The sequence below is a fragment of the Salmo salar genome, chromosome 18 (genome assembly GCF_965601325.2).
Source record: "Salmo salar chromosome 18, fSalSal1, whole genome shotgun sequence".
Classification (NCBI taxonomy): Eukaryota; Metazoa; Chordata; class Actinopteri; order Salmoniformes; family Salmonidae; genus Salmo; species Salmo salar.
The window spans coordinates 4,704,648-4,978,165 of record NC_138308.1 but is presented as its reverse complement, the minus strand read 5'-3'; the positions used below and the strand labels follow the sequence as shown (position 1 = coordinate 4,978,165).

Below are 273,518 nucleotides of genomic sequence, written 5' to 3'. Positions count from 1 at the left end.
TATATTTTTTATTCGTACAAATTTAGAAAAACACAATTCCACTTTAACATTATGGGATATTGTGTGTAGACCAGTGACCAAACATCTCAGGTTGCAACACAACAAAATGTGAATGGTCAAAGGGTGTGAATACATTCTGAAGTCACTGTATATAGTACTTAACTTTTTAGTGACAGGGGGCAGTATTCGAAAATTCGGATTAATGACGTGCCCAAAGTAAACGGCCTGTTAGTCAGGCCCAGAAGCTAGGATATGCATATAGAATTGGATAGAAAACACTCTGAAGTTTCTAAAACTTAAATAATGTCTGTGAGTATAACAGAACTGATATGGCATGCAAAAACCTGAGGAAAATCCATCCAGGAAGTGGGATTTTTTTGATGTGAGGGGTTTCCCATTGAATGCCTATTGACTATGTAATTGGTTAGGGCCCAGATTGCAGTTCCTATGGCTTCCACTAGATGTCAACAGTCTTTAGACATGGTTTCAGGCTTGTTTTCCGAAAAACGACAAAGAAAAATACCTTTTGGTCAGGGGACTGGGGAAGCATGCAGTACTGGTTTGCACGCATGACTGTGTGCGCGCCCTTTGTTCTTTTTCCTTTCTATTGAATACACTATTGTCCGGTTTAAATATGATCGATTATTTAGATAATTGACACCCTGAGAATTAGTTATAAACATTGTTTGACATGTTTCGACAAACTTTACCGGTACTATTAGGATGATTTCGTCTGCATGTTTTGACCGCCTTTGAGCCAGTGGATTACTGAACAAAACGCGCCAACAGAACTGAGTTTCTGGGACAAAAAGAGGGACTTTATCGAACAAAACGACCATTTATTGTGTTCCTGGGACCCTTCTGATTGCAACCAGATGAAGATCTACAAAGGTAAGTGATACATTTTATTGCTATTTCTGACTTTCGTGACTCCTCTGCTCGGTTGGAAAATGTTTATATGCCTTTGTGTGCGGGGAGCTGTCCTCAGATAATCGCATGTTATGCTTTCGCCGTAAAGCCTTTTTGAAATCTGACAAAGCGGCTGGATTAACAAGAAGTTAATCTTTTAACCTGTCTGGGCTAGGGGGCAGTATTTTCACGGCCGGGTTAAAACGTACCCAATTTAAACAGGTCACTACTCTGGCCCAGAAACTAGAATATGCATATTATTAGTAGATTTGGATAGAAAACACTCTGAAGTTTCCAAAACTGTTTACTACTACTACTACTACTAACCTGTTGGGGCTAGGGGGCAGTATTTTCACGGCTGGATAAAAAAACGTACCCGATTTAATCTGGTTACTAATCCTACCCAGTAACTAGAATATGCATATACTTATTATATATGGATAGAAAACACCCTAAAGTTTCTAAAACTGTTTGAATGGTGTCTGTGAGTATAACAGAACTCATTTGGCAGGCAAAACCCTGAGACATTTTCTGACAGGAAGTGGATACCTGATGTGTTGTATTACCTTTAAACCTATGCCATTGAAAAACACAGGGGCTGAGGAATATTTTGGCACTTCCTATTGCTTCCACTAGATGTCACCAGCCTTTACAAAGTGTTTTGAGTCTTTTACTGTGAGATCTGACCGAACAAGAGCCATGGAACGGTGATGGCCGATTAGACTCTGGCGGGCGAGTTCATGTTGGGTACCCTCGTTCCAATACGTTATAAAAGAGAATGCATTCGTCCACCTTGAATATTATTCATGTTCTGGTTAAAAAAGGCCCTAATGATTTATGCTATACAACGTTTGACATGTTTGAACGAACGTAAATATATTTTTTCCCCTCGTTCATGAAGTGAAGTCCGGCGGGCTTAGATCATGTGCTAACAAGACGGAGATTTTTGGACATAAATGATGAGCTTTTTTGAACAAAACTACATTCGTTATGGACCTGTGATACCTGGAAGTGACATCTGATGAAGAGAATCAAAGGTAATGGATTATTTACATAGTATTTTCGATTTTAGATCTCCCCAACATGGCGGCTTGTCTGTATCGCAACGTGTATTTTTCTGGGCGCAGTGCTCAGATTATTGCAAAGTGTGATTTCCCAGTAAGGTTATTTTTAAATCTGGCAAGTTGATTGCGTTCAAGAGATGTAAATCTATAATTCTTTAAATGACAACATAATATTTTACCAATGTTTTCTAATTTTAATTATTTAATTTGTGGTGCTGACTTGACTGCCGGTTATGGGAGGGAAACGATTTCCTCAACATCAATGCCATAGTAAAACGCTGTTTTTGGATATAAATATGAACTTGATAGAACTAAAAATGCATGCATTGTCTAACATAATGTCCTAGGAGTGTCATCTGATGGAGATTGTAAAAGGTTAGTGCATCATTTTAGCTGGTTTTATGGTTTTGGTGACCCTGTCTTTGAATTGGCAAAACATTACACACAGCTATTGTCAATGTACTCTCCTAACATAATCTAACTTTATGCTTTCGCCGTAAAACCTTTTTGAAATCGGACAACGTGGTTAGATTAAGGAGATGTTTAACTTTCAAAGGGTGTAAGATAGTTGTATGTTTGAAAAATTTGAATTTTGACATTTATTTGGTTTCAAATTTGCCGCTCTTGAAATGCACCTGCTGTTGATGGAGTGCACCACGGGGGGACGCTAGCGTCCCACCTAGCCCATAGAGGTTAAGATATTAATGTGATTTTAGGAGCCATAAGAGAATCTATCTCCTATAAACTGTGCATAGTAAGTAGCCACACCCCGAGTGAGGTCAGAGAGCATGTCAGACTGATGGAACCGTCCCCTTCAGCCAGAGTGCATAAAAGGATTGGTATTGAGATTTAACATTAGACCAGAAAAGCGTGGAGCGGCGTAGCTACACGTTTGAAATGATTGGAACTTTGAACCTCAACATGAGGTGAAGAAAATCAACTCACCTCCCAGACTAGACCAGAACATTGCCAGGCTGCAGCTCTGCGTGTAAAGTGGTTCAAACTCTGACTATCAACACGAGGTGGAGAAAGGAGAAAATTCCCCTCTTGGACAATCACTGGTACGGCTGATCAGCTGTTCTAAGTCAAATATCTAGAAAAGTGAATCTAAGTGGGACCATCCTACTGCTCCTAAATCATCTTACTGTACTATTCTTCTCAAATCACCATATCCTACTACGCTCATCACCAATGGGAACCTTCGACACGGCTGGCTAGCTATCTTCCAGAGTGAACAAACATAGAAGACGGAAAAGGGGAGACCCCTTTCGGAGAATCAGAGCCATACAAGCTTGCTGCTGAAAGGCCAACGACCTTCCTAAGGAGGGCTGGTTCCGACAGAGATAAATAGTGAACAAAGGCATTCATACGTAATGTTAAATACATTGATTTCTTACTTCAAATGGGTGGCAGTTCGTGTGCAAAGCTTTTGATTACTGTGAGAATAGTTATAAAATGAATCAACAATAAGTGTTCCTTTCTCTCTCTCCCCCCCATTCATTTTCTGTGTAACAAGCCGTCATATATTGTCAGTCAGTTAGGGACCTTTTTCTCATGTATTAAAGTGTGTATGTTTATTCTGTGTTATTATTTAGTTAGCTAGTAATTAAATAATTAAACCAATTAATTTACTACTGATTCATGATTAAGGCTGGGGTTTTTGCAGATCTAAAAGGTTACAACTGCTCAGAATGATATGATAAGAGGTTATGATTAATATGTTGACTGTTAAATGGACGTGATAGGTAAAGACCTTTAGAGTTTAATTCGGGAGATGATAACTTTAACCTCTTACATCTAGACGTTCCGCTAGCGGAACACCTGCTCCAATATCCAATGATGGGCGTGGCGCGAAATACAAATTCTTCTAAAATCCGAAAACTTCAATTTTTCAAACATATGACTATTTCACAGCATTTTTAAGACAAGACTCTCGTTAATCTAACCACACTGTCCGATTTCAAAAAGGCTTCACAGCGAAAGCAAAACATTAGATTATGTCAGCAGAGTACCCAGCCAGAAATAATCAGACACCCATTTTTCAAGCTAGCATATAATGTCACAAAAACCCAGAAGACAGCTAAATGCAGCACTAACCTTTGATGATCTTCATCAGATGACACACCTAGGACATTATGTTATACAATACATGCATGTTTTGTTCAATCAAGTTCATATTTATATCAAAAAACAGCTTTTTACATTAGCATGTGACGTTCAGAACTAGCATACCCCCCGCAAACTTCCGGGGAATTTACTAACAATTTACTAAATTACTCACGATAAACGTTCACAAAAAGCATAACAATTATTTTAAGAATTATAGATACAGAACTTCTCTATGCACTCGATATGTCCGATTTTAAAATAGCTTTTTGGTGAAAGCACATTTTGCAATATTCTAAGTACATAGCCCAGCCATCACGGGCTAGCTATTTAGACACCCGGCAAGTTTAGCCTTCACCAAAATCAGATTTACTATTACAAAAGTTTGATTACCTTTTGTTGTCTTCGTCAGAATGCACTCCCAGGACTACTACTTCAATAACAAATGTTGGTTTGGTCCAAAATAATCCATCGTTATATCCGAATAGCGGCGTTTTGTTCGTGCGTTCCAGAAACTATCCGAAATGGTAAATCAGGGTCGCGCGCATGGCGCATTTCGTGACAAAAAAATCATAAATATTCCATTACCGTACTTCGAAGCATGTCAACCGCTGTTTAAAATCAATTTTTATGCAATTTATCTCGTAAAAAAGCGATAATATTCCGACCGGGAATCTCCTTTTCGGTAAACAGAGGAAAAAACACAAAGACGGGGGCGGCCAGTGCACGCGCCTAAGCCCACAGTCCCTTGATCGGCCACTTGAGAAAGGCGATAATGTGTTTCAGCCTGGGGCTGGAATGACGACATTCAGGTTTTTCCCGGGCTCTGAGAGCCTATGGAAGACGTAGGAAGTGTCACGTTAGAGCAGAGATCCTTTGTAATGGATAGAGATGGCAAAGAAGTTCAAGAAATGGTCATACAGGGTACTTCCTGTACAGAATCTTCTCACGTTTTGGCCTGCCAAATGAGTTCTGTTATACTCACAGACACCATTCAAACAGTTTTAGAAACTTTGGAGTGTTTTCTATCCAAAGCTAATAATTATATGCATATTCTAGTTTCTGGGCAGGACTAATAATCAGATTAAATCGGGTACGTTTTTTATCCAGCCGTGAAAATACTGCCCCCTAGCCATAACAGGTTAAACAACCGCTACTCGTGGTGCCACAAATTCCTAATGAGTTCATTGTTACATGATTCATTTAATCGGGTAACAATTAAACATAGTTAGTTGATTCAATAAATAACAGTCATCAGATTAATGAAAGTAAAGTCACGACACTGGACTCTGCGATCTCCAGATTGTTCTGCTGCAGCTGCTGCAGAATGAAAAAGAAGAGGAGAAGCCAGTGAAAAGCATCAGATCGACCACGGTGGGTAAAATAGTTAGACTTTTACAACTTTTTAGAATTTGTTATAATATTTTATATTAGCATGAAAGATATTAGGCCTACAATTCATACATATCAGACAACATCAATCTGGGGTAGAGACCAGACCTGAGTCACATATTCATAACAACAGTGTCCCTTCATATACATAGACCCAATCACATAGGTTACCTGAAAACAATTTATGTTAGCTTTTAAACAATTTAAAATTGGTGTTGTAAATAATCATCTCTTAATAACAATACATGAACAAAAATATGTGGACACCTGCTTGAACATCTCATTCCAAACTCATGGGCATTCATATGGAGTTGGTCCCCCCTTTGCTGCTATAACAGCCTCCACTCTTCTGGAAAGGCTTTCCACTAGATGTTGGAACATTGCTGGGGGGACTTGCTCCCATTCAGCCAAAAGAGCATTAGTGAGGTCAGGCAGTGATGTTGGGTGATTAGGCCTGGCTCACAGTCGGCGTTCCAATTCATCCCAAAGGTGTTCGATGGGCTTAAGGTCTGGGCTCTGTGAAGGCCAGTCAAGTTCTTCCACACCGATCTCGACAAGCCATTTCTATATGGACCTCGCTTTGTGCAAGGGGGCATTGTCATGCTGAAACAGGAAAGCGCCTTCCCCAAACTGTTGCCACGAAGTTGGAAGCACATAATCATCTAGAATGTCAATGTATGCTGTAGATTTCCCTTCACTGGAACTAAGGGGCCTAGCCCGAACCATGAAAAACAGCCCCAGACCATTAATCCTCCTTCACCAAACTTTACAGTTGGCACTATGCATTGGGGCAGGTGGAGTTCTCCTGGCATCCGTCAAACCCATATTCATCCATTGGACAACGAGACGTGATTCATCACTCCAGAGAACGTGTTTCCATTGCTCCAATGGTGGCGAGCTTTACACCACTACAACTGACGCTTGGCATTGCGCATGGTGATCTTTGTCTTGTGTGTGGCTGCTCGGCCAAGGAAACCCATTTCATGAAGCTTCCGACAAACAGCTATTGTGCTGACGTTGCTTCCAAAGGCAGTTTGGAACTCGGTAGTGAGTATCGAAACTGAGGACAGACAATTTTTACACGCTACAAGCGTTCTGTGAGCGTGTTTGGCCTACCACTTCACAGCTGAGCTGTTGTTGCTCCTAGACATTTCCACTTCACAATAACAGCACTTACCATTGACCGGGGCAGCTCTAGCAGGATAGAAGTTTAACGAACTGACTTGTTAGAAAGGTGGCTCCTATGATGGGGCCACATTGTCATTGCGCTCTTCAGTTAGGCCATTCTACTGCCAATGTTTGTCTATGGAGATTGAATGGCCGTGGGCTCGATTTTATACACCTGTCAGCAATGGGTGTGGTTGAAGGACCCGAATCCACTAATTTGAAGGGCTGTCCACATACTTTTGTATATATTGTGTATAGTACTGGCAAAGAATGTCAGGTTCCAAGACATTCCCTGGCCCGAGCCGCCCGACTTTTTCAAAAAAACACTTATCCAACACTAATCTATTAGTGCACAAACAGATTAATAAAGAGAAGGAAAAAAACATTTGGTTGTTATTTGTCATGAATTAATTTGTAATGCTATTGAATATGAAATATGTCATCATATCTTATAAATGTAATAATTGGAACACAAAATAATACAATTCCTAAGTGTGTTTTTTTGTGTCTTAGGGAAAAATTTGCACACACAGTGGGTGACGCACAGAGATGGAGAAAAACATTTCTAAAACAGCTTTAAACTTTAGATACTGGACTGAGTAAATAAGGCAAAGGCATAGGCTACAGAATACAAATATTTCTTTTTTTTTTTACCTTAATTACTTCTTTAGGCTAATCAGGGTTGGACTCAATTTGAATTGAAGGCAGTCAACTCAGGAAGTAGACTAAAATTGCAATCCAATAATAAAAAAAGGGCATTTATTTTCGATGACTTCTCAATAAACTGAAAGGTAGAAGTTATTTATTTCAAAAGATTTTACATTTCAGAATTTTCAATTCAAATCACTTCCTGATTTGACTGCTTTCAATATGAATTGAGCCCAACTCTGAGGCTAATGCAAAAAATGGATGAAAGGGAGCAGAAAAAGGAGATGTAGGCTAGTATTGGCCTACACTCTTCATTGCAGTTCTATATAGAACCTTTTGTTCTTTGGTCAGAATAGAATGTAAGAACCCTTGTTAGAAAAAGGTCCCAACCTCTGGAGATAGAACCTTTAAAACCTAAAAACCTAAAATATTCAAAAAAAATTCAAACACCAACTGCCATTTATTCAGCACGACGGCTGAAGAAGACCATGGTTGAAAAAAACAATAAAGCAGTTGTTTTAGGCAAGCAAAGTTGATTGTTGTGTTCAAATATGTGACCTGTTTCAGGAAACTAGGCGTATGTCGGAAGTCACTACTTCACAGGAGAGCCATTTAAACGTTTTTCATATTTTTTTTATTCAAAATGTTTTTTTTGGCAGAAATGCCTTCAGGAACATGTGAACTTTCATCTGCCTTAATAACAAACTTGTATGCCATCTGTAAATATGAATACAGTTGTTAAATTACGTGCCTTGTTGGAAAAAGTCAGCAACCTTCCCACTAGCCATGATTGGCTGAGACAATGAGTGGGCTGGACATGCCGAGAGAGGAGTTCGGATTGGTCTGCCATATAGAAGGCTACTGTCTATTTGAGTGGGTCAGTCTGTGTTGGTAATCCTGTTGAATGTGGCTTTAAAAAAAACGTATCATGTGGTGGAGCTGCATAAGAGTTGCTCACCACTTTTTGGAGGATGGAGTTTTGAAATCAGTGGAATTAGAGTATGATAGCTAAAGAGATGGAGAAAACACCTGTCTCCGGATTATATATTCAAACTAAGGTCAACCGTGGCATGACATCCGTGACAGGAAGACACATCCACCATGCATGATGATGTATACAGGTAGGATAGTCTAGTGTTAGATAGCTACATTTTCAGATATTAATCATTTATAATTTTGACAGAAAGTGGTTTCATTTCAAGCTAAAGTGTACTGTTACCTAGCTAGCTAATGTTAGCTGGCTGGTTCCCTAACAAACGTTAAGTGTATAACTTTATTATTTGTTGTTTAACTAGCTAAAGTTAGCTGGCTGGCTCGTTAGCTAACGTTTGGTTGGCTAGTTGGAGCCTAATGTTAGCTAGCTAACATTGGACCTGGTTTGGATAGACCAAAAGTGGGTCGTGATGACGTGGCAGGTGGCAGCGGGGTAGGCACAGCTTGTCCCATAAATGAATCACAAAAATTGAGGATTAGCTGATAACTACGAAACAAACATTCTGGATAATATAGAGAATCTGGAACTATTTATAGATCGCATTTTGATATGCTCGAAAAAGAAACAGATACATCACAGCGAACAAGAGAATACCTTTCCTCAAGTTCAGCGAGCGAAACGGGAGGGAAGCCGCCGTCTAAAATTCAAAATTTAACATTGGAGGGGGGCGTTTTTATAACTATGCCTCCAGAAGATAGCATTGCTACAAGCATGAGCGAGCAGTTAAAAAAAAACGGGATATATTACCTGGGCTACTGGGGGAGGTTGAGGCCTTAAAAACAGGATTGGATTACAGTAATAAAATGATGGAAGAAATACGAGCGTAAAATAAGATATTGAAAACTACCGTGGACTCCCTAAAAGACACTACAGTGAGGCTACGGTATGATAATAAAACAATGAAAGCCAAATTATGTGCAAAAGTATGAAAAATAATATAATTATAATGGGAATAAAGGAGGATGAAAACGAAAACGATCAGTCAACGGAGGAAAAATTCATGGTGTTCATGAAACGTAATCTCAAGATGATGGAAGAGAGAATACAATAGATGGTTTGTGTCAAAAAGTGATTGATGACCTATTTGATGTGTCACGTGGTTATGCCCATTTATGTACATCCGGTCCTGATGTTCTCACGCTATCGAGTGACTGTTTATGTAACCTGATAGTGCATCTGTTTAGGGTAAAGCATGTGTTTGCAGTAAAGCTGTCCTGGTGATTGATGTGTAGTGACCTTGTTGAACTGTAGAATGTGTTTGAACATTTGAAAGAGTAGGGTAATGTTGTAGTGAGCTTATGTCTCTGCTGTTTAGTGATCTTGTATATGAAACAGTAATTTCTGGGGTGGTAGGTATTGGTCAGTATAAGTAAAGAGCTGTGAACACTACGAGCGACAAGAAAACTGTAGAGATAAACCACAGACGACTCTAAAGAGGAAATAAACAAAACATGTCTCCTAGACCAATTATCTTTGTATTGTGTCCTTCGTGTCATGAACACAATGACAAAACCATCGAAGCCTTTTTGTTTTAATGGTGTGGTGGATATCAGTGGTGAACATATGGGTTACATTTTCCAACCGGACGATTCAATGGTTAAGATTTTCATAAACCTCAACACTTTCAACCAAAAACAGGGAGTTTTTCTTCGGCTTTGCAGATGAGAGAATGGCTTAAAACCTGTTAGGGCTAGGGGGCAGTATTGACACGGCTGGATAAAAAACGTACCTGATTTAATCTGGTTACTACTCCTGCCCAGTAACAAGAATATGCATATAATTATTGGCTTTGGATAGAAAACACCCTAAAGTTTCTAAAACGGTTTGAATGGTGTCTGTGAGTATAACAGAACTCATATGGCAGTCAAAACCCTGAGACAAATCCTGACAGGAAACTGAAATCTGATGTGTGGATATGACTTCAAACATTTGCCATTGAAACACACAGTGGCTTGCGATTCATTTAGCACTTCCTAAAGCTTCCACTAGTTGTCCCCAGTCTTTACAAAGTGTTTTGAGCCTCCCACCATCAAAATTGACTGAAAGAGAGGATGTTTACCTTGGTCACAGGAAATGGGCCATTACCATTGTGAGGTCGGCGCCCATGGGTACTCTCCCTTTTCGAAACGTTTTGAAAGACAATGCAACCATCCCAATGGAATATTATTGAAGCCCTGGTTGAAAAAGCCCCTAAAGATTTATGTTATACAACGTTTGACATGTTTGAACGAACTTAAATATATTTTTTTGCTCATTCCTGACGACAAGTCAGACGCAGACAGTACAGTTTCACTAGCCTTCGGAGCGAGCTAACGCTATTGGGACATAAATGATTAACTTTTTGGAACAAAACTACATTTGTTATGGACCTGGGATTCCTAGAAGTGCCTTCTGATAAAGATAATCAAAGGTAAGGGATTATTTACAATAGTATTTTTGATGGTTGATCGTTCCAAGATGGCTCAAAACATGTATAGCCTAGACTTTTTTTCTGGGCATACCACGTCGTTTATTGCAAAGTGTGATTTCCCAGTAAAGTTATTTTTAAATCTGGCAAAGAGATGGCATTCAAGACATGATAATCTATAAGTCTTTGAATGACAATATTACATTTGAACAATGTTTTCGAATAGTAATTTTGTAAATTGTAGCGCTAATAAACTGGAAGCATTTGAGGCAAAAGATTTTCTGAACGTCATGCGCCGATGTAAAATGCTGTTTTTATATATAAATATGAACTTTATCGAACAAAAAATGCATGTGTTGTGTAACATGATGTCCTAGGAGTGTCATCTGATGAAGGTTGTCAAAGGTTAGTGCTGCATTTAGCTGTGTTTTGGGTATTTGTGATGCATGCTAGTTGCTTTGAAAATGGCTGTGTGATTATTTCTGGCTGGGTACTCTGCTGACATAATCTAATGTTTTGCTTTTGCTGTAAAGCCTTTTTGAAATCGGACAACGTGGTTCGATTCAAGAGAGGTGTATCTATAAAACGGTGTAAAATAGTCATATGTTTGAGAAATTGAAGTTATAGCATTTATGAGGTTTTGCATTTAGCGTGACGCGATTCCACTGGCTGTTGATTAGGGTGGGACGCAAGCGTCCCACTGGCCCAGAGAGGTTAAGATACGACTTGCTCTATGTCAGATCGAACAGGCCCTGAGAGGAAAATCCCTGCCTGGGTACGCATTGGAAGAGGAAGTCTGTGGGTGAGATGATTTGAAAGCCATAAGAATCTCTTCAGTGGCATATAGTCCAGACTCCAAAGTGACAATTTTAGGTTGTGCCGAATTCAATAGTTTAAATTCCACCAAATCAGTTAGTTCGTATGTATTTTCAAAAGCCTGCACAGAGGTCAACTATTTTGTGCCTGTCTTTAGCTTTAGGTGGGGAGATTACTTTGAAGTCCTTGAAATGATGAAACATGTAGAAACTCTTTTCCAACATCGTGAACATTTGCGTCGATGGGCGCTTCTGTCTTCAAGACAGAACATGGGCCTAAAGGTAAGAAGGTTGATCTATCATGGAAAAGAAAACATACGAGACCTGGAAGGCACTAGAGATCAAGGGGGGAAGAGACAGTGTCTGAACCGGTCACATCTTGACGATGGGGATTTAGAGACGGATGGTAGCGTTGGTTTACAATAGATAATTCACAAGCCCTTCTTCTCTAAGAAAGGAATTACTTATAAAACATGTAGGATTGTTCAAAAATAACATGTAATATGTATGCATTTAGGTACTAAGGACAAAAAAAAATAATTATTGAATGAAATATCAAGCTGTCTCTCTCTCCGTGTGTGTGTGTGTGTGTGTGTGTGTGTGTGTGTGTGTGTGTGTGTGTGTGTGTGTGTGTGTGTGTGTGTGTGTGTGTGTGTGTGTGTGTGTGTGTGTGTTGACAAGGATCTGTAGCATCCGGGGGAGCTAATGACCTCTGTCACCCCCCAACATGTGGTTGTGTGTGGGAGATCGTTCGGTTACAAGCAGAGAAACATGCTGATAACATTATTTTCTAGGAAAGGAACTAAAGAATAATTATACATGTAAACATTTAAAGGATATAAATGGCATTTATGTATTAACATTTTAGAAGAAAATAAAAGGGTTTTAAAAGTGTATTTATCTTCAATGAATGACCGCTCTTCCTATGGCCCTATGTCTCTCTGTGTATGTGTGTGTGTGTGTGTGTGTGTGTGTGTGTGTGTGTGTGTGTGTGTGTGTGTGTGTGTGTGTGTGTGTGTGTGTGTGTGTGTGTGTGTGTGTGTGTGTGTGGAAGGTCTTTGAAACAACTGTCTGAAAACAGTAGGGTGCTGTGGCGTCCAAGGACCTCATGACCTCTGAACCTCCAAAAGACTTCTCAGCATAAACAACTGGAGGGTGAGCAAAAAAGAAATAATAAATAAAAATAATAATAATAAATGTCAGAATGTGTTCTCAGGATGTGTCACGGTGTGGTTGTTGCAATCAATCAGGCCATTCTCTGAAACAAAGAGTATACCTGTCCCCTACTTCCCCTATAAGCAGAGAGTTCTTACATTTTCTCTTTTAGGACACAGTAGTTTCGCAGTTCTGAAGACCGAACAGCTAAAAGATAATCAGGGAATCTTTTATCCCCCCCCATGGAGAATTTTGATGGTGAGTTGAAAATTACAATATAATGAATGCTTTTTATATCTAAATATGCTTGTTTATAAATATGAATATATTTTATATTATAAAATGTTATATTATATATATATATATATATATATATATATATATATAGTTATATAATACCGTCTTAAAATTCATTTTATAATATTAAATATATTCATATTTATAAACAAAGATATTTTTTCAATTTTTCAAACATATGACTATTTTACACCATTTTAAAGATAAGACTCTCGTTAATCTAACCATACTGTCCGATTTCAAAAAGGCTTTACAACGAAAGCAAAACATTAGATTATGTCAGCAGAGTACCCAGCCAGAAATAATCAGACACCCATTTTTCAAGCTAGCATATAATGTCACATAAACCCAAACCACAGCTAAATGTAGCACTAACCTTTGATGATCTTCATCAGATGACAACCCTAGGACATTATGTTATACAATACATGCATGTTTTGTTCAATCAAGTTCATATTTATATCAAAAACCAGCTTTTTACATTAGCATGTGACTAGCATGTGACTAGCATTCCCACCGAACACTGCCGGTGAATTTACTAAATTACTCACGATAAACGTTCATAAAAAGCATAACAATTATTTTAAGAATTATAGATACAGAACTCCTCTATGCACTCGATATGTCCGATTTTAAAATAGCTTTTTGGTGAAAGCACATTTTGCAATATTCTCAGTAGATAGCCTGGCATCACAGGGCTAGCTATTTAGACACCCAGCAAGTTTAGCACTCATCAAAGTCAGATTTATTATAAGAAAAATGTTATTACCTTTGCTGTCTTCGTCAGAATGCACTCCCAGGACTTCTACTTCAATAACAAATGTTGGTTTGGTTCAAAATAATCCATAGTTATATGCAAACAGCGGTGTTTTGTTCGTGCGTTCAAGACACTATCCGAAAGGGTAAATAAGGGTGACGAGCATGGCGCAATTCGTGACAAAAAAAATCTAAATATTCCATTACCGTACTTCGAAGCATGTCAACCGCTGTTTAAAATCAATTTTTATGCCATTTTTGTCATAAAAAAGCGATAATATTCCGACCGGGAATCTGCGTTTAGGTAAACAGACGAAAGAAAATAAAGCATTCGTTCGACTCGGGCACGCACCTAAGCCCATAGTACTCTGATCGGCCACTTGCCAAAAGCGATAATGTGTTTCAGCCAGAGCCTGCCTCGATATCGTTGAGCTTTTTCCCGGGCTCTGAGAGCCTATGGGAGCCGTAGGAAGTGTCACGTTATTGCAAAGATCCTCAGTCTTCAATAAAAAGAGCCAAGATGAAACACAATTTGTCAGACAGGCCACTTCCTGCATGGAATCTTCTCAGGTTTTGGCCTGCCATATGAGTTCTGTTATACTCACAGACACCATTCAAACAGTTTTAGAAACTTTAGGGTGTTTTCTATCCAAAGCCAATAATTATATGCATATTGTAGTTACTGGGCAGGAGTAGTAACCAGATTAAATCGGGTACGTTTTTTATCCGGCTGTGTCAATACTGCCCCCTAGCCCTAACAGGTTAAGCTTGAAAGGGCTGCTAACTGTGACAGCATGGAATTCAAAGGAGGCGATAGACAGATGGATCAGGGGAGAAAGAGAGAATGTCCACTTGGGAGAGATGAGGATTCCAGTGCCCCCACCCCGCTGGCCAGATGCTCTCGGGGTATGCGAGAACACCTGGGCAGACGAGGAGAGAGCAGTAGGAGTAGCAGTGTTATCTGTGGTAATCCATGTTTCCGTCAGCGCCAAGAAGTCGAGGGACTGGAGGGTAGCATAGGCTGAGATGAACTCTGCCTTGTTGGCCGCAGACCGGCAGTTCCAGAGGCTGCCGGAGACCTGGAACTCTACGTGGGTCATGCGCGCTGGGACCACCAGGTTAGAGTGGCAGCGGCCACGCGGTGTGAAGCGTTTGTATGGCCTGTGCAGAGGGGAGAGAACAGGGATAGACAGACACATAGTTGACAAGCTACAGAAGAGGCTACGCTAATGCAAAGGAGATTGGAATGACAAGTGGACTACATGTCTCGAATGTTCAGAAAGTTAAGCTTACGTTGCAAAAATCTTATTGACTGAAAAGACTAAAATGATACAGTACTGCTGGCTGGTGAAGTAGGCTAGCTAGCAGTGGCTGCGTTGTTGAGTTTGTTTGAAAGTGTAGCTGGCTAGGTAACCTCGATAGTTTCAGTACTACACCATTATCATGATGCAAAGGCAACTATGTAGCTAGCTAACATAACACTAATCAAGACGTTCCTTTGTAATGTATTTAGTTTCTACAATGCTGCTCGTCGGTAATAGTTGGCTAGGTTTGGAAGATGGCGTCGCGGGGGACGAAAATAGCTGGCTAGCTAACCTCGATAATTACTCTAAACTACACAATTATCAAACTATGACAAAGACAACTATGTAGCTAGCTAACACTATACTAGTCAAATCGTTCCGTTGTAATGTATTAGTTTCTACAGTGCTTCTAGTCGGTAAAGGTTGGCTAGCTAGCAGTGGGTTTGATGATGACTAGGTGTGTTGACTAAGTCTGGAGTCTGGAGAACGGCATCGCGGCGGACAAAAATAGCTGGCTAGCTAACCTCGATAATTACTCTAAACTACACAATTATCTTAGATACAAAGACAGCAAAGACAACTATGTAGCTAGCTAACACCACATTAATCAAATCGTTCCGTTGTAATGTATTAGTTTCTACAGTGCTGTTAGTCAGTAGAAGTTGGCTAGCTAGCAGTGTTGACTGAGTTTGGAGAACGCGTCATGGAGGACGAAAATAGCTGGCTAGCTAACCTCGATAATTACTCTAAATTACACAATTATCTTTGATACAAAGACAGCTATGTAGCTAGCTAAAAAAAATGCTCAGATCAAACAAATCAAACCGTTGTAATGTAATGAAACGTAATATTACCTGCGGAGCGAAGTGCAGCACGACTACTCGCTCTACATTGGCTACACACCTCCAAGCAGCCCCAGCCATTCGGTGAATAATCCTGCGCCTACAACATATCCTGCACGGCTCCACAAAACTGTAGTTCAAATACACAGAACTGTGTCACCTCTGCCCGAGAAGGCCGACTGGTCTGAAAACGATTGGATTCAAGAGCATGCTCTCTATGGATACGGTATGACCAGTTTTTATTACAGTTATCATTTTTTGGAAAGAATATGTTAAAACAATTTCAAATAATGGTTTTATTTCAGACTCCGACGATACCTATATGAATCATGCAGAGTCTATACATCAAGAGGACATAGGGATAGGAAACACATTGAGGATTCCTCAGAAAAACAGCCATCAACAACTAAAGGTCATTTATCTAAAAACCAAGGCCTAACAGTGAGAAACAGAAACAAGGACTTAGGTGATGTGTTATTATATTTTAAATGTACTGTTAAAAAAGAAGAAGCTGTTTCTCTTTTATTAATATTATTGGTTATTTAATATTATATATATATATATATATATATATATATATATATATATTATTATTATTTTTAATACACTATTTTGTATAATTTCTTCTTTCAAACTCCTCCCAGGCCTATACACACATAAGAGACCCAATACACCAAGAGGAAGAGGAGGAAGAGGACGCTGATGCCATACAGAGTAAAACATCTAAACCGGTTGATACATTCAATGCTGTTAATGTCAATGATGCTAAGGCACATGAGTGCTATATTCCGCCCTTGGCTGAAGATGAACATTCAGAGAAATATGTGTTTTATGACTTTGAGACTAATCAGGAATCAGGGGTTCATTTGCCCATTTTTGTATCTACCATGACTTTCAAGGGGGAAAAGTGGACGGGAGAGGGCCCAAATTGTGCACTACACTTTCTCAAACATTTCCGAAAAACCCCAGTGCAAAAACTTCACTTTTATAACTCACAATTCTAGAGCCTATAATTCCTATCTTCTTTTGAACCCCTTGATACAACAAGGCGTTGCACCCAAGGTCATAGCGCAAGGTAGTAAAATCTTGTCTTTTGTAGACCCCGCCTTCAACCAGAGATACATTAACCGTTTAAGTTTCTTACCCATGAGATTGGCTCAAATGCCAGAGGCCTTGGGCTTTGAAAACTCTGTGAAAGGTTGGTTTCCTAATTTCTTCACATCTGAGGAGAATCTACATTATATTGGATCTTATCCCAGCCCCGAAATGTACGGGTGTGATCAAATGTCTCACAAAGAGCGAGAGAGATTCATGACTTGGTATGAGACAGTATGTCATAATACCTTTGATTTCCATATAGAAATGGAATTATACTGTGACAATGATGGGGTTATCCTGCGTGAAGGATGCCTCAGATTCAGAGAAGAGGTAATCAAAGATTGACCCCTGGAGTTGTACAACTATTGCATCTGCATGCATGAAAATCTATCGTACACACTTTTTAACTCCAGCATCTATAGCTATTCCATCACTTGACAACTACCGCCGACAATTCAAGTCACTCTAGCGGGTCAATTCAATGGCTGTAGTACTTGTCCCAGGGTAAAAACATTTTTATTCAACATGCTTTGAATAAATGGGAAAAAAAGATTGGACCCTACCATGTAGATGGTTACACACAGATTGACGGTGTTGAGACTGTTTGAGGACAACAGTTGTTTCTTCCACAGTTGTAAATCTTGCTTTGTGCCCCAGGCCATGTGTGTCGTAACTCTAAATACTTTTGGGGATATGTACCAGGAGTTCCAAGACAAATTGGAATCTTTACAGGCTGCTTACGGGTTGAAAGTGAATGTGATGTGGGAGCATGAGTGGACAGAACTCAAAAAGTCTGATCCTCATGTTTGAGCTTTCCTTTCCACCTTTGACATACCCGAACCCCTGGAACCCCGCTAGGCCTTGTTTGGGGGTTTTACCAATGCTTTGATATTACTGTATACAGCACAACCTGATTAAAATTCAAATCAATTTCTAACATTTTTGACATGTGTTTTTCAGGATTTTTTTGTTGTTATTCTGTCTCTCACTGTTCAAATAAACCTACCATTAAAATTATTGACTGATCATTTCTTTGTCAGTGGGCAAACGTACAAAATCAGTAGGGGATCAAAAACTTTTTCCCTCACTGTATTATCACTATGTGAGATTGCTTTGAATCTTCTCAAAGGCCACATTCCACTCACCCTGACCCAATTAAAAAAATTAAAGAGACAAAAGACTGTGATCAAACTCTTTTCCAATAAAAGGGCCAGTCTTCAAAAGAATAGACATACCATACAACAGTCTGGGGGTTTTCTTCTACCTTTACTAAGTATAGCCGTGCCCTTCATCACCAGCCTTATTGCTGCCAGACATGGTGGTTAAACACAGAGTGTGATGGCAAATAAAATGTACTTAGTGCCTCAATAAGAGTTGGATAGACTTAAACAGCAATTACAGGGTCCTGAAAATATCAGACAAACAGTGGGAAATTATGTGGATATGACCATGAAGGATATTTTGAACAGAAAAAGATTGAATCCCTATGATAAGGTCCAAAAATACACAAACCTCTTGCAAAGGTCTTTGGCCTTGGTAAAACAAGGTGAGAGACAGACCAACCATTTATCATTAGTTCTTAAATCATCATTATAAAGAGACATAGCATCTTCAAAAGAAACTCCACAGGCTCTTTGGCATAGGTAGAATACACAGTGTAGTAGAAAGGTTATTTTGTATTTGTTTGATGCTGTAGTAGATCTTTGATCCATTTTTGTTCAAAAACTGTTTAATAGATGGGGGGAAATGTGAAAATCCGGGGGGAAAGCCATAGGAATCAAAAAAAGGTGCAATTTGTCTACCTCCTTCATCTTCTAATGTCACAGCTAGCCAATGTTCACCAGGCATGTGTTTAGGATGGGTATTGACAATAAACATGGCTGGTCGATACTTCCATTTCTCAATAGGTAGTTCATCACAAGCCCATTCTCCACAAAAATGTTTTCCAATCAAGCGGCTCATGAGACCGTCTAGCTCTTGGGTATTCATGTTTTTTGCTCAATGATCCTTAATATCTTAATTTATAATAATCCACTAAAACTTGTCTTCGGGCATTCACTTCCAAGATGTACAAGCTAAAGGTGTACGGAAACGCATTTCCAGCCTAAGGTTACCTTGGGACACCACAGACAGATTTCCTGAGGTGTCATCATCCGGTGATAAATTGAAAGCATACAATGTGTAACCCTCTGCAAAATAATTTCTGTCAATAGGTAAAGAGAGATCTTTTAGATGCCTGTCTGTAGCCAGGAATAGATTGTAAAATTCTCGCACAGATATGTTGTTATTAAATTATATTATATTGAATTGTGGTTGTAAGGCCTTAGTGGGAACCTGACATCCGTCCTGACAGAGAGCTACATACTCTGCATTAGAATGCTGAAAATTAAAGTTTTTTTTATGTAAGCTGCCTGTATTAGAGGCGTGATCAACCAAGCCTATAATAATGTAGCGGGTAACGGGCCTAGAAACAGGTTTTCTTGTCACGACTTCCGCCGAAGTTGGTCCCTCTCCTTGTTCGGGCGGTGTTCGGCGGTCAACGTCACCGACCTTCTAGCCATCACTGATCCATTTTTCATTTTCCATTGGTTTTGTCTTGTCTTCCTTCACACCTGTTTCCAATTCCATCAATTACATGTTGTGTATTTAACCCTCTGTTTCCCTGTAACAACACTTCTCGTAGAAACCTACCCACATCCTGGTTCAGTCTCTCCACCTGCCCATTACTCTTGGGGCGAAAACCAGAGGTCAGGCTGACCGAGACCCCCAGACGCTCCATGAACGCCTTCCACACCCGGGACGTGAACTGGGGACCCCGATCAGAAACTATGTCCTCAGGCACCCCGTAGTGCTGGAAGACGTGAGCAAATAGGGCCTCCGCAGTCTGTAGGGCCGTAGGGAGACCGGGTAAAGGGATGAGACGACAGGACTTAGAAAACCGATCCACAACGACCAGGATCGTGGTGTTCCCATGGGAAGGTGGGAGATCGGTCAGAAAGTCTACCGATAAGTGTGACCAAGGCCACTGTGGAACGGGGAGGGGTTGTAACTTCCCTCTGGGCAGGTGTCTAGGAGCCTTGCACTGAGCGCACACCGAACAGGAGGAGACATAAAACCTCACGTCCTTTGCTAAAGTTGGCCACCAGTACTTCCCCTTAAGGCTTCGCACTGTCCTATCTATCCCTGGATGACCAGAGGAAGGTAATGTATACGCCCACCGAATCAATCTATCACGGACACCAAGCGGGACATACCTCCATCCCGCAGGACACTGAGGTGGAGTAGGCTCCGAACGAGATGCCCGCTCGATGTCCGCATCCACCACCCACACCACCGGCGCCAACAGATAAGAGGCCGGAAGTATGGGGGTGGGATCGATGGGCCGTTCCTCAGTTTCATACAGACGGGACAGTGCGTCTGCCTTAGTGTTCTGGGAACCTGGTCTATACAAGATTGTAAATCTAAATCTGGTGAAAAACATGGCCCACCTTGCCTGATGAGGGTTCAGTCTCCTTGCCGCCCAGATGTAATCCAGATTATGGTGGTCAGTCCAGATGAGGAAAGGGTGCTTGGCCCCCTCGAGCCAATGTCTCCACACTTTCATCACTTTTACCACAGCTAGCAACTCCCGGTCCCCCAAGTCATAGTTTTGCTCCGCCGGGCTGAGCTTCCTCGAAAAGAAAGCATAGGGGCGGAGCTTCAGTGGCGTGCCCGAGCACTGTGAGAGCACAGCTCCTACCCCAGCCTCGGACGCGTCCACCTCCACCATGAATGCCAAAGAAGGATCCGGATGAGCCAATACGGGAGCCTCGGTAAACAGAGACTTCAAGCGATCAAAAGCTCTGTCCGCCTCAGCCGACCACCGCAGACGCACCGGCCCTCCCTTCAGCAGGGAGGTAATGGGTGCAGCCACCTGCCCAAAACCCTGGATAAACCTCTGGTAGTAATTGGCAAACCCTAAAATCCGCTGCACATCCTTCACTGTGGTGGGAATGCAGTCACACTCCATTTCCACCCCTGATGTGGAAATGCGATACCCCAGGAAGGAGACGGACTGTTTGAAGAACACGCATTTCTCGGCCTTGACGTCGCCCAAGCACTTTGCACACCAGAGACACATGCGCGGTGCGTGTAGCGGAATATATCAGGATGTCATCGATATAAGCCACCACACCCTGCCCGTGCAGGTCCCTGAGAATCTCGTCTACAAAGGATTGGAAGACGGCTGGAGCATTCTTCAACCCATACGGCATGACGAGGTACTCATAATGGCTGGATGTGGTACTAAATGCTGTCTTCCACTCATCTCCCGCCCGGATACGCATCAAGATATACGCGCTCCTGAGATCCAATTTTGTGAAAAAGCGTGCTCCGTGGAATGACTCTGTCGCCGTAGCGATGAGAGGTAGCGGGTAACTGTACCCCACCGTAATCGAATTTAGACCTCTATAGTCAATGCACGGATGCAACCCTCCTCCTTTCTTCTTCACAAAAAAGAAACTCGCGGAGGCGGGTGACATGGAGGGCCAAATGTACCCCTGCCTCAGAGATTCAGAGACATATGTTTCCATAGCCACCGTCTCCTCCTGTGACAGGGGATACACGTGACTCCTGGGGGGGTGCGGCGTCTACCTGGAGGTTTATCGCACAATCCCCTCGTCGATGGGGTGGTAATTTGGTCGCCCTCTTCTTACAGAAGGCGGTAGCCAAATCGGCATACTCTGGGGGAATGTACATGGTGGGGACTTGGTCTGGACTCTCCACCGTCGTTGCACCGATGGAAACTCCCACACACCTGCCTGAGCACTCCTCTGACCACCCCTTTAGAGCCCTCTGTTGCCACGAAATAGTAGGGTTGTGAAAGGCCAACCAGGGTATCCCCAGCACCACTGGAAATGCAGGAGAATCAATGAGGAAAAAACTACTTTTTTCCTCATGATCCCCCCCGCGTAACCATGTCCAGTGGAGTCGTGGACTCCTTGACCACCCCTGACCCTAATGGTCGACTATCTAGGGAGTGCACCTGAAAGGGTAAGTCCAGCGGAACCTGGGGAATCCCTAACCTATGTGCGAAACCACAATCCATAAAATTCCCTGCTGCGCCTGAATCGACTAGCGCCTTATGCTGGGAATGAGGAGAAAACTCAGGGAAAGAAATCAAAACATACATGTGGCCAACAGGGGGCTCTGGGTGAGCCTGGTGCTGACTCACCTGGGGTGTCCGAACAGTGCTCTGCCTGCCATCTCGACTCCCAGACGAGCCCCTCCAACACCGGTCGGCAGTGTGCCCTCTCCGACCACATCCGGTGCAGGAGGAGGCTCCTCCTCCGGTCGCCCTCGCTGCAGCACCTCCTAACTCCATGGGGGTTGGAGCAGAGGTGCTGGGGGGTGGAACCAACAGGACCCTATCCGGACGCCCGCGGGTAGCCAGCAAGTTATCCAACCTGATGGACATGTCCACTAGCTGGTCCAGGGTGAGGGTAGCATCTCTGCAGGCTAGCTCCCTGCGGACGTCCTCACATAGGCTGCACCTATAGGGGTCAATCAAGACCCTGTTGTTCCACCCCGAGTCGGCGACCAAGGTCCGGAACTCCAGCGCGAAGTCTTGAGCGCTCCTCGTCTCCTGCCGCAGATGGAACAGACGCTCACCCTGGTAGTTGTCCCTCGCCGAGTCTGGTCCCTCCCAGACCATGTTGGCCCACTCCAGAGCTTTACCGGACAGGCAGGAGACGAGGGCGTTCACGCTCTCCCCTCCCGAAGGAGCCGGGTGAATGGTTGCCAGGTACAGCTCCAGCTGGAGCAGAAAACCCTTGCACCTGGCAGCCGTCCCGTCGTACTCCCACGGGAGTGCGAGCCGAATACCGCTGGGCCCGGATGGTGCCGGCACAGGTGATGGTGTAGGTTGGTACACGGTGGGTGCAGGGGTAGGCAGACCACCCCTCTCCCATCTCTCCATCGTTGCCATCATCTGATCCATGGCGGTCCCGAGACGGTGGAGAACGGTGGTGTGATGTTGTACGCGCTCCTCCATGGACGTGGAGAGTGCGTCAGCTCCTGCTGACTCCATGTAGTGGTGCGGGATTCTGTAACAACGCCTCTCGTAGGAGGGGGGTGTGTAGGAAATCAGGAGGAGGAGAGCAGATAGGTTCCAGGGTAATCAATGTTTATTCAGGCGGTCTCGAAAGCACAACACAAACACAATGGGAAAACGCACTAACGTCATTGTCACCCACAGGGAAGGAATTACGCACACGGAGGAGAAACCTCGACTCCGCAAACTACTGAGCAAAATGCCCACGGTAAATACATACCGTAATAAACAAAACAACTCCCATGGTGCAGGCACGCACCCCTTACAAGCACAATACACAGCAATAATCCCGCACACAGCCTAACCTGCAGCGGGGAAATATAAACCCACCGAAATCAGCTAAACTAAACACAGGTGTGAAAAACCAGACAGAACTAAACGAAAAGGAAAATGGGATCGGTGGCAGCTAGTAGGCCGGCGACGACGACCGCCGAGCACCGCCCGAACAGGGAGATGAGCTACCTTCGTTGGAAGTCGTGACATTCCCCTCATGTCCTTGTCGGAGATTGTTTGATTGTATGATTGTGCAAGTTATGTGTTGCGACGGGTTTTGTACCCACTTTGATTATTTTGGTTTTTGGAATTTTGTTAACTTTTATTAAACGACTCCGTTTATACCAAGTTCGTTCTCCTGCGCCTGACTGCCCTGCCCCCAACACGCACCCTTTACATTTCTTGACTGCAGATTCTACTTCCCATAGGTATGCTGAATGTTTTCATGGCAATTCTTTGGAGAGGGTAAAGGGCATTTATTTTCATAAAAGCCTGTGAATGACCTAGACGAACTGCTGGAGATAGACACTTTTTTAATAAAAAGCGTAGCCCCCAACACTTTTAAACTAAAGTCACCGTCTTGGGCAGACATCAGACAAAACTCATCCTTGGCCCTTGTTAATTTTAGCCTTAAATCAACCGAATTTAAGAGTAAACGTTCTTGAAAGAAACTGTCAGTGTATAGGCCCTAGCAGATAAAACTCTCGAGATTCTGCACAGTAGCGAGCACGTGCCTCCAGCCCTTTGTTTTCACTAGCGGTGGGGTCTATGTCTTCCATAGATGCTCCTGCAGTATCCTTGCTAAACAGCCCAGCGCTGAATTGTGTCTTCAGAGTGTCTTCGGAGTAGTTTAGTAAACATTCCATGATAGCCCTATAAGGATAGGTCGCACTGCTTTGACTGATAAGTCGTTCACCCAAAGTTACATCCACTTGGGAAAAGATGGTCACCAAGGGGTAATTAATGAGGCTCACCTTGGCATCATTTGCAATATTAGTACCATCTCTTTTGGTCACTTTGAGACGTAAATGTAATAAGGTGTTGTTGAGGTCCAGGTAGTTGTCACCATGGCCTGGGATGAAAAACTCTATAGGTCCATTGTCTGTAATGGCAGAGAGTGGGGCTATCTCCACATAACAAGACCTATCTATTGAAAATTGGGTTAAGGGGGCAGTGAAAAGATCGAGCTCTGTCTTTATAGCTTTAGAGGACATGCGGTGTAAAAGAGCCATGTTGCTTGTTTTTTTGGAAAATGTATTCTTTTGCAGTTTTTGGTCGAGATGTCCTCATTTTACGTCATTGACTTACTGAGTTTCTTTTAATGGTTAACCTCCGCTTTATGGGCCGGCCTACGCCTTATACCCGGAGGTCTCTTTTTTGGTCTTTGAGACAACAGCATAAGACCCGAGCCTTCTTGATGCTCAGGATCTGATGACGCCTGTCTAGTCATAGCATTAGCCACCACCTCACTTACAATATTTTTGACTGCTGATTTTAAATGAGGTTTGGCTGTGCTAAGGCCTCTCTTCATAAACGGTAAAACCATCCTAAAGAGGTTACGAAATATACCGCCTATCCCTGAACCATACATGGTAGGAGTTCCATGATAACCGGGTAATCCATTACCCACTTGATCAACATAGTACGAAACATATTGGTTAGGGTCGAGATGGTGGCTGTGTACCATAACCATTTAAATGTATTTTTATTATGTTTATATATATATAAAAAAATAAATATAAAAATATATATAAATAAATAATACTACTAATAATATATTAGATATGTAGAGAATCTTTGGTGGGTCTAAAGTGGAGTTTTACAATCGTTTTACCATAAGTCAATTTTATATTTTCGTTCTGATCCGTTTTAAGCTCAACCTGAATGTTATCAATAGATTTCTTGCTTACAGGTATGTGGTGTGGCTTGTCATAGTTAACAGTGACTTCATCACAATCCTTTCCGTCTATATGAACTGTTCTCAGGAGGGGTACATAACTGTCTCCGACCCTTTGATAGGATATGATGTCGGTATACACAAACATGCTGTAAAACCCTGCATGTATATCTGCAGGGAATGGGAATAATTTATCTTTCACATACATACATTTATTGGGATTCATCCCAACATGTAGGCTAAATTACCACTGGTCTTTATACCCCCCTCATCATCCCCTGAGATTTGTTCACGTTTATGAATAGGGTTGTAGTTGAATAGTATTTTCATATGGTTCAGGGTTAGGAGGCCGTTCAACTCAAAGATGATCCTTCTATAGAATAATTTTTTAAGCATTATAGCCTTAGGGGGTTTTGATGTCCTTTTACAATAAAAATCACGGTCCTTATCCTTGATATTATACCAACTATGGGGGTATGTAATCTCGCTGAGACCTACTTCCCAGGCCTCTGATAACTCTATAGGCTTTGGAAAATTGGTTGTATAATTCAAACTTTTATTATTCCTATAAATATCTGCAGACGAATTACTGGCGAGAGTCAGGTAAAATTCATTGTGCTCCATGATGCACTCCAGTGTACACTTGAATGATGGTGTTTTTTTTTATCATGCATGAGGGTTTAAGTTAACCCCCACTGCCTCCACCACCTCATCCTCTAATACCAAACTGTTGAACTTTTGTGGACAGTTTTTCCAACAGACCAACACCCATTTTTTACCCTTTTCTCTCTTTTGATCCAGAATCTCCTCCACGTGAAAGACTTTGTCTTTACCCATCTTTACCTTCTGGAGTTCCTTCTCATAAAAGGAACCCTCTATAAGCTCCCCATCATAATCTTTTAACTTGTAGAACGGAGGTATACGTGGTAGAGATTCGATAACTGTGAACAGCTCATCACTGTAACCTTGCTCATATTCTTTTTGCGAAAACACCCCTCAACTTGGATATATGTACCAAGTCCCCCACTATGAATTTAAAATCTTTTTTTTCTTATGGCGAAGGGGGAACAAACCATACAGATTTTTAAAGAGTTTTCAGAAGAGACCTTGGAGGGTTTCATCCGTATACTCTTATGGTAGCTGTAGTTATAACCCTTTACTAAATCTTGACCTATATCCACATATCTATGGGTGTTGTGAGCCGCAAAGTATTTCCGCATCCTCTCCTTCAAAGTTCTGTTAAAGCGTTCAACAACTGAAGCTTTCAAATCCGAACCTGTAGCAAAATGTACAATATTGTGCTTCTTCATGAGTTTCTGAAAAGTATTATTAAAAAATGATTTACCGCCGTCAGTCTGCACTTTCTTGGGTGCTCTTCCTTCCTCCAAGATAGAGTCAAAGGCCCAGGTCACCTCTGCCCCACTCTTATTTTTTTTAAGACCCTTACAAATGCTATTTTAGAGAAAATATCTATAACCGTTAGCATGTATCGATTTCCATAATTTTTATCAGCAAGGGCCTGCATGTCACGCAGATCCGCCTGAAATTGGGACAAGGGATGAGTAGAAAAAACTCTATTTTGTAGAATTTTTTTTTTCGCACAGGTTCCCCCAAAAGACCCTGGGTTATAATAAATGTTTTTCATCATCGGCTCCGCCATCCTTCTTGCCTCTCTGATGTACAATAACATTAATGAGCCCCTTTCAAATAAAGAGAACATTTCATTTTCATTTTTGCATTTTATTATGCATACATGTTTTTGTATTAAGTATCCAGACATTTCAGGATACGTAGCAAAATATTAGTACCGGTTTTCTCAATGACCCATGCATGCAACACATGGTATACTTGGTTTACATTTAAAAGCTTATATCGATGAATTTTTAAAACACATACATCCGTTATATAAGTACAGTCGTATGAAAAAGTTTGGGCACCCTTGACAATTTCCATGATTTCCATTTATAAATAATTTGGTGTTTGGATCAGCAATTTAATTTTGATCTATCAAATAACTGATGGACACAGTAATATTTCAGTAGTGAAATGAGGTTTATTGGGTTAACAGAAAATGTGCAATATGCATCAAAACAAAATTAGACAGGTGCATAAATTTGGGCACCCCAATAGAAAAATCACATCAATATTTAGTAGAGCCTCCTTTTGCTAAAATAACAGACTCTAGACGCTTCCTATAGCCTCTAATGAGAGTCTGGATTCTGGATGAAGGTATTTTGGACCATTCCTCCTTACAAAACATCTCCAGTTCAGTTAGGTTTGAAGGTTGCCAAGCATGGACAGCCCGCTTCAAATCATCCCACAGATTCTCAATGATATTCAGGTCTGGGGACTGGGATGGCCATTCCAGAACAGTGTACTTGTTCCTCTGCATAAATGCCCGGGTAGATTTTGAGCAGTGTTTAGGGTCGTTGTCTTGTTGAAATATCCAGCCCCGGCGTAACTTCAACTTTGTGACTGATTCTTCAACATTATTCACAAGAATCTGCTGATATTGAATCCATGCGACCCTCAACTTTAACAAGATTCCCAGTACCGGCACTAGCCACACAGCCCCACAGCATGATGGAACCCCTACCAAATTTTACTGTGAGTAGCAAGTGTTTTTCTTGGAACGCTGTGTTCTTTTGCCACCATGCATAACGTCCCTTGTTATGACCAAATAACTCAATCTTTGTTTCATCAGTCCACAGCACCTTATTCCAAAATGAAGCTGGCTTGTCCAAATGTGCGTTTGCATACCTCAAGCGACTCTGTTTGTGGCGTGTGTGCAGAAAAGGCTTCTTCCGCATCAATCTCCCATACAGCTTCTCCTTGTGCAAAGTGCACTGAATTGTTGAACGATGCACAGTGACACCATCTGCAGCAAGATGACGTTGTAAGTCTTTGGAGGTGGTCTGTGGGCTGTTTTTGACTGTTCTCACCATCCTTCGCCTTTGCCTCTCCGATATTTTAGTTGGCCTGCCACTACGGGCCTTGACAAGAAATGTGTCTGTGGACTTCCATTTCCTCACTATGTTCCTCACAGTGGACACTGACAGCTTACATCTCTGCGATAGCTTTTTGTAGCCTTCCTCTAAACCATAATGTTGAACAATCTTTGTTTTCAGGTCATTTGAGAGTTGTTTTGAGGCCCCCATGTTGCCACTCTTCAGAGGAGAGTCAAAGAGAACAACAACTTGCAATTGGCCACCTTAAATACCTTTTCTCATGATTGGATGCACTTGTCTATGAAGTTCAAGTCTTAATGAGCTCACCAAACCAATTGTGTGTTCCAATTAATCAGTGCTAAGTAGTTACAGGTATTCAAATCAACAGAATGACAAGGGTGCCCACATTTTTGCATAGCCTACTTTTCACATCTGATTTAATTTCATACAACGTAATATTGCTACACTAAAAATCTTTGTCGGGACAATACCCCAGTACTCAGCTTTTATTAGAAAATGAATGGCATGCCACTGTGATCATTTTCTGTGACGACATAGAAAATTATTATGCAGCCTCAGAGGGGTGCCCAAACTTTTTCATACGACTGTATATAAACAAAAAATATGATACATGTTACAATTAAATTATGGTTCAAACAAATAAACTAAAATCATAAACAAGGATGTTTCTAGTCATTCAGAATCATCCACAAGACGTGATACCAGTTGTGACCATTATAGACTCTCCCCCGTATGTCTTACATGACTCATGATTTGGTCCATTTTTAACACATGCTCTGCATTAGCCCAGGTATTGTGGGTTGTGTAGAATGATACATTGTTCACTTTATTTTCAATAATTTGGTGTATAACATTTGTAAATTCTCTCAAGAGAAAAAATGGATTTATTCTCTCTAACATTGTATGCAAAGTTACCCATTGCTTTATATCTAAATAGAATATATATATATTGTTACTCATTCTCTTGGGTTTTATTGAGCCAGAAAGTCACCAAAGCTTCCTTGTATTTGTTATCATCCACCAGTGCTTGCTTGATTTCTTTGAGCTTCTCATGGATGAAAATCACCTCCTTTCAGTTCATGTAGGAAAGCCTCTGTTACACCATAAACCCTAGGAATAGATGACACAAGACCCATAGACTACAGGGCCCTGATCATTGATGGTATTTACATTTAAGTCATTTAGCAGACGCTCTTATCCAGAGCGACTTACAGTAGTGAATGCATACATTTCATTTCATGCAATTTTTTTTGTACTGGCCCCCCCGTGGGAATCAAACCCACAACCCTGGCATTGCACACACCATGCTGGCATTGCAAACACCATGCTTTACCAACTGAGCCACAGGGAAGCTGACCATACAGATTAATTTTTTTTGTATAAAACGGCCGGACCACAGTCTTTTCACCAGTTCCTCAAAGTGGTTGAAGAAGAAGTACTTGGGTGGGTCATATAAACAAGGATGTCGTCACTGGCTGGGGTGATTGATCTCACAAACATGGCATTTTTCTATTATATACTCTCCAATCACCACATCTAAAAGTGCGGCTACAGAGGCCTTGATGGTGTTCACAAAAAGAGTACTGACCACCCCATCAAACGCATCTTCATGCTGTGTACATGTAGGGGGTGTCGGGGGGCATGCCTGGGGGGAGTAGAAAGGAGGGCTGTGAGGCATAGAGTCCTTAGGGTCTGGTACCCATGACGTATTGGAGTCCTCATATGGTATATGAATATCCATGGTATATGCTGAAATTAAGAACCACCCTCTTTTATTGTTGAACCATTCCTTTGGTATCGGGGCGTGGTTAACGTAACAGCCACGTACTTAGTTTTTTTCTGGGGATGACCCTTCTGGGGGTTCCATTGAATCATAATCCTTAGGATTTATATGTATAATGCACTTCCTTAGTTTAACAATACTCTGCCGGCGTTGGCTCTGTACAAAAAGAGCATCCACTAACTCTAACATTTTCAATTCCATTATGTCCCAACTTTTAAAAGGAATAAGCATACGCAACCTAAGATCCCGAGTCAGTCCACCATCACGGAGGTTCCCGTTGCGGATTTTGTCGTTGCTGATATAGAACTCCACGTACCCACATGGAAGTCCATTCTTTGTTTGTACTTTCACCCTATGAAATATTCTTCCTGAGGAGTCAGGGGCACCTTCCCAATGGGCCTCGGAGCCCGTGAACAAGCGATACCCCTTTGTGATAACTCAGTTCGGGACACACCACCTTCCAAAACATATCCCGGTCTTCAAGCCTGTAGTCCACTCCTAAGTTCTGGTCTGCATATTCTTCTCCTTTGGCTATGGTATAGAGTTTCACTCTACAGGCCGGGTAATCAAACATATAGCCCCATAGTTGTCCATTAGACATCAACACTTGATCCTTCAGCACAGTTGCGGGGAGTATTTGGGTTCTATACAAATTTAGAAAATGCTTTTTTGGCCCATCGTATATTGATGCTTTACACTCTTCCCTTTCTCTATGTTTTAACCGGGGTCCAGCTTCCGATGTTAAGGTCGTCACAGGCGTGTCAGTAATCAAAAAATCCATGTTTTATTTATTTCTTCTTTAGAGTCTCCTGTGGTTTATCTCTCAATGTTTCTAGTCCCTCGTAGTGTTCACAGCTCTTTACTTATACTGACCAATACCTACCACCCCAGAAATTACTGTTTCATATACAAGATCACTAAACAGCAGAGACATAAGCTCACTACAACATTACCCTACTCTTTCAAATGTTCAAACACATTCCACAGTTCAACAAGATCACATCAATCACCAGGACAGCTTTATTGCAAACACATGCTTTACTCTAAACAGATGCACTATCAGCTTACATAAGCACTCACTCGATAGCGTGAGAACATCAGGACCGGATGTACATACATGGTCATAACCACGTGACACATCAAATAGGTCATCAATCACTTTTTGACACAAACTGTCTACTGTATTCTCTCTGATGGACGGAAAAGTGGAAACAATTGATTTTCAAAGAGCTCACCGTTTCGGTGGCAGAGCAGAGGGAAGGCCCCATCCGATCATAGCTATGCTAAACCATAACAAAATGTAAATTGCCTTGTTACAACACGGTAGGGAATTGAAGAACACCCCATTCTCTATTAATGAACAATTTCCTCATGATGTAGTGGAGAGACGACGTGCCCTCTACACCAATTTCAAAAAGCTCCAAGCAGAGAAGCAGAATGTTCGTCTAGTGGTCGATAAATTATATGTAAACAATCAAATGTTCAAGGACTCGAAGATTACAACGTGGCTGTAAGTGATAGCTACCTCCTGCTGAAGTAGTCCCAGATACATATTTACACCGCGTTACACGGTACAAATATGGATTCATTTGTTTTTTACAAAAACATATTTGCATGAACGACTTAAAAAAAATATTCATGCAGTATGGAACCGTGGACTATGTGGACTTCAAATAAGGTTGGATTTATGGTAATGCAGAATGGGTATGATGAACTTATCCTTTTTCTATTTAGGCAATATGGAAGTTTGGACTATATGGATGTAATATCAGGTTTTGATTTTGGGGAAGGCGAGGATGGGTAAGGCTGACCTTTTCTCTTTATGATTTTTTATGTATTTCATTTGAAGATTGTACATTAGAAATAACAAGGTCGTTTTCTTAGTTTAATATGATATGGCCTAATTGTAGAGGTTGGGTATATTATGACTTAAAACCTGTTATATAGTGCGGCTCTTGTTCGCCGATGTGAATTGGAACGATTAGCTTTTAAGATTGTGCTGTTATTATTTCTATTAATATTAGCTATTATTGTTAGTATTTATTTTTTTCTGACTGTTTTCCATGTTATTTGGTTAGTTATCTTTAGCATCCTCATAGATATTTATGTTATCATGAGACTGCCCATATTTCCCTCTGGCTGACGCCAATTTGGCGGCCAAGGGTTTGCCTTAGGACGCCAAGGTGCGTCATGAGTCAGTGAGATGGTCTGGTGGTCTTAGTGACAACAGACCTAGATAAGGGGGAGGTTTTAGTAGGTGGAATATTAGGACAATTGGAAGTTTACAAAGTTGCAGCTACAGTATGCTTAACAGTGCAAATTATTATGGTACAGCTATATGGACACTTAATCATTATAGTGCTTTTTAATGGTAAGTTAACAAACATTGGTTGTGGTAAGTATAATTCAAACTAGAGTATCATTAAGGTAAGTGCGGAAATAAGTATAGCAAGTTACAATTGTAATGGCTTAGCAGATCATAAAAAAAGAAGATACATTTTTACATGGCTGAAAGAGAAAGAATATAAAATCTATTGTTTACAGGAAACTCATTCTACAAATGATGAGATTGGGTGGAAAAAGGACTGGGAGGGAGAAATGTATTTTTGTCATGGGCAAAGAAATTCAAAAAGGACCGATTGTGCAAACAGATCCGGAAGGAAGATGGATTATTTTAAATATGCTATTGAACCACAAACAGATCTGGCGAATTAATCTAAATAGGCCAAATAATGATGATCTACATTTTTTCAAAAATATATATAATAATCTATTGAGCTCACAAGCAACAAAATAATCTATTATTATGGTGGGAGATTATAATAAGGTTTTAAGTACCTCAATGGATCGTAAAGAAAATCATTCTGCAAACTATCACCCTCAAGCACTTAAGGACATCACAACCATCATGGATACATTAGAACTAGTGGCTATATGGAGGATGAAAAACCCTGACCTAGTGAGATATACATGGAGGAGGCTTAAAATCAAGCTAGCTGTCTTGACAACTTCCTAGTCTTGTTTTGCTGGCATCAAAAGTAAAAAAAAAGTATTAATAGGAGACTGACGGGGATCGGACCACCATCTGATTGGCCTCCATATAACTCGTACATAATTTCCATGTGGACGGGGATATTGGAAATGTAATCAAAGCCTATTGGATGACAATTTGTTCTTAACTAAGACAAAATAATTCATAATTTACTTTTTTTTACAACATAGGTATAGCAGATCCCCTTATTATATGGGACACTTTCAAATGTACTTTTAGAGGCCATTCAATAGAATACTCATTAAAACAAAAGCCGTTTAGGTCAAAAGAGATTAGACTAATAAAGGAAAAAGAGGAAGTATCAGTGCGGGTAGATGGTAATCTACCCGCACTGATAGAACAGGGCTCCGGGCAGCCGAGCGGAAATGGAGGAAAACTCGCCTCCCTGCGGACCTGGCATCCTTTCACTCCCTCCTCTCTACATTTTCCTCTTCTGTCTCTGCTGCTAAAGCCACTTTCTACCACTCTAAACTCCAAGCATCTGCCTCTAACCCTAGGAAGCTCTTTGCTACCTTCTCCTCCCTCCTGAATCCTCCTCCCCCTCCCCCCCCCCTCCTCCCTCTCTGCGGATGACTTCGTCAACCATTTTGAAAAGAAGGTTGACGACATCCGATCCTCGTTTGCTAAGTCAAACGACACTGCTGGTCCTGCTCACACTGCCCTACCCTGTGCTTTGACCTCTTTCTCCCCTCTCTCTCCAGATGAAATCTCGCGTCTTGTGACGGCCGGCCGCCCAACAACCTGCCCACTTGACCCTATCCCCTCCTCTCTTCTCCAGACCATTTCCGGAGACCTTCTCCCCTACCTCACCTCGCTCATCAATGCATCCTTGACCGCTGGCTACGTCCCTTCCGTCTTCAAGAGAGCGAGAGTTGCACCCCTTCTGAAAAAACCTACACTCGACCCCTCCGATGTCAACAACTACAGGCCAGTATCCCTTCTTTCCTTTCTCTCCAAAACTCTTGAACGCGCCGTGCTTGGCCAGCTCTCTTGCTATCTCTCTCAGAATGACCTTCTTGATCCTAATCAGTCAGGTTTCAAGACTGGGCATTCAACTGAGACTGCTCTTCTCTGTGTCACGGAGGCTCTCCGCACTGCTAAAGCTAACTCTCTCTCCTCTGCTCTCATCCTTCTAGACCTATCTGCTGCCTTTGATACCGTGAACCATCAGATCCTCCTCTCCACCCTCTCCGAGCTGGGCATCTCTGGCACCGCGCACGCTTGGATTGCGTCCTACCTGACAGGTCGCTCCTACCAGGTGGCGTGGCGAGAATCTGTCTCCGCACCACGTGCTCTCACCACTGGTGTCCCCCAGGGCTCTGTTCTTGGCCCACTCCTATTCTCGCTATACACCAAGTCACTTGGCTCTGTCATATCCTCACATGGTCTCTCATATCATTGCTATGCAGATGACACACAATTAATCTTCTCCTTTCCCCCTTCTGACAACCAGGTGGCGAATCGCATCTCTGCATGTCTGGCAGACATATCAGTGTGGATGACGGATCACCACCTCAAGCTGAACCTCGGCAAGACGGAGCTGCTCTTCCTCCCGGGGAAGGACTGCCCGTTCCATGATCTCGCCATCACGGTTGACAACTCCCTTGTGTCCTCCTCCCAGAGTGCTAAGAGCCTTGGCGTGACCCTGGACAACACCCTGTCGTTCTCCACCAACATCAAGGCGGTGACCCGATCCTGTAGGTTCATGCTCTACAACATTCGCAGAGTACGACCCTGCCTCACACAGGAAGCGGCGCAGGTCCTAATCCAGGCACTTGTCATCTCCCGTCTGGATTACTGCAACTCGCTGTTGGCTGGGCTCCCTGCCTGTGCCATTAAACCCCTACAACTCATCCAGAACGCCGCAGCCCGTCTGGTGTTCAACCTTCCCAAGTTCTCTCACGTCACCCCGCTCCTCCGCTCTCTCCACTGGCTTCCAGTCGAAGCTCGCATCCGCTACAAGACCATGGTGCTTGCCTACGGAGCTGTGAGGGGAACGGCACCTCCGTACCTTCAGGCTCTGATCAGGCCCTACACCCAAACAAGGGCACTCCGTTCATCCACCTCTGGCCTGCTCGCCTCCCTACCTCTGAGGAAGCACAGTTCCCGCTCAGCCCAGTCAAAACTGTTCGCTGCTCTGGCACCCCAATGGTGGAACAAGCTCCCTCACGACGCCAGGACAGCGGAGTCAATCACCACCTTCCGGAGACACCTGAAACCCCACCTCTTCAAGGAATACCTGGGATAGGATAAGGTAATCCTTCTAACCCCCCCCCCTTAAAAGATTTAGATGCACTATTGTAAAGTGGTTGTTCCACTGGATATTATAGGTGAATGCACCAATTTGTAAGTCGCTCTGGATAAGAGCGTCTGCTAAATGACTAAAATGTAAATGTAATGGAAACTGTACAATAGAGGCACGAAATAGGTTAGAGGAAAAACAAAAATAAATTTTTCCAACAATTGTCTACAGACAGATTATTTCACTTATAATTCACTGTATCACAATTCCAGTGGGTCAGAAGTTTACATACACTAAGTTGACTGTGCCTTTAAACAGCTTGGAAAATTCCAGAAAATTATGTCATGCTTTAGAAGCTTCTGATGAGCTAATTGACATCATTTGAGTCAATTGGAGGTGTACCTGTGGATGTATTTCAAGGCCTACCTTCAAACTCAGTGCTTCTTTGCTTGACATCATGGGAAAATCTAAAGAAATCAGCCAAGACCTCAGAAAAAAAACTGTAGACCTCCACAAGTCTGGTTCATCCTTGGGAGCAATTTCCAAATGCCTGAAGGTACCATGTTCATCTGTACAAACAATAGTACGCAAGTATAAACACCACTGGACCACAAAGCCATCAGGAAGGGGACGTCTTCTAGAGATGAACGTACTTTGGTGCGAAAAGTGCAAATCAATCCCAGAATAACAGCAAAGGACCTTGTGAAGATGCTGGAGGATATAGGTACAAAAGTATCTATATCCACAGTAAAACGAGTCCTATATCGACATAACCTGAATGGCCGCTCAGCAAGGAAGAAGCCACTGCTCCAAAACCGCCATAAAAAAGCAAGACTATGGATTGCAACTGCACATGGGGACAAGGATCGTACTTTTGGAGAAATGTCCTCTGGTCTGATGAAACAAAAATAGAACTGTTTGGCCATAATGACCATCGTTCTGTTTGGATGAAAAAGGGGGAGGCTTGCAAGCCGAAGACCACCATCCCAACTCTGAAGCACGGGGGTGGCAGCATCATCATGTGGGAGTGCTTTGCTGCAGGAGGGACTGGTGCACTTCACAAAATAGATGGCATCATGAGGGAGGAAATTTATGTGAATATATTGAAGCAACATATCAAGACATCAGTCAGGAAGTTAAAGCTTGGTTGCAAATGGGTCTTCCAAATGGACAATGACCCCAAGCATACTTCCAAAGTTGTGGCAAAATGGCTTAAGGACAACAAAGTCAAGGTATTGGAATGGCCATCACAAAGCCCTGACCTCAATCCTATAGAACATTTGTGGGCAGAACTGAAAAAGTGTGTGCGAGCAAGGAGGCCTAAAAACCTTACTCAGTTACCCCAGCTCTGTCTGGAGGAATGGGCCAACTTTCACCCAACTTATTGTGGGAAGCTTGTGGAATGCTACCCAAAACAGTTGACCCAAGTTAAACAATTTAAAGGCAATGCTACCAAATACTAATTGAGTGTATGTAAACTTCTGACCCACTGGGAATGTAATGAAAGAAATATTAGCTGAAGTAAATCATTCTCTCTACTATTATTTTGACATTTCACATTCTTAAATAAAGTGGTGATCCTAACTGACCTAAAACAGGGAATTCTTACTCTGATTAAATGTCATGAATTGTGAAAAACTGAGTTTAAATGTATTTGGCTAAGATGTACAGTATGTAAACTTCTGACTTCAACTGTATGTATATGTAGCAAAAAAGCTGTAAAAAAAACTAAGATAATTGTCCTCCGAAGAGAAGGGTGTAGTGGAGGGGTTATTGAAAAAAAAAAACATTGAACCTGGTGGTTGGTTAGCTCCCAGCAGATTCATGCAGGGTAGTCACGACAGGATTTGTCACTTTGTTCATTGTTGTTTAATCAGCTAACGTTAGCTGGCTGGCTCGTTAGCTAACGTTACGTGATGTGTGTGATTTTACACATTGTTTACCTAGCTAGGTTCATTGCTAGCTACATGTCTTAAGCTAAAGTGTACTGTTAGCTAGCTAGCTAATGTTAGCTTTCTGTCTCCTTAGCTGACGTTATTATTGGTATCCCAGAGCAGTTTGCTTGGCTAGTTAGAGCCTAATGTTAGCTAGCTAGTGTGTGCACTCTGAACACAGAGCGAAATGAGATGGGTGGGGCTAAAGCTTAAGAGGGTGTGAACGATGCTAAATGGGTGTAGACAAAGAAGAGCTCGTCACTAGTGTCGTGTCTATGGGGTACCATTAAACTGAAGACATGTTTATCAATTAACTCCCTGTAATTATTATCACGCGATTAAAATGATTAATCGTTTAATTGTAATTACCTAGGAGATCGGGGCACCAAGGAAAATATTCAGATTACAAAGTTATAATTTTCCTAATATAACTTTCCTATATTATAACATTATATACTATATTCTATGATAGTATAGGCCGATTATCTTCTGGTTTAAATGGTGTATTTTACCTCGCGTCCAGTCTCATTCCAAACGTCGTAAATTGTTGTATCTGCACGAACCCAGCCTTTACTAAGAGTCATCCATACATCAATTGTCTTAAAATCATTTATTTACTAAACTAAGTAATTCACAGAAAGCATACAAACAGTAATTATCATCACAAAGAATTGGTAGAGTAATGTGCCCTAGTGGGCTAAACAGGCATGGCTGGTGTCTTGTTAAACAAAGGGTCATAAATGGTCAGCTGAGGAGGCACACAGAGTTCATTAATATTAACAATTGATATGCTAAACCTTTGCACGTGAACGCTCACTCATTCGGGAACAATTGCAATCAATATATATTTACGCTCAGTGTGTCGTCAGGATCCTTGTTGGAGAGTCGTTCTATTGGAGAGTTCTCTCTCTCTCTCTCTCTCTCTCTCTCTCTCTCTCGGTTAGAATGGATCTTTCAAAGCGACATTCATTAATTTCGTTATAGAATGGATGTTTCGTCGGTCTTCGCTTTCAATTATATAATTTCTAGCTGCAGACTATTAATTAATATCAAAGACTTGTTCTTATTCTGTCGATATCGATAGTCTAAAAGTTAACCACGTGGTATAGTTCACTTTCAGTAGAGGAATTGGATGGTCAAACCTATTGGCCAACTCGCAATGGAGTGGAGGCCTGGTCTGAAGAAAGTAAATCAGGGTGGGGTTTTATAGTGAACATAGAACAGGCTTGTCACATGACGCCTGGTCCTGTCTGTGTCCCTGGGGGCGTGCCGATGACAGATTTAATCTTTGAACATAAAGACATTCTATCACATTAATATCAGTACACAGCATCTCAATGTATTACAAAATAGCTTTATCCTTATTAATACATTCTATACAACCATTTGGATAGCTGAGGCTCTTATATAAACAGTTTTATGGTAATATGGCTATATTGTCTCTTCTGAGTATCACAAAATTGTACCAAGCGGACCAGTTCATAGCTGGATTCTTCACCAATCTTCCATACCTTCTCCAGAACATAAATGTCGTTCGGTTCCCCAATTCTGTTAGTTGGAAGAATTTCCTGTGTCTCTCTATGGGCCATGTGGCAAGAGATTCTCCTCTGGAATTTTACAACCCCTTCACACAGGGCCTGGGTGGGGGGAGGTAGGTTGGGGGATGGTGCAAGGGGGAGGGGGTCAACTGTTGTCCCTGTACTCAAAGAGGCCAACGTCATGACACTAGATACCAAACATTCAAATGCCATTTTCTCAAGAGAGTTGACTAGTTTTTCAACTTTCAAAGCAGAATTACTTTCCCATTATTCCTAAAAAATGCAGTATATGATATACAATTTTGTAACTCTGAGTCTCTACTTTCATCCAATGTAAAAAAACACCATATCAAATGTTGCTACATAAGACCAAATCCAAGTTGTGAGGCACATATATGAAGCCATAATCATATGATAAACTATAGGCTAGATAGATAAAGTTGTTTCAGAGTTTGAGAACTATATGCTACTGTTTATTAGCTAGCAAACTCCCTAGGCCTTGGAAAAAAAGTCACATTTAATTAGCCACTTTACAAATAAAGATACATTTTACTTATAGAATGTGGCAAATAGCGCTACAGACCCAGCCTGACATTGGCAATTTGCTAATTGTCACTTATTTCAGTATTACAGTGTGGAGTGTCGTGAAATATTCTAATCATGTGAGAGAGACTTTGTCATTTCTTCACACAATCATCTTTATTGAAAATCAATGCAATTATTGCAATAATGAAGCAGGTCGACCCAACACTCTTGAGTGTTGGACCGAGAGTCTAACCTATACAGAAAATGTTAGTTCTTATATAGCTGACACTAAGAATGCTTAGTCATGGCTGGTTCCACCCCTCCCATGCAGACCAAGGGGTATCATAAGCCACTCTGCCTGTCGATATCTGCATGGGGGGTGTTGTCTTAATAAACTTTCCCCATTTATCCATTACCTGTTTTACTGATTTACTATGTTCTCTATCCAGTACACATTGCCTGTTTATTCCCAATTTATCAACATTTGTGTACATGTGCCTACTTGCTCTATTAGTACCCCGTCCGGGGTACATTTAATTTGAATACCCATCTTACACAGAGCACCTCTCCTTAGTAGATTTACTGGAGTGTGTTCTGATACTAATATTGGTATGTGAGTAGAACCACAACCCCCTGCTAGATATACTGGAGCTGCCACAGGTATAAGCTGCGTTGGTCCCGAGAATCCTACTGTTTCGGCATATTTGCCTGACATGGGGAGGTGAGAGGCAAAATTTGGACTTACACATGAGTAAGTTGCTCCAGTATCTACCATCATTGGTGTGCCTCTTATTTATCTGAACCTGCAGCATTGGTTCTTTATCAACAATCAATCAAACAATCAATCTATCAGGAGGAATGGGCCAAAATTCACCCATCTTATTGTGGGAAGCTTGTGGAAGGCTACCCGAAATGTTTGCCCCAAGTTAAACAATTTAAAGGTCAATGCTACCAAATACTAATTGAGTGTAAGTAAACTTCTGAGCCACTGGGAATGTGATGAAAGAAATAAAAGCTGAAATATATCAACCTCTGTACTATTATTCTGACATTTCACATTCTTAAAATAAAGTGGTGATCATAACTGACGTAAGACAGGGAATTCTTACTAGGAATAAATGTCACTAATTGTGAAAAACTGAGTTTAAATGTATTTGGCTAAGGTGTATCTAAACTTCTGACTTCAACTGTAGCAAAAAAGGAAACGTCCCAAATAACTTCACAGATCTTCATTGTAAAGATCTTCATTGTTTCCCATGCTTGTTCAATGAACCATAAACAATTAATAAACATGCACCTGTGGAACGGTCGTTAAGACACTAACAGCTTACTAACAGGTAGGCAATTAAGGTCACAGTTATGAAAACTTCGGACCCTAAAGAGGCCTTTCTACTGACTCTGAAAACACCAAAAGAAAGATGCCCAGAGTCCTTGCTCATCAACGTGAATGTGCCTTAGGCATGCTGCAAGGAGGCATGTGGCCAGGGCACTAAATTGCAATGTTCGTACTGTGAGACGCCTAAGGCCTGTACACCGAGGCCTGTACTCTGGACCGGGATCGATTTGGAGGTGGAGGGTCCGTCATGGTCTGGGGCGGTGTGTCACAGCATCATCGGACTGAGCTTGTTGTCATTGCCGGCAATCTCAACGCTGTGTGTTACAGGGAGGACATCCTCCTCCCTCATGTGGTACCCTTCCTGCAGGCTCATCCTGACATGACCCTCCAGCATGACAATGCCACCAGCCATACTGCTCATTCTGTGCATGATTTCCTGCAAGACAGGAATGTCAGTGTTCTGCCATGGCCAGCGAAGAGCCCAGATCTCAATCCCATTGAGCACGTCTGGGACCTGTTGGATCGGATGGTGAGGGCTAGGGCCATTCCCCCAAGAAATGTCTGGGAACTTGCAGGTGCCTTGGTGGAAGAGTGGGGTAACATCTCACAGCAAGGACTGGCAAATCTGGTGCAGTCCATGAGGAGGAGATGCACTGCAGTTGTCACGACTTCCGGCGAAGTCGGTCCCTCTCCTTGTTCGGGCAGCTTTCGGCCATCGACGTCACTGGCTTTCTAGCCATCGCCGATCCACTTTTCATTTTCCATTTGTTTTGTCGTTGTTTTCTACACACCTGGTTTCTATTCCCCAATTACATGTTCATTATTTAACCCTCTGTTTCCCCCATGTCTGTGTGCGTAATTGTATATAATGTTCAGGTCGTTACTTGTTGGCTGGTATTGTTTGCCGGGTTCGTTATTACGCCCGTTACTTATGAGTGACCGGTTATTTCATGCACCTTTAGTATTTGTTTTATACTGGTGCTGCTCGTGGAATAAATTACCTTGTACACTCATCTCTGCTCTCCTGCACCTGATTCCATGCACCAGTTACCCACAGCCTGACAGCAGTACTTAATGCAGCTGGTTGCCACACCAGATACTGACTGTTACTTTTGATTTTGACCCACCCCTTTGTTCAGGGACACATTATTCAATTTCTGTTAGTCACATGTCTGCGGAACTTGTTCAGTTTATGTCTCAGTTGTTGAATCTTCTTATGTTCATACAAATATTTATGTTAAGTTTGCTGAAAATAAAGGCAGTTGACAGTGAGAAGACGTTTGAGTTTATATATAGGAGTACGGTATAAAATAGTTTTTTATAAATATTTTTCAGGGGGTGCTGCAGAACCCACAACACCCCGACTTCCCGCGGCTATAAGCCTATGGAGATGTTTTCCTGGTAGGCAATAGAATAGTCAGGGATGTCTTCTTGTCTCCATTCCCATCCTTAAAGCCCCAGTCCTGCACTCCTCTTCCTCCTGTCCAAAGCCCCACCCTTCCTCTGGGAAGGACCAGCAAGCTCTCCCTACCTGTTGCACTGCAGCAGAATCTGTCAGACTCAAGAGTCGGTTTTGAATGGGAACGCATCGCACCACAGCAGTAACCCAATCCCCTGGCTTCTCCTTAGTCTGACAACAGGACAGGGCTGCCTGCTCACACTCAGCAGCATGAAGACCCTCCACCTCAGCACTTTTCTGTCTGCATGTGTGTGTGTGAGTGTGTGCGCGTGCATTTGGCCTTGTGTGTGACTCTCGGTGTGTGTGTGTACCTCTGTGTGTGTGTGTGTGTGTCCGTGCAAAAGACTGCATTATTGAGGAGAAGGGGAAGGAAGAAGTGAAACAGTGCTGGGACGGGACCGTGTGTGTGTGTGTGTAGAAGAGATGGGAGAGAGGAGTACGGTGCAGCAGCACAAGCAGCCTCCCTATGATGGTGGGCTCTGCAACTACGCCCAGAAAATCGGCTCCTGCTTCGGACTGGACGGTAAGAGAGAGGGGGGTTTGTCCTGTACAATGTGGAGGAGGGTTAGAAGGAACAGGCCAGTGACTGAGGATTTATGAGATTCATTTCTCTCAATGATCCAGATGTCTAGGATGACAAAGGGATACCGTATTTTGTGTCTAATCATGGTGTGTTTGTGCGAGTGTGTATTTATTTGTGTCGGTGTGTGCGGTGGGAGCAAGGGTGTTTACATGTAGTTAGCTGCACCCAAAGATAGACAAATGAATAGAGGAGCAGGGCTGTGCCCCACTGCAGCAGAACACACCAGCCTATCCTCTAACAGACCCAGCCTCTGTCATCAGCCCGTGTGTGTGTGTGCATGCGTGTGTGCGTGTCCTCCGCCTTATTCTTTATCATGCTATATGCTTTAGCATTCATTTTATTGGACTCTTTACTGTACAGTACATCTGATGGATGAGGAATTGATGTAGGCTAGATTTGTGGGTGAAAAATAGACAGATAAATAAAACATTGATGTCAGTAGTAGCATGGTGAGGCTCAGCCTAGAGCTATGGCAATCCTCCTGTGTCCGTGGAAATGCTGTGACAAAGGAGCAATGCATTTAATTAGAAATAGAGGCCAAGCCCTAGTTCTCCTCTAGAGTCTGTTTCTGCTCTGTCATCATCATCCTCGCTTGTATCATGATTTTCAAAAGCTTTAGAGTGGGTAGTGTAAGGTACAGTATATGCTTGCAATGTGTATTGTACAGTTTCTGTTTTGTGGACAGTATATTCCTGTAAGAGAGATGTTAGTAAAAAAAAATATATTGGTTTAGATAAAAGTGATGTTTGTGACCTTAAAGTCTTGTTCACACTGCAGTCTGAACAGCAAAAAATCCACATAGAATCGGATATTACAAGCCACATTTCAAACCACCTTCGTAGGTGGTTTGAAATCAGATACAAATCTGATTGCTGACCATATAGACTTGTGTCTGAACAGTCAAATCTGATTTATTTGCCCTCAAGTGGTTTTTAGACTTTTATTTGGCATATCTTGTTCTTTGCTAGCTACTCTGTTGACAGTTTGACAAGAAAGAACATGTGATAGCTAACTAGCTTGTTCATTGCTTACAAACAAATTAGTGAATGTGCTAGAAAGCTTAAACAGCTACCTAGCTAGCTAGTTGACTGTGGTGGCTAGCTGAAAAGGACTTGTTTTGAAAGTCGGATCATGTTATCCTTTGAGGCTTTAAAATTGTTCTTACACTTGAACATTCAAAGTAACTGGGAAATGTCCATGACAGGCATTGTTGTCACCTTAGCTTGCTACATAACTTATAAGTAATAGGAAGCACGAGAACCAATCAGCCTACACCACTGCGTACACACCCATCGTTACTATGACAACTAGCGTAGCCATGTCAGGAAATGACTGCTATCTGAATAAACACAAATCTGATTTGGTAATTTGTAAATTGCTGTTTGGACAGTCACTATTCCAAAACGGATTTAAAAATCTAAACTGATTTGAGCATTAAGGCCTGATGTGTCAACAAGGCTTAACCTGTGATGGTGTTCCGGTAGCAGTAGCACGTCAATAAATATGTTCACCTTACAGACCAAAAAGCTTATGGTTTATCTTATATTTTATATTCAACCATTGTTTATCAACATTCCCTATCAGCATTTTTATTTCTCTGTAGGTTTTCTGGTATGAGAACAGTTATCTTTCTCTGCCTGTTCATCCCACATATAACCTCTCACCAGGAGAATTGGTTGACTCTCTAAATTTGGCAAAGGATGGAAAATCCAGTTCTTAATCAAGGAGACGGAAGGTATCGTCTTTAATTCATGAATTCTCACGCAAATCCTTTTATTATAAATCATTTTTGGGAATCTTAGCGTAAACAAATTTCCCTCCAACATAAGATGGCTTCAAGATTACAAGACCAATCCAGGACTCTCTACATAGTCTATATCCCCTAATCCTGTGGCTCAGACTGTGTGTGTGTGTGTGTGTGTGTGTGTGTGTGTGTGTGTGTGTGTGTGTGTGTGTGTGTGTGTGTGTGTGTGTGTGTGTGTGTGTGTGTGTGTGTGTGTGTGTGTGTGTGGTGCTCATGGTTCTGAAGAAGTAGACGCAGCAAAGGTGATTTATTTGGAATCAAGTTGTTGTTGAAATCAATGTAAATGTGACTTGGATCAATGTGGTCCTGTGTGCCCCAGTTGGTAAAAGCATTATGCTAGCATCACCAAGGTTGTGCGTTCAATTTCCTCAGGGATCACATACATAATGAAAATGTATGCACTCAGTGTTTGGATAAAAGCTTCTGCTAAATTGCACATTTAGAGCATATTATAACTTGAGTAGTTTAGATCACAATAACGGAAATATATGGTCCACTAATATTGGGCTTTACTGATTATACAGTCCCGCTTTAAACAAAGTGTAACTTATGATGGCTTCATAAATCATTCATAAAGGCTTCATAAGCAAGACATAAATGGGTCACACATAATCTCTAACCGTATGTCATGCTCTATAAAGGATTCATAAATGTAGCATAACCATGTGACATAACTAGCAATGTCAAATGTGACATAACCCACTGTAATTTATGACATAAACCAGTGTTTTTTAAAGGGTGACGTAAGCACTGCTTAGTAAAGGCTTAATAAATCATATTAAATTGAGTCTTTACAAAGCCAGATGAGGCGATCCATAGATTATAGATCCATAACTTTGTCAATTCAACCCCCCCCCCCCCCCCCCCAAAAAAAAATATAGGATGGCGCAACAATGGTCATGATGACATGCAAAGGTTTCCCTGATTGTTTAAACCTTTGTTTATACAACAGCTAAATACATCATGGGCCCATTTCAACCAACAGGTAGAATTTAGCACTGTGCTGCAGGTTAGTGCTGGATTTCTTAAAACGCTACTAACGGGAGATTACATCATGTAAATCTTGGTGGGGCAAACACATTTTTTTTTTTTTACATGCATGCCAGCAAAGACACTACAACACAACACTAAACAATACATTCATTGCACTATAACGGCGACAAGCTGTGCACACAAACTGTTAGGGCCCACATAAAGCTGTCCCAACAGCAGAGCTTTCTTTCCAGCACAATGGAGTGAATCCTTACCACCGCTACACCTGGCTATCAGCGGAGCCTTGTCTGGCAGCGAAACAATTAATTCAGCCTTGTTTAATGCCTTTAAAAAAAAACATAGCTGATATAGCTGACTTGCTTAAACAAATATGGTTTCTTCTGACAATTGAGATGAACGATGAGCGGATAAGAGGCATTCCGTAATTTCGATTAAGACATTAATGAGCGAGCGATGACAGACGTACTCAATATAACTATGTGTTCAGCACTTTTGAAATGAACAGCGTCAGAATGCAGAACATGGGCTGCTCTTACAGTATTTTCCCTGTACACCAAGTCAGAACCGTAGGATAAATAAAGGAGGCATATAATCAGAAAATGAAAGCTTTGACAATATTAGATGACATTTCTCAAAAACAGGTTACAGGCTACATGTGCAGCACCACTGCGTCAGAACAGTAACGTTAGGTGAAATTATGAGTTGAAAATATACCAAATTATTAGGGTGAGGCACATGGGCTACTAACAGCTTACTACACAACATACACTTAGTATAGTATTACTTAGCTACAGTATACATATCTCCCTTGCATATTACATCATTTATGCAGAATCATACAATACATTTTTTGGACTCACCTTGGCATGTGATGTGCTCACTTAAACATGAAGGTGGAGCGCTGGTTTTGTCATCAAACTTTGTCATCAAAGTCTAGCATTCTCTGGATTTATGGTGGGAATTCGTTGAAAAAAAACACAGCCACTCCATTGAATAGCAGGCTACTGGTGTCACGTTCTAACCAGTAAAGAGGTTATTTGTTATTGTAGTTTGGTCAGGACGTGGCAGGGGGGTATTTGTTTTATGTGGTTCGGGGTGTGTGTTTATGTAGAGGGGTGTTTGGTTAGTGTTTTCTGGGGTTTTTGGGCTATGTTCTATGTTAGTATATTTCTATGTTCTAGTCTAGTCTTTTTAGTTCTATGTTTAGTTTATTGATTTGGCCTTCAATTGGAGGCAGCTGTTCCTCGTTGCCTCTGATTGAAGGTCCTATATAGAGGGGTGTGTTTTGTTTGGGTTTTGGGGGAAGTTGTGATTGCATAACTGTGTTTAGCAAAGCCAGCACCACACACAAGGCTTCCAGTGTGTCAGCCCAGTCCAACTCGTCCTGTTCCTGCTCCTCGCACTATCCCTGAGGTGCGTGTATCCAGTCTGGCGTATCCAAAGCCAGTCCCACGCACCAGGCTTCCAGTGCGTCAGCCCAGTCCAACTCGTCCTGTTCCTCGCACTAGCCCTGAGGTGCGTCTCCAGTCTGGTACCTCCACTACCAGCCCCACGCATCAGGCTTCCAGTGCATCAGCCCAGTCCAGAGCTTCCGACGACAGTACCCCGTCCAGAGCTTCCGGCAATAGTGCCTCGTCCAGAGCTTCTGGCAACAGTGCCTTGTCCAGAGCTTCCGGCAACAATGCCCTGTCTAGAGATGGCCCACAGTCCGGAACCGAGTGAGACGGCCTACAGTCCGGAACCGAGTGAGACGGCCTACAGTCCGGAACCGAGTGAGACGGCCTACAGTCCGAAACCGAGTGAGAGGGCCTACAGTCAAGAACTGAGAGAGACGGCCCACAGTTCAGAGCCGAGAGAGTCGGCCTACAGTCTGGAATCGGCGCAGCGAAATCGCCCTACAGTCCGGAATCGGCGCAGCGAGAGTCGCCCTACAGTCCGGAATCGACGCAGCGAGAGTCGCCCGACAGTCCGGAATCGGCGCAGCCAGAGTCGCCCTTCAGCCCAAGGTCTCCAGCGACGCGCACCAGCCTGAGGTCTCCCGCAACGCACATCAGCCCGAGGTCTTCAGCGATGCGCCATAGCACAGAGACTTCGGGAGGGGTAACATTAAATATGTATTCAGCGGGGGTGGACAGGTTAGGTGGGGGACTAAGGCCAGAGCCTGAGCCACCTCCACAGTAGGAGGATTGGGGAGGGGGGGGTGTAGCACAGAAACCGTCGGTGATGGCAGCCACCCTCCCTTCCCTCCCTTTAGTTTGGGGGGTTTATTTTGTGTTTATTTTTTTCTGTATTTTTTTTTGGGGGGGGGGTACTGTCACGTTCTGACCAGTAAAGGGGTTATTTGTTATTGTAGTTTGGTCAGGACATGGCAGGGGGGTATTTGTTTTATGTGGTTCGGGGTGTGTGTTTATGTAGAGGGGTGTTTGGTTAGTGTTTTCCGGGGTTTTGGGCTATGTTCTATGTTAGCATATTTCTATGTTCTAGTCTAGTCTTTTTAGTTCTATGTTTAGTTTATTGATTTGGCCTTCAATTGGAGGCAGCTGTTCCTCGTTGCCTCTGATTGAAGGTCCTATATAGAGGGGTGTGTTTTGTTTGGGTTTTGGGGGAAGTTGTGATTGCATAGCTGTGTTTAGCCTGTAATCCTGTTTGTTCGTACGTTTTTCTTGTTTTTGTTTTCTTAAGTGTTCTAAATAAATATATAATGAGCACTCAACCCGCTGCGCTTTGGTCCACTTACTACGACGACCGTTACAACTGGATGCTTTGCACTGCTTGCAGTTAGCCACTGATTCCTTCCAAATGACTCATTGTTGAATTTGCGATTTCCAAGAGGACAAGTACATTAGAGTGTCTAGTTTGAGAAACAGATGCCTCACAAGTCCTCAACTGGCAGCTTCATTAAATAGTACCCTCAAAACACCAGTCTCAACGCCAACAGTGAAGAGACGACTGGGATGCTGGCCTTCTAGGCAGAGTTGCAAAGAAAAAGCCATATCTCAGACCGGCCAATAAAAAGAAAAGATTAAGATGTGCAAAAGAACACAGACACTGGACAGAGGATCTCTGCCAAGAAGGCCAGCATCTCGGAGTCGCCTCTTCACTGTTGACGTTGAGACTGGTGTTTTGCGGGTACTATTTAATGAAGCTGCCAGTTGAGGACTTGTGAGGCATCTGTTTCTCAAACTAGACACTCTAATGTACTTGTCCTCTTGCTCAGTTGTGCACCGGGGCCTCCCACTCCTCTTTCTATTCTGGTTAGATCCAGTTTGCGCTGTTCTGTGAATGGAGTAGTACACAGCATTGTATGAGATCTTCAGTTTCTTGGCAATTTTTTGCATGGAGTAGCCTTCATGTCTCAGAACAAGAACAGACTGACTAGTTTCAGAAGAAATTCCTTTGTTTCTGGCCATTTTGAGCCTGTAATCGAACCGACAAATGCTGGTGCTCCAGATACTCAGCTAGTCTAAAGAAGGCCAGTTTTATTGCTTCTTTAATCAGCACAACAGTTTTCAGCTGTGCTAACATAATTGCAAAAGGGTTTTCTAATGAGCCTTTTAAAATGATAATCTTGGATTAGCTAACACAACATGCCATTGGAACACTGGAGTGACGGTTGCTGATAATGGGCCTCTGTACGCTTATATAGATATTCCATGAAAAATCTGCCGTTTCCAGCTACAATTATCTTTTACAACATTAACAATGTTTACACTGTATTTCTGATCAATTTGATGTTATTTTAATGTACAAACATTTTTCTTTTCTTTCAAAAACAAGGACATTTCTAAGTGACACCAAACTTTTGAGCGATAGTGTATATATTTTTTGCAAACTGATATGTGATCTGTATTAATGCCAAAATAATATGCAAAACAGGCAAGCCATCCTCCAAAAAATATTTATATATATTATATATGAAAATGGCTGTGTGGTTTTTCTTGTCTCGGCGCTGTCCTAACATAATCTAATTTTATGCTTTCGCCGTAAAGCCTTTTTGAAGGCCACACTGTGGTTGTATTAAGGTGTAAGTCTTTTTCAAACTCAAATACACTACAAGTTTGCATTTTGGCTGTGCAGGAAAGTAATCATCAACAAAAGAGTGATCAATTTAAGATCCTACATCTGTAGTGTTTTTAATGAACACTGACTTATGAACTGTTGTATTTTAACAACACTGATGTTTGTTAGTTGAGCTAGCTAGTTAGCTATAGCCAGCTTATCATCTTAGATGAATCAGATTTTTAGTAGATATGTACAGTTGAAGTCAGAAATGTACATACACTTAGGTTGAAGTCATTTAAACTCGTTTTTCAACCAATCCACAAATTTCTTGTTAACAAACTATAGTTTTGGCAAGTCGGTTAGGACATCTACTTTGTGCATGACACAAGTAATTTTTCCAACAATTGTCTACAGGCAGATTATTTCACAAATAATTCACTGTATCACAATTCCAGTGGGTCAGAAGTTTACATACACTAAGTTGACTGTGCCTTTTAACAGCTTGGAAAAATCCAGAAAATTATGTCATGGCTTCTGATAGGCTAATTGACATAATTTGAGTCAATTGGAGGTGTACCTGTGGATGTATTTCAAGGCCTACCTTCAAAATCAGTGCCTCTTTGCTTAACATCATGGGGAAATCAAAAGAAATCAGCCAAGACCTCAGGAGAAAAAAAATTGTAAGCCCCCACAAGTCTGGTTCATCCTTGGGAGCAATTTCCAAACGCCTAAAGGTACCATGTTCATCTGTACAAACAATAGTACGCAAGTATAAACACATGGGACCACGCAGCCGTTATACCGCTCAGGAAGGAGACGGGCTGCTAGAGATGAAAAGTGCAAATCAATCCCAGAACAACAGCAAAGGACCTTGTGAAAATGCTGGAGGAAACAGGTACAAAAGTATCTATATCCACAGTAAAACGAGTCCTATATCGACATTACCTGAAAGGGCGCTCAGCAAGGAATAAGCCACTGCTCCAAAACCACTATAAATGTCACAATCGTCGTACAGAGCGGACCAAGGCGCAGCGTGATTTGAGTTCCACATCTTTATTCAAAGTGAAACTACCAAAAAACAAATAACCAACAATGAAAACGTGACCTCAGTGGTGCAACATGCACAGACACAAAACAAAATCCCACAAAGCAGGTGGGAACAGGGACACCTTAAGTATGATCCCCAATTAGAGACAACGAACATCAGCTTCCTCTAATTGGTAACCATACTAAGAGCACCAACATTGAAATTAAAAGACTAGAACAGAACCCAGAGGGATCTCTATGGTCAGGGCATGACAGTACCCCCCCAAAGGTGCGGACTCCGGCCACAAAACCTGAAACCAGATGGGGAGGGTTGGGGGGGGTGACTAGTGTCGGTGGCGGCTCCGGTGCGGGTCGTAGCCCCCGCCTAGACCCCGGATCCGGCCATGGCACCGGGCTGAACGCCGTGCCTGAACTGGGCATCAGCGCAGAGGAAAGCTCCGGCCTTGGAGCTGGGTTGGATGCCATGCCTGGACTGGGCACCGGCGCAAGGGAAGGCTCCGGCCATGGAGCTGGGTTGGCCGCTGTGCCTGGACTGGGCACCGGCGCAGAGGAAGGCTCCGGCCTTGGAGCTGGGTTGGACGCCATGCCTGGACTGGGCACCGGCGCAGAGGAAGGCTCCGGCCTTGGAGCGGGACTGGATGCCGTGCCTGGACTGGGCACCGGCGCAAAGAAAGGCTCTGGCCTTGGAGCGGGACTGGACACCGTGCCTGGACTGGGCATCGGTGCAGAGGAAGACGTAGGGGATTCACAGAGTCAGCGGATAGGGTGAGAATGATCTGGGCTTGGTGTCACAGCGGTGACACTTGGGAGAGGGCAGTGATGCATGGTGTTTTCGGGTGGAGCGTGGAGATCTTGTTGGCTCCTGGTTTCTGTTGGAGTTCAGATCTTGCCGTCAGTTCTGTTCAGTGGGGGAGCCGGTAGATGGTTGGAACTGCTGGCTTGGTCTGGCCAAATGCTGCAACGGGGTGTCCGGGAACTGTTCTTCATCAGGAGAGATCATGAGCTGTTCCATGGCAATAAAAAAGAAGATAATATGTTTTATTGTCACATACAGTGGATAGGTACAGTGAAATGTGTTGTTTTACAGGGTGAGGGGTAGTAGGATGGCACCTCTAGAGCAAATGAGGGTTAAGTGCCTTGCTGGCTCGGGTAATCAAACCAGCAATTTTTCAGTTACTGACCCAACGCTCTAACCGCTAGGCTACCTGTAGCAAAATAATAGCTTCATACGAACCATCCTGATCTGTAAGCTTGTGAGATCAGGATGGTTCGTATTATGCTAGCAAAATAAACCAACAATAATGAATAACCAAAGACTGTGAAAACAAATAACTAATGTGGCTGGCTAGCTGGTAACATCAATAATAGCAATGCAATACTATAGCATACTATAGCTTTTAGACGTCTTTTGCAGACATTGACATCATGTGCATTTCAGGTGCTGAATGAAAGGTTAGAAGACGTCTTTCCCGGACGTCAAAAATACATCTTATACGGACATTGAAAAGACATCTTATACTGATGTCAAAAGAGTATTTTCCGGAGGTTGAAAATACATATTTTCCAGACATTGAAAATACATGTTTTTTGGTCATTGATTATGTGGCTGAATTTTAACTGGTATACATACTCAATTAAGTAAGCATTATATCGCAATAATACTTTTTCACGCCTTTTAGGGAAGAGGAGTCTACTGAAGATTGCAACAAAATATTTATTATTGCTCCCATCTATCAAATAAAATTGTATTTGTCACATGCGCTGAATACAACAGGTGTAGACCTTACCGTGAAATGCTTACTTACATCCCTTAACCAATAATGCAGTTCAAGAAATAAAGTTCAGAAAATATTTACTAAATGAACTAAAGTAAAAAATAAAATAAAAAGTAACACAATAAAATAATAATTACAAGGCTATATACAGGGGGTACCGGTACTGAGTCAATGTGCGGGGTACAAGTTAGTTGAGGTAATTTGTACATGTAGGTAGGGGTAAAGTGACTATGCATAGATAATCAACAACGCGTAGCAGCAGTGTAAAAACAAAGGGGGATGTCAATGTAAATAGTCCAGGTGGCCATTTGATTAATTGTCCAGCAGTCTTATGGCTTGGGGGTAGAAGCTGTTAAGGACCCTTTTGGACCTAGACTTGGCGCTCTGGTACCGCTTTCTGTGCGGTAGCAGAAAGAACAGTCTATGATTTGGGTGACAGGAGTCTTTGACAAAGACGAGTTCGGTAGAGTATGGTATGGTATGCTACAGGACAGTACATTACAGTACGGTACGGTACAGAAGAGTTTAATTCATTAGAGTACAGTACAGTACAGTAAAGTAAAGTATAGTTTAATTCAGTACAGTAGAGTTTCATTTAGTAGAGTTCAGTAGAGTACAGTACAGTTTAATTCAGTATTTATATTTAGGGATAATTTAGGGATAATAAATAGGGATAATAAATACAGTAGAGTACAGTACAATACAGTAGAGTTTAATTCAGTACAGTATAGAACAGTAGAGTACAGTATAGTTTAATATAGTAGAATAGAGTACAGTACAGTTTAGTTCAGTAGAGTACATTATAGTAAAGTAGGGTACAATACAGTACATTAATGTACTTCTTTATTTACTCTACTGTGTGCTTTACTGTATTGTACTGTACTGTCCCATTCTGTACTATACTCTACTTTTCTTTACTGTACTGTGCTGTACTATGCTCTCCAAACTTTTGAAACATAGATGTCTATGATTGGTTCAGATTTGGTCTGGTCCGGACATCAAGTCCCTTCCGGACCACACCAAAAAAAGACCAAAGAAAGATGGAGGACCAAAAAAAGACATCCAAAAGACGTCACCTGATGTCAAATGCTTAGTGGGTGGTACAGTGCCTTCAGAAAGTATTCACACCCATTGAATTTTTCCACATTTGGTTGTGTTACAGCCTGAATTAAAAATGTATTAAATTGAGATTTTTTGTCATTGGCCATTTACATTTGTCATTGGCCTACGCACAATACCCCATAATGTCAAAGTGGAACTGTTTTTAGATTTTTTTTAATGTCTTGAGTCAATAATTATCAAACCCTTTGTTTATGGCAAGCCTAACTAAATAAGTTTAATAGTAAAAATTTGCTTAAGTCATAATTAGCTGGACAAATAGCAATATTAGTTTTTAACATGCCATTTTTAATGACTACCTCATATCTGTACCCCATCAGGTCCATCAGTTGAGCAGCAAACTTCAAACACAGATTCAACCACAAAGACCAGGGTCGTTTTCCAATGCCTTGCAAAGAAGGGCACCTATCAAATAAAAAGCAGACACCGAATTCCCCTTTGAGCATGATGAAATTATTAATTACACTTTTGATGGTGTACCAATACACCCAGTCACTACAAAGATACAGGCGTCCTTACTAACTCAGTTTTTTGTTTTTTTGCACCCCCTCCTTCTTACCAGAAAAGTTTCATGATCCATTTGTTAATTTCAATGATTAGTAATGTTTCCATCTAGTCTGTATTAAAATAGATATGTCCATTTCATATATGATATAATCATTTACAGATTGCATTTTGCACCTCCGTTGCCTCAAGATGAATGGTTTTGCTTCTCTCCCGAATGCCACTGTTTTGGTTCAGTGCAGTTAGAAAGGACGAGTCACCTGCAAAACCAAATTGTTTATCCATTTTATTGTGCTGTTACATTTGTATCGTTGTTTCATATCAGGTTGTTGTTACATATTATTTGAGCTGCGTGCACCACAAGCAAATTGTGTCATTTAATTTTGCCTGTACGAACCATATTGATCTGCGGTCCAACTTGACCGCAGGCCTAATATTACATGATTAAATGTGTCCAAAAAAATCCCCCCCAAGCTGTTTACAGGCATTTAATACCATTCTGCTTTTGCCATCTATTTTCCCAACATCAATCAGTTAAATCATATTGTTAAAATGTTATCATTCAATTAGAATTTTGTTTTATTCACTCTATTTAGTATGATATATTACGTTTAGTATGGTATGTATTAATTTGTAGATGTCCATCATCCATTTCGTATGATATGTTATGAATTTACAAAATGTATAATATGTTACGGATTCCAATTTGATGTTACTAGCATTAGCTAGGTGGCTAACGCTAATGTTAGCTAGGCATTAGGGTTAAGGTTAGGAGTTAGGTTAAAGGGTTAGCTAAAAGGGTTAAGGTGTAATAATGGAGCGGTGAGTCGGGAAGCAGGTGCAACGTTTAATAAAACAACAAAACAAGAACGAGACAAATCCATGTGGCTACAAGCCGGTAAACAAAAACAATACCAACTGGTGAGTGAACGTTGTTGGGACATCAACTGTTGTTCAGTGTTTTCCTGGGTAAGGGGGCAGTAGCTTTTCGGCTGCATCAGATTCACAACTGTCAGTGTCCATGCTAGCTGGGCTAACAACAAATATAGAATTACTGATGCTAGCATTGGATGTGCTCGTGGAAGTAGAACAACTTGTGTCGTCGACAGGTGCAGGTGAAGTACTGGTGGTAGTAGCAGTACTACCAGTAGAGTTGGTATGTGTCTCTATGGATGTGGGCCTTACTTTTTTAAACCATTTATCAATTTTAGAGCAAACGGAATGAGGAGCAGCTACATTTGGCTACATACGGACCGTTAGTGGAATTCACACAAGAGATTAAAGGTTAATGTGATTGGATGTTAATTATTTGACATTGTCAAATGTTGAGAAAAAAACTCACCCGTTGGAAAATATATAATGGACTGTTTGAAAATGTGAAGAATGTTTTATTTTTTTGTATATGTATATTTTAAAATGTGAATCACATTTTTATTTGGCGTACCCCCGACAGCAATACCCCAGTTTGGGAATACCTGAACTGGTTGATTGAAGTAGGGAAATATGTGTTCCAACAATGAGCTGCAGTTTTGGAATAATTGCATCCTATCTATTTTCCGCTTACGCTACTTTGCAAACTGCTAGTGCCATTCAGAATTGGTTAGCCTAGGGCTAGGCCAGGGTTTCCAAAACTTGGACCTTGGAACCCTGAGGGGTGCACGTTTTAGTTTTTGCCCTAGTAATACACAGCTGATTCAAATAATCAACTAATCATCTGAATAAATTAAAGCGAAAGTCTGTATATCGAAAAGAAGATAGATTCTTATTTGTAACTCTGAAAAAAGTATTTCAGCTCGCCAAATTGAGCCCCGTTATAAATGATCTCTATTTGAGAATAGCTGTTCCAGGTACGAGATTCACATCACTTCACACTTCCTACTTTTTTCATTTGGAAAAATATTATATTTTATTATATTATATTACATTTCGTTTTTTACTATAAAATAGGTATGTCTTGACTGTGATAAGGGCTTGGGAAATAAGAGCATCTTCTCTGCTAAATTAACAAAACAGCAATAGGTTTCTACAAGAAAGCGCCTGCTGAGGTTAGTGCTTTTCTGAAGACTGTGTTCCACGATATAATATAACCAGTTGATATTTCGGTTTTCAATAAATCAATCTTAAATGGCACTTTTTATTGACTCAATTTAGCAATTAGTATTTGTTATCTGTAATGGTTATGATAAATTAGGCATTGTCGTGAACTGTTGGCCTATAGGACTAGATAAATGCACTAGAATTATTTTTTCACTCGAGTACTCCAGTTCAATATAATTCATTGCGGCAGAATCCAATAAAAATTGTTGCATTCTGTTCATAAATATGCTCCCCGCCGTGAAGAAACAGTGTAGAATGGCAGGAAATTGTAAAAAAAAAAGTTTGATTCTGTCACGTCCTGACCATAGAAGCTGTTATTTTCTATGGTAGAGTAGGTCAGGGCATGACGGGGTTTTTCTAGTTTAGATTTTCTATGTTGTTATGTTCTAGTTTTGTATTTCTATGTTGGGTTTTGTTTGGGATGATCTCCAATTAGAGGCAGCTGGTCATCATTGTCTCTAATTGGAGATCACACTTAAGTAGGTGTTTTTCCGACCTGGGTTTGTGGGAGATTGATTTTGAGTAAGTGCATGTTGTAACTCTTCATCACAGTTTGTTGTTTTTGTTCTTTAGTTTATTTGTGTATCTTGCATAGTTTCACAGTTCAATAAAATATGTGGAACGATAATCACGCTGCACTTTGGTCCCATTCCTACGACAACCGTGACAGATTCCATTTTTGTCAAAAAAATGCACCCCCACTTTCAGACAAAGTCATTTGCCCATCCTTTCAGCAGGACAATAACCTAAAACACACAGCTTGAAGAAATTTGAAAAGAAAAATTGGCAAATGTTGCACAATCCAGGTGTGGAAAGCTCTTAGAGACTTACCCAGAATAATTCACAGCTGTAATCACTGCCAAAGGTGATTCTACAAAGTAATGACTCAGGAGTGTGAATACTTATATAAATGAGATATTTCTATATTTCATTTTCAATAAATTTCCAAAAACGTATACTCTTAAGTATATAAGAGAATCATTGTTTATTATCAGTTAAATCACTGGTGCTACCCAAACTATAAAATTGTCAAAAACGTCTTATTCAATTATACATACCCATGTCCCAAATTTCCCCAATGTGTCTCTTCCAGCCTGTTTGAGTTCAGTGTGTACTGACGGCATTCTATTATTCCACAGGAAGGTTATCTCTATCTCAAACAACAGATGACTTAAACACGAGAGCAGTGGACCAGGCTTTGAAAGTGAGCAGCCTCTAATTTAATATCAGTCCTAATGCTCAATCCCTCTGTTCATCATGTGACCTTATATTGAAACATTTACTTCTTCATATTACGAAGACATTGCATTATTAGACTGCTGTGACCTTGTATTGAAATATTTACTTCTTCAAATTGTATCAAATTGTATTGTATTATTAGAATGGTATCTGAAAGCCAATTACCATTCACTTTGTTACTTTCACCAGTCTCCATATCTGTTTCCTTCAATTTGGTCTCCCTTCTTCCCAATAGGAAGACCTCATTCACTACTGCTAATACACGCAGATCACTCTCAAACAATGTTCTGGTTTTCCCCCGATTGCAAGGTTTAAAACAAAACATCACAAGCATGATAACTTTCTCCATATTGGAAGGCATTGTTTTCATTTTAGTATACCTTCAAAAAGTGACTATATTTTTATTACCAATCTCTGTTGAATATTCACTTTCTGCTTCAATATTTATTATGTCTATTATTTTAAGATTCATGTGTAATTCTTTGGAGGGATCAATATGTATTAACTGAGCTGACACTGTCTATCAGTCCCCTATCGATGGCATGCTCTGTCCATTATAAGTCTTTACCTAGCACATTAAATGGTTGAGTACAGAAAATCATTGGTTCTATTTAACAGGGTATGGGGTTCATTTCAAAATGTATTACCAGGATGGAGGAAATGTCATAAGGGTTTATAGTTTTATTTGTTAGGGGTAAGTCAAGTCCCGTGCAATGCTTTAACCTTATCTTTATCAAATGATCCATAAAGAGACCACTCTGAACATTTCTCAGGATACTTTTTACGCCACTTATGTACATCTACGTGTGGGTGTGCAAGTTGTATATATTATTATTCTTTTTATCCATTGTTACTTTATCATATGTATATTTTATTATTATTTTTATCCATTGTTACATTATCATATCTAGTAACCCAGGATACTTTTCTTCACCAATTCCTCCTTTAGACTAGTGTTTTATTCATACAGGGGTGTGACGGTCATCATATGTAATGGACCAAGGCGCAGAGGGTTGAGTGCCCATTTTAACGTTTATTAGAACACTGAAAAAACAAAACAAGAAAACGAACGAACAGTAATGCAGGCTACACACAGCTATGCAAAAACAATTTCCCACAAAGGACAGGTGAAAACAGGGTTACGTAAGTATGACTCCCAATCAGCAACAACGATGTACAGCTGTTCCTGATTGAGAGCCACACCAGGCCAACACAAAGAAATGCACAACATAGACAGAGCATAGAAATACAAAACATAGAACATAACCAAAAACCCCGGAATACTCTAAACAAACACCCCTCTACATAAACACATATCCCAACAAACCCCGAACCACATAAAACAAACACCCCCCTGCCACGTCCTGACCAAACTACAATAACAAATAACCCCTTTACTGGTCAGGACGTGACAAGGGGTTTAAATGTTTATACTTGTTGTTCTATTTAACAGCATATTCAGGAATAATTCTGTTTTCTTTCATATCTCCATACAGAATCCCTATATAACATTATAGATCTAAAAACTCAGCTCACAGAACTGGTTGGGGTATTCATTATTTTGCTATATAACTATACTTAGGTATTCACACCCACACCACTCCATGTGCATCTATTCACAATATGTACAGTTGAAGTCGGAAGTTTACATACACTTAGGTTGTCATTAAAACTCTTTTTTCAACAACTCCACAAATTTCTCGTTAACAAACTATAGTTTTTGCAAGTCGGTTAGGACATCTACTTTGTGCACGACACAAGTAATTTTTCCAACAATTGTTTACAGACTGATTATTTCACTTATAACCCCTCCCATTCTATTAATACAACATAAGCATAATCAATTATTCTAATACATCAATCATTTGGTACAGCCCCATTCATGACCCCTAGGTGAACTCCTGACACGCCACTCGGGAGATCCTAGAACATTTCTAGAGTATGACATGACAAGGTTATAGATGCTTTGTGAAGCCTCAACGTAATAGGATTCATAAAGCCTTTATTAAGCGGTGCTTATGTCACTGGTTCATGTCATATTTAACATAGTGGGTTATGTCACATTTGACACTGGTGGTTATGTCACACAGTTATGCCACATTTATTAATCCTTTATAGAGTATGAGAAATAGTTATAGATGATTTGTTACCCATTTATGTAGTGCTTATGAGAGCTTACTAAACAGACAATAATGATTTGTTTAATGGTATCTACTCTAAAGTGTAATAGACAAGACGGGCATTGGAAATAGGATTTAGTTCTGTTCTAATATTGTAGACCTCACAATTCCACAACCTTAATTGGACCGATGTGACTGTGAACAACAGAGTCAGCCATTGATGAGTTATGGAAAACAATCTGAAACTATAACAAAAAATCTAAGTATGAGAGAAAAATCACAACAAAAGCATGATGCAATTACTAATCTTGTTGAAGTGATCTGTTCCCAGTGAATTATTACAACCAGTGGCAGTCGACCAGTCGCTTTCTCTTTTTAACATTGCTGTCCCAGAGCACCCATCAGGTATAAGAGCCATCGAGGTTGACAATGACATACATTGTAAAGGAAAACTGTAATTTATATGGTACATTTGTGTATTATCAACAGTAAAATGGTGTGAAAAGTATGATGACCAAAGTATGAAAAATTACTGTTGCTTGTACATTGATAAAGTGTGATCACAAAGTTTCTGGTCCCCTCCCCATGTAAAACACTTAGATTTAGAAGGCGGGATTATTAAAGGGGATAGGGTGACATCACCCTGACTCTCATTTTAATACACCAATGGTAACATAATATACTCTTACCTAATTTAAATAAGTAGCGCCTTGTAACCAATATCGGAAGGTGTGTATTTGGAAGGGTGTGGTTTACAGTATATAGCTAGATAGCTACTCTGCTAGTGCCAGAATCTGACTGCAGGGTGTCAGCAAATACACTAGATGGCAAAAAGTATGTGGACCTCTGCTCAATGAACATTTCAATGGGTATTAATATGGAGTTGGTCCCCCCTTTACTGCTACAACAGCCTCCACTCTTCTCTGAAGGTTTTTCACTAGATGTTGGAACATTGCTGCGGGAACTTGCTCCCATTCAGCCACAAGAGCATTACTGAGGTTGGCACTGATGTTTGGCGATTAAGCCTGGCTCTCAGTTGGCATTCCAATTCATCTCAAATATGTTCGATGGGGTTGATATCAGCAAACCATTTCTGTATGGACCTCGCTTTCTGCATGGGGTCATTGTCATGCTGAAACAGGAAAGGGCCTTCCCCAAACTGTTGCCACAAAGTTGAAAGCACAGAATCATCTGGAATGCCATTGTATGCTGTAGTATTAAGATTTCCCTTTACTGGAGCTAAGGGGCCTAGCCCGAACCATAAAAAAACGCCCCGGACCATTATTCCTCCAAACTTTACAGTTGGAACTATGCATTAGGGCAGTTAGCGTTCTCCTGGCATCTGCCAAACCCAGATTCGTACGTTGGACTGTCAGATGGTGAAGCGGGATTCTTCACTCCAGAGAATGTGTTTCCACTGCTCCAGGGTCCAATGACAGTGAGCTTTACACCACTCCAACCGACGCTTGGCATTGCGCATGGTGATCTTAGGATTGTATGCAGCTTCTCGGCCATGGAAACCCATTTCATGAAGCTCCCAACGAACAGTTCTTGTGCTGACGTTGCTTCCAGAAGCAGTTTGGAACTCGGTAATGAGTATTGCAACCAAGGACAGACAATTTTTATGAGCTAAGGGCTTCAGCACTTGGCAGTCCCGTTCTGTGAGCTTGTGTGGCCTACCACTTCGCGGTTGGGCCGTTGTTGCTCCTAGACGTTTCCACTTCACAATAACAGCACTTACAGTTGACTGGGGCAGCTCTTGCAGGGCAGAAATCTGACGAACTGACTTGTTGGAAAGGTGGCATCCTATGATGGTGCCAAGTTCAAAGTCACAGCTCTTCAGTATGGCCATTCTACTGCCAATGTTTGGCTATGGAGAATCCATGGTTGTGTGCTCGATTTTGATACACCTGTCAGCAACGGGTGTGGCTGAAATAGCCGAATCCACTAATTTAAAGGGGTGTCCACATACTATTGAATATATAATGTATAATAAAAGGTATACACTATATATCTATGGCATAGATACTTATATGTCTCCCCATTCGTCTGTGGCTGGTGTTAGCTAGTTACTGGCAAGCTAGGTCTTCAGCTGGCATGGAAGAAAAGGGGAGGAATTTTTTATTCGATTTTTTTATTTATTTAACCTTCATTTAACTAGGCAAGTCAGTTAAGAACACATTCTTATTTACAAGTCCTCCAAAAGGTCGGGACGGGGGATAGGATTAAAAATAAAAAAATAAAAAAATATAGGACAAAACACACATCACGACAAGAGAGACACCACAACACTACATAAAGATTGACCTAAGACAACAACATAGCATGGCAGCAACACATAACAACACAGCATGGTAGCAACACAACATGACAACAACATGGTAGCAACACAACATGGCAGCTGCACAACATGGTAGCAGCACAACACATGGTACAAACATTATTGGGCACAGACAACAGCACAAAGAGCAAGAAGGTAGAGACAACACTACATCACGTGAAGCAGCCACAACTGTCAGTAAGAGTGTCCTTGATTGAGTCTTTGAATGAAGAGATGGAGATAAAACATTCCACTTTGAGTGTTTTTGCAGCTCGTTCCAGTCGCTAGCAGCAGGGAACTGCAAAGAGGAGCGAACCAGGGATGTGTGGGCTTTGGGGACCTTTAACAAAATGTGACTGGCAGAACGGGTGTTGTAGGTGGAGGATGAGGCTGCAGTAGGTATCTCAGATAGGGGGGAAGGGTCGTTCAAAACCGTGTATTTTTCTGTTGTATTGTCACTGACCTGGTGGCGCAGCAGGACATTCAAGTAGGTACCAACCAATAGCTTGTGAGTTCAAATCCTATGTGACGCATAGTCCCAATTAATTAGCACTCAGCAGCAAAAGCATCTTAATTTAGCAGTAAAAACACACTAACATATTGTATAGTTACCGTATTTTCATGGTAACCAGTAGCCGGTAGTGTAGCGTAAAATTACAGAACTGTTTGAACAGCACAGTTAACTATAAGTTACTGCAAAAAAACGGTACCAAAGATTACAATAAGAATAAATTACTGTAAAAACAACTAGATTTGTTTTACAGTGTAGCAGCCAAACCGCTTGCACCAATCCAATGTTATTACAGTAAAATACTGTGAAACACAAACCCCATCTCCCGTCAATGAATTGAATCAGTTAATTTGTTAATTCACTACGAGTACCGTAGCATTTACTTTTGTACAGTATAATACAATCCATTTTACTGTATTGTACTGTGTTGTAGATTACAGTAGGTATAAATTACTGTCAAATTCACGGCAACCCCTTTACAGTGTACCCAGGCCACCTAACCCCACCCTGAAGATAATCATGGAGTCTACGTCAGCCCTAAGCAGCTTAATGAAGAGGGGGAAGAAGCTGGCTGATCTGGCTGGGTGGAAGACACAGTGTAAGCCTCTTTACCCCTACACTGTTCTGCTGTATACCTTTAGGCTATGCTATGTGGTCAGTGCTCTGTGCTCTCTGCCTGCTGTCTTGACCTCGACCCTGAAGCCTGTGATACAGGTTCCATTCATGAAGAGTCACCTCTGCTCTGGAGGTCTGGGATGTCCACTTGAAGGAGATCTACAGGAGGAGATTCCTTTGGAAATCTGCATCACGCTCTCTCTTTGGATCTTTACATGACACATGATGGTGGATGTCTGACATGTTCACAGCACTGAGATTTTTGAGGCCTGTCCCCACGTTTTTGTCGAAGTTCTCTGCGCTGGAGGATTGAAGTGTCCTGGTAGAGCTGAGAGCCATCCTAGGATTCTGGCTGAGTTGTATTTAGAGTGTTGTACCCTGCTCTGTGGGAAGGCTGAGGGGGAACCGGGCAACATGCCCACCCTCAACAGCCTGGGCAAGCTGTGTAGCTCCAACCGTAGCCACACAGTGGACCGCCTCACCTGCATCAAACATAGAAACTCAGTCAAGCGCATGTCCATCATTGAGGACGGTCAAGTGGCTGAGGTGCTCTACCTCATTCCCAAAGTGTACATGCAGCAGCTGCCGTACCTCAACCCTAACGACTATTACCTGAGTGAGAGACTTATCGATCTGGCACCAGGTAGGACTACGGTATGGGGTAGGAGGTGCAGGCAGGGAAAATCTGTCTGTTTGTTGGTGTCTATCTGTCTGTCTGTCTTTGTGTCTGCCTGCAAGCCTGCTTGCATCTATTAATCACTTCACTCTTCATTAGTCACTTTGAACTCAGCATTGTTTTTCAGAGTTATACAACTAGCTCTACATACTTTTTGAGTACTGTTTGATATTAGCATTAAGTGCTGTGGTCCAAGTGCAGCATCAGTCAAAGCTCAGCGTGCTGTTTGTGAGTAGGCGGATAAAGCAGATTATGAAAGTGAATTGATAAGGCGTTGCACAGAGATTGAGATTACTTCATTTTAATTGTGTTGAAAGTGAGGAATTACACCACTTCAGGCACTGCAGCACTGGCCTGTGTGCGTGTACATGTGTGTGTGCGTGTGTGTGTGTGTGTGTGTGTGTGTGCAGTGTGGTGTGTTACGCAATCATATCTTATTGACTCCAAAAACTGTTATTGCAAAGTCCAAAATGTATTGCTGTCTTCTCGGAATTTATGTAATATAAAACTTATGCAGGGAAAAGGGCCACAGTCTGCCAAGTAAGGAACCAACATGGTGGTTTACATCAGGATTACAGTGTGGATGAGGACTATCCAGACCTTGTTCGTCCATTGACTGCACGTCAGGCTGTGAGATATGGGCTGCATCCCAAATGGCAACCTATTCCCTATATCACTGCTTGAAGTTGATCAGTTGAAAATGATCGATCGTTGGTCCATCCTCGGTGGTGGACAGCGTTTTCTTATACTTAGTATGTACATCTAGCCACAGTGGGGGTTGGAAAGTTGCAATGACTTCATTATGACTTATTTTATGTCATGGTCAGGTTGTAAACTGGTTGTTTAAAGATGTTTTGTCAACACATTTTACGCAACTGGAAAAAGACGTCTTTAGGTGGTTGTAATCTGACCACATAGCAGCCAAAATATGACATCTTGACCTTCCAAGACCTCTTTACCTGGTTATAACAGAGACCAATGTCTTCTCAACCTGAAAAGCAGTTTACATCAAGAAAATGACATCATTAAGACGTTCTGTGCCAAACAATGTCGGTAAGGGCTTTAATTGGTCTGATGACAGTTGACAGGGCTGACTACATGGGAATAACTGTGTCCCAAATGGAAGCCTATTCCCTATATAGTCCACTATTTTTGACCAGGGTCAATAGGTATATAGTGCCGTTTGGATGCCATTTGGGATGTACCTTAGATATCATGCACATCTTACAGTCTAACTCGCTCTTATCACATGACAATGATCTCTGTTTTGTAATACATTATACCATCAGAAGCCAACCCCGCATCAATGTCCAGAGATAGATAGAGATCCAATAGCTGCACTTTAATTAAGAGCAGGATTAGAATTAATCCCAATTTGTGTTGGGTTATTTTAATAAATCGGTGGTGGAAGAGGCAATTGCCTCAGACCTCACATCACATCATCAAGAGGCCTCATGAGCTGGGCATTTAAAAAAAAAAAGATTCTCAGCTCGAGGCCCCCCCAACCAGTGGCGTGTCCAGAACATTTTGAATGCAGTGGTCAAGCATCCGAACAGTGCCTGGCCACTGTGCCCAGGTTAATGAGGCCACATTGTTGACAAAAAAGGACAAAAAAAGTAAATTACTCTATAGAGCCCAATAATAATTCCTAATAGATCAATAATGTATTTCTATACATATATTATATAGGTTTTTCTCATAATGGTAGAAACAAGTGTCATTAATCACCCACAGACTGGTTAATAATAATGGACTACTCCACCCTGACAGAGTTCCAGTGCATTGTTTCACGTGATATGATTGCAAACGTGACTTTCATTGAAATTAACCTGCAGCAATAATAAGCTTTCAGAGCGGTGAACATTTAATTTGAACAGAAAAATTACCTAAGTTAACGCATTTCTTTAGTATTAAGACAGGTGCTGCTGACAATACTGCCATCGTCTTCTTTTTTGTTGTTGATACCCCTACCCAAGTAGAACATAATACAACCATGTTTTTTCATATCTCTAATGTCTCCCATATATGAAATGGATGGGTGTGTAAACATATTTTTGTGGCTAGTGTATTCTGCTCTAAGAAAAACAAGTGGGCTCAGACATCGGAATTAGATATTTTGGGGTTCAAGGTTCCTTGAAGGATTTTGTATCTTTAGCCCCTACTTTTGTAATTAAGTCAGCTTTTCAATGTGTGGTGATCAGTGTCAAATTCTACAACAGTTGGGTGCAGACACTCAGGAGATGCGGCTTGCATGCCATCAAGACCCATTGACTAATTGGAATGTTAGCTCAGCCTGAATGATGCTGGGGATACTCCAGTAGTGGAATGGTAAGTTTGACCATCCTTAGGGGCCTCTTGTTTGCCATAGATTCAGTCTTATGTAGCAAAATTAGATGTATTTTTTTTTTTTACATTGGATAAAGTAGAGACTCAGAGATAGAAAATGGTATATCATACACTACAGTTGAGCAACAATGGGAAAATAATTATTGTTGAAAGTTAATAAACTTTGAGGATATGGCCCTTGAATGTTTTGGTACCTACTGGAGAGTTATTCTTTGTCGCCACCCATTCAGAATTGTTCACACCCTCTTAAGCTTTGTGAGGCTATGTACTAAACAACCAAAGATTTGAAGACTAAAGGCTGGTTTATACTACGGGTGTGTTAATACATTTAATCTGGAATGCAAGATTGTGCTTTGGGCGTTCGTAAACTCAGAGCATTGTCAGATTGGCCGTTCGTAAATTCAGAGCATTTCGCTCTCTGAGCTCTCGGAGCACACACTCAACGCTCTGGATGAAAAGTAGGGTTGATCCAAGCATTCTGACCTAACAACAGCAGTCAAGCACCCAAACTAATTGGCTAACTTTGCTAGCTCGCTAGCTACTGTACTTCCAGACACAAATGAGAAAACAGCTCACACCTTAGTATTCAGACCCTTTGCTATGAGACTCGAAATTCAGCTCAGATGCATTCAGTTTCCATTTATCATCCTTGAGATGTTTCTACAACTTGATTGGAGTCCACTTGTTGTAAATTACATTGATTGGACATGATTTGGAAAGACACACTTGTCTATATAAGGTCCCACAGTTGACAGTGCATGTCAGAGTAAAAACCAAGCCATGATGTCGTAGAAATTGTCCGTAGAGTTCTGAGACAGGGTTGTATCGAGGCACAGATCTGGGGAAGGGTACCAAAACATTTCTGCAGCATTGAAGGTCCCCAAGAACACAGTCCTCCATCAATCTTAAATAGAAGAAGTTTAGAACCACCAAATCAAATCAAATTTTATTGGTCACATACACATGGTTAGCAGATGTTAATGCGAGTGTAGCGAAATGCTTGTGCTTCTAGTTCCGACCGTGCAGTAATATCTAACAAGTAATCTAACAATTTCACAACAACTACCTTATACACACACAAGTGTAAAGGTATGAATAAGAATATGTACATATCAATATATGGATGAGCGATGGCCGTGCGGCATAGGCAAGATGCAGTAGATGGTATAAAGTACAGTATATACATATGAGATGAGTAATGTAGGGTATGTAAACATTATATAAAGTGGCATTGTTTAAAGTGACTAGTGATATATTTATTACATCCAATTATTAATTATTAAAGTGGCTAGAGATTTGAGTCAGTATGTTGGCAGCAGCCACTCAATGTTAGTGATAGCTGTTTAACAGTCTGACGGCCATCAGATAGAAGCTGTTTTTCAGTCTCCCGGTCCCAGCGTTGATGCACCTGTACTGACCTCGCCTTCTGGATGATAGTGGGGTGAACAGGCAGTGGCTCGGGTGGTTGTTGTCCTTGATGAACTTTGATCTTCCTGTGACATCAGGTGGTGTAGGTGTCCTGGAGGGCAGGTAGTTTGCCCCAGGTGATACGTTGTGCAGACCTCATTACCCTCTGGAGAGACTTACGGTTGTGGGCGGAGCAGTTGCCGTACCAGGCGGTGATACAGCCCGACAGGATGCTCTCGATTGTGCATCTTTAAAAGTTTGTGAGTGATTTCGGTGACAAGCCAAATTTCTTCAGCCTCCTGAGGTTGAAGAGGCGCTGTTGTGCCTTCTTCACCACGCTGTCTGTGTGGGTGGACCATTTCAGTTTGTCCGTGATGTGTACGCCAAGGAACTTAAAACTTTCTACCTTCTCCACTACTGTCCATCGATGTGGATAGGGGGGTGCTCCCTCTGCTGTTTCCTGAAGTCCACGATCATTTCATTTGTTTTGTTGACGCTAAGTGTGAGGTTATTTTCCTGACAGCACAGTCCGAGGGCCCTCACCTCCACCCTGTAGGCCGTCTCGTCATTGTTGGTAATCAAGCCTACGACTGTAGTGTCGTCTGTAGTGTCGAACAGCAAACTGGGAGAGGGATTGATTGAATATGTCCGTAAACACACCAGCCAGCTGTTCTGCGCATGCTCTGAGGATGTGGCTAGGGATGCCGTCTGGGCCGGCAGCCTTGCAAGCGTTAACATGTTTAAAAAATGTTATCACGTTGGCTGCGTTGAAGGAGAGCCCGCAGGTTTTGGTAGCGGGCCGTGTCAGTGGCACTGTATTGTCCTCAAAGCGAGCAAAGAACTTGATTAGTTTGTCTGGGAGCAAGACGTCGGTGTCCACGACGGGGCTGGTTTGCTTTTTGTAATCCGTGATTGACTGTCGACCCTGCTCTCATGTCTGAGCCATTGAATTGCGACTCTACTTTGTCTCTATACTGACGCTTAGCTTGTTTGATTGCCTTGCAGAGGGAATAGCTACACTGTTTGTATTCGGTCATGTTTCCGGTCGCCTTTCCATGATTAAAAGCAGTGGTTCGCGCTTTCAGTTTTGCGTGAATGCTGCCGTCAATCCACAGTTTCTGGTTGGGGAAGGTTTTAATAGTCACCGTGGGTACAACATCACCTATGCACTTGCTAATAAACTCGCTCACTGAATCAGCATATACATCAATGTTGTTGTCTAAGGCTGTCCGGAACATATCCCAGTCCACATGATCGAAGCAATCTTGAAGCGTGGAATCAGATTGGTCGGACCAGCGTTGAACAGACCTGAGCACGGGCGTTTCCTGTTTTAGTTTCTGTCTATATGCTGGGAGCAACAAAATGGAGTCGTGGTCAGATTTGCCGAAAGGAGGGTGAGGGAGGGCTTTGCATGCGTTGCGGAAGTTAAAGTAGCAATGATCCAGAATGCTGCCAGCCCTGATAAAATTTAGGGAGCCTTGTTTTGAGATTAGCTTTGTTATAATCCCCAGCTACATTAAATGCAGCCTCAGGATATGCAGTTTCCAGTTTACATAGAGTCCAATGAAGTTATTTCAGGGTCATCAAGGTGTCTGCTTGGGGGGGGGGGGGGGGGTGCACGTGCACGGATGTGATAGTCATCAAAGAGAATTCTCTTGTTAGATAATGCGGTTGGCATTTGATTGTAAGGAATTCTAGGTCAGGTGAACAATAGGACTTGAGTTCCTGTATGTTGTTATGATCACACCACGACTCGTTACCCGCGGCGCCAGGGGGGGCGCCACGCGCATTTTGAAAAAAATTCGTGCCCATTTTAAACGGCCTACTACTCAAACTCAGAAGCTAGGATATGCATATAATTAATACTTGTGGATAGAAAACACCCTAACGTTTCTAAAACTGTTTGAATGGTGTCTGTGAGTATAACAGAACTCATATGGCAGTCAAAACCCCGAGACAGATCGAAACAGGAAGTGGAATTCTGAATTGCGGACTCAACTTCGTCACGTTGCCTATTAATCACACCGTAAGCTACGGTTCATTGAGCATTTCCTATTGCTTCCACTAGATGTCCCTAGTCTTTATAAAGTGATTTGAGTCTCCAACTGTGAAAACTGACAGAATGACACGCTGTGGAACGTGGTCACACGGAGAGGGCCATCACCATTATGACGCCGGCGCCCCTGGCTACCCTCCCCTTTCGAAACGTTTATAAAGACAATGCAATCGTCCCCCTTGAATCTTATTGGAGCTCTGGTTGAAAAAGGCCCTAAAGATTTATGTTATACGTTTGACATGTTCGAACGAACCTAAATAAGAAAAAAATGCATTTTGTTGAAAGAATAGTCCCGTGGCCACGGAGCTTTTGGTGCAGCCTTCAGAAGGCGCTAACAACAACAAGCTAATGGAACATAAAGGATGAACTGTTTCGAACTAAAATAAATTTGTTGTGGACCTGGGATTCCTGGAAGTGCCTAAGGATGAAGATAATCAAAGGTAAGGGATTATTGACAATAGTATACAAGACTAGATTTGATATGCGATTGTTCCAAGATGGCGCTGACCTGTATTGCTAGCCTATTGTTCTGAGTATCGCATCCCCTTTTATCGCAAAGTGTGATTACCCAGTAAAGTTATTTTTAAATCTGGCATTACAGGTGCTTTCAAGAGATATTCATCTATAAATCTTAGAATGACAATATTACATTTTAAAAATGTTTTCGAATAGTAATTTAGTAAATTGTAGCGCTGTTTCATCGGATGCATTTGAGGGAAAATAGTTATGCTGTTTTTATATATAAATATATATAAAATGCTGTTTTTATATGAACTTTATCGAACAAAAGAATGCATGTATTATGTAACATGATGTCCTAGGTGTGTCATCTGATGACGATTGTCAAAGGTTAGTGCTGCATTTAGCTGTTTTTTGGTTATTTGTGATGCATGTGGTTGGTCGGAAAATGGCTGTGTGGCTACTTTTACGATATACTCCTCTAACATAATCTAATGTTTTGCTTTTGCTGTAAAGCCTTTTTGAAATCGGACAACGTGGTTCGATTCAGGAGAGGTGTATCTATAAAACGATATAATTTGAAAAAAAAAATGAAAAAAAATAAATAAATTTTGTTATGCTAATGGCGATATGATTTTTCGCTGGATGCACAGGGGTTAATCATAAGGCATACACCCCCGCCCTTCTTCTTACCAGAGAGATGTTTGGTTGTATCGACTCTGATAAGGTGTCCTGAGTGAGCCATGTTTCCGTGAAATAGAGAATGTTACAATCTCTGATGTCACTCTGGAAGGCAACCCTTGCTCGAATTTCGTCTGCCTTGTTGTCAAGAGACTGGACATTGGCGAGTAGTATACTCGGAGTGGTGAGCGATGTGCCCGTCTATGGAGCCTGACCAGAAGACCGCTCCGTTTGCCCCTTCTGCGGCGCCGTTGTTTTGCGTTGCCTACATGGATCCAATCCATTGTCCTGGGTGATAGTCCAAACAGAGGATCCGCTTCGGGAAATTCATATTCCTGGTCATAATGTTGGTAAGTTGACATTGCTCTTATATCCAATAGTTCTTCCCGACTGTATGTAATAATACTTAAGATTTCCTTGGGCAAGAGTGTAAGAAATAAAACATTTAAAAAAAATTAAAAAAATACTGCGTAGTTTCCTAAGAACGCGAAGCGAGGTGACCATTTCTGTCGGCGCCATGTTACGTTCCAACAATCTTCCTAGAGGTGGTCGCCCTGACAGAGTATCAGAGTTCCTGTGTGGAGATGGGAGGACCTTCCAGAAAGACAATGATCTCTGCAGCACTCCACAAGTCAGGCCTTTATGTTAGAGTGGCCAGACCAGAGCCACTCCTCAGTAAAAGGCACATGACAGCCCGCTTGGAGTTTGCCAAAAGGCACCTATAGGACTCTCAGACCATGAGAAACAAGATTCTCTGGTCAGATTAAACCAAGTTTGAACTCTTTGGCCTGAATGCCAAGCGTCATGTCTGGAGGAAACCAGGCACCGCTCATCACCTGGCCAATATCGTCCCTACAGTGAAGCATGGTCGTGGCAGAATCATGCTGTGGGGATGTTTATCAGCGGCAGGGACTGGGAGACTAGTCAGATTTGAGGGAAAGATGAATGGAGCAAAGTACAGAGAGATCTTTAATGAAAACCTGCTCCAGAGCGCTCAGGACCTCAGACTGGGGTGAAGGTTCACCTTCCAATAGGACAACGACCTTAAACACACAGCCAAGACAACGCAGGAGTGGCTTCGGGACAAGTCTCTGAATGTCCTTGAGTGGCCCAGCCAGAGTTCGGCTTGAACTCGGATCGAACATCTCTGGAGAGACCTTAAAATAGCTGTGCTGCGACACTCCCCATCCAACCTGACAGAGCTTTAGAAGAATGGGAGAAACTCCCCAAGTACAGGTTTGCCAAGCTTGCAGCAACATACCCAAGAAGACTTGAGGCTATAATCGCTGCCAAAAGGTGCTTCAACAAAGTACTGAGTAAAGGGTCTAAATACTTTTAATTTGTAATAAATTCGCAGAAAGTTCTAAAAACGTGTTTTTGCTTTGTCATTATGGGGAAAAACTATTTAATACATTTTAGAATAAGGCTGTAACGTTCTGACTTGGTGTACAGGGAGAATACTGTAAGAACGGCCCATGTTCTGAATTCTACCGCTGTACATTTGGAAAGTGCTGAACAAATAGTTATATTGACTACGTACGTCTTAGCTTGCTTAATCAATATTAAAGATTGCCTCTCATCCACTCATCATTCCCACTCATCATTCCCTTATGCCATAGTTAGTACAGTCGTGGCCAAAAGTTGAGAATTACACAAATATTAATTTCCACGAAGTTTGCTGCTTCAGTGTCTTTAGATATTTGTCAGATGTTACTATGTAATACTGAAGTATAATTACAGGCATTTCATAAGTGTCAAACGATTTTATTGACAATTACATGAAGTTGATGCAAAGAGTCAATATTTGCAGTGTTGACCCTTCTTTTTCAAGACCTCTGCAATCCGCCATGGCATGCTGTCAATTAACTTCTGGGCCACATCCTGACTGATGGCAGCCCATTCTTCCATAATCAATGCTTGGAGTTTGTTATAATTTGTGGGTTTTTGTTTGTCCACCCGCCTCTTGAGGATTGACCACAAGTTCTCAATTGGATTAAGGTCTGGTGAGTTTCCTGGCCATGGACCTAAAATATCGATGTTTTGTTCCCCGAGCCACTTAGTTATCACTTTTGCCCTATGGCAAGGTGCTCCATCATGCTGGAAAAGGAATTGTTTGTCACCAAACTGTTCCTGGATGTGTCACGGCTGTCGAAAGGAGCAGACCAAAGCGCAGCGTGGTTGTAGTTCCACATTTTATTAAATCCGTGAAACTTTGCAATACATAAATAACTGAATTGACAAAACAAACCGTGACGCAGAGAGAAACAAACACTACTCAAAATATAATAACCCATAAAACCCAGGAAGAAAAACCCCTACTTAAATATGATCTCCAATTAGAGACAACAAGGACCATCTGCCTCCAATTAGAGATCAACCCCCCCCAAAAACATAGAAATAGAAAAACTAGAACTTAAAACATAGAAATACAAAACTTAGAAAAACACAAAACGCCCCCCTGTCACACCCTGACCTATTCTACCATAGAAAATCATCTCTTACTATGGTCAGGACGTGACAGTACCCCCCCCCCCCCCCCAAAGGTGCAGACTCCAAATGCTCCTAAACAAAAGGGAGGGTAGGGTGGGCAACTCCTGTTTATGGCGGCTCAAATGCAGTCCACATAACCTTAACCTCCAGCAGAGGAGGCGGCTCCAGTTCGGGGCATAATCCCACCCGCTGATCCTTCTGCTTTATTACCACCGGACCGTGGATCGTCGTTGAAAGAACCGGACTGTAGATAATTGCTGGAGGTTCTGGGCTGCAGGCTGCCGCTGGAGACTCCGGGCTGGAGAGCGTCGCTGGAGGCTCCGGACTGGGGAGCGTCGCTGGAGGCTCCGGCTGGGGGCGTCGCGGAGGTTCGGGGGACCGTCGCTGCAGGCTCTGTGCCATGGATCATCACTACAGGTTCCGCGCCATGGATCATCACTGGAGGCTTTGTGCCATGGATCATCAACTGGAGGCTTCGTGCCATGGATCCTCCCTACAGGCTCCGGGCCATGGATCATCACTGGAGGCTTCGTGCCATGGATCATCACTGGAGGCTTCAGACCATAGATCATCACTGGAGGCTTCTTTCGTGGAGCTGGAATAGGTCTCACCGGACTAGAGAACGTCGCTGAGAGTTCTGGACTAGGGAACGTCGCTGGAGGCCGGGTTTACGGAGCAGGCACAGAGTATACTGGGCCGTGGAGGCGCACTGGAGGTCTGGAGCTTATGGCTGGCACAACCCGTCCTGGCTGGATATCCTCCGTAGCCCGACAAGTGTGAGGTGTTGTGACAGGTCGCACAGGTTTGTGTTGGCGAACTGGGGGTACCATGCATAGAGCTGGTGCAGGATAACCTGGGCCGAAAAGATGCACCGGACACCAGGAACACTGAGCAGGCACACTCCTTCCGGGCTGAATGCCAACTCTAGCACGGCAATGGTGGGGAGCTTTCACCGAGCTCACCGGGCTGTATCTGCGCGCTGGCGACACAGTGCGCGTCTCCGCATAACATGGTGCTTGCTCGATCACTTGCCCCCCACGGTAAGCATGGGGAGTTGACTTAGGTCTCCACCCTGATTCTGCCAATCTCCCCGTGCCCCCCCCCCCCCCTATTTTTTTTTGGGGGGGGGGGCTGCCTCTTATGCTTGCCTTGTTGCCGGGCTAGTTCCTCCTCTCGTCGCCGCTCTGCTCTCGCTGCCTCCACCTGTTCCCATGGGAGGCGATCCCATCCAGCCTGGATCTCCTCCCATGTCCAGGATCCCTTGCCATCCAGAACTTCCTCCCAGGTCCATTCCTTTCCACGCTGCTTGGTCCTTTTGTGGTGGGTTATTCTGTCACGGCTGTCGAAAGGAGCAGACCAAAGCGCAGTGTGGTTGTAGTTCCACATTTGATTAAATCCGTGAAACTTTGCAATACATAAATAACTGAATTGACAAAACAACAAACCGTGACAGAGAGAAACAAACACTACTCAAAATATAATAACCCACAAAACCCAGGAAGAAAAACCCCTACTTAAATATGATCTCCAATTAGAGACAATGAGGACCAGCTGCCTCCAATTGGAGATCAACCCCCAAAAAACAACAGAAATAGAAAATCGAGAACTTAAACATAGAAATACAAAACATAGAAAAACACAAAACACCCCCTGTCACGCCCTGACCTACTCTACCATAGAAAATAACCTCTTACTATGGTCAGGACGTGACAGGATGGTTGGGAGAAGTTGCTCTCGGAGGATATGTTGGTACCATTCTTTATTCATGTTTCTTAAAATTGCAGTAAATAAGGCTAAATGAACTGTTTCGTTGCCAGACAAGGCTCCGCTGATAGCTAGGTGTAGCGGTGGTAACGATTCACTCCACGGTGCTGAAAAGAAAGCTCTGCTGTTGGGACAGATGTATTTAGGCCTTAACAGTTTGTGGGCACCGTTTGTCACTGTTGTAGTGCAATTAATGTATTGTTTAGTGTTGAGTTGTGTTGTGGCTTTGCTGGCATGCCTCTAAAAAAACATGTTGAGTTTTTGCCACACTGAGATTTACATGATAAAACCGCCACTGTAAGGCTATGTATAATTTGTCAATATAGTTCAATATATATTCAAATCCTTCTGCTGCAGGATTATTTTCCTTCTGCGACGAAAGGGGTCATATTAAGATCTGTCATCTGTATTTTCCATCCAACGCACATAGAAAGCTTTTGACAAGCATTTAGAAAGGGTGCAAGGGAGCTGCTATGTTAAAATTACCTTATAACAATTTCTGACAAAAATCTGCTTTAGAGGCAGGATCCACTTCTGTTTACCTAAGCTGCTAGCAAAATAAAATGAAGCATTTTTTTCCTAAAGAATACAGAGCAAATAAAAATGAAATGTGTCATAACTGTAGGTTGTCATCCAGCAGATGACACAGTTGACACTGCATTTAATGTGAAAACACATTCAGTCAGTAGAGCTCTGGTACCCCGACCTGAGCCCTATGGGCACCGACATTATACATCTGGTTAGGGCCAGGTAGGGCCTGTTTTTTCATCAATAACTAGGTATGGGCAGGGCTCGGGTATCACTAAATTGATCACTAAAATGTTGAAGCTGAGACATTTTCTTGTGCTCTGCTGTGCAGTACAGTCATATCTGGTGTCAGAATTGCTTCAACCCCATCAAATATACGACAGCAGAGATTAATTCACGGAAAATAGTAATGTTCTTTGAGTTTTGTCAGAGTTTAGAGTGACGAAAAGTAGCTAACAGCTAACTGCTCTCTTATGTCGCTTCATTGAGCAGTGCAGCCCAAGTGGAGCTGTTGCTATGGATACTCAGACTCAGAGATGCCATGAGCAGAGTGTATGCAGAGCGAGCTGTGTGCAGGGAGCGAGTAACAGACAGAGAAAAGCAGCTAATGGATTTACTAATGGAGGAAGTTATTTCTGATTTCGGGTTTCGGGCAGGGCCGGGCCTGAAATTTGTCAGAAGCAATCAGCCTGGGTAGTGTAGGGTCTGAACGTTGCATGCATGGGTATGACTCATGCTTAAAATTCATCCCTGTGCAGGGCTCTTTCAGTCAGACAGAGACCCTGTAACATTGCAACAAAAAAAACATTTCAGTGGAAAGGAGGAATATGGCCTAGGCCTATCTCTTCCTGCCTGCCATAAGAAGCACTGAGACATTTTGTGATCGTGTGGTTGTTAATTGGGATTAGTGGGCCAGTGGTGGATCACCTCTCCAATCCCCTCTTCTCTAGCCAACGTATTTATAGGTCTAAAGACATTGGATTGGATTTCTAATGCTCTTCTGCTGGATCTGACAATGGTGGTTGCTTTCCCCCAAAAGTCTAAGGCATTTTGGGCCGTTTTTCACTACCTTGACTTCTACAGTGCTCCTCCTGTATAGGAGAATCAAGTGCTTTATGGCTTTGGATTCAACACACTCTCAGCTACAACTTGAGACACTTATGAATGATTGTGTCATAAAGGCAAAAAAAGCGAAAAACTCATTGCTTCGTTTTATAAGGTAAAGCATTGCACACACTGAGGAAGTAGGTTTTGAACAATAGAAACTGATTTTCCCATCGTTCTTGGGTACCTCTATACGTTTTAGGGGGCAAAAATATTAATCAAACAAACTACTATATACATTTTTTGGACTACTGTCCACATCTGTTTTTCAACAGAACAAAAAGCCCAATCAGACAGAATTGCCGTGTCTGTCCCTCACGTTATTCCACAGGTGAAGAGGTCACCCATGACCCCACACTCATGAGTGGGATTAGATCTCCATCTACTGGCCTTCATGTGTATTGCACCTCAGGGAAAACTCAAGCTCCTTGAATATGATGTAATAGTTGGTCACAACAATGTCAATGAAATGGAAAAACAGGGTCCTGGTACCATCTCTTAGTCTTGTGGTGCCCATCCACTTAGTAAAGAGGAGGTTGCCATCTCTGATCCACCTCAGTGGGGTGGTTGGCTGGTCTGGCTCATCGTATCTTCTTGACTAAAATAAAAATATGAATTAGGATTTAGTTGTACATTGTAATTTTCTGGCAACATTTGAAAAGCAGAAAATCCTTAATTACCAACATTCATACTATTTTTTGACAAAATGAACTACCCTTCCCCATTTAGCTCAGTGGAGGTGGAGGTGTGAAGGGGGAGAAGGTTATAGCCTGCATAGGTGCTATTGTTTTGTTGGAGTGGTAGGTGGTTGGGTGAAGTTCTGCGCTGTGAAAATGTAGCATACAGTAAGCCTACTAGGCTACATTTTTATGTTCTGTAGCCTATCATGATGTAGGACTATTTCAATATAAAATAAACCTTGCATCACCAAATGTTTATATTTCAATTTACAATTGTATTTATCAATTAAATAAATAATAACAGCACATCCAAGAAAGTTATTCAGGGCCAGCTCTAGCCTTTTGGGGGCATTAAGCAAGATTTGGTTGCCCCACCTTGCAGGTAAAACATTTTAGTGCCCCCCTCTTCACGGCAGAGAGAAAAATGTATGTTTTAATGTGAATTTCTTGCAATTCTGCACATTTTGCCATGGAATAGAGAGCAAAAATGTGCAGTTTTAGAGCTAATTTCCTGTAATTCTACACATTTTGTCATGACTTACAGTGGGGGAAAAAAAGTATTTGATCCCCTGCTGATTTTGTTTGCCCACTGACAAAGAAAGGATCAGTCTATAATTTTAATGGTAGGTTTATTTGAACAGTGAGAGACAGAATAACAACAACAAAAATCCAGAAAAACGCATGTCAAAAATGTTATAAATTGATTTGCATTTTAATGAGGGAAATAAGTATTTGACCCCCTCTCAATCAGAAAGATCTCTGGCTCCCAGGTGTCTTTTATACAGGTAACGAGCTGAGATTAGGAGCACACTCTTAAAGGGAGTGCTCCTAATCTCAGCTTGTTACCTGTAAAAAAGACACCTGTCCACAGAAGCAATCAATCACTCAGATTCCAAACTCTCCACCATGGCCAAGACCAAAGAGCTCTCCAAGGATGTCAGGGACAAGATTGTAGACCTACACAAGGCTGGAATGGGCTACAAGACCATCGCCAAGCAGCTTGCTGAGAAGGTGACAACATTTGGTGCGATTATTCGCAAATGGAAGAAACACAAAAGAACTGTCAATATCCCTCGGCCTGGGGCTCCATGCAAGATCTCATCTCGTGGAGTTGCAATGATCATGAGAACGGTGAGGAATCAGCCCAGAACTACACGGAGGATCTTGTCAATGATCTCAAGGCAGCTGGGACCATAGTCACCAAGAAAACAATTGGTAACACACTACGCCGTGAAGGACTGAAATCCTGCAGTGCCCGCAAGGCCCCCCTGCTCAAGAATACATATACAGGCCCGTCTGAAGTCTGCCAATGAACATCTGAATGACTCAGAGGACAACTGGTGAAAGTGTTGTGGTCAGATGAGATCAAAATGGAGCTCTTTGACATCAACTCAACTCGCCGTGTTTGGAGGAGGAGGAATGCTGCCTGGGACCCCAAGAACACCATCTCCACCGTCAAACATGGAGGTGGAAACATTATGCTATGGGGGTGTTTTTCTGCTAAGGGGACAGGACAACTTCACCGCATCAAAGGGACGATGGACGGGGCCATGTACCATCAAATCTTGGGTGAAAACCTCCTTCCCTCAGCCAGGGCTGAGGATGGGTATTCCAGCATGACAATGACCCAAAACACACGGCCAAGGCAACAAAGGAGTGGCTCAGGAAGACGCACATTCAGGTCCTGGAGTAGCCTAGCCAGTCTCCAGACCTTAACCTGTCTGGGAACCTGGGACGCTTGCATCCCACCCTAGTCATAAACCAGTGGAATCGCGTCGCGCGAAATACAAATACCTCATAAATGCTATAACTTCAATTTGTCAAACATATGACTATTTTACACCATTTTATAGATACACTTCTCCTGAATCGAACCACATTGTCCGATTTCAAAAAGGCTTTACAGCAAAAGCAAAACATTAGATTATGTTAGGAGAGTACCCTGCCAAAAAAAATTATCACACTGCCATTTTCAAAGCAACTAGCATGCATCACAAATACCCAAAACACAGCTAAATGCAGCACTAACCTTTGACAACCTTCATCAGATGACACTCCTAGGACATCATGTTACACAATACATGCATTTTTTGTTCGATGAAGTTCATATTTATATATAAAAACAGCATTTTACATCGGTGCGTGACGTTCAGAAAATATTTTCCCTCAAATGTTTCCGGTGAATCAACGTTACAATTTACAAAATTACTATTCGAAAACATTGTTAAAATGTAATATTGTCATTCAAAGAATTATAGATTAACATCTCGTGAATGCAACCGCATTGCCAGATTTCAAAATAACTTTACTGGGAAATCACACTTTGCAATAAACGAGGTGGTATGCTCAGAAAAATAGGCTATGGTATACAGGTTAGCGCCATTTTGGAACCATCTAAAATCAAATATACTATTGTAAATATTCCCTTACCTTTGATTATCTTCATCAGAAGGCACTTCCAGGAATCCCAGGTCCACAACAAATGTAGTTTTGTTCGAAAAAGTTAATAATTTATGTCCCAATAGCTCCTTGTTAGCGCGTTCCGAAGGCTACTCATAATGTACTGAAGCGCGCGGGACTTGTCGTCACGAATGTGCCAAAAAAATATATTTACGTTCGTTCAAACATGTCAAACGTTGTATAACATAAATCTTTAGGGCCTTTTCAACCAGAGCTTCCATAATATAAGGCGGACGATTGCATTGTCTTACTAAACGTTTCGGAATGAGAGGGTACCCATGGGCGCCCGCGTCATAGTAGTAATGGCCCTCCCCCTATGACCAAATTTCCAAGCCTCTCTTTCGGTCAGCTTCTACCGGAGAAGACTCAAACCACTTTGTAAAGACTGTTGACATCTAGTGGAAGCATTAGGAAGTGCTAAATGAATCCTAACTCACGGTGTGTTTCATAGGCAAAGTGTTGAAGGTGATTCCACAAATCAGATTTCCACTTCCTGCATGGAATCTTCTCAGGTTTTGGCCTGCCAAATGAGTTCTGTTATACTCAGACACCATTCAAACAGTTTTAGAAACTTTAGAGTGTTTTCTATCCAAATCTACTAATTATATGCATATTCTAGTTACTGGGCAGGAGTAGTAACCAGATTAAATCGGGTACGTTTTTTATCCGGCCGTGCAAATACTGCCCCCTATCCCCAACAGGTTAATCCCATAGAAAATCTGTGGAGGGAGCTGAAGGTTAGAGTTGCCAAACGTCAGCCTCGAAACCTTAATGACTTGGAGAAGATCTGCAAAGAGGAGTGGGACAAAATCCCTCCTGAGATGTGTGCAAACCTGGTGGCCAACTACAAGAAACGTCTGACCTCTGATTGCCAACAAGGGTTTTGCCACCAAGTACTAAGTCATGCTTTGCAGAGGGGTCAAATACTTATTTCCCTCATTAAAATGCAAATCATCTTATAACATTTTTGACATGTGTTTTTCTGGATTTTTTTGTTGTTATTCTGTCCCTCACTGTTCAAATAAACCTACTATTAAAATTATAGACTGATCATTTCTTTGTAAGTGGGCAAACGTACAAAATCAAATACTTTTTTCCCCCACTGTATGCCATGTTAATGATATCTGAGTGAGATTGTGTACTGTACTATTCTAACTCTCATCAGTAAATTAAGCCTCTGACCACTTACGTTGCTTATGCCTGGAGCCAGCCCTGAAGTTATTGTAGACTAGGCTACTCCCGTATTGTATCAATATACCGTTAGGCTATCAACACAAAGAAAACTTTATCGTTTTCAACACAGTAAATAGTAAATGTTTCAAATAAACCAAATAGGCAATGCGTTATCACACAGTAAATATTTCCTAATAGGCAAGATGGATAAAGTAGGCAAGATGGCACTGCAGTAAATAGCAGCTATCTTACAGGCTCCTGATATTGGATGTACAGTAAATCTCCAGAAATTCGAGCACAAATTCAACTTCCTTGACCTGGATCCTTTGTTTGATCTTCCCGAGGCAGCTCTATTCATCCCGGGGGTTGCACCAAAACGCAGACACAGGAGAATAGGTAGAAGGAGTGGGGCCCTAGACAGACTCAGGTGGCATGCATACAATTCCGCTCAAATGTTCAGTCCCTAGACAATAAAGAACACAAGCTCAGAGGGAGGATCTCCTTCCAGAGAGAAATCAGGGATTGTAACATACTCTGTTTTACGGAATCATGGATCTCTCCGGATACATTGTCCCCGTCCATCCAGCCAGCCGGCTTCTATGTCCATCGCGCGGACTGGAAGAAATAACTCTATGGGAAAAAGAAAGGTGGAGGGGTTCGTTTCATGATTAACTACTCATGGGGGGATTGTGGTAACGTACAGGAACTCAAGTCCCTTTTGTTCTCCCAATCTGGAGTACCTTACCATCAAATGCCGACTGCATTACCTCCTGAGAAAATGTTTTTCGGTCATCGTCACTGTCATAGATTTTCCCCCCACAAGAAGACACCACAACTGCTTTCAAGGAACTACACTTGGCTATGTGCAAACTGGAAACCGCATACCCCGAGGCTGCATTTATTGTAGCTGGTTACTTTAATAAAGGAAATCTAAGGAAAATGCTACCGATATTCTAATCAACGACGTTCAGAATGAGACTGATGAGGTAATAATTATTAATGGATGACTAATATGATAACGATATATTCTGACATTCTTGGGTCAATTCGAGAAATGATAACTCATTAAACCAACTTTTTCTATGGTGCCCCAAGATTGCTAATGAGTTAATTGTTGCATGATTAATCTAATCATGTAATCAATTAAACATGGTTAAGTGATTTAATAAAATAATCGTCATCACATTAATGATATTCACGTCACGACATATTGGAGACCCGTGCTTGGAATCTAAGATAGAATGAGGCCTCATTCATCTTGCATTCAACCTATTGGGCCAAACTTACTATTTCTGTCTCGCCCGTCTCAGGAGCCAGACATATGGGCTGGCCATTGAAAGATATTTGAGTAGATATGTTAGCTCAAAAATGTATCCGAAGCGAATAATTATCTCTCCATCTCTCGCATTTTGGTAGCGTGAGTAGAAAAACTATATTTCTCCGTTTCCGTTTGTTCCGGTAAAACGTCGCAAAAAATAAACACCAAAAGGGTTACCAAAAGGGTAAGACGTTATTAGTACAACCGTTCCCTTGTTGAAGGGGGTCCTATGTTGTGCTTGAAAGTATACAAATAGGATTAGCTTGCACTAGATGCTAAAGCTAACAAAGGGAGAGCAGCGATTTTTTTCTCCCTTTGTTCATACGGCAACACAGTGTGCCTTAGAAAATGGAAGTTCTGCCTCCTTTGGACTCCTGTTTGATTTCAGCTTTCTGCTATCAGTGACGAATCGCAATTCATTTTAAAACCTCTTTGGGAAAGGCGTGCCGCTAGCGGGACACCTCGACAACATCCGGTGAAATTGCAGAGCGCGAAATTCAAACTACAGTATTATAAATATTTAACTTTCATAAAATCACAAGTGTAATACATCAAAATAAAGCTTAACTTCTTGTTAATCCAGCCGCTGTGTCAGATTTCAAAAAGGCTTTACGGCAAAAGCACACCACGCGATTATCTGAGGACAGCGCCCCGCATACAAAACCATGAAAAACATATTTCAACCAGGCAGGTGCGACACCAATGTCAGAATTTGTGATATAATAAATGCCTTACCTTTGATGATCTTCTTCTGTTGGCACTCCAAAAGGTCCCAGTTACATCACAAATGGTCCTTTTGTTCGATAATGTCCTTCTTTATATCCATAAAAACTCAGTTTAGCTGGCGCACTTTAGTCAATAATCCACCCAGTTTCCCTCCATCAAAATGCATATAAAATGAATCCCAAACGTTACTAATATACTTTTCCAAACAAGTCAAACAACGTTTATAATCAAACCTTAGGTACCCTAATATGTAAATTTTTATTTTTTCACCTTTATTTTAACCAGGTAGGCAAGTTGAGAACAAGTTCTCATTTACAATTGCGACCTGGCCAAGATAAAGCAAAGCAGTTTGACAACATACAAAAACACAGAGTTACACATGGAGTAAAACAACATACAATCAATGATACAGTAGACAAAAATAAGACTATATACAATGTGAGCAAATGATGTGAGATAAGGGAGGTAAAGGCAAAAAAAAGGCCATGGTGGCAAAGTAAATAAAGTATATCAAGTAAAACACTGGAATGGTAGAATTATACTTTGAAGAAAGTTCAAAGTTAAAATATAAATAATATGGTGCAAAGGAGCAAGAAATAATTAAAATAAATAAATAAATACAGTAGGGGAAGAGGTAGTAGTTTGGGCTAAATTATAGATGGGCTATGTACAGGTGCAGTGATCTGGGAGCTGCTCTGATAGCTGGTGCTTAAAGCTAGTGAGGGAGATAAGTGCTTCCAGTTTCAGAGATTTTTGTAGTTCGTTCCAGTCATTGGCAGCAGAGAACTGGAAGGAGAGACGACCAAAGGAGGAGTTGGCTTTAGGGGTGACCAGAGAGATATACCTGCTGGAGCGCGTGCTACAGGTGGGTGCTGCTATGGTGACCAGTGAGCGGAGATAAGGGGGGACTTTACCTAGCAGGGTCTTGTAGATGACCTGGAGCCAATGTGTTTGGCGACGATTATGAAGCGAAGGCCAGCCAACGAGAGCGTACAGGTCGCAGTGGTGGGTAGTATATGGGGCTTTGGTGACAAAACGCATGGCACTGTGATAGACTGCATCCAATTTATAGAGTAGGGTATTGGAGGCTATTTTGTAAATGACATCGCCGAAGTCGAGGATTGGTAGGATGGTCAGTTTTACGAGGGTATGTTTGGCAGCATGAGTGAAGGATGCTTTGTTGCGAAATAGGAAGCCAATTCTAGATTTAACTTTGGATTGGAGATGATTGATGTGAGTCTGGAAGGAGAGTTTACAGTCTAACCAGACACCTAGGTATTTGTAGTTATCCACAAATTCTAAGTCAAATAAATAAACAATACAATTTAAGACGGAGAATCGTTATTGTCTTTACCGGAGAAAAATACCAAAAAACGTGCTCTCATTCACGCGCTTGGAAACACTACATCCAAAATGGGAGCCACCTAGAAAAACTACAATTTCTGGCTCATTTTTCCCAAAACCAGCCTGAAACTCTTTCTAAAGACTGTTGACATCTAGTGGAAGCCCTAGGAACTGCAATCTGTGAGGACTTGGCCTTATAATAAAAGTGACAGCATTTGAAAATAGTGGTAGGCTGAATTTTTTTTTGGGGGGGGGATGGTTTGTCCTCTGGGTTTCGCCTGCCATATCAGTTCTGTTATACTCACAGACATTATTTTAACAGTTTTAGTAACTTTAGATTGTTTTCTATCCAAATCTTTGGGCACGCTTTTCATCTGGACGTCAAAATACTGCCCCCTATCCCAAACAAGTTTTAAAAACAGAATTATGTCTATGTGACATCAACCGTATGCTCACATTTATTGAAATGGGGTACACTGTATCATATCCAGCCAATTTTAACCTGATTGGATATCGTCGTCTCATCATTCAATTTAAATAAGAAGTTAAAGTTGCCAGACTTACCTTTTCAGGTGGATCTTTTGAATAATATCCAAATTGATTGGTTTCTACAAATGAGACAATTTTAACAACCCCGCTCAAGAAACAAGCCCACAGGCTTTGTCTATAGACTCTGATAAAAAGTTTGAAGAAAAAGGTCACAAGCTTCGCAAAAGCCAAATCCACTCAGACCCCGATAAATCGATCTGCTTTCACCTTGAACAGAAATGACATATCACGTCGTTGCGACCAACCACTCCACTTTGTGGGGAATATGTCCACTAAACGCAACTCAAAACTGCCATACCTGTCATGCGCTAATTGATTCGGGCTAAACAATATAGCTCATCTCTCAAACATTGTTTGATGATCTCAAAAGGGCCAACTAAACGTTGGTTTAAAAGGGAACGATGCGAAAATACACCCCAAGGTTTCACTTAGAGTACCTTGCCTCTCACATTGAGAATCATGCTGAAACTAAACTTTCAGGACGTATCGTTTGTTCACCCTGTGTATGTTACCAGGCTTGAATCTGAACTCCTGGTACGCGGTGTAGACTTGGTGGATCGTTTATTCCCATTCCTGATGGATTGGAAAACCAACCACGTATGCTCACAGGTCATAGTGCCGTATCCACTGACCACACTGTCTTCTCCTAACACTAGCTGTAACGCAGTAATCTACGAGGGGTATCTGTCAAAAGCACCCATTGAGAAAAATACTTTCCGAAACCTCTTGGTGCAGAATCCGATCCAAGGAGATATTACAATATCTCGACACATTCCATCAGCAAACCTGATAGACCATTATTTTCATGATTTCAAGCCAGCAGTCTCTGTCCTTAGGACACTTCCGCAAACACCGCAGACGTATCAGGAATAAAAGCATCGACGTGCCGAGTGTACACTGCTTCCGATGATACATGTTCTGCTTTGTGGGGGACTGCCACCCCTTACAATGACACGGCGTCAGTCCCGCAACTGACACGATGACTCCCACTGGTGAAACACTTTGCGATATCACAGACAGATATCTTTGTCTCAGTTCACACGTACTGAAGAGGTTGCCACACGCGGAAGCGGTAGTGACTGACAGGCCTTGACAGCCACTGAACATTTGAAGCACAAACACCAGGAGATTTGGTTGAAAGGTTACAGTCAATCTAATAACAACACGGAGGCTGACTACTCATACATAGGGTTCGATCTTTTAGTTTGTGCCTCGGATACCAACACCAACCAATGGTGGGGGGGGGTCCCGAAAAACAAAGGGGGGGGGAAATACTAGCCCAGACCCATGATGAGCCTCGTCGAGGCCAGTGGTGGGTTAGATACTACTTGCAACAGCAATTGTTATGAGATTAATTTAACTTCTATGGGCTAGGTGGGACGCCAGCGAGTGAAATATCAGGGCGGCAAATTCAAAAACAACAAAATGTCATAATTCAACTTTCTCAAACATACGACTATTTTACACCATTTTAAAGATACGTCTCCTTGATGTAACCACATTGTCCGATTTCAAAAAGGCTTTACAGCGAAAGCAAAACATTAGATTACAGACAAAAATAATCACACAGCCATTTTCCAAGCAAGGACATGTGTCAATAAAACCCAACACACAGCGAAATGAAGCACTAACCTTTAGACGATCTTCATCAGATGACACCTCTAGGACATTATGTTAAACAATACATGTATGTTTTGTTCGATAAAGTTCATATTTATATCCAAAAACAGCATTTTACATTGGCGCGTGATGTTCAGAAAATATTTTGCCTCCAATACTGCCGGTGGAACAGCACAACAATTTACAAAAATACTCATCATAAACGTTGATAAAATATTAAACTATTATTCAAAGAATTATAGATGAACATCTCCTTTATGCAACCGCTGTGACAGATTTAAAAAAAGCTTCACGGGGAAAGCACACTTTGCAATAATCTGAGTACTGCGCTCAGAAAAATACACCAGGCAATACAGATACCCGCCATTTTGGAGTCATCTAAAATCATAAATAGCATTAGAAATATTCACTTACCTTTAAATGATCTTCATCGGTAGGCACTTCCAGGAATCCCAGGTCCACAATAAATGTTTTGTTTGATAAAGTCCATAGTTTATGTCCAAATAACTCCTTGTTGTTTGCGCGTTCAGTAAGCTACTCCAAATGTAGGAAGCGCGCCGAAAATTTCACGACAAAAAGTTATATTTATTGTGGCAAACCTCTTCAAAGTTAGGAGCGTTTGTCACAAATTAAGTGGGAAACTGTCACCAAAGTCAGCCCAGAATGAAAGTTATTTCGAACATGACAGTACCTGTGTGTTTGTTTCGCTGTCCTGGTCCACCCAGGCCGTAGGTAAGGTCAAGGATAGCAGGGTTCGGTACACAAATCTGGTTCTCGGTAGGTCCAGGTCTAAATGCCAACAGGTAAGTCCAAAACAGTCCAGCTCGTACACGGTAAATCCAGCCAATGGTTTCTCTATGGTTCATAGATCCTTCCCGCCCTCTCTCTCTCTTCCTGGTTTTTCTTGACCTTTTATCTGTGGGTCGGCTCCACCTTCTGAGGGTTCCCCTTGCTTCTGGGAATTGTAGTTTTGGCAGTCGGCCATTTTGTGATCTGTAGTTCTGATCGGGGTGGTCATTTTAGTGATCGGGCAGAGCCCGTTTATTAGTTCTGCCCTCACATATCTGCCATTTATCACTCGACCCCCTTCTTTGCCACATTATGTTTGTTGAAACATGTCAAACGTTGTAAAACATCAATCTTTAGGGCCTTTTTTAACGTAAAACTTTAGTAATATTCCAACCGGACGATTCCAATGTCTTGAAAAATATTATGGAACACAGCTACCTCCTCACGTGAACGTGCGTAATTGTGGCATGTCATTCTCTCGGTCATCAGACTCCAGGAGGTCTTGTTCGCTCTCTGTTGACTGCAAAAGCCTGAAACACGTTCTAGACTGACATCTAGTGGAAGCCTTAGGAAGTGCAAATTGAACCCTAAGTCACTGTAGACTGAATAGGCCCAGTCTTGAAAAACTACAATCCACTTCCTGGTTAGATTTTTTCTCAGGTTTTTGCCTGCCATATGAGTTCTGTTAAACTCACAGACACCATTCAAACAGTTTTAGAAACTGCAGAGTGCTTTCTATCCAAATCTACTAATAATATGCATATTCTAGTTTCTGAGTTTCTAACCTGTTTAAATTGGGTACGTTTTTCATCCGGCAATGAAAATACTGCCCCCTAGCCCAGACAGGTTAATCACATAATAAATTTAAAGTATTTAATTTATTTGATAAAATAATCGCCATCACATTAATGATATTCACATCACGACACAGTTCATATGAGAAAATCAGCCAATTTAAATAAGTTTATCAGGCCCTAATCTATGGATTTCACATGACTGGGAATACAGATATGCATCTGTTGGTCACAGATACCTTAAACAAATGAACTTCAGGATCTCATCATGGTATTTTTGTGCACTTCAATTGCCATTGATAAAATGCAATTGTGTTCATTGTCCGTAGCTTCTGCCTGCCCATACCATAACCCCACCGCCACAAATGTTCTAAACATTGACATCAGTAAACCGCTCGCCCGCACAATGCCATACACGTGGTCTGCGGTTGTGAGGCCTGTTGGACAAATTCTCTAAAACGACGTTGTATAATGCTTATGGTAGAGAAATGAACATTCAATTATCTGGCAACAGCTCTGGTGGACATTCCTGCAGTCAGCATGCCAATTGCACGCTCCCTCAAAACTTGAGACATCTGTGGCATTGTGTCGTGTGGCAAAATTGCACGTATTAGAGTGGCATGGAGATTTACCAGTCGATCATGATCAACCGTTTGTTGACCACAGCCGTAGATGAAGGAATTCGCTCAGGGATTTCACCATGACGGCAATGATGATTTTAAAACAGTTACAGGGTTTTATGGTTGTGATATGAGAAAACTCAGGATGGATCAACAACATTGTAGTTACTCCACAATGCTATCCTAAATGACAGAGTGAAAATAAGGAAGCCTGTATAGAATAATGAAAAGAAGGAATCATGTACAGAATAAAAATATTCCTAAACATGCATCCTTTTTACAAGACACTTACAGTACTTCGGAAAGTATTCAGACCCCTTGACTTTTTCCCAAAAATGTTACGTTACAGCCTTATTCTAAAATGGATGGAAAAATAAATAATCCTCGGCAATCTACACACAATACCCCATAATGACCAATCAAAAACAGGTTTTTAGACATTTTTGCAAATACATAAAAAAAAACAGAAATGCCTTATTTACATAAGTATTCAGACCCTTTGCTATGAGACTCGAAATTGAGCTCAGGTGCGTCCAGTTTCCATTGATCATCCTTGAGGTGTTTCTACAACTTGATTGGAATCAACATGTGGGAAGTTCAATTGATTGGACATGATTTGGAAAGGCACACACCTGTCTATATAAGGTCCCACAGTTGACAGTACATGTCAGAGCAAAAACCAAGCCATGAGGTCGAAGGAATTGTCCGTAGATTTCCAAGACAGGATTGTGATTAAGCACAGATCTGGGGAAAGGTACCAAAACATTTCTGCAGCATTGAAGGTCCCCAAGAACACAGTGGCCTCCATATTTCTTAAATGGATGAAGTTTGGAACCACCAAGACTCTTCCTACAGCTGGCCTCCCGGCCAAAATGAGCAATCAGGGGGAGAAGGGCCTTGGTCAGAAGAGAAGTGACCAAGAACCCAATGATCACTCTGACAGAGTTCTAGTGTTTCTCCGTGGAGATGGGAGAATCTTGCAGAAGGACAACCATCTCTGTAGCACTCCAAGAATCAGGCCTTGGTGGTAGAGTGGTCAGATGGAAGCCACTCCTCAGTAAAAGGCACATGACAGCCTGCTTGGATTTTGCCAAAAGTCACCTAAAGAGTCTCAGACCATGAGAAACAAGATTCTCTGGTCTGATGAATCCATGGTTTAACTATTTGGCCTGAATGCAAGGTTTCACATCTGGAGTACCCCTGGCACCATCCCTACGGTGAAGCATGGTGGTAGGAGCATCATGCTGTGGGGGTGTTTTTCAGCGGCAGGGACTGGGAGACTAGTCAGGATCGAGGCAAAGATGAACAGAGCAAAGTACAGAGAGATTATTGATGAAAACCTTCTCCAGAGCACTCAAGACCTCAGACTGGGGCAAAGGTTCACCTTCCAACAGGACTATGACCCTAAGCACACAGCCAAGACAACGCAGGAGTGGTTTCGGGACAAGTCTCTGATTGTCCTTGAGTGTCCCAGCCAGAGCCCGGACTTGAACTTCATCGAACATCTCTGGAGAGACCTGAAAATAGCTGTGCAGCGATGCTCCCCATCCAACCTGACAGAGCTTGAGAAGAATGGGAGAAACTCCCAAAATACAGGCGTGCCAAGCTTGTAGCATCATACCCAAGAAGACTCAAGGCTGTAATTGCTGTCAAAGGTGCTTCAACCATGTAAATTATCTGAATACCTATGTAAATGTGATATTTCGATTTTTTATTCTTAATACATTGGTACAATTTTCAAAAAACATGTTTTTGCTTTGTCATTGTGGCATATTGTGTGTAGTTTGATGAGGGGGAAAAATGTAATTGATTTTAGAATAAGGCTGTAACGTAACAAAATGTGGAAAAAGTCAAGGGGTCTTTATACATTCAGAATGCACTGTAACCATGTGTGTGAGGTGTATACCTTTGTTTCAAAGTAGATTTGTTTAAGACTACCAACAGTCACTTGATGTGCCCCTGATGTAGCCCACTGCAGTAGAATTAAGGAAGTCGAGTTTTTGCTCACCTGAGTTTTACCAAGAGTGTTTTCATCTGTATTTTTCTTATCTGTTTATTTACCAACTGACACTAAGACCTCACTCAATGAACTGTATAGAGCCAAAAGCAAACAAGAAAATGCACATTCAGAGGAAGTGTTTTTTTGTGGCCGGTGATTTTAATGCAGGGAAACTGAAATCCGTTTTACCTCATTTTTACCAGGATGTCACCTGTGCAACTAGAGGCAGCAAAACGCTAGATCACCTTCATTCCTCACATGGAAACGCATACAAGGCTCTCCCTCGCACTCTCTTCGGCAAAACAGACCATAACTCTATCCTCCCGCTTTCTGTTTACAAGAAAACTCTAACAGGAAGTACCAGTGACACGCTCAATATGAAAGTAGTCCGATGAAGCAGATGTTAAACTACAGGACTGTTTCACTAGCACAGACTTCAACATGTTCTGGGATTCATCCAATAACATTGAGGAGTATACCAAATCAGTCACCGGCTTCATTAAGTGCATTGATGACTTTGTCCCCACAGTGACCGTACGTACATATCCCAACTAGAAGCCATGGAGTAAAGGCAACATCTGCATTGAGATAAAGAGCTGCCACTATTCCAAACGCTCATAAGAAATCTCCCTACGACCTCAGGCAAGCCATCAAACAGAGAAATCGTCAATACAGGACTAAGATTGGATCCTACTATGCTGGCTCCGACGCTTGACGGATGTGACAGAGCTTGCAAACTATCACGGATTACAAAGGGAAACTCAGCCTCGAGCTGCCCACCGACCAAATCCTACCAGACTAGCTAAATTCCTTCTAAGCTCGCTTCAAGGCACGCAACACTGAACGATGCATGAGAGCACCAGCTGTTCTGGCTGTTCCGGATGACTGTGTGATCTTTAAACAGGTTAACATTCGCAAGGCCGTGGGTCCATATGGAATACAAGGATGCATACTCAGAGCATGTGCTGACCAGCTGGCAAGTGTCTTCACTGACATTTTCAACCTATCCCTGACCCGGTCTGAAATACAAACTTGTTTCAAGCAGACCACCATAGTTCCTGTGCCCAAGAACGGCAAGGTAACCTGCCTAAATGACTATCGCCCCTTAACACTCACATCTATAGCCATGAAGTGCTTTGAAAAGCTGGTCATGGCTCGAATCAACACCATCATCCCAGACACCCTGGACCCACTCCAATTCCCATACTGCCTCAACAGATCCACAGATGACGCAATCTCTATTGCACTTCACAATTACTTATACCCACCTGGATAAAAGTAATACCTATAAAATAATGCTGTTCATTGACCACAGCTCAGCATTCAACGCCATAGTCCCCTCCAAGCTCAGGACCCTGGGACTGAATACCTCCCTCTGCAACTGGATCCTGTACTTTCTGACAGCCCGCCCCCAGGTGGTTAGGGTAGGCAAAAACACATCCGTCACGCTGACCATCAACACTGGGGCCCCTCTGGGGTATGTGCTTAGTCCCTTCCCATACTCCCTGTTCACCGACAACTGCGTGGCTGCCCATGACTCCAACAGCATCATCAATTTTGCTGATGACACGGCGGTGGTAGGACTGATCACGCAGTCTATAGGGAGGAGGTCAGATACCAGGCAGTGTGGTGGCAGGACAACAACCTCTCCGTCATTTATAGCAAGACAAAATAACTGATTGTGGATTACAGGAAACGGAGGTGAGCATGCCCCCATCCACGTCGATGTGGCTGTAGTGGAACGGGTCGAGTTCCTCATTATCCACATCACTAAGGAATTAACATTATCGACACATACCCACACAGTTGTGATAAAGGGCACGACAATGCCTCGTCCCCCTCAGGAGGCTGAAAAGATTTGGCATGGGCCCTTAGATCCTCAAAAGCTTCTACAGCTGCACCATTGAGAGAATCTTGATTGGCTGCTTTACTGCTTGGCACAGCAAACGCAAGGCGCTACAGAGGGTGGTGAGTACGGCCTAGTACATCACTGGGAATGAGCTACCAGCCATCCAGGATCTGTATACCAGGCGTTGTCAGAGAAAAACCCCCAAATGTTTCTAAGATTCCAGCCACCTAAAGCCATAGACTAACGGTACCAGTGCACCAAGTCTGGAACCAACAGGACCCTGAACAGCTTCTTCCCCCAAGCCATTAGACTGCTAAACAAGAACGCTAAATGGCTACCCGGACTACCTGCATTTACCTGTTTTTTTGCACTAACTCTCTCGCAATGACTCTATGCACATACATTGTACTCTACCCACACACTCACACATACTTACACTGACACCCCAACACACACTACATATGCCCACACACACAACATGCGCACACATGCATACTGACGCCACACACACTCACACCCTTTCACGCTCACCATATACGCTGCTGCTACTGACTATTACCTGTCCATTTGCCTAGTCACTTTACCCCTACATACTGTATATGTACATACAGTGCCTTACAAAAGTATTCATCCCCCTTGGTGTTTTTCATATTTTGTTGCATTACAACCTGTAAATTAAATGGATTTTTATTTGGATTTCATGTGATGGACATACACCAAATAGTACAAATTGTTGAAGTGAAATGAAAAAAATTACTTGTTTCAGAAAATTCAAATGCATGCATATGTATTCACCCCCTTTGCTATGAAGCCCCTAAAAAAGACATTGTGCAACCAATTACCTTCAGAAGTCACATAACTAGTTAGATTGCACACAGGTGGACTTTATTTAAGTGTCACATGATCTCAATATATATACACCTGTTCTGAAAGGCCCCAGAGTCTGCAGCACCACCAAGCAAGCAGCACCATGAAGACCAAGGAGCTTGCCAAATAGGCCAGGGACAAAGTTTTGGAGAAGTACAGATCAGGGTTGAGTTATAAAAAAATATCAGAAACTTTGAACATCCCACGGAGCAACATTAAATCCATTATTAAAAAATTGAAGGAATATGGCACCACAACAAACCTGCCAAGAGAGGGCCGACCACCAAAACTCACAAACCAGGCAAGGAGGGCATTAATCAGAGGCAACAAAGAGACTAAAGATAACCCTGAAGGAGCTGCAAACCTCCACAGCAGAGATTGGAGTATCTGTCCATAGGACCACTTTAAGCCCTACACTCCACAGAGCTGGGCTTTACGGAAGATTGGCCAGAAAAAAGCCAAGCTTAAAAAAAAATAAGCAAACACATTTGGTGTTCACCAAAAGGCAGGTGGGAGACTCCCCAAACACATGGAAGAAGCTATCCTGGTCAGATGAAACTAAAATGTAGCTTTTTGGCCATAAAGAAAACACCCCTCTTCACCCCGAGAACCCTATCCCCACAGTGAAGCATGGGGGTGGCACCATCATGCTGTGACGATGTTTTTCATCGGCAGGGACTGGGAAAGTGGTCAGAATTGAAGGAATGATGGATGGCGCTAAATACAGGGAAATTCTTGAGGGAAACGTGTTTCAGTATTCCAGAGATTTGAGACTAGGACAGAGGTTCCCCTTCCAGCAGGACAATGACCCTAAGCATACTGCTAAAACAACACTCGAGTTGTGTATGGGGAAACATTTAAATGTCTTGGAATGGCCTAGTCAAATCCCAGACCTCAATCCAATTGAGAAACTGTGGTATGACTTAAAGATTGCTGTACACCAGCGCAACCCATCCAACTTGAAGGAGCTGGAGCAGTTTTGCCTTAAAGAATGGGCAAAAATCCCAGTGGCTTGATGTGCCAAGCTTATAGAGACATACCCCAAGAGACTTGCAGCTGTGATTGCTGAAAAAGGTGGCTCTACAAAGTATTGACTTTGGCGGATGAATAGTTATGCACACTCAAGTTTTCTGTTTTTTTGTCTTATTTCTTGTTTATTTGACAAGAAAAAATATTTTGCATCTTCAAAATGGTAGGCATGTTGTGTAAATCAAATGATACAACCACCCCAAAAACATCTATTTTAATTCCAGGTTGTAAGGCAACAAATTAGGAAAAATGTCAAGGGGGGTGAATACTTTTGCAAGCCACTATAGCTACCTCAATTACCTCGTACCCCTGCACATTGACTCGGTACTGGTACTCCCTGTATATAGCCATGTTATTTTTAGTTGTTATTGTTATTCGTTATTCACTGTGTATTTATTACTTGTGTCACTATTTCTATATTTATTTAGTTTTTTATCTTTATCTTTATCTATGGAAAGGACCCATAAGTAAGCATTTCACTGTTAGTCTACACCTGTTATTTACAAAGCATGTGACAAATATAATTTCATCATAATAGGAAAACTATCTGGACCAGATCATCTTCTTCATCCTCACTGCTCTTCAAAGTAATGTCTGACTCTTGTTTCATGGTGAATGATTTCCTTTCCATATTTCTTCATGCACAAAAAAAATGTAATTTATTTTTTGCCTCACGGACTTGTTGACTCAACCCATCGGCATCTCTGAGATTCTTCACTCCGTGAGGCTTCGGTATACATCTGAGAACCACGAATCAACTTCCTTGTTGGTTGTGTGAAGTCCTAGGACAAGGTGAAAACAAAATCTGTGATTGGGTAACAAAATTGTGATTGGGTACAAATACATCATCTGGACAGGACTCAGGTTAGTGTTTTTCATCATGAATCGAAGACCAAAAAGCGCATTTTTGTTTTCAGGAATTTTCACAATATAGCCAATTTTGACTTTGTAGCTGGCCCAACTAGCGGAAATTGCACAGTTCTGCCTCCAGGGCAAGATTCATGACACTAAACCTTAACCTGCGGCTGGAAGGGCTGTATCTATCAAGCGTCTCAAAGTACTAGTGCTGATTCAGGATCAGTTTTGCCTTTTAGATTCCAATGAATAAGGTTATTTGGACATGTAAACACTGTAAAGGGGTTACCGTGAATTTGACAGTAATTTACAGGCAGCTCGGTGGCAAGTAAAATTCTGTATTTCATATTACATTATACCTATTGTAATATAAATACGGTATCAAGGCAAGTACTGTGTAATGAAACACAGTACCATACCATTAAATTGACTGTATTATACTGTAAAAAAGTAAATGCTACCGTAATCAGAATTAATACATTTATGGATGAAATTCATTGAAAGGAGGGGTCTGTATTTCACAGTAGGTAAAGGTAAAGTGTTCACACACTACAGCATATTAATTCATATTTGGTGGAACTCCTAGACACCTTAACAAAGGCTTCCAAATTGGTAGTAAATACATGGAAAACTGCTGAACTATTAAAAGTTGAAGACTTTTTGCAGCATAAAATCTATTCCATATTCATTTTAAAGTGATGGAGCACTATATCCACATACGAGTTAAATTGGTACAGCATTCTTACTCACAGGTGCAACAAATAATATAGCCTCTTACAAGGCACACCTCAAAATATGTTAATGAGCCAGAAACCATCCACCCACTAGCGGTCAAAAGGTTTTTGGCACTCCAAAGATACTGTACGGTACTGTATTCTGTGTGATTGAATTACAGTACCATTTGAAATACAGCAAGTTTTTTCCCCCGCTCACAACATTTTCCCAAAATGTAACATAATTTACAATGGCCTTAAGTAAAATGTTTTAGACTATTTTACTGTTGATAATACCCCAAATTACCATATTAATGACAGTTTTCCGTTACAGTGTAGATCAGCACTCCTATTCTGAGATGCTTGATACATACGGCCCCAGAGCTTGATATTATTTTGTTACATTGTTTAGTGGTTATGTAAGAGGGATTTACTGTATATGTGAAAATATATGTACTCACTGCTCAGAAATTTGTATCATTCTTTTCCATGCATCATGTTTATGTACAATATACTATTCATTGACTATAACCTCTTGCGTATTACTCCTTGCTGCCGGTCTCTGTCCCCCTTCAGACAAACAGCTGACATCAGTCCTTTTGTTTTCCCTAGTAGTAATACAGATGTTGGATCTTAATTTCAGCCAGTTTTCTACAGCAGTAAAATAATCTGGCAACAACAGGAACTGTGCATTTTTTGTGGATTATAATTAATGGACATTTTTGTAGGGGTTGATACATTGTTCGTTAGGGCAAATCAAGTCGAAATTACAAAGTGGAAATGACGAACTTTAGAAGCCTTTTAAAAACTCAAATACCCTACAAGAACATTTTCAGCAACAAAAGAGTGATCAAATTAACATCTTACATCTGAACATGGGTGTCTGGCTAGAAGTAAAGCACAACTGCATGGGGAATTGTGTGTTTTGTCAACTGGTTAGGGTGTTGGCTGTCTTTCATAGGCTGACAACCAAACAAGACTCATGTCTCCCCCAGGAGTCCTTAGTCCTATGTTGTCTAGTTTGAGACTGCAATCAATAGCTGTGGTTTTACAATTGTTGTCTATGTAAAGCTTAGAACACAACAAGAGAGATAAAAAGAGACAGGCCAAGAGATTATTTGAGAGACAGTACGGCAGCATGATAGAGGTACTGGGACTTGAAAACAGACACAATAGAGTGTGTGTGTGTGTGTGTGTGTGTGTGTGTGTGTATCTGTATTTGTGTATTTGTGTACACGTGGGGTTTCTGTATGGGCATAACAGCTCTGTGTGCGTGTGTATGTGTCTGTGTATAATTTAACATATAGGGGGATGTTTCGGGGGTCTAGAGTATGTTTGTAACACGGTAGCAGCTGCCATCTCCTAGACACTGCAATGAGGTGAGGGCTGACAGCAGAGGGGATGACCAAGGGGAGGTGGGGAAAATGGAGTGTGAGGGGGAGGGGACGTGGAGAGGAGAGGGAGTGGAAGAAAATAGCCTGGCAGGAGGCATACCCCATGCTGCCGTATTGGTTTCGGGAGAAGAGCTTTTCTCCTGCATCTCTCACCTCTCTCTAGCTTGCGTAGCTCATTTTTCACTCTAAGGATACACCATCTGCCTGGACATATTTTATACATATCAACCCTCATTTTCTGGTCAGTTTTACCTCAATACCAATGGTCATGGTCAAGGAAAAAGGTAACTGAATCGTGTGTGTGTCTGTGAGATTTGTTTTGATTGCCCGCAGTCGGATGTGCAGTGTGTGTTTTTGTGGCTATGTGTCCTGGTTTTAGTGTTACATTGTAGATTTATTGCTGATGTAAGCTGCGACTAGTATTAGTGTTCAGCGAACACATTTTTGTAAGGATTGCTCTTTGAGGGAGCATACTAAAGCATAACCAATTCACACAGGATAGAAGATCCCTTTTTGCTATCAAGGAGTTATCTGCAGTGTATCGCTCCGCTGATAAAGACACATGCAAACATACAGTTCCTTATGCTGAAATATTACGTTGATATTTGGAACTGACTGCGTTTTTGTATATGTAAATATACAAATATGGCTTGATGGCCAGTTCCAGTTGGTGAGTTTGAGGTAAGATAATGTACATTTGTGTACAGAGGGAAAGTGGAGCACTAGTGTAGGGATCCACACGGCACACTGCCGCCCCAGTCAGACACGCACACATACTCAGTCTGCAGCTATAACCATGGTAACCGACTAAAAGGTACACTCCATTATTGTCTGCCGTGGCCTCATTCATAATGAGGTTTTTCTTACTGAAATCAGTCCATGTCCTACCATAATTTGGATCGAGTGTGAAATATCTGTGTGTCTGTCTGTGTCTGTACATGCATGCGTGCGTGTGCCTGCTTGTATCTAAATGTAGATGGTGTGTGTGTGTGTGTGTGTGTGTGTGTGTGTGTGTGTGTGTGTGTGTGTGTGTGTGTGTGTGTGTGTGTGTGTGTGTGTGTGTGTGTGTGTGTGTGTGTGTGTGTGTGTGTGTGTGTGTGCGCAAGCGTGTGTGTGTCAGTGGCAGACAGACAGACAGACAGACAGACAGACAGACAGACAGACAGACAGACAGACAGACAGACAGACAGACAGACAGACAGACAGACAGACAGACAGACAGACAGACAGACAGACAGATCACATGATATGGCCTATCTGAGACCCACTGAGCTTTGGCATCTAAGCTAAATGTGTGACACATGGAAAACTGAACTAAACAATGACTACACTCTCAGAGAGATTGTGCCTGTGGGTGGATTTCCCTATTAAGCTAATAATACTCTAGGCGTACTTGGCAATTTACAGGGTCTGCGAAGTACACCCGAGGAGACAGACCTACTTACCTTGAGTTACATGTGCTCTTTACGCCATCACATCTTCAGTGTTTGCTTCAGTTGTGTTTGACTCATTACAGTGTGCGTGTGTGTGTGTGTGTGTGTGTGTGTGTGTGTGTGTGTGTGTGTGTGTGTGTGTGTGTGTGTGTGTGTTTGTGTGTGTGTGTGTGTGTGTGTGTGCATGTCAGTGTGAGTGTGTGTGTATTGGTGTATTGGGTGTGTACTTGTACAGTCTCTGTGTCTAATCCTATGCTGACTCCAGCTCGCCTGTAAACACAGATAATCATCAAGAGCATTTCTACCTCATGCCACGGTAACAATGATACACAGAATCCCCTAATTTATCATCATCACAATCACTTTTATATTTTTGTGACTCACCCAGGTTTTGCAGAGTACTGCAGACACTGCAGTAGTGCCTCATCTTTGAAGCGTGCCTCTCTCTCCTCCCTCTCTCTATCCCTCGGTCTCTCTGTCTCCTCTCTGTCTCCTGTCTCCATGTCTCCATGTCTCTGTCACTCTCTCTCTCTTTCTCTCTCTCTCTCTCTCTCTCTCTCTCTCTCTCTCTCTCTCTCTCTCTCTCTCTCTCTCTCTCTCTCTCTCTCTCTCTCTCTCCTCCCTGAAAGAGTAGCAGACCATCCTCACTGTTAATACAACTGTAGCAAAGGATCAGCACTTACAGAGGTAAAGCAGAGTGGATACATCCCAAATGTCACTGTATTCCCTACATAGTGCACAACTTTTGACCAGGGCCCATATGGTCCCATTTGGGATGCAGATCGTGAGTTAGACACAGCGAGGACCAGTGTTGCGACCTAAAATCAATACACATAGCTCTGAAGCCTGCATCGCCATTGAGATAGAATTAGTTTAGAGAAGGAAATAGAGGGGACATCCAGGCTGTGTATAACAAACCTTAGAAATACTCATTATATGTGACAAACATCCCTTCTTTGCCATTTCCTCTGTGCTAAAGCTGAACCCCTCATCTGATTATGATAGGAAATGTGACACATGATGCTAAACAGAGAAGATGGAGTCTAGATTTGGGCCTGATTTTGTGTCCTGTAATGGATTTAAATTGACTGTCTTTCAGAGGGAGAAAACCATTATTTTGATCATTTTAATTAATTTATGACACAAGGGTTTTTATTGTTTAGGAAATGATAAGAGGGGGCAAATAGTCTTAAATACACAGTAATCCTGTGTAAAAATAAACACTATATATTACACACTTGACACATACACAAAAGTACATACACATGTCTCTACACACACAGTATGTACCAAGAGCTGGGTGGGTGAATCGAAAGTCCTCCATTTATACATGACAGGAAACTGTGTTAGTTAGAACATCCCAACAACAACAACCCTCTGGTCTATGAGAGCCAGCCATTTAGAAACAATGATTATTCTGTGTTAGGTCCCCAGGGATTAGTTATTCAGGGCTGGGGGGCTGGTAGAGGGAGATACGTTCGCCCCAATTTGTGCCCGTGTTTGAAGTGCTTTGTCTGGGACACTGGTGCACGGGCTGGCGGTTGGACGGGGGTAGGGGTTGTGAATCAAATCATACATATTCATAAGAGGGAGGTTATAGGATGCCTTATTATGTCTGTGTGATAAAGAGTACCGCACGCCCTCACCAAAACACACATGCACACACATGCAAGCTCGCACGCACACAGGCACTCACACACTTTTCCCACAGTGGGGATATTTAGAATTTGATATTCATTGTAGGCCATGCCACTCCAGAACTGCTCATCCCAGAGGGGTTGGTTGGATGGGAGACCCAGAGCCAGACATACGTGTGTTGGGAGGGGCATGGTTTGGTGGGGTGTGTGTGTGTGTGTGTGTGTGTGTGTGTGTGTGTGTGTGTGTGTGTGTGTGTGTGTGTGTGTGTGTGTGTGTAAATTGAATAGTGTGTGATATTCATTGCATCTGGCTTGTATGTTCTGTATATATCTTCTATATCTTATCAGTGGAGTGTCCCAGACACGCCACAGGGGTCCTGTTTTTTCTGGAAGCAGTCGTTTCAGTCTCATACTTAAATGACTTAACAGAAAACAAATAGTGGTGTGAAAATACGCTATTAGAGCTTTTCCTTCGATTTTTTGAGTAATCATATTCCCAATCCATTTTCAAAACACTACTACTGTTTTGTGCATTTTAGATAGAATAGTCTAGGACAAAAATGGGAGACTGAGAAAAAGGGTTATCTGAAGGACAGCTGAAGAACCCTTTATGGTTCTAGGTAGTCTAGAAAATAGGAAGTGAAAGCTTGAGGCTGAGAGTGGAGATGAGAGTGGAGGCTTCATCAGTTATTTCCCCTCTCCATCCATCAATTACACACACTCTATTGTTATTTACCAGCAAGGCCTGTGCATGCGTAACAGGAGAATATGTCCCTGGGGGATTCAATCTGGCCTTCTCCAGTTCCCCCCAGTGCATCATCGGCAATCTTTATTATTGCTTATGCAGAGGCTTCCTTTAAAGAGGTGGGGGTTGTAGTAGGTTGGTTGAAGGCACCACTCATCGAAGTGTGCTGAGCCTGGGGAAGCTCTTTTGGTAATTTTACACATACGACCATGGATTTGGGGGCTACGCCTGTCTGTCTGTTGCCTTGTATCAGTCCTAAAGCAATGCAGGCTATGGGCTGTAAGTATGAGAGGAGGCCTGGGTGATGATTAGGGCCATGTTCGGTAGGCCAAACGTTGTGGAAAGTTTCACACAGAAATGTCATAAATGCAGTGGACACGACTCCTTTTTCTATATAACATATTTCTATCTGACGTTTCACAATGTTGTGCCCTGTTGAATGTATCCCAATGTACATGGTTTTGCCTGTGATCTTCCAGTGATGAGGCAGAGGCAGTACAGATCTCTTCGTCAGCAGATATTACAGTTCCATCCTCTGTAGACTGAGACATCAATGCAGTAGTAGAGTCGAGGGTGGAATGTGACATTGTGTGACCATAGTGGCTGCTACTGAGTAATCACTCGGTAAGAGCATGGTATAGCGAAGATATCACGGTCTCACGTAATTTTTTGACATCCTTGTACAAACGTATATTTTCTACTAGTAAACTGCATGAGATCCAGACGATTTAGGCACACAGAAACAACTACGATTAAGACATTAATTCCGACTGGCTTAAGTTAAGAGTTAAGGTTTGTATCACATCCGGATGTGATTGGGAGTCCCATAGGGCGGTACACAATTGGCCCAGCGTCGTCCGGGTTTGCCCGGGGTACGCCCTCATTGTAAAATAAAAATGTGTTCTTAACTGTCTTGCCTAGTTAAATAAAGGTAAAAAAATGTACAAAATTAAAATAAACAGAAACAACTCTAGGGTTAAGTTCAAGCATTCATTCCAATTGGTTAACAGTTCAGGAATTCATACTGATTGGTTAAGTTAAGGTTTGTGATTGTGTTAATTAAATTCAGGCATTAATTCCGATCGGGTAAATTAAGGATTAAGGTTTGGGATAGGGTTAAAACAGAAAAACAACTCCATGGTTAAGTTTAGCCATTAATTAAGACTGGCCTTGCTAACTCATTGTGGATGGATGGTGCAGTGGTCTAAGCAGTGAGCTCCTGCTCCATAGACTTTGGGTTTAATGCTAGCTCTGGGCACTTGTTTTGAGTTTTACATTTTTGCGCAAGGTGGATGGTTTTGACAGGGTCTCCCAGCGTCCTGGCAACCTGTAAAAAATGTCAAATTTCAACTTGAATCTGGAGTGATCTCTCTGGGGATAAACAGTTCTACTTACTTATAGCTATGGTGATAGCACAGTCACCGTACTGGGCTAGCCCTGTGTATTCCCTATTACTGAGGTAATATTGTCACAGTTGGTTTAATCTCGGAACCCAGAACCAAATCTTGCAAGAAACTACAGTTGGTTTGGAGTATTTATTACTCCTTAGTTCCAGTAAGGTGCTGTATAGTTACATACCAGTGCTGAGGCGCCATATCACATTGTGAGTGCTGAGTACTGAGCCCTCACCACCACTGCTGTTAGTCTTAGTTCACTGCCACTCTGGTCTAAGACCTTTGTTATTGAAGAATGACTCACAGCTCTGTGGAAAATCACATTGAGCACACGAGGAAGACAGACTCCCTCCCTCCTTACCTTACTTCCTCTCTCTCTCTCTCTTGCTCTCCCCCTCTTTTTCTCTCTTTTAACTCCCTCCTTTCATCCATCCGTCCATCTCATCCTATAAACCAGGATTCCCCTAAAGGTGGCCCTTGAGCCAAATTCTTCCAGCAGGTGATTTAATTTGCAACCCCTTACATTTTCTGGGTAAAAATATAAATATTAACAATTTCTTGCATAATAATTTTTGTTTTGGGACATGAAATAAATTACCAGGAAATTAGCTCAAAGTTATTTGATTGAGGAAATCTGTTCCCAAGTATTCCCATGCATAAATAGAGAGGCATTTGTGATCGTATTCCAATGTCATCGAGGTTCGAATTTATTCTGTTTTTGGCAAATATGACATATTTTTGGTATTCTTGCGGTCAAATTGAGGTGTATAAATTATTTATAACTATGTTCACACCTGTAACAGCCGTCGTTAGAGAAAGACCAAGGTGCAGCGGAGGATGTGTTCATCTTGAATGAATTTTAATACAAAAAGAGAACACTTGACAAAATAAACAAAATGACAGCCGACAGTTCTGTCAGGTACTAACAACGAAACAGAAAGCACTAAACAGAAACAATCACCCACAAAAACCCAAAGGAAAAACAGGCTACTCATGTGTGACTCCCAATCAGCAACAACGAACTACAGCTGTGCCTGATTGGGAGCCACACACGGCCCAAAACAAAGAAATACAAAAACATAGAAAAATGAACATAGAACGCCCACCCAATGTAAAACCCTGGCCTAACCAAAATAAAGAACAAAAACCCCTCTCTATGGCCGGGGCGTTACAACGCCCCCTGACCATCCGATCAAGGAAAAAACTTCCCACGGCTGAATATTATTGGGGAACCCTGCCCTAAACCATGAGTGGGTGTGCTCTTGCAATGTCTTCCCCACCACTTTCAATTCAGATCCGGACCAACCTTGTGTATAGTATCATATGAAACGAAGGCTTACAGTGGCTTTGTGACCAGGCCTTGGGGATGGATCAGACAATGTTTGCTGAAGGTGTTCCTTCATCAGAAACTGAAGGGAAAGACCTCTCCATCATGGTGACAACTCCACGGTGTCTCCCTCCCACAGTGCAAAGAACCTTGGTGTGACCCTATACAACACCCTGTCGTTCTCTGCAAACATCAAAGCAGTGATTCTCTCCTGCTGGTTCATGCTCTACAACAGTGGCTCCCAAACGTTTTATAGTCTCGTACCCCTTCAAACATTCAACCTCCAGCTGCTTACTCCCTCTAGCACCAGGGTCAGCGCACTCTCAAATGTTGTTTTTCCCATCATTGTAAGCCTGCCACACACATACTATACTATACTATACATAAGAATGAGTGTTAGTTTTTGTCACAACCCGGGTCGTGGGAAGTGACAAAGAGCTCTTATAGGACCAGGGCACAATCCAGAAATCTGGCAGTGGCTTCTGATTAAATTCAATTTTCACAGAACAGCTTGTTGCAATTTCGATGTCGCTCTCTTGTTCAGATATCGGTAAGTTGACTTGGAGGCAGGGCATGAAAGGGATAACCAATCCAGTTGTTAGTGTCATCAGTTTCAGGAAAGTGCCTGTGTAATTGCATACCCAACTCAGGTGCTTCGCTACATCACATTTGACGTTGTCTGTAAGTTTGAGGTGCACACAAAAAAATCATACAATGATGGAAAGATGAATGTACTAACTGTAAGTTGATCTGGATAAGAGCGTCTGCTAAATGACTAAAATGGAAAATGGAAAAATGGAAAGTGAATATGTTTGCTGAATGTTTTCTGAAGGTGTTCCCTTGTCAGAAACATTTTAATGTGAAGGGTGGAGGTGCGATCTGTTTCTATAACTGATTATTATCTGTTGTGGTAGTTCCCTGGCTTATTACACAGAGGAAATGCCTGGTACTTTATCCTCAGGTATAATACTTTTTAACAGGGTATAAGCATGTATGAGCCTTGACAATATCTTAGAATAAGGGTTATAATATGTTATGCCTCTCTATGTATTAATATTTCAACTGACTCAAATTTCTGTTAATTACTCATGATCATTAGGAGTTGACAAAAATAAATTATGGGGGGGGGGGGGGGGGGGGTGTACATACTTAGGACTGGTCTTACAATGCATTATAACGGCATCATAATATATTAAACCTGCATGCCGTAAAGTGTAACTGAATGTTTTGGTAAAAGGTATGTTGTTCATATTAAAACAGCTTTAATCTCAGCAGAATTTTATGATTTCCTAATATGGACACCGTAGAGGGAGAAGTCGCACCATCTGTACAGGTAGAACAAGGTCATCAATAATCCAAGTATCTCACTTTTGCAGCAGACAATTGATTTGTCATGATGCTATTACTGTAGACTCAGTTATGTCTTATTTTAGTGTTTCACTATAATGGTCCATTGTCAGATGGTTCCTGCTGTGTGTGTGTGTGTGTGTGTGTGTGTGTGTGTGTGTGTGTGTGTGTGTGTGTGTGTGTTAGCATACTGTAGTGGTCTGGGTGTAGCTGGTGCAGAGGAGTCAGGCGCAGGACAGCAGAGATGAGTAACACAAGTAACTTTACTCAAATATTCCAATAACATGACGTAATACCGAGCCCACAATAACGGACCGAACATACATAAAACAATCACGCACAAAAACCATGGGGAAAACAGAGGGTTAAATAATGAACATGTAATTGGGGAATGTAAACCAGGTGTGTAAAACAAAGACAAAACAAATGGAAAATGATGGATCGGCGATGGCTAGAAGGCCGGTGACGTCGACCGCCAAACGCCGCCCGAACAAGGAGAGGGACCGACTTCAGCGGAAGTCGTGACACATAGAGGGCTCCTTTCATGTTACTGCTGTGTGTGTGTGTGTGTGTGTGTGTGTGTGTGTGTGTGTGTGTGTGTGTGTTGGTGTGTGTGTGTGTGTGTGTGTGTGTGTGTGTGTGTGTGTGTGTGTGTGTGTGTGTGTTGGTGTGTTGGTGTGTGTGTGTGTGTGTGTGTGTGTGTGTGTGTGTGTGTGTGTGCGTGTGCGCGTGTGTGCGTGCATGGTAAACAGCTGTGCGATTGGGCTGGAGAAATGTAACTACTCTCAAATTCATACACAGGGCTATGGATACAAGGACGATAGTTTTATTTACATTTTTCTCCCCAGTTGGTAGTTACAGTCTTGTCCCATCGCTGCAACTCTTGTACGGACTCGGCAGCACATACTCTCTGATTACAACCTCGTTGAATCCTGGCGAGCACATGATCCTAAAGCAAAAGAGAACACTTTCTACTCAAACTTGCATAAAACATTCTCACACTTCGATTTCATACTATTGTCTACACCTCTATTTTCTTTAATAAACAAGAAAATATACATTTGACATATGAGCTTGTCTGACCACCACGCTTATTACTGCCAACTTCAAATCTTAGAATGTACTAAAATAGCCACAAGATGGCGTTTCAAAGTTTCATTGCTACATAATTCTACATTCTGTGATTAATTTCAAATTGATCTAATTGAATACATAATTATCAATTAAAAGGTAGTTGATGACCGCAGGGTTCTATGGAATGCCACCAAAGGTTTTATAATTCTTTTTTTAACTGCATTTGCATGTGGTTTGAATATGAGTCCTTCCGGCGCCGACAGAGATGGCCGCCTCGCTTCGCGTTCCTAGGAAACTATGCAGTATTCGTTTTTTTACATGTTATTTCTTACATTGGTACCCCAGGTAAACTTAGGTTTTATTAAATACAGTCGGGAGGAACTATTGGATATAAGAGCAACGTCAACTTACCAACGCTACGACCAGGAATTCGACTTTCCCGAAGCGGATCCTCTGTTTTGCCCACCACCCAGGACAATGGATCGGATCCCAGCCGGCGAACCAAAACAACGACGCCGTAAAAGGGGCAGACGAAGCGGTCTTCTGGTCAGGCTCCGGAGACGGGCACATCACGCACCGCTCCCGAGCATACTACTCGCCAATGTCCAGTCTCTTGACAACAAGGTAGATGAAATCCGACCAAGGGTAGCATTCCAGAGAGACATAAGAGACTGTAAAGTTCTTTGCTTCATGGAAACATGGCTCACTCGAGACACGCTATCGGAGTCGGTACAGCCAGCTGGTTTCTTCACGCATCGCACCAACAGAAACAAGCATCTTTCTGGTAAGAAGAAAGGCGGGGTGGTATGCCTTATGATTAACGAGATGTGGTGTGATCATAACAACATACAGGAACTCAAGTCCTTCTGTTCATCTGACTTAGAATTCCTCACAATCAAATGTCGACCGCATTATCTACCAAGAGAATTCTCTTCGATTATAATCACAGCCGCATATATTCCCCCCCAAGCAGACACATCGATGGCCCTGAACGAACTTAATTTGACTCTATGTAAACTGGAAACCACATATCCTGAGGCTGCATTCATTGTAGCTGGGGATTTTAACAAGGCTAATCTGAAAACATGACTCCCTAAATTCTATCAGCACATTGATTGTGCAACCAGGGCTGGTAAAACCCTGGATCATTGTTATTCTAACTTCCGCGACGCATATAAGGCCCTCCCCCACATTCCTTTCGGAAAAGCTGACCACGACTCCATTTTGTTGCTCCCAGCCTATAGACAGAAACTAAAACAGGAAGCTCTCGCCCTCAGGTCTGTTCAACGCTGGTTCGACCAATCGGATTCCACACTTCAAGATTGCTTCGATCACGTGGACTGGGATATGTTCTGCATTGCGTCAAACAACAACACTGACAAATACACTGATTCGGTGAGCGAGTTTATTAGCAAGTGCATCGGCGATGTCGTACCCACAGCAACAATCAAAACATTCCCAAACCAGAAACCATGGATTGACGGCAGCATTCGCGTGAAAATGAAAGCGCGAACCACTGCTTTTAATCAGGGCAAGGTGATCAGAAACATGACCGAATACAAACAGTGTAGCTATTCCCTCCGCAAGGCAATCAAACAGGCTAAGCGTCAGTATAGAGACAAAGTAGAGTCGCAATTCAATGGCTCAGACACAAGAGGTACACTGAGGGAAAAAAGTATTTGATCCCCTGCTGATTTTGTATATTTGTCCACTGTCAAAGAAATGATCATGCTATAATTTTAATGGTAGGTTTATTTGAATAACAACAAATAAATCAACAGAAAAGCGCATGTCCAAAATGATATAAATTGATTTGCATTTTAACGAGGGAAATAAGTATTTGACCCCCTCTCAATCAGAAATATTTCTGGCTCCCAGGTGTCTTTTATATAGGTAACGAGCTGAGATTAGGAGCACACTCTTAAAGGGAGTGCTCCTAATCTTAGCTTGTTACCTGTATAAAAGACACCTGTCCACAGAAGCAATCAATCAATCAGATTCCAAACTCTCCACCATGGCCAAGACCAAAGAGCTCTCCAAGGATGTCAGGGACAAGATTGTAGACCTACACAAGGCTGGAATGGGCTACAAGACCATCGCCAAGCAGCTTGGTGAGAAGGTGACAACAGTTGGTGCGATTATTCGCAAATGGAAGAAACACAAAAGAACTGTCAATCTCCCTCGGCCTGGGGCTCCATGCAAGATCTCACCTCGTGGAGTTGTAATGATCATAAGAACGGTGAGGAATCAGGCCAGAACTACACGGGAGGATCTTGTCAATGATCTCAAGGCAGCTGGGACCATAGTCACCAAGAAAACAATTGGTAACACACTACGCCGTGAAGGACTGAAATCCTGCAGCGCTCACAAGGTCCCCCTGCTCAAGAAAGCACATATACAGGCCCATCTGAAGTTTGCCAATGAACATCTGAATGATTCAGGGGACAACTGGATGAAAGTGTTGTGGTCAGATGAGACCAAAAAGGAGCTCTTTGGCATCAACTCAACTCGCCGTGTTTGGAGGAGGAGGAACGCTGCCTATGACCCCAAGAACACCATCTCCACCGTCAAACATGGAGGTGGAAACATTATGCTTTGGGGGTGTTTATCTGCTAAGGGGACAGGACAACTTCACCGCATCAAAGGGACGATGGACGCGGCCATGTACCGTCAAGTCTTGGGTGAGAACCTCCTTCTCTCAGTCAGGGCATTGAAAATGGGTCGTGGATGGGTATTCCAGCATGACAATGACCCAAAACACATGGCCAAGGCAACAAAGGAGTGGCTCAAGAAGAAGCACATTAAGGTCCTGGAGTGGCCTAGCCAGTCTCCAGACCTTAAACTGTTGAGGACAGACGATCCGCTAGCGGAACTCCGTTCCGCCTGCAGAACCCCTAGCCAACAGCCAATGGCATCGCACGGCGCGAAATACAAAACCAACTAAAATACCACAATTAAATTTTCTCAAACTATCAACTATTTTACACCATTTTTAAAGATAAGACTCTCGTTAATCTAACCACATTGTCCGATTTCAAAAAGGCTTTACAGCGAAAGCAAAACAGATTATGTTAGGAGATTATGTTAGATTATGTTAGGAGAGTACATAGACACAAATAATCACACAGCCATTTTCCAAGCAAGCATATATGTCACATAAACCCAAACCACAGCTAAATGCAGCACTAACCTTTGATGATCTTCATCAGATGACATTCCTAGGACATTATGTTATACAATACATGCATGTTTTGTTCAATCAAGTTCATATTTATATCAAGCATAAGCATGTGATGTTCAGAACTAGCATACCCACCGCAAACTTCCGGTGAATTTAATTAATCACTCATGATAAACGTTCACAAAATACATAACAATTATTTTAAGAATTATAGATACAGAACTCCTTTATGCAATCGCTATGTCCAATTTTAAAATAGCTTTTCAGCGAAAGCACATTTTGCAATATTCTGAGTACATAGCTCGGCCATCACAGGCTAGCTAATTTGACACCCACCAAGTTTGGGGCTCACTAAACTCAGAATTACTATTAGAAAAATTGGATTACCTTTGCTGTTCTTCGTCAGAATGCACTCACAGGACTTCTACTTCAACAACAAATGTTGTTTTGGTTCCAAATAATCCATAGTTATATCCAAATACCTCCGTTTTGTTTGTGCATTCAGGTCACTATCCGAAGGGTGACGCGCGAGTGCGTTTCGTGACAAAAAAATTCAAAATATTCCATTACCGTACTTAGAAGCATATCAAATGCTGTTTAAAATCATTTTTTATGCTATTTTTCTCATAAAACAGCGATAATATTCCAACCAGGCAACGTTGTATTCATTCAAAGGCTGAAAGAAAAAAAGTCTCGTGACCACGCATCTCCAGTCTCACTGTCCCCAGGCTGACCACTCACAAACAGAGCTGCAGTACTTTGCCCAGAGACAGCATTCCACTTTCTGGAATGCTGTCTCTGGGCAAAGTACTGCAGCTCCATTCCACTTTCTGGCGGCTTTAGAGAGCCAATGGAAGCCTTAGAAAGTGTCACGTTACAGCACAGATGCTGTAATGTTGATAGAGATGCAACAGAAGGACAACAAATTGTCAGACAGGGCACTTCCTGTATGGTATCTTCTCAGGTTTTGGCCTGCCATATGAGTTCTGTTATACTCACAGACACCATTCAAACAGTTTTAGAAACTTTAGAGTGTTTTCTATCCATATGTAATAAGTATATGTATAATTTATATCCAAATCTACTAATTATATGCATATTCTAGTTTCTGGGCAGGAGTAGTAACCAGATTAAATCGGGTAAGTTTTTTTATCCGGCCGTGAAAATACTGCCCCCTATCCCAAAGAAGTTAATCCCATCGAACATCTGTGGAGGGAGATGAAGGTTCAAGTAGTCAAACGTCAGCCTTGAAACCTTAATTTCTTGGAGAAGATCTGCAAAGTGGAGTGGGATAAAATCCCTCCTGAGATGTGTGCAAACCTGGTGGCCAACTACAAGCAACGTCTGACCTCTGTGATTGCCAACAAGGGTTTTGCCACCAAGTACTAAGTCATGTTTTGCAGAGGGGTCAAATACTTATTTCCCTCATTAAAATGCAAATCATTTTATAACATTTTTGACATGCGTTTTTCTGGATTTTTTGTTGTTATTCTGTCTCTCACTGTTCAATAAACCTACCACTAAAATTATAGACTGATCATTTCTTTGTCAGTGGGCAAACGTACAAAATCAGCAGGGGATCAAATACTTTTTTCCCTCACTCTATGTGGCAGGGTCTACAGTCAATGACAGATTACAAAAAGAAAACCAGCCCCGTCGCGAACCAGGATGTCTTGCTCCCAGAAAGACTAAACAACTTCTTTGCTTGCTTTGAGGACAATACAGTGCCACTGACTTGGCCTGCTACCAAAACCTGCGGACTCAGAATTTAACACCATAGTACCCTCCAAACTCGTCATCAAGCTCTGGGTCTCAACCCCGCCCTGTGCAACTGGGTACTGGACTTCCTGACGGGCTGCCCTCAGGTGGTGAGGGTTGCTAACAACATCTCCACCCCGCTGATCCTCAACACTGGGGCCCCACAAGGGTGCGTTCTGAGCCCTCTCCTGTACTCCCTCTTCACCCACGACTGCGTGGCCATATACGCCTCCAAATAAATCATCAAGTTTGCAGACGACACTACAGTGGTAGGCTTGATTACCAACAACGATGAGACGGCCTACAGGGAGGAAGTGAGGGCCCTCGGAGTGTGGTGTCAGGAAAATAACCTCAAACTCAACGTCAACAAAACAAAGGAGATGATCGTAGACTTCAGGAAACAGCAGAGGGAGCACCCCCCTATCCACATCGACGGGACAGTAGTGGAGAGGGTAGAAAGTTTCAAGTTCCTCGGCGTACACATCACGGACAAACTGAATTGGTCCGCCCACACAGACAGCGTGGTGAAGAAGGCGCAGCAGCGCCTCTTCAACCTCAGGGGGCTGAAGAAATTCAGCTTGTCACCAAAAGCACTCACAAACTTTTACAGATGCACAATCGAGAGCATCCTATCGGGCTGTATCACCGCCTGGTACGGCAACTGCTCCACCCACAACCGTAAGGCTCTCCAGAGGGTAGTAGGGTCTGCACAACGCATCACCATGTGCAAACTACCTGCCCTCCAGGACACCTACACCACCTGATGTCACAGGAAGGCCATAAAGATCATCAAGGACAACAACCACCCGAGCCACTGCCTGTTCACCCCACTATCATCCAGAAGGCGAGGTCAGTACAGGTGCATCAAAGCAGGGACCGAGAGACTGAAAAACAGCTTCTATCTCAAGGCCATCAGACTGTTAAACAGCCATCACTAACATTGAGTGGCTGCTGCCAACATACTGACTCAACTCCAGCCACTTTGATAATGTAAAAATTGATGAAACATGTATCACTAGCCACTTTAAACAATGCCACTTCATATAATGTTTACATACCCTACATTACTCATCTCATATGTATATACTGTACTCTATACCATCTACTGCATCTTGCCATCTTGATGTAATACATGTATCACTAGCCACTTTAAACAATGGCACTTTTATATGTTTACATACCCTACATTACTCATCTCATATGTATATACTGTACTCGATACCATCTACTGCATCTTGCCTATGCCGTTCTGTACCATCACTCATTCATATATTTTTATGTACATATTCTTCATTCCTTTACACTTGTGTGTATAAGGTAGTTGTGAAATTGTTAGGTTAGATTACTCGTTGGTTATTACTGCATTGTCGGAACTAGAAGCACAAGCATTTCGCTACACTCGCATTAACATCTGCTAACCATGTGTATGTGACAAATACAATTTGATTTGATTTGAATATATCACAATTAAATAAGATAAAAAAATGTGAAATGTTGTTAACTGCGTTGGATCGTTCTGAACAAACACTATTCCTCTTTCCAAGGTCAAGACAGAACTCAATTAATTGATAAGACAGAGAGCAGAATTTGCCATCCATCGAATTTGACTCAACCATTGCTTCCATGGTAATCGTCCTAGTCATTTACTGGCCAACAAGCTAAGCAGTAATGATCAATTAGCTGTTATAGCAACTATTGAATCTGAAACAGGGGAATTACAATCAGAACCCACATTAATCAATCAAAGATTCTCCCACTTCTATAAAGAGTTGTATACCTCAGATTGTCCTTTCTAAAATAATTAAGACCTCTTCTCTCAATAGAGGAAGACACCATGGCTGGGAGCCTGAATTGTTTGGTATGCTGCACTGTTGGAGCTAGAAACATAAGCATTTCGTTGCACCTGCGATAACATCTGCAAAATATGTGTTCGCGACCAATAAAATCAGATTTGATTTGAAATCTTTTTCAATTAACTCAAAGGGGTATTGGATAACATAGATGAAGGCATATCACCTGGATTGGACGGTAGTCCTCCTGAGCTCTGTTTAAAATCTAGGAATCAATTATGTCCACTATAGCTCAAAATGAGTAACACACATATTCACAAAGGGTCAACTTGGGAGAGATGTGAATACAGCACTAATTATGTTTTTATTAAAAAAAGATAAGGAACCCAGTGTTCTCACTATTGACCCCTATCTTTGATGAACACAGATTTTAAACTGTTTTCCAAAATGTTGTCTTCCCATCTCGAGACTTACTTACCCAAATTGGTCCTACTTACTTACCCAAATTGTTAAAAGAAATTATCCTTCGATAACCTATGTCGACTATTACATATACTATACAAAAGTATGTGGACACCCCTTCAAACTAGTGGATTTGGCTATTTCATCCACAGCTGTTGCTGACATGTGTAGAAAATTGAGCAGACAGCCATACAATCTCTATAGACAAATATTGGCTGTAGAATGGCATACTGAACAGCTCAGTGCCTTTCAACGTGGCATCGTCATAGGATGCCACCTTTCCAACAAGTCAGTTCATCAGATTTCTGGTCTGCTAAAGCTGCCCTGGTCGACTGTAAGTCCTGTTATTGTGAACTGGAGGAGCAACAACGGCTCAGCCGCGAACTGGTAAGCCACAAAAGCTCACAGAACTGGACCGCTGAATGCTGAAGTGCGTAGCTTGTAAAAATTGTCCGTCCTCGGTTGCAACACTCACTACCGAGATCCAAACTGCCTCCAGAAGCAACCTCAGCACCAGAACTGTTCTTCGGGAGCTTCATGACATGGGTTTCTATGGCCGAGCAACCACACACAAGTCTAAGATCACTATGCTTGCCGCCTTTGGACTCTGGAGCAGTGGAAATGCGTTCTCTGGAGGGATGAATCCCACTTCACCATCTGGCAGTCCGACGAACAAATCTGGGTTTGGCAGATGCCAGGAGAACGCTACCTGCCCGAATGCATAGTGCCAACTGTAAAGTTTGTTAGAGGAGGGCTGTTTTTCATGGTTTGGGCTAGGCCCCTTAGGTCCAGTGAAGGGAAATCTTAACACTATAGCATACAATTTCAATCTAAATGATTCTGTTCTTCCAACTTTGTGGCAGTTTGGGGAGGGCCCTTTCCTGTTTTAGCATGACAATGCCCTTGTGTACAAGCGAAGTCCATACAAAAATGGTTTGCCGAGATTGGTGTTGAAGACCTTGATTGGCCTGCACAGAGCCCTGACCTCAACCCCATCGAACACCTTTGGGATGAATTCGAACTTCGACTGTGAGCCAGGCCTAACATCAGTTCCCGACCTCACTAATGCTCTTCTGGCTGAATAGAAGCAAGTCCCCACAGCAATGTTACAACATCTAGTTGAAAGCCTTCCCAGAAGAGTGGAGGCTGTTACAGTGGCAAAGGGGGGACCAACTCTATAATAATGCACATGATTTTGGAATGAGATGTTCGATGAGCAGATGATCGTATCTCTTTTCTGTCTTGGAACAGACAGTGCATTCAGAAGGTATTCAAACCCCTTGATTTTTCCCACATTTTGTTACGTTACAGCCTTATTCTAAAATGTATTAAATATTTTCTTCCCCCCATCAATCTACACACAATACCCCATAACAACAAAGCGAAGACAGGTTTTTATAAATTTTTGCAAATGTATTAAAAATAGAAAACAGAAATACCTTATTTGCATACGTTTTCAGAACCTTTGCTATGAGACTCGAAATTGAAGTCAGGTACATCCTGTTTCCATTGATCATCCTTGAGATGTTTCTACAACTTGATTGGATTCCTCCTGTATTAAATTAAATTGATTGGACAAGATATGGAAAGGCACACACCTGTCTATATAAGGTCCCAGGAATTGTCCGTAAAGCTCTGAGACAGGATTGCGTCAAGTCACAGATGTGGGGAAGGATACCAAAAAAATGACTGCAGCTTTTAAGGTACCCAAGAACACAGTGGTCTCCATCAAGGTGCTTCAACAAAGTACTGAGTAAAGGGTCTGAATACTTATGTGAATGTAATATTTCAGATTTTTTGTTGTCTAAATGTCTAAAAACCTGTTTTTGCTTTGTCATTATGGGGTATTGTGTGTAGGTTGGTGAGGGAAAAAAACAAATGAATCCATTTTAGAATATGACTGTAACGTAACAAATTGTGGAAAAAGTCAAGGTGTCTGAATACTTTCAGAATGCACTGTATACCTATTATTTCTATTTATTTTTACTTTCTTTGCTTTCAGGCCCATGAGTTCCTATTGACGCATACTTTCTTGGATTGTTTTGGAGATTTTCACCAGAGCGTTTGGTGTGCTCTTTCCTGTCTGAGTTGTGAAGGGCCTGAATACAGCAGGGGCGCACGCAAACATGCCTGTTTGTATACAAGACCATAGAGTTGGCTAGAAGGCACACCAAACACGAATGCCCTCTTTCCACCTCCATGCCCCAGAAATGAGGGGAATGCTGAACAGTACGGCAGCACAATGTTTGAAGTTCACAATTTGTCTTTAATCTGTCATTTGTATTCTGATACGGGGGCCCAAGTTCTTCACATGGTATGTGTCTGTGTGGTTTAGTGGGTCAAATTCTAATTAAATGTGCCATTTTACTGCCCCAAAAGTCGGGGGTTCTATTCCTACTTCTGCCTGTTCTACTTTCCCTCCTTCTCTATCTCCTCCTGTTTCTAATCTGTCTAAACTAAGCAGACAAAAAATTATAATTCCTATTCAGATTGGAGATACATTGACTTAACATGGACTTTTTGACTTGAGTAAATGGTAAGTCGACTTGTCTGAATCGGATCCCATGTTCTCAGTGTAACAAGGGTGGTTAAGCACAACAGTTTATCCCGGAAGACTGGCTGAATGGACTAAGGCAGTGTTTTCACAAACAGACCAGTGAGGAAGGCCCACTCTATACATCTTAATTGCGCTATAACTTAGATACCCCTAAACATTTTGATTGTAACATAATTTATAATCTCACAATAGCAACTGTAGCATATAATTAGTGCAATTTTCTACCCTAGGAAAAGTATTCAATTTCCAGTGTCTTCTTTAAAATGTTAATTCAAATATGGTCTGAAAATCATCATCAATCAATATTTACATTATAAACCATTGGCATTTCAAAACCATTTGATTGTATGGTTTTGTTTTATGTTTTTTGACGCTGCATTTTTAGATTCACTGAAACACAAAAAAATGGTTTTCACAAGACTCTCTTAAAAACACACCAATATTCAGATTGAAGAACCACTTTCGGTGTTTCAGAGTACTTCCATTCAGTTTAGAAATATATTCAGTGTATTATAAAACTTACATTGGGTTTACATTCAAACACACCCAAACACCAGATCTCAGCTTAGGTGCACTACTTTTCATGGTTTCACAACACAATTATGGTGTTTTGAGTCTTTCTATTTTAACAGTGTAGTGCGTGTGATTACAGTGGTTCATACTCATGTCTATTTGTGTTCCGTTCTGTTCTATTCTAGTGGCACATTCTCAGGACGCACACAATTCCAATGAGAAGCCTCTGATCCAGTGCTACAAGTGTGGGGAGCCATGTAAGGGTGAAGTTCTGCGGGTGCAGTCCAAGCACTTCCACCTGAAGTGCTTCACCTGTAAAGGTAAGTACAGTACCAAATCCTGAAGATCATTTGTTGATGTTGGTATGACCTATGCTCCTCATGGAGTAAAAGGGTTTAAAGTAGCTGTCCAGTTAATATATGTCCTATAAATATGTCCTATAACATGACAATGTGATTAAAGTAGTTTTCATTCCAAAAATGTTAATTAAGTATGTTGAAAAGCAGCTTTTCTGTTTTTGAATGGTGTGTGCAAACCCCAACAACAGAGTGTTGTGTGCATATATCGGTCATAAAAAATATTCATGACAAGTAAACAGCTGATTGGTCAGTGACGTCATGTTATTTGAGGAAATAGCAAGCATTTCAAAAACAGTCTGTTTGAGATAGAAGTTTGAGGTGGGGTTGTTGTTTTTTTTCTCTCATTTATGCTTTGGCAACCAATACGAGTATAGGACGACTCAACCACATTATCTGGCTATAAGTTAACATCATTTGTAGTTTTAAAAGTGAAATGTTGTACTGTAACGGAGGATTCAGACTAATAATCAGCAATCAAATCATTGAACTCTCCCATGGTGGCTGTAGCCTTCAAGCAGCATGCTTGACGACTGTTTTGTTGTTAACCAATGTCAAAGCTAGCTAGCACAAGCTTCATTCTTCTGATTAGCTGTTGCGTGGCGTGTTGCTGAAATTTGCATAATATGCCAGCATTAGGATGGCGCCGACAGAGATGGTCGCCTCGCTTCCCGTTCTTAGGAAACTACGCAGTATTTAGTTTTTTAATGTATTATCTCTTACATTGTTACCCCAGGAAATTTTAAGTAATATTACATACAGCCGGGAAGAACTATTGGATATAAGAGCAACGTCAACTTACCAACATTATGACCAGGAATACGACTTTCCAGAAGCGGATCCTCTGTTTGGACCACTACCCAGGACAATGGATCGGATCCCAGTAGGCGAACCAAAACAACGGCGCCGCAGAAGAGGCAGACAGAGCGGTCTTCTGGTCAGGCTCCGTAGACGGGCACATCGCTCACTGCTCCCGAGTATACTACTCGCCAATGTCCAGTCTCTTGACAACAAGGCAGACAAAATTCGAGCAAGGGTTGCCTTCCAGAGAGACATCAGAGATTGTACATTCTCTGTTTCACGGAAACATGGCTCACTCGGGATACCTTATCAGAGTCGGTACAGCCACTAGTTTTTTTCACGCATCGCGCCGACAGAAACAAACATCTCTCTGATAAGAAGAAGAGCGGTGGTGTATGCCTAATGATTAACGAGTCATGGTGTGATCATAACAACATACAGGAACTCAAGTCCTATTGTTCACCTGACCTTGAATTCCTTACAATCCAATGTCGACTGCATTATCTAACAAGAGAATTCTCTTCGATTATAATCACAGCCGTGTACATTCCCCCCAATCAGACACCTCGGCGGCCCTGATAGAACTTCATTGGACTCTATGTAAACTGGAAATCACATATCCTGAGGCTGCATTTATTGCAGCTGGGGATTTTAACAAGGCTAATCTGAAAACAAGGCTCCCTAAATTATATCAGCATATTCAATTGCGTGACTCGGGCTGGCAAAATTCTGGATCATTGCTACTCTAACTTCCGCGACGCATACAAAGCCCTCCCTGGCCCTCCTTTCGGCAAATCTGACCATGACTCTGACCACAAATCTGACCATTTTGTTGCTCCCAGCCTATAGACAGAAACTAAAACAGGAAACGCCCGAGCTCAGGTCCGTTCAACGCTGGTCCGACCAATCTGATTCCACGCTTCAAGATTGCTTCGATCATGTGGACTGGGATATGTTCCGGATAGACTCAGACAACAACATTGATGTATACGCTGATTCGGTGAGCAAGTTTATTAGCAAGTGCATCGGTGATGTTGTACCCACGGTGACTATTAAGACCTTCCCCAACCAGAAACCGTGGATTGATGCAGCATTCGCACAAAAATGAAAGCGCGAACCACTGTTTATAATCATGGCAAGGCGAACGCCAACATGACCGAATACCATCAGTGTAGCTATTCCCTCCGCAAGGCAATCGAACAAGCTAAGCGTCAGTATAGAGACAAAGTAGAGTCGCAATTCAGTGGCTCAGAAATGAGATGTATGTGGCAGGGTCGACAGTCAATCATGGATAGCAAAACGAAAACCAGCCCTGTCGCGGACACTGATGTCTTGCTCCCAGACAAACTAAATAACTTCTTTGCTCGCTTTGAGGACAATACAGTGCCAGAGACACGGCCCGCTAGCAAAACCTGCGGGCTCTCCTTCACCGCAGCCTACGTGAATAAAACATTTAAACGTGTTAACCCTCGCAAAGCTGCCGGCCCAGACGACATCCATAACCAGCTGGCTGGTGTGTTTACGGACATATTCAATCACTCCCTATCCCAGTGTGCTGGTCCAACATGCTTCAAGAGGGACACCATTGTTCCAGTTCCCAAGAAAGCTAACTGAGCTAAATGACTATTGCCCCGTAGCATTCACTTCCATCATAATGAAGTGCTTTGAGAGACTAGTCAAGGATCATATAACCTCCACCCTACCTGACACACTAGACCCCCTCCAATTTGCTTTCTGTCCCAACAGGTCCACAGAAAACACAATTGCAATCACACTGCACACTGCCCTAACCCATCTGGACAAGAGGAATACCTACAGTTGGTCGGAAGTTTACGGACATATTCAATCACTCCCTATCCCAGTCTGCTGTTCCAACATGCTTCAAGAGGGCCACCATTGTTCCAGTTCCCAAGAAAGCTAACTGAGCTAAATGACTATCGCCCCGTAGCATTCACTTCCATCATCATGATGTGCTTTGAGAGACTAGTCAAGGATCATATCACCTCCACCCTACCTGAAACACTAGACCCCCTCCTATTTGCTTTCTGTCCCAACAGGTCCACAGACAACACAATTGCAATCACACTGCACACTGCCCTAACCCATCTGGATAAGAGGAAAACCTACAGTTGGTCGGAAGTTTACATACACCTTAGCCAAATATATTAAACTCAGTTTTTCACAATGCCTGACACTTAATCCTGGTAAAAAATTATTCCCTGTCTTAGGTCAGTTAAGATCACCACTTCATTTAAAAAATGTGAAATGTCAGAATAATAGTAGAGATAGTAGAATGATTTATTTCAGCTTTCATTCCTTTCATCACATTCCCTGTTGGTCAGAAGTTTACATACACTCAATTAGTATTTGGTAGCATTGCCTTTAAATTGTTTAACTTGGGTCAAATGTTTCAGGTAGCCTTCCACAAGCTTCCCACAATAAATTGGGTGAATTTTGGTTCATTCCTCCTGACAGAGCTGATGTAACTGAGTCAGGTTTGTAGGCCTCCTTGCTCGCACACGCTTTTTCAGTTCTGCGCACACATTTTCTATAGGATTGAGGTCAGGGCTTTGTGATGGCAAACTCCAATACCTTGACTTTGTTGTCCTTAAGCCATGTTCCCACAACTTTGGAAGTAAGCTAGGGGTCATTGTCCATTTGGAAGACCCATTTGCAACCAAGCTTTAACTTCCTGACTGATGTCTTGAGATGTTGCTTCAATATATCCACATAATTTTCCTCCCTCATGATGCCATCTATTTTGTGAAGTGCACCCGTCCCTCCTGCAGCAAAGCACCCCCACAACATGCACCACCGTGCTTCACGGTTGTGATGGTGTTGTTCGGCATGCAAGCATCCCCCTTTTCACCCCAAACATAATGATGGTCATTATGGCCAAACAGTTCTATTTTTGTTTCATCAGACCAGAGGACATTTCTCCAGAAAGTACAATCTTTGTCCCCATGTGCAGTTGCAAACCATAGTCTGGCTTTTTTATGGCAGTTTTGGAGCAGGGGCTTCCTCCTTGCTGAGCGTCATTTCAGGGTATGTCGATATAGGACTTGTTTTACTGTGGATATAAATGCTTTTGTACCTGTTTCCTCCAGCATCTTCACAAGGTCCTTTGCTGTCCTTTGCTGTTGTTCTGGGATTGATTTGACATTTTTGCACCTTTTCTTTTTTTTACATTCATCTCTAGGTGACAGAACGCATCTCCTTCCTGAGCGGTATGACGGCTGCATGGTCCCATGGTGTTTATACTTGCGTACTATTGTTAGTACAGATGAACGTGGTACCTTCAGGCGTTTGGAAATTGCTCCCAAGGATGAACCAGACTTGTGGAGGTCTACAATTGTTTTTCTGAGGTCTTGGCTGATTTCTATGATTTTCCCATGATGTCAAGAATAGAGGCACTGAGTTTGAAGGTAGGCCTGGATATACATCCACAGGTACACCTCCAATTGACTCAAATTATGTCAATTAGCCTATCAGAAGCTTCTAAAGCCATAACATCATTTTCTGGAATTTTCCAAGCTGTTTAAAGGCACAGTCAACTTAGTGTATGTAAACTTCTGACCCACTGGAATTGTGATACAGTGAATTATAAATGAAATAATCTGTCTGTAAACAATTGTTGGAAAAATGACTTGTGTCATGGGCGAAGTAGATGTCCTAACTGACTTGCCAAAACTATAGTTTGTTCACAAGAAATTTGTGGATTGGTTGAAAAACGAGTTTTAATGACTCCAACCTAAGTGTATGTAAACTTCCGACTTCAACTGTTTGTAAGAATGCTGTTCATCGATTACAGCTCAGCATTAGCACCATTGTACCCTCCAAACTCGTCATTAAGTTCGAGACCCTGGGTCTCGACCCCGCCCTGTGCAACTGGAAACAGCAGAGGGAGCACCCCCTAATCCACATCGACGGGACAGTGGTGGAGGAGGTGGAAAGTTTTAAGTTCCTCGGCGTACACACCACGGGCAAACTGAAATGGTCCACCCACACAGACAGCATTGTGAAGAAGGTGCAACTTTGCCTCTTCAACCTCAGGAGGCTGAAGAAATTTGGCTTGTCACCGAAAACACACTCAAACTTTTACAGTTGCACAATTGAGAGCATCCTGTCGGGCTGTATCACCGCCTGGTACTGCAACTACTCCGCCCACAACCGTAAAGCCCTCCAGAAGGTAGTGAGGTCTGCACAACGCATCACCGGGGGCAAACTACCTGCCCTCCAGGATACCTACACCACCTGATGTCACAGGAAGGCCAAAAAGATAATCAAGGACAACAACCACCCGAGCCACTGCCTGTTCTCCCTGCTATCATCCAGAAGGCGAGGTCAGTACAGGTGCATCAAAGCAGGGACCGAGAGACTGAAAAACAGCTTCTATCTCAAGGCCATCAGACTGTTAAACAGCCATCACTAACATTGAGTGGCTGCTGCCAACATACTGACTCAAATCTCTAGCCACTTGAATAATTGACAATTGGATGTTATAAATGTATCGCTAGTCATTTTAAACAATGCCACTTTATAGAATGTTTACATACCCTACATTACTCATCTCATACGTATGTATATACTGCACTCTATACCATCTACTGCATCTTGCCTATGCCGTTCAGCCATCGCTCATCTATATATTTATATGTACATATTCTTATTCATTCCTTTACACGTTTGTGTATAAGGTAGTTGTTGTGAAATTGTTAGATTACTTGTTAGATATTACTGCAAGGTCGGAAGTAGAAGCACAAGCATTTCGCTACACTCGCATTAACATCTGCTAACCATGTGTATGTGACCAATATAATTTGATTTTATTTGCTTTGATTTTCAATTCTGATTGCTAGCTCTCTCATCACCAACTTAAGTTGCTGTGTCCTCATGTCTCCTCCTTCCATTGAAAATGTCGCTGGTAGCTAGGTCACTGATTATAGCCCCAAGTGTGAGCCAAGCTAGTGCACGTCAAGTAAAGCCTGGTCCCAATGAATCACAGTCTCTGCTTGTTTATTCACCCAAGGCCCAGAGGACTACAGTGTGTGGCCTGTTTATCTCCTGTTGTGTCAGAGTGACAAGTGCCTTGATGTGAATATGACAATAAACAGATTGAACAGCCAATTAGTTAATATTTCCCCACAGCTGCTGTATCATCTCAGACTGGGGGTGGTGTACACTGAATCCAGCAAGCGAGAATAACAATTAGTCAGTTAGCTAGTTAGCTATCCAGGTCATCAGATCCTACTTGAAGACAAGTACTGTGGCATTCAGAGTCACATAGCTATAATATCATTTCAACAGTATGAACTGGCAGTGGTTACAGTAAATCCGTTCATTTGGAGTTACACTACATTAACAAAAGTATGTGGACACCTGCTCGTACATCTCATTCCAAAATCATGGGTATTAATATGGAGTTGGTCCCCCAATAGTTGGTCCCTCAACTATAACAGACTCCACTCTTGTGGGAAGGCTTTCCACTAGATGTTGGAATCAAATCAAATCAAATCCTTCTTACATCAGCTGATATCTCAAAGTACTGTACAGAAACCCAGCCTAAAGCCCCAAACAGCAAGCAATGCAGGTGTAGAAGCACGGTGTCTAGGAAAAACTCCCTAGAAAGGCCAAAATCTAGGAAGAAACCTAGAGAGGAACCAGGCTATGAGGGGTGGCCAGTCCTCTTCTGGCTGTGCCGGGTGGAGATTATAACAGAACATGGCCAAGATGTTCAAATGTTCATAAATGACCAGCATGGTCAAATAATAATAATCACAGTTGTTGTTGAGGGTGCAACAGGTCAGCACCTCAGGAGTAAATGTCAGTTGGCTTTTCATAGCTGATCATTGAGAGTATCTCTACCGCTCCTGCTGTCTCTAGAGAGTTGAAAACAGCAGGTCTGGGACAGGTAGCACGTCCGGTGAACAGGTCAGGGTTCCATAGCCGCAGGCAGAACAGTTGAAACTGGAGCAGCAGCAAGGCCAGGTGGACTGGGGACAGCAAGGAGTCATCATGCCAGGAAGTCCTGAGGCATGGTCCTAGGGCTCAGGTCCTCCGAGAGAGAGAAAGGGAGAATTAGAGAGAGCATACTTAAATTCACACAGGACACCGGATAAGACAGGAGAAATACTCCAGATATAACAGTCTGACCCTAGCCCCTCGACACATAAACTACTGCAGCATAAATACTGGAGGCTGAGACAGGAGGGGTCAGGAGACACTGTGGCCCCATCCGATCATACCCCTAGACAGGGCCAAACAGGGAGGATATAACTGCACCCACTTTGCCAAGCACAGCCCCCACACCACTAGAGGGATATCTTCAACCACCAACTTACCATCCTGAGACAAGGCCGAGTATAGCCCACAAAGATCTCCGCCACGGCACAACCCAAAGGGGGCGCCAATCCAGACAGGAAAACCACGTCAGTGACTCAACCCACTCAAGTGACGCACCCCTCCAAGGGACGGCATGGAAGAGCACCAGTAAGCCAGTGACTCAGCCCCTGTAATAGAGTTAGAGGCAGAGAATCCCAGTGGAGAGAGGGGAACCGGCCAGGCAGAGACAGCAAGGGTGGTTCGTTGCTCCAGTACCTTTCCGTTCACCTTCACACTCCTGGGCCAGACTACACTCAATCATAGGACCTACTAAAGAGATGAGTCTTCAATAAAGACCGAGTCTGCATCTCTCACATGGGTAGGCAGACCATTCCATAAAAATTTAGCTCTATAGGAGAAAGCCCTGCCTCCAGCTGTTTGCTTAGAAATTCTAGGGACAATTAGGAGGCCTGCGTCTTGTGACCGTAGCGTACAGCAGGACCAAATCGGAAAGATAGGTAGGAGCAAGCCCATGTAATGCTTTGTAGGTTAGCAGTAAAACCTTGAAATCAGCCCTTTCCTTAACAGGAAGACATTTTTTTGGTTCTAAATATTTTGGGTTCTACATTTTTTTGGTTCTAGTCAGGATTCTAGCAGCCGTATTTAGCACTAACTGAAGTTTATTTAGTGCTTTATCCGGTTAGCCGGAAAGTAGAGCATTGCAGTAGTCTAACCTAGAAGTGACAACAGCATGGATTAATTTTTCTGCATCATTTTTAGGCAGAACATTTCTGATTTTTGCAATGTTACGTAGATGTAAAAAAGCTGTCCTTGAAACAGTCTTGATATGTTCGTCAAAAGAGAGATCAGGGTCCAGAGTAACGCCGAGGTCCTTCACAGTTTTATTTGAGAGGACTGTACAACCGTCAAGATTAATTGTCAGATTCAACAGAAGATCTCTTTGTTTCTTGGGACCTAGAACAAGCATCTCTGTTTTGTCTGAGTTTAAAAGTAGAACGTTTGCAGCCATCCACTTCCTTATGTCTGAAACAAAGGCTTCCAGCGAGGGCAATTTTGGGGCTTCACCATGTTTCATCGAAATGTACAGCTGTGTGTCATCCGCATAGCAGTGAAAGTTAACATTATGTTTTCGAATGACATCCCCAAAAGGTAAAATATATAGTGAAAACAATAGTGGTCCTAAAACAGAACCTTGAGGAACACCGAAATTGACAGTTGATTTGTCAGAGGACAAACCCTCCACAGAGACAAACATATCTTTCCGACAGATAAGATCTAAACCAGGCCAGAACTTGTCCGTGTAGACCAATTTGGGTTTCCAATTTCTCCAAAAGAATGTGGTGATCGATGGTATCAAAAGCAGCACCAAGGTCTAGGAGCACGAGGACAGATGCAGAGCCTCGGTCTGACGCCATTAAGAGGTAATTTACCACCTTCACAAGTGCAGTCTCAGTGCTATGATGGTGTCACGGTTGTGCGCTACTGGTGCAGAAGTCAGGTGCAGGAGAGCAGAGAGTTGTGATCAGGCGCACACTTTATTAGGCAGAAGCAAACAACCGTAGGACACAACTGCGTCAAACAAACCTCCAGCCAAAAGCGAAAGTGTAAAGCGCAACAAAGTCACAATGAAGCAAAATCTTTTAACAATATAAACATACTACGGGTGAACATGGTACCTGGAAAAACCAGCCTGGCACGTCACACAAAAACACGTAACAAAGAACAATTCCACACAAAGACATGGGGGGAACAGAGGAATATATATATATGCAGTGTGATTAGGGAATGTAAACCAGGTGTGCGAGGGAACAAGACAAAACAAATGGAACAATGAAAAATGGAGCGGCGATGGCTATTACTGCCACTTTTAGTGAGTTTAGTACACATCCGGTGGATAGAGAGCCATTTATTATGTTAAACATAGGAGGGCCAAGCACAGGAAGCAGCTCTTTCAGTAGTTTAGTTGGAATAGGGTTCAGTATGCAGCTTGAAGGTTTAAAGGCCATGATTATTTTCATCAATGTGTCAAGAGATATAGTACTAAAACACTTGAGTGTCTCCCTTGATCCTAGATCCTGGCAGAGTTGTGCAGACTCAGGACAACTGAGCATTGGAGGAATACGCAGATTTAAAGAGTAGTCCGTAATTTGCTTTCTAATGATCATGATCTTTTCCTCAAAGAAGTTCATGAATTTATTACTGCTGAAGTGAAAGCCATCCTCTCTTGGGAAATGCTGCTTTTTAGTTAGCTTTGCGACAGTATCAATTTTTTGGGGGGATTGTTCTTATTTTCCTCAATTAAGTTGGAAAAATAGGATGATCGAGCAGCAGTGAGGGCTCTTCGATACTGCACAGTACTGTCATTCCAAGCTAGTCAGAAGACTTCCAGTTTGGTGTGGCGCCATTTCCGTTCCAATTTTCTGGAAGCTTGCTTCAGAGCTCGGGTATTTTCTGTATTCCAGGGAGCTAGTTTCTTACGACAAATGTTTTTTGGGTTACATTGAGTTCCTCAGTTAGGTGATTAACTGATTTTTGTCCTTTGACGTCCTTGGGTAGGCAGAAGGAGTCTGGAAGGGCATCAAGGAATTTTTGGGTTGTCTGAGAATTTATAGCACGACTTTTGATGCTCCTTGGTTGGGGTCTGAGCAGTTTATTTTTTGCAATTGCAAACGTAATAAAATGGTGGTCCGATAGTCCAGGATTATGAGGAAAAACATTAAGATCCACAACATTTATTCCATGGGAAAAAACTAGGTCCAGAGTATGACTGTGGCAGTGAGTAGGTCTGGAGACATGTTGGACAAAACCCACTGAGTCGATGATGGCTCCGAAAGCCTTTTGGAGTGGATCTGTGGACTTTTCCATGTGAATATTAAGGTCACCAAAAATTTGAATATTATCTGCTATGACTACAAGGTCCGATAGGAATTCAGGGAACTCAGTGAGGAGTGCTATATATGGCCCAGGAGGCCTGTAAACAGTAGCTATAAAAAGTGATTGAGTAGGCTGCATAGATTTCATGACTAGAAGCTCAAAAGACGAAAAAAATAGTTTATTTTGGTAAATTAAAATGTGCTATCGTAAATGTTAGCAACATCTCTGCCTTTGCAGGATGTGCGGGGGATATGGTCACTAGTGTAACCAGAAGGTGAGGCCTCATTTAACACAGTAAATTCATCAGGCTTAAGCCATGTTCCAGTCAGGCCAATCACATCAAGATTATGATCAGTGATTAGTTCATTGACTCCCTTGGACGTGAGGGATCTAACATTAAGTAGCCCTATTTTGAGTTGTGAGGTATCACAATCTCTTTCAATGATGGCAGGAATGGAGGAGTCCTTTATTCTAGTGAGATTGCTAAGGCGAACACCGCTATGTTTAGTTTGCCCAACCTAGGTCGAGGCACAGACATGGTCTCAATGGGGATAGCTGAGCTGACTACACTGACTGTGCTAGTGGCAGACTCCACTAAGCTGGCAGGCTGGCTAACAGCCTGCTGCCTGGCCTGCACACTATTTCATTGTGGAGCTAGGGGAGTTAGAGCCCTGTCTATGTTCGTAGATAAGATGAGAGCACCCCTCCAGCTTGGATGGAGTCCGTCACTCCTCAACAGGCCAGGCTTGGTCCTGTTTGTGTGTGAGTCCCAGAAAGAGGGCCAATTATCTACAAATTCTATATTTTGGGAGGGGCAGAAAACAGTTTTCAACCAGCGATTGAGTTGTGAGACTCTGCTGTAGAGCTCATCACTCCCTCTAACTGGGAGGGGGCCAGAGACAATTACTCGATGCGACACATCTTTCTAGCTGATTTACACGCTGAAGCTATGTTGCGCTTGGTGACCTCTGACTGTTTCATCTTAACATCGTTGTTACCGACGTGGATAACAATATCCCTATACTCTTTACACTCGCCAGTTTTAGCATTAGCCAGCACCATCTTCAGATTAGCCTTAACGTCGGTAGCCCTGCCCCCTGGTAAACAGTGTATGATCGCTGGATGATTCGTTTTAAGTCTAATACTGCGGGTAATGGAGTCGCCAATGACTAGGGTTTTCAATTTGTCAGAGCTAATGGTGGGAGGCTTCGGTGTCTCAGACCTCGTAACGGGAGGAGTAGAGACCAGAGAAGGCTCGGCCTCTGACTCCGACTCGCTTCTTAATGGGGAGAACTGGTTGAAAGTTTCTGTCGGCTGAATGAGCGACACCGGTTGAGCATTCCTACAGCATTTCCCTCAAGAAGCCATGAGAAAGTTGTCCGGCTGCGGGGACCGTGCGAGGGGATTTACACTACTATCTGTACTTACTGGTGGCACAGACGCTGTTTCATCCTTTCCTACAGTGAAATTACCCTTGCCTAACGATTGCGTCTGAAGCTGGGCTTGCAGCACAGCTAACCTCGCCGTAAGGTGATCGTTATCCTGTATATTATAAGTACAGCGACTGCAATTAGAAGGCATCATGTTAATGTTACTACTTAGCTTCGGCTGGTGGAGGTCCTGACGAACCACGTCCAGATAAAGCGTCCGGAGTGAAAAAGTTAAATGAAAAAATGTTGAGTGAGGGATAAACAAAAAATACAAACGGTAATTTAAAAAAAAGTAAAAACCGTAAAGTTGTCAGGTAGCAAAGTAAGGTTAGCAAGGAAAAGGCACAGCAGCACGTAAACAAGTCTGCAAGTTGTGACCAGAAATGACACTCTTCTATAATAAAGAGAGAAATACAGAGAGAAATGCCCACCTCTCCACTTTTGTGGTAGACAAAAACATTGCTGTGTCGACTTGCTTCCACTAAGCCACGAGAGCATTAGTGAGGTTAGGCACTGATGTTGGGCAATTAGGCCTGGCTGGCAGTCGGCGTTCCAATTCATCCCAAAAGTGTTCGATTGGTCTGAGGTCAGGGCTCTGTGCAGGCCAGTGAAGTGTGCATGGCTGTGTGCTCAAATTTATACATCTGTCAGGTGTGGCTGAAATAGCCGAATCGACAAATTTGAAGGGGTGTCCACATATTTTGTATATATAGTGTATCTTATTTCAGATATTCTGTGTTGGCTGAACCTCTACTGTTGAGGTTGTTAAAGCTAATCTCTGACGGGGCGACTGTTTAAGATTTGGCGTTGCTCACCCCCTCCTCAAATCAAAGTACAGTTGCCTCACACACCGAGATAAAGCCCTAAATCTGTCTATGTCAAGTTTTGTTGGTGCCACTGTCCTTACAGGCACTGTGTGGTGGGGGTGTGTGCATGCATGTGTGTGTGTGTGTGTGGGCTGGCAGTTATTAAAGCATACATTAGCGCTATCCTCTTAAAAAGTATAAAAGCAACTTTCAAATTGTTGATTCTGTTTTCTTTGGTTGCATCCCAAATGGTACCGTATTCCCTATACAGTGCACTACTGTTGATCAGAGCCCTATGCTCCCTGGTTAAAAGGAGTTCACTATATAGGGAATAGGTTACAATTTGGGATGCCCCCTTTAACTTAATTTGCATTGTTGTTGCAACATGCACATTAGTCAGAAAAATGTATTATGCTAAACATGTGTGCGTGGTTTTACTGAATCCTCTGTGATATTTCCTGTGTTTGGTATGTGGTATTTGGTATTTTATTAGGATCCCCATTAGCTGTTGCAAAAGCAGCAGCTACTCTTCCTGGGGTCCACACAAAACATGAAACATGACATAATACAGAACATCAGTAGACAAGAACAACTCAAGGACAGAAATACATACATATCTACATATCAATGAATGCTCACAAACTACTATATCTAGGTCAAATAGGGGAGAGGCGTTGTTCGTGAGGTGTTGCTTCATCTGTTTTTTGAAACCAGGTTTGCTGGTAATTCGAGCAATATGAGAAGGAAGGAAGTTCCATGCAATAAGAGCTCTATATAATACTGTACGCTTTCTTGAATTTGTTCTGGATTTGGGGACTGGTGGGGTAAGTGTGTGTGTCAGAACTCTGTGTAAGTTGACTATGAAACTATTTGGGATTTTCAACAGATGAATGTTTCTTATAAAAAGATGAAGTGATGCAGTCAGTCCTCAACTCTTATCCAAGAGAGACTGGCATGCATCGTATTAATATTAGGGCTCTGATTACAATGAAAAATGTGCCGCTCTGTTCTGGGCCAGCTGCATCTTAACTAGATCTTTTCTTGCAGCACTGGACCACACGACTGGACAATAATCAAGATTAGACAAAACTAGAGCCTGCAGAACTTGCTTTTTGGAGTGTGGTGTCAAAAAAGCAGAGCATCTCTTTATTACGGACAGACCTCTCCCCATCTTTACAACCATTTCATCTATTTTTTTTATCAAATTTTTTTTTCAACCATATATCTATGTTTTGACCATGACAGTTTACAATCTAAGGTAACGCCAAGTAATTTAGTCTCCTCAACTTGTTCAACAGCCACACCATTCATTAACAGATTCAGCTGAGGTGTAGAATTTAAGGAATGATTTATACCAAATACAATGCTCTTAGTTTTAGAGATGTTCAGGACCAGTTTATTAATGGCCACCCATTCCAAACATTGTATTGTCATTGGAACAACTTAGTCCTTTTTGAACAGACTAAGAGCAATTTATCTATTTGACATCCGTACAATAGAAATAAAGTATTTCCTCGTTTATCATGGCAAATCTACTGTGGCAATGTACCCAACATTTTGTGTGAATGGAAACAAATTATGGTGTAGCCTACTGTTATTTTTTTTTCCGATTTATGTAATGAAAATGTGTCTAATTTGGTAATTTTTTGTAAAGATCGAGGGTAAAAATCCATGGACTGACCATATTTGAAATGTGTAAGTTATTTGTGCCAGATTGGCATGGGCCGTAAATCAAACCTATGCCGATACGGTAGGCCTAATCGTGAATAATGATGAGTGAGAAAGTCACAGACGCACACATATCATACCTCCAAGACATGCTAACCTCTCACCATTACAATAACAGTGGAGGTTAGCATTTTCGGGGGGTATAATATTTCTCACTCATCACTATTCTAGATTCATTCAGGACTGTCATGGTAGCATCCACATTAATGTAGAAGTGTTAAGAAACATATTATATTCTTATTTACAATTAAAGTGGCTCCATAATGTCCCAATACATTATATATGATGAATTTCTATTGGGCACAAAATAATCTGAAACACAAAACAACCAAAACAAACAGCAAAAGCATCCAACAGGTTTGTTGCTTGTTGATGTAATCAAGCTTGATGTAATCATTGCGCGCTAGGAATATGGAAACAAATACTAAACTTTTGACTACTTTAAAATACACATATACAGTTGCAAGAAAAAGTATGTGAAGCCTTTGGAATTACCTGGACTTCTGCATAAATTGGTCATACAATTTGATCTGCTCTTCATCTAGGTCACAACAATAGACAAACACAGTCTGATTAAACTAATAACACACAACAATTATACGTTTTCATGTCTTTATTGAACACACCATGTAAACATTCACAGTGCAGGGTGGGAAAAGTATGTAAACCCTTAGTTTTAATAACTGGCTGACCCTACTTTGGCAGCAATAACCTCAACCAAACATTTTCTGTAGATGCGGATTAGACCTGCACAACGGTCAAGAGGAATTTTGGACCAACCATTCCTCTTTACAAAACTGTTTCAGTTCAGCTATATTCTTGGGATGCCTGGTGTGAATCGTCTCTCTTAAGGGCATGCCACAGCATCTCAATCGGGTTGAAGTCAGGACTTACTGGGCCATTCCAGAAGGCGTATTTTCTTCTGTTGAAGCCATTCTGTTGTTGATTTACTTCTGTTTTGGGTCATTGTCCTGTTGCATCACCCAACTTCTGTTGAGCTTCAATTGGTGGACAGATAGCCTTACATTCTCCTGCAAAATGTCTTGATAAACTTGGGAACATTTTTCCGTTGATGATTGCAAGCTGTCCAGGTCCTGAGGCAGAAAAGCAGCTGTAAAGCATGACGCTCCCTTCACCATACTGAGGTTTTCATGTTGGTGTGCTGTGCCTTTTTTTCTCCACACATAGTGTTGTGTGTTCCTTCCAAACAACTCAACTTTACTTTCATCTGTCCACAGCATATTTTGCCAGTAGCGCTGTGAAACCTCCAGATGCTCTTTTGCGAACTTCAGACGTGCAGCAATGTTTTTTTTTGGCTTATTCCATGGTGTCGCCCCATGAACACCATTCTTGTTTAGTGTTTTATGTATCATAGACTCGTCAACAGAGATGTTAGCATGTTCCAGAGATTTCTGTAAGTCTTTAGCTGACACTCTATGATTCTTCTTACTGTCATTGAGCATTCTGCGCTGTGCTCTTGCAGTCATCTTTGCAGGATGGCCACTCCTAGGGAGAGTAGCAACAGTGCTGAAATTTCATCCATTTATAGACAATTTGTCTTACCGTGGACTGATGAACATCAATGCTTTTAGAGATACTTATGTAACCCTTTCCAGCTTTATGCAAGTCAACAATTCTTAATCTTGGGTTTCTGAGATCTCTTTTGTTTGAGACATTGTTCACATCAGGCAATTCTTCTTGTGAATAGCCAACTCACATTTGTATGAGTGTTTTCTATAGTGCAGGGCAGCTCTAACCAAAATCTCTAATCTCGTCTCAATGATTGTACTCTAGGTTAGCTGACTCCTGACTCCAATCAATTAGCTTTTGGAGAAGTCATTAGCCTAGGGGTTCACATACTTTTCCCAACCTACACTGTGAATGTTTAAAGGATGTATTCAGTATAGGCAAGAAAAATACATACATTTGTGTGTTATTAGTTTAAGCAGACTGGGTATGTCTGTTGTTGTGACTTAGATGAAGATCAGATCTAATTCCATGACCAATTTATGCAGAAATCCAGATAATTCCAAAGGTTTGACATACTTTTTCTTGCCACTGTAGGTGAATTTGTCCCAATACTTTTGGTCCCCTTAAATGGGGGGACTACGAACAAAAGGTGCTGTAATTTCCTAACAGTTCACCCTATATGGATAAAAATACCCCTAAATTAGCTGACAATCTGCACTTTAACCTCATAGTCATTGTATCATTTTAAATCCAAAGTGTTGGAGTACAGAGCCAATACAACAACACATTTGTACTTTCCCAATACATTTGGAGCTCGCTGTTCATTATTTACAAGTGCAAAATAGAGCATTGGTAGCAATCCAATATGGGAAGACCCAAGGAGTGGCCTTCTTAATAATTCATTTATATTCCATTTCTTTATAATTGAAGGTGGAAGATATTGTTCTTGTCTCTGGAAACACAATAAATAATTCACCTTACATATCCACAGAGGCATTGGCATTTGACTTTATTTTATTTTATCATACCCTTTGTCAGAGTGACAGCCTAATGGACATACAAACACACATTTCTACACATCCACATGGAAAACCCACAAATGGATGGATGGATGGGTCGATGAATGGATAGGTCGATGGATGGATGGATGGATGGATGGTTGGATGGATGGATGCATGGAAGGAGGGTAGAGAATAGTATGACTTACTGACTGCTGTTGCGTCCCTGCAGTGTGTGGCTGTGACCTGGCTCAGGGAGGCTTCTTCATGAAGAATGGAGACTACCTGTGTACCCTGGACTACCAGCGAATGCACGGGACGCGCTGCAATGGCTGTGGGGACTTTGTGGAGGGAGAGGTGGTCACAGCTCTGGGCAAGACCTACCACCCTGCCTGCTTCGTCTGCACCATCTGCAAGTAAGAACCCCCACCCGAAACCTACAGACTCTTATTTTGAAGTGCATACTCCTATTTTGGAATTGTATGTATCGCTTACATGCTGACCATACTGCTTGCGTTATGTGTGTGAGCATTGCAGAATAAATTTCCACATGTTATTCAATCATTTAATCCAAACTGCTAAAGTGTGTCAACGAGCGCCTGCGTAGCCAGGTGCTAAAATAGAACTTTGTTAAATTTTTGATGCTTGAAGAGCTGCAAGTCCCGCCTCTCCCATCTCCTCATTGGTTTTTAGGAGCATATTCCCACGTGGGTGATTGAAAGATGAACTGAGGTTCCCACTCCAGGCCAGTTGGTGGTGGTAATGCACCTTAAAGTTGGATGCCAACCACCATATAAAGTCCAAAGAAGAAGAAGAAGAAGAAGAAGAAAAAGAAGCAGAAGACTGAAGGAGGAGAGATTACTAGGAAAGTAACTAGGTTTACCCTTTTATCTGTGGATTAATTGTCGGAGTAGAGGACCTTGTGCATTTCAGGTAAAATAACAACCCAATGTTTATATAGCAGGACAAACTAGCTAGCAACAGCAAACTAGCTAGCTAAATGGCCATGATTTGTTCATGCGTTTCAAACTCTCCTCAAATTAATAAAGTCCTCAAATTAATAAATTAATAGAGTTCGTTTTGATATTTCAACCTGCGCGTCCTGATCGTGTCTGGTATGGATGGACAAAATCAACATGCGTGCGATGGCACACGAGGATGCACGTGCGTGTTCGGTCTAGTCAGCATGTTAGTTACTCAGGAGAGTACTATTGAGATAGGAAACTCTTTTTCAAAGGAGCCCTGGTCAAGAGCTAGAAGCATTACTCATTATCTATCTCATTACTCTTATTGTTCACCTTATTGTACTCTTCTTATCAACCTGACTGCATCTTCTTATCTACATCGATTGCTTTGGTCTTGAAAAGGGTCACTCCAACAATGCTGAAACACATTCACGTCATCATACGGGGCGGCAGGTAACCTAGCGGTTAGAGTGTTGATCTAGTAACCAAAAGGTTGCTAGATCGAATCCCCGAGCTGATAAGGTAAAAATCTGTCGTTCTGCCCCTGACGAAGGCAGGGGCACTGTTCCTAGGCACTGTTCCTAGGCCATCATTGAAAATAAGAATTTGTTCTTAACTGACTTGCCTAGCTAAATAAAAATAAAATAATAGACTGTTATTCAATACACTGAATATTCTCAGCCAGACATACCCTAATGTGACCCCTGCTACACTATCCATCTGTATCGGTTTGGTGTCTGACCATTAGTCCATGTATCTGTCTGTCTCTCCCACAGACGACCGTTTCCTGCTGGGGATAGGGTCACCTTCAATGGCAAAGACTGTCTGTGTCAGTACTGTGTCCAGCCCACATCCCCAGGACCCGGCAAGGACATCATCGATTCCAACTGTGAGTAGCCTCTATCTCCACTATCATTACAGTACTGTGAATGGCTTAGTTACATTGAACTAACACTCAGACAAAAATGTCCAACCAATTTATTTGAGTTCATATGATGTGTGTAACCCATTGTTAGTGATAAACACCAGAACTCTGTAAACTACTAGTAACCAATATACAGTACTCAGTAATAAGCGCAGCAATTATTCAACTGCAGCTTAGACATAGCCTGGTCCTAGATCTGTTTGTGCTGTATATCCAAACCTGGGACCATCCTAGCTCAGCAATACTTTCGCAATCATTTTACAAATCCTGTTGTGTCCCAGCAACGTAGATTTGTTTGTAAAATTCTATTTGCTTCCATTTCTTTCGTTTGTGTTTTTTTGGCATGTTGTCGGTATTTTAATGTGTCCTAAAATCCTAAGAACATCTGTGCTCCCCTTTGTCCATGTTTCTTGGAGATCCTTTGACTGGAAATGTTTTGTGATACTCTTAAGTCATGATGTGGTATAACACCTCAAATTAATGTCACTTTACTTAAGGTGTCTGTGCACACTCTGTAAGGGCAATTGACATGGTTATGACGCCCAACATACCATTCAATCGAATAATGTGACACAGAGATGGGTAAATGACATAACACCCTGTTATAACATCTGGTATGTAGACTCTTATGTAGCATGTAATAACATATGGCATACCTTGTCATGCCGACTCTGTAATAGCAGTTGTTATTAACAGTTGACATTAGAGCATATGACAACAGGATGAACAATAATTTGTAACACTCTTTATAACCGTTTATATAACATCTAATGCTGTAACTCATAACTATTTAAAACTTCTTTTGACAGCTTATGACAAATGTAATAATGTATTATATAGCTGGTATAACGGCTTTATGATTGCATATATTAGGACATCTACAGTAAAGTGTTACCAATGTAATATACCTTAATGGAAGATTGAATCAGCCATTAATAAGCCATGGCTATTAAGTCTGTGTGTGTGTGTGTGTGTGTGTGTGTGTGTGTGTGTGTGTGTGTGTGTGTGTGTGTGTGTGTGTGTGTGTGTGTGTGTGTGTGTGTGTTTTACAGGCTGTACGGGCTGTGGTAGAGACATTAAGAATGGTCAGGCTCTCTTAGCTCTGGAGAGACAGTGGCACCTGGGCTGCTTCAAGTGTAAGGCATGTCAAAAAGTCCTCACTGGGGAGTACATCAGCAAGTAAGTCTAAAAAAATCTATTATACACATGACATGCTTACACACATAGTGAAATACACACATATTATACTTCCAGACAAAGTAAAACACGCTATTCTATTCTACCCTATTTTATTCTAATCTATTCTAATGCACACAACATACACACAGTAAACTTGCAGACACAGTGAAAGACATTGTTCGATTCTATTATGTTCTATTACACACATAGTGAAACACACGGTATACTTGCAGACACAGTGAAAGACACAATTCTATTCTATCCTATTCTAATGCAGTCTGTGTTATCCTCTCTCTGCACAGGGATGGCACACCCTATTGTGAGAAGGACTACCAGGTCCATTTTGGGGTCCAGTGCGAAGCCTGCCAGCAGTTTATCACAGGCAAAGTGCTGGAGGTAAGCCAATCACCAATCACCTAACATTCATTCCTCCCCCTGCCTGTCACCAATTGGCTGATTGGTTTAACACATAGGGAGAGCCGAACTCTGTTCGGCGTTCAACTTACTCTTGAAAGTTGTAATAGTAGAATGCACAAGGTGGGTAGTGCATCATCAGTTTTCATCTTGTCATGTCAGTCATTGCACACCTTAGAGAGCTATTTACAGCTTGTCAGAAATGTCCAGATCAACTAGCCCATGTCAGCTAATATTTTTGAGTTAGGTTTTTTTATCCCATAGATTTTGTTGTAATATTTGAGTAACAAATTAGCTTTAAAACTTCAACATTTTCTCTGCACCACATGATAAAATGTGTAGAATTCCAGGAAATTAGCTTTAAATTGCAAAATGTTCACTCCCCCAACAAGAGGGGTGTGAACAGTTTGTGTTATGAACAATGCTTGTGCATATAGAAATAGGCGTGGCCCGCGCGCATACATGGGGGTCGCAGGATGTTTCCCAATGCTGGAAGGGAGGCCTGAGTGAAAAAATGTGGGAACCCCTGCCATAACTCATAGTCGGATTGCATCTCTGTCTGCAGACAGGCTGGCCACTACTATGGCAGGGAGAGCGAAAGGACATATTGCTGGAGAGAGAGAAAGTCAGAGAAATGCAGGGTGGAATGACAGAAGCAGATAGGAGAGGGGCAAACAGAATGAGTTGTGTTACACAATGAGGCAGACAGATATGCTGCTTTGTTCTACTCCGGATGCACTGACAGCAATGGAGCCATCGCTACTTTGTTTCATTCCCAATGGATTTGGCCATTGCCTGTGGTCAATGTCTGTGAGTGTGTGCTCACAAAAACAATGAATCTTTAGCAGAACTCATTCGTGTTAGTGACTATTTGGCGTAGTCCTGTATTCAGAAGATGTATCATTGGATTACCTAAGAGCATTTCACAATTCTGCTAAAGATGAATCGTTTTTGTGTAGACACATATCGACACTATAGTTTTGTTTAGCGCAGTTTGTGTGTATGTCTGGACTGGAGGGTGGTCCTGGATCAACAGGGATGGTTAAAGAGTCGCCGGCTTTGTATCTAATGACATTTTTTATACTGTAGCTTATTCAGATGTGCGTGTGATCCAGCCAACTCTTACAGGTATAGCCAAGGAAAATGAACTATGAAAATCCAAATTTTCAAGGCCATAGCCCCATATCTGTGAATTGGCACTTGTCTATTAGAGTACTGGTGAGTGGGATGGGTGGTTGGTCAGGGCTGTTTGCTTCTCCATTCTTCTGTTCAGTGTCCTGTTCCTAATAGCTTTTGTGTGACATTTTGCTGTGCATGCTAAGCACCTCATTATACAGTTTCGAAGTACTGTAGCCCCCTATGCAATATCAGGGGAGGATACTGTTAACTTTACTTTAGCACAAAGGGAGGATAGCTCCTATATTTGAAAGCATGTTGACTTTCAGTGAACCCTTTGTGGTATGCCTGGATGAATGGGTAAATCAAAGGTAGATTTAATCAGTTAACTGTATATGTATATCATGTTAACCTCGTCTCTCACATTGCTGGTGCATAGAGCCTTGCAACAGTGTGGAAATGTTTGGAACTTAGGGGTGTGGATTTACTGAGTGACATGCTACTCAATTCAAATTCTGAGCGAATCACACGACTATGAGGCCCATAAAACCTGCCTATTTCTAAAATGTATCTTCTTAAAATCTGTTTTAAACCTAACCTTAACCTTAACCCTAACCTTAACCACACTGCTAACCTTATGCCTAACTGTAACCTTAAATTAAGACCAAAAAGCACATTTTTGTAGCCAATTTTGACTTTGAATCTGACTTTGTGGCTATGGAAGCTAGTGGAAACCAAGGGTGAGCTAGCCTGTGACAGTTTTATTAGATGGGACATTTAAAAAAGCCAAAAATCGGAAATAAAAATAAATGTTCTATCACTTTAACCATATTATTTTGGGGAAGCCCAAATGAAAAGTTTATACGTGAAAACTATTTCTAAGATCAATTGTGCTGCTTGTGCTTTGAAGTCCACAATGTAGGGGGGAGGGTGGCACTAGATGATGAGGGTTGTGCTAGATGGTGATGGACTGAGAGATCAGCCAATTAAAACCGGCGGCTGTATTTGCCACTCCTCCCATAGTCTCCCATTCAAGCTCCATTCTGAGACGCTGTGAAACCAGACGGTTCGACAGAGAGAGAGCTGTCTGGTGGACAAGATTAATGTCATGTAAATGCCTCTTAATTAACTGCTCCTGTGAAGAAATGCACATACACTGGACATTACACTAAACCATGCCCTGGATGGACTAGTGAGTCAGCATGTTCCAGTTCTTAAGAAAACTGCATGTGGGTTGATTACACATACTTAGTCATGTTATTTGCACAATGTCATCATTTGATGTGCACTATGTTTCTTCTCTCTGTTGGGCTGTTGTTGCTAACGTGATGAACAAGTAAAGACGGCCATCAGTGGAGCAGTGTCGGTGTAAAGGAATGACATGGGAATGAGAGAGACACGAGAGTCAGAAATAATGATATAATTCATGCCTTACCTTTGAAGATCTTCTTCTGTTGGCACTCCAATATGTCCCATAAACATCATAAATGGTCCTTTTGTTCGATAAATTCTGTCGTTATATCCCCAAAATGTCCATTTATTTGGCGCGTTTGATTGAGAAAATACACCGGTTCCAACTCGCGCAACATGACTACAAAGTATCTAATAAGTTACCTGTAAACTTGATCCAAACATTTCAAACAACTTTCCTAATCCAACTTTAGGTATTTTTAAACGTAAATAATCTATAAAATTTAAGACGGGATAAACTGCGTTCAATACAGGACGAAATCAAAGTGGAGCGAGCTTTCAGGTCGCGCGCCCCAACCACAACAGGACACTAGACTCGACCCTCATTCTGAACAGCCATACTTCTTCATTTCTCAAAGGAAAAACATCAACCAATTTCTAAAGACTGTTGACATATAGTGGAAGCGATAGGAACTGCAAGCAAGTGCCTTAGAAATCTAGATCCACATAGTAAATCCATCGAAAAGAGAGAGACCTCAAAAGAAAAAATCCTGGATGGTTTGTCCTCGGGGTTTCGCCTGCCAAATAAGTTATGTTATACTCACAGACGTAATTTTAACAGGTTTAGAAACTTTAGAGTGTTTTCTATCCAAATCTATTTATATGCATATCCTAGCTTCTGGGCCTGAGTAGCAGGCAGTTTGCTTTGGGCACACTTTTCAAAATAGTGCCCCCTAGCCTTAAGAAGCTGTGTTGCACCCGACTGGCTCCATCCCCTTTCCCCGTTAGCCACGGCCACATGGCGCACCTGTGGGCAGGTGAGTCGGCCGCTACCGAAGGGGACTGGCGGTGTCCGGTGAACCGGGACTTCCCGACATGGTCTCCCATTTTTACACGGCTTGAGTATCGCCCAGTATGCTGGGAACCCAGTCAACCGCTCTGCGCCCCGGCACAGGCGGGGGTTTAATGTCTCGCCAGCCCTCCCGGCGCTTCACCAATGGCGGCGGCGGAGCACCCGGAGGCCCCTCTAGCCTTAAACCTATTTGTCTGTGAACTGTGGCCTCTCGCTCTGGCGAAGGGCAGGCGGGGGAAAGGAGGGCAACCTCCCCAACCCTGCCTAGCCACTAGCCTCTGCGTACAACAAAAAAACAAGAGTACAACTCTTAGCGGTGGATCACTCGACTTGTGCGTGGATGAAGAACGCAGCTAGCTGCGAGAACTAATGTGAATTGCAGGACACATTGATCATCGACACTTCGAACGCACTGTCTAAGGGTCGCTTTGCCATCAATCGGAACCTCCGGGTTTCCGTGGCTGGGGCAGTCGCAGGCCGCCACCGTGCAGACCAGGACGGCTCGGTGGGAGGGTTGAGGAGGGGCCTCGGCTCTCTCTCCTCTCCCCCTTGTGCCCTTCCTTTCCCTTCCCGCCTCGGTGGGAGGAGCCCACGTTCCCCGCATGGTCGGGAGCGGCTGCTGGTGGACTCTGTCTTTCCGTGCTGCCCACATTACGCATGCGATTCTCGGGGTAGTGCTCGGGGTTAGGTTTGGGCCGCAGAGCTCCGAACGCAGTCTTGAACCGGATTGAGAAGGTGAGCCCGGGCGCCCGGCTACACTCCATTTACGTTGACTATGACCTCAGATCAGACAAGACAACCCGCTGAATTTAAGCATATTACTAAGCAGAGGAAAAGAAACGGTGTGAGGCCGGTAACGGCCCCCGTCGCACCGGGGTCCGGTCTTCTCGGAGTCGGGTTGCTTGGGAATGCAGCCCAAAGCGGGTGGTAAACTCCATCTAAGGCTAAATACTGGCACAAGACCGTTAGTCGACAAGTACCGTAAGGGAAAGTTGAAAAGAACTTTGAAGAGAGAGTTCAAGAGGGCGTGAAATCGTTGAGAGGTAAATGGGTGGGGTCCGCGCAGTCTGCCCGGAGGATTCAACTCGGCGGGTCAGGGTTGGCCATTCCAGTGTGGTCGGATCCCCTCGTGGGACTGACCCCCGGTCAGGCTCGGCCCCCGCCGGGCGCATTTTCTCCGTCAGCGGTGCGTCGCGACCGGCTCTGGGTCGGCTTGGAAGGTCTTGGGGTGAAGGTGGCTACCGGTTTCAGCCGTGAGCTTTACAGCGTCCCTGCTCCGTACTCGCCGCTTCCCAGGGCCGAGGACGTAGTACCCGCTGCATCATGTACCCCTGCAGGGGGACACGGAGCCCGTTGCCCCCGGCGCGACTGTCAACCGGGTCGGACTGTCCTCAGTGCACACCCGACCAAGTTGAGTCGCCAGGGTGGAGATCGGCTCACGTAAACTGGTGCCAGGGGTCAGTGGCGATGTCGGCAACCCACCCGACCCGTCTTGAAACATGGAACAAGGAGTCTAACCCACGCGCATGTCAGAGGGTTTTCTCTGAACACACCCCGTGGTGCAATGAAAGTGAGGGCCGGCGTGAGCCGGCTGGGCCGGCACCACCAAAGCTAATTTGAGAACAAGGCTCCCTAAATTCTACCAGCACATTGACTGTAGCACTCGAGCAGGCTATACACTGGACCACTGCTACTCTAACTTCTGCGATGCATACAAAGCACTCCCCCGCCCTCCCTTCGGCAAATCCAACCATGACTCCATCTTGCTACTACCGTCCTACAGTGAGGGGAAAAAGTCTTTGATCCCCTGCTTATTTCCTTCATTAAAATGCAAATCAACTTATAACATTCTTGACATACGTTTTTCTGGATTTGATGATGTTATTCTGTCTCTCACTGTTCAAATAAACCTACCATTAAAATTATTGACTGATCATTTCTTTGTCAGTGGGCAAACATACAAAATCAGCAGGGGATCAAATACTTTTTTCCTTCACTGTATAGGCAGAAACTCAAACAGGATGTACCTGTGATGAGAACCATTCAACACTGGTCTGACCAATCGGAATCCACGCTTCAAGATTGTTTTGATCAAGTGGACTGGTAAATGTTCCAGGAAGCCTCAGAGAATAACATGGATTTATACGCTGACCCAGTGAATGAGTTTATCAGGAAGTGCATTGGAGATGTTGTATCCAATGTGGCTATTAAAACCTACCCTAACCAGAAACCGTGGATAGATGGAGGCATTCGCGCATAACTGAAAGAGTGAGCCACCGCATTAAACCATGGAAAGATGTCAGGAAATATCGCCGAATATAAACAGTGTAGTTATTCCTTTAAGCGAAATGTCGGTATAGGGACTAAGTGGAGTCGCAATTCAATGGCTCAGACACGAGACTTGTGTGGCAGGGTCTACAGGCAATTACGGAATACAAAGAGAAAACGAGCCACATCACGGACACCGACATCTTGCTTCCAGACAAACTAAACACCTGCTTTGCCTGCTTTTTGGATAATACAGTGCCACCGACGCAGCCCACTACCAAGGACTCCTTCCCCGTGGCCAACATGTGTAAGACATTTAAACGTGTTAACCCTCGCAGGGCTGCTGGCCCAGATGGCATCCCTAGAGGCATCCTCAGAGCATGCGAAGACCAGCTGGCTGGTGTGCTTACAGACATTTTCAATCACTCCCTATCCCAGTCTGCTGTCCCCACATGCTTCAAGATGGCCACCATTGTTCCTGTACCAAAGAAGGCAAAGATATCTGAACTAAACGACTATCGCCCCATAGCACTCACTTCTGTCATCATGAAGTACTTTGAGAGACAAGTCAAGGATCATATCACCTCCACTTCACCTCTGCCCCAAAAGTTCCACAGACAATGCAATCGCCATCACACTGCACACTGCCCTATCCTATCTGGACAAGAGAAATACCTATGTAAGAGTGCTGTTCATTGACTACAGCTCAGCATTCAACACTATAGTACCCTCCAAGCTCATTGTTAAGCTTAAGGCCCTGGGTCTCAACCCCGCCCTGTGTAACTGGGTCCTGGACTTTCTGACGGGCCGCCTCCCAGGTGGTGAAGGTAGGAAACAGCATGTCCACTTCGCTGATCCTCAACACTGGGGCCCCACAAGGCTGCATACTCAGCCCCCTCCTGTACTCCCTGTTCACCCATGACTGCGTGGCCATGCACGCCTCCAACTCAATCATCAAGTTTGCAGATGACATAACAGTAGTGGGCTTGATTCCCAACAACGACAAGACAGCCTACAGGGAGGAAGTGAAGGCACTCAGAGTGTGGTGTCAGGAAAACAACGTCTCACTCAACGTCAACAAAACAAAGGAGATGATAGTGGACTTCAGGAAACAGCAAAGGGAGCACCTCCCCTATCCACATCGACGGGACTGTAGTGGAAAAGGTGGAATGTTTTAAGTTCCTTGGCGTACACATCACGGACAAACTGAAATGGTCCACCCACACAGACAGTGTGGTGAAGAAGGCGCAACCTCCCGCACCACTCCTGGAGTGGGCCAGCCACCACCGGCCTGAGGAGAGACACATGAAACGAGGGGTTAATACAGTAATCGGGAGTGGAAGATCAGTAAGAAAATCCACCAACAGGTGTGACCAAGGCCGCTTTGGAATGGGTAAGGGGTGTAGCTTACCTCTGGGCAGGTGCCTAGGAGCCTTACACTGGGCACACACCGAGCAGGAGGAAACATAAACCCTCACGTCCTTAGCCAAGGTAGGCCATCAGTACCTCCCGCTCAAACAGCGCACTGTCTGACCGATCCCAGGATGACCAGAGGAGGGTGACATGTGGGCCCAATAGATCAACCGGTCACGAACAGCAGACGGGACGTACAGACGCCCAGCGGGACACTGGACGGGATCGGGCTCTGCACGTTGCGCCTGCTCAATGTCCGTGTCCAGCTCCCACACTACCGGGACCACCAGGCAGGAGGTGGGGAGTATGGGAGTGGGATCCAGGGGCCGCTCCTCTGTGTCATACAGCCGGGACAATGCGTCTGCCTTCGCGTTTTGGGAGCCTGGTCTGTAAGAAAGGGTAAACACAAAACGGGTGAAAACATGGCCCACCTCGCCTGCCAAGGGTTCAGTCTCCTCGCTGCCCGGATGTACTCCAGGTTGCGGTGGTCAGTCCAGATGAGAAAAGGGTGTCTAGCCCCCTCAAGCCAATGTCTCCACACCTTCAAGCCCTTGACGACAGCCACCAACTTCCGGTCCCCCATGTCATAGTTTCGCTCCGCCGGGCTGAGCTTCTTCGAGAAGAAGGCACAGGGACGGAGCTTTGGTGTGTACCCGAGCGCTGAGAGAGCACAGCTCCTATCCCAGCCTCGGACGCGTCCACCTCCACTATGAACGCCAAAGAGGGGTCCGGATGGGCCAGCACGGAAGCCGAGGTAAACAGAACCCTCAGGTGACTAAAAGCCCTGTCCGTCCACTGCAAGCGCCCCGGGCCCCCCTTCAGCAGTGAGGTAATGGGAGCCACTACCTGACCAAAACCCTGGATAAACCTCCGGTAGTAGTTTGCAAACCCTAAGAACCGCTGCGCCTCCTTTACCATGGTGGGAGTCGGCCAATTACACATGGCTGCAATGCGGTCACTCTCCATCTCCACCCCTGAGGTGGAAATGCGATACCCTAGGAAGGAGACGGACTGTTGGAAGAACAGGCATTTCTCAACCTTGACGTACAGGTCATGCTCCAACATGCGACCAAGCACTCTGCGCACCAGGACACATGCTCGGCGCGTGTAGCGGAGTATATCAAAATGTCATCAGTATACACCACTACACCCTGCCCATGCAGGTCCCTGAAAATCTCGTCTACAAAGGCTTGGAAGACTGATGGCGCATTCATCAACCCGTACGGCATGACGAGGTACTCATTGTGCCCAGAGGTGGTACTGAACGCCATCTTCCACTCGTCTCCCTCTCGATACGCACCAGGTTGTAAGTGCTCCTGAGATCTAATTTGGTAAAGAAGCGCACCCCGTGCATTGACTCTATCGCTGTGGCTATGAGAGGTAGCGGGTAACTATACCTCACAGTGATCTGGTTCAGACACCGATAGTCAATACACGGGCGCAGACCTCCCTCCTTCACAAAAAGAAACTCGAGGAGGCGGGTGAAGTGGAGGACCGAATGTACCCCTGACGCAGGGATTTGGAGACATATGTTTCCATAGCCTCCGTCTCCGCCTGTGAGAGGGGATATGCGTGACTCCTGGGAAGTGCAACGTCTACCAGGAGCTCTATCGCACAATCGCCCCGTCGATGAGGTGGTAATTGAGTCGCCTTCTTTTTGGAGAAGGCGAGAGCCAAATCGGCATATTCAGGGGGAATGTGCACGATGGAGACCTGGTCTGGACTCTCCACCGTAGTAGCACCAACGGAAACCCCATAACACCTACCTGAGCACTCTCGCGACCACCCCTTGTGGCCAACAAACAGTGGGGATATGACAAGCTAACCAGGGTAGGCCCAGCACCACGGGAAACGCAGGAGAGTCAATAAGGAAGAGACTAATTCTCTCTGTATGAAGGGTGCGTGCTGGTGGCAGGGAAGTCAGGCGCAGGAGATCGAACTTGGTATAAAACGGAGCAGTTTAATAAGTGCTCAAAACTCCATAAACCAAAAATATACAAAATAATACAAATGGGTACAAAACCCGTCGCACACTGGAACACATCTTGCACAAAGCTTACAAACAAACAATCACCGACAAGGACAATGAGGGGGAACAGAGGGTTAAACACACCACATGTAATGAATGGGATTGGAAACAGGTGTGATACAAGACAAGACAAAACCAAAGGAAAATGAAAAGAGGATCAGCGATGGCTAGAAGGTCGGCAACTTCGAATGCCGCCCGAATAAGGAGAGGGACCAACTTCGGCGGAAGTCGTGACACAAGGTCACTAGTTTGAATCCCCGGGCCGACTAGGTGAAACATCTGCTGATGTGCCCTTCAATAAGTCACTTAACTCTATTTTCTCCTGTCAGTTGCTCTGGATAAGAGTGTCTGCTAAATGACAAAAATGTAAATTATATCTCTGTGTGTGTTTCCAGGCAGGGGACAAACACTATCACCCCAGCTGTGCACGATGCAGCAGGTGCAACCAGATGTTCACAGAAGGAGAAGAGATGTACCTGCAAGGTGAGTAGCTAGATGGGCTGAAGTTATAACTGGAGCATTTTAAGGGTTATTACGGTATAGCTGGGTTGGTTTAGCCTGGTCGCTGATCTGCTGTATTGCCAACTCTAAGGTTTGACCATAAATGTTGGCAAGAGAGCACAAACAGATCTTGAACCAGGTTAGGTTTGGTTGTCTTTGTTCTCTAATACCATCTGTCTCTGTTCTCTTCCACAGGATCAACAGTGTGGCACCCTGGCTGTAAGAACACAACCAGAACAGAGGAAAGACATAGGGAACGGGTAGGAAATATATCTGGCCTCTTGTACCTTGACCTTGTTTGCGTTGTGCAAGTGTCTCTTCTGTGTCAGCCACTCCTAATTTCCCCCCTATATCCCTTCCCCTTGGCCCCAAACCTGTTTGCAGATTTGTTTGGTGTAAGTAATATGGTGGAAAATCCATCACTACACTGCTTATACCTACCCAGACACCACAGGTCTGAAAACATCAAAGGGTTAGAGCCAAAGGGAAGGGGTAGGGAGTGATCATTCAGTGATCACACAGACACCTACGGTATGCCTCTCTTCCCCTTTAATCATATGTCTACCGGTGTATGTAGTGTGTGTGTGTCCTTTGCTCTGTGGTGGTTGTGTGCGTGTGACCTACAGATCTTGGGTCAATTCCATTTCAATTCAGTCAATTCAGAAAGTAAGCAGACATTTTCTCATTGGAAAGCGTTGATAAAAAAACATAAATGTTCTAATAGGAAAGCATTGAGAATAAATGGAATTGGAATTAAAATGCCAGTTTACTTCCAGAATTGACTGAATTGAAATGGGATTGACCCCAACCTTGGTGACTGTGATCTGGCCAGCTGAATGGGCTGCATCTAAGTCAGGTTGGAGAGCCCATGTGTGTGTGACTTCCTGTGAATCCCCCCTCTCCCTTCCCTTCCTCCACAGCTGTTACCTCCGTCACTATTACTCCTCCAAAAAACAGAAAGGCAGGTACTGTATTCGCTATTGACTATGCAATGGCATCATCCTGTTTTACTTTCTCCATGATGTTGCATAGGTCATAGGACATGATGCGCTGTGTGCTGCCCCCTGCTGGAGCCAGCCTGCATTGTTAAAATGCTACACACATTTGCACATTACATCTCATACACCTGTATCGCCCTCATGTAGAAGGAGCATGGGCTAAAGACAAAGACATATTTGTGGAGTAGACATGAACAGTGTTCAAATTATACATTGACTCTTGTGGATGCCCAATGGCTCTTGGGGGCATCCAATTTGTTATGGGGGTGCCCAGCCCACTTGTAATTCAAACCATGCAGATAAATGTCAAACAATAAATTAATGGTTGTTTTCACACAAACTACTCTCTTTAAAAATACCCCATTTAAGGCCTCCTGAGTGGCGCAGCGGTCTAAGGCACTGCATGAGGCGGTGCACAATTGGCCAGGCATCGTCTGGGTTAGGGGAGGGTTTCACCGGCCAGGATGTCCTTGTCCCATCGCACTCTAGTGACTCCTGTGGCGGGCCGGGCACATGCACACTGACAAAGTTGCAAGTTGCAAGGTGTACGGTGTTTCCTCCGACACATTGGTGCAGCTAGCTTCTGGGTTAAGCTAGCAGTGTGTCAAGAAGCAGTGCGGTTTGGTGGGGTCATGTTTCAGAGGACGTATGGATCTCGACCTTCTCCTCTCCCGAGTCCGTACGGGAGTTGCAGCGATGGGACAAGACTGTAACTACCAATTGGGGAGAAAAAGGGGTAAAAAGACCCCATTTATAGTAACCATGTGGTTGTGAAAACATGTTTCATGTCAATGGCTGCATTCAATCAATACATGAATTCAGGACTGTTGTTTCCATCTGAATTCTGCATTTCCCATTCGAAGGCATGTGGTATTTACAGTATTAAGGACATTATTAAGTCACAAAGAAAATGCTGTCATTCACTTTGCAAGAGGCAAATTATTGACGACATTGCGAGATTATGTGTTTGTATTTTATTTAAAGATGTAATCTAGGGCTGGGCCTGTACCTGAAAGGTCGTTGGTTCGAATTCCCGAGCCAACAAGGTAAACAATCTGTCAATGTGCACTTGAGCAAGGGACTTAATCCTAATTTGCTACAGGAGTGCCGTACTACTATGGCTGACCCTGTACAACAACACATTTCACTGCACGTAGTATCTGGTGTATGTGACAATAAAACATCTTCTCATGGAATTTCTAATACAAAGTTAGGTGTTGAACTAGGTGTCTGAGTTGACTGAGTTGACATACACTATACATACAAAAATATGTGGACACCTCTTCCAATTAGTGGATTCGGCTATTTCAGCCACACCAGTTGTTGACAGGAATATAAAATCAAACAAACCTGCAATCTCCATAGACAAACATTGGCAGTAGAATGGCCTTACTGAAGAGCTCAGTGACTGTAAGGCCAGACAAGCTCACAGAACGGGACCGGCGATTGCTGAAGCGTGTAGTGTGTAAAAATCGTCTGTCCTCGGTTGCAACACTCACTACCGAGTTCAAAACTACCTCTGGAAGCAATGTCAGCACAATAACTGTTTTTCGGGAGCTTCATGAAATGGGTTTCCATGGCCGAGCAGCTGCACACAAGAGTAAGATCACAATGCCAAGCAACGGCAGGACTGGTGTGAAGCTCGCCACCACTGGACTTTGGAGCAGTGGAAATGCGTTCTCTGGAGTGATGAATCACGCTTCACCATCTGGCAGTCCGACGGACGAAACTGGGTTTGGCGGATGCCAGGAAAACGCTACCTGTCCGAATGCATAGTGCCAACTGTAAAGTTTGATGGAGGAGGAATGGTCTGGGGCTGTTTTTCATGGTTCGAGGTAGGCCCCTTAATTCCAGTGAAGGGAAATCTGAACGTTACAGCATGCAATGACATTCTAGACGATTCTGTACTTCCAACTTTGTGGCAACAGTTTGGGGAAGGCCCTTTTCTGTTTCAGCACAATGCCCTCATGCACAAGCGAGGTCCATACAGAAATTATTTGTCGAGATCGGTGTGGAAGAACTTGACTGATCTGCACAGAGACCTGACCTCAACCCCATCTAACAACTTTGGGATGAATTGGAACGCTGACTGCGAGCCAGGCCTAATCGCCCAACTTCAGTGACCGATCTCACTAATGCTCTTATCCCTGAATGGAAGAAAGTCCCCGCCTCAATGTTCCAACATCTAGTGGAAAGCCTTCTCAGGAGAGTGGAGGCTGTTATAGGACCAAAGCGGGGACCGACTCCATATTAATGCCCATGATTTTGGAATAAGATGTTCGACTAGCAGGTGTCCACATACTACTGGTCATGTAGTGTATTTCACTCATCATTTGCAATGGAGGCAAACATAATGCTGTAGCAACTTTAACCCAACACCTAGCAACCTCGTCAAGAGGTTAGGATCTCTTGGTGTAACAGTAAGAGATACGGACAGGTGTCACTGGACCCGTGTTCGAGTCCTGGTTGGGACTGCCTCTTGAATTTCCTGCAATACGGATTGAAAAAGGATGAGATGACATGAGCCAACTGAAAGATAACTTAAAGCTAGTCCAGAGATGCCCTTGAACTTGTACCGAGAGATGTTGTCTTGACATATCACATTTCTGTTCAATAATGTAACCAACAGTTCTCTTCTTGCAGCCTTCGAGGTCGTCGTCCGAGAGTATCTGTTCCAGACCTGGTTCAAGCATACCTGGCTCACCGGGTCATACCATATATGTGAGTTCTATCTACCGTATATCTTGCCTGACAACTCACACTAAATTATTCCACTGCTCTGCTACATACTTTAGTCTGAGACTGCTATCATTGAAGTAGTTTGTGGTGAGGAGGGGCACGAGGGGTGTTGTACAAAACAAAGTAATCAGCGATTGGATGGTCTCTAACCAAGTATTAAAGCAAAGGATGAATTTTAAAACCGGATGCTTTACCCACATGTGTTCTGGCCCAACCAGACGGCCCCGAATGTGCTTCGCATTCGGTGAAGGGTCGGGGAGGTACTAAAATCCAGACTCATTGCAGAGAATAAACTAACGTCTATGGGCGTGGCATAGCGTTTGGCCTGAGCAAGGTGTCTGGGTAGCCAGGCAAATGTACATCTACCCTCACACACATACTGGGCTGGATGTGCTGGTTTTATTTTTAGAATTTAGGCCACTTCTCCCCTAACAAAGCTTAAAATAAATTGTGACTCCCTGTGTAAACTTTGTCTTAGTCCTTTTTCTTACATGTACATAGATTTTCTGTTCCCCCTTACATTGTTCATGTTGCTGTACCCTTACTGCCAATCCTCACTTCATGTAAAACAGAAGGGGCCCTAGGCTTATCAGACTCCCTAATAGTTATTCTATAGACCGTTGCAAATTGATTGTAACTTTCCCAAAATTCCCATGTATTCCAGAAATCCTGGTTGGAAGATTCAGTCAGGAGGGAATAGGCAGCAAATCTGTAAATCCTCCAAATGGGATTTCTGGAAAACCTGAGAATTTTGCTGTTCAAGAAATTTTGCAACCCTACTGACCACTAATACTTGCTAGTGTTAACCTGTCTCAGTAGATGTGTGCTTTTAGTTGTGTATAACCTCTCTCGCTCTGTCTCTATGTATGTGTCGATCTGTCTGTCTACCTGTCTGTCTGTGTCCCTAGGCAAAAGTAGACAATGAGATCCTTGATTACAGGGACCTAGCCGCCATTCCCAAAGTCAAAGCAATTTATGACATAGAGCACCCTGATCTGATTACCTATGAGCCTTTGTACACCATGTCCCTGGATGAGAGGGAGGAGAGGAGGGAGAGTGTGGGAGAGGTAATTAGAGTGCAACCATGCATGAATGTCTGTGTGTGTTTGCGTGTGTGTGTGTGTGTGTGTGTGTGTGTGTGTGTGTGTGTGTGTGTGTGTGTGTGTGTGTGTGTGTGTGTGTGTGTGTGTGTGTGTGTGTGTGTGTGTGTGTGACGCATCATGTAAAAATGAATGAGCCTGCATTCTGAAGTTACAATCTGTGAAAGAAAACGTCTGTGATGCATAAATCATACTATCATAAGTCATCTTTCTTCCATCTTTCCACCTTGGAAAGTATGTCTGTTGTTGCAGGGTGGAAGGCTGACACTTTTAGTGCACATTTCATGTTTAGTCTAGTGTAAATCCTTTCACATTCAGTTTGCTGAGTCACCTTCTGTGTCCACAGCTCCATACTGCGAGAAGGGAGCGTTCCCCCATGCCAGACGACAAGGTAAGGCACCCAATTATTATCATTGGTGGTACATGGTTTTGGTGTGTCTCTTCTAATAGTATGGTAATGTTGGATGTTGATATTAGTAGATTTTTTTCTTTTTCAGTCCTCAAGAAACATGTCACCTACACCATCTGCTGAGGTGAGTGCCTGTGTCAAGACAGTCAGTGATTTGATTTATATTAATCTTTACTTGACAGTGGGACTGTGGCTACGATGTAATTCCATCTGCTTCAAAAACAAAACTTGAAAGTAAAAAAAGAACATTGCATCTCAGTACCGCATTACACCATAATACTCTTGTTTAGCGTTCAGGAGGAATAGAATAGAATAACTTAATTTTGTTGCAGAGAGACAGCTTCTGTAACTGATAATGAAGAGAAGCTCTTGGATTGACAGTGATTGGCAGGTGAGGTCACTGTGTTGTCCCTGTTAGGGCTGCTATGACATGAGGGAACGCATCCTCCAGAGGTCCACCAGTCAGGGCTCTATCGGATCACACGTCTACAATCGCAATAGTTACACCCCGTTGTCACGCTCACCGCAGCACTTTCACAGACCAGGTGAGTGAGTGTGTGTGTGTGTGTGTGTGTGTGTGTGTGTGTGTGTGTGTGTGTGTGTGTGTGTGTGTGTGTGTGTGTGTGTGTGTGTGTGTGTGTGTGTGTGTGTGTGTGTGTATTTGTGTCTATGTATGTGTGCGTGCGTGCGAGCATGTGTGATTTGTATTGTTACTCTCTACAGGTTGCACAGGAGAAAGAATTGAAAATAGTCTGATAAATACAGTAGGCAGTGCCTCTCTCCACTCTTCCCTTACTATTTTGACAAGAACATAATAACACTTGTTCACAACTCACAGGAGTAACATTCATGCCTGTCACTCTTTCTTAACCACACCTTAATCTTAACTCCCCACTGCAGCTGCTCTGTTGCTGTCATCTTTAATCTTTACTCTTCACATCTTCACTGACCATCCTGGTAACACTAATAACTTTAATGAATATTCCTTATGAATATGTTAAATGTTAAATAATTTAATAATGAAATATTTATTTACTATTAATGTACAGTGGCTTGCGAATGTATTCACCCCCCTTGGCATTTTTCCTATTTTCCTACCTGGAATTAAAATGTATTTTTGGGGCGTTTGTATCATTTGATTTACACAACATGGCTATCACTTTGAAAACACAAAATATTTTTTCTTGTGAAACAAACAAGAAATAACACAGAAAAACAGAAAACTTGAGCGTGCATAACTATTCACCATAACTATTCTTTCTGGCCACTCTTCCGTAAAGACCAGCTCTGTGGAATGTATGGCTTAAATTGGTCCTATGGACAGATACTCAAATCTCCACTGTGATGGTTTGCAGCTCCTTCAGGGTTACCTTTGGTCTCTTTGTTGCCTCTCTGATTAATGCCCTTCTTGCCTGGTCCGTGAGTTTTGGTGGGCGGCTCTCTCTTGGCACGTTTGCTGTGGTGCCATATTCTTTCAATTTTTTTGTAATGGATTTAATGGTGCTCAGTGGGATGTTCAAAGTTTGTGATATTTTTTTATAACCCAACCCTGATCTGAACTTCTCCATAACTTTGTCCCTAACCTATTTGGAGAGCTCCTTGGTCTTCATGGTGCCACTTGCTTGGTGGTGCCCCTTGCATAGTGGTGTTGCAGACTCTGGGGCCTTTCGGAACAGATGAAAATATACTGAGATCATGTGACACTTAGATTGCACACAGGTGGACTTTATTTAACTAATTATGTGACTTCTAAAGGTAATTAGTTGCACCAGATCTTATTTAGGGGCTTCATAGCAAAGGGGGTGAATACATATGCATGCACCACTTTTCTGTTTTTTATTTCTTTGAATTTTTTTAAACAAGTTCTTTTTTTCATTTCACTTCACCAATTTGGACTGTTTTGTGTATGTCCATCCAAATAAAAATCTATTTAAATTACAGGTTTAATGCAGCAAAATAGGAAAAACGCCAAGAGGGATGAATACTTGTGCAAGCTACTGTTTATATAGTTTATAGTTTATTAATGCTATTCATATAAACACAGTTTTTTCATTTGAAGGTGTATCTCGTAATACACTTTTTCCTTATTCCTTATCCCCGTCTCCCTCAAATAGTTTTTCCTCCAAGTTTGTTGTTTTCTAGTTTTTACATGATTCCGATTTTCTACCCCTTCTTTTTGTTCACCCTCTCTCACATCCCCTCCTCCTCTCTCCCTTCCTAACTGTGGTGGTGTGTCCACTGGGTCTGTTTCCTCTCTCACCTTTCTTCCACCTCTTCCCTCCCTCCCTCCCTGTCTTTATCTGTGATGGTATGTCTACTGACTGTATTACTTCTTCCTCGGCTCCACACCTCCCTCCTCCTTTTCCACCTCCCCTCCACATCTCTCTCACATCTCCCCCTCCACATCTCCCTCCCCTCCCTACCTGTGGTGGTGTCTCCCCACCGGCTCTGTCCCCCCTCCCCTCTCTCACCTCCCCTCCCCTCCCCTCCCCTGCAGAAACTCTGACAGGCATGCAGAAGCTCTGCTCTGACCTGTGCAGTAACAGCCATAGTGACTCCCGCCCCACCTCCCCTTTCAGACACCACTTCCTACCCCATAGCCAAGGTAAGACAGGGCCCTAGTCCCCATGGTCCCTCCACTCTCCCCACTACCAAGGCAAGCTGTGTCACCTCATTCAAGTCTTACTGCCTCATACGCTATGGCTAAACTACTCATGTCCCTACCATCTTCTTCAGCCCCTATACAATGCCTAGTGAAAGTCTACACACCCCTTGCACAGTTTTCACATTTTGCTGCCTTAAAATTTGATCTGAAAGGGATTACATTCAAAGTGAAAGAAACATTATAGAACATTTTCTAAATTAATTTAAAATATAAAACAAACGTGTCTTCACACCGTAGCGTTAAAACTTGTTGAAAGCACCTTTGGCAGCAATTACAGCTGTGAATGATTTTGAATTTGATTCTACCAACTCTGCACAACGCTTATGGCAACATACTATATATCCATTGTTTTTGTCAAAATTGTAATTCCAAAGACACACCAGAATGGATTTCCAAAAGGTGTTGAGTTTTCCTGAGTTGTCCTTTTCCTGACATAAATCTGCTTGACATTCAGACTACTTTTTTATATTTCTGTCCATCAATGATTTCCAACCAAATTTACTGAGCTTTAGCAATTTTGACAAAAACAATGGATATATGTTGCCATAAGAGTGCAGAGTTGGTAGAATCGAATTCAAAATGATTCACTGCGTCCAAAGGTATTTCCACCAAGTATTAACTCAGGGGTGTAAAGACTTATGCAATCAAGAAATCTTTGTGTTTTATTTTTAATTAGTTCAGAAACATTTATATATTTTTTTATTTTACTTGGGGTATGTGGACTTCCACTAGGCACTTTATACTGTTGCCATGCACATTTGATGTGAAGTGAATATCATAAGCTGACTAGCCTGGTCCCCAATATGTTTGTGCCTTTCTTACCAATTGACTGGATAGAGACGTCTCTTCTGCTGTCATGATATAGACATGCAGCCTAGTTCACTTAGACCAGAGGTTCCCAAACTTTTTCACTCAGGCTCCCCTTCTAGCATTGGGAAACTTTGAAATGTTCCACACATTACTGACATTCTGCCTGTTTAATGATAAATGCCCATTATGTCTGCCTACACAGCCTGGTCTCATAGACTAGACGTAACATAGTAAATATAAATCCTGGACATTCAAATGGGGTGGCAGGTAGCCTAGTGGTTAGAGCGTTGGACTAGTAACTGGAAGGTTGCAAGATTTAATCCCTGAGCTGACAAGGTAAAAATCGGTTGTTCTGCCCCTGAACAAGGCAGTTAACCCACTGTTCCTAGGCCGTCATTGAAAATAAGAATTTGTTTTTAACTGACTTGCCTAGTTAAATAAAGGTAAAATAAAAATTGTATGAGATGTTACGTTTGGTATGGTTACATAAGGCAGATGGTTACTTAAGGCAAAAATGAAAGTAGGGTGGATCGATGGGCGTATAATGCGAATGTCTAGCAACCCGGAGGTTGCGAATTCAAATCTCATCATGGGCAATTTTAGCTAATTAGCAACTTTTCAACTACTTACCATACTAAATGTAACATATCATACTAAATGGAGTTTACGGAATTACATACAGAATAATATGAAATGCTCTGAGACCAGGTTGGCCTGCATGCTTTGGTTAGGTCTCATATTACCTCATGGCTACAGTATGTTACTAAAATGGTTGGTTAGTGACTAACTAACCGACAATGAGATTAGTAGGATTAGGGACGGGTTAGGGTTAGATGATAAACATTTTTCAGCATCCATCTAGTTTGAATTAATCTGACAATTGTTTTGGATAAAACATGTTTTTTAAATGGTAAACTAGATATTAGATATGATATCAGTCTTATGGCCTTTTGTGTTTTGATGTTGTCTGGTTACATGCTAAGGTGTGTCCTCATCCTCATCTACTGTGTTATGATAGGGACAAACAGAGTGAATCTGTAGCTGTACCAAACGCAGAGTTGCATATGGTTCATACTGTATGCTCTGGTATGCTTCTTGTCTGCTGTATGCTTTAACTACAACATCTGCATGATTTTCCCATCCATTGATTTGGTAATACAGGATCCTTCAATAGTTCTCAAAACTGGATCACTCTTCCAGAGTAAAGTAACATCCACTTGCGTCCATTTTTATGCTTGACCCTAATCTCACATGCCAGACCTTACAGCTATATCCAATACTCAGAGACACTCTCGTCTGGCTCTGCAAGGTTAGCTTTCTCCAAATTTATGATTTCCTCATGGTTGCCCTGCTTACATTTTGTTCTTGGTTCTTCTCATCGGAGGCACTGATCCACCCAGCGGGCGGAGCTCCCCTATACCCCAACGGCCAGAGAGCCGGCCGGTCACTCCGCCTCTCTCTCTGACCCCTAAACATTTCCACCTCCCAGGTAGGAGATACACGGAGCGCACCCTGTCACTGTTACTGCTACTGGTCACCTGAGACTTTTTATTGCTCTCACTCAACTTCTCTCTACCACTTTTTCCATTTCAATAATGCTTTTGGCTCATGTGTCACTGGAAAAGTGTTTGATACGTATATATGAAATGCAAAACACTGACCACAAACTGATTGAATCAACGTTGTTTCAACGTCATTTGTCGACGTATTGTGGCACGGATTCTACATGGAAAATACATTAAAAAAAATTGACATAGACAAACCTTGTATAAAATATGTTGAATTTGTACCTTTAAAATAATGTCAGACCTTCAGCGTTATATCCACTACCAGAAAAACAAACAATAAGCTGGGCATAGTCTACACATAGTCTTTGGTCTCCCATCCAAGGTTTTAACCAAGCCCAGCTATGATATTTGTCATTGACTATTACCAATGTGCTATTGTGAGAATGATTGATGATAGATCCCCACTTAAAAAGTAAATAGATAGGGCCTCCCGAGTGGCGCAGCGGTCTAAGGCACTTCATTGCAGTGCTTGAGGTGTCACTCCAGCCCCGGGTTTGATCCTAGGCTGTGTCACAGCTGGCCTTGCCCGGGAGACCCATGCGGTGGTGCACAATTGTCCGGGTTAGGGGAGGATTTGGCCGGACGGGATGGGTGGTGGGCTGGGTGCCTGCAAGCTGACTTCGGTCACCAGCTGGACGATGTTTCCTCCGACACATTGGTGCGGCTGGCTTCCGGGTTACGTGAGCAGTGTGTCAAGAAGCAGTGCGGCTTGGCAGGGTTGTGTTTCAGAGGATGCATGGCTCTCAACCTTTGCTTCTCCCTAGTCTGTAGGGACAAGACTAACTACCAATTGGATATCACAAAAAAGGGGTAAAAGTACAAAAAAAAATATAGGAATAAAAAAATCATAAAAACAAAATAGATTTACTATTGCTATCAAAGTCATTCCAAAGGGTAGGTTTAACAGAGCAAAATAAAATTTCACCTTTATCCCTCATATATCATCAATGATTGAGACAGTGCCGGAGAAGATGGCTGACATTTTATGTGCTCCTAACTGATTGTATTTATATGTTTGTTTTTTTGCGTTGTTTGTAACTGATTTTTTTACTCATTTTGTACTTGTTACTTTTATTTCTTATTCGTGTTTTTTCAACTGCATTGTTGGTTAGGGGCTTGTAAGTAAGCATTTCACTGTAAGGTCTACCTACACCTGTTGTATTCGGCCCATGTGACTAATAGAATTTGATTCGATTTTATTTTATTTTTGAATGACACAATTTAGGCTTAGATATAAGTCAACAAAAGTTGTTGTTTCAATTCAACCCAGAATTCAACATAAAATAGACAATACAATAGGCCTAGGGTTTTAAGCTTTGGCTGATTTCAAATTGTATGATATTTAGTGATTGAAATCTATTTGGTTGTCAACACAACCAAATATCAACATTTGAAGGAGATGAAGCCTCTATATTCTGATTGGATTGTTCCATCTGTGCCACTGACTTAATCTGGCTTTCATTTCAGTTTGTCTACAAAATAATAATTGATATGTTGGATTCAACTCCATCTCAACTCAAAATCTAAGTTAAATAATAAGACTCAATCAGATGAAATGATTTAAAGTTGGATTTGATTTGATTTAATCCTATTCTTTAACTTTGATGTTTGATTGAGATAGAGTCGTGAATCCAACGTACCAATGATTAATTTGTAGACAAACTGGAATTAAAGCCAGACTTATGGCCTAAACTCACCAATGGCGAGCGTGCGATGCGTCTGTGATTTTTTTTAAAATGCATTGTTTTGAATTATAATAACCCAACCGAAGCTGGGTGGGCAGGTTGTCCTCTATGACGCCTCGCTCGTTTAAAACCTGTCACGATTTTTGTGATTTATTGCTGCCGCTGTAGTCACACAAAACATTTTTTGTTGTCATTATTCACTGTTTTTTTAACTCATTTGAATTGGAAGAAGTAGCTAAAGAGTTTTTTTTTACCATATATGCTAAATTAGACCAATTCACCCACTTATTCATACACAACATCGCTATCAGCAAAGATGATTGGAGATATGGACTATCCTGCTAGCATACAGTCACTGTTCTGCCTGTCCCATCCTTTCCACCCGCCTCGCTCTGTTTGCTCCGCCCACCCGGTGAGTTTTTCGCTTTAGTCAGTGGCACAGATAGAACTATTTAGGGAGAAGATAGATCTCCTTCAAATGTTGATATTTGGTTGCGTTGACAACCCAAAACAATACACTATCACTTTTGTGATACAGTAAATAGCCTAAAGTTAAGTTTCCTGGTTGCTAAAATTCTAATAGTTCGCTGACTTTCAGTTTATGTGACAAAATAAGCAACATAATGTGTAGAGAAACATTGTACCATTTCAACCGCTGTGAAATATATTTTCAATAACCCAAAATATTGTATTTTCAGCTGTTTGAAGCTGGTGTACGAAACTGAAATTAAAGAACAGGAAGCATAGAAATAGCACACATAGAACAGATCTATCGCTTCTTAGACTTGCTTTCAATGAGAATGACAGATCTATAACTATGTGAATTTGGTTGGGTCACCTAAAAAGTTACATATTGCAGCTTTAAAAATGAATGTAAAATGTTATCTTACAAACTAATGTAAAATTCAACTTTAAAATCGGTAACACATCCATGGCCACATTTTGAAGTGATGGTAACTATACATTTCTTCTTATGTAATCACACAAAGTGTTCTAATTCAAGATAGCTATGCTATAATAATCTGTGCAGAATCTCAAACAACATTGATCAATTGCGCCATGTACTTTTAATGTCATCTCTACTGCAATCCAGTTCTTTTGGTTCAGCCATTAGATGATGTACAGTGATAACACATGAATCTGTTGTATAGATAAACAAAATATCTGACATTGTACTCCCGTTTGAACTTTGCTTTGCTTTTAAATTATTGAAAGCACGGAGATAGACATTTGGGTGACAACTAAACCAAAAATCAGACATTGTTTTTCCATTGGAATTTGGTTGTGCTTTTAGATCATTGAAAGCATAGTGATAACACATTGGAAATTCAACTAACTTTTGTCTGTGTTTTTGAGTGGGTGAATATATCTTGTAATCCCATTGATCAACATCTCAACCAAATATTCCCCAATTATCCACGTTGAAATTACGTGGTGTGCCCAGTGGTTTTGACTATGTCTTTCTCCCTTTGCTCTTTCAGATCAGGGGATCAACATTTACAGGAAACCACCCATCTACAAACAGCACGGTATATTCACTCTCTGTGACCTGGTTTCACCAGCATTAACAGTATGATTATTGTTAGGAATAATTATACTGATTGCAAATAGAGACAGAGCTTTCCAAGAGCACGACTAGGTAATATTACTTCTCTTATCAGGGACATGATATGAGGAGTTGGTTTACTGTAAAACAACGTGATTATAGAAAGAAAATAGTGTCTTGAACCTCATTGGCTATAAACAAGATCAATAAGCTTAACTATACAAAGCAGCACCTAACCTTTTAGTAATGGTGTAAGGTTGGTGGACTAGATGTCTATGAGCAATATCTGGGTCCTTTCAATTATGTTTTTTTCAGTTTGGATTGAAATTGTGTAATCACCACATTGATCTCTAATTGTACACCATTTACTGTAACCACCTCCAATGTCAATGTGTCAATACTGTTTGAAGTCTCTCTCTGACAAAATACGTTCTGAACACTTTCTGAGAATTTAGAAACCTAAGCAAAAGATCAAGGCATGTGAGCCTACAGTACCCCATAATCTAAAGAGAAGGTTTGGGATGTCATCTTAATTCCCTTAAATGTGATTTATTGCTGACATGTTTTGAAGTGTGGTCCTTCTCCACTAATGGTTCTGTAGCCCTTTCTTGCTGTCAAATGACCTAGTGTCCTTACTGCCTTCAATAAATACTATTGAAGGCAAATAAGTTGCCATCTTGAACCGTCTTTTAAGATTACATTTGTGCATTCCTAGGACTGAGCACCCCTTCAGCGGTGCAGACAATATTATATATATTGATTAGAGCGCCATCACACTACAACTATTTACATAATCTGTGAACAATTCTGAATAATACGTGTAAGTGTAAGGTTGGTGTATTATCTTTACAATGTTCAGAGCAAATTTGAGACCACAATTTTTACATCCACCGTGTTAAATGTAACCCTTTCTTAGTGTGTATACTGTATGTGACCCACTGAAATAGTGTTAAACTGTTGCAAATTCCAACTTAAATGAACACTTATTAGAGAGGATGCTGTTACAATTTATTTTTGTTAAAGAATCACATAGTGTTTCAGTATTTTAGTCTTTTTTGGGAGGGGGGGTGTTGTTTTAACACTGTAGGTGTAAAGCCTTATTTACATATTTCCCAGCATGCCTTTCAAGTGAACATGAGAGATATCCACCCATGACTGTGTTTATTAATGACAGAGATGTATTTGTTGAATTCATAGCAGTTTAACCTTGAAGCCTTTGTTAATGTGCCAAGGTGAATGTGTTTGGAATGAAATTAAGCATTTATGGCCATATAAAATATACTTTTCATATATGTATTTATGGTCTAGTCATCCTTGACATTTCAGTCTGAAAATCTTGGCTCATAGGCCACATCAGACCTGTAAATCACAATATTCTGGTTTATGAAGTTATTAGTACTGTAATTCCTATCAGAATCCAGCCATTCAGAAAAACTGCTATTGAGAAGGATTTAATAGTGAGATCATATCATTTATACTGGAACAACCATCTCAGTGATGGGTACACTAGATTGGATTAGTTTAGAAAAATGTATGTCATTTAATCTTTGTATAGCATAAGATCAATGAATCAATGTGCATGCAGAAACATAGATATTAAAAACAAACTACTCTAAAAATCAACCTGCACAAATTATGCTGGGAAATATGATAATGAGGCCCCTCCCACATATTTTATACTCTGAGAGAGTTAACGGAAATTAACTCAACACAGACAAGTAACAACAACACCACGCACGTTGATTCCACTGTGATTCAAATAACACTTCATTCTCTGTCAATTTGTTAACCCCACTCGAATCAACACTCAGATATAACACTCACAACACTTTTCATCTCAACACTTGTAAATTTGCTGTGTAAAGATTATCACACAACATTTCAGACAGATGATGTTGAAATGTTCAGCTGTGGTTAAGGGGATTAAGGGTACTCACTCAGACTCTGATAGTCCAGTACCTCTGGTTACCAATTTAGATTCACCCGCACCAAAAAGAAAGTCTGCTGATGACATCATCAGATCCGCTACGTTTCCTGCCGCCCATGTCCCCCCTCCAGATGACACATCACCGACCGAAAACGACCACTGGCCCCCCTGCTCTCCCTCCCTGGCCCTGGCTGCCTTAGGTACAGTAGGCTCCTTATGAGCATGCTTGCACTGCCCAACCTCCTTCACCTTAGAGGCTCACTACCCCTAACCAAACCCTGAACTTGCCCCTGTCCAGAAACAACCACTAGTTCCTACCCTCTAGACATTTGTGGAGATCTCCGAGAATTTGATAGGTTTGAGCAATATGTCAATAGCACCACCTTGAACTCTGATAGGCAAGGTGGAATTTCTGCCATATGGATTTTCCAAACCTCTCAGATTTTCACAAGTGTCTAGGATGTAGGGTTTGGGTTCTTTATGGATCGGTCATAATCTCACTCTTATGCACTTGTAGCTTAACATCACCACTAAGCTTTATTGCATCCCTGCTCTCACCACAATTTCTCTCTGGAAAACAGATTGTAAAATTATTTTGCTGAATTTTGTGCAATGCTGATGAACAATGTATCCTTGAAAGACTGTTGTTGTTGGCATCATGTCACTTTTTGCTTGCTACAGCTTCAGTTGCACCTTCCTTTACACCTATAAAATCAATCAATCGACCATTCACAAGTGACTTGGACCGAGCTAACTGAGACTGGCTTCAAACTGATCTGTCTTCCTACACTGTGTTGTTCTGTGTATCAAACTCATAGTAAAAATCTCATCTTGTGAAGACTGTTGTACTGTCCGTGTTAACATTCTGTGCAGCTGAGTAGTCTCACTCTTTTTGTGTTGTCTTTGTTTATGTCTAGTGAACTCTGTCTCACATTTGTGTTCTCCCACACCCCTGTTGCTGGAAAGATAAATCCTACAGTACTTTTGTAAATCCTTTTAGAAATCCTGTACAGTACTTTTGTGAATATGATATCCACAGATGGAAGCATTCTATTATGCCTTCTGTTATAGTTTTTGACAGTCTTGTTTTACTGTATTTAGCACTACTTTTCAGTCAAGATGCCTGTAATTCACACACACAGTTATAAGGGTGTGTGCATGCGTGCGTGCCTGTGCCTGTGCGTGTGTGTGTGTGTGTGTGTTCCTGTTTTGCTGTGTGTGTGTGTGTGTGTGCATGTGTGTGTTGGCTTATTCGCGGGTTGTTTATGCCACTCAAAGGTTCAGAAGGAGGAAGGAGACGGTCTAGGGAAGAGGAGGAAGAGGAGGCTATGAAGAGAAAGCAGATCCAGGAGGAGCAAATCAACAAGGTTAGAGAAGCCACATTCATACACTCACTCCCACAATCACAATCACACCCACAAACACACACAGGTAGGCAGCTCTACTCTACTATTGTATGTTCATAAAAAGTTATTCCTGCAGGTACAGTATACTGCTTCATAGTTTGTTATAAGCATGTACAAGTCTTTATACTGTATTATAATAAGGTTTACACTATGTTTTGTCTCTGCATCTATCAACTTTTTAAATGACTCAAAATAGCTGGTATTTAGTCAGGATCATTATAAGATAAAATTCATTAGAAGATACATGCTCATGACAAGTCTTACAATGCATTATACCTGCAGGCTTTAAGTGAAGTATTTTACCATATGTTCTGTGTTTCCCCAGATCCAGTCTGGTTTGGGGAAGCTGATAATGAAAGAGGAGAATGAGAAGGAGCAGATCAGGGAAGGTCATGCACGCAGCCAATCAGCTCAGCGCTATGAACCTCAGCAGAACAACTATGATGGAGGTATGTTCTGACCAACCTCACCATATAGTAACAAGCACATTGTTTAGAAGAACCACATCAAATGAACTGTAAACCAGGGCCATGTTCATTAGGTACCAAACTGAAGAAAGCGATCCAAAATGGATTGAAACACAGAGTTACTATCTGTACTTGTCCAATACAACAAACACCATTTTTTGTTTTTCTCCTGCAAAACATTTTGAAGTCTTTTGGTGTGGTGTAAACGAATTAACAATATCCTGGTCAGATCCAACCTCAAAAGCAACCCTATCAAATAAACAGAACACAACACATTTGAGATCTGAATTTTAACACCAACAGTGTTAAATATAACACTTTCTTAGTGTACAGTAGAGTGCCTTCAGAAAGTAACCTTTTCCCAAAAATGTTGTGTTACAGCCTGAATTTGAATTGAGATTTTGTGTCACTGGCATACACACAATACCCCATAATGTCAAAGTGGAATTATATTTATTTTTATTTTGTAGAAATGAATAAAAAATGAAAATATGAAATGCATTGAGTCAATAAGTATTCAACCCCTTTGTTATGGCAAGCCTAAATAAGTTCAGGAGTAAAATGGAGTAAAAATGGGCTTCACAAGTCATATTATAATTTGCATGGACTCACTCTGTTTGCAATAATAGTGTTTTACATGATTTTTTTATGATTACCTCATCTCTGTATCTCACATATACAGATAATTGTAAGGTACATTGGTCGAGCAGAGCATTTCAAACACAGATTCAACCACAAAGACCAGGGAGGTTTTCCAATGCCTCGCAAAGATGGGCACCAATAGGTAGATCGGTTGAATATACCTTTGAGCATGGTGCAGTAATTAATTACACTTTGGATGGTGTATCAATACACCCAGTCACTACAAAAATACATGCGTACTTCCTAACTCAGTTGCCAGAGTGGAAGAAACCACTTAGGGATTTCACCATGAAGTCACCACCAATGACGACTTTAAAACAGTTACAGTTTAATGGCTGTGATAAGAGAAGACTGAGGATGGATAAACAGCATTTTACAGTAGTTACTCCACAATACTAAGCCAAATGACAGAGTGAAAATTAGGAAGCTTGTCCAGAACTAAAATATTCCAAAACATGCATCCTGTTTGCAACAAGACCCTAAAGTAAAACTGCAAAAAATGTGGCAAAGAAATTAACTTTATGTTCTGAATACAAAGCGTTGCAAATCCAACACATCACTGAGTACCACTCTTCATATTTTCAAGCATAGTGGTGGCTGCATCATGTTATTGGTATGTATCGTTAGGACTGGGAAGTTTTTCAGGATAAAAATAAACATAATAGAGCTACAGTGAGGGAAAAAAGCATTTTATCCCCTGCTGATTTTGTACGTTTGCCCACTGACAAAGAAAGGATCAGTCTATAATTTTAATGGTAGGTTTATTTGAACAGTGAGAGACAGAATAACAACAACAAAAATCCAGAAAAACGCATGTCAAAAATGTTATAAAATGATTTGCATTTTAATGAGGGGAATAAGTATTTGACCCCTCTGCAAAACATCACTTAGTATTTGGTGACAAAACCCTTGTTGGCAATCACAGAGGTCAGACGTTTCTTGTAGTTGGCCACCAGGTTTGCACACATCTCAGGAGGGATTTTGTCCCACTCCTCTTTGCAGATCTTCTCCAAGTCATTAAGGTTTCGAGGCTGATGTTTGGCAACTCGAACCTTCAGCTCCCTCCACAGATTTTCTATGGGATTAAGGTCTGGAGACTGGCTAGACTGGCTGGCTGTTTTGGGTCATTGTCATGCTGGAATACCCATCTACGACCCATTTTCAATGCCCTGGCTGAGGGAAGGAGGTTCTCACCCAAGATTTGACGGTACATGGCCCCGTCCATCGTCCCTTTGATGCGGTGAAGTTGTACTGTCCCCTTAGCAGAAAAACTCCCCCAAAGCATAATGTTTCCACCTCCGTGTTTGACGGTGGGGATGGTGTTCTTGGGGTCATAGGCAGCATTCCTCCTCCTCTAAACACGGCGAGTTGAGTTGATGCCTAAGAGCTCCATTTTGGTCTCATCTGACCACAACACTTTCATCCAGTTGTCCCCTGAATCATTCAGATGTTCATTGGCAAACTTCAGACGGGCATGTATATGTCTTTTCTTGAGCAGGGGGACATTGCGGGCGCTGCAGGATTTCAGTCCTTCACGGCGTAGTGTGTTACCAATTGTTTTCTTGTTGACTATGGTCCCAGCTGCCTTGAGTTCATTGTCAAGATCCTCCCGTGTAGTTCTGGGCTGATTCCTCACCATTCTCATGATCATTGCAACTCCACGGGGTGAGATCTTGCATGGAGCCCCAGACCGAGGGAGATTGACAGTTCTTTTGTGTTTCTTTTGTCACCTTCTGTTGTCACCTTCTCACCAAGCTGCTTGGCGATGGTCTTGTAGCCCATTCCAGCCTTGTGTATGTCTACAATCTTGGCCCTGACATCCTTGGACAGCTCTTTGGTCTTGGCCATGGTGGAGAGTTTGTTATTCTGTCTCTCACTGTTCAAATAAACCTACCATTAAAATTATAGACTGATCCTTTCTTTGTCAGTGGGCAAACGTACAAAATCAGCAGGGGCTCAAATGCTTTTTTCCCCCACTGTAAGAAAAAGCAAATCCTAGAGGATTCAGTCTGCTTTCCAACAGACACTGGGAGACAAGTTCACCTTTCAGCCGAACAACAACCTAAAACACAAAGCCAAATATACACTGGAGCTGTTTACCAAGATGACATTGAATGTTCCTGGGTGGCTTAGTTACGGTTTTGACTTAAATTGGCTTAAATATCTGTGGCAAGAAAATGGCTGTCTAGCAATGATCAACAACCATCTTGACAGAGTTTGAATAATTTTTTCTTGCCATAGATTTTTTATTACATTTTTTTAATGTGCAAATATTGTACAATCCAGGTGTGCAAAGTTCTTAGAGACTTACCCAGTATCACCTTTGGCAGCTGTAATCGCTGCCAAAGGTGATACTAACATTTATTGACCCAGGGGTGTGAATACTTATGTAAACAATGTAATTTTCAATAAATGTGCAAAAACTTCTAAAAACATGTTTTCACTCCAACATTATGGGGTATTGTGTGTAGATGGGTGAGAAAATAAATGTTGAATTCAAGCTGTAACACAACAAAATGTGGAATAAATCAAGGGGTATGAATACTTTCTGAAGGTACTGTATGTGTGACAGTGGCGGTCTGTGCCATTTAAGATGAGCGAGGACCATTTTTTTTATTTTTATGAGCATGGCCTTCATATTCCATTCACCCAGTTCAATGTAACGCCGATGTTCAAATGTTCCTTATATACATCATGCTACAACCTAGCCTATGAATGAAAGTTTACAACGTAGGTGCACAGAGAAAAATTTGAGAAGACAGAAAGTGACACATGGACAGACTGTGACACGTTCAATACTGCCTTTCACACTCTTACCTGCATCTAGCTGATCTAGGGTGTAATCATTAGTCCAACAGTTGCAAACGAGAGTTTCTATTGGACATATTCAGGTATGTTTATCCCCATTTCATTCTGTTTCCTTCCGTTTAAGAAACATTTTTCAACAGAATTGATGGAATGAATACACCCCTGATCACACGTAAACACAGTTCACTTTCATAGCAACCACATTGTATTCCTTCTTGCATCTATGCGCTCTCCTCCTCTCACCTTTTCCCTTCGCTTGTGGACTTCAATGCACAACACATCAGCTGTATGTGACCAGCCCAAAAAACTTTCCAAGCCAAACCATATCATAACCGCTACACACAGCCTCCATCATTGTCACCATATTAGCTAAAGTAATGTCATAGTCAACATAACTAATAGAACTAACGTGTTAGTAAACCTGCTACAATCATGCAGTAACATTACAGTGTACAGTCAGTAAAGCAGTTTATCACTTACACCGGCGGGCCCCGGTGGCAATACATTTGTAAAACCAAAAGCTTACCTTGACTTGGAAGAGTTCTAGTGTCGTGTTGGATAGTCATAGCCAGCTACCTAACATAGCACCCCTCTGTTTGAGTAGGCTAAACTAGCTAGCTGCATTTGAAAGGGGAAAAAATAAATGACTCTCTCTCTCTCTCTCTTGCCTCTCCTTCTTTTTGGAAAAATGAATTTGTTCAAAACTGTTCAACTATTGCCTTTCTCTCTCTTTGAGTCAACTACTTACCACATTTTATGAACTGCAGTCCTAGCTAGCTGTAGCTTATGCTTTCAGTACAAGATTTATTCTCTGATCCTTTGATTGGGTGGACAACATGTCAGTTCATGCTATGCTGGAGCTCTGATAGGTTGGAGGACGTCCTCTGGAAGTTGGCATAATTACTGTGTAAATCTGTGGAAGAGGATTAGAACCATGAGCCTCCTAGGTTTTGTATTGAAGTCCATGTACCCAGAGGAGGATGGAAGCTAGTTGTCCTCCGGCTACACCACGGTGCTACCCTACAGAGTGCTGTTGAGTCTACTGTAGAACATTGCAAAAAAGTGTATTTTAATCAATTATTTGGTGGCGTGAATATATTTCCCATGTAAAATAGCCTTTTGAGTGACTAAAACATCACCCATAATGTTTTTTCCTGATAAAACTTTATAAAATGTACTTTTTCTCTCATGTCAAACTACCAGGAAGTCTGAAAGACAGACCTTACCTTGGCGGGCGGTACCTTGAAAATACCTATGTCAAGCAAAATTGACCCAGTGAGCAGTGCTGCAGTGAGATTATCTCAAGTAAATTTGCTGATACACAAAGCAACTCAAATGCCGATACACAAAGCAACTCAAACAACATTGAAATTGCATGAAACATCCAATCCTGTCATACATCACATCTTGATTTCAGAAATAATTTGTTTATCCAACTGTTTGGTTATTGGAAAGCATCTATATAGACATCATGTTTACTGTATAATTTAGCTAGCTAGCCCAAATGGAATTGTCAGTACTGTTTTTCAAGATTCATAATAAAATAAAAACAGAAATACCTTATTTAATTTAAGAATTCAGACCCTTTGCTATGAGACTCGAAATTTAGCTCAGGTCTATTCTGTTTATAATTGGTCATCCTTGAGATGTTTCTACAACTTGATTGGAGTCCACCTGTGGTAAATTTAATTGATTGGACATGATTTGGAAAGGCACACACCTGTGTACATAAGGTCCCACAGTTGACAGTACATGTCAGAGCAAAAACCAGGCAATGAGGTCGAAGGAATTGTCCGTAGAGCTCTGTGACAGGATTGTGTTGAGGCACAGGTCTGGGGAAGGGTACCAAAACATTTCTGCAGCATTGAAGGTCCCCAAGAACACAGTGGCTTCCAAGGATCTTTCTAGAGCTGGCCGCCTGGCCAAACTGAGCAATCGGGGGAGAAGGGCCTTGGTCAGGGAGGTGACCAAGAACCCTATGGTCACTCTGACATAGCTCCAGAGTTCCTCTGTGGAGACGGGAGAACCTTCCAGAAGGACAACCATCTCTGCACTACTCCACCAATCAGGCCTTTATGGTAGAGTGAACAGACGGAAGCCACTCCACAGTAATATTCACATGACAGCCCTCTTGGACTTTGCCAAAAGGCACCTAAAGGACTTTCAGACCATGAGAAACAAGATTCTCTGGTTTGATGAAATCAAGATTGAACTCTTTGGCTTGAATGCCAAGCGTCACGTCTGGAGGAATCCTGGCACCATCCCTACGGGGAAGCATGGTGGTGGCAGCATCATGCTGTGGGGATGTTTTCAGGGACTGGGAGACTAGTCAGGATTAAGGGAAAGATGAACAGAGCAAGGTACAGAGAGATCCTTGATGAAAACCTGCTCCAGAGCACTCAGGACCACTCAATTCTAGTTTGAAAGTTCACCTTCCAACAAGACAACGACCCTAAGCACACACCAAGACAGCACAGGAGTAGCTTCGGGACAAGTCTCTGAATGTCCTTGAGTGGCCCAGCCAGAGCCCGGACTTGAACCTGATCAAACATCTGGAGAGACCTGAAAATAGCTGTGTATCGATGCTCCCCATCCAACCTGACAGAGCTTGAGAGGATCTGCGGATTAGAATGGGAGAAACTCCCCATATACAGGTGTGCCAAGCTTGTAGCGTCGTCATACCCAAGAAGACTCAATGGTGTAATCGCTGCCAAAGGTGCTTCAACAAAGTACTGAGTAAATGTAAATGTCATATTTTTTTTATTTTGGCACATCAATGCGAGCTGTGGCAAGAAGGTTTGCTGGGTCTGTCAGCGTAGTGTCCAGAGCATGGAGGCGCTACCAGGAGACAGGCCAGTACATCAGGAGACGTGGAGGAGGCCGTAGGAGGGCAACAACCCAGCAGCAGGACCGCTACCTCCGCCTTTGTGCAAGAGGCAGTAGGAGCACTGCCAGAGCCCTGCAAAATAACCTCCAGCAGGCCACAAATGTGCATGTGTCTGCTCAAACGGTCAGAAACAGACTCCATGAGGGTGGTATGAGGGCCCGACGTCCACAGGTGGGGGTTGTGCTTACAGCCCAACACCGTGCAGGACGTTTGGCATTTGCCAGAGAACACCAAGATTGGCAAATTCGCCACTGGCGCCCTGTGCTCTTCACAGATGAAAGCAGGTTCACACTGAGCACGTGACAGACGTGACAGAGTCTGGAGACGCCGTGGAGAACGTTCTGCTGCCTGCAACATCCTCCAGCATGACTGGTTTGGCGGTGGGTCAGTCATGGTGTAGGGTGGCATTTCTTTGGGGGGCCGCACAGCCCTCCATGTGCTCGCCAGAGGTAGCCTGACTGCCATTAGGTACCGAGATGAGATCCTCAGACCCCTTGTGAGACGATATGCTGGTGCGGTTGGCCCTGGGTTCCTTCTAATGCAAGACAATGCTAGACCTCATGTGGCTGGAGTGTGTCAGCAGTTCCTGCAAGAGGAAGGCATTGATGCTATGGACTGGCCCGCCCGTTCCCCAGACCTGAATCCAATTGAGCACATCTGGGACATCATGTCTCGCTCCATCCACCAACGCCACGTTGCACCACAGACTGTCCAGGAGTTGGCGGATGCTTTAGTCCAGGTCTGGGAGGAGATCCCTCAGGAGACCATCCGCCACCTCATCAGGAGCATGCCCAGGCGTTGTAGGGAGGTCATACAGGCACGTGGAGTCCACACACACTACTGAGCCTCATTTTGACTTGTTTTAAGTACATTACATCAAAGTTGGATCAGCCTGTAGTGTGGTTTTCCACTTTAATTTTGAGTGTGACTCCAAATCCAGACCTCCATGGGTTGATACATTGGATTTCCATTGATTCTTTTTGTGTGATTTTGTTGTCAGCACATTCAACTATGTAAAGAAAAAAGTATTTAATAAGATGATTTCTTTCATTCAGATCTAGGATGTGTTGTTTAAGTGTTCCCTTTATTTTTTTGAGCAGTGTATATATTTGCAAAAATGTTTTAAAAAAAAGTTTTTGATTGAATTCAAGGTGGTACTTGTTTAAATTGGTTAAGAGAATAAGAAGTTACCATTTTGTGTAATCAAATTAGGCTTTTTGTGATATCGCAAAAAGTTCTTAATAATCCCACCTCCTGAATCCAAGTGTTTGACACGAAGGAGGGGACTAGTAACTTTATGATCAAACTTTATCAATGTAGAAGCAACTTTGATCTGGTTTCATCCAAGTATCATCCAAATTCATGGAAAACGTACACTTTTCAGTTTTGCCAAATAACTCATCTAGAGTGTTGGTTCCCTAACACCATGGGGGTGCTGTAAATTCCGACATAAATTGAAACCTTATTAGAGTAGATGCTGTTACACTTTTTTCGTGTTAAAGAATAACACGTAGTTTTACAGTATTTTTTGGCGTTTTGTTTTAACACTGTAGAGTGTAAAGCCTTATTTACATTTTTCACAGCATGCCTTTTGAGTGAATGTGAGAGATACCCACCCATGACTGTGCTTGTTAGTTACAGACACATGGTTGCTGCATTCATTAACTTCTAGTCCTGAAGCCTTCATCAAATGACTGCCTAAGTGTCTGAATTAAAACTAAATGCTTTATTACCATATATAATTGCATAAGGCCTTTAGTTACCTTGACATTGTGATCTGATAAGCCAGGGTTATATCGGACCTGCAAATCACAATATGTTGGTTTGTGAAGTAATTATGAATTCCAGCCGGAGGTAGGATGGCCAAAAATGTGAATATTTTATGACTCACAATCTGCCTTAAGAATGACTGCTATGTTGAAAGACTAGACTACCTAAACCATCTAAGATGGAACAACCATCTCATTAACGGGTGCAATAAATCCAACCCCTTACAGATTGTTTAGTTTAGAAAAGTATAAGGTGGTACTTGTTTAAATTGGTATAGTATAAAATCAATGAATCAATCAATGTGCATGTAGAAACATAGATATTAAAACAAACTATAAACTTTTTACTTCAACACTGAGATTTTAACACTTGCAAATTTCCTGTGCTTGAACAATTCAAACTAAAGGGCAGCCAAATTGAGTTTAGATGTTTCAGCGAAATTATGATGCTTACCATAGTTTCAACTTTTCAGATGATTCCAAAACTTCCTCGCTGCCTGGTTATGGACGGAATGGATTACACCGGGTAAGATCAGACACCTATCAGATATCACAACTTGATTAAATCCAACAAAATCGATCAAATCAATATTTGATTAATGTGGATGGTTTCCACTTATAGGCTATGACAGCAGCAGGTAGCCTGGAGGTTAAGGGTGATGTGACAGTAACCAAAAGGTCACTGGTTTGAATCTCTGAGCCGACTTGGTGAAAAATCTATTGATGTGCCCTTGAGCAAGGCACTTAACCCTAATTGCTCCTGTAAAACGTTCTGTTTTCATAGAATTGTTCATAGAAATGTTTGACCGTTGTTATTAAAATACTGTTTCTGCCTCTACAGCCTCAGTCCACAGATTTCACTCAGTACAACAGCCATGGGGACATGTGTGGGGGAGGAAGAGGTCAGTGTTGCTCACCAAATAAAGCTCTGTTTATATTCACAGCTACTTCCACAATTTAAATATTCTTAAAGCTACAATCTGGGATTAGCAGTTCAGCAAAATGATAGCCCCGCACTCGTTTTAATATACAGCTGAGAAATGGGGCTTTGGAAATGTTAACCCTCCCAGATCCCAGATTGTACCTTTAACCGATTACACACATAAATAATTCATCAATATGTTTTATAATAAGGCACCCAATTATTTGGAAATAATGTAGTACTTCTTTCAGATATGAATGATAAATGGTAGAGAAAAAACATTAACTGTGAGTCTCATTTTCTGTCCCATTTTGTCCTGCAGAGTTTCAGGTATGTCTCTCATTTGCTTTCCACAACTGCCTTTCATCATACCTTTAATTTTGCATGTGTTTGCTCACTCATTATTCCTAGGATTGCAAACCTAATGTTGTCCTGAATGTCAACCCAGTCCTGCTAAATGCCTGCATCACTGTTTGCTATTCCAAACTGTAGTGATTGCATTGGAGTGATCCTGCATGCTCCTGCCTTGGAACACATACAACACTGCTTTAGTTACATATTCAATTGCAAACCGTAACAGTCCCCTAGACTGTGAGAGGTGGAGGGGTCACAAGCGTAGAGGCCATTGAGATGAATTGTATTAAAAGAATGCCAATCTTTGAAAACCGAAACCCATTACCCAAAGAGACAGACAAATGTACTGCAGTGACCATATGTTACAAGTATATTACTCTATATAGTGGTAATACGATACAGTTGCTGGGCTAGTGGTAGCTATAGTAGATAGCTATGCTAGATACATCTCAGTTCCATACCACTATATTACATGTGTGTGTATGTTCTATCCTGTAGCACATAAGGGATGGCTGTGCCGCAGTAACAAGAATGGACAGGGGAGTATCTATGCCTAATATGTTGGAACCAAAAGCAAGTATCTTATTTCTTGATCATTTTTTTTATTTACCTGATGATCTCTGAGCTGTATGTAGAGCTAGAGCTGTATGTGCCCTATGCTTTTTCGTATATTTCACTGACATGCCAAGTTTTTAAAATAGACTTCACTACAAAAATGAATATGCTGTATGCAACAGAAAGGAATATGCTGAGTCAGTAGAGAGTGAGCTCTGAGGTATAAGACTGGTGGTGTGTCTCATAATATCACCACTAACTTACCTACAGTATGCAGCTGGTAGTCAGTTCCATCATGGGTTCCTGGAACCAAAGGCAGCCCCTCTACAGTACTACATCTCCCATGAGGCTGTGGCTGTGCTGAAGTCCAGACAGGAGCTAGTGAAATGAGTCACCTCTCGCTTAGCATGCCAGCTTCTCCATGTTCATTCACACATCGCTTCAAAATAGACTGTATGTAGCATACAGTGGAAAATCCAACACCAAATGTATATTTGAAATGACTCTGATCACGGTATACTTTATGAAGAAGAGATACCTTCATTGTTGGATTTTCATGATTGGTGTGGCTATTATGAGTTGGCCAGATAGTGGAAAAAAAGAAAACAAATCACTCCTCTTGTTGCTTAGTATTTCAGTAAGATCTTGCAAAACTCTCACTCTAAATTCAAATGGATCGCATCCATGTCTGTTTGTGTACTAGACCTTAGCATATGTTTGCTGTAAAGCCCACAGTATAGCAGCTTTCCAGGACTCGATAACTATGTCTTGAATTTTATTGAACAAAATTGTTTAAAACTTACAATACTATTTTGTTACTTACTTACAAAATGTTAGGGTCACAGTTAATTCTCTGAAAATGTGAATTTATAGCCTAATATTCCAACATATTCACATTTTAACTGATATGCAGTACCGGTCAAACGTTTTAGAACACCTACTCATTCAAGGGTTTTCTTTATTTTTACTATTTTCTACATTGTAGAAGAAAAGTGAAGACATCAGAACTATGAAATGACACATATGGAATCATGTAGTAACCAAAAAAGTCTTAAACAAATCAAAACATATTTTATATTTGAGATTCTTCATATAGCCACCCTTTGCCTTGATGACAGCTTTGCACACTCTTGGCATTCTCTCAACCAGCTTCACCTGGAATGCTTTTCCAACGGTCTTGAAGGAGTTCCCACATATACTGAATACTTCTTGGCTGCTTTTCCTTTACTCTGCGGTCTAACTCATCCCAAACCATCTCAATTTGGTTGAGGTCGGGGGATTGTGGAGGCCAGGTCATCTGATGCAGCACTCCATCACTCTCCTTCTTGGTAAAATAGCCCTTACACAGCCTGAAGGTGTGTTGGGTCATTGTCCTGTTGAAATACAAATGATAGTCCCACTAAGCCCAAACCAGTTGGGATGATGTATAGCTGCAGAATGCTGTGGTAGCCATGCTGGTTAACCTCTCTGGGCCAGTGGGACATTTGCGTCCCACCCTAGTCAACAGCCAGAGGAATCGCGTGGCGCGAAATACAAATACCTCAAAAATTCTATAACTTCAATTTGTCAAACTTATGACTATTTTACACCATTTTAAAGATAAGACTCTCGTTAATCTAACCATGTTGTCCGATTTCAAAAAGGCTTTACAGCGAAAGCAAAACATTAGATTATGTCAGGAGAGTACCCTGCCAAAAATAATCACACAGCCATTTTCAAAGCAAGCATATATGTCACAAAAACCAAAACCACAGCTAAACGCAGCACTAACCTTTGATGATCTTCATCAGATGACACTCCTAGTACATTATGTTATACAATACATGCATGTTTTGTTCAATCAAGTTCATATTTATATCAAAAAACAGCTTTTTACTTTAGCATGTGATGTTCAGAACTAGCATACCCACCGCAAACTTCCGGTGAATTTACTAAATTACTCATGATAAACGTTCACAAAATACATAACAATTATTTTAAGAATTATAGATACAGAACTCCTTTAAGCAAATGCTATGTCAGATTTTAAAATAGCTTTTCGGCGAAAGCACATTTTGCAATAATCTGAGTACATAGCTCGGCCATCACAGGCTAGCTAATTTGACACCCACCAAGTTTGGGGCAACCTAAACTCAGAATTACTATTAGAAAAATTGGATTACCTTTGCTGTTCTTCGTCAGAATGCACTCCCAGGACTTCTACTTCAACAACAAATGTTGTTTTGGTTCCAAATAATCCATAGTTATATCCAAATACCTCCGTTTTGCTCGTGCGTTCAGGTCACTATCCGAAGGGTAACGTGCGAGTGCATTTCGTGACAAAGAATTTCAAAATATTCCATTACCGTATTTAGAAGCATGTCAAACGCTGTTTAAAATCAATTTTTATGCTATTTTTTTCATAAAGTAGCGATAATATTCCAACCGGACAACGTTGAATTCATTCAAAGACTGAAAGAAAAAAATGGAGAAGTCTCGTGAACGCGCATCTCAGTCTCACTGTCCCCAGGCAGGCCACTTACAAACTCTGCTGCTGTACTTTGCCCAGAGACAGGAGACACGTCATTCCGCTTTCTGAACGCTTTAGAGAGCCAATGGAAGCCTTAAAAAGTGTCACGTAACAGCACAGATGCTGTATTTTCGATAGAGATGCAACAGAAGGACAACAAATTGTCAGACAGGGCACTTCCTGCATGGAATCTTCTCAGGTTTTGGCCTGCCATATGAGTTCTGTTATACTCACAGACACCATTCAAACAGTTTTAGAAAGTTCAGAGTGTTTTCTATCCAAATCTACTAATTATATGCATATTCTCATTTCTGGGCAAGAGTAGTAACCAGTTTAAATCGGGTACGTTTTTTATCCGGCCGTGAAAATACTGCCCCCTAGCCCCAACATGTTAAAGTAATGATTGACTGTCATTTCTCTTTGCTTATTTGAGCTGTTACATGGACTTGGTCTTTTACCAAATAGGGCTATCTTCTGTATACCACCACTCCCTTGTCACAACACAACTGATTGGCTCAAACGCTTTAAGAAGGAAAGAAATTCCACAAATGTACTTTTAAGAAGGCACACCTGTTAATTGAAATGCATTCCAGGTGAGTACCTCATGAAGCTGGTTGAGAGAATTCCAAGCGTGTGCAAAGCTGTCATCAAGGCAAAGGGTGGCTATTTGAAGAATCTCAAATATAAAATATATTTTGATTTGTTTAACACTTTTTTGGTTACTACATAATTCATAATATTATTTCATAGTTTTGATGTCTTCACTATTATTCTAAAATGTAGAAAATAGTAAAAATAAAGAAAACCCTTGAATGAGTAATAATAAGAGCACAAATGCATGTACCTACACAACGATACAGGCATCATGCACCTCCCCTATCAACTGATACCCATATAGTTGAGCCCCCAGGCTCTTCAGCCCCATCTGCCCTCTTACAGCCCTCACTCACAATCTTCTGTCACAGTTGTTGTCCCTACCCTGTGCTGTCTCAGAGAAGACTATCAGTGTTGAACATGCTATAACTGTAAAAATGATGCCCTATCTAATCAAACATGGATAACCGGTTTCTGTGGTACCTCAATGTCTGTCTGCAGCAATGAATATGTGAAATCATGTACTCAATAAAATAATTACAGCATCAAATGCTTTATTTTACATTTTGGTTTTATCTCAAAAACCTAGTATCCAGGTTCGATTGAATGGGGTCCTCAGTCAGTTTTGATGGCCCCTTAGGTCTATCTTTCAACAGTTTCCCTTTGAAGCTTGATTCAGTATTGCCTTCCTTTACGAACTTTGCTATCCGGGATCCTTGGGACTTCCCTACCCCATTGAAGTTGACATTTTAAATGGTTAAGGGTAGGGGTTAAGGTTAGGGTACAGGGTAGGGACGTTCCAAGGAGCCTAGATAGCACAAACTCTTTCCATTACTGACGAGTGTCTCCCTTTGAAGGTCGTACCATATGAAATGCTCACGATAACCAGTAGAGGGCGAGCTAAGCTGCCCAGGGAGGTGGACAGAACAAGACTGGAGGTATCATTTGATTTCTGCATGTGATGATAGATACTCGATTGTCTACTTTGTGTGCATGAATGCTACACAAAAACCTAGTGAGGAAAGTACAGAATCCATAGCTCCATATAGATTCTTGAGAGTTTTTCAATGACTTTATAGGAGCGTAAATGCTAACCACAACATACCCCTTCCCCCTTCCTTCTTTTCTCAACCTCTCTTCTCACTCTAGCGCCACTTAGCCCCAGAAACGTTCTTTGACATCTTTGGGATGGAGATCCAGGAATTTGACAGGCTTCCACTGTGGAAACGCAACAACATGAAAAAGAAGGCCAAGCTCTTCTAGCAGTCAGAGCAGCATGCACTCATCCCATCCCATAAGATAGTAATCTACTCTACCACTGTAACATAGATGTAGGATTTGTTTTGATTTCCCCCTTTCCCCCTTTTTTTTGACATGTTCAAGGAAGCAATGAAATGGACTCTTTTTACTCTATGCTTCCTCTACGGACTGAATACATAGTTAACGAACCGATAGATGCTACAAGGCAATAGAAGAAACCCATTTCTTAAGTGTTCAACAATGAAAAAAAATGAGAAAGAATTATAAATTAGGTCATGTTTTTTTTTTACTGCTGCGCTTGTTTTTTGTTTTGTTTTTCGCTTTGCTTTGAATGGAGCTGCTTTTACTTTATTTCCTTTTTCTTTAATCTCATGGCACCAACTGGAACATGTTCTTCACATGCAAAACTGGAATGTCTGTCTGTCAGCTTCATAAGTCAATGGTCAGCTTGCCCTCATTTTGGCTGAAACATTTTAGACCAATGTTGGCGTCAAATCAAATGGCTCACAGTCTTCATCATGGTAAATATTGGGTCTTGCCATTTCTTTATGGCTCTAGTACATAATAAGAGTCCAAATCTTCAAACACTGCTCATGCCAGCTTGCCTTAGCACCTAACCATGTTACTCTCACTGGCATCAGAGTCTGGAAAAGCCATCAATCAAAACAATATAATGTGGTTTCCATATAGATCCGGGTTATGTTCATTAGGGCATGCAACATTTTAAAATGTTTTGTAATGGAAAACAGAAATGAGCGTGGACAAGTCCAAGTAGTCCCTCCCTATTTCAGTCTGTTTTCTTCCATTTGATGCCTAATAAATATGACCCAGGTAGCCTACCCAGGCATATTGACTCTTCAACAAAACAGTTTATCCTATCAGGCTCCCATGAAAATTACCTAATTTAGTTTTCCGTTGGTTAAATTGGAGAAGCAATTCCTATTTTACTCACAAATATTCAACAAACACCACCCCAAAAAATACAACATTAAATGTACAAAAAATAACAACTGTATTTAAAATGACTGTTTTATAAATGAAACCCACACTGCCATTTGTTGTATTGAAATATAAGCAAAAATAAAGCTTTAAATCCCTGTGTATGATACACCAAAGGTATCACCTGTATTAGTTTATCTCCTCTCAGCTATTAAACTATAATAAACACAGTGTGTGAGGTAGTATAAGGACTCTCCTGTCAAGTTTTATGGGACCAATCAGGCATAGTGTACTCTGTTGACTTCCTGGACTTAAAGAGGCAGACACCCATGGAACTGTCTGTCTGTCTCTCTCTCAAACACGCACATACAGATGCACACACACCCAGGCTCATAGAAGGCCTATAGTTTTAAAGTATGGTATGAATCAAAGTATGAATAGAGGAAATACAGTGTTGCTAAAGATGATCTGTGTATCAAACTGGATAGAAAACCTCTGTTAGCTTATAGCCTGCTTACAGAACCTCATACCATCAATGTAAACATTATTTACAGTCATTTGCCAGGGATCAATTTACACAAGTATATTCAATGTTATACAGTACGTATAGGGTTGCTTTCCCGGACACAGATTAACCCTAGTCCAGGACTAAATAGCATGGTCAATGGAGAGCTGTGACATCAGGATGGATGTCACATTGTCGTCTTGTGATTTCCATTGGCAAAGGTTGACCAATCCAAAGCTAGAATAATGGAAAAGGGTTACAACAATGACAATGGAACTTAGAAGACAGATGCCTGATGACCTGCATGGTCTGTCTGGAGTAATTTACAGGATAGTGTGTTTGAGTGAGTTGGACAGACAGCTCAAGGTGAATACTTTCCAAGGCAGAGAAAAAGGGACCCACTGACATAACCATAGAAATAGAATGACTAGAATGGATAATCCCCTCAGACCACAGCAATTTCATAGCACCCTCATGGATACACCCAATCTGGCTCAATGAATGGGCCATGTCTGTTCTAGTGATTCTATTTATACGGACACAACACTATCCACTATGCTCTGGCACCTGACCTTGTGACACTAGGGAGGCATGGAATTGTTAAAGAGGGCCAGGTGCCTGTGTCTTAAATCACTCTGCTGCTACAGAGTTATGGTATGTATGAGACAGGCCATTCTATAAACAGAAGAAGAGAGACACATGCAGACAGACACAAGAGCTGGACGTGAATGAGAGTAGTCTATACTGATTTAAGACTAACTGACACAGGACTAAAAGTCTTTGTCTTATTACAACTTCACTTGGCAGCATCATTAGCCGAGCTCTTCGTCATTGGTATAACTGATCATCTCGCTTAGAATAAGACCATGGAGATGAAGACCCAGGATCAGGTGTGTGCTACTGTGCTTCAAAAGAGAGACTTTGGTGGAATCCATCTTGGCTCTCTTTTTTGTATTTCTGAAACCTTCTCTCCCCAGGAGATGCTGTTGAAGCACCAGGAATGTCTGAAGAGGCAAAGAGAAGCGGTGAAGTTCCGAATGAAGAAATTAAGCACAAAGCAAACTGAAATCACTGTAAGTAAACTAACAGCATGGGGATTAATCTGTGTGAACAGAGGTCAGAAGCATCACACTACCATGTCAGTCATATTAAATGCACACATGAGTGTTCCAGTCAAATTGTTGGGGTCTGAGGGGCTTTGGCCCTTCTAGTAATTATATTTGGTAACACTTCCTTTTAAGGTGTCCTTGTAACAAGTATGTAACAAGTATTGTAATTAATTGTAATAATACATTGTTAAACTGTAATAACAACATGAAACTGGTGGTAAAACAGTCTGTAATTACAGAGGTGTAACAATGAATGCGTGTTACCATGCTTGTTACAAATCTTAACATTTCCGATAGCATCCCAATCAAATATCCCAAAGCACTATATTTCAGCCTGCACAAACCATGTGATAAGTTAGCTAATTTAAAACCGACCACCTCATTGACTGACACAACTCTGCAATAAAGGGCTCTGTCGTCTGTAGGCCCAATGGCAAAAACGAGTTCACATTACAAAAATGAGTTCACATTACTTTCAATTGTTAAGTAAATTAATGGTGTATTTAACAATCGGTAAATTATTTTAACCAAACATTTTTAGACACATGAATAAACAGTTATGGTTAACATTGTGAGATAGTCATTCGTGCTTGACAAATTGAAAGCCTATTAAGGTTGGCTGAATAATGATTTATAAATGCACTTAAAATGTTCATAAGACAAACTTTTATTTCATCATGTAACCTTGCAAGGGTTTCACTGTTGAGGAACATTTTCACTTTTGGATGGGATACATTGGTGCAATTATTTATTTATACCAGGAATTAAGGCATCATGTCAAGATCTACGCATCTGTGCAACATGCTTGAAATAACAACAAATGGGTCTAGAAGGTCATGCCGCGTTCAAAACCACTGGGAACTTGGAACTCGGAAATCTCTGACTTCAGTGCTTTCAATGAAACTCGGCACTCTGAAAAAAACAAGCTCCAACTGGGAAAAATCAGTTTGAACGGTTATCCAACTCGGGAATTCAAAGTTGGAAACTGTGGCATCTTTCAAGAGCTCCAGCTTTCTGACCTGAAGATCACTGACGTCATGATTTGAAATTATCATCAGTGTGCATAGTCAACAAATCAAATCAAAGTTTATTTGTCACGTGCGCCGAATACAACAGGTGTAGACCTTACAGTGAAATACTTACTTACAGGCTCTAACCAATTGTGCAAAAAAGGAATTAGGTGAACAATAGGTAAGTAAAGAAATAAAAGCAACAGTAAAAAGACAGAAAAATAACAGTAGCGAGGCTATATACAGTAGCGTGGCTATAAAAGTAACGAGGCTACATACAGACACCGGTAAGTCAGGCTGATTGAGGTAGCATGTACATGTAGATATGGTTAAAGTAACTATGCATATATGATGGACAGAGAGTAGCAGTAGCATAAAAGAGGGGTTGGGGGGGGGGCACACAATACAAATAGTTCAGGTAGCCATTTGATTACCTGTTCAGGAGTCTTATGGCTTGGGGGTAAAAACTGTTGAGAAGCCTTTTTGTCCTAGACTTGGCACTCAGGTACCGCTTGCCATGCGGTAGTAGAGAGAACAATCTATGACTGGGGGGCTGGGGTCTTTGACAATTTTTAGGGCCTTCCTCTGACACCGCCTGGTGTAGAGGTCCTGGATGGCAGGCAGCTAAGCCCCAGTGATGTACTGGGCCGTATGCACTACCCTCTGTAGTGCCTTGCGGTCAGAGGCCGAGCAATTGCCGTACCAGGCAGTGATGCAACCAGTCAGGATGCTCTCAATGTTGCAGCTGTAGAACCTTTTGAGGATCTCAGGACCCATGCCAAATCTTTTTAGTTTCCTGAGGGGGAATAGGCTTTGTCATGCCCTCTTCACGACTGTCTTGGTGTGTTTGGACCATTCTAATTTGTTGTTGATGTGGACACCAAGGAACTTGAAGCTCTCAATCTGCTCCACTACAGCCCCGTCGATGAGAATCAGGGCGTGCTTGGTCCTCCTTTTCCTGTAGTCTACAATCATCTCCTTAGTCTTGGTTACATTGAGGGATAGGTTCTTATTCTGGCAAAAACAGTCTGGTTGACTTGACTAAACATGCAAGATGAACTGGTACAGGGATAAATACACTGGGGAAAATAAGCGACACCTGGAGGGGGTGGAGAAACAGATCAGGGTGTGACAGTACCACCCCCACCTGGCTGACAGGGGTGTCGGCGGTGGAAATCGGTGATGAGGGCTGGGTCCAAGATGTCTTTAGCCGGGACCCAGCACCTCCCCCCCGGGCCATAACCCTTCCAGGCAACTAGGTACTGGAAACCCCTGCCCCATGGTCGAACCTTCAGGAGGCGTGTCACCTTATACGCTGGATGGCCACCGATAACCCAGGGGGGAGGGATGGGCCTAGAGACAGAAGACAAAGGATTGTGAGACATGGGCTTAATCCTAGACACATGGAAGGTAGGGTGAATCAGAGGGTACAGGGGTAACACAAGACGGACAGCAGTGGAGCTCAGGACTTTGGAGATGGGAAAAGGACCAATGAACCCGGGAGATAGCTTGCGAGACTCTACCCGAAGGGGCAGATCCCGAGTGGAAAGTCATACCCTCTGCCCAATGAGGTAGCGGGGACCTGGGGTCCGGCGAAGGTTCGCTTGTCGACGGCCACCAGAAACGTTGTTGGAGGAAGCCTAGTGTACGACAGGACCCTGGATGACAGGTCAGCCTGGAGGAATGAGCCCATTCCAGGACCCGGGACCGGACTGTATTAGGGACAAACAGACGTTTAGTCATGCCCCCTTCAGGTCCAAGCTGGGAGTGTTGTGCCTCACGGACCAGGTAATCAATACCCCCATCCACAGTGGCAGCAAGGCATGCGGTAGGGAGAATGGTTTCAGAGGTTGAGGGTGTGGCAGAGGAACTGTATAGGCGGGAGAGGGCGTCAGGCTTCACATTCTTTGACCCTGGGCGGTAGGGGATGGTGAAGTTAAATCTGGTGAACAGGAGGGCCCACCAGGCCTGGCTGGAGTTGAGGCGGTTGGCTGTACGGAGATATTCCAGGTTTTGTGGTCAGTCCAGACCAGGATTGGCTGTTCTGCTTCTTCCAGCCAGTACCTCCACTCTTCCAACGCCATCTTCACCACCAGGAGTTCTCGGTTGCCAACATCGTAGTTCCTTTCAGCAGGATTGAGATGATGGGACAGGAAGGCACAGGGATGAAGCTTCTGGTCCTGGGCAGATCGCTGGGACAGGATGGCCCCCACTCCAACATCCGAAGCATCCACTTCCACCACAAATTAACGTGAGGGGTCCGGATGGATGAGGATGGGTGCTGTTGTGAACCGATGCTTCAGGTCCACAAAGGCTTTGTCGACAGCTGGAGACCATTTGAACGGTACCTTGGGAGAGGTGAACGCCAAGAGGGGGGCCGACAGGGTGCCGTAGTCCCGAATGAAACGGCGGTAGAAGTTTGAAAAACCAAGAAATCGCTGCAACTGCACGCTGGATGTTGGTTGAGGCCAATCCACCATTGCTTTCACCTTTCTAGGATCCATCTGAACATTGCCCTCAGCAATGACATATCCCAGAAAGGTGATTGTAGAGCGTTGGAACTCACACTTCTCGAACAGTTGGTTCTCCAGGAGGCGCTGAAAGACCTGTCTGACATGAAGAACATGTTCTTGTGCAGATCAGGAAAAAAACAGGATGTCATCAAGGTACACGAACACAAACCGGTTTAGCATGTCCCGAAGCACATCATTGACCAAAACCTGGAAAACAGCAGGGGCGTTGGTGAGTCCAAATGGCATGACCTGGTACTCATAATTTCCACTGGCTGTGTTGAAGGCTGTCTTCCACTCATCCCCCTCGGGAATCCGAACCAGGTGGTAGGCATTTCGAAGGTCCAACTTAGAAAATATGGTAGCCACTTGGAGAGGTTCAAATGCCGAGGAGAGGTAGGGGTTAACGATTCTTGACAGTAAAGTCATTAAGTCCCCGGTAGTCAATGCACGGATGCAGGGTCTTGTCCTTCTTCTCCACAAAGAAAAACCCTGCGCCTGCAGGAGATGCAGACGGACGGACGGCCCCAGTGACCAGAGACTCCTCTTTGGTCTCTGGTCCAGACAGTGAATACAATCGACCCTGAGGTGTTGTAGTGTCTGAGAGAAGATCAATGGCACAATCATAAGGATGGTGCGGGGGAAGGGAAGTAACACGTGCCTTACTGAACACTTCCATGAGTCCATGGTATTCTCTGGGGATAGCAGAGACATCCACAGTCTTGCTAACATCCAGAGAAAGACAACTTGAGGAAGGCTGTGCTGCTTGAAGGCAGTGGGAATGGCAAAATGGGCTCCAACCCAGGATGGAGCTTGTGGTCCAATCAATCATCGGATTGTGCTTTTGAAGCCAAGAAAATCCCAAAACAACCGGAACATGGGGAGATGCAATGAGAAGGAACTGTATTGTCTCACTGTGGTTACCAGAAACCCGTAATTGAACGGGCACAGTACTATGGTGACTTCCCTAATAGAGTGGCCATCCAGTGCCCTATCATCCATGGGCACAGAGAGAGGCTGAATGGGAATACCAAACTCAGAACCTGTCGTTGCATCCATAAAACTTTCATCAGCCCCAGAGTCAATGAGCACTCGGAGAGACTTAGATTGGTCTCCCCACAGCACAAAAGCAAAAAGGGGTGTGCGGGTGATAGGAATTAGGGAACTCCCTATCTGAATCACCATAGTACTGGTACCCACTAGAGACAAGGGTTTCCTTATAAGGAAGGTAGCTATAAAATGTCCTGCCCCTCCACAGTACAGACAACAGTTATTATTCATCCTTTGTGAGCATTCCCCAACTGATAACCTAGCTCTTCCCAACTGCATAGGCTCAGGAGTATCCAACTCACCCGTCGTAGATTCTCGAGAGGGCTCGGGTTGCTTTGAATCCTCTCGGAAGAGCTGCCTTTGGAAACTTCCGGATTCCCTTGGAGGTGAACACGCCATAGCGGGTGCATGAGTGTGCCCGAGACCAGACCTCCTCTCACTCTTGCGTGACCATAGGCGTCCATCAATTTTAATGGTAAGGGCGATAAGGGAGTCGAGATCCATTGGAAATTCCTGAGCAACTCGCTCAAAGTATTGAAAAGAGACTCCGGATTCCAGGCACTCTCGGCGGCTAACGTGCAAAAATCAACCGCATAGTCTGCCACACCACGGGAGTTTTGACGTAAGTCAAGCACATTACTGGCCGCCTTTTCACGGAAACCGGAGACTCAAATACCTTTCTCACTTCTGCCACCAATTCCTCCAGATGACCACAAATGACAGATTGTTGCTCCCAAACTGCCGTAGCCCAGGAGAGCGCACTTCCCGACATTAGCGTAATAATATACGCTATCTTCGATCTTTCTGAAGGAAACGAAGATGGCTGTAGCTCAAAAATAAGCAAGCACTGAGAAAGAAAACCCCAGCAGGTACCAGGAATCCCCGAATATCGCTCCAGAGGAGGTAAGCGGGACTCTCGGGGAGCCTGAATAGGCTGTACAATCTCACCACAGATAGGGGAAAAATTACTGGGTGATTGGGGTTTTTCAGAGGTGGTAGGTAACCTCTGAGCTAACTCCCATAATAGCCTTTTACCCATGGTGGTAGCGTTCTGTCAAGGACCTGAGCCCTTCCAAAAGGCCCTGTACCATGTCTCCTAATGGTGGCTCCCTGCAGGGAGACAGCATGGCGGAGCTGGTCCAAGTCTGCTGGGTCTGTCATGGCAGATGGTTGGATAGGCGTCCCGCTTGCAGGACACAAGCCGACAACATCTGGTGAAATTGGAGGGCACGCAATTCAAATAAATAATCATAATATTAAACATTTATGAACATACAAGTATCTTATATCATTTATAAGCTTAAATTCTTGTTAATCTAACTGCATTGTTCGATTTACAATAGGCTTTACCGCGAAAGCATACCATGCGATTGTCTGAGGATGGTGCCACACATCAACATATTTTTCAACCAGCACAGGCTTCATAAAATCACAAATAGCGATTAAATACATCACTTAATTTTGAGGATCTTCCTTTGTTTGCAATCCCAAGGGTCCCAGATACAACATGAATGGTTGTTTTGTTAGATAAAATCCTTCTTTATATCCCAAAAAGTCCGTTTAGTTGGCTCCATCGATTTCAGTAATCCACACGTTCAACATGCAGACAAAGGAGTCCAAAAAGCTACCGCTAAACTTCATCCAAACAAGTCAAACGTCATTTCTATTTAATCCTCGGGTACTATAAATGTAAATAAACTATAATATTTCATACAGAAAGTAGTATGTTCAATAGGAAAGCAAAATTAGTAAGCGCGTGCCCTCTCCTTTGGGCGCCGGAAGACTGATATTGTTCCGGTGGTGTCCTAACCAAAACTCAAAATTCTTGCTTGTTTTTCAAAAAACAAGCCTTAAACCTTGAATAAAGGCTCTTGACATCTAGTGGAAGCCATATGAATTGCAATCTGGGAGACGGATTTACATACGAACAATAGGTTTCCATTATAAGAGCCTGGAACCTAAAAAAGAAATTCTGGTTGGTTTTTCTTTGGATTTTCGCCTGCCATATCAATTCTGTTATAGTCTCAGACATTATTTTAACAGTTTTAGAAACTTCAAAGTGTTTTCTATCCAATGATAGCATTATTAAATGCATTTCCTGGCTTCTGGGCCTGAGTAACAGTTTTGGGCACGTCAGTCAGGCAGAAATTCAGGAAACTGGACCCTATCCCAGAGAGGGTAAGATGTTTAATAATCCAAAAAGAATTAGGCAAGCGAATGGTCGTGGACAGGCAAAAAGGTAAAAACCAGATCAGAGTCCAGGAGGTACAGAGTAGCAGACAGGCTTCTGGTCAAGGCAGGCAGAATAGTCAGACAGGCGGGTAGAGAGTCCAGAAACAGGCAAGGGTCAAAACCAGGAGGACTAGACAAAAGGAGAATAGCAAAAAGGAGTACGGGAAAACACGCTGGTTGACTTGACTAAACATACAAGACGAACTGGCACAGAGAGACAGGAAACACAGGGATAAATACACTGGGGAAAATAAGTGACACCTGGAGGGGGTGGAGACAATCACAGGAACAGGTGAAACAGATCAGGGCGTGACAGCTAGGTAGCAGACCTAAACTATAGAAATCATGATATGTATTGATAACTAGTATAGTGTAATGTAAATTATCATAGCTACATTTTTCTTATCTACCGTAGATTCCCATAAGGTCTCAGACTCCAGGATGTGAAAATACTGACAAGAAAGAAACAGATGAAGACAGAGACAGAGACATTAGATTTCCATTGTTACTTGCAGTGTTAAAAAGGAAAAAAAGACAATCCTATTTTTCTAAATGAGCTATATAGGCTATGTGGGAGCAAAACTCATGACTCTGATTCCATTTCCATTATTAGCAGCATTTAGGCTGTCCACTTTGAAGAGCTGAGACAGAATGGCTATATAAGGAATGGAACATATAGGATCAGGCCCTGCTACCATTATAACCTATACAGCTGTCAAATGTGGGCGTTAACAAACAAGAACTGATATGGAGAGATAATGGTGAAAAACAAGGGAAGCTATTTTCATATAGAGGGAGGGGACTCTATACGTTATGCAAAGACAGAATCCTATAAAGATAGGACTCTGTAATATGAGAATTTAGTATTTTTCATGGAAGTGCTCGGCTTTGCTACTCTGTATTAAAGTCTATATTGAATTCACAAAGTTCTTGCAAGAGTATTATGTTCTTAAGACAATTTTCCACGACAGCTACTACTCACCACCACTAGAATGTTTTATGTTATTGAGTAGGTCTATATCTTTGTTAAATCAAATTATTAATCTAACATTAAAAATCCTCGTTATTTTGTAAGAAATGTAAGGTCTTTTTACCTTTTGTTTGAAAGTTTTTTCATTTGGTAATGAGTAGTCAGTAATTATACAGTATATATAGAAATTGCTCATAGGTAATTACTAAAGTTACACTTGTTTTTATATAGCTAAATCCTATGTTACAACTAGCAACGACCTTGTACCTATGCAGATATTACATACAGTGTATGTACTCTGTGGTGTATTTGTTCTGTTTTTATTTCACTTGGATGGTGCTTTCAGAAGCTAACGATAGGATTGTCAGGATGGGTAACATACTTTGTGTACCCCTCAAGACACACTTCATTTTAACTAGCTAAATCCTGTGTATCACCTAGTAATTAAAAAGTACGTATGCAGATATTACATGTACTCTGTGTTGTACTAGTGTGGTTGTCCTCCCACTTGGATGGTGCTTCTGGAAGCCTTAAAATAAGGGCCAGGGTTGACAGGATAGGTAATGCACTATATACAGTGCATTCAGAAAGTATTCAGACCCCTTGACTTTTTCCACATTTTGTTACATTACAGCCTAATTATAAAATTGATTCAATTGTTTTGTTTTCCTCATCAATCCAAACACAATACCAAATAATGACAAAGCAAAAACAGGTTTGTAGAAATGTATTAACAATAAAAAACTGAAATATCACATTTATGTAAGAATTCAGACCCTTTACTCAATACTTTGTTGAAGCACCTTTGGCAGTGATTACAGCCTCGAGACTTGGGTATGGGTATGATGCTACAAGCTTGGCACACCTGTATCTGGGGAGTTTCTCCCATTCTTTTCTGCAGATCCTCTCAAGCTCTGTCAGGTTAGATGGGGAGCATCGCTACAAAGATGTTTTCAGGTCTCTCCAGAGATGTTCGATCAGGTACAAGTCCGGGCTCTGGCTGGGCCACTCAAGGACATTCAGAGACTTGTTCCAAAGCCACTCCTGCGTTGTCTTGGCTGTGTGCTTAGGGTCGTTGTCTTGTTGGAAGGTGAACCTTCGCCCCCCAGTCTGAGGTCCTGAGCACTCTGGAGCAGGTTTTCATCAAGGATCTCTCTGTACTTTGCTCCATTCATCTTTCCCTTGATCCGGACAAGTCTCCCAGTCCCTGCCACTGAAAAACATCCAGCATGATGCTTTCACCACCATGCTTCACCGTAGGGATGGTGTCAAGTTTCCTACAGACGTGAAGCTTGACATTCAGGCCAAAGAGTTCAATCTTGGTTTCATCAGACCAGAGAATCTTGTTTCTCAGGGTCTGAGAGTACTGTGGGTGCCTTTTTGGCAAACTCCTTGCGGGCTGTCATGTGGATTTTACTGAGGAGTGGCTTCCGTCTGTTCCGTCTGTCTGGAAGGTTCTCCCATCTCCACAAAGGATCTCTGGAGCTCTGTCAGTGTGACCATCGGGTTCTCGGTCACCTCCCTGACCAAGGCCCTTCTCCCCCGATTGCTCAGTTTGGCCGGGCGGCCAGCTCTAGGAAGCGTTTTGGTGGTTCCAAACTTCTTCCATTTAAGAATGACGAAGGCCATTGTGTTCTTGGGGACCTTCAATGCTGCAGAAGTTTTTTTGGTACCCTTCCCCAGATCTGTGCCTCGACACAATCCTGTCTTAGAGTTCTAATCAAATCAAATCAAATTTTATTTGTCACATGCGCCAAATACAACAGGTGTAGACCTTACAGTGAAATGCTTACTTACATGCCCTTTTTAACTGACATTGCAGTTTTAAGAAAAAAGAAGACGAAATATCACAAATAATTAAGGAGCAACAATAAAATAACAGCAGAGTGGCTATATACATGGGGTTCCGGTACAGAGTCAATGTGCGGGGGCACCGGTTAATCGAGGTAATTGTCGTAATGTGTACGTGTAGGTAGAGGTAAAGTGACTATGCATGGAAAATAAACAGAGAGTAGCAGCAGCAGCGTAAAAATGGGGGGTGGGGACAATGCAAATAGTCCGGGTAGCCATTTGATTAACTATTCAAGAGTCTTATGGCTTGGGGGTAGAAGCTGTTAAGAAGCCTTTTTGACCTAGTCTTGGCACTCCGGTACCACTTGTCGTGCGGTAGCAGAGAGAACAGTCTACGACTAGGGTGGCTAGAGTACATGGCTATTTTTGGGCATCCTTCGAACATCGCCTGGTATAGAGGTCCTGGATCGCAGGAGGTTTGGCCCCAGTGAGGTACTGGGCCGTACACACTACCCTTTGTATTGCCTTGCGGTCGGAGGCTGAGCAGTTGCCATACCACGTGGTGATGTAACCAGTCAGGATGCACTTGATGGTGCAGCTGTAGAACTTCACGACTGTCTTGGTGTGTTTGGACCATGATAGTTTGTTGGTGATGTGGACACCAAGGAACTTGAAGCTCTCAACCTGCTCCACTACAGCCCCGTCAAGGAGAATGGGGGCGTACTCTGTCTTCCTTTTTCTGTAGTCCACAATCATCTCCTTTGTCTTGATCACATTGAGGGAGAGGTTGTTATCCTGGCACCACACTGCCAGGTCTCTGACCACCCCCCTATAGGCTGTCTCATCGTTGTCAGTGATCAGGCCTACAAATATTGTGTTGTCTGCAAACTTAATGATGGTGTTGGAGTCGTACTTGGCCATGCAGTCATGGGTTAACAGGGAGTACAGGACGGGACTGAGCACTCACCCCTGAGGGGCCCCTGTGTTGAGGATCAAAATGGCAGATATGTTGTTGCCACCATGGTGAGGCCCGTCAGGAAGTCCAGGATCCAGTTGTAGAGGGAGGTGTTTAGTCCCAGAGTCCTTAGTTTAGTGATGAGCTTTGAGGGCACTATGGTTTTAACGCTGAGCTGTAGTCAATGAATAGCATTCTCACGTAAGTGTTCCTTCTGTCTAGGTGGGAAAGGGTAGTGTGGGGTGCAATAGAGATTGCATCATCTGTGGATCTGTTGGGGCAGTATGCAAATCAGAGTGGGTCTCGGGTTCCTGGGATAATAGTGTTCATGTGAGCCATGACCAGCTTTTCAAAGCACTTCATGGCTACAGACGTGATTGCTATGGGTCGGTAGTCATTTAGGCAGGTTACCTTGGTGTTCTTTGGCACAGGGACTATGGTGGTCTGCTTGAAACATGTTGGTATTACAGACTTGGTCAGGGACAGGTTTAAAATGTTAGTGAAGACACTTGCCAGTTGGTCAGTGCATGCTCGGAGTACACGTCCTGGTAATCCGTCTGGCCCTGCGGCATTGTGAATGTTGACCTGTTTAAAGGTCTTACTCACATCGGCTACGGAGGGCGTGATCACACAGTCATCCGGAACAGCTGATGCTCTCATGCATGCAACTGTGTTGCTTGCCTCAAAGCGAGCATAGAAGTTATTTAGCTCGTCTGGTAGGTTCGTGTAACTGGGCAGCTCACGGCTGTGCTTCCCTTTGTAGTCCGTAATAGTTTACAAGCCCTGCCACATCCAACGAGCATCGGAGCCGGTGTAGTACGATTCAATCTTAGTCCTGTATTGACGCTTTGCCTGTTTGATGGTTTGTCGGAGGTCATAGTGGGATTTCTTCTTAGCGCCCGGGTTAGAGTTACGCTTCTATCCTTTAGCTCAGTGCGGCTGTTGCCTGCAATCCATTACTTATGATTGGGGTATGTACGTACGGTCACTGTGGGGACGACGTTATCGATGCACTTATTGATGAAGCCAGTGACCGATGTGGTGTACTCCTCAATGCCCTCAGAAGAATCCCAGAACATATTCCAGTCTGTACTAGCAAAACAGTCCTATAGCTTAGCGGACAATTCCTTCGACCTCGTGGCTTGGTGTTTGCTCTGACATGCACTGTCAACTGTGGGACCTTATATAGACAGGTGTGTGCCTTTCCAAATCATGTCCAATCAATTGAATTTAGCACAGGTGGACTCCAATCACGTTGTAGAAACATCTCAAGGATGATCAAATGGAACAGGATGCACCTGAGCTCAATTTCGAGTCTCATAGCAAAGGGTCTGAATACTTATGTGAATAAGGTATTTTTGTATTTAATGTTTTATAAATTTGTAGACACTTCTAAAAACATGTTTTCACTTTGTCATTACGGGGTATTGTGTGTTGATTGATGAGGAAATACATGTATTTAGAATAAGGCTGTAACGTAGCAAAATGTGGGAAAAGTCAAGCTGAATACTTTCCGAATGCACTGTAAGTACACATTATTTACAAGTAAGTACCCCTCAAGATACACTTAATTTTAACTAGCTAAATCCTGTGTAACACCTAGTAATTATATTGTACTTTTACATGTACTTGTGTGTTTATTATTCCACTTGAGGATGACACCCACTTGAGAATGACACCTGTATGGTAGACCCCAGTCAGTGATGTTGACCTATATCTTATCCGTTTTGTAAACACAACCAAGTTAACCCAGATGGTACACTTTTTGGGGGCACGTGCTAGCAACAATATTGAGTGGACATTCTGAAGAGTGTGCATTCACAGATAGGAAATCAGAGTTTATGTCATCTCGGGCCACCCAGCGCATGTGTCCACAAGAGATTATAACCTTGTGATAGTTATTACTGAATCGGATGAAGCTGAGAAGGAACAAAACACTGGTGAAGTTAGTGAAAACTTGACCATTTGTAACAAGCATTGTAACATGCTGTAACGGCTGTTGAATGGAGTAGACCAAGGCGCAGTGTGGTTAGTGCTCATCTTTGTCATTTAATGGAAAAAGAGAACACTTTACAAATAAACAAAAGACAACAGCCAAACAGTTCTGTCAGGTAACAAATGACTAAACAGAAAATAATCACCCACAAAACCCAAAGGAAAACAGGCTGCCTAAGTATGGCTCCCAATCAGCAACAACGATATACAGCTGTCCCTGATTGAGAGCCATGAAACAAAGAAATACCAAACATAGAAAAAAGGACAGAATGCCCACCCCAACTCACGCCCTGACCAAGCAAAATAGAGACATAAAAGGATCGCTAAGGTCAGGGCGTGACAGTACCCCCCCAAAGGTGCGGACTCCGGCCGCAAAACCTAAACCTATAGGGTTAGGGTCCGGGTGGGCATCTACCCGTGGTGGCGGCTCAGGAGCAGGACGCAGACCCCGCTCCACCGCTGGCTCACCCCACTTTAATGGCTCCCCTAGAGCGTGGTCTCTTGCCGCCGACCACGGACTGGGTACCCTCGCAGCGGGCCCCGGACTGGAGGGCGACTCTGGCTGCGCCCGGCTGGCGGGTGACTCTGGAGACTCAGGGCTGAGGAGCGTCTCTGGAGACTCAGGGCTGAGAAGCGTCTCGGCAGGCTCCAGGCTGTGGGCCGTCTCGGCAGGCTCCGGGCTGTGGGCCGTCTCGGCAGGCTCCGGACTGTGGGCTGTCTCTGCAGGCTCCGGACTGTAGGCTGTCTCTAGACGGGGCACTGTCACCGGAAGCTCTGGATGGGGCACTGTCGCCGGAAGCTCTGGACGGGGAACTGTCGCCAGAAGCTCTGGACGGGGAACTGTTGCCGGAAGCTCTGGATGGGGAACTGTCGCCGGAAGCTCTGGACGGGGAACTGTCGCCAGAAGCTCTGGATGGGGAACTGTCACCGGAAGCTCTGGATGGGGAACTGTCGTCGGAAGCTCTGGATGGGGAACTGTCGTCGGATGCTCTGGATGGGGACTTTCTGTAGGCCTGGCTCTGGGCGCAGGCACAAGACTCACCAGGCTGGGGAGACATGCAGGAGGCCTGGCCCTGGGCGCAGGCACAGGACGCACCAGGCTGGGGAGACTTGCAGGAGGCCTGGTTCTGGAAGCAGGCACAGGACTCACCAGACTGGGGAGACATGCAGGAGGCCTGGCTCTGGGTGCAGGCACAGGACTCACCAGGCTTGGGAGACATGCAGGAGGCCTGGCTCTGGGAGCAGGCACAGGACGCAGCAGGCTGGGGAGACTTGCAGGAGGCCTGGCTCTGGGCGCAGGCACAGGACTCACCAGGCTGGGGAGACATGCAGGAGGCCTGGCTCTGGGAGCAGGCACAGGATAGACCGGGTCCTGGAGACGCACTGGAGGTCTGGAGCGCACGGCCTGCACAACCTGTCCTGGCTCGATGCCCACTCTAGCATGGCACTTGCGGGGGGCTGGCCTATAGCGCAACAGGCTATGAGCGCACACTGGAGACACCGTGCGCTTCACAGCATAACACGGTGCCTGACCAGTACCACGCTGCTTCCGGTAAGCACGGGGAGCTGGCTCAGGTCTCCAACCTGACTCTGCCACACTCCCCGTGTGCTCCCCCCCAAAAATGTTGGGAGCTGCCTCTCGGGCTTCCTTGCCAGCCGTGTTCCCTCATACCGTTGCCGTTGGTCCTTTTCTCCTGCTGCCTCCGCTCTTCTGAGTGCCTCTACCTGTTCCCATGGGAGGCGATCCCTTCCGACCAGGATCTCTTCCTAAGTGTAGGATCCCTTGCCGTCCAGGATGTCCTCCCATGTCCAGTCCTCCTCTCCACGCTGCTTGGTCCGCTTATGGTGAGTGGTTCTGTAACGGCTGTTGAATGGAGTAGACCAAGGCGCAGTGTGGTTAGGCTTTGTAATTTAATGGAAAAAGAGACCACTTTACAAATAAACAAAAGACAACAGCCAAACAGTTCTGTCAGGTAACAAATGACTAAACAGAAAATAACCACCCACAAAACCCAAAGGAAAACAGGCTGCCTAAGTATGACTCACAATCAGCAACAACGATATACAGCTGTCCCTGATTGAGAGCCATACCCGGCCGAAACAAAGAAATACCAAACATAGTAAAAAGGACATAGAATGCCCACCCCAACTCATGCCCTGGCCAACCAAAATAGAGACATAAAAGGATCTCTAAGGTCAGGGCGTGACACATGCATTCGTTGTTAAACCTCCGTAATTACAGAATGCAATTGATGACCTGTTGATATTACAGTGTAACTGTGAGTTATTACAATTAACTTAAATGCTTGTCACAGTGTAATTATCCATGTAATTACACTGTAAGGATCCATTCAAATGAAGTGTTGCTTTATATTTCTGTGGTTACATCTCATATCTATATTTCAATGGTGTCTATTTGTGCTGAAAAACTCTCAAAACGTGGTAGCATATGAAGCTCTAAGATGGGATATGTTGCAATGACTTTCACACTGATTGAGTCTGTGTCACCCAACCAGAAAAAGTCATCAGCAATGAGGGAGAGTATAAGGAAGAAGTATGAGGACATCCAGAGGGTTCTGGATGAGGACCTGGGGATGACTCTAACCCACCTGGAGATGGAGGAGAGAGCTGCAGTCACAGCCCTGGAGGACCTGATGGAGAAGAACTGCAACATCCTTCAGGAGATAGAGCAGGATCTGGCCAGGCTCACAGCTGAGCTGGCCCAGAAGGACATTCTACTGCCTTATTCACTGGTGATTTGGCTCTTCAGTTCTATTTAACATGAACTCATTCAATGGATATTGATGATGGATGTAACTATGATATGTACATATTGTGAACTGCCTATTCATTGTCGCTATCTTTATTTCCTCCCCATCTTCTCCAGGACACTGAGATAGTTGGCAGGTATGTCATTTAATCCAGATGCATGTTTTGTTTCTTATACCACATGCAAATCAGATACAAATCTTTTTTAAGAAAACATTTTATTGACAAATATGTTTTCAATCATCATTATTGATCATGAACTGTCACTGTTCATGTGATGGCTCCTGCAGTAAATATTGATGTCTGTCCTCTCTCACCCAGAGTGATAGATCTGCTGAACAGGTCAGATCCCAGCAAAGTGAACTTGGATGAGCCTAAAGCTGACCAGATCCTCAGCCTCACCAACAACATGCTCCTACTCATACGTTCCCAGACCCCCATCACCAAGAGACTCATCAAGAGCTGTGAGTTCCCTTAGTATTCCATGAAGTCTTTTCATTTTTAATGATTTCATTCTCAAGATGTGATGTCAATTACGAGATAGGCAGGTCCTTTTTTTACACCCAGAGGTCTGTCAGAGTTATTTCATTATACATACATGTGTTACATCTATAATATATGTGTGGGTAAACCATTTTATTAACATGCAGCATGTTTGTGCACCTAAAAACGCAATCTCAATTGTACTTCACACTGCCCTCTCCCACCTGGACAAGAGGGGAAATAACTATGTTAGAATGCTGTTATACAGCTCAGCGTCCACACCATAGTTCCCTCCAAGCTCATCACCAAGCTGGGGAACTTGGAACTGAACACCTCCCTCTGCAACTGGATCCTGGATTTCCTGAAGGGTCACCCTCAGGTGGTAAGGGTAGGCAACAACACCTCCACCACGCTGACCCTGAATAGGGTGTCCCCTCAGGGTTGTGTGCTTAGTCCCCTCCTGTACTCCCTTTTTACCCACAACTGATTGGCCACGCATGACTCCATCTTCAAGTTTTCTGATGATACAACAGTGGTAGGCCTGATCACCGAAGGTGATGAGACAACCTACAGGGAGGATGTAAGAGACTTGGCAGTGTGGTGCCAACACAACCTCTCCCTCAACGTCAGTAAGACCAAGAAGCTGATCGTGGACTACAGGAGAAAGATGGGAGAGCACATCCCCATACACATTGACAGGGCTGGTCAAGAGCTTCAAGTTCCTTGGTGTCCACATCACTAAGGACTTAACATGGTCCACACACACTCGCACAGTAAAGAAGAGGGCATAACAGGCTGAAAAGATTTGGCATGGGCCCTCAAATCCCCCAAAAGTTCTACAGCTGCACCATCAAGAGTGTCTTGACTGGCTGCATCACAGCTTGGTATGTCAAGTGCACTGCCAAGTGCTACATAGGGTGGTGCGGACAGCCCAGTACATCACTGGGGCCGAGCTCTCACTAGCTCCCCTTCTTTGCGAGGCATTGGAAAGCCTGGTCTTTATGGTTGAAACTGTGTTTGAAATTCACTGCTCGACTGAGGGACCTTGCAGATAATTAGGTGCATGTGTGGGGTACAGAGATGAGGTCGTCATTCAAAAATCATGTTAAACACTATTATTGCACACAGAGTAAGTCCATTGAACTTATTATGTGACTTGTTGAGCAAATGTTTACTCCAGAACTTATTTAGGCTTTCCCTAACAAAGGGGTTGAATACTTATTAACTCAAGACATTTCAGCTTTCAATTTTCAAAATTTCTAAAAACATAATTCCACTTTGACATACAGTGAAGGAAAAAAGTATTTGATCCCCTGCACATTTTATACGTTTGCCCACTGACAAAGAAATGATCAGTCTGAACTGTCAATCTCCCTCGGCCTGGGGCTCAATGCAAAATCTCACCTCGTGGAGTTGCAATGATCATGAGAACGGTGAGGAATCAGCCCAGAACTACACGGGAGGATCTTGTCAATAATCTCAAGGCAGCTGGGACCATAATCACCAAGAAAACAATTGGTAACACACTACGCCGTGAAGGACTGAAATCCTGCAGCGCCCGCAATGTCCCTCTGCTCAAGAAAGCACATATACATGCCCGTCTGAAGTTTGCCAATGAACATCTGAATGATTCAGAGGACAACTGGGTGAAAGTGTTGTGGTCAGATGAGACCAAAATGGAGCTCTTTGGCATCAACTCAACTCGTCGTGTTTGGAGGAGGAGGAATGCTGCCTATGACCCCAAGAATACCATCCCCACCGTCAAACACGGAGGTGGAAACATTATCCTTTAGGGGTGTTTTTCTGCTAAGGGGACAGGACAACTTCACCGCATCAAAGGGACGATGGACGGGGCCATGTACCGTCAAATCTTGGGTGAGAACCTCCTTCCCTCAGCCAGGGCATTGAAAATGGGTCGTAGATGGGTATTCCAGCATGACTGACTCAAAACACATGGCCAAGGCAACAAAGGAGTGGCTCAAGAAGAAGCACATTAAGGTCCTGGAGTGGCCTAGCCAGTCTCCAGACCTTAATCCCATAGAAAATCTGTGGAGGGAGCTGAAGGTTCGAGTTGCCAAACGTCAGTCTCGAAATCTTAATGACTTGGAGAAGATCTGCAAAGAGGAGTGGGACAAAATCCCTCCTGAGATGTGTGCAAACCTGGTGGCCAACTACAAGAAACGTCTGATCTCTGTGATTGCCTACAAGGGTTTTGCCACCAAGTACTAAGTCATGTTTTGCAGAGGGGTCAAATACTTATTTCCCTCATTAAAATGCAAATCAATTTATAACATTTTTGACATGCGTTTTTCTGGATTTCTTTGTTGTTATTCTGTCTCTCACTGTTCAAATAAACCTACCATTCAAATTATACACTGATCATTTCTTTGTAAGTGGGCAAACGTACAAAATCAGCAGGGGATCAAATGCTTTTTTCCCTCACTGTAATGGGGTATTGTGTGTAGGCCAGTGACACAAAATCTCAATTTAATCTATTTTCAATTCAGGCTGGAACACAACAAATGTGGAAAAAGTCAAGGGGTCTGAATACTTTCCGAAGGCACTGTACATATCTACCTCAAATACCTCGTAACCCTGCACATTGATCTAGTACTGGTACTCCCTGTATATAGATCCATTCTTGTGTATTTTATTCCTCGTATTACTATTTTTCTTTGTATTATTATTTTTAAACTCTGCATCGATGGAAGGGCTAGTAAGCAAGCATTTCACTGTAAAGTCTACACACGTTGTATTCGGCGCATGTGACAAATAAAATCTGATTTGATTTTAAAACCTAAAACTCTGTGATTTCAATTTTTTATCAGCACAAAGCGGTTATGGCTTGCCACATCCAGCCAGTGAGAATATTTTCTTTTAAATATAGTCATTTCTCTTGGTAAAAATACACATCTGTCACCAGATTCCACAGAGGTTTCCCTGGACCCAGAGACAGCGCACCCTAAGCTGATCATCTCCCCGCGCGGTGACAGTGCCACCTACACAGATACCTGGCAGGAACTACCAGAGCTCCCGGGCCGCTTTGACACCACCCTCAACGTGATCAGCCTGCAGGGCTTCAGCTCTGGGCGTCACTACTGGGAGATAGACGTGGCTGGTAAGACATACTGGGAGCTGGGCCTCACCTACCCCACCATCTCCCGCAAGGGCCGTGCTGAGGACTGCTGGCTGGGCCGCGGCTCTGACTCCTGGGCCGTAGAGTTCTTTGATGGGGAGTACACAGCCTGGCACAGTGGGGTACCCCACCAGCTGCCTGTCACAAAACACTTCAGCCGTATTGGGGTCCTATGTAGTTTCCCAGCGGGCCTGGTGTCTTTCCTGGGGGCGGACAGTATGACCCCTCTGTTCTCGTTCTGCGCAGGGACTTTCAGGGACTGTCTCCACCTGGCGTTGTGCTCAGGTCACGATCACAATGGTACAAACACCAAACCCATTGTGATCTGTAATGCACCTCCACCTCCTAGTGCTTTCCAGAATGATTCCTCCTCGTGATTTCCAGAATGCCCAGGAATGCTGACTCTGCTGCTTATGATGCTCCTACTGACTTTTAAAGGCTTTATCATTGGATCATCAGCATTTAGTCAGCGATGTTATTTGACAATTTCTCATGTTGCTGTTTATCTATACAAGTACTTAAATATGCATTCTGTAATCTATTAATGACTGGATTTAAGGTTCTGTTTCGAAGTAGAAGGGGAGGAGCAAGATCCTTTTAAATTTATTGTGGTTCCAGTTTTAGAGACGTCCATATCTTTCTAACAAAAGTATTAGTGGTTTTAGCTATCAAATATATATATTTTTTCGCTGCGCTGTAAACCAGACAGGGCCACAGAAGGAAGATTTGGCCTAACATACACTTCATGCCCCTGGAGAGTAGCCTACACAGCTAACATGTGATGTGAATCCAAAGTCTATACTCAAACAAAAAACAATCTCTCTTTGTAAATAGGATCTCTGAGCTCCAATGGTAATATTCAATAGTAAATGACTAGTCCTTTGTGCTAACTATATTTTCACAAACAATCTAGTTCAGTGTCGCCTGCATTGATGAGTCACTTACCGTTACAGTTGCAGATAATGTGTATGTTTGTTTATTAAATGTGTTTTAAGGTAAGCTCTCTTTAAATGAAAAAAAAAACTCTGACTGACACCCCCTTAGTCAATAGAACAGTAGTGTGCGGTGAGAGACCTAGATGCCAAAGCACTCTGAACATACAAAGGTTAGTCTTCCCACACAAATGGTTGGGAAATGATGTGGGTGATCTGACAGCATTACTCTTCTAGCCGCACACAATCACTGCCATCATGAACTCCAAGCCTCTTCTCTTCTGCCTCTTCCTTGTATTGCTCATTCTACCTGTTCAAGTAGGTATTCTACTCATTTGATTTTCTTTTGCAGTAAATATCAGGAATAAAAGGGTGATAGACTCAGTTGCAAGTTTAGAGTAGATGCCTGTCGAATGTGTTTGCTCTCCCTTACAACATTTTTCCAGTTGTTTAATTGTTTATTTTGCTGTGTTTAATAAAATCTAAAAGATGTGTTGTCAATATAATTCCTAGATAAAATGATTGTTTACAAGTTTTGCAGTTTGGCAAATAACGCATGAGTGCTGGCATTAGGCCTACTGTTGCACTGGTAAAATACAAATGTAGTAAATGCTACTACTGTACATAATGTTACTTGGTTGAAAGAAGAATGATGACATCTTTTATTCAGTTACGTAAACAAGAGAAGCATGGAAAACATCCGAAACAGGAAAAACACAACAAAAAACCTGAAAGAAAGTACAGAAGACATGAGGATATTCTGAAGGGTAAGCATATTATTTAGTCATATATTATTATTATTATTCATATTTATTCATATTATTTTTTCATAATGCACAATAGTGTAGGCTTTCACAATATGCTTTCACACACATGCACACACACACAGACATAGAGAGAGAGAGGGGAAGAGAGAGAGGGAGAGCTAGACCATGTAACACTACAATATTTGACAGTGTATCTCCGCTCTAGACCCATTCTTTGAGCTCGTAGATGAACCAGGTGAGGACGATAGTGATGAACCTGACTGGCTTTATGAACTCCAAGAACCGGATGGTGAGATATGAAGAAATTGTCTTATGACATGCACTACATTGTAAAACCTTTCCTGCTGTTTTTACCGTAACTTAAAGGCAGCCAGTTGACTGAAGGTTACTGTAAAAAAAGGTAAAGTATGTTACCGTACTGTATTTTACAGTATCCAATACTGATATTGTGATATTTTATATTGTTGTTTTAATGCTAACTTGCAGGCAACTGGCTGCCTGTAAGTTACCATCAAACAGCTGTACAGTGCATTACTGTAATCTTTTAACCGTAATTGTAATGAATAAATGAACAAATTAAAATCATTGAGAGGAGATGGGGTTTGCATTTTACAGTATTTTACCGTAATTGTATGCGATTGGTAATGTGTTTACATATTACAGCATATCAATGAATGCTAGTTTGGAAGTCTTGTTTGGTCTTTTCTATCAATTGCACTTCTAGAGGACTAAACCATGGTTTCCAAACTAGTAGTGAATACATGGCAAAACAGACCAAAGGACATGTCAAATACTCAACCATTAAAGGTTTGAGACTTGCTGCCACTCCGATCTTTCCACCAATACACATTAAATTGTTGGGGCACTACTACCACACATCAGTGAAATTGGTACAGCAGTTAAGGTGGCACAAATGTAGCCTCTTACAAGTCATGCTACAGAATATGTTCATGAGCCAGAAAAACGATACCACGCAACCAGTAGTGGTCAAAGGATTTTTGGTACTACAAAATATGTTACTGTACTGTATTATGTGGGGTGGAATTACAGTACCATTCAAAATACAGCAATTCTTTCCCGGCCCACAATATTTTCCCACAATGCACAATAATCTATAGTATGCTGCAGTATAATGCTTCAAAGTATTTTACTGTTGATAAATCTACAAATTTACCATACTGTAAAAATGTTATGTTTTCATTACACTGTAATATTCAGTGTAATTAAATTTGTAAATCATACAAATTTTGTATACACCCTGTTTGGTTGGTTCACTTCAGACCTTGATGTCTCTCAATCCTATCACTATGCAGTTACAGTAATGTACTGTTGAACCAACATTTCTTTGGGATTTACAGTATAATTTACTGTTTACACCTAGAATCCCCCAGAATGCATTGCCATTTACAGCAATTAACTGTAAATAATTAATATGTTACTTTACTGTTAGTTTTATTGTAAAATACTGTCAAAACAACAACAAAGTTTTGCACTGTAGATATTTCATATGACATACAATTGTGAGGACACAAGAAGACGCTAAGGTCTATACTGACTGAGTCTAAAGTCGATGCTGAGTCTAAATCAATCACTGTTTGAAACTGCTCATGTAAAAGTCTTCCCTCCTCCCATTGTCTTGTTCATATTGCAGGCCAATGCAACCCAAACCCTTGCCTCAATGACGGTGTGTGTGAGGAGAAGGGAAAGAGAAGGTTCAAATGTGACTGCCCCAAGCCATTCAAGGGCAAGAAGTGCCAGAAAGGTAGGAAAGGGAAAAGAGACTACATAAATTGAAAAAGCTTTGTACTTTAGTCCTTGCTTGTGTAGTAGATATTAAATAGTTTTTACACCAAAATTATTTACGACAAAGATTATGCCACATTTCCCTTGCGGATACAGTCAGATGTAGTGAGAAATAAACTGATGTGAATCTGAATTGTTCTTACAGGGCCCAAAAGGTGTAAGAGGGGCACATGTGGTCGTGGTGAGTGTGTGTTGACCTCTAAACCACCTTTCTACACGTGCAAGTGCAAGCAGCCCTTCCTGCCCCCAGACTGCAAATCACGTGAGAGCCCTCCTGACTTCTTGCCTCTGAAGTGAATGATGAGTGTCCTCACAAATTAATCAAATTATTATCCTATTTCATTTTTGGGGTAATATGAGAAAATAGCAATGTATACTATGGAATTTCTTGGTCATTTTTAGCTAAACAGGATGTTTCTGTAATCACATTTCTCTTCCAGTTGCGGTGTGTCAGCCTAACCCCTGTAAGAATGGAGGCGTGTGCGTCAAGGACGGCATGGACTTTGACTGCCTCTGCCCAGATGGCTTCAGTGGACGTTTCTGTAATGTTGGTAAATAAATACAGTACATTCCAGCTCTTCAGTCAGTCAATAAAGTTGGGTTCACATCCATTTCAGGAACTAAACCAACATTTGTTGAATAAAATGGAATTGGAATTTCAGTTTACTGAATTGACAGAATTTAAATGAATGGTCAAACCGTTCCTGATATTCTGACTGGATGTAAATGTCATAATCTTGACTAGGCCCAGATGACTGTTACAAGCTCAAGGATGACGGGGAGTCATATCGCGGCAACGTGAGTGAGACAGATTATGGAGAGGAATGTCTCTACTGGAACTCCCATTTCATCCTGGAGAAAGGCTCTGATCCCTTCAATGACTTTGATGATGACGATGGACTAGGCCCTCATAACTTCTGCAGGTCTGGGCCCATATTCACATAGAGTCTCAGAGTATGAGTGATGATGTAGGATCAGTTTATCCTTTTAGATAAGATCAGTATGGTATGCGACTCCGGGATGCTGGCCTTCTAGGCAGAGTTGCAAAGAAAAGGCCATATCTCAGACTGGTCAATAAAAAGAAAAGATTAAGATGGGCAAAAGAACACAGACACTAGACAGAGGAACTCTGCCTAGAAGGCCAGCATCCCGGAGTCCCCTCTTCACTGTTGACGTTGAGACTAATGTTTTGCTGGTACTATTTCATGAAGCTGTCAGTTGAGGACTTGTGATGTGTCTGTTTCTCAAACTACTTGTCCTCTTGCTCAGTTGTGCACCGGGGCCTCCCACTCCTCTTTCTATTCTGGTTAGAGCCAGTTTGCGCTGTTCTGTGAAGGGAGTAACGCACAGCATTGTACAAGATCTTCAGTTTCTTGGTAATTTCTCACATGGAATAGCCTTCATTTCTCAGAACAAGAATAGACTGACGAGTTTCAGAAGAACGCCTTTGTTTCTGGCCATTTTGAGCCTGTAATGGAACCCACAATCAATCAATCAATCAATCAAATTTATTTTTATATAGCCCTTCGTACATCAGCTGATATCTCAAAGTGCTGTACAGAAACCCAGCCTAAAACCCCAAACAGCAAGCAAAGCATGTGAAAGAAGCACGGTGGCTAGGAAAAACTCCCTAGGAAAAACTCCCTAGAAAGGCCAAAAACCTAGGAAGAAACCTAGAGAGGAACCAGGCTATGAGGGGTGGCCAGTCCTCTTCTGGCTGTGCAGGGTGGATATTATAACAGAACATGGTCAAGATGTTAAAATGTTAAAATGTTCATAAATGACCAGCATGGTCAAATAATAATAATCATAGTAGTTGTCGAGGGTGCAACAAGCACGTCCGGTGAACAGGTCAGGGTTCCATAGCCGCAGGCAGAACAGTTGAAACTGGAGCAGCAGCACGGCCAGGTGGACTGGGGACAGCAAGGAGTCATCATACCAGGTAGTCCTGAGGCATGGTCCTAGGGCTCAGGTCCTCCGAGAGAAAGACAGAAAGAGAGAATTAGAGAGAGCATACTTAAATTCACACAGGAGACCGGATAAGACAAGAGAAATACTCCAGATGTAACAGGCTGACCCTAGCCCCCCGACACATAAACTACTGCAGCATAAAATCTGGAGGCTGAGACAGGAGGGATCAGAAGACACTGTGGCCCCATCCGATGATACCCCCGGACAGGGCCAAACAGGCAGGATATAACCCCACCCACTTTGCCAAAGCACTGCCCCCACACCACTAGAGGGATGTCTCCAACCACCAACTTACCGTCCTAAGACAAGGCCGAGTATAGCCCACAACGATCTCCGCCATGGCACAACCCAAGGGGGGGGGGCGCCAACCCAGACAGGAAGACCACGTCAGTGACTCAACCCACTCAAGTGACGAACCCCTCCCATGGACGGCATGGAAGAACACCAGTAAGCCAGTGACTCAGCCCCTGTAAAAGGGTTAGAGGCAGGAAAGAGGGAACCGGCAAGGCAGAGACAGCAAGGGCGGTTCGTTGCTCCAGCCTTTCCGTTCACCTTCACACTCCTGGGCCAGACTATACTTAATCATAGGACCTACTGAAGAGATAAGTCTTCAGTAAAGACTTAAAGGTTGAGACTGAGTCTGCGTCTCTCACATTGGTAGGCAGACCATTCCATAAAAATGGAGCTCTATAGGAGAAAGCCCTACCTCCAGCCGTTTGCTTAGAAATTCTAGGGACAATTAGGAGGCCTGCGTCTTGTGACGGTAGCGTACGTGTAGGTATGTACGGCAGGACCAAATCGGAAAGATAGGTAGGAGCAAGCCCATGTAATGCTTTGTAGGTTAGCAGTAAAACCTTGAAATCAGCCCTTGCCTTAACAGGAAGCCAGTGTAGGGAGGCTAGCACTGGAGTAATATGATCAAATTTTTTGGTTCTAGTCAGGATTCTAGCAGCCGTATTTAGCACTAACTGAAGTTTATTTTGTTCTTTATCCGGGTAGCCGGAAAGTAGAGCATTGCAGTAGTCCAGCCTAGAAGTAACAAAAGCATGGATTAATTTTTCTGCATCATTTTTGGACAGAAAGTTTCTGATTTTTGCAATGTTACGTAGATGGAAAAAAGCTGTCCTTGAAACAGTCTTGATATGTTCTTCAAAAGAGAGATCAGGGTCCAGAGTAACGCCGAGGTCCTTCACAGTTTTATTTGAGACGACTGTACAACCATCCAGATTAATTGTCAGATTCAACAGAAGATCTCTTTGTTTCTTGGGACCTAGAACAAGCATCTCTGTTTTGTCCGAGTTTAAAAGTAGAAAGTTTGCAGCCATCCACTTCTTTATGTCTGAAACACAGGCTTCTAGCGAGGGCAATTTTGGGGCTTCACCATGTTTCATTGAAATGTACAGCTGTGTGTCGTCCGCATAGCAGTGAAATTTAACATTATGTTTTCGAATGACATCCCCAAGAGGTAAAATATATAGTGAAAACAATAGTGGTCCTAAAACAGAACCTTGAGGAACACCGAAATTTACAATTGATTTGTCAGAGGACAAACCATTCACAGAGACAAACTGATGCTGATGCTCCAGATACTCAACTTGTCTAAAGAACAGTTTTATTGCTTCTTTAAATCAGCACAATAGTTTTCAGCTGTGCTAACATAATTGCAAAATAGTTTTTTAATGATCAATTAGCCTTTTAAAATGATAAACTTGGATTAGCTAACACAACGTGCCATTGGAATACAGGAGTGATGGTTGCTGATAATGGGTCTCTGTACGCATATGTAGATATTCTATAACAAATCTGCCGTTTCCAGATACAATAGTCATTTACAACATTAACAATGTCTACACTGTATTTCTGATCAATTTGATGTTATTTTAATGGACAAAAAATAGCTTTTCTTACAAAAACAAGGATATTTCTAAGTGACCCCAAACTTTTGAACGGTAGTGTATACTTATCTCTCTCACACTCAAAAATATTGCTTTATACTCTTAACTTGTTGTTTACTGTTGTGTATTGATTGGTCCAGAAACCCAGATGGTGACACTCAGCCATGGTGCTTCATAAGAAGAGGGCGGGTGCTGCTGTGGGATCACTGTGGTGTCAGGGCGTGTGCTAAGCCCACAGGTCAGCCTTAAATATATTATCTCTGACAGCTGCCTATATGGACAGAAACCCAACCTAAAACCCCAAACAGCAAGCAATGCAGATGTAGAATCACGAGTAAAGTTGTATTGAATTCTTTCAGCCATGGTCACAACAGATACTGGTCCCAAGCCTACTACTGGTCCGAAGCCCACTACTGCAACTCCTACAACTACCAAGCCTACTACTCATCCCAAACCCACTACTACAACTACTACTACAACACCCAAGCCTAAACCAACACCGGCCAAACCCTCAGCAGGTCCAGAGAAACCTACAGCACCAAAGCCCAGTGGAGCCCCACGACAGACCACAGCTAGCCCCACCTCTGATAAGCAGTTCACCACCTGTGGAAAACCCCAGCCGAAGAAGGCCATCACCAGGATCTACGGAGGCTTGAAGGCCGTCCCTGGAGCCCAGCCCTGGCAGCTGTCCCTGCAGGTCCGACCCAAGGGCTCCAGCCAGGCATACAGGCACATCTGTGGAGCGGTGCTCATCGATAGCTGCTGGGCTCTGACTGCCGGCCACTGCATGTGAGTATAACTATAATACAGTGCCTTCAGAAAGTATTCATACACCTTGACTTATTCCACATTTTCTTGTGTTACAGCCTAAATTGAAAATTGATTAAAACAAAAAAAATCACCCATCTACACACAATACCCCATAATGACAAAGTGAAAACATGTTTTTTGAAATGTTTGCAAATGTACTGAAAATGAAATACAGAAAACCTCAATTTACAGAAGTATTCACACCCCTGAGTCAATAAATGTTAGAATCACCTTTGGCAGCGGTTACAGCTGTGGGTCTTAATGGGTAAATCTCTAAGAGTTTTGCACACCTGGAGTGTACAATATTTGCACATTATTCTTTTTTAATTCTTCAAGCTCTGTCAAGTTGGTTGTTGATCATTGCTAGACAGACATTTTTAAGTCTTGCCATAGATTTTGAAGCCGATTTAAGTCAAAACTGTAAATTGGCCACACAGGAACATTCAATGTCGTCTTGGTAAGCAACTCCAGTGTGTATTTGGCCTTGTGTTTTAGATTATTGTCCTGCTGAAAGGTGAATTTGTCTCCAAGTGTCTGATGGAAAGCAGACTGAATCAGGTTTTCCTCTAGGAATTTTCCTGTGGTTAGCTCTATTCCATTTATTTTTATCCTAAAAAACTCCCTAGTCCTTGCCAATGACAAGCATAGCCATAACATGATGCAACCACCATAATGCTTGGAAATATGAAGAGTGGTACTCTCGTGATGTGTTGTGTTGGATTTGTCCCGAACATAAAATGTTGTATACATAACATAAAATTAATTTCTTTGTCACATTTTGTTTTGCAGTTTTACTTTAGTGTCTTATTGCAAACAGGATGCATGTTTTTGAATATTTTTATTTTGTACAGGCTTCCTTCTTTTCATTCTGTCATTTAGTTTAGTATTGTGGAGTAACTACGATGCTGTTGATCCGTCCTCAGTCTTCTCCTATCACAGACATTAAACTCTGTAACTATTTTAACATCACCATTGGCCTCAGTGAAATCCCTGAGCGACGCCTGTATCTTTGTAGTGACTGAGTGTATTTATACATGATCCGAAGTGTAATTAATATGCACCATGCTCAAAGGGATATTAATGTCTGCTTTTTTTTAACCCATCAGCCCTTCTTTGCAAGGCATTGGAAAACCTCCCTGGTCTTTGTGGTTGAATCTGTGTTTGAAATTCACTTCTCGACTGAGAGACCTTATAGATAATTGTTTGTGTGGGGTACAGAGATGAGGTAGTTATTCAAAAATCTTGTTAAACACTATTATTAAACACAGAGTGAGTCCATGCAACTTATTATGTGACTTGTTAAGCACATTTTTATTCCAGAACTTATTTAGGCTTGCCATAACAAAGGGGTTGAATACTTATTTACTCAAGACATTTCAGCTTTTAATTTTTTATTAATTTGTAAACATTTCTAAAAACATAATTCCACTTTTACATGATGGGGTATTGTGTGTAGGCCATTGACACAACATCTCAATTTAATCCATTTTACTTTTTTTACCTTCATTTAATTAGGAAAGTCAGTTAAGAACAAGTTCTTATTTACAATGACGGCCTACCCCGGCTAAACCTAGACGACACTGAGCCAATTGTGTGCCACCCTATGGGACTCACAATCACAGCCGGATGTGATGCAGCCTGCATTCAATCCAGGGACTGCAGTGATGCGTTTTGGACTGAGATGCAGTGCCTTAGACCACTGCGCCACTCGGGATGCAGGCTGTAACACAACAAAATGTGGAATAAGTCACGTCAGGGGTGTGAATACTTTCTGAAGGTACTGTATATACACATGCATCCATAAGGACCAACGCATGAACCCATACAATATAGACCACTGACATAGTGTATACATTACAGCCTTATTCTAAAATGGGATGAAATAGATTTTTCCCTTATCAATCTACACCCAATAGCCCATAATGACAAAGCAAAAACTGCTAACACATTTACATAAGTATTCACACCATTTACTCAGTACTTTGTTAAAGCACCTTTGGCATCGATTACAGCCTCGAGTCTTCTTGGGTATGACTCTATCAGCTTGGCACACCTACATTTGGGGAGTTTCTCCCATTCTTCTCTGCAGATCCTCTCAAGCACTGTCAGGTTGTACGTCGCTGCACAGCTATTTTCAGGTCTCTCCAGAGATGTACGACAGGGTACAAGTCCGGGATATGGCTGGGCACTCAAGGACATTCAGAGACTTGTCTCGAAGCCACTCCTGCGTTTTCTTGGCTGTGTGCTTAGGGTCGTTGTCTTGTTGGAAGGTGAACCTTCGTCCCAGTCTGAGGTCCTGAACACTCTGTAGCAGGTTATCATCAAGGATCTCTCTGTACTTTGCTCCGTTCATCTTTCCCTCAATCCTGATTAGTCTCCCAGTCCATGCCTCTGAAAAACGTCCCCTTAGAATGATGCTGCCACCACCATGCTTCACCGTAGGGGTGATATTGGCCAGAGGATGAGTGTGACGCTTGGTTGTCAGGCCAAAGAGTTCAATCTTGGTTTCATCAGACCAGAGAATCTTGTTTCTCATGGTCTGAGAGTTCTTTAGGTGCCTCTTGGCAAACTGCAAGCTGGCTGTCATGAGCATTTTTGGTTGTCCTTCTGGAAGGTTCTACCATCTCCACAGGGGAACTCTGGAGCTCTGTCAGAGTGACCATTGGGTTCTTGGTCACCTCCCTGACCTAGGCCCTTCTCCCCTGATTGCTCAGTTTGGCCGTGCAGCCAGCTCTAGGAGGAGTCTTGGTGGTTCCAAACTTCTTACATTTTAGAATGATTGAGGCCACTGTGTTCTTGGGGACCTTCAATGCTGCAGAAATGTTTTGGTACCCTTCCCCAGATCTGTGCCTCGACACAATCCTGTCTCTGAGATCTACGGACAATTCCTTAAATCCATGGCTTGGTTTTTGCTCTGACATGCACTGTCAACTGTGTGACCTTATATAGGCAGGTGTGCGCCTTTCCAAATCATGTCCAGTCAATTGGATTTACCACAGATGGACTCCAATAAAGTTGTAGATACATCTGAAGGATGATCAATGGAAACAGGATGCACTTGAGCTAAATTCTGAGTCTCATAGCAAATTTTCGGAATACTTATGTAAATAAGGTATTTCTGTTTTCAATTTTAAATAAATTTGCAAATAATTTTAAGAAAACTATTCACGGGGTATTGTGTGTAGGTTGTTGAGGAAATAAATTAATTTAATCAATTTTAAAATAAGGCTGTAAAGTAACAAAATGTGAAAAAAGTGAAGGGGTCTGAATACTTTCCGAATGCACTGTATATCAATCCCACGGATCACTGCAAGTGATTTTTGCAACCCTACATTGTGTTTGTGTTGGACCAGTGATCCAAAGGACCAGATGCAGGTGGTGGCTGGGAGTCTGACTCTAGGAAAGGATGTGCCCATTGGGCAGACGATCACAGTGGAGAAAGCCACAAGGCATGAGAATTACAAGGAGACATCCACAGCTGTTTACAATGACATAGGTGATATATGCACTTGCTCTTTCTCAAAGCTCTGTTTACTGTAGTTTGCATGTCAGGATTTCCTTAAGGATGGTTTATTGTTATTAGGGGTTGGGATCAATTCCATTTCAATTCAGTCAATTGAGGAAGAAAACCGGAAATTCAAATAAGGAACAATTGGAATAAGAATTTCAGTCAACTTTTTGAATATAATTGACTGCATATAAATTAAATTGATCCTATTTATACTTTGTATTTTATATGGGTGTATAGATTTCTACCTCCTTTAAAAAAACATGTTCCCATATTATATTTGAATGTATAATATCACGTGCAATATGATTCAATCATTGCTTACATTGTAACTGTGAAGAAATCCCAATTAAAATAGTTCTGAAATTGAAATGAAATTCCATCCCTGATTGTTATATTTTAGTGACTGCAAAGTCAATGTACCATAATATATATTTCCTTTCTGACCCAAAGCGGTGCTGAAGCTGAAAGCCACAGACGGCCGCTGTGCCAGAGAGAGCCAGTTTGTGAAGGCAGCCTGCTTGCCTGATAGCCCATTCTCTGATGGGACTGAGTGCACCATCTCTGGATGGGGCGCTACTGAGGACTGTAAGAGCAGGCTCTACTGCGTTTCCTTATGTTCATGTACCTATGTTGTCATCATGCCCACAGCATATTTATTTAATAATATTACTCATATCATGTGCATGTACACTAGTCATGAGTTATATCAAAATGTAACTGAATTCAATCAAATGGAATCTGATCATATTACATGGGTATTTTGTGTGTGCTTGTAATCATCCGTTATGTACTTGTTGTTCTCTTTCTCTACTTTCTAGAAGTCCTCAGTGTGTGAACTATTATTTTCCCTTCACTATCACTCTTCTGCTCCCCCGTAGCTGACTACGGCTCCAACCACCTACTGGATGCCCAGGTGCTGCTGATCAGCCAGGAGAGCTGCTCAAGCAGCAAAGTCTATGGAAGCGCCATAGACAACACCATGTTTTGTGCCGGTTACCTGCAGGGAGGAGTGGACTCCTGCCAGGTCAGTGAGTTGATTGGGGTGGATTGAGACTCAATGCTGTGTTTGGGAGGTGCTTTGAGACTAACTCTGACTGAGTATGGTATGATATCACATAAAGCATAGTTTTGGGGGATTGAATTATGATTGGATTGAGATTACTTCATGTGTTTGAATGGTTTGAAAATGTTTAATGAACACTCCGTGTGACTGACAGGGTGACTCTGGAGGGCCGCTGATGTGTAACAAGGAGGGCTCCCATTTCATCTACGGTATTGTGAGCTGGGGAGACCAGTGTGGGTTGAAGAACAAGCCTGGGGTCTACGCACGGGTCTCTCACTACCTTGACTGGATCAAGTCAAAGACACAAGCAGCATAGCTGGGCTATGCCAGTCCATACAGTTACAGGCACTAAAAAGTTAGATCACGGCACGGTATTGGCAGAACAATTCCGCAATGCATATGCAACATGGTGCTTTAGTGTCTTCTAGCGGTAGTTTATCACAAAAACCCTACGGTAACAAGTGCTAAAATAGGTGTCTCTCAATTGGACCGCTACTGAGTAATCATTGATTTATGTTTTGAATATAGCTGACATGCTGTCATTCCAGGATATAAAATGACTGACGACTGTAAGAGAACAAAACCATTAAACGTCCCTCTATGGATCTTCCTGCAAAAATGGGGATTCTGAATACTGTTTCTATTATTTTTTACAATGGTATTCTTGGATAAACTTGTAGTGATAATGAGAGAAAACTACGTAGTTGTCACAAGGGTCGTCGAAAGGGGACCAAGGCGCAGCGTGTAAAGTGCTCATATTTCCTTTATTAATGATAACACTTAAACCAAAATAACTAAACGACAGCCAACAGTTCCGTAAGGTACACTGACAAAACGGAAAACAACTACCCACAAAACCCAAAGGAAAAACAGGCTGCCTAAGTATGGCTTCCAATCAGAGACAACGATAGACACCTGCCTCTGATTGGAAACCATACCCGGCCAAAACATAGAAAACAAAACATAGAAATAGAAATCTAGAAAAGGCCCACATATAAACAGAAAATGCAATGCATTCAATGCATTGCATGGATATGCAATGCATTGAAAACATATGGACTATTTATTGATGGTGATGAATGGACAGCATATAAGTTATACATGTACGACCATAAAACATCTACAGTACATGACCACATACCATTCATTCCTAATGCAGATTCTCTTACCAAGGAAAACAAAAAGCATCAAGAGAAACAATTGCTATGTGAAGGTCGGTTTCAATGATAAGGAGTAAAGTTTTGTACTAACGTGACTACATCCATGGAAAGGGCTGAGTCAAAGCCTGAGACAACTCATCCACCATTCTCTCCACTGTTCTCATCCTCTCAGGGCCACAGAGCTCCCTCTCCACTTCCTGTATGGGCAGCAGGTCCAGGTCCCTATGGTGGGGACACAATGACAAAATCCATGTCTGTTCAATCACTTGAGGTTTTTCGATTAAAAAGTATCGGATAAAAGGTTAGATTAGTGCATTTGGAAAGTATTCAGACCCAGTGCATTTGGAAAGTGCATTTGGAAAGTATTCAGACCCCTTGACTTTTTCTACATTTTGTTACGTGACAGCCTTATTCTAAAATGGATTAAATCGTTTTTTCCCCTCATCAATCTAGACACAAAACCCCATAAGGACTACACAAAAACATATTTTAAGAAATGTTTGCCAATGTATAAAAAAAAACTGCTATCACATTTAAATAAATATTCAGACCCTTTATTCAATGCTTTGTTGAAGCTCCTTTGGCAGCGATTACAGCCTCGAATCTTCTTGGGAATGAAGCTACAAACTAGGCACACCTGATTTGGGAAGTTTCTCCCATTCTTCTCTGCAGATCCTCTCAAGCTCTGTCAGGTTGGATGGGGAGTGTCTCTGCACAGCTATTTTCAGGTCTCTCCAGACTTGTCCCGAAGCCACTCCTGCATTGTCTTGGCTGTGTGCTTAGGGTTGTTGTCCTGTTGGAAGGTGAACCTTCGCCCCCCAGTCTGAGGTCCTGAGCACTCTGGAGCAGGTTTTCATCAAGGATCTCTCTGTACTTTGCTACGTTTATCTTTCCCTCGATCCTGACTAGTCTCCCAGTCCCTGCCACTGAAAAACATCCCAACAACATGATGCTGCCACCACCATGCTTCACCTTTGGATGGTGCCAGGTTTCCTCCAGACGTGACGCTTAGCATTCAGGCCAAGTAGTTCAATCTTGGTTTCATCAGACCAGAGAATCTTGTTTCTTATGGTCTGAGAGTCCTTTAGGTGCCTTTTGGCAAACTCCAAGCGGGCTGTCATGTACGTTTTACTGAGGAGTGGCTTCCATCTGGCCACTCTACCATAAAGGCCTGATTGGTGGAGTGCTGCAGAGATGGTTGTCCTTCTGGAAGGTTATCCCATCACCACAGAGGAACCCTGGAGCTCTGTCAGAGTAACATCGGGTTCTTGGTCACCTCCCTGACCGAGGCGCTTCTCCACCGATTGCTCAGTTTGGCTGTGCAGCCAGCTCAAGGATGAGTCTTGGTGGTTCCAAACATTTTCCATTTAAGAATTTAAGAACACAGAATGGAGACCACTGTGTTCTTGGGAACCTTCAATGCTGCAGAAATGTTTTAGTACCATTCCCCAGATCTGTGCCTCGACACAATCCTGTCTTGGGGCTCTACGGATGATTCCTTTGACCTCATAGCTTGGTTTTTGCTCTGACATGTACTGTCAACTGTGGGACCATATATAGACAGGTGTGTGCTTTTCCAAATCACGTCCAATCAATTGAATTTACCGCAGGTAGACTCCAATCAAGCTATAGAAACATCTCAAGGATGATCAATGGAAACCGGATGCAACTGAGCTCAATTTTGTGTCTCATAGCAAAGGGTCTGAATACTTATGTAAGTTATTTCTGTTTACTATTTTTAATAAATGTACAAAAATAAAAACCTGTTTCGCTTTGTCATTATGAGGTATTGTGTGTAGATTGATGAGGATTTTATTTAATCAATTTTAATATATGGCTGTACCGTAACAAAATGTGGGGAAAAGGAAGGGGTCTGATCTCTTCCCTACAGTGTCATATGTTCATCCATTGGTTGAGTCACATCAAAAAAAACATCAGTAAAAACAGTTGTTACCACACACACACCAAAGCCCTTCGCTAAAAAAAAAAGATCAGGAAAAACAGGAAAAGCATTTTATGATCAACAGCCTGCCATACAAAACATGCAGTTAGATAATGTAACGCTCATCGTTTGTAGTTGAAGAAGTGGACGAAAGCGCAGCGTGGAAAGTGTTCATGATTTTTATTGATAAAAAAAAACTTGAACAAAGTAACAAAACGAAAAGTTCTGTCAGGTAACAGAATACTAAACAGAAAATAACCTCCCACAAAACTCAGGTGGAAACAGGCTGCCTAAGCATGATTCCCAATCAGAGACAACGATAGACAACTGCCTCTGATTGGGAACCACACTCGGCTCAAAAACAAAGAAATAGAAAACATAGATATTCCCACCCGAGTCACACCCTGACCTAACCAAACATAGAGAATAAATAAGATCTAAGGTCTGGGCTTCAGTACCCCCCCCAAAGGTGCGGACTCCGGCCACAAACCTGAACCTATAGGGGAGGGTCCGGCATCTCCACTTGGTGGAGGCTCTGGTGCGGGATGCCAATCCCCCTCCGCTTGGGGCTCCCCCCACTTTCATGGAACCGGACCGTGGATCGTCGCCGGAGGCTCCGGACCGCCGGTCATCTCAGGAGGTCCCAGGCCGCAGGCCGTCACAGGAGGCTCCGGACTGGGAACCGTCGCCGGAAGCTCCGGACTGGAAACCGTCGCTGCAGGCTCCATGCCATGGATCATCACTACAGGCTCCGGGCCATGGATCATCACTCGAGGCTCCGGGCCATGGATTATCACTGGAGGCTTCGTGCCGTGGATCATCACTGGAGGCTTCGTGCCGTGGATCATCACTGGAGGCTTCGTGCCGTGGATCATCACTGAAGGCTTCGTGCCGTGGATCATCACTGGAGGCTTCGGACCATGGATCATCACTGGAGGCTTCGTACGTGGAGCCAGAACAGGCCTCACCGGACTGGGGAGACGCACTGGAGGCCGGGTGCGTGGATCAGGCACAGGGCGTACCAGGCTGGAGAGACGCACTGGAGACCGGGTGCGCAGAGCTAGCACAGGATATACTGGGCCGTGGAGGCACACTGGAGACCAGGAGCGTTGAGCCGGCACAATCCGTCCTGGCTGAATGCCCGCTCTAGCACGGCAAATGCGGGGCGCAGGCACAGAGCGCAGGCACCGAGCACACCGGGCTATGAATGCGCACTGGAGATATAGTGCGCATCATAGCATAACACGGTGCCTGACTGGTCACATGCTCCCCACGGTAAGCATGGGGAGTTGGCTCAAGTCTCAACCCTGACTCCGCCAATCTCCCCGTGTGTCTCTAAGGTCAGGGCGTGACAGATAAACTATTTTTATATCAATCTAAATCATAATAATCATTGATTATTGTAAAAATAATTGATGATCAATCTAAATCAATTTGTCAAATTGTCATTGTATAATGTTTATTTTACACAACGTTTTCACCAAACGGCAGACAAGGTAAGCTTAGATTTGGTTTTTGTTTAAGCTATAGCTACATTCAAATGAATCCTTTACTAATAGGAACAAATCTAGCCTATTGCCAATGTTATCTGATAATGTATGACTTAATGGCAACATCGAATGTCCACCGAGTGACTATGTCTTTGCGCATCAAAAATATGATGTTGCCTGCTTACGCGCTGTAGTCACCCATATCCCCTGTATGTCCGCCGACACCACCACAATGTGGTGGTGTTGTAGAAAGTACATTTTTATAGTGAACAATAACTTTTAGGCACATCCAGTGTGCAAAAAAACGGTGCAATTACCACATTCTGACAATTTGGAGAGGTTGAAAGGACACTTGAATATACATACCCCATAACACCACCACAATGTTAGAGTGAGGTTGATATAGTAGAAATTGTGTTTTTATACTGAACATATAGCATTTAGCGATTGCACATATGTAATTGCACTGGAACTATCTAATTTACAGACATACAGTATGTCACTTTGGAGAGGTTTAGGGACACTTGGAAATGTCCCGTGACCACACCTGACACCACTTACTAAAACATAATTTCTAGTTGTTAGATCTATCAATCCCATTTTTTGGGTGATATTGTTCACATGTTGTGGAAGCCATCTGATGTGTTTCCAGCTCTAGTCATCAATAATTAACTTATAGCTTGTCAATGAAAGATTACTTTATAAAAAAAATCAATTTAAAAAAAGTTATTTTGTGTGCTTGATCTTGTGTATTCTGAACTATATACCTCCTATCTATTTTCTGATCGTTTCCTCATAATCTCCGATGTCTTCTTTCCAAATATACCAAGTTTTTGCATGTCAGAATCATGTAATTACAAATGAATAGCAGTTACTTTTGGGTATGTCTATTTAGGCAGAAATCTACTTTTTGCAATTACATTTAAGAGGTTTTTAATTCACTTGCAACCTGCATTCAGAATGACTGCAAGGGTATGGCAAATGAAATACTGAGACTACCTCAATCATGTAAACTTGGACAGCCATCTCAGTAACGGGTGCAATAAATCCAATTACTAACAGATTTGACTCGTTTAAAAAAACTGTATGCTAATTATCTTTGTGTACCATAAAATTAATCAACCAAGCAAGGTACATGCAAAAACACAGATAATACAGTAAAACAAACAATTCTGAAAATCTCCCTGCAATAAAGCATGCTGAGAAATGTAGAACCCTTCTTGACTAACAAAGAATCATAAAATACCATCCTAAGAAACTATTTGAGAGGAAGGGTTAAAGGTTCAAGGTAGAACCCTTTGCCTTACAAAGAACCCCTTTGGAACCCTTTTTTCTAATATTGTACACCTGTAGAAATTCCAAGTTATTTATTTCTTGGATGAGAGATTTGCTGGTGCCTCTGAGGAGGTCGATCTCTTGGCTACGGCTCTCTATGCTCTACCTCTTGGACTCCAGCCACTGTGTGATATACAGTACCAGTCACAAGTTGGGACACACTCATTCAAGGATTTTTCTTTATTTTTACTATATTCTACATTGTAGAATAATAGTGAAGACATCAAAACTATAAAATAACACATATGGAATCATGTAGTAACTGTCATAGTTGTCGTAAGAATTGGACCAAGGTGCAGCGGGAACGTGTATGCACATCTTCTTTATTAAATAAAAAGAAGGAAAAACAAACAAAACACGTATACAAAACGCAACGAACGACACTAACAGACCTGTCAGTAGAACAGACACTAAACAGGAGACAACTACCCACAAATCCCAATACAAAAAACACCCCTATACATAGGACCTTCAATCAGAGGCAACGAGGAACAGCTGCCTCCAATTGAAGGTCCATCAAAACCCTAAACATAGAACTAAAAGGACTAGACTAGAACATAGAAATAACTAACATAGAACATAAACCAACAAACCCCGGAATACATAAACCAAACACCCCTCTACCTAAATACATAGCCCGAACCACATAAAACAAACACCCCCTGCCACGTCCTGACCAAACTACAATAACAAATAATCATTTTACTGGTCAGGATGTGACAGTAACCAACAAAGTGTTAAACATATCTAAATATTTTTGAGATTCTTCAAAGTAGCCACCCTTTGCGTTGATGAGAACTTTGCACACTCTTGGCATTCTCTCAACCAGCTTCACCTCGAATGCTTTTCCAACAGTCTTGAAGGAGTTCCCACATATGCTGAGCACCTATTGGCTGCTTTTCCTTCACTCTGCGGTCCAACTCATCCCAAACCATCTCAATTGGGTTGAGGTCGGGTGATTATGGAGGCCAGGTCATCTGATGCAGCACTCCCTCACTTTCCTTCTCGGTCAAATAGCCCTTACACAGCCTGGAGGTGTTTTGGGTCATTGTCCTGTTGATAAACAAATGATAGTCCCACTAAGCGCAAACCAGATGGGATGGCATATTGATGCAGAATTCTGTGGTAGCCATGCTGGTTAAGTGTGCCTTGAATTTTAAATAAATCACGACAGTGTCACCAGCAAAGCACCCCCCACACCATCACACCTCCTCCTCCATGCTTCATGATGAGAACCACACATCCGGAGATCATCTGTTCACCTACTCTACGTCTCACAAATACACGGCAATTGCAACCAAAAATCTCAAATTTGGACTCATAAGACAAAAGGACAGATTTCCACCAGTCTAATTGTCACATCTGCTCCTGCTACGCCCTCTGGTGTTCACCCGGTGTCTTCTTGACCTGCAGTTACTTCCCCTGTACACTCTCACTCTCTTCCTCTCTGTGTGGTTGTGTGGTTGGAGACAGGTGTGCTGGAGTCAGAGCAGATCCCTATCAGCTGCAACTCGTTCCATAATCAAGACCTCTACAAATACTCAGTCCTGCCACTTCCACTCTGCCAGATCGTAATCTCTGCTCAGTCAGTTCGTGACTCTAGCCATTTATGATTATTCAAGATCCTGTTACTCTGCTGTGCCTGTTTTCCTGCCTGACACCATGTATCCTCTCATTGCAGTACCGCTCTGTCTCTGGCTCCTGTCTCCTGTTCCACATCTCACCACCCAACTACCTTGCTCTGGATTTTACTCACCACTACCTTGGATTCCCCTCAGGACCTGTTTACCCTGTTCTACTCAGCTAACTCCAACCTCAGTCTCCACATCTGTTTTTTCTGCAAATCATCTAAACTTCCCCGGATCTGCACTCCATATCTCCCTGTGTAACAATAAATATTTTGGTTAATTCATCCCTGTTTCCTCATCTGAGTCTGCTCTTGGGTTCCCGTGTCGCTCTGCTTAACACTCATTTCCATTGCTTGTTTCTTGGCCAAAGCAAGTATTTTCTTCTTATTGGTGTCCTTTAGTAGTGGTTTCTTTGCAGCAATTCGACCATAAAGGACTGATTCACGCAGTCTCCTCTGAACAGTTGACGTTGAGATGTCTCTGCTACTTGAAGATTGTGAAGCATTTATTTGGGCTGCAATTTCTGAGGCTTGTGACTCTAATGAACATCCTCTGCAGCAGAGGTAACTCTGGGTCTTCCTTTGCTGTGGCAGTCCTCATGAGACAGTTTCATCATAGCGCTTGATGGTTTTTGCAACTGCACTTGAAGAAACTTTCAAAGTTCTTGACATTTTCCGTATTGACTGACCTTCATGTCTTAAAGGAATGGATTGTTTCTCTTTGCTTATTTTAGTTTTTCTTGCCATAATATGGACTTGGTCTTTTACCAAATAGGGACATATTCTGTATACCACCCCTACCTTGTCACAACACAACTGATTGGCTCAAATGCAGTAAGGAGGAAAGAAATTCCACGCTAACTTTTAACAAGGCACATCTCTTAATTTAAATGCATTCCAGGTGACTACCTCATGAAGCTGGTTGAGAGAATGCCAAGAGTGTGCAAAGCTGTCGTCAAGGCAAAGGGTGGCTACTTTGAATCTGAAATATAAATTTGTTTAGATTTGTTTAACACTTTTTTTGGTTACTACATGATTTCATATGTGTTATTTCATAATTTTGATGTCTTCACTATTATTCTACAATGTAGAACATAATAAAAAAATAAAGAAAAATCCTGGAATGAGTAGGTGTCCAAACTTTTGACTTGTACTGTACATCTCCTGTTTCCAGTATCTCCATCAGCCTCTCATCTTCCTCAATCCCAGCCCTAATCCCGCAGTACTTCTTCGAGATTCAATCCCTGTAGGCTTTAGCAGAGTGCTACAAGAGTGTGACAACAATATGAGAGACTGTGAGAACGTATTGTATAATATCAAGCTGTGATATTGACAATGAGAAGGGTTGTGATTATGCATTTACTTCACAGTAATTACAACTTGAGAGAGCCATTTTAAGAAGATATTTATTGAAATGGATGCATTGCTTTGCCATATCTTCATCATGAAGGGGTTTGTCCACAGTATTTACCATAGTCTTTGTGTACAGTCACTCCAAGTCCTTAATTGTATATTTTTCAACTCTCCTCCTCTTCAGCAGCTGGCTCATATTGGCCTCCAACATGTTCTACAGATAGCGATACAACAGACCCATACAAGAAGGATAAGCCATAGGTACATAACAAAAACAAACAGATGGTAAGGTTAAAGGTAATATTTTCATGGAGCAAATTATTTTATTGAATGATATCTTTAAGCCTTGTCCAAAGTCTGTTGGTGAGGTCTTGCTAACTCCTATGATAATTGTCATGTTTGGCTATAGGCTACTACAGCATGAACAGATCTGAGACCAGGCTAGTCTTTAGGTCTACATCAGTGTGTTTTCACCTTGTGGTCTGGGTAGGCTTCCTGCAGCTGAACAGCCTGGTGGTTCTTTTACAGGCTGACCAGAACATAGAGGGAACACGCAGGCACCCGCTCCTCCATACAGAACAGCTTCAGCTCCTCACAGTTAGGGATGGGCAAAAATGACAAAATATAATTACAAAATGCCATAAAGATCAATGTATCAAAATAAAAATACATGTATTTTGTATTTTAAAATACTTAAATACATTTGCAGGTAGCTGGGCTGAACAGCAACAACATTCTCAGTACAACTGTGATATGTTGTTGTTTATTTACCTTAGTTGAATGCACTGACTTTAAGTCACTCTGGATAAGTGCCTGCTAAATTACCAAAATGTGAAAATGAACTTACAAAAATAAACTGCAAAGCACACTGGGTATTATTATTGGCCTTCTTCTGGGGCGGAGCGTATTAGCATACTACTCAGCATGTTTTGCAATTGCTCATTTTTACGCATATATTTAGTTAATTTAGCAGACACTTATCACACCATAGTGCCATCATAGTTTTGATACCAATGCAGGTTGAAAGGGGGCCACAAAATTGTGAACCAAAAAATAATACAAAAAATATAGAAAAGTATTTTGAAAATACTAATTACAGCTCTTGAAATATCTTGTTACAAAATACATTGGAGTGTAGTTCAGCCCAGTGTAATAGAAATTTGAAAATATTCAGAAGTAATTGAAATACATATCTGAAATACATGTTACAAAAATACTGCCCATCTCTGCTCGCAGTGCTCCCAGCCCTTCAGGGAGAGGGGGTCCTCAGTCACCTCCACCAGGTTTTGCGCCCTCATTGCTGCCCTCTGCTGGTGGAGAAGGGCATGTGCCTCGCACAGGTATGCATCAGAAGACACAGCCTCACTGCTATGCAGTGGTCACAGGTGAACACAGAAGCTGATGATGGCGATTGTGATGTCCGTGCTGGGTTAAAAACAACTACATTTGGGTAAATATTGGACAGAACTCATGCTGGATTATTTTGACCCAGCTGGGCTGGGTTGTTGATGTTGGGCTATTGAGCTATGATCCACTGGGTCAGACCAGAAGACTTGAGGTGTGGCTTAGTAAGGGCGAGGCATTCAGATAGTTCTTTTTTTCCACCCATGAGAGTAAATGTAATTCCGGTTGAACGCTGAGACTTTTGTATCTTAATCCCAATGTTGGGATAGTTACTACTTTGTTATAACATGTAAATAACATTATGAATTTTATATTAAAAGTCTTGCCATAGATTATCCAGTCGATAAAGGCAACAAAAATATTCAATGTTGTCATGCTAAGCAACTCCAGTGGTATATTTGGCCTTGTGTTTTAGGTTATTGTCCTGCTGAAAGGTGAATTTGACTCCCAGTGTCTGTTGGAAAGCAGACTGAACCAGGTTTTCCTTTAGGAACGCTTTGTATTCACGACATAAATGTAATTTCTTTGCCACGTAGTTTTACTTTAGTGCCTTATTGCAAACAGGATGCATGTTTAGGAATATTTTTTATCTGTACAGGCTTCTTTCTTTTCACTCTGTCGTTTAGCTTAGTATTGTGGAGTCACCACAATGTTGTTGATCCATCCTCAGTTTTCTCCTATCACAGACATTAAACCCTGTAACTGTTTTAATGTCACCATTGGCCTCATGGTGAAATCCCTGAGTTGTTTCCTTCCTCTCCGGCAACTTAGTTAGGAAGGACACCTGTATCTTTGTTGTCAGGTGTGCTCCCTCTCCGGCCTCTAGGTCACCAGGCTCCTCGTTAAGGCGCACACCTTTCACCATGCTCACCTTCCGGACAGTAGCAGCACTCTGCGGATGGATTGAGCCGGCACTTTGTACGCAATTAAGAAGAGGACTGCGAGAGGAGATCCAGATGAAACTGGCCTGTCGAGATGACAACCTCTCATTGGACGCACTCATCGTGATAGCCATCTGTCTGGATAACCTACTTCGGGAGTGTCAGTACTCTCATCGCTTCTCTCCCTTCCTCAGTGAACACTTTGGATCAGAAGCTGAACCCATAGAGGTAGGAGACACACGCCTCCCCGCGGCGGAGCCAGCTTGGGCTCTGTTTCTATTGTGGTCAAGGAGGACACCAGCTCCAGCAGTGTCCAGTAAATCCAAACTCGGAATCCACGAGAGCAGAGGGACAGTCACGTGATCTTCCACCTCCTGGGGCAGGTGTGAGTGTCCCCTCTTCATCACTTTCTGCCAAACCCTTTTTGGTGTCGATCACACTAGTTGACTGTCCCTAATGTGTACTGTTTCTACAGCATTAGTGGATTCCGGTGCCGCAGGGAACTTTATTGACCAGACTCTTGCCCCCTCTCTTAAAACATCACCTCATACCCGCTCTCCTCTCCTTTCCTCGATAGTCGACCACAAGGATCTGGGACCATCACCACATCACCAAACCACTCACCCTTACCGTGGAGTACATCCATCAGGAGAACATTCCCTTCTTCATCGCCAGTGCACCAGCTCACAAGATCATCCTCCGCCTCCCTTTGCTTCAATGCCATATCCCCAACATATCATGGTCAAGGATGAAAATCACAGACTGGGCACCTGAATGCCGGAGGACTTGCAATACCGTCCCCTGTGCTTCCACGTCAGTTGAGAGTCCTGTGGTTGCCCTTCAGCCCAACATCCCGGAGGTATACCAGGACCTGCAGGGGGTATTTTCCAAAACCTGTGCCACCTGTCTCATCACCCCTGGAACTGTGCATTGGACCTGCTTGCAGGTTCTCCGTCCCCGCATCTACCCTCTGTCGTTGGCTGAAACCCAGGCCATAAAGGAGTACGTCCATGAGGCGATCCAATCCCCCCCGTCGATGGGGTGGGAATTTAGTCGCCCTCTTGCAGAAGGCGAGAGCCAAATCGGCATCTTCTGAGGGGATGTGCACGGCGGTGACCTGGTCTGGACTTTCCACCGTAGTCGCAACGATGGAAACCCCTACACACCTCCCTGAGCACTCTCGTGACCACCCCTTGAGAGCCCTCTGTTGCCACGAAATAGTGGGGTCATGACAGGCCAACCAGGGTAGGCCCAGCACCACTTGAAACGCAGGAGAATCAATAATAAAGAGACTGATTCTCTCCTTGTGACCCTCCTGCCTAACCATATCTAGAGGAGCTGTGGCCTCCCTAATCAGCCCTGACCCTAATGGTTGACTATCTAGGGCGTGCACGGGGAAGGGCATATCCACAGGAACAAGGGGGATCCCTAAACTATGGGCAAATGAATGGTCAATAAAATTCCCAGCTGTGCCTGAATCTACGAGCGCCTTATGCTGGGAATGCAGGGAAAACTCAGGAAATTTGATAAACACATGCATGTGAGCAACAGGGAGCTCTGGGTGAGCCTGGTGCCGACTCACCTGGTGTGACACGATAGTGCCCTGCCTGCTGCCTCGACTCCCTGAGGAACCCCCCTCCACCGACGAGCAGTGTGCCCTCTACTACCACAGATGGCGCAGGGAATGACCCCTCCTCCGGTCGCCCTAAATGCAGCACCTCCTAGCTCCATGGGCGTCGGACGCCCGTGGGTGGCCAGCAGGTTGTCCAGCTGGATGGACAGGTCCACCAGCTGTTCCAATGTGAGGGTGGTGTCTCGGCAGGCCAACTCCCGACAGACGTCCTCGCGCAGACTGCACCGGTAGTGATCGATCAGGGCCCTGTCGTTCCATCCCACGCTGGCGGCCAGGGTCCTGAAGTCCAAAGCAAAATCCTGAGCACTCCTCGTCCCCTGCGTCAAATGGAACTGACGTTCACCTGCCGCTCGACCCTCAGGCGGGTGGTCGAAAACTGCCCGAAAGCGGCGGGTGAACTCTGCGTAATGGTCCAACGCCGCGTCTCCCTCACTCCATACGACGTTGGCCCATTCCAGGGCTTTGCCTGAGAGGCAGGAGACGAGGGCGGACACGCTCTCTCGTCCCGAAGGAGCCGGGTGGACGGTCGCCAGGTAGAGCTCCAGCTGAAGTAGGAACCCCTGGCATCCTGCAGCCGTCCCATCATACTCCCTCGGGAGTGCGAGCCAAACCCACTGGGACCAGGTGAAGGAGGGGTGGACAGTGGAGCCTGCTGTAGTGGGGCTGGTGGAGATGTTGGAGGACCTCCTTCTCTCTCCCATCTTTCCATCGTCTGCAGCACGCGATCCATGGCGGTGCCCAGACGTTGTAACATGGTCGCGTGCTGCTGGACGCGCTCTTCGACCGCAAAAGGGGGTCGTCTGCTCCTGCTGACTCCATCGCAGGTGAGTAATTCTGTAATGCGTCTGTGTAGCTGGTGAGATGAGTCAGGCGCAGGACAGCAGATATGAGTAATGAAAGCAATTTACTCAAATAATTCACAATACACGTAGTATAATTACAAGGCCACAAAATACGGACCGCAATACAATAAATAATTACTCACAAACGGGGGAACAGAGGATTAAATAATGAACAAGTAATTGGGGAATTGAAACCAGGTGTGTAAGACAGACAAAACAAGTGAAAAGTGGATCGGCGAGGACTAGAAGGCCGGTGACGTCAACCGCCAAACGCCGCCTGAACAAGGAGAGGGACCGACTTCGGCGGAAATCGTGACAGGGACAACATTCCACAGGCCACAATCCACAGCCTGATCAACTCTATGCGAAGGAGATGTGTCATGCTAAATGCGTAGTCACACCATGTACTGACTGGTTTTCTGATCCACAACCCTAACCTTTTTTGTCTGTGACCAACAGATTGTATTCCCAGTCATGTGAAATCCATATATTAGAGCCTAATGAATTTATTTAAATTGTTTAATTTCTATATATTAGCTTTAACTCAGTAAAATCTTAGAAATTGTTGGATTTATATTTTTGTTCAGTGTAGATCCACACCGTAAAAAGCGTCTAGACATTATCTCCCATTTCTTTTAGACTAGCATTTGCTTTTTGTAATAACCTTGCTGTTTGTCTGTCCGACATTTGCAACATTGTTTCAATATTGAAATTTGATCTCCAGCTTTCCTAAGGCAATGAACGTCTTGGGAGTCAGGACGAGACAGACAGGCTGGCAGATTTTCTCAGCCAGTCGAAGTCATGAATCAACATCATTTTTATGGAGATATACAAAGAAATGTCAATAGAAAAACATGAAATGCTGCTAGTTTGCTGTCATTCCAGCTTCAGTTTGAAGTGATGGTGTTAGCTGTGTAGTTGGCTATCTCTTCTGAACAGTGTCCTGGTGAGAGAGCAAATGTTCTATGCCAGGCGAAATCACACATAATTAGCTCATTGTTATGGATGTATCCCAAAGAATTACTAGAAAAAAGCTTAAATAAATGAAAATGCAGCTACATTGCTATCATTCTGGCTCATCAAAATAATGTTTTTAATGAAAATATATGTACATTATTATTTGAATACAAGTGGGGCAAATACAAAGTATTTAGTCAGCCACCAATTGTGCAAGTTCTCCCACTTAAAAAGATGAGAGGCCTGCAATTTTCATCATAAGTACACTTCAACTATGACAGACAAAATGAGAAAAAAAAATCCAGAAAATCACATTGTAGGATTTTTAATGAATTTATTTGCAAATTATGGTGGAAAATAAGTATTTGGTCAATAACAAAAGTTTATCTCAATACTTTGTTATATACCCTTTGTTGGCAATGACACAGGTCAAACGTTTTCTGTAAGTCTTCACAAGGTTTTCACACACTGTTGCTGGTATTTTGGCCCATTCCTCCATGCAGATCTCCTCTAGAGCAGTGATGTTTTGGGGCTGTCGCTGGGCAACACGGACTTTCAACTCCCTCCAAAGATTTTCTATGGGGTTGAGATCTGGAGCCTGGCTAGGCCACTCCAGGACCTTGAAATGCTTCTTACGAAGCCACTCCTTCGTTGCCCGGGCGGTGTGTTTGGGATCATTGTTATGCTGAAAGACCCAGCCACGTTTCATCTTCAATGCCCTTGCTGATGGAAGGAGGTTTTCACTCAAAATCTCACGATACATGGCCCCATTCATTCTTTCCTTTACACGGATCAGTCGTCCTGGTCTCTTTGCAGAAAAACAGCCCCAAAGCATGATGTTTCCACCACCATGCTTCACAGTAGGTATGATGTTCTTTGGATGCAACTCAGCATTCTTTGTCTTCCAAACACGACGAGTTGAGTTTTTACCAAAAAGTTATATTTTGGTTTCATCTGACCATATGACATTCTCCCAATCCTCTTCTGGATCATCCAAATGCTCTCTAGAAAACTTCAGACGGGCCTGGACATGTACTGGCTTAAGCAGCGGGACACGTCTGGCACTGCAGGATTTGAGTCCCTGGCGGCGTAGTGTGTTACTGATGGTAGGCTTTGTTACTTTGGTCCCAGCTCTCTGCAGGTCATTCACTAGGTCCCCCCGTGTGCTTCTGGGATTTTTGCTCACCGTTCTTGTGATAATTTTGACCCCACGGGGTGAGATCTTGCGTGGAGCCCCAGATCGATGGAGATTATCAGTGGTCTTGAATGTCTTCCATTTCCTAATAATTGCTCCCACAGTTGATTTCTTCAAACCAAGCTGCTTACCTATTGCAGATTCAGTCTTCCCAGCCTGGTGCAGGTCTACAATTTTGTTTCTGGTGTCCTTTGACAGCTCTTTGGTCTTGGCCATAGTGGAGTTTGGAGTGTGACTGTTTGAGGTTGTGGACAGGTGTCTTTTATACTGATAACAAGTTCAAACAGGTGCCATTAATACAGGTAACGAGTGGAGGACAGAGGAGCCTCTTGAAGAAGTTACAGGTCTGTGAGATCCAGAAATCTTGCTTGTTTGTAGGTGACCAAATACTTATTTTCCACCATAATTTGCAAATAAATTCATTAAAAATCCTACAATGTGATTTTCTGGATTTTTTTCTTCTCATTTTGTCTGTCATAGTTGACGTGTACCTATGATGAAAATTACAGGCCTCTCATCTTTTTAAGTGGGAGAACTTGCACAAAGTCGGTGTCTGAAGGATATACAGTGCATTCGATAGTAATCAGACCCCTTGACTTTATCCACATTTTGTTACATTTCAGCCTTATTTTAGCCTGTTAGGGCTAGGGGGCAGTATTGACACGGCTGGATAAAAAACGTACCCGATTTAATCTGGTTACTACTCCTGCCCAGAAACTAGAATATGCATATAATTAGTAGATTTGGATAGAAAACACCCTAAAGTTTCTAAGACTGTTTGAATGGTGTCTGTGAGTATAACAGAACTCATATGGCAGGCCAAAACCTGAGAAGATTCTATATGGGAAGTGCCCTGTCTGACCATTTCTTGGCCTTCTGTAGCCTCTTTATCAAAAATACAGGATCTCTGCTGTAACGTGACATTTTCTAAGGCTTTCATTGGCTCTCAGAAGGCGCCAGAACGTGGAATGATAACTCTGCAGTCTCTGGGCGAAAAACAGTAGGGGTTTTGGAGAGTGGTACAATGGCACTGGTGCGCGCGTGCATGTGACGACTCCATTTTCTTATTTTAGTGTTTGAACAGATACAACGTCTCCCGGTTGGAATATTATCGTTATTTTATGAGAAAAATAGCATAAATTTTTTTTTTAAACAGTGTTTGACATGCTTCGAAGTACGGTAATGGAATATTTTTAATTTTTTTGTCACGAAACGCGCCGGCGCGTCACCCTTCGGATAGTGATTTGAACGCACGAACAAAACGGATCTATTTGGATATAACTATGGATTATTTGGAACCAAAACCACTTTGGGTGTTGAAGTAGAAGTCCTGGGAGTGCATTCTGATGAAGAACAGCAAAGGTAATCCAATTTTTCTTATAGTAAATCTGAGTTTGGTGAGTGCCAAACTTGGTGGGTGTCAAAATAGCTAGCCGTGATGGCCGGGCTATCTACTCAGAATATTGCAAAATGTGCTTTCGCCGAAAAGCTATTTTAAAATCTGACACCGCGATTGCATAAAGGAGTTCTGTATCTATAATTCTTAAAATAATTGTTATGTATTTTGTGAACGTTAATCGTGAGTAATTAAATAAATTCACCGGAAGTTTGCGGTGGGTATGCTAGTTCTGAACATCACATGCTAATGTAAAAAGCTGTTTTTTGATATAAATATAAACTTGATTGAACAAAACATGCATGTATTGTATAACATAATGTCCTAGGAGTGTCATCTGATGAAGATCATCAAAGGTTAGTGCTGCATTTAGCTGTGGTTTTGGTTTTTGTGACATATGCATACTTTGAAAATGGCTGTGTGATTATTTTTGGCAGGGTACTCTCCTGACATAATCTAATGTTTTGCTTTCGCTGTAAAGCCTTTTTGAAATTGGACAGTGTGGTTAGATTAACGAGAGTCTTGTCTTTAAAATGGTGTAAAATAGTCATATGTTTGAGAAATTGAAGTTATAGCATTTATGAGGTATTTGTATTTCGCGCCACATGATTCCACTGGCTGTTGACGTCCCACCTTGCCCAGGGAGGTTAATAATTTTTGTTATGTTAAAATGATTTGTGATCATGATTGTTAACTGGCCCTAATAGATGTTTGTGACTTGTTTTTTATGCTTATGGTCACGTTTGGTGTCAGTACAGGTCCTCAGAACATCCTCCTGTTTGTGTTATCTGTGTCTTCTCTTGCCACAGACACTTTGAAAAATAAATATGATGTACAGTTCGGTAGTTCATGTTCTGTATCATGTTTGTTTCACAATCATGGTAAAGCAAATATATGGACGCCTTGATTTACAGATTTATTTGGTTTATTTGTTGGTATGTATTATTATTGTGATTATATCACAATGTGATTGCTCTAACTTGATTTACTTGTAGTGAACATCAAAAACACCAGCATTGAATTGCCACACACTTCAAACATGAACTGCTATAATTTCATTATATTCTAAACACTTTGTGGTTGAAAAATGTATAGTCTGGAGACAGTTAGTATAGATCATATGTCAATGCAATAGGTCAAAAATGAGAAGATTACAAGAAAGGGGCTCTGGGATTGTTTACTTTAGATGGTGCTTATTCCGCTTGATGGGACGATATCATCTGATATGTCATCTGATAAGTATGATTCTGTATACGCAAGGTTTTATCAAGATGCAGTAAACTCGATTAAGATTAACAATTCTCTGGACTGACTAAGATGTAGCAAAGTGAAAACAAAGTATTTTTTGGTTCTTCCAGGACTGGTGAATGTCCAGACCAAGTTTACCAATGATTCTGTATCTCTCCCTTTGAAAGGCTTCCTAAGGCAGGTGCCTTAGGAGAGCAGTTATTGAGACTGTGTACTATACAGTATAAAGGTATCCGGATCCGGCTGTTTAAGGGAGCTCCCAAATGAAGGCCTGGCCATTATGTTTGTTTTCACCCTACATTTTACCAGACACGCCAGCACCCACACACAACCCACCCGTTATGAATATTTGTTAGTGGTGTTAATCCTGTGTTTGATTTATTGTGTGTGGTCTTTTTATTTGAGTTCTAGGGAAGAGGGGCACACAAATTACAATTTCTCAAGTTTCTGTTGTCAGAGTTTTTGTTGCACACACAAATGATCTTGATAAGAAATGTACTGAAAAACACGATGTAAACCTGATACACAAAATGTTTGCAATGTCTTTAAATAATGAGTCTGAAGTACAAGGAAAGAAAATATAAAGAAACACTCACTTAATTGGGTTCAATGACCTCTGACATCTGTTCTGACTTTCTGGTGAGGTCTGATCAGCCTCACTAGAAAGGCTAGATACATTGGGTGAGATTTAAATTGAATATGTAACACTGATAATTAGGAAGGAGTTTAGAATTCATCAATAGTCCTATGTGTGATTCGGACCACTAGAAGGACAGATAGAAAGAGCGCTGCCCATGAACAAGGGACACCCGTCTCTAGTCTATTTTACTATTACCTTATGGGATTCAATTATTTCCTTATGGAGTTATCAAGAGTTGTAATTCAAATTTTATTTGTTATTCTGATTTGTTTCTTTTCATTTAACCGGCAGTGTTGTTGTTTTTTTGGATGCATGAATCACAATGTGAGTCATGTGTCCAAAGGGTGAATGACCAGTCCAGTGGGGCCCTATAAATAGCGAGCAATTTCTCTGTACTACATCTCATCAGATTGGGTCTGCTGGATGGTCGGGATTTCTCCCAAAGGATTAGCCCTCTGACTCCCTAACCCTGTAGCTCTGCAGTGAGGTCGCCACTGTGATAGGGGAGTATAAGCCAGTTTGCAAAAATGTTTTCAACAGTGTCTTGTTGTTTTCTGACATGTGTCTTAGAAATTTGTATTAATAATATTGGTAGAAGTAATAATTTGTCATACAGTAAATATTTCGTTTGGATTTCCTGAATCAGAAATGCCATAAACTAAACTGTTGTTCTGGTCTGTCCTCTCTCGAGGTTATGGCGAAGGTGACCACAGATCGTATCTAGAAGTAATGGGAAGAGATCATTTGACTGAGAACAGTGTGAACCTCACCCCCTCTACCTCACCCCCTCTAACTGGCTGAAGTAATAGCGACAATGGCGTTCACTATGGTCCTTCACTACTTCTACCTGAGACCTGAGTCTGAGCCAGCAACTTGTACACAGCATCCAGTCGAAGCTATCAACTGCTTTTTCTCTCATGCCTTTTCTCTCAGGAGTGCAACATGAGTCCAAGTGGAGTGAGCATAGGAGATCCCATCCAAACTTCTCTCATGCTGCTGGTGTACTGGTAGGTAAATGGACAAGACATCATGGGCCGTAAAGGACAGTGGCAGCTCAGGTGAGAGATTTGTCTGCTTGGGAAAATCCGATTATTCCCCAGATATTGGAATTGTCACGTCCTGACCAGTAGAGGGAGTATTTGTATTGTAGTTTGGTCAGGACGTGGCAGAAGGGTATTTGTTTCATATGGTTCGGGTTGTGTGTGTTATTAAAGGGGTGTTTGGTTTATGTAGTCTGGGGTTTGAGTATATGTTCTAGTGTTGGTTTTCTATGGTTTTCTAGTCTGTCTATTTCTGTGTGGTTTGTGTGGCTCCCGATCAGGAACAGCTGTACGTAGTTGTTCCTGATTGGGAGTCATATATTAGATGCTTGTTTTCACCTGGGGATTTTGTGGGTAGTTGTCTTTTGCACTGCTAGTTGTTATAGCATGTGAAACTGTCGTCTGTCGTTCTTTTGTTTTGTTGTTTTGAGGTTCTCTTTATTTAATAAATTATAAAGATGAGCATCCACATTCCCGCTGCATTTTGGTCATCTCCACCCAACGACAACTGTGACAGGAATGGAGACATGATCAAAGGCCATGCACTTTGAACATGTGTGACATTGGGAGGACAAACTGTAAAGCTATCTGAAGAAGAAAATGAAGAAACACCAGAAGAATGAGTGCCGTGAAGGAGGGGTGAGGTCAACCGTGCCCGTAATTGATTTAGGCTTGTCCAAAATTGTTAATTTGGGGTTTCAGGTTGATTGTGGAGATCTGCACACTGCGAAATTTAAGTAATTTAGACTAAGAATGCATTGAGATACCAATTTGTCATTACCATAAATGGGGCCGTGATGAGAAAAGTTAATGCTAGAAATATAAGATGAATATACTGTGTGTCAATGTAAATGTACATTCTGCCAGTGTCGGTGTGTGCTAAGTTGAGGGTCTTAAATTCAAGTGATAGAACCAACGTGAAGCATTAAGGACTGTCATTCTAAATTTGGGTTGGACAATTTATAAATAGGTCTAATTATGATTTGGATAAGTGTGGCTTCTAGAGACCGAGTGATGCCGCTAAAATGTGAGGAGAGCCACTTGATTGTACCTTGGGCTAACCTTGCTCCAATGTCCTTCTTATCAAGGTTGGTGTGAAACTTTATAATGTGTTCTCTCTCTTCCCTGTGAAAGTCAATATGGTTTCTAGGTGGAGTAGAACATGAGAGTGATCATTGTTCCAGATGAGGTATTGTTGGAAACTGACACATTTTGTAACTTACTAATTGAGTTGAGCAAGTTTTTTTGTATGTAGAGCAATTAATGTCTTATGGGTTAGATGGAATGATTTATGTGCAAATGTATTTGTGGCCGGACGCAAAGTACAAAGGGGGCCTGTCTTGGAGACAGAATGTTTCTATAAGGGTGAAATAAGTCCCGAGACCAACGCAGGCTCGGAGTAGTGGCCCAGAAGATGACAATCGTAGAAAGAGTCCTGAGCCAAAGGGACCAACTCAGGCCTGGAGTGGCCCAGACGTCATCATGAAAGGAGAGTCCTGATGGGCCCTCACAATCATGAAGACAATTTGTTCTTATCTAGAGCAGAATTGGTTGCTGACCTGATATCCAAAGAAAAGGACTGTTGAGTGTGTGGTTTGAGTCCGATCTTAATGGATCAAATACTTGCACTGTTGGGTTTGTGGTGACTGCTATGAGAACCCTTCCAAACAATGCAAAGATCCAAAGGCTCTGTTTAAGAGACTACAAACCCCCTGGAATGAGGGGCACCTGCCTCCATGTTCTTTGATGTGTTTTTCACTGGGTACGGAGTGCATGTGCCCTAGACCAAATTCATGACATCACTAAACATGTAGAGAAAGTTGTCAATGCTACTTGAAATGCCCTGGAACAACTGAATGGCGAACTAAAATAATTGTGTATATTGGCTTGACAAAACAGAGAAATGAAAACAACATTACAATACATTCATAACAGATTTAACAACATATGAATTGTGTGCCCTCAGGCCTTTACTCTACTACCCCGTATGTATAACAGAATCCATGTGTATTTGACTATCTTTTTGGCAGGTGGGGGCACTCGTGCAATCATTGGCGATGAAATGTTGTACTTTTGTCCCAGATCACTCTTCAAATATGCCTGATCTCGCCGAATACATTGCCACTGTTGCTAAGAATAATTCCCCACAACCAAAGTGGACGCTTAAAACTTGGTTGGAATCCTTATTTGGAAGTTGGGGATGCCATATTGCCAAATAGGCTGCAGCGTGTGTTTTTTGTTTAGTTTGCCTAATTGTGTTATTAACATGCTGTGTATGTGTGTATATTTGATAAATTCACTGCCGTTAATAGAAGTTTAACCTTTATTATGATGATAGTATTACCATACTAATTAGATTGTTTTACCCAGAATGAAGGGTTTGAAAGTGTTTCTCATTAAATTTGTAACGATTATTATCATATAAGTGATAAAAGTAAGGAAATGTGGAGGATAAATGCATAGTCTGGAGACAGCCTTGAATTGTACATCTTGTCTCATACAATCATTGGTTCCTGTGGGTGCTTGGTAGAGATATGAGTGGGAGATGGTCATGACCCCCTCCTCAGACCTTTTGTCAGAATGTTCTATAAGTTAAGATAGGACCCGGTACCAGACACATGCAGGAACCAAGCCTATGAACCATGCCTATATACAGTAGCTTGTCTGTGTAAGCAGTATATAAGAGAACTTAAAGGACTGCCCCGAAAGAGCTCACTTCAGACCGGTACTTTATGCATCTAAGTTTGACTGTGACCTCTCCAGCTTTCTGATAATAAAGAATGATTCATTCAAGTTTGACTTTTGAGTCCCTGGTGGCAATTTCCATGACAAGTGTTACATTGACAAGTTAACAAAGTGATTTTGCCTCAGACACAAATTCATGTGTTTCGATTTAGGAGGTCAGAATATTGTTAAAACACCACAACAATTTAAGCAGGCTCCACAGTTGGAAGAAGTTGCAACTGTCTTTGCGCTGCATTAGGGACACAATTAAATATACTGTTCCATCCTACCATCCACTGGTTTATTATTCAATGTGAGCGGAGGGTGTGTGTAAATGCACTTCTGTCTGCATAAAGCCTTCTAAATGCTCTTTGTACAACTACACCAGGATTCCAAGACACTGCTTTCTTACTCCAGCCCAGTCATATTATCATCCAGTGATACTAATTATTAAAGGACAATCTCCTTATTCCCTGACACCAACCATATGTTGAGATTGACTCATTTTGTCAACCCCTGTACAGAATTCTACAGGCTTTTAGAGAGATCTAGCCTGGCTGGAGAGAGATCTAGAGACTGCTTTATTGGTTGGTTTGCTTCAGCTCTATGACGCGACGCACTGAGCCACTGGTGGAGCTCATGCTGCCCCAATCGCTGTGCTTGTTGTACTCGCCAGGGCGTAGGAAGTACTGACGACCCCTGTAGTTGGGGTGCTCATGAAGGATCCAGTAGCCCTCCATGACATTGCAGGATGAGATGTCTCTCAGGTGGAAGCGGTCCTGCAGGTTGGGACAGTCATCGCTCAACTCCATCATCTTGCCCCCAAAGTCTGATCTCTCAAAGATCTTCATCCTGTAGTTTCCATTATACTGCGCAAGGAGAAAATTGATTCACTTTAAAGAACTGAAATAATGGTTTTCTATATCAGACTTTTAGGTCTGAACACTTAGTATGAAGGCTCCCTAGGTACACACAATATTGTCATAACAATTATGTAAGGTGTTCTAATCAGTCATGACAGCTGATGTAAATTTATAGGAATCTTGAATCTGAATCTGACAGTTACATTTAAGCCTGTATTGATTCAAACAAAATAGTTGTTTTGGTCAATTTCAAATGGCAAGGCATACCTCATACAAACGTTCCTAAATAATAGTTTGTATTTGTATTTATTATGGATCCCCGTCCCCATGCCAAGGCAGCAACTACTCTTCCTGGGGTCCAGCAAAATTAAGGCAGTTTGGAAAACATTACAATACATTCATAACAGATTTCACAATATATTAATTGTGTGCCCTCAGGCCTTTACTCTACTACCACATATGTATAACACAGAATCCATGTGTACATGTGTGTATAGTACATATGTTATCATGTGTTTGTATGCATGTGTCTATGTTTGTGTTGCTTCACAGTTATCTGTTTTTTAAATCAAATTTTACTGCTGGCATGAGTTACTTGATGTGCAATAGAGTTCCATGTAGTCATGGCTCTATGTAGTACTGTGCGCCTCTCATAGTCTGTTCTGGACATGTGGACTGTGAAGAGACCTCTGGTGGCATGTCTTGTGGGGTATGCATGGGTGTCCTAGCTGTGTGCCAGTAGTTCAAAACAGACAGCTCGGTGCATTCAACATGTCAATACCTCTCACAAATACAAGTTTGTGTCAAGTCAATTGCATATGCACCCATGTCTAACTTGTGTCAGCTGTCATAACTGTTTATGAAGGTATAACAGATTCAAGAGCATTTGTTTGTGCTATGTTGTGTCATGTCAGTCAAGATGAAGTTGTTCTCACAGCAGGGATGATGCGACAGGAGCGGATGCAGTCGTTGAAGCCGGACCAGCGGTGGTGGTCGGGGTACTTCCCTCTTGTCAGCATATACTGGTACCCAGAATAGTTAGACTTCTCATAGGCCACCCAGCACCCACTGTCCACCCGGATGGAGTTACAACGGGAGAAGTGGGAGTGCATGTCAGCGCAGTCACCACTGCACTCATAGTGGCGTCCCTCAAAATTCCTGCCCTCGTAAAAGATGATCTGAACAGAGAGCCTCTAAAGTTAATGGGAATACAGGCAGAAGCAGATCTCTAGATTTCAATGAAAGCCTCTAAAGTAATGGGAATACAAACACAAAAACATCTCTACATTTTAATCAAACTAGCTTAGAACCTTCTTTCTGGGTGAAAAACACCTCTTTATTTGGATTTACACATGAAATTGACATCGCAAGTATTTTTGAGAACGATAGAAAGGATAGGAGAACCCCTCAAGTACTATTTTCCTAGCCTGGTCCCAGATCTGTATGTGCTGACTCACTAACACCTATTGTCATGGTCATTGTCAATGCCATGCCAAACAACTGCTACAGGAGTTGGGTATACAGCACAATCATATCTGGAACCAGGCAACAATTTTCCTGGGATCGTACATCAATTATGATTTCACACAAAACCCTTATGACTAAACCTGAACTTGAATTGCAATAGACTTCAAAGGCAGTCTGTAATGTTTTTTTTTAGGACAATGATATGTTCTGCTTACCTTACCCATCATGACTGTGTAGGTCAATAGGACAGGCCTGTCCTCGTCCCAGAGCCTTTTATGTGTCAGAAAAAAGGACAGAGCATTGTTAGTAAAATCAGGTGAGTTATCATGTCAGCACAAACTGTTCTATATATCTGCCCCCATGACACTAAGCACATGTCAACCTCATGCTCCCTTTAGATTGAATTCCATTGTCATACAAATCCAGTTGGACTCTTTTCTAGGCCCAGACAATAGAGTTGCACAATGGTTTGGTCCTGAGAAAAACATGACTCGGAACAGGTTTGAAAAAGGTTAGTTTCAAAACTGGACTTCACTCACTCTCACAAACATCTGCCCCCTACCTGTCCTACTCTAAAAGCCATATTTAAATCATTCTGAATGATGGCTTTGGTGTATAATAATCTTTGTTCAACTCAGCAGTTTTCAGGTTCCATCTTGGAATATTCTCATATATACTGTAGTGTATTTACATATTTCTATGTTACTGTACATATCCAACAAACCACTGTACATTCTTCCTCTGTGTGGCAAATGGAAGAATTGAACTTGAACTTCATTACTCTCTTGACTTAGAACATCTAACAAAAGTAGAGGCAGAGTACGATAATTTCTCCATATTGTAATATGTTTATTGTAGTCTTAGCATGCGTCAAATAGAGTACAGATGTGGTGCATTCCCACTTTTGGAGACAGGGGGAGCCACAGGCCTTTTCCATCTTTGTATTCATATTTTGGTCTTCTTCTATGGTGTTCACTCACTGCTCCCTCATAACCTAACGTAGCAGGCGTAAAGGAAACGCCTGAAACTAAATTGTAGAAATAGCCGGGGTTTAGCCATAATTATGACTTTGTGTCTGTCGTAACTAGTGACGACTCTTGTTAAAGTCCAAAAGTGGAAGTCATGTCACACGCTCTCTTTCTATTTCCTCTGAAAACCAGAACATCTGGTTGTTGGGGACTCAAGAGGAAAAGGTAAAAAAGCCAACGCTAGCCACAAGGATGTAGTCAGGAAAAGGTTAGCCTAGCTACTGAACATGATTAATCAAGAGCAAGACAGCTATCCCTTGTCCCTGACTCATCTGAGGATGAAATGCTTACTGATGCGGAAGGGGTTTCGAATGACTCAGATACCCCAGTGAATAGCTCCTAATACAGCCCTATCCACAAGATGAAGCGAAATGATCTCTCACTTTATGATGTGCAGTCGAACATCATCCAAGCAGTTACGGCTAAAACAAACGAGAGCGCTGACAACCTGGAGAAGATGGTGAAGGAGAACGCATCATGCATCAAAGAGCTCAAGGCGTCTGTGAATTTTGCATTCAGCAAGACTCAAGACATAAAGAAAATGTTAAAAAGTTTGTAAAAATTGTGCTGTACTGGAGAAAACCGTCGCTTCTATGGTGGTGCGTCTGGCGGGGGTGGGCTCTGTGTCTTAACCTCTTATATCTAGACGTTCCGCTAGCGGAACACCTGCTCCAATATCCAATGATAGGCGTGGCGCGAATTACAAATTCCAAAAAAATACAAAAACTTCAATTTTTCAAACATATGACTATTTCACAGCATTTTAAAGACAAGACTCTCCTTTATCTAACCACACTGTCCGATTTCAAAAAGGCTTTACAGCGAAAGCAAAACATTACATTATGTCAGCAGAGTACCAAGCCAGAAATAATCAGACACCCATTTTTCAAGCTAGCATATAATGTCACAAAAACCCAGAAGACTGAGAGCCTATGGGAGCCGTAGGAAGTGTCACGTTACAGCAGAGATCCTCAGTTTTCAATAAAGAGAGTGTAGAAGGCCAAGAAATGGTCAGAGAGGGCACTTCCTGTAAGGAATCTTCTCAGGTTTTGGCCTGCCAAATGAGTTCTGTTATACTCACAGACACCATTCAAACAGTTTTAGAAACTTTGGAGTGTGTTCTATCCAAAGCTAATAATTATATGCATATTCCAGTTTCTGGGCAGGAGTAATAATCAGATTAAATCGGGTACGTTTTTTATCCGGCTGTGAAAATACTGCCCCCTATCCATAACAGGTTAACGAAGATCTCGTGAGTTCATTTTTACCCATTGGAATTTAGCTCTTACCAAGGGAAAGTTGGTAAATCCTGGGAACTGTTGGAAGTTCCGAATACGCTCGGCTACCATTATATATGGGAAAGATCATGCTAAAAGAAGAAGAGCTCGGATAGTGAAATTAGCTAAATAAATAACTGATATCACAGAAAAAGATAACTATGATGTTGATGATAAGGCTTGACTTAATCTCTTAGCAAAAACAGTTGGACAAAATGTATTCGGATAAAGCTAGAAGTGCCTTTATAAGATCTAGAAGAGTGTTTAGAAAAGGGTGAAAAGAACAGCAAATATTTATTTCATTTGGAAAAGAAAAGAGTTGAACTGAATATGTTCAGGAGACTGAATAATGATGGCATGGTCACTGAAGATAATAAATCAATATCACTGGAAACTTTTATTATATTTTGTACTCATTTGACTCTGGCCTGAATAACTTAAATCAATTATCTAACTCCATTCCGGATGGCAATTATGTTGATGAGGAATTCAATAGAGAGGAGATCAAATAATATGGTATCAAACAGTTAATCTTACGGATCAAATCCCTTTAGCGGGATCGATTTGACAACAGCCAGTGAAGGTGCAGGGCGCCAAATTCAAACAACAGAAATCTCATAATTAAAATTTCTCAAACATACAAGTATTATACACCATTTTAAAGATAAGATTCTCGTTAATCCAACCACAATGTCCGATTTCAAAAAGGCTTTACAGCGAAAGCACACCAAACGATTATGTTAAGTCAGCACCAAGTCACAAAAAAACATATAGCCATTTTCCAGCCAAAGAGAGGAGTCACAAAAAGCAGAAATAGAGACAAAATGAATCACTAACCTTTGATGATCTTCATCAGATGGCACTCATAGGACTTCATGTTACACAATACATGTATGTTTTCTTCGATAAAGTTCATATTTATATCCAAAAATCTCAGTTTACATTGCCGTGTTATGTTCAGTAATGTTTTGCCTCCAAAACTCCCGGTGATTTTGCAGAGAGCCACATTAATTTACAGAAATACTTATCATAAACTTTGATAAAATATACAAGTGTTATGCACAGAATTAAAAAATAACAAATCTCCTGGTAGTGATGGGCTAACCTCTGAATTCTATCAAACTTCTGGGGATCTCATTGCAAAATTCTTACTTTAAATCAAATCAAAATATATTTGACACATGCTTCGGAAACAACTAAGGGGCTTTTTCCAACAATGCAGAGTTAAAGATGAAGATAATGTAGTGTATGTAGTGTGTGTGTGTGTGTGTGTGTGTGTGTGTGTGTGTGTGTGTGTGTGTGTGTGTGTGTGTGTGTGTGTGTGTGTGTGTGTGTGTGTGTGTGTGTGTGTGTGTGTGTGTGTGTGTGTGTGTTGGGGTGTCAGTGTACGCCTTTGTGTGTGTGTGTGCATAGAGTGTGTGTGTGTGTGCATAGTGCAAGATAGTTTTTGCAAAAAAAAGGGTCAATGCAGGTAGTCTGGGTAGACATTTGATGATCAATTTAGCAGTCTTGTTTAGCAGTCTTATAGCTTGGGGGCAGAAGCTCAAGCAGTAGGAAGCACTCTCATCCATTTATATGCAGCTGATACAGTCTTATACCCAGCTGGCCCCTCCCCGGATTTTGTGTTAAATGCTCTACAACAAAGCTTTCTTAGTGTCCAACAAGCTTTTTCTGCCCTTAAATGAAATGCATTCCAGGTGACTACCCCATGAAGCTTGTTGAGAGAAAGCCAAGCGTGCGCAAAGCTGTCATCAAGGCAAAGGGTGGCTACTTTGACTAATCTCAAATATAAAATATATTTTGATTTGTTTAACACGTTTTTGGTTACTTCATGATTACATAGGTGTAATTTTATAGTTTTGATGTCTTCACTATTATTCTACAATGTAGAAAATAGTCAAAATAAAGAAAAACCTTGAATGACTAGGTGTGTCCAAACTTTTGACTGGTACTGTAAGTATTCAGACCCGTTACTCAGTATTTTGTTGAAGCACCTTTGGCAGCGATTACAGCCTCGAGTCTTCTTGGGTATGAGCAGATTTTCGTCAAGGATCTCTCTGTACTTTGCTCTGTTCATCTTTCCCTTGATCCTGACTAGTCTCCCAGTCCCTGAAAAACATCTCCACAGCATGATGCTGCCACCACCATGCTTTACTGTAGGGATGGTACCAGATTTCCTCCAGACGTGACACTTGGCATTCAGGCCAAAGAGTTCAACCTTGGTTTCATTAGACCAGAGAATTTTGTTTCTCATTGTCTGACTGTCCTTTAGGTGCCTTTTGTCACACTCCAAGCTGCTGCCTTTTACTGAGGAGTGGCTTCCGCCTGGCCACTGTATCATAAAGGCCTAATTGGTGGAGTGCTGCAGAGATGGTTGTCCTTCTGGAAGGTTCTCCAATCTCCACAGAGGAACTCTGGAGCTCTTTCGAAGTTATCATCAGGTTCTTGGTCACCTCCCTGACCAAGGTCTTTCTCCCATGATTGCTCAGTTTGGCCGGGCGGACAGCTCTAGGAAGAGTCTTGGAGGTTCTAAACTTCTACCATTTAAGAATGATGGAGACCACTGTGTTCTTGGGGACCTTCAATGCTGCAGATATTTTTTGGTAGCCTTCTCTAGATCTGTGCCTCGACACAATCCTGTCTTGGAGCTCTACGGACAATTCCTTTGACCTCATGGCTTGGTTTTTGCTCTGACATGTGGCTGTCAACTGTGGGATCTTATATACACAGGTTAGGCCATTCCAAATCATGTCCAATCAATTGAAGTTACCACATGTGGAGCCAATTAAGTTGTAGAAACATCTCAAGGATTATACATGGAAACAGGATGCACCTGAGCTCAATTTCGAGTCTCATAGCAAAGAATACTTCTGTTCTTAATTATTTATACATTTGCAAACATTTCTAAAAACCTGTTTTCGCTTTGTCATTATGGGGTATTGTGTTTAGATTGACAAGGGAAAACTTTTTTGAAATCCATTTTAGAATAAGGCTGTAACGTAACAAAATGTGGAAAAAGTCAAGGGGTCTGAATACTGTCCGAATGCACTGTTGACAGGACCTTATATAGACAGGTGTGTTACTTTCCAAACAATTGAATTGGCCACAGGTGTACTCCAGTCAAGGTGTAGTGACATCTCAAGGATGATCAAAGGAAATTGGATGCACCTGAGTTCAATTTGGAGTGTCATAGTAAAGGGGAGTGAATACTTATGTAAATGAGGTATTTCTGTATTTCATTTTCAATAAATTTGCCAACATTTCTAAAAACATGTTTTCATTTTGTCAATATGGGTTATTGTGTGTAGATGGGTGAGAAAAAAAGCTCTGTTTTCTATTTTGAATTCAGGCTGTAATACAACAAAATGTTGAATAAGTCAAGGGATATGACTACTTTCTGAAGGCACTGTAAATACATATACATTTATATTACATTTTACCAGACGCTCTTATCCAGAGCGACTTACAGTAGCGAATGCATACATATCATAGATTTTTTCCCATACTGGTCCCCCGTGGGAATCAAACCCACAACCCTGGCGTTGCAAACATCATGCTCTACCAACTGAGCTACAGACAAAAAAATGGTTATACTATTCACACATTAGCCCTTTTTTACATTCTATTTAAAAGTGATTATGGTTGGTATTGCTTTGAATTGCTGTGGTAGTGTGGTCCACTACAAAGCGCCGGTATAGAAAAATGTGTTCTTACCAGATGTACTCTTATTTAAAACAGTGAATATTAGAGTCTCTGGCTCTGCTGGTGGACATATCTAATAAATGAAAAATAGTTGGATAGGTACCTGGGGGCAGAGTCCGTAATAATTATAATGATGTGAACAAGACTAAGTTTTCCACAGATAGCCAGCTTTGCTGCTTAAAATGCTCGACCTCCAGATTATTACGTGGAGGAAATTCAAGTACAATTCTAACAAGCTTGTTTTGGCTGGTCTTTACATTTTGGGGGCTGCTGGTGAACAATGATGTGCAGTAAAAATCTAAGTGACACTGGAGTAGCACACTTTCCAGAGTCTTTAGGGTGTCAATGTCAAGCCATTTTGAGGATGCTGGAATTATATTTTGGATGAATGTGCCCATGCCTACAGGAGACTTTTAAGTAGCCTAATCCATTTAAAACATTGTAAGTGTGTTACGTATACATCGGGTGTCAGAAAGAAGGTGCAGAAGGTGAGTTTAATACGGAACAGATACAAAAGAATAAACATGGGAAGCATACTGAACGTGAGAGACAATCAATAACACCTAAGGAATGATGACCACAGAGGTCTAAAGAAAGGGGAAGTAATCAGGGAAGTGATTTCCAGGTGTGCCTAATAATGAAGTGCAGTTGTACGCCGGCACACGACTCCAGGACGACACCAGCCAGGGGAATGGCCCCGAGGGCGAGGAGTGGACCGGAGCGGTCCGGACGGCGAAAATGGATATCTCGGATGATGTTGGGATCTAGAATGTTGTCCACTGGAACTCAACACTGCTTCTCTGGACCATACTCCTCCCAGTCCACCAGGTACTGTAGACGACGTCGGTACTGTACCCCCACAACGTCGGGAGTCCAGGAGGGATCTAACGGCATAAGCGGGGCATCCCTCGATGTCCAGGGGTGGCAGAGGGGTGTTGTGGGGCACAGCATCAGCCAGGGGACCAGAAACCACCGGCCTGAGGAAGGAAACATGAAAAGAGGGTGAGATCCAGTAGTCAGTGGGGAGCCGTAAATGGTATGTTACCTCATTGACCCTCTGGAGGTCTTTGAATGGCCCCACAAACCAGGGGCAGGTGGAGTGGGAGTAGATGTGACAGTGTTTTTTTATGCCACACATTAAAGGTAATACATTTTAAAAGTTAATTGAAACATATTTAGGCTATACTGGAGAGGAGACAGCAGAGCGCAAGATAAGCTTGCCTGAATAACTGGGCCTGCCGGGAGCATATGTGGCCACATTATTAAAGGAGGATTTGGGAGAATGATGATCAGCAACATTTTACATTACATTTACGTCATTTAGCAGACACTCTTATCCAGAGCGACTTACAAATTGGTGCATTCACCTTATGATATCCAGTGGAACAACCACTTTACAATAGTACATCTATTTCTTTTTTTTTGGGGGGGGGGGGGTCTTTGTTTCTGGCCATTTTGAGCCTGTAATCGAACCCACAAATGCTGATGCTCCAGATACTCAACTAGTCTAAAGAAGGCCAGTTTTATTGCTTCTTTAATCAGAACAGTTTTCAGCTGTGCCAACATAATTGCAAAGGGTTTTCTAATGATCAATTAGCCTTTTAAAATGATAAACTTGGATTAGCTAACACAACGTGCCATTGGAACACAGGAGTGATGGTTGCTGATAATGGGCCTCTGTACACCTATGTAGATCTTTCATTAAAAATTAGCCATTTCCAGCTAAAATAGTCATTTACAACATTAACAATGTCTACACTGTATTTCTGATCAATTTGATGTTATTTTAATGGACATAAAATGTGCTTTTCTTTCAAAAACAAGGGCATTTGTAAGTGACCCCAAACTTTATATCGATAGTGTACAGTGCCTTGCAAAAGCATTCATCCCCCTTGGCGTTTTTCCTATTTTGTTGCATTACAACCTGTAATTTAAATATATTTTTATTTGGATTTCATGTAATGGACATACACAAAATAGTCCAATATGATGAAGTGAAATGAAAAAAATACCTTGTTTCAAAAAATTCTAAAACAATTTTAACAGAAAAGTGGTGTGTGCATTTGTATTCATCCCCTTTGCTATGAAGCCCCTAAATAAGATATGGTGCAAACAATTACCTTCAGAAGTCACAGAATTAGTTAAATCAAGTCCACCTGTGTGCAATCTACATGTCACATGATCAGTCACATGATCTCAGTATATATACACCTGTTCTGAAAGGCCCCAGAGTCTGCAACACCACTAAGCAAGGGGCACCACCAAGCAAGCAGCACTATGAAGACCAAGGAGCTCTCCAAACAGGTCAGGGACAAAGTTGTGGAGAAGTACAGATCAGGGTTGGGTAATAAAAAAATATCTGAAACTTTGAACATCCCATGGAGCACCATTATTAAAAAATGGAAAGAATATGGCACCGCAACAAACCTGCGAAGAGAGGGCCGCCCACCAAAACCCATGGACCAGGCAAAGAGGGCATTAATCAGAGAGGCAACAAAGAGACCAAAGATAACCCTGAAGGATCTGCAAAGCTCCACAGCGGAGATTGGAGTATCTGTCCATAGGACCACTTTAAGCCGTACACTCCACAGAGCTGGGCTTTACAGAAGAGTGTCCAGAAAAAAATAAGCAAACATGTTTGTTGTTTGCCAAAAGGCATGTGGGAGACTCCTCAAACATATGGAATTAGGTATTCTGGTCAGATGAGACTAAAATCAAGCTTTTTAGCCATCAAGGAAAATGCTATGTCTGGCGCAAACCCAACACCTCTCATCACCCCGAGAACAGTATCCCCACAGTGAAGCATGGTGGTGGCAGCGTCATGCTGTGGGGATGTTTTTCATCTGCAGGGACTGAGAAACTGGTCAGAATTGAAGGAATGATGGATAGAGCTAAATACAGGGAAATTCTTGAGGGAAAACTGTTTCAGTCTTCCAGAGATTTGAGACTGGGACGGAAGTTCACCTTCCAGCAGGACAATGACCCTAAGCATACTGCTAAAGCAACACTTGAGTGGTTTAAGGGGAAACATCTAAATGTCTTGGAATGGCCTAGTCAAAGCCCAGACCTCAATCCAATGGAGAATCTGTGGTATAACTTAAAGATTGCTGTACACCAGCGGAACCCATCCAACTTAAAGGAGTGGAGCAGTTTTGCCTTGAAGAATGGGAAAAGAATCCCAGTGACTAGATGTGCCAAGCTTATAGAGACAGAGAGACTTGCAGCCGTAATTGCGGCAAAAGGTGCGTCTTCAAAGTATTGACTTTGCGGGGGTGAATAGTTATGCACGCTCAGGTTTTCAGTTTTTTTGCCTTATTTCTTGTTTGTCTCACAAGAAAAAATGTTTTGCATCTTCAAAGGGGTAGGCATGTTGTGTAAATCAAATGATACAACCCCCCCCAAAAAAAATATGTTTTAATTCCAGGTTGTAAGACAACAAAATAGGAAAAATGCCAAGGGGGTGAATACTTTCACAAGCCACTGAATGCACAAATTGTTCCGAACTGTTTCAAATGGGAAGCATGCAGACACCTTAATCATTATACTATATTTTGTACATTCCTTGTGCTGATATAAAATTGTTTAGTGCAAATCCAACCCTTGTAATTTAAGTTGTGAGATGTCTGGAAGCAGGAGCTGATGGGATCCTACTACTTCCAAGTTCAATGCCAGATACTTTTCTCCCAGAAGGTCTGAGTGGCACTTGAAATAGAGGTGACAATGATAATGAAGATGGTTTGCCTTAGACTACCACAACAATAACATGGTCTATGCTAAATGTGTTTACATTTTAAAAGAAAGAAAGGGAAGTTAGGCTATAAGAAATACATTTTATTCAATGGGGCAAGGCAAAACAGAGATGACATGCAAAGCAATAAATTTCACACATACAACAATACAGCCCATTATTAAACTACTGTACAGTATGTTGACAATATCATAAACAATAGTATTTTACATGTTGTTCTAAATTACATTTTATATATTCATATCTGTGTACATAAGTACATTTCTGTGAAATTGTGTTTCTGTTTAATCAGCCGTTATAGCTACACCTACATTCAGTTTAAGGGGGCACTTTTGTCATGACAACAAGGGGAAGGTGCTCTCTTCTCAAATGGCGCAACAGAATAATTCAGATTGACCAAGGCACAGCATATGACAACTATTTTGTCTAACTGAGGGATGTCTCCTTTCATATCTGGAAAAGGACGAAGTAGTAGAAGTAGAAACTGATGCAGCATTGGTCATCTTCACAGTGGGAATCCAGTCGACATGGGTGTCTTGATAGAGTTCAGCTGATGAACCTACAGTACATAAACAAATGAAAAGCACACCTCTTTTTAGAAAATAATTTATTCAGTCCACCTATACCATCAGAGCTCTTGATTGTTTGGTTATGTTAAATTCATTCAGGTGTTTTAGTGTCAAAGACTATTCTTGGGCTGGAACAACCAATAGTTGCCCTATCCCATTGAAGCCTTTGTGTCACGACTTCCGCCGAAGTTGGTTCCTCTCCTTGTTCGGGCGACGTTCGGCGTCGCCGGTCTTCTAGCCATCATCGATCCACTTTTCATTTTCCATTTGTTTTGTCTTGTCTTCCCACACACCTGGTTTCAATTCCAACATTACATGTTGTGTATTTAACCCTCTGTTCCCCCCTATGTCCTTGTCCGGAATTGTTTATTGTAAGTGCTTGTGCACGTTATGTCTGGTGTGCGCCGGGTTTTGTACCCAGTTATTGTTTGTTCTGTTTTCCGGTGGTTTTTATTATTAAACTGCACCGTTGGAAACACAGTTTTTGCTCTCCTGCGCCTGACTTCTCTGCCGCCAGTACGCACCCCTTACACTTTGTCCTATGCTGTAATGTCTATACATTTAACCTCTTATGAATAAAGTTCGCAACACATTATCATTGGGTCAGTGTAACTAGATGTAACGGCCATCGTAGGAAGTGGACCAAAATGAAGCGGGTACGTGAATGCTCATATTTATTTTATTACGAACTCCACACAAAACAACAAAACACGAACGACAGCTAACAGTTCTGCAGGCTAAACATAGCAGTGCACGAATACAACTTCCCACAAAGGGACAGGTGAAAACAGGCTACCTAAAGATGACTTTCAATCAGCAACAACAATGTACAGCTGTTCCTGATTGAGAGCAATACCAGGCCAACACAAAGAAATACACAACATAGATAGAACCTAGAATACGACACAAAGAACATAACCCAAAAACCACGGAATACTCAAACCAAACACCCCTCTACATAAACACACACCCCGTAAAACAAATACCCCCCTGCCACGTCCTGACAATAACAAATGACCCCTTTACTGGTCAGAACGTGACCCTAGAGTTGTTTTGGACAATAACATCCTCCTCCAGGCTAGTTGGACGTCATATTGTAACATTTTTGTCTCCCCTTTTCGTAGGTCTAGATTAGATGGTTGCATTCAAGACAAGGTTGTTTTTAGGTTACCCCGTTATTTGTTGTATTACAAAATATTATGCTGATGTCTCCAGTCATATAAAGTGTAGTAGAATTGCATGAAATGTGTTTATCAAAGACCATTTTTCCTGTGCAAAGGAAATAAAATGTCTATATAGACTAAAGGCCTACGCCACTACTCACTTAGCCATGCACAGTGATTAGATTGAGATATTAATAGCCTAAGAAATTATGACTATCCTATCTATTCATCACATTAGGAATAGTAGGCTTACATTAATCTGAAAATGTGATGATAGATGGGTGCAATGCTTTATTACAAGTGCATTTTTATGGGGGAAAGAATTGCTTACCCAAAACTCCAAAGTCATGCGCTGCCTATGACAGAGACCCATGCTAATAGTTAGAAAACAAGCTATTTAGCTAGCTAATGTTTCCTAACATACTCTTGTTGTCAACACCTGGTTAGCATAATAGCTAACAGCTAAACTAACCCCGAAAACGATCAGATTTACCAGTGATGAAATGATCGGAGCAGACCCTGTTCTGATAGCTGTCTGTGCTCAGGTCTTGATGGGCAAAACGTTTTTTTCGCCTTGTCTTTCATGACTTGTTAGAGCAGCCAAATACTGCACAGAAATTGACTAGTTTTAGGCACTGTTATAATGCAGCTTGGGGTACCCACTCAGCTGTTGTTGTCAGAAGAATTTATGCGGTCTTCCAACATGGCCGCCAGAATGCGTTGTACCACACCTGGCAACCCTCTATTGTTCATTTTGGCGGCATGGTGGCACTGTTGGAGAGGAAAAAACATTCATGCAAGCTCATTGGCTCAGAGTGGCCATATTGTTTGGAAAATATAGCTTTTGAAGATGTGCCTCCATAGATGCTACAGTATATACCAAATTTGGTGCCAATCAGTTCTGGAGAAGAAGACATTTAAAACTTCTTATGGATAGGGGGCACTATTTTCACGTCTGGATGAAAAGCGTGCTCAAAGTAAACTGCCTGCTACTCAGGCCCAGAAGCTAGGATATGCATAGAATTAGTAGGTTTGGATAGAAAACACTCTGAAGTTTCTAAAACGGTTTGAATAATGTCTGTGAGTATAACAGAACTGATTTGGCAGGTGAAACCCCAAGCACAGTCCATCCAGGGAATTTCTTTTTTGAGGTCAATCTGTTTTCCATTATTTTCTATGGGAAGCCCTTTTTAATAGGAATATGGTTGCAGTTCCTATGGCTTCCACTAGATGTCAACAGTCTTTAGAAATTGGTTGATGTTTTTCTTTTGAGAAATGAAGAAGTAGTCCTGTTCTTTCCATGTGTCACTCAGATGGACTCAAGTATTTTGGTGCGCGTGACCTGGAACGCGCTTCACGTTGTTTTTATCCGGTATTGAACACAGTATTTCCCATCTTAAATTTTATTGATTATTTACGTTTTAGGGTACCTAAAGTTGGATTAGGAACGTTGTTTGAAATGTTTGGACCAAGTTTACAGGTAACTTATTAGATACTTTATAGGCATGTTGGGCGAGTTGAAACCGGTGTATATATGAATCAAACGCGCCAAATAAAGGGACATTTTTGGGACATAAAGAAGGACATTATCGAACAAAAGGACCATTTGTGATGTTTCTGGGACATTTTGGAGTGCCAACAGAAGAAGATCTTCAAAGGTAAGGCATATATTATATCGCTATTTCTGACTTTTGTCGCGCACCTGCCTGGTTGAAATCAGATTTTCATGTGTTTGTATGCGGGTGCTGTCTTCAGATAATCGCATGGTTTGCTTTCGCCGTAAAGCCTTTTTGAAATCTGACACAGCGGCTGGATTAACAAGAAGTTAAGCTTTATTTTGATGTGTTACACTTGTCATTTCATGAAAGTTAAATATTTATAGTAATTTAATTTGAATTTAGCGCTCTGCAATTTCACCAGATGTTGTCAAATCGATCCCGCTAAAGGGATTTGATCCCTAAGAAGTTTTAAAGTAGTCATCATAAAAAATTGTCCAAAATACACCAAAAGCATATTGCATGATTAGTTTGATTTCGAGTTCTGATATTTGGCAACCATGGTAAGAAGTACAGAAATAACCTAGGGCAATGTGTCCAATTTGTCCTGATGGTGGCGGTATGGGGTCAATGTACCAATTATTAAAAACAGTACCTAGCTTAAACCCCAGCAATACTGCTTGCAGCTTTAATTAGGGGTTCAGCATTGAAGCTGATGAAACCCTATTGTATTTCTTCTGGGTCATTAGTGGGACTTGCGAAGCAAATGTCCCATTCTAAATCTTCGTCATGCTTCTTCTTCTTCTTATTATTATTATTATTTGGAACGCTACTACTCTTAGACTGTTTAAACGTCATTCAAACTTTAAAACGTGTGGATAAATTGCTAGTATACAACTTTTTAATATATTTTTGACTTTTTAAACTATTAAGCTTTTTGTCCTCCATCAACTTTCATTGGATTTCCTCAACATTCTAAAGGCCCCATTGTGACAGCATGACTTCCAACATTCTATTCTATTCACTGTAAACTATGTAACTTTTGACACAAATCAGCTACTTTGATCACTTTCCCAACAAGTTACACAAAAATGCAAAGCATATTAAATGTTCCTGTACTTCTTTGCTATCAGAACATGAATAGTTTCTACCAATCAAGAGGTAGAACTGTTTTAGTAACCAATCAACTGCTTTCATTAAAGATGCAGTAAATCATGTCTGCTGATTCATTACTTACAAACAACAGCTGCAAATTCCAATAGAACGACACTATGATGAATCTAGTGTAACATAGTTATTATTGGTGATTCCCCTTGTCACTATTGTAAGCCAATGATTTTGGGGGTTTTTGTTATGTCTTGCTTTCACTTACTCAACATGGCTGGTTTGCGTGGCTTGTTTATGAGGGGTGATGTTTCAGTTCGAATCGTCCCAGTTAACAAGTGCCAAACCATGGAACGTTGTTTGGGTCTTCGCGTTTGGGTCTTGCGTGTCAAAAAAGATACACGTCAAATAACACTATTTGACGAGTTAAATAACCCCATTTGACACTTCAAATAAGCTTGTTTACCAATCAGGACCTGAATATGACTGCATGTCACATAATCATTTAACACATTCATGAATTTTTTACGTACGTTTTTTACATTGATTACGCTATCACTCGTTTGTCATATGTCACAGCGATTCATCTATACATATGCTATGAGTAATAGATTTTGTCACTGATGATCTTCATTTACATAAAGGTCATTAGGACTCCGCCCAATTCTCTAACTGCTCATTCTCTCAGCCAAGTAACGTTAACTTAATGTGTAACAGCTGTAAAAAAATAAAAAATAAAAAGTAGCTAGATAATATAAAGCTACCTAGCTACCAACGTTAGCTAGTTAGATCTGCTTGCCATTGACATTACACTGAACTCAAGATAATTAGTGACGTGGAAATTCTAATCAAAAGGAAGAGAGACTTCAGGTTCTTCAAGACAACAACTATTTATCATAAGATTTGCAAATCTGGAGCAGTGAACAATCCACTCACCAGCGCAGCGTTAACCTGTTATGGCTAGGGGGCAGTATTTTCACGGCTGGATAAAAAACGTACCCGATTTAATCTGGTTACTACTCCTGCCCAGTAACTAGAATATGCATATAATTATTGGCTTTGGATAGAAAACACCCTAAAGTTTCTAAAACTGTTTGAATGGTGTCTGTGAGTATAACAGAACTCATATGGCAGGCAAAAACCTGAGAACATTTCATGCAGGAAGTGGCCTGTCTGACAAGGTGTCGTTCTTCTTGTCTCTGTTTATTGAAGAGTGAGGATCTTAGCTGTCCCGTGACACTTCCTACGGCTGCCATAGGTTCTCAGAAGGCGGCAAAAAGCGGAATCGTGGCTTTGCAGGCTCTGGCTGAAACAAAGTAGCGCGTTTGGGTAGTGGCTGGTTACAGTACTGTGAGACTCAGGCTTGTGCCCGCGTCGACCGAAAGGTTTATTTTCATTCCTCTGTTTAGCTAAATGGACATTCCCGGTCGGAATATTATCGCTTTTTTACGAGAAAAATGGCATAAAAATGGATTTTAAACAGCGGTTGACATGCTTCGAAGTACGGTAATGGAATATTTAGATTTTTTTTGTCACGAATTGCGCCATGCGCACGACCCTTCTTTACCATTCGGATAGTGTCTGGGACGCACGAACAAAACGCCGCTATTCGGATATAACGATGGATTATTTTGGACCAAACCAACATTTGTTATTGAAGTAGCAGTCCTGGGAGTGCATTCTGACGAAGACAACAACATTTTTGAATGACTACCTCATCTCAAGGCACTGTAACTGTAATAATGTTATCAATAACAAAAACAGAATATCGTCACTATAAGAGAGAAAAAAGTTGTTGTAAAACAAATATCTTTTGTTTTCTGGGTTAACCATGGTACTGTGGATGGTTACAGCAGACTTCTGTTTCTGAAGGTCTCTGACAACAGGAGTGGGGTCATTCGAAGCAGCCATCACCAGCTACGGAGTACCCTCCCGGGTGAGATGTGCCCGGGATGGTGAAAACAACTGTATCTATGCCTTCATGGAGCAGTTCAGGAGTGGTGAGAGGGGAAGTGACTTCAGGGGAAGGAGCACTCACAACCAGAGGATAGAGCGGCTGTGGAGGGATGTCTGGCATGGAGTCTCCAATGTTTACCATGACCTGTTAACCTTCTTGGAGACGGAACAGATCATCGACATTAATTAGGGCTAGGGGCAGTATCCTGAATTTTCGGATGACTGACGTGCCCAAAGTAAACTGCCTGTTACTCAGGCCCAGAAGCTAGAATATGCATATAATTGGATAGAAAACACTCTGAAGTTTCTAAAACTGTTAAAATAATGTCTGTGACTATAACAGAACTGATATTGCAGGTGAAAACCTGAGAAAAATCCATTCGGATGTTTGTTTTTTAGGTCACAGGCCTTTCAATGCTAGCCTATGGGATATACAAAAAAAAAAAAATATATATATATATATATATATATATATATATATATATATATATATATATATATATATAAAAAATTATATAAAAAAAAAAATTATAATAATAATAATAATAGGCCCCAGATTTCAATTCCTATGGCTTCCACTAGATGTCAACAATCTTTAGAAAGAGGTTCAGGCTTGTTTCTTGAAAAACAAACAATTAGTTGTAGTTTATCCAAGGTGTTCTCATCAGGACAGGTAGACTTTTGGCACGCGTGAACGTGGGCGCACTCTTCGTTATTTTCCTTTTCTATTGAACACCGTTCTTTCCGTCTGAAATATTATCATTTATTTACATATTAGGGTACCTGAGGATTGATTAGAAACATTGTTTGACTTATTTGGATGAAGTTTACGGTAGCTTTTTGGATTCCTTTGTATGCATGTTGAAGGAGTGGATTACTGAAATCAATGGCACCAACTAAACAGACTTTTTGGACATAAAGAAGGACTTTATCGAACAAAACGAACATTCATTGTGTATCTGGGACCCTTGGGATTGCAAAGAGAGGAAGATCTTCAAAGGTAAGTGATTTATTCTATTTGTGATTTTTGTGAAGCCAGTGCTAGTTGAAAAAGTATTTACATGTGGGGAGCTGTCCTCAGATAATCGCATGGTATGCTTTCGCCATAAAGCTTTTTTGAAATCTGACAACGCGGTTGGATTAACAATAAGTTAAGCTTTTAAATGATGTAAGACACTTGTATGTTCATGAACGTTTAATATTACAATTTTGTAATTTGAATTTGGCACGCTCCAGCTTCACCGGATGTTGTCGACATTGATCCCGCGAGCCCTAAGAGGTTTTAACAAAGAGGTGCACCTGTGGGCACTGCACTTTGTGTTCCTGCCAGGTGAACAGAGGTATTGCTGTGTTTGCCAGTCAGTGGAACCGCCATGGGCTGAGGACTGAACAACAGCAGTCACCTTTGCAGTTCTTCGTGTCGGGTTCCCTGGCAATGTAGAGGACCAATCTGACATCAGTAAGGGATTTGTTTTTCCCAGCTTCAACTACCATCACCTCTCAAGCCATCACCTCAGCTCCTCCAACCACTGGCGCAGCAGCTCTTCATTGGTCGGAAGGGGTGATTTTGCCACAATTCCAGTTCACCATCAGCAACACACACGGAACTGTTGCGGACAATAAATCCATTGGAAGGCCCCAGAGGCAGCCTGGGAGTTGACATTCTACAGATGGTTATGGCAGTTCTACAATTGCCCTTAGTGCTCCACACTCAACCTGTGACTGGGACGAGGGATCGGACAGTATATCTTCAGCGCCACTCATTCCTACTCCAACCTGACTTACTACACCCCTGATACTCCCCTACTGGGACAAGGGATTGGACGCTATATCTTCAGTGCCACTCATTCCTTTGAATCAGTTAATTTTTATAATAATGTCTGAAATGTTAATGACTCGTATTTTTTCAGTCCTTGAATAAGTTCATTTTTTATAAACACCAATAATAACACCACCAATTAGGATGGCACCATCAGTGAACTCTTCTTCCTACCAGAGCTTTGGAAACCCCCTCCTCCTTGCACAGAAACTGTTCCCGAGGTAACACTCCCTCTCTTTCACACGCTTTATGCCCTACAGTCTGCTCCTCAGTTTTTTGTTGTTTATGAAGATAGGGATTATACTGGACCGGTAGTTCGGCTCCCGTTACATTTTATATAATTGTGATTAACAGCAGCCTATTACAGTTAATCGAATAAGGATTGATCCTAATGGAAAATACTCTGACATTGAGGTTTTAAATACTACATTTGGTTTAAAAACAAATGCTCTTAAAACAACACACTCAGTTTCTGGATCTGATGATGGAGTTGTGAGTGAGAGGTGAAAAGAAGAAAAGACTGAGGATGTTAAGGGTGAGGGGTGATAAGAAGGAAAGTTTGGTGATGAAGGATTTGAGTGGAGAGGAGGCTGGCGAGAGATGAGGAGAGGGGACAGGTGAAAGGTGTTGAGAGGAGGGGCAGGTGAGCAATTATATTGCCTCTAATTGGACAGAAACAACCACACACAAATTTTATAACTGTCATGTAGTTCAACTGTAGTCAAACAAACATCAAATGTGTTATACAAACATCAAATGTATTATGATTAAGTAGTGTCCTGCTAGTCACCTGCACATCCTCCACAGACAAGTTGTGGACTCCCGAATGTCATGCTCCTCCAATGACCAGTTAATCGTGCTGCCTAGAGGGTAAAAACCTCACTCGAGGCATCATCCTCCCTCCCTGTCCAGGTATTTGATCTTAAAGGGCACTCCATCAGGCTGCTCTGGATGAGAGACCATCCTCTGTTTTCTCTCTATTGACTGCAATACGCATTTCTGTTAGTGTTAAGAATAAATATATTTATACCACAGCATTATTGAATTCTAGAATGGGCATTAAAACCAGTTTAGAAAGGAAACGGCACATAGAAAATACATTTTACCATTTATTAACCTCTTACATCTAGACGTTCCGCTAGCGGAACACCTGCTCCAATAGCCAATGATGGGCATGGCGCGAATTACAAATTCCTCAAAAATACAAAAACTTCAATTTTTCAAACATATGACTATTTTACACCATTTTAAAGACAAGACTCTCGTTAATCTAACCACACTGTCCGATTTCAAAAAGGCTTTACAACGAAACAAAACATTAGATTATGTCAGCAGAGTACCCAGCCAGAAATAATCAGACACCCATTTTTCAAGCTAGCATATAATGTCACAAAAAACAAAACCACAGCTAAATGCAGCACTAACCTTTGATGATCTTCATCAGATGACAACCCTAGGACATTATGTTATACAATGCATGCATGTTTTGTTCAATGAAGTTCATATTTATATCAAAAACCAGCTTTTTTACATTAGCATGTGACGTTCAGAACTAGCATACCCCCTGCAAACATCCGGTGAATTTACTAAATTACTCACGATAAACGTTCACAAAAAACATAACAATTATTTTAAGAATTATAGATACAGAACTCCTCTATGCACTCGATATGTCCGATTTTAAAATAGCTTTTCGGTGAAAGCACATTTTGCAATATTCTCAGTAGATAGCCCAGCCATCACGGCTAGCCATTTAGACACCGACCAAGTTTAGCCCTGATCAAAATCAGATTTACTATTACAAAAGTTTCATTACCTTTGTTGTCTTCGTCAGAATGCACTCCCAGGACTGCTACTTCAATAACAAATGTTGGTTTGGTCCAAAATAATCCATCGTTATATCCAAATTGCGGCGTTTTGTTCGTGCGTTCCAAGACACTATCCGAAATGGTAAATCAGGGTCGCGAGCATGGCGCAATTCGTGACAAAAGATTTCTAAATATTCCATTACCGTACTTCGAAGCATGTCAACCGCTGTTTAAAATCCATTTTTATGCCATTTTTCTCGTAAAAAAGCGATAATATTCCGACCGGGAATCTCCGTTTAGCTAAACAGAGGAAAGAAAACAAAGCTTTCGGTCGACGCGGGCACGAGCCTGAGTCTCACAGTACTGTAACCGGCCACTATCCAAACGCGCTACTTTGTTTCAGCCAGAGCCTGCAAAGCCACGATTCAGCATTTTGCCGCCTTCTGAGAGTCCATGTGAGCCTTAGAAAGTGTCACGTAAGAGCAGAGATCCCCTGTAATAGATAGAGATAATCAACAAGGCCAAGAAATGGTCAGACAGGGTACTTCCTGTACAGAATCTTCTCAGGTTTTGGCCTGCCAAATGAGTTCTGTTATACTCACAGACACCATTCAAACAGTTTTAGAAACGTTGGAGTGTTTTCTATCCAAAGCTAATAATTATATGTATATTCTAGTTTCTGGGCAGGAGTACTAATCAGATTAAATCGGGTACGTTTTTTATCCGTCCGTGAAAATACTGCCCCCTAGCCATAACAGGCTAAGAACTTTTTTTTTTTTATTGCAGTGTTTACAGAGAACCTCACATTCTCTAGCAAAATGACCCGGTTTGTTACAGTTAAAGCATCCATCTCCCCCTTTCTTTTGTCTATTCCTATCCGGACTTTGGTTATGGTAAACGAGTCTACTGAGGGCTCTGGGTTGTGCAGCACCACCAACACGCTCTCTACCCCTAGTTCTCATCTTTCTCTCTCCCTCCGTTTCTATCCACTTTTTCAATAAAGTGGCTAAATCCTGTCCTCCCCCTGTATCTCTTCCTCTCTACCTCCCTCGGCTCCCTGAGGACCAGCATATGGGGGAGGGGGTATTGGTACGGGCGGCACTTGATGTGGTTGCCTCCGTCTCACTACCACCACCTCGTTATCTGGGTTCTCCCGCCACCCCTGGTCAGCCAGGGAGAGGCATAATTCGGGTTTAGATGGTGTCTCTGTGGGAGCCGTGGGAGTCCTCTCTGTCTGCTCCTGGCTACCCAAACATTCATTCTTAGTAACTCCCTTACTCTTGGCCCCCTCCGCTCTCTTTCTAGCTTCTGCCAGCCATACCCGAGTAGTGTCAAGGCCTTCTGTGCGCTGCTTTTCTGTCTTATCCCCACAGACCCTATGTATTTGTTTTACCATTAATTCCAATTTTTCAACATTTAAACATCCATCAAAATCGTATTTCTTCCTCCATTTCGGGCCAAAATAAATTTTCCTCTTATCTTTTCCCAGCATAAAACGTTCATCTCCCGTCAATACCGGGATCTCCTTAGAGGATTTACTACCCATGTTGTTAAAGTACACTCGTATTTATTCTGCTTCTTCTCCCAATCTAGAATTTTTGAAATATTATTCGTAAGAACCTTAAACTATGTGCTTTAATTTATACAACTCTGGATCAAATACAATCAGTGTCTACTCGCTGTTAATCTTTATGTGTATGCTATTTACCGTTATTAACCTAGAATTTGGGGAATAATTATTCGCATGCTATATGACACATTGCTTCTATCTCACGCTTAAAAGAACGAACCGGCTTTTTTCGCGACTGTTGATTTTAACAATATGTTTTCATTATTAACCGAGAATTTGGGAAATAATTATTTGCATGCTATATGACACATTGCTTCTATCTCACGCTTAAAAGAACGAACCAGCTTTTTTTTTCGCGACTGTTGATTTTAACAATATGTTTTCGTTATTAACCTAGAATTTGGGGAATAATTATTTGCATGCTATATGACACATTGCTTCTATCTCATCCTTAATGTACTCTGGGTGTTAGACGCTGAAATTGGTGAATGTTATAACTGGTGACCTGGCTTCAGAAGTTCACGTGGAGAAAAATCGGTTTTAAAGGGAATCAAGTATTCTGCGCGAATGGAAGGCAGGAATTAGTTGTAAATTCAAAACGACGAATTCAAAAACGAAACAGGGTCCGAAACGACCCTGGGCAACTGTGGCCACTGCATAAAACTAAACTAGGGCTTATGGTGAGACCTGATAACGTAGCAAAAGGGTCAAAAAACCATAAGGGGATAGTCGGTACCTAAATAAAGGATTTAGGTCTGATATCTATGGGTGAAGTGAGACCTAATATGGCGGAGTGAGATACAGATATTGGTGTCAACAGTTACATGAAGCAACAGATAAATAGGCTGTTAACTAGGGCTTTACGACCCCTGGAAAATAGTTTATAGTTGCATACGTATGCGACCTATTGTCTGATCGACAGTCCCCTCTATAGATAAAGTTTCGAGAGAGATAGAGTAACTATGCTGGGATGCGTGTGAGGAGGATTCTGTCAACAATCGCAAAAAAGACAGGCAGTAAAACCTAATAATAAAACGGGTTGCAGTGTTTGTCTATGAGTGAGATGAAGACAGGGTGTGAGGACAGATACGTATAATCATTCTAGCAGAACAACTCTATATTGTGAGAAGGATAACGAAAACATATTGTTAGAATCAACAGTCGCGAAAAAAGCTGGTTCGTTCTTTTAAGCGTGAGATAGTAGGATCAACAGTTGCGAAAAAAGCAGGTTTGTTCTTTTAACTGTTAGGGACAGGCGTTCCGCTAGCGGAACCAATATCCAATAGTATAGCGTGGCGCGAAATACAAACACCTAAAAAATGCTATAACTTCAATTTCTCAAACATATGACTATTTTACACCATTTCAAAGATAAGACTCTCGTTAATCTAACCACACTGTCCGATTTCAAAAAGGCTTCACAGCGAAAGCAAAACATTAGATTATGTCAGGAGTGTACCCTCCCAAAAATAATCACACAGCCATTTTCAAAGCAAGCATATATGTTACAAAAACCAAAACCACAGCTAAATGCAGCACTAACTGTTGACGATCTTCATCAGATGACACTCCTAGGACATTATGTTATACAATACATGCATGTTTTGTTCAATCAAGTTCATATTTATATCAAAAAACAGCTTTTTACATTAGCATGTGATGCTCAGAACTAGCATACCCACCGCAAACTTCCGGTGAATTTACTAAATTACTCACGATTAACGTTCACTAAATACATAACAATTATTTTAAGAATTATAGATACAGAACTCCTTTATGCAATCGCGGTGTCCGATTTTAAAATAGCTTTTCGGTGAAAGCACATTTTGCAATATTCTGAGTACATAGCCCGGCCATCACGGCTAGCTATTTTGACACCCACCAAGTTTGGCACTCACCAAACTCAGATTTACTATAAGAACAATTTGATTACCTTTGCTGTTCTTCGTCAGAATGCACTCCCAGGACTTCTACTTCAACAACAAATGTTGTTTTGGTTCCAAATAATCCATAGTTACATTCAAATAGCTCCGTTTTGTTCATGCGTTCAAGTAACTATCCGAAGGGTGACGCGCCGGCGCGTTTCGTGACAAAAGATTTCTAAATATTCCATTACTGTACTTCGAAGCATGTCAAACGCTGTTTAAAATACATTTTTATGCAATTTTTCTCATAAAATAGCAATAATATTCCAACCGGGAGACGTTGTATTCGTTCAAACAGTGAAAGAAAAAAATTGAGTCGTCTCGTGCACGCGTGCGCCAGTGTCATTGTCCTCAGAAGGACCATTCACAAAAACCCCTGCTGTTTTTCGCCCAGAGACTGCAGAGCTCTCATTCCACGTTCTAGCGCCTTCCTAGAGCCAATGGAAGCCTTAGAAAATGTCACGTTACAGCAGAGATGCTGTATTTTTGATAGAGATGCCTTAGTAGGAGAACAAATTGTCAGACAGGGCACTTCCTGTATAGAATCTTCTCAGGTTTTGGCCTGCCATATGAGTTCTGTTATACTCACAGACACCATTCAAACAGTTTTAGAAACTTTAGAGTGTTTGCTATCCAAATCTACTAATTATATGCATATTCTAGTTTCTGGGCAGGAGTAGTAACCAGATTAAATCAGGGACGTTTTTTATCTGGACGTGAAAATACTGCCCCCTATCCCTAACAGGTTTTAACCTTTAACCTTTCTCTGAACACCTCCAAAACAAAGGTAATGCTAAGGTAAGCTTAACATCCTTATCATTTATCGCCCTCCAGGTTCCCTTGGAGAGTTCATCAATGAGCTTGACGCCTTGATAAGTTCCTTTCCTGAGGATGGCTCACCTCTCACAGTTCTGGGTGACTTTAACCTCCCCACGTCTACCTTTGACTCATTCCTCTCTGCCTCCTTCTTTCCACTCCTCTCCTCTTTTGACCTCACCCTCTCACCTTCCCCCCCTACTCACAAGGCAGGCAATACGCTTGACCTCATCTTTACTAGATGCTGTTCTTCCACTAATCTCATTGCAACTCCCCTCCAAATCTCCGACCACTACCTTGTATCCTTTTCCCTCTTGCTCTCATCCAACACTTCTCACTCTGCCCCTACTCGGATGGTATTGCGCCGTCCCAACCTTCGCTCTCTCTCTCCCGCTACTCTCTCCTCTTCCATCCTATCATCTCTTCCCTCTGCTCAAACCTTCTCCAACCTATCTCCTGATTCTGCCTCCTCAACCCTCCTCTCCTCCCTTTCTGCATCCTTTGATTTTCTCTGTCCCCTATCCTCCAGGCCGGCTCGGTCCTCCCCTCCTGCTCCGTGGCTCGACGACTCACTACGAGCTCACAGAACAGGGCTCCGGGCAGCCGAGCGGAAATGGAGGAAAACTCGCCTCCCTGCGGACCTGGCATCCTTTCACTCACTCCTCTCTACATTCTCCTCTTCTGTCTCTGCTGCTAAAGCCACTTTCTACCACTCTAAATTCCAAGCATCTGCCTCTAACCCTAGGAAGCTCTTTGCTACCTTCTCCTCCCTCCTGAATCCTCCTCCCCCTCCCCCCCCCCTCCTCCCTCTCTGTGGATGACTTCGTCAACCATTTTGAAAAGAAGGTTGACGATATCCGATCCTCGTTTGCTAAGTCAAACGACACCGCGGGTCCTGCTCACACTGCCCTACCCTGTGCTTTGACCTCTTTCTCCCCTCTCTCTCCAGATGAAATCTCGCGTCTTGTGACGGCCGGCCGCCCAACAACCTGCCTACTTGACCCTATCCCCTCCTCTCTTCTCCAGACCATTTCCGGAGACCTTCTCCCCTTCCTCACCTCGCTCATCAACTCATCCTTGACCGCTGGCTACGCCCCTTCCGTCTTCAAGAGAGCGAGAGTTGCACCCCTTCTGAAAAAACCTACACTCGATCCCTCCGATGTCAACAACTACAGACCAGTATCCCTTCTTTCTTTTCTCTCCAAAACTCTTGAACGTGCCGTCCTTGGCCAGCTCTCCTGCTATCTCTCTCAGAATGACCTTCTTGATCCTAATCAGTCAGGTTTCAAGACTGGGCATTCAACTGAGACTGCTCTTCTCTGTGTCACGGAGGCTCTCCGCACTGCTAAAGCTAACTCTCTCTCCTCTGCTCTCATACTTCTAGACCTATCTGCTGCCTTTGATACTGTGAACCATCAGATCCTCCTCTCCACCCTCTCCGAGTTGGGCATCTCCGGCGCGGCCCACGCTTGGATTGCGTCCTACCTGACAGGTCGCTCCTACCAGGTGGCGTGGCGAGAATCTGTCTCCGCACCATGCGCTCTCACCACTGGTGTCCCCCAGGGCTCTGTTCTAGGCCCTCTCCTATTCTCGCTATACACCAAGTCACTTGGCTCTGTCATATCCTCACATGGTCTCTCCTATCATTGCTATGCAGACGACACACAATTAATCTTCTCCTTTCCCCCTTCTGATAACCAGGCGGCGAATCGCATCTCTGCATGTCTGTCAGACATATCAGTGTGGATGACGGATCACCAGCTCAAGCTGAACCTCGGCAAGACGGAGCTGCTCTTCCTCCCGGGGAAGGACTGCCCGTTCCATGATCTCGCCATCACGGTTGACAACTCCCTTGTGTCCTCCTCCCAGAGTGCTAAGAACCTTGGCGTGATCCTGGACAACACCCTGTCGTTATCCACTAACATCAAGGCGGTGACCCGATCCTGTAGGTTCATGCTCTACAACATTCGCAGAGTACGACCCTGCCTCACACAGGAAGCGGCGCAGGTCCTAATCCAGGCACTTGTCATCTCCCGTCTGGATTACTGCAACTCGCTGTTGGCTGGGCTCCCTGCCTGTGCCATTAAACCCCTACAACTCATCCAGAACGCCGCAGCCCGTCTGATGTTCAACCTTCCCAAGTTCTCTCACGTCACCCCGCTCCTCCGCTCTCTCCACTGGCTTCCAGTTGAAGCTCGCATCCGCTACAAGACCATGGTGATTGCCTACGGAGCTGTGAAGGGAACGGCACCTCCATACCTTCAGGCTCTGATCAGGCCCTACACCCAAACAAGGGCACTGCGTTCATCCACCACTGGCCTGCTGGCACCCCTACCTCTGAGGAAGCACAGTTCCCGCTCAGCCCAGTCAAAACTATTCGCTGCTCTTGCACCCCAATGGTCGAACAAGCTCCCTCACGACGCCAGGACAGCGGAGTCAATCACCACCTTCCGGAGACACCTGAAACCCCACCTCTTTAAGGAATACCTAGGATAGGATAAAGTAATCCTTGTAACCCCCCCCCCCCCTTAAAATATTTAGATGCACTATTGTAAAGTGGTTGTTCCACTGGATATCATAAGGTGAATGCACCATTTTGTAAGTCGCTCTGGATAAGAGCGTCTGCTAAATGACTTAAATGTAAATGTAAATGTAATGTGGTTTGGTAAAAGAATGCCCCTCTCCCCACCGGTGTGATTACTACCTCTGAGGGTTTAGAGCTTGAGGTAGTCACAGCATACAAGTACTTGGGAGTATGGCTAGACGGTACACTGTCCTTCTTTCAGCACATATCAAAGCTGCAGGCTAAGGTCAAATCTAGACTTGGTTTCCTCTATTGTAATTGCTCCTTTTTTACCCCAGCTGCCAAAATAACCCTGATTCAGATGACCATCCTACCCATGCTAGATTACGGTGATGTAAATTACAGGTTAGGGTGCTCCCGAGTGGCTAGATGTTCTTTACCATTCGGCCATCAAATTTGTCACCAATGCTCCATACAGGACACATCACTGCACTCTATATTACTCTGTTTACAGATTGTGCCTTGTTAAAAGTACATTTGTGGAATTTCTTTCCTTCTTAATGTGTATGAGCCAATCAGTTGTGTTGTGACAAGGTAGGGGTGGTATACAGAAGATAGCCCTATTTGGTAAAAGACCAAGTCCATATTAGGGTAAGCACAGCTCAAATAAGCAAAGAGAAACAACAGTCCATCATTACTTTAAGACATGAAGGTCAGTGAATACGGAACATTTCAAGAACTTTGAAAGTTGCAAAAACCATCAAGCACTATGATGAAACTGGCTCTCATGAAGACCGCCACAGGAAAGGAAGACCCAGAGTTACCTCTGCTGCAGAGGATAAGTTCATTAGACTTACCAGCGTCAGAAATTGCACCGCAAATAAATGCTTCACAGAGTTGAAGTAACAGACACATCTCAACATCAATTGTTCAGAGGAGACTGAGGGAATCAGGCCTTCATGGTCAAATTTCTGCAAAGAAACCACTACTAAAGGACACCAATAAGAAGAAGAGACTTGCTTGGGCCAAGAAACACAAGCAATGGACATTAGACCGGTGGAAATCTGTCCTTTGGTCTGATGAGTCCAAATTTGAGATGTTTGGTTCCAACCGCTGTATCTTTGTGAGATGCAGTGTTGGTGAACGGATGGTCTCTCCATGTGTTGTTTACACTGTGAAGCATGAAGTTACACTGACAGTGATTTATTTAGAATTCAAGGTACACTTAACCAGCATGGCTACCACAGCATTCTGCAGTGATACGCCATCCACAAGCATTTGGCTACACTCGCATTAACATCTGCTAACCATGTGTATGTGACCAATAAATTTGATTTGATCCCATCTGGTTTGTGCTTAGTGTGATTGTCGTTTGTTTTTCAACAGGTCAATGACCCAACACACCTCCAGGTGTGTAAGGACTATTTGACCAAGAAGGAGAGTGATGGAGTGCTGCATCAGATGACCTGGCCTCCTCAATCACCCGAGCTCAACCCAATTGAGATGGTTTGGGATGAGTTGGACCGCAGAGTGAAGGAAAAGCAGCCAACAAGTGCTCAGCATATGTGGGAACTCCTTGAAGATTGTTGGAAAAGTATTCCTGGTGAAGCTGGTTGAGAGAATGCCAAGAGAGTGCAAAGCTCTCATCAAGGCAAAGGGTGGCTACTTTTATTTATATATATGTTTAGATGTAATACTTTTTTGTTACTACTTGATTCCATATGTGTTATTTCATATTTTTGATGTCTTCACTATTATTCTACAATGTAGAACATATTAAAAATAAAGTAAAACCCTTGAATGTATAGGTGTCCAAACTTTTCACTGGTACTGTATGTAAATGTAAATGTGATTTTTAATACATTTATAAATGATAAAATCCTGTTTTTGCTTTGTCGTTATGGGGTATTGTGTGTAGATTAATGAGGGGGGAAAAACTATTTAATCAGGCTGTAATGTAACAAAATTTGGAAAAGGTCAAGAGGTCTGAATACTTTCTGAATGCACTGTATATAAGGTCCCACAGTTGATACTGCATATCAGCGCAGAAACTATATCATGAATATCAAGGAACTGTCTGTAGGTCTCCGTGATAGGATTGTAATGAGGCATATATCCAGGGAAGGGTATAAAACAATTTCTAGAGTGTTGAATGTTTCCAAGAGCACAGTGGTCTCTATGATTGGGAAACATATGGAACTACCCAGACTCTGCCGTCTGACGAAAGTGAGCAACTGGGCATGAAGTACCTTGGTCAGGGAGGTGACCAAGAACCCAATGACCACTACAGAACTACAGAGTCCCCTGGCTAAGATGGGAGAACCTGCCAGAAGGACGACAGTCTCTACCCCACTTCGCTAATCTGGGCTTCATGGGAGAGCGGCCAGATGGAAGCCACTCTTGAGAAAAAGGCACATGACAGCACTTCTGGAGTTTGCAAAAAGGCACATGAAAGACTGAAATTATAATGTAAAATATTCTGATGAGACAAAAATGGAACTCTTTGGACTGAACGCAAATCACTATGTCTGAAGAAGTCCAGGCACAGCTAATCACCCATCTAACATCATCCCTACCGTGAAGCATGGTGGTGGCAGCATCATGCTATGGGGATGCGGCAGGGACTGGGAGACTGGTAAGGATAGAGGAAACAAAGAATGGAGTCAAATACAGGCAAAACCTTGATGAGAACCTGCTACAGAGTGCAAATTACCTTAGACTGGGGGCAAAGATTTATGTTCCAACAGGACAATGACCCCAAACATACAGCTGAAGAAACACTAGAATGGCTTCAGAACAAGAATGTGAAAGTCCTTGAGTGGTCCAGCCAAAGCCCAGACTTGAATCCTATTGAAACACTTTGGAAAAACATGAAGATTGCTATTCACCACCGCTTCCTATCTAATTTAACAGAGATTGAGAAAATCTGCTAAGAAGAATGAGAGAAAATCTCAAAATCCAGATGTACAAAGCTGATACAGACATACCCAAGATGACTCAAAGCTGTAATCGCCGCCAACGGTGCTTCTACAAAGTATTGACTCGTGATGTGAATACTTATGTAAATTAGATAATTCTGTATTTCATTTTCAATAAATTGGAAAACATTTCTAAAAGCATGTTTTCACTTTGTCATTATGGGGTATTGTTTGTAGATGGTGAGAGAAAATCTATTTAATCCATTTTGAATTCAGGCTGTAACACAACAACATTTGGAATAAGTCAAGGCATATTGTAATGCTCGGGCGTAGTGGGAGAGGAATCAAACGCAGGAAGCAGCGATACAGGGTAGTGGCTTTTAATGAGCCAAATGGCGAAAACACAAGCCACCCCAAACAGCGATGAGAGTGCACACAAAACAAAGTGCCCCAAACACAGGGGAAAACACAGTCAGGGGAAAACACAGTCAGGGGAAAACACAGTCAGGGGAAAACACAGTCGGCGCAAAAACCACGCACTGGCGCAAAAACACAATCAGCGTGTACACAAGCAAACAACAGAGAAACAATCCCGCACAAAGAGCAGGCGGGCCAGCTAGCTCATATAGCCCCGCTAATCAACCCAACTACGGACAGGTGCAAACAATAACAGAAAGGGGGAAAACAAAAAAGGAATCAGTGGCAGCTAGTAGGCCGGTGACGACGACCGCCGAGCGCCACCCGAGCAGGAGGGGGCGCCACCTTCGGTGGGAGTCGTGACACATATGAATAAAAAATAGGCACCACAATAGAAATACGCCAGGGTTGTGGGTTCGATTCCCACGGGGGGCAGTACAAAAAAAAAAATGTATGCATTCACTACTGTAAGTCGCTCTGGATAAGAGCGTCTGCTAAATGACTAAAATGTAAATGTAAATGTAAATAATTCACAGACTTTATTGCGCAATCCCTTAAAACTCTTTGCACTGTCTGAATCCAGACTGTGCAGCAGCCATTTGATGAATGAAAAGAGACATCTGTTACAAAACACCTGAAAATGTTATGACATTCGGAGATTGTCAAGCTAAGCCTTCGATACTGGGTAGGCCTACAAGGTAGAGAGGGATGTATTTTGTGTTTGTCGAGATTGACAGTCTATTTATTGTGGTGTTGAAAACGCAAACCAATGTTTTGAAGTGCCCAAACTCTGTATGTTTTTTTTCTTGGTTGTGTTGTGCTTTGGCCCAGAAACCTGTTGGTGGAAAATTCGTTGCATCTATTTTATATAATTATTAATATGGCATCAAAATGGTGAAAATCAGATTTCCACCTAGCTGATCATTGTCTGCAGCCGGCTCTGATCATAGTGTAAATTAAACAGGAGAGTTAGCTCATCCGTGGTGGTTGGTGAACCCTCAACCTTCTGGCCCATAGCCCTGCTTGGCATCAACTATGCCACAAAAGCATGCTGAAGTGGAAAAGTCGATGTCCACGATTAAAAACACACACCACTACCACACCACTACAATTATTATTATTTGTGGTCGTAAACATTAGTTTGAGTTAATTCTATTAGAGGCGAGAGTGTACAATTGCGTTCCACCGCATCTATGCTCTTAACTAACATTGTCTTTGTCTACTAACAACCCACTCGTGGCCTGTACCTTAAAGTGGTGAAACCACTTTAAAGTAGCTTCAAACCAAGACAGACCATTCATTTATAATTTCTTTAAAATGCTCAGATACCACCTGTGTCTGTGTGCCCTTTCCCTCTCCCTTCTGCAGGACTACTTACTTATGGATCCAGGTGTCGCAGACTCGCAGCTGCAACATAACTATTCAACATGACAGAGTGAGTAGTTATTGGACGTTTTGGTAGTTTTCGTTATATGCAGGGAACATAACTCGGACGCAGTGTGGAATCCACCTGTTGGCCTGTAATTGGCTGGTTAACTTATCTGCAATAAGGATAGAGGCAGCAAAACAATAGCAGGACACCGACCGAAGATTTTTTCCACACTTCTTCATAGGCATGAGTGTCATTTACCATTTATGTTCACCTGCTACTTACCTGAGGTCCTCTTGTGTTTTCCAGTCTCCTGACCCCTGAAGCAACGCTGCCACCACTGCTTCGAGAAAGACAACTCTTCACACCACTAGCTACTCACGTAAACAGGTATGGACTTTTCAAATGCTTTCATTATAGTGTGACAGCTAATGTTGTTAATCACATGCTATTTATCCTATTTGTCTTGTGTGTTACAGGTCACCTGTCACCAGAGCTCCTAGAGGCTCCTTGGCTCCTAGAGCCTAGCTGAATACAGAGGAGCTTCAGGCTGCTGACGTCACCAAGCAAAGTTCCCACACCTTTGCTGAGCAGAGAGGATCCGAGACAGACAAACTGTGCAGAAAATCTATTTTACAGTAGTACAGCATATTGGTTAAATGCAAAGATTATTTTTTAAATATTTTACTCTACATTTGGCTATGTGTTGTGTGACTAGTACACCCTACTACCAGTCTGGCCCTACTCTCTTTGAGTTGCCTTTAGTTCATTGATTGAATACATCTTTAATATTACATTTTGTTTTGCACTAAATACATAGAGTAAATGAAATGTTCAGTGTTATAGTGTCCCTGTGTGTCTGGTCCTACGGTCACTATGAGGTTGCTTGAGCTGCTGGTGAGAAACGGAGCATTGGTCAACCTAGCTGACCTGTGGAATTTCACCCCTCTCTTTGAGGCTACAGCCAAGGGCAAATAGCCAAGATATCTCCTGATGCTCAATGTCAGTCTTCCTTACTGTGCCTTTCATATTGGCTCTTCCAAAATAATTGCGTTTGATTTACGGAAGGGTACTAGGATGCTTTTTTTATATTCAGTACCACAACATATAGAACGATAACTTTTTACGTAAAATGCTTCTCACACATTTTAATGACTATCTGTCTGTGTGTATCCCCACCAAGAAGAACTGTGATGGTAACATGTCTTTGAACATGGTGAAGGAGGGAGACACGGACATCCAGGACCATGGGGCTGACGACAACGCTCAGGTCAAAGGAGGCCTCAAAGGAGGCTTCATCTCCCTGCACAACGCAGCCTCATACGGGATGAAGATGAAAAAAGTTTACATTAGGCCTTTGAAGACGTTTCACATGCTGTATGGATTGCTATAAGATTTGTACATAGACATAGACAATGCTTACAAAACACATTGTGTGGCCAATGTAACAGCTTGGATGTCATTAGGCTTTAGAAGGCATTGTATGCATCGTTTAATTTACAAAGCCTTACAGAAAACCTTACATCACATCAAATAACATCACCCACAGTGTGATGAAAGAGGCCTGGTGGAAAGTCTACATATGTATTAGCGTGGATGTCATCAGTCTTCTCATTAGGATTTTAAATAATGTTCTCTGTCTCTCTCACTCCTCTCCTCTCTGTCACTCCTCTCAAGTCTCTTCTGTCACTTCTCTCTGTCTCTCCTCTACAGCCCTCCTGATAAAGTCCAATGCCATGTGAACGCCACAGACAAGTGGGCCTTCAACCATCTCCACAAGGCAGCTCAGAAGATAAACATAGTGAATGTATGCATGTGTTATGCTGTATCTCTCTAATTGCACAAGTGTTTGACTTACAATGATGTAGTCTGGTCACAATAATTCCCATCCAATATATTTTGACACACATGGCTAGGGAAACCCCTTATCACCCAGTAACTCTCCCTCGATATTCTCCTCCTTCCTCAGGCTGATGATATCTGTGCCCCGTTGATGGACACTATGCCCCCAGGCACAGAGAAGAAGGATCACCAGCTCAGTTCATCAAACTGTCCAATCTCTGGAGGGGACAACAGACATTGCTCAATCTGCGCTTCATTCGGCCCATGTCCAAGCCAGCCGAACGGACGTTTTAATGCATAAATCCTTTAGCTATTGCATTTTAACATTTTGTGTGTATTTCATACAAGCTTGCAGGTTGTTATGATATTATTGCTAACACCTTGTGGTTGAAGCTTGGGCTGTAGGGGGTTGAGCTTGACCAGTTGAGGCTGGGGCTTGACAAGATACTCATAAAGGGCCTGGAGACTCCTGATGGTTAACAGAGCTCCAATGTACGGTGCCCTCATCTGGCTGGAGGTGAGTGGTGCACCGCCCTTCTCTCTCAGGTAAGACACATAGCCATACGCTTCGGACAGGGAGCCCATCATGGAGCTCTTGTTGGCGGGCGTCAACAACGATTTGTAGCTCTACATTGCACATTTTGGAGACATAGCAGTGTAGCATAATCTATTGTGTGGTGAGAGGTCTTCCTGTAATGCAATGCACACCAAAAAGACCATAAAATGAATATAACATTTAACCCCTGTAAGTCTAAGAGGTTGGATGGGGGGGGGGGGGCTAAGCTGAAATATGGAATTGTTTTAAGATGGTCATACTATGGATCATTTAGCGATTTGATTTTGAATTTTAGGACCCCTTTAGGTATCAAAACTAAATATATATTTGGTTTTAATTATAAAATATTGAATTTGGCCTTTACTACTATATGAATGTGTTATATGAATAACACATTCATAATGGCAAAAAAGACAGTCAAAAAATAAATCATAAGAAACAAGGCTTTTAAGTGTCTGTGCTATATCTGAGAGATTCAAGAAAGCTCAGGAAATATCTATAAATATTTTACACATATTTAACCCGTTTGTTGGGGTAGGCACAAAACTACCTTCATTCTTCCATTCATTTTTTAAACAGGTACCGGTAACCTTCAGATGAGTCCTGTGACACTTGTGGTCGTCAACCATCGTGTTTGTGAGAATCTCCCCTTTCCGCAGTGGGGTCACATTTGTTTGTAGCCCGAATGGTTTGAACGCTACAAACAGATGGTACTGACTTCAGACGAGTCCCCTGACACTTGTGGGGGTCGTGGAGCAAAATGAAGAACACCATCATGTTCCTTTCCATAGAGATTTTAGATCAAACTGTTTGGACGCTACAGGCATTTTCGTGAGAAGCCCAATTTTCGGGATCTGACAAACACCGCTCTAGCTCTGCCACCTTTCACCGCAGATGCGGAAGTGCGACACTGGAGGATGCGGTGGATTGAGACGCATCCAATGCAAAAAACCCCAGATATGTATCTCTCGCTTAAACTGACAGATTTTGATGGGCATTTTTTTGTTATGTAACTTAGATTGACTCACCAGTATGTCAATCGACTCTAGTTTTTTTTAATGTAACAGGCACAAACTATTATGTAAGACCAACAGCTCCTAAAGATTCAGCCTATGGTCATGACCATAACTATATAAGCTATTTGCATTGTACACTTCCCTCACTTATGTAAATAGAAATGTACACTTACCACATGTATTGTAAAGATAAAAGAGAAGTGTAAAGAATATGGTGGAGATTCCTTCTTGGAAAGGTCTACTCAGTTTCATCTTTTCATCCTTCCTCAAGGTCCTTTGTTGGGAATGATTGATTTCAGAGATTGACAGTGTGGAAGAGGGACAGCAGTTTGGAGGAAAGAGTAAGTATTAACATTAACGCAAATAATGTCATAACCTTGATAACTTTATTTTTTATATATTATGAGAAAAACAGCAAGACAGTGTTGCGACAAACAGCTACAGGTAGTCAGGTTGAGAGAATGACAAGAGTGTGCAAAGCTGTCATCAAGGCAAAGGGTGGCTATTTGAAGAATCTCAAATATAAAATATATTTTGATTTGTTTAACACTTTTTTGGTTACTACATGATTCCATATGTGTTATTTCATAGTTTTGATGTCTTCACTATTATTCTACAATGTAGAAAATAGTAAAATAAAGAAAAACCCTTGAATGAGTCGGTGTTCTAAAACTTTTGACTGGTAGTGTATGATGTGGTGGAAGCTAGAGAAATGTACTTGGGTGTACTAGATTTTACTGCAGAAGTGTTACAAGGTGTGTTGAATGATAGTGTCCCGTCTTCCCAGGCTGCAGGTCTGGTTTAGGAGCAGATAGGGTCAGGTAGTGGAATAGTGGTGAGGTTTTAATAGGTGTAGGGTCAGTTGATAGGACAATTTTTCTTCCCTTTTCTCCATCTTTTTCTCTTCCCTTTTGGTGTCACAAAGTGTAATGAATTCACACTCCAGAACAGTGGGCATAAACAAAGGGCTAGCTGAGAGAAATAGATGTATAGGGACAGAATGTGGGGATGTATGCACCTTTCAGTTGATTGAGATCCGACAATACAAATTTATAGAAGAAGTAGTAGTGATGGCCTTATATAGTATTTTTGTGGCTCCGGCTATTTTGGTTCTGTTCACGTAAAAGAGCCGGCCCATTTGGCTCCCAAACGGCTCTTCGTTGAAAATACCCAAAGATCGACCTATAACCCTAAACAATTATGATCTTCAATGTAAAGCCCAAAATGAATGTAAACGTGAAATCGACATTAAAATAAATTTGTACCTGGCAAAATTATTAGATGGCCTGCAAATTGTGTTTTTTTACAAAAAAAAGTGGTCCAGATTGACGCGCTCTTCCCACTATGTATTGTTCACCCTCTTTATATACTTATTTAGCAATTTATCTGCCGAAAAACAGTTTTGCGCTCAATAAACCGCAGTATGCAAATCACGGAGCCAGCTCTTTCACGATTCGGTTCCCAACGTTCACCAAAAAGATCCATTCATAAAGAGCCGTTCGTTCGCGAATAATCTATCACCAGGAAGAAAATTAATATGGCAGCAGGTAGCTCCTGCACGATAGTGGAATATTTCGGGGGAGATGACGGCTACCGTTGTGGTTATTGTAAAAATGAGAAGGGGAACTTCTCTCATGGTAAGATTTGATTTGTAAATTCGCTGGGTCAACTTTATTGTACTGTCCTTCGCTTCCTAAAGGCCTC

The 273,518-nt window shown here is 42.4% G+C and overlaps 6 protein-coding genes, 1 long non-coding RNA gene and 1 pseudogene across 14 annotated transcripts in view; 6 read left to right on the top strand and 2 right to left on the bottom strand.

The window, feature by feature from the left end:
* The first annotated feature begins 42,199 nt into the window (after positions 1-42,199).
* ablim1a (actin binding LIM protein 1a) lies at positions 42,200-178,907 on the top strand. 3 transcript variants are annotated; one of them, XM_045700646.2, is made up of 24 exons: positions 42,200-42,576; positions 116,476-116,610; positions 133,328-133,511; positions 134,837-134,949; positions 136,038-136,164; positions 136,467-136,560; positions 146,063-146,150; positions 146,364-146,428; positions 149,810-149,887; positions 150,814-150,972; positions 151,352-151,396; positions 151,503-151,538; positions 151,833-151,959; positions 153,912-154,019; positions 156,274-156,378; positions 159,624-159,671; positions 162,894-162,982; positions 163,347-163,470; positions 172,068-172,120; positions 172,436-172,496; positions 172,839-172,846; positions 173,369-173,443; positions 177,386-177,466; positions 177,678-178,907. In XM_045700646.2, the coding sequence occupies exons 1-24, from the start codon at positions 42,477-42,479 to the stop codon at positions 177,789-177,791; spliced, it is 2,217 nt and encodes a 738-aa protein (XP_045556602.2). In that variant the 5' UTR covers positions 42,200-42,476; the 3' UTR covers positions 177,792-178,907. The 3 variants fall into 3 exon arrangements, with proteins under 3 accessions (XP_045556602.2, XP_045556600.2, XP_014009880.2); XM_045700644.2 differs by lacking the exons at positions 172,839-172,846; positions 173,369-173,443; positions 177,386-177,466; positions 177,678-178,907 and adding an exon at positions 161,666-161,815 and having other exon boundaries at positions 172,436-172,612; XM_014154405.3 differs by lacking the exons at positions 42,200-42,576; positions 172,839-172,846; positions 173,369-173,443; positions 177,386-177,466; positions 177,678-178,907 and adding exons at positions 97,031-97,356; positions 161,666-161,815 and having other exon boundaries at positions 172,436-172,612.
* On the bottom strand, positions 122,255-132,368 carry LOC145861722 (uncharacterized). The gene is made up of 2 exons (XR_014381340.1): positions 128,525-132,368; positions 122,255-123,502 (listed from the first exon to the last, which is right to left on the bottom strand). It is a non-coding gene; the product is annotated as an uncharacterized LOC145861722 (long non-coding RNA).
* On the top strand, positions 140,263-140,383 carry LOC123728811 (uncharacterized; annotated as a pseudogene).
* A 119-nt stretch (positions 178,908-179,026) lies between the features above and the next one.
* On the top strand, positions 179,027-200,178 carry LOC106576887 (putative E3 ubiquitin-protein ligase TRIML1). Of its 2 annotated transcripts, XM_082964677.1 has the most exons (6): positions 179,027-180,122; positions 180,210-180,305; positions 195,371-195,607; positions 195,742-195,761; positions 195,945-196,087; positions 199,030-200,178. In XM_082964677.1, exons 1-6 carry the CDS (start codon positions 180,099-180,101, stop codon positions 199,617-199,619), a joined length of 1,110 nt encoding a protein of 369 aa, XP_082820803.1. In that variant the 5' UTR covers positions 179,027-180,098; the 3' UTR covers positions 199,620-200,178. The 2 variants fall into 2 exon arrangements, with proteins under 2 accessions (XP_082820803.1, XP_014009890.3); XM_014154415.3 differs by having other exon boundaries at positions 179,027-180,305.
* Positions 200,179-200,323: 145 nt separating this feature from the next.
* Positions 200,324-212,626, top strand: LOC106576886 (factor VII-activating protease). The gene is made up of 13 exons (XM_014154412.3): positions 200,324-200,492; positions 200,845-200,941; positions 201,147-201,230; positions 202,593-202,703; positions 202,890-203,006; positions 203,185-203,295; positions 203,490-203,667; positions 206,751-206,848; positions 206,970-207,399; positions 210,774-210,916; positions 211,382-211,516; positions 211,810-211,955; positions 212,149-212,626. The coding sequence occupies exons 1-13, from the start codon at positions 200,433-200,435 to the stop codon at positions 212,308-212,310; spliced, it is 1,872 nt and encodes a 623-aa protein (XP_014009887.1). The 5' UTR covers positions 200,324-200,432; the 3' UTR covers positions 212,311-212,626.
* Positions 212,627-215,547: 2,921 nt separating this feature from the next.
* On the top strand, positions 215,548-219,833 carry LOC123728685 (uncharacterized). The gene is made up of 2 exons (XM_082964678.1): positions 215,548-219,506; positions 219,603-219,833. The coding sequence occupies exon 1, from the start codon at positions 215,823-215,825 to the stop codon at positions 216,207-216,209; it is 387 nt and encodes a 128-aa protein (XP_082820804.1). The 5' UTR covers positions 215,548-215,822; the 3' UTR covers positions 216,210-219,506; positions 219,603-219,833.
* Positions 219,834-235,140: 15,307 nt separating this feature from the next.
* Positions 235,141-237,490, bottom strand: LOC106576888 (gamma-crystallin S-1-like). 3 transcript variants are annotated; one of them, XM_014154418.3, is made up of 3 exons: positions 237,407-237,490; positions 236,660-236,902; positions 235,141-235,730 (listed from the first exon to the last, which is right to left on the bottom strand). In XM_014154418.3, the coding sequence occupies exons 1-3, from the start codon at positions 237,416-237,418 to the stop codon at positions 235,443-235,445; spliced, it is 543 nt and encodes a 180-aa protein (XP_014009893.1). In that variant the 5' UTR covers positions 237,419-237,490; the 3' UTR covers positions 235,141-235,442. The 3 variants fall into 3 exon arrangements, with proteins under 3 accessions (XP_014009893.1, XP_014009894.1, XP_014009892.1); XM_014154419.3 differs by having other exon boundaries at positions 237,412-237,432; XM_014154417.3 differs by having other exon boundaries at positions 236,660-236,917; positions 237,407-237,425.
* Positions 237,491-273,262: 35,772 nt separating this feature from the next.
* Positions 273,263-273,518, top strand: part of ate1 (arginyltransferase 1) — a 228,999-nt gene continuing 228,743 nt past the window's right edge. For all 3 annotated transcript variants that reach the window (XM_014154421.3, XM_014154420.3, XM_045700642.2), the window contains exon 1: positions 273,263-273,451. In XM_014154421.3, coding sequence (XP_014009896.3) covers positions 273,352-273,451 — 100 coding nt within the window. In that variant the 5' untranslated portion in view covers positions 273,263-273,351. The remainder of the gene's footprint in view (positions 273,452-273,518) is intronic.

Bases quoted from the DNA above. Each gene is read 5' to 3' on its own strand.
- LOC106576887 (XM_014154415.3), top strand. From the start codon at position 180,099: ATGGAGATGAAGACCCAGGATCAGGTGTGTGCTACTGTGCTTCAAAAG. The intron at 195,608-195,741 runs GTGATTTGGCTC...CATCTTCTCCAG, and splicing joins TTCTACTGCCTTATTCACTG to GACACTGAGATAGTTGGCAG. The intron at 196,088-199,029 runs GTGAGTTCCCTT...ATCTGTCACCAG, and splicing joins CAAGAGACTCATCAAGAGCT to ATTCCACAGAGGTTTCCCTG.
- ablim1a (XM_045700646.2), top strand. From the start codon at position 42,477: ATGGGAGAGAGGAGTACGGTGCAGCAGCACAAGCAGCCTCCCTATGAT. The intron at 154,020-156,273 runs GTAAGACAGGGC...TTCTCATCGGAG, and splicing joins CTTCCTACCCCATAGCCAAG to GCACTGATCCACCCAGCGGG. The intron at 163,471-172,067 runs GTATGTTCTGAC...TCAACTTTTCAG, and splicing joins GCAGAACAACTATGATGGAG to ATGATTCCAAAACTTCCTCG.
- LOC123728685 (XM_082964678.1), top strand. From the start codon at position 215,823: ATGCCATGGATCATCACTACAGGCTCCGGGCCATGGATCATCACTCGA.
- LOC106576888 (XM_014154417.3), bottom strand. The intron at 235,731-236,659 runs GTGAGAACAACT...CTCCTTGCGCAG, and splicing joins CCTGTCGCATCATCCCTGCT to TATAATGGAAACTACAGGAT.
- LOC106576886 (XM_014154412.3), top strand. From the start codon at position 200,433: ATGAACTCCAAGCCTCTTCTCTTCTGCCTCTTCCTTGTATTGCTCATT. The intron at 202,704-202,889 runs GTAGGAAAGGGA...TTGTTCTTACAG, and splicing joins GGGCAAGAAGTGCCAGAAAG to GGCCCAAAAGGTGTAAGAGG. The intron at 211,956-212,148 runs GTCAGTGAGTTG...TGTGACTGACAG, and splicing joins GAGGAGTGGACTCCTGCCAG to GGTGACTCTGGAGGGCCGCT.